At 38.3% G+C, this 243,793-nt stretch overlaps 15 protein-coding genes, 2 long non-coding RNA genes and 1 other non-coding gene across 29 annotated transcripts; 9 read left to right on the forward strand and 9 right to left on the reverse strand.

Annotated features, from left to right (window-relative positions):
* Nucleotides 1-14,811: 14,811 nt before the first annotated feature.
* On the reverse strand, nucleotides 14,812-25,723 carry LOC105391504 (ras-related and estrogen-regulated growth inhibitor). 2 transcript variants are annotated; one of them, XM_038107032.2, is made up of 6 exons: nucleotides 25,432-25,723; nucleotides 18,392-18,448; nucleotides 17,459-17,535; nucleotides 16,996-17,180; nucleotides 15,450-15,636; nucleotides 14,812-15,137 (listed from the first exon to the last, which is right to left on the reverse strand). In XM_038107032.2, exons 1-6 carry the CDS (start codon nucleotides 25,493-25,495, stop codon nucleotides 15,069-15,071), a joined length of 639 nt encoding a protein of 212 aa, XP_037962960.1. In that variant the 5' UTR covers nucleotides 25,496-25,723; the 3' UTR covers nucleotides 14,812-15,068. The 2 variants fall into 2 exon arrangements, with proteins under 2 accessions (XP_037962960.1, XP_037962966.1); XM_038107038.2 differs by having other exon boundaries at nucleotides 16,996-17,177; nucleotides 25,432-25,712.
* Nucleotides 25,724-73,383: 47,660 nt separating this feature from the next.
* LOC105391503 (ras-related and estrogen-regulated growth inhibitor-like protein) lies at nucleotides 73,384-80,765 on the reverse strand. The gene is made up of 6 exons (XM_048623004.1): nucleotides 80,533-80,765; nucleotides 75,859-75,915; nucleotides 75,350-75,426; nucleotides 74,380-74,561; nucleotides 74,024-74,210; nucleotides 73,384-73,816 (listed from the first exon to the last, which is right to left on the reverse strand). The coding sequence occupies exons 1-6, from the start codon at nucleotides 80,594-80,596 to the stop codon at nucleotides 73,748-73,750; spliced, it is 636 nt and encodes a 211-aa protein (XP_048478961.1). The 5' UTR covers nucleotides 80,597-80,765; the 3' UTR covers nucleotides 73,384-73,747.
* Nucleotides 80,766-95,618: 14,853 nt separating this feature from the next.
* On the forward strand, nucleotides 95,619-96,605 carry LOC119694390. Its single transcript, XM_048623090.1, has one exon. It carries the CDS (start codon nucleotides 95,619-95,621, stop codon nucleotides 96,603-96,605), a length of 987 nt encoding a protein of 328 aa, XP_048479047.1.
* Nucleotides 96,606-98,469: 1,864 nt separating this feature from the next.
* LOC105383339 (tRNA-specific adenosine deaminase 1) lies at nucleotides 98,470-99,958 on the reverse strand. Its single transcript, XM_011553376.3, has 2 exons — nucleotides 98,903-99,958; nucleotides 98,470-98,779 (listed from the first exon to the last, which is right to left on the reverse strand). The coding sequence occupies exons 1-2, from the start codon at nucleotides 99,829-99,831 to the stop codon at nucleotides 98,476-98,478; spliced, it is 1,233 nt and encodes a 410-aa protein (XP_011551678.3). The 5' UTR covers nucleotides 99,832-99,958; the 3' UTR covers nucleotides 98,470-98,475.
* A 5,898-nt stretch (nucleotides 99,959-105,856) lies between these two features.
* LOC119691398 (protein PET100 homolog, mitochondrial) lies at nucleotides 105,857-106,296 on the forward strand. The gene has a single exon (XM_038108665.2). The coding sequence runs from the start codon at nucleotides 105,959-105,961 to the stop codon at nucleotides 106,175-106,177; it is 219 nt and encodes a 72-aa protein (XP_037964593.1). The 5' UTR covers nucleotides 105,857-105,958; the 3' UTR covers nucleotides 106,178-106,296.
* A 272-nt stretch (nucleotides 106,297-106,568) lies between these two features.
* On the reverse strand, nucleotides 106,569-108,466 carry LOC105391502 (major facilitator superfamily domain-containing protein 9). Its single transcript, XM_011562982.3, has 5 exons — nucleotides 108,212-108,466; nucleotides 107,958-108,089; nucleotides 107,741-107,870; nucleotides 107,420-107,638; nucleotides 106,569-107,326 (listed from the first exon to the last, which is right to left on the reverse strand). The coding sequence occupies exons 1-5, from the start codon at nucleotides 108,251-108,253 to the stop codon at nucleotides 106,617-106,619; spliced, it is 1,233 nt and encodes a 410-aa protein (XP_011561284.3). The 5' UTR covers nucleotides 108,254-108,466; the 3' UTR covers nucleotides 106,569-106,616.
* A 1,212-nt stretch (nucleotides 108,467-109,678) lies between these two features.
* Nucleotides 109,679-134,225, reverse strand: LOC105391500 (V-type proton ATPase 116 kDa subunit a 1). Of its 4 annotated transcripts, XM_048622977.1 has the most exons (19): nucleotides 133,928-134,224; nucleotides 132,014-132,193; nucleotides 129,931-130,059; nucleotides 127,392-127,480; nucleotides 126,642-126,680; nucleotides 121,919-122,045; nucleotides 120,907-121,083; nucleotides 118,586-118,798; nucleotides 115,818-115,968; nucleotides 115,086-115,225; nucleotides 114,461-114,697; nucleotides 114,071-114,183; nucleotides 113,560-113,708; nucleotides 112,990-113,126; nucleotides 112,476-112,562; nucleotides 111,899-112,012; nucleotides 111,286-111,412; nucleotides 110,680-110,812; nucleotides 109,679-110,350 (listed from the first exon to the last, which is right to left on the reverse strand). In XM_048622977.1, the coding sequence occupies exons 1-19, from the start codon at nucleotides 134,042-134,044 to the stop codon at nucleotides 110,251-110,253; spliced, it is 2,559 nt and encodes an 852-aa protein (XP_048478934.1). In that variant the 5' UTR covers nucleotides 134,045-134,224; the 3' UTR covers nucleotides 109,679-110,250. The 4 variants fall into 4 exon arrangements, with proteins under 4 accessions (XP_048478934.1, XP_048478935.1, XP_048478936.1 ...); XM_048622978.1 differs by lacking the exon at nucleotides 126,642-126,680; XM_048622979.1 differs by lacking the exons at nucleotides 126,642-126,680; nucleotides 127,392-127,480 and adding an exon at nucleotides 128,359-128,444 and having other exon boundaries at nucleotides 133,928-134,222.
* A 635-nt stretch (nucleotides 134,226-134,860) lies between these two features.
* On the forward strand, nucleotides 134,861-141,854 carry LOC105383307 (transmembrane protein 161B). The gene is made up of 9 exons (XM_011553342.3): nucleotides 134,861-135,002; nucleotides 135,095-135,457; nucleotides 135,675-135,754; nucleotides 136,090-136,305; nucleotides 136,761-136,877; nucleotides 137,048-137,188; nucleotides 137,506-137,680; nucleotides 137,993-138,253; nucleotides 140,484-141,854. Exons 1-9 carry the CDS (start codon nucleotides 135,000-135,002, stop codon nucleotides 140,601-140,603), a joined length of 1,476 nt encoding a protein of 491 aa, XP_011551644.3. The 5' UTR covers nucleotides 134,861-134,999; the 3' UTR covers nucleotides 140,604-141,854.
* Nucleotides 141,855-143,530: 1,676 nt separating this feature from the next.
* On the forward strand, nucleotides 143,531-146,848 carry LOC105383306 (heat shock 70 kDa protein cognate 4; the record flags this gene model as incomplete). Its single annotated transcript, NM_001305515.1, is given in 4 exon segments — nucleotides 143,531-143,653; nucleotides 144,182-144,389; nucleotides 145,014-146,640; nucleotides 146,713-146,848. Coding segments are annotated over 3 exon segments (1,881 nt in total). The 3' UTR covers nucleotides 146,759-146,848.
* A 2,786-nt stretch (nucleotides 146,849-149,634) lies between these two features.
* On the reverse strand, nucleotides 149,635-198,711 carry LOC105383335. 2 transcript variants are annotated; one of them, XM_048622995.1, is made up of 8 exons: nucleotides 198,307-198,711; nucleotides 174,398-174,556; nucleotides 154,188-154,331; nucleotides 153,602-153,763; nucleotides 153,142-153,318; nucleotides 152,817-152,951; nucleotides 150,843-151,087; nucleotides 149,635-150,611 (listed from the first exon to the last, which is right to left on the reverse strand). In XM_048622995.1, the coding sequence occupies exons 2-8, from the start codon at nucleotides 174,522-174,524 to the stop codon at nucleotides 150,540-150,542; spliced, it is 1,062 nt and encodes a 353-aa protein (XP_048478952.1). In that variant the 5' UTR covers nucleotides 174,525-174,556; nucleotides 198,307-198,711; the 3' UTR covers nucleotides 149,635-150,539. The 2 variants fall into 2 exon arrangements, with proteins under 2 accessions (XP_048478952.1, XP_048478953.1); XM_048622996.1 differs by lacking the exon at nucleotides 149,635-150,611 and having other exon boundaries at nucleotides 150,934-151,087; nucleotides 152,707-152,951.
* Nucleotides 155,584-156,708, forward strand: LOC105394320. The gene is made up of 3 exons (XR_007266613.1): nucleotides 155,584-155,789; nucleotides 155,970-156,090; nucleotides 156,540-156,708. It is a non-coding gene; the product is annotated as an uncharacterized LOC105394320 (long non-coding RNA).
* Nucleotides 181,111-192,099, forward strand: LOC125488935. The gene is made up of 2 exons (XR_007266614.1): nucleotides 181,111-181,809; nucleotides 192,051-192,099. It is a non-coding gene; the product is annotated as an uncharacterized LOC125488935 (long non-coding RNA).
* A 2,616-nt stretch (nucleotides 198,712-201,327) lies between the features above and the next one.
* LOC119690339 (multiple epidermal growth factor-like domains protein 10) lies at nucleotides 201,328-209,296 on the forward strand. The gene is made up of 10 exons (XM_048623091.1): nucleotides 201,328-201,475; nucleotides 201,582-201,666; nucleotides 201,857-202,653; nucleotides 203,352-203,434; nucleotides 204,747-204,876; nucleotides 205,539-205,572; nucleotides 206,072-207,495; nucleotides 207,814-207,924; nucleotides 208,459-208,580; nucleotides 209,035-209,296. The coding sequence occupies exons 1-10, from the start codon at nucleotides 201,363-201,365 to the stop codon at nucleotides 209,223-209,225; spliced, it is 3,090 nt and encodes a 1,029-aa protein (XP_048479048.1). The 5' UTR covers nucleotides 201,328-201,362; the 3' UTR covers nucleotides 209,226-209,296.
* Nucleotides 209,297-209,834: 538 nt separating this feature from the next.
* LOC105383305 lies at nucleotides 209,835-217,201 on the forward strand. Of its 4 annotated transcripts, none has more exons than XM_048623001.1 (9): nucleotides 209,835-209,918; nucleotides 210,004-210,200; nucleotides 210,959-211,009; nucleotides 215,510-215,545; nucleotides 215,711-215,755; nucleotides 215,849-215,896; nucleotides 216,064-216,123; nucleotides 216,728-216,843; nucleotides 217,022-217,200. In XM_048623001.1, the coding sequence occupies exons 1-9, from the start codon at nucleotides 209,883-209,885 to the stop codon at nucleotides 217,093-217,095; spliced, it is 663 nt and encodes a 220-aa protein (XP_048478958.1). In that variant the 5' UTR covers nucleotides 209,835-209,882; the 3' UTR covers nucleotides 217,096-217,200. The 4 variants fall into 4 exon arrangements, with proteins under 4 accessions (XP_048478958.1, XP_048478957.1, XP_048478960.1 ...); XM_048623000.1 differs by having other exon boundaries at nucleotides 216,725-216,843; nucleotides 217,022-217,197; XM_048623003.1 differs by lacking the exon at nucleotides 215,849-215,896 and having other exon boundaries at nucleotides 217,022-217,201.
* An 880-nt stretch (nucleotides 217,202-218,081) lies between these two features.
* LOC105383334 (fibrillin-1) lies at nucleotides 218,082-221,714 on the forward strand. Its single transcript, XM_038106577.2, has 6 exons — nucleotides 218,082-218,556; nucleotides 218,691-218,802; nucleotides 218,995-219,077; nucleotides 219,160-221,070; nucleotides 221,263-221,378; nucleotides 221,585-221,714. Exons 1-6 carry the CDS (start codon nucleotides 218,468-218,470, stop codon nucleotides 221,659-221,661), a joined length of 2,388 nt encoding a protein of 795 aa, XP_037962505.2. The 5' UTR covers nucleotides 218,082-218,467; the 3' UTR covers nucleotides 221,662-221,714.
* Nucleotides 221,715-223,584: 1,870 nt separating this feature from the next.
* On the reverse strand, nucleotides 223,585-230,874 carry LOC105383304 (von Willebrand factor D and EGF domain-containing protein). The gene is made up of 11 exons (XM_048622991.1): nucleotides 230,715-230,874; nucleotides 230,333-230,472; nucleotides 230,054-230,140; nucleotides 229,683-229,757; nucleotides 226,731-226,779; nucleotides 226,370-226,438; nucleotides 225,934-226,057; nucleotides 225,443-225,556; nucleotides 224,890-225,070; nucleotides 224,335-224,529; nucleotides 223,585-223,868 (listed from the first exon to the last, which is right to left on the reverse strand). Exons 1-11 carry the CDS (start codon nucleotides 230,715-230,717, stop codon nucleotides 223,646-223,648), a joined length of 1,260 nt encoding a protein of 419 aa, XP_048478948.1. The 5' UTR covers nucleotides 230,718-230,874; the 3' UTR covers nucleotides 223,585-223,645.
* Nucleotides 230,875-231,939: 1,065 nt separating this feature from the next.
* Nucleotides 231,940-243,517, reverse strand: LOC105383303 (protein draper). 4 transcript variants are annotated; one of them, XM_011553337.3, is made up of 9 exons: nucleotides 243,300-243,502; nucleotides 238,924-239,172; nucleotides 238,401-238,527; nucleotides 235,872-235,983; nucleotides 235,382-235,499; nucleotides 234,422-235,305; nucleotides 233,225-233,485; nucleotides 232,440-232,565; nucleotides 231,940-232,361 (listed from the first exon to the last, which is right to left on the reverse strand). In XM_011553337.3, exons 2-9 carry the CDS (start codon nucleotides 239,043-239,045, stop codon nucleotides 232,096-232,098), a joined length of 2,016 nt encoding a protein of 671 aa, XP_011551639.3. In that variant the 5' UTR covers nucleotides 239,046-239,172; nucleotides 243,300-243,502; the 3' UTR covers nucleotides 231,940-232,095. The 4 variants fall into 4 exon arrangements, with proteins under 4 accessions (XP_011551639.3, XP_011551638.3, XP_037964089.2 ...); XM_011553336.3 differs by having other exon boundaries at nucleotides 233,225-235,305; nucleotides 243,300-243,503; XM_038108161.2 differs by lacking the exons at nucleotides 234,422-235,305; nucleotides 235,382-235,499 and having other exon boundaries at nucleotides 243,300-243,497.
* On the reverse strand, nucleotides 232,609-232,682 carry Trnai-aau. The gene has a single exon. It is a non-coding gene; the product is annotated as a tRNA-Ile (tRNA).
* Nucleotides 243,518-243,793: the final 276 nt, after the last annotated feature.

Here is a 243,793-nt window from a genome sequence, read left to right on the forward strand (position 1 = left end):
AATACGCGGGTTCACAATGAGCAGAGGCGTGACAAGATAACATCTGCGGCCCTGCCGGCGAAACTCGAATAAAATAAACAAATATCGTATTGAAAACGCACTGAATGGCCGGTGGGACGACATTAAGCGCAATTACTAGACGCGGGATGCTATTTACGTGCTCCAAAGCTTGTGAGCTGAAAAAGATTCGTTTTGTGATTGCGAATCGCTCAATAATGAGTTGGTGTTTGCGAATTGTGTGTAGTGATTAATGATAAACAGCCTGCACGTATGCAATTAACAATATAGCTACAAGTCAAACCTACCTATACTATCAATATTCAAGTACTTGTTTTAGAATATATGTATCTATCTGATATAGTCATGTTGTAGAATAAGCTTTTCAGCAGAATGGCCTTTGTCTCTAAAGCACCATATTATGGTTGGCCCACATGGGGACGGCCAGCGGCCCCTTGTGGGCTAACCTATACAGAGTGCGACTTTCTCAGTGCCCGTTGGGAGATCTACTTACCCCAAATACTGAATTTATTTGCCTATTGTGCATATTTCACTATTTGACCGAATTTCAAATTGAAAGAAAAAACTGTAGGTAACTTTATAGCTTTCCATTGTTATTTAGATCTAAATAATTACGTCTGCTGCTTTGTTGCCATTTTGTATTTATAAACAAGATAAAAGGATCATTCAGATCGATAAAATCTTAAGCAGGTGTATAGATACGCGAAAGTTCATTTGCCTCGATATCTACCTACCTATCTAGTCTAGAAATTTTCTAATTGTTTTCACTTTTATCTGTTACGTGTTATTGTTATTGTTCCTTATTTAGCAGAGGAGCTCCATCGTTGATGTTAATCTATTTGACAAATGGGACTATTACGAAGTTCGATAAGTGTTGTGTAATTTGCGTAATGCTGGCATTAGTAAACTGTTACTTTCTTTGGAATAGGCCTGAGACGATCGTGATTAAAGTAACAATTAGCTTGATAAGTAAATTATGCGTCGTTCATTGCGTGCACCGGGAAATGTTACTTGTTTCATAAGTAGGTTTGTTAAAGTTTTAAGAAATGTTTGTATTTGTAAGTATGTATATGTACCTATATTTAATTATTTGTGCAAGTATTTGTTTTTTCAGTCAAAGTCGGAAGTTTATCTATGTATATGCTGGAATTTATACAGGGTTATTGGTAAGTAGACCGGATCCTTTCAGGAGGTGATAGAAGAAGGCATTTTCAGTCGATGGAACCCTATAATGCATAATCCGAAACTTAACCATTTCTAAGATATTTAAGATTTAAGTTTTTTCTAATTTTTTTACAAAATTTTATGATTGAAACCGAAAATAAAAAAAAATTGACATATTTCAATAACTTTTGTTATTGTTTTGCATAAGTAACACCTTAATTAACTAATTAACTAATAGGCCATATCTTGGTGATACCTAAATCGATTTGATATTGAAATATCTTATTTGAAAGCTTATAAGTTGACAATGTTTGTATGCTAAAGTGCACAAAAAATTGTCATATAACATTCTTTTTTAATTTAACTTATTTGTTTTTATGATTTGAATATTTTTAAAAAATGTTTTACTATTTTGAGATTTTATGTCTAATTTAAGTCGAATAATGCACATTTGATTATTTTAATTAGTTTATTAGGGTGTGACTTATGCAAAACAATAACTTAAGTTATTTAAATATGTCATTTTTTTATTATTTTCGGTTTCAAGCTTTAATTTTTGGCAAAAAATTTGAAAAAACTTAAATCATAAATATCTTAGAAATGGTTAAGTTTCGGATAATGCATTATAGGGTTCAATCGACTGGAAATGCCTTCCTCCATCACCTCCTGAAAGGATCCGGTCTACTTACCAATAACCCTGTATACTTAACTACTTACTTACCTATTACTACAAATACAAAAATATCTCGAAACGTTACCTACGAGTTTATATACCGCAACTGAAACTACTTTAATACATTTTTTGTTTCTATGGTCTGAAGGATGTCTTTTCACACTCTATTTTCGTCTGCTCGTGGTCTTACAGTTTCTATAATCACGCTCGTTAGATAAATCTCTCATTTTTATTTTCTTTTAATTACTTAAAAATACTCTCAGCCTTTATTATACCTTTTGCCTTCTGCTACCTATTAAAACAGTCCGTCAATACATCCAGACCGTGGCATCGGCTGTGCCCCGGACGATCTTATCTACAATGTCGATGCATCTCGCTTGCACAAGAAACGTGACATCGCGAGCATACCGCCCGCCGCTGATGGTTTCATTACATCCACTCGGAGTTGGGCAATGCACTGATTGTTGACAAAACACCGGATGTGACGAAATGTGTGATTGGAGGAAATATTAGGAAAATATGATAGGATGCAACGGCTTCAAAGAAAATATAGTTTTAGTGGCCCTCCAGCTAGGACGCTCAAGGATGTGGGTAAACGACATCATCATCAGCATTCTATCGCCCCCTGTTGGGTATATAAGCCCTCTTTTCTGTACGCCAATTCTGCCGGTCCTGTGCCGCCCTGATCCACTGTAAACAACATAGAAATCATGATTGCAACGATGATGTGCCTTGGAAGAGAGACCTCTACAGCAGTGGTTAGTGGTATCTCAAAATAATAACTAGGTGGTATCTGAGACCAAAACGGCGAGGTTAATTGATCCAGATCAAAATTAATGTTTAAGTGTGAAAGGCCAGGTATAAATGTATTCTTTACTGCAAAATTACAACATCAACGACTACACTTTAGGTAAGTACTTAAACATATCCACGGATTAAATAATATTTATTTTATGTCACTTGTGGGTGGACTTTTCAAACAAAAACATTTGAATTTCAAGTTGTTGTTTGACTTTCTCTGTTATTGTTAAAATCATCTTCAGCGGTTGAAACGCAGTTCACACTTTCGCCTACACTTTGCAGCTTAACGTTTAAAATTGCTGTCCACTAATGTGCGAAATTCCTTTCAACTTACGGTTATAGATGTAAAAGTTTATTTGCTTAAAAGGTTTAGATTCAGTATTCAGAAGGTACCTAACTCCTAGTAGTCATCACCTATACTAGTTACTACACAGTAGGTACGTTTTCATGGACATGGACTTAAAAGTACCTACTTGCTAAATATATTTTGGGTTCAATAAGTTCAACACATCTTATTGATGATAGGTATTTGTTACTTTGAATCCAATCATAAAACTACAAACAAACCAATGCCCTAGATATAAATACGACCATATAACCACGACGTAGGAAGGCACGCATCTCGGCCACAACCGTGCGTAGGTTTCATAAAACAAGCATAATGCATCATGCGGTGATATAATCATAAATATTATTTAAAACTGAACAACTAACCTCACATTTACATACAATGCTGTGCAACTGTGAAGAATTTTTGACGTATTAATCGCAGGCTGATAGACAAGTATGCAAGCACTTATCTCTGCGTACCTACACTTATGATGATGTATGAATGTAAGTGCTTCTGGTTGAGGTTTCATTCATCAAACTCTTATGTCTACTCGTGCAAGAAATGTGTAGTTTAATTTTAGATCTGATACGTCGTTTCGTACGGCTGTTCATAATTTGTTATCGACATTGCAGCGCAATAGCGACCGACAGCGTCATTGAAGAAACCAACAACGTCAACATCATATACCTAATTCTTGATCTTGTCTCAACTTTAATACAAGAACTCTGAAAACAAGACAATAACACAACATTAAATACCAAGGAAATGATTTTTTAACATTCTTTTCAAGGAAGCTAATGATGGTGCTTTACAGATGTTTAGTGGCAGATCATTCCATAAAGTGATCGCCTTATAACGTCGATCGAAACAGTACCTATACATTTTTGTAGAATGGGGAATAGCTGAAAAGAAGTGTATATAATTATATCACTATCGTATCTTCCAGTTCCGTTGCAATACAAAAAGTCCGGATGTAGTAGATACGTAACTCATGCGTGATAGAAATTGAATGAAGTGTCCGTTCCTCCAGTTCCTGTCTTTCAGGCCGTCACTGCAGTAATCGTCGCCTCGCCCTCGCCGCGTCGCTATAACTCACAAGGGACAAGGGACAGCTTTCAAGTTCACTCTCACTATAACTTTTATTTATTTGACCTCATAATTCGAGCTATGACAGAAAAGAAAGCAGCATTTGTTGCATAGCCGCCTGCCAGTGTTATCCAGTAGCTGATAATGGAGATCCGGCACGCTCGACCACGCGGGCCCTTGCACTAGGTGTGGAGAATATGATTTATGATTATGATTTTTATCTATTTTTCGGTGGGATTGTCCACGTTGCGTGGATTGAGGTGTCCGGTTTTCTCTCACTTACGATTTCTTCTGTTTGTTTTCGCGATCACTTAGATTGTTGTGTAATAGCTGGATTATTTAAATAACTTACGATTGGTATGCCAGTAACTAAAAACTACGCAGTGCTCAATTACTTCAGGATATACATAATATTTATCGTTTTGTACTTATTGTATTTCTCGTTAATCTTGTGTCTGCCCAAAAGTTGCAATCTGACCTTGATCTGCAGTTAAAGTAGTAATTGCTACATTAAAAACAACGTGCACAAAATGTAACTGTTACAAAGATATTGATCTTGACCGTATTTTTGCAAAACTGGATTTTTCACCATAAAATACTGCATTCTTCCTGTTTTATACAGTTCACGTTTGTTTACGCCAGACAGGTGAAGATTTTGAATCAGAAAGATTATTACCGTGCACCTGCATTTAATGTAATTTGGTTATCCAAAAAGCTGAAAGCGAAAAGATTATTCAACCACAACTAATGCATGACTAACCCAACGAAGACCCGATACAAAGTATGTAAATTTACCTAGAGTCAGTTAATTGCACATCTCATCGGCTCGCGATGTTTTATGCAGTTTGATTCCAGACAGGAATGCCACGAATGTTGCAGCCGCGTGCAGAATGAGCATATCATTAGCACATTCTTAGCTCCCAGAATAACCCTACTAAAACTGCGACACGCCACTAAACGACCACTGCCGGGGATAACATGGCTGCTTTATGGCTTTTATGAAGAATTTACTAGAGAGAATATAGCAAAAAGTACGTTTATGATAGCGTGAATATATCTAGCTGCAATCTGTTAGTGGCGTATAAATATACCTTTACTATACTATAAGCTTTTTCGCGCAAGCTTACTTCACAATGTAATTTTCTAGAGTGTTTTGTTCATTCTATTGTTTCTCTGGCGCTAAATATAATTTTACATAGGCATACATATGCTGACAACTGTAATCCCCGAAAGGGTAGCCAGCGCGCTGCGCGGTGCCTCGTAAGCGATTTCGCACCCGCTTTTCGCTGTAGATTTGTAGATATGTCGCGAGCCGTATCGCCCTTTTTTAATGAGTACACTATGGGTCGTATGGGTACACATCTAGAATTTAGATATGCAGGTAGCCTCACGATATTTACTGCTGTTTAACCGTAAGAGTACGTTGTATAATAATTGTATTTAAATTCCTCACCTACCTAGGTAAGTACCAAATTTTATTTTATACCTTTATTACCATAAAGTACGTATGGGTAGTTCAGACGATTTGATGGGAAGCAATTAGAGAAGGTAAATGGCAATTGTACTCGTATTTTATTCACAGGTGCCAAGTTGTGGGGTCAACTAGTGCACCATCCATTGCGATTATACGCTCATCTACCAATTTAATGGACTATATTAGTAACCCTGCGAAAATAGGCATAAACTTAATTAAGTACATTTATTCAAAGACAGAAAACCTGATGAAATTGTTAGCTTAATAAAGCCGTTTTCACGTTAAAGAAATATTTAAAACTAGCTGTACCCGCGAGCTTCGCTCCGACTTAAAAAGTTTTCCTGTGGGAATTCCGAGATAAAAAGTAGCCTATGTTCTTTCCAGGGTCTCTAGACCATCTGTATACCAAATGTCATTCAAATCAGTTCAGTAGTTTTGGCGTGAAAGCGTAACAGACAGACAGACAGACACAGTTACTTTCGCATTTATAATATTAGTTAGGATTAGGATAGTAGAGGTGTAAGCCGAAAGCGACTTTTTGCAGCCCAGTGTATCTAGTCATTAGATCGGGTTAAATTAACGTTTTAATGTAGTTGTGATGCATTGTGCTTTTAAAAAAAGCTTAAGGGAACAAGTTTTTGAAAATAATCATTTTTTATTAGTTAGCACAAATGAAACAGCCTCCTAATTAATGTGCACAAGTATAATATAGCAACACTAACTAGCTACTGTTCACTCTCGCTTCTTCACAGTCATGATCAATGATCATTACTGGCTCTGCCTCGGGTTCTAAACCGAAGTAACTGTTCCGATCACATTAGGTAATCGATAGGTCTTTTCATCACCATGTGGGTCACATCACTGGGTACAGATCCATCAATTATTTCGAAGCTAACAATCAATACCGACAAGTGTAAATTCCGATACTTTTTATAATTATATTATAATTTTGTATGCTACCTATTGATTTGGTAGCACTTTGGTCCGTCTTTCCACCATCTACATAGATAATATCTGAAGTGCAAACTGCCCTGCCTTTACAAAAAAACACGGCATCAGGAAGGCAACTGCAAGGCTTCGAGTCAACAACCTCCGCCACAACAGAAGGTGGGAACATTTCACATGGAATAATTGGAGATCGATCCTGACAGATTTTTTACATGGTCTGATTTCAATAAGTTACATTATTCCACCGTAAATGGAAACTGGTTGTTGCGTAATTCGAGTGCATTCGGAGAGGAATGCAGAAGTGTTCCAAATTTAAATTCAAGTGAGTTTTTGTTACGCGCGCGTTGATTGGCCGTCGATCGTCTCTCGTATTCGGCTCTGAGTGTAGTAAAGTCGTTGGGTGCACTTTGTAACCCTGCGCAAGCGCATTCTACAGGTTGCTCTTTATGGAGTGTCTCCAGGCAGCGGTCGGGCCGCCGGACCACGCATCCGTCTCCATAACCCACAAACTAGTAGTTTTAGTCGTAACATATTTATAAAATACTGTTTGCTCAAAGTCTGATGAAGTCTTTATCTGACGAATGCAGTCTCTAAGTAAACAACACAGCCGGCGCAAATGTTTAGTGCAAATAAACGCAAGCGTTTACTTTCCATCATCGGGCACTTAAACACTATATTTGTGAATCAATGTTTCCAAACAAAGAGAATTCTTTTGAAATAACAAAAATGCATGTTTCCGTTTTTATCAGCTTTTCCTTAGTATTTACAGAACTGGATGTTAATTGATAACACACAGTCGCCAATTAACAAATAAACTAAGGTATTTACAAAAAAGGTTGCTTTTTAAATTTCAATTGGTTATCATGAATACATTTCGTCGCTTCCTGTGAAACATCAAACCATATACAATACGTGTTGGAAAAATATAACAAAATATTGGTTGGAAAATAATACTATTAAACTCTAAAACTACATTAGACACAGTCCAATTTGTGCAGTTAACTGCCTCAAACAAACAAATGAAACCATAATCATTCGTAACTTACAACACCGAAGAAACTATTGATGTAGAGTCATTTTCTTCCTTGAACCACACTTAGCTAACATAAGTAGGTACACATGACACACACAATACACATACAGAGCGGGTCGCAGGCTCCACTGATCCAGTAGCCTCGGACGTCCACGGTAGATCTAGATGCGTCCTAGGGCATGCACGATAGATCTAGATGCGTCAGACGCGGTCCTATTAAGCCCGCCAGCTTTGATCTTGGAGGCTGCGATGGCGATCGGGAGCCTCTCCAAGTTTAGGCCTCCGCCTGTCAGAGCTTGATATGCGGCGCCGAGGTACGGTGCTGTCACTGTGTGAGCTGTTGGTTACAAAAGGTTGAAGTCGGAATAATAATATTGTGCGAAATTGCGGTGTTACTAACTAAATAGGTTTCGGTTCAGCACATAAAGCACAGGGTGTTCGGCACAAAGTATCAGTAATAATTAATCCATTGGTATCAATGTAAAACTTTGAGAATTTGACTCTAACTCGGGCAATATTAAAGTTATGAATCCATTATTGCTACGAGGCTAACTCACTGTACCTCCTCTACACTACATGCACAGACAGACATACAGAACGCAGATGTCAACAACCGGATGTTATTTGAAAAATACAGCCAATTACAGCGAACTCAAATAGGTAGCGACTCTTTGGCTTATATTTGAACGGTTACGGTCCTTATGTATCGGCTTTTATAGTAAAGTGTATAGGTATACAAATGTATCATCCTTGTGTAACATTATATAATTTAAGGTTGTCGCTCGGTGGTGTTATCCGATGCCGGCAATGCCCATCAGAAGGCTAACGAACGAGGTAACGAGGTAGAAACCATTTACCTAAGTAATACATTGTAGATGCTTTGCCTAGTGTGGTGTCCAGTGTGGTAACTTTATCTTATCTAAAGGTTGGGTGTACAAGCTATATTAGAATAGAATAGAATAGAATAGAATACTATTTATTTTGCACCATTAAAAACACATTACAATTCACAACTTATATACATAACATAGTACAAAAAAGGCGGCCTTATTGCTTAAAGCAATCTCTACCAGACAACCTTTGGATGGAAGAGACAATTTTAACATAATTAATGGGAGTAGAGGTGCAAGGTATACTACTTAAACTGTACATACATACTATATAAATAAATAAAACAACACAATACAATATATATATATATATATATATCTTTACCTATAATAAACTTACATATTATATATTACATAAACTCGTTTACATAAATACATAAATAATTACTAACAACTTATATTTATAATCAACTGTTCAGTGAATTCAAATAGTGTAACCTGACCCTGTATATTACATCTTCATATTAATCAACTACCGTATAATATAAAAATCTATAAGCTTAATGTTTAACGTTAGTATTATAATATTATACCTACTGCCTACTTGATAAGCAAAAGTTCCACTAACTTTTCATCATCCACCGAAATTATATTATCTTTTATTGATGTAAAATTTTCGATAAACAAACTTATTTATCCAATACATTCCTGATGCTACACAGGACTCCTTAGAAGCGCCACAACCACAACATAGCAACTTCGACATATTACCTCATTATGCGTATAAACTCCCATTTGTTGACATCTGAAAATATGACCTCATCCTATTACACAGCGTATCAAATGATTTCCATGTACTTATTTAGGTACCTAGTGAATGTTGGCAAGCAGGGGGGATATTCTGAGAACGAGGTCCACGTGTGGGAGATATGCCGGCATCAGGTGCCCGGAACGGTAGCGGGTAACGGGACGCCTCCAGTTCTAGCGTACGCTTTGTTTATAATTCGCGAACTATCGTGTATGGACAAGGTATAGGCGATAAGCGTTTTTTGCTAATTAGATCTTGCCAAATAAGTATTACTTACCTATGATGTAGTGGGATAGCATTCATGATTAGCATAATTAGTGCAGTTGTAAATCATCATTTGTAAACTGCTACTATATTCCGAGATCAACAGAACTCCAAAATACCACTTATCTAGATAAAAACACGAGCATTATTATGATGGTCTATCAAAGATGGTATTAATGGTCTTGGCGGAGTTATCTTCAAAAGATTATATTCAAGATATTCAGGCAATTCTCGTCGTCAACGTCAAATAATCACGCGAACTTTCCCTCACACGGTTAAATCTGATGACGTCATTTTATCCAGAATATTCGGCATTGCAAACTAGCGGCGTCACCCAGAGTCTATATATCCCCTGCCGCTTGTCCCCTGGCCCGGCCTCACTCATCATACATTTGAGACGACATTCCTGGAAGCCGGCACCTGCTGAGAGGGACTCGCGATAAATAACTCCCCATTAATTGCTTCCTACTGGAACGACCACTAAATCATAACACTTATTAAATTGTCACCGTTTAATCATATTTGTCAGGTTCATGGTCATTTTTGTGGGGTACCTTAATTGGAGGCACTAGTTGAGCTGTCACACGATGTCGTTATTAAAATGGGCCTTACCGGCCGGCGCGGTAGATAAATGGCGGGCTTGTACAGTTGCATTAGTAATGAGGATGCGATGTTGTGTAGATTGATTCATTAGGTCTGCTTGCTTTTACTTATGTTTTTAAAATTGACGATATATTATTCTTATAACTTATACGTTGGGTGGCGATTTTTTATAAGTATATAACTGTCGAAATCCAAGCTCTTCCATACTTAAACATAAGAAAAAAATGCAATAATCTTCAATACCACTTAAGTACATATTGTTAAGTTACATAAGATACGGATATCTATACATTTGGACGGACTGCAATAAAAACGAATGTTAAGAAACTCAATTTACACGCAGTAAAATAAAACTTTCCTTCGCTTCTCATTAAAATTAAATAAAAACAGAAGTGAGTCTGCATTCAATCGGCAAGATTCCTAACCTAATAAAAAAACACCAGCAGGAATAATGATACGATGAGGCATAGTAGTTAACCCCAGACGTGCACATGCCATAATTAGAGCTTCGTAACCTTGGGAGAATTCAGCAGGTGATGCATAGCTCACCGCCGAGACGATCCAATCAACGTTACAAAAATATACCTTTTTAGGGTTCCGTAGCCAAAATGGCAAAAACGGAACCCTTATAGTTTCGTCATGTCCGTCTGTCCGTCTGTCCGTCTGTCCGTCTGTCACAGCCGATTTACTCGGAAACTATAAGTACTACAGTGATGAAATTTGATGGGAATATGTGTTGTATGAACCGCTACAAAAATATGACACTAAATAGTAAAAAAAAGAATTGGGGGTGGGGCCCCCCATACATGTAACTGAGGGATGAAATTTTTTTTTTCGATGTACATACCCGTGTGGGGTATCAATGGAAAGGTCTTTTAAAATGATATAAAGTTTTCTAAAAAACATTTTTCTTAAAGTGAACGGTTTTTGAGATATCAGCTCTCAAAGTCGTAAAAAGTATGTCCCCCCCCCTCTATTTTTATAACTACGGGGTATAAAATTCTAAAAAAAATAGAGGTGATGCATGCTAATTAACTCTTTCAACGATTTTTGGTTTGATCAAAGTATCTCTTATAGTTTTTGAGATAGGTTGATTTAACTGTAAATTATATTTGCTGCTACGGAACCCTTTGTGCGCGAGCCCGACTCGCACTTGGCCGGTTTTACAGCCTATAATGGCTTTTTAATGCCCAGGTTTTGTTGGAAAGCTTCTGGCGAAAATTTGCTCTTATTATCTGAATCGAAGTTGGCCAAATTCAAAGGAAATATTGTAAATATTTTGATGGAGTGGTGTGCTCAGTGAAGTTTCATGGAGCAGCTTTCATTAGGTTTCACAAACACATGCGCGTGGGTGGCAAATCTATCGGTCCTGTAAAGTTCTATTTTTAAGGCCAATATTATCAAACATGCAAATACATGAGCAATAAAACAGGTAGCTTATTACTAAAGCATAGTCGTTTACGGGTTATGATGTGAGTCAATCATTCTCTACAACATGTGCGCGCGCGCAGTAGCTGACAGCACAAAAACAAACACCTGTATAACAATCCTAGTTCCACCGCGACCTCGTGTCAGTAACACAAATGTTTGTTCCATTTCAAAGTGGTATGATTTATGTGCCCTATTCTCAAACTCATAACACCGGCAACCTGTGTGATTGACGAGCGTGAACAACCGTGCGACTCGCTAACTCTGCCAATTTGATACTAACGCGTGAACTTCGATGCAACGACTCCATTACGAAAGAATTCGCTTCTGTACCTCGCATGGTTATAGGTATATTGCTTTATGAGCAACAAGGTTAAGCTAGCATTCCGTGTATTGCATTATTATGATAATGCGCCATTTTAAACCTGAGCTCATCTCGATCGCTGTGTTGTAGACACTAGACAGTACGTAGCACGCGCGTAGCGGCGGCGACGACGGCCGACCTGCCTCCATCATTACAGAATAAGTTGTCACAACACTCATTACTTCAAATATCGAGTTTGTGTTTCGTTAAACTTTATAGCTCTTTATCACTTGACCCATCACCTCATAAAGATCAACGAGTCCACACGTAGGTACTTAAAGGGAAATATCTAAAGATTATCGGCGTCGGATCTCCTCATTACGACATGCAAGAATGCGGTCCACGTTATTTATATGCTGCTTTTATTGTGTTAGAATATGACAGCTCTGAATGGATTGCCATTTCACCGATGCTCTCGCGGGAAAATATATTTGTGATTGCATATTTCTGCCTACGTGTTTTGGTTATTTGGTTAGAGAAAGCAGGAATTAGATGCGGATAGTTAATTATGCTATGTCACTGTTGAACATGTGGGCATGTTGAGAGATAGGTTCCTATTTGTACAAAATTACATTACATGATCGTAGGAGCTTCGTTTCCAAACAAAATGACGGGAGGAAACCAATCACAGCGAGGTGCATGATCCTAACGTGCGTTGAATGAAATTATATTTTACCTCCTGAGAGTTACGATTACATGCACCCACTAATGTATTTGTTACTTCTATGTGCTTTATACACCGTATGCATAAAACCATTAACCGCTCTACAAATACGGCGCCATAAGAATTAATTGATGATTGAGTTGATTTCCCGTGAATCTACTGCTGATATCCATAGCACCATAATTACGTCGGCAAGTATGGGATTATCAGTTCTAGTAGGTGGCTTCAGCTCCGCCATGATGTAGGTGAATGGTCACTACAGCTATGTGACCAGGAGACCAGGAGCTGCCGGCAGCTTGTTTGCATAATACAGATAGGCTCGTCCCCTGACAGCCGTTGCGTCACGTCAGGAGGCGCCCCGCTATCGAAGGAGGCTAATGAGAGTAGGAGCCGTTATTATAAACACTTATTAATGTAACAGCTACTGTTTGCTTATGGCTTCATTGCTTTTAGGTTAATTTGTTGCGAGAAACTGCTGAGCTGAAATGGGACACGGTCAATGTGCCGCGACTTGGCAGAGACACGGACCAGTATGAAGACGATACTTTTTAAATTATATATGGTGATCTAGGGGTGGTGTGTTTGTTTGCTTTGAATAAAGCTAAACGGCGGCGAGGTACCTCACTGATCGATGCCATGTCGCGGGCTACCAGCTGCGCCCGACCAACAATTTATTCGCCATAAAAATTATCATTACGAGCAATTTTTCACTAAGTGGCTGAATTACTCGTAGTATGGCCGCATTTAGCCATGTAGCAGTGGCTGCAACACTGGAATACACTGGTTGTTGATAGAAAAGTGGATCTTTATTGCTTGGTGAAAGGCGGCGATGTACTTCTGGTAACTTACCTATATAGCTGTCAAGTCGCCATGTTTCTTGAAATTTACCGATATTAGGGCGAGGTCGGTAAAGGTAAGGGATAAGGGGGCGCCTACACTCACCAGACCCACGGGACGTGAGTCTAGCGACAGAAGAAGTTCCCTGGTTTAATCACGTTTCATTGCACATTACCGTAAAATATCTGCACCCTTTCAAGTTTCGAAAGCTAGATGTAAGATCACCATAAATACTGGCGTCTGTAGAATTACCCTGGGCCGATGTCTGAGTGAGTGTGCGCAAGCCCTTAGGATCGTGTCGTGATACGGAGTATTCGAAGTCGATATCAAGACTTGTGTAATATTTTGCAGCTAAATGTGTGATTTGCCACCTGTTTGTGTTCGTAGAACATTTCAAATCGTGTCGGTTCCATTGCAAGATTTCTCTTTTAGCGTTTTAAGCTTATCGCCTAAATGTATCACGGAATTGCGAGATTATTCGATACCAATAAAACAATGCATAAAGTTTCGTAATTGCTTTATTAAAATATCGTGTTTCAGTTATCTTAAGATTAAAGTAGTATATTTACAAAATATTAGGATATTTTACAGGACATCACAGTTATTGGTTATTAACAACAATCGACAATTTGTCATAGTTACATACATAAAACATACGTTGTTGTTGTAATTCATTTAAGGGGTTTGATTACTGATAATTTTTATAATCACATGAGCTTTCGAAAAGCATAGGATATGTAGGTAGGTAATCACTAACAATTTCAAATAAGTACCCTGATTTGTAGATGGTACTTGTACCGATCGGTCTACAAGAAACATTAGAAGATCTGTCTTAACTCTTACCAAGGCACATTACTGGACAAGAATAACACAAACTCAAAGTTGTATTTAGAATATATTCTATAAAATATAAGTTAAGTACATAAGTAAATTAATTTTATCATATACCTTTAGTAGATTCATAGGGCACTTAATAAGTCTTTATTCTTACATTCATTTTATGAAAAAAAAACTTAGTTTACACCCCTTGGAATCAGGATACGTTAAATGTAAGAAATATGACATGGTAATCATTAGTAATACGTATATCTGCGTATAATAAACAAATATTACTTAACATTTAAGTAGGTACTTTTTTATATAAAAATATTTAAATAGATACAGTATACGTAATAGTCAATTCATACCTAACTTATCGATTCCTCAATAGGTATTAAATACGAGTTTTCCAACAATTAAAATTTGTATTACAGTACAACCGGCTTAGCCCAAATGAAAACCAATGTTTTAAAGTTCTTATTTATTAAAAATGCCTATAAATAATAAATGTATATATTGTACATGAACATAAACCATTTTAATATTTTCACCTAAAAAGAATTATCGGTAGGATAAGCGGTCACCAGTCGAACAATATGTCTAGTATCTCCAGAATTTCCATGACAGCTGTTATTATTTGTAAGTGATAGTTACAATAAGTACTTATTTTAATATAATATCTACAATAAATACCAACATACAGGAAGGCACCCGAATCAAAGAAACAGGGATATTCTTAAACCAAGTCCACGGCCCCCCGTCCCCTTCGTCAAACTCCAAATCGTTCAAAAAGTCGCCTCTTCCGGGACATTCATCGGAAGAATGACGACAAAAAGCTTTATCGTTCATTCAGCAATGAACAAAGTAAACAAACTCCTATCACGGAGTGATAAACAAATTCCAAGAAGTAGTGTTGTTACACGTCATATGCTAAGCGACGGGCGTTTCTTCCTGACGCTCTTGTTGCTCAGACCGAGGATGGAGCCGATCACCTGAGGAACAAATAAATATATTAAATTGTTACGTGCGTAGGTACTATATACGTTTTTTCGTAAACACTGCGATGTTTAACAATAACACTCACGAGGAATGAAAAAGTTCCAGTGAGAAAGTTACCAAAGTACTCCTACTCGTAAATGGAAAAGGCTAGCTTAGTGACGCCGCCGCCGTCTGCAATATTGTAGTAAGTTTGTACAACAACGCATCAGCATTTGGCAACCGAAAAAGTAAATATTTTGTTTGTGTCAGCATTTTGTGAGTAGAACTTTTCATTGCTCGTCAGAGTAGGTCTGCCAACTGCTCACCTTAGACACGGAGTAAGCAGCCAGCTTCCGCCTCGGCGAGGGCAGCAGCAGCGCCAGCGCGCGCGCCTCCCGCAGCAGCGCGTGGAAGGCGAGCGCGGCGCCGGCGCTGGACTCCGCCGCCGACACCTCGTAGAACTGGCAGCCGAACCGCAGCGACAGCTCCTGACCCTCTTCTGTGTTCACCGCCCTGAGGGTAATGAGGTTAGGTTGAGGGGAATTGTAAGGCGTTAACCCGTGAGCGTTATAAAGACGCAGGTGACTATTTTAGGGTCAGAAGAAATTATGGTCGAACCATGTCTCGTGGCGATTACTGCGTGTAATAAGTACCTCAACTTTATTAACTGATTTCGCAACTATTATTCAGCTATATGATCAGCTGTATGTTTCGAATTCTTGTCTAATGATCATTAGTCCCCTGACAATCACATGTAGGTAACAGTAAACTTGGGAGTACTAATTGGCAGAAACTAGAGATGACTTTGGATAACCGCCACTGCCATGGTCACATACATACACATCTTGTCTCTGCTTCACGTCCAATCGCTAAGCAGAAATGTTTTATAGGGTTCTACCTTTTTTGGCATAAGATTTATTTGCCTAATCTCGTATTGCATAGTAAGGTTTGGTCAAAGTCTCGTTACGCCGAAAATCGTATGGCATAAATTTCGTTTAGTAAAAAGTTATTTCGCATAACATTGTTTAGCCCAATAATGGTATGGCCAAATCTTGAATAGCCTAATAATGCTATGGCATAGGTTTATACAAAGTAATAATATTCGTTTGGCTTTAACTTTGACGGAGCGTCTCCCTACATAGCGCAAACTGGTGCCTTGTATTGTTTCCGCTGTTTGGAAAACGCTCCGCTCCGCTTCGCTGTACTCCGCTTTGGTTTTGATGAACATGTGCACCTAACCCACTCCTCGTCGCTTTGCTCGTGGTCGCACCTATTTTTAGGTTTCGATCTCATGGGGTTTGTAATAATTATATTGGTCGTTAACTTTCGATTTTTTGATCATACAATATCGTGATTTTCTGGATGTAGGAGAAAAATACCACAATTTGTACATTTACTACATACTTCATATATTATTTATTAAGAAAACATTAAGAGAAACAAGATTATACATAGGTATAGACGAACATAAATTTGAGCAAACGAAACTTAGGTGTTTAAAGATTGTGCCTAAAGAGTTTTAGACGAAACGAGCCTTATGCCACATAAGTCTTGGCAAAGTGATGGTTCGGCCAAAAAAGTTTAGACCATACGAGTTATGCGAAATGAGTTTTGGTCAATTAAGATTATGCGACATGAGCGGAACCCGTTTTATAGTTTTATGGTACGATGTACGAGCAGATATGAGCTGTCCTTTGTTTTATTTTTGTATGCTATCGTTGCTAAAAGTGCCAGATTAGACCTGGAGGTTTTAACTCCCATCCTCCATTTAAACAAAGAGGTCACACCTGTGCGAGCTCTTAGAAAGAAGGCATACCTAGTATGCTCTAGGAAGGAGATCATAACCGGCGTGTTCTAGCAAGGAGGTCATACCTGGCGTGCTCCAGGTCGGTCTTGGTGCCGACGAGCGCGAGCGCGGTGCAGCCGGGCAGCCGGGTCCGCTCCAGCAGCGCCAGCAGCTCGCCCGCCGCCAGGAACGAGCGCCGCTCCGTCACGGAGTACACCACGAAGAACGCGTCGCCCCAGCGCAGGTGCTCCGCCAGGCAGCCCCGCTTCTGCTTGGCAACGGGAGGTGGATTTATTGGGGAGTTGGCTTTTGACTATGCGGGAGTAATGGTATACTTGGTCGAACATAAAAAACAACTATATTTCTTCAGCGGTTTCGGTGAGAAAGACGGACTACGAGCATAATTGTACGCTTTGCAAATATGTAATATAAAATCATCAATGTATGTAAATAATCATTATTTTGCTACTAAGGCAGGATAAGATGCACTATAGGTACTGAGTCAATAATTTTTGTTCAGTATTTTAAATTCAATTTCAATAAACTTACAGCGCAATTGCAGGTATCCAGTATCTCCACATCAGATGTAGCCCCATCAAATGTAGCCTTATGTTGGTAGAGGAAATCTGAAACAATTGATAATATTGAAATCATAACGAAAGCAAAAAGTTTTGCAGCCTGAGACCGCGGCGCCACGCTCACCTTGGCTCGGCAGAGTGTCGGCGATGGGTCTTGCCAATATCGCAAATAAACCAACCATTGCCACCGCGCTGGCATCCGGCGACATCGCCTATACGGCTCTACTTCATCATTCTCACACCAAACCTTTTCTCAGAACTTTATGCAACCCCAATTTCTAGAAGGCATTACCAACTTAGGTTACCTATTACTCGGATCGAATATAGTCTACTTATAAGTCGACCGTGCGAACTACGAAATATAAAGGGTTAGGTCGCAAAGGTGAAATATGAGATCGTGGGAATATAAACTGCAAGCGTTTGACTGCTACTTAAATAAAGCCTTTACATTTCGCACAATGTGACCTTTTGATCACTTTTAGATCCGTAAATTATCGCGAAATATGTAGGTAGGTAGCAACTTATGCCCTTTGTAGGCACTCGGGCTAGATTTAATTACTTACCTAGGTTTAATTCAAGTACGTGCGATAGAAACAAAAGTTCCATTTAACTTATTATATAGGTATTCAACCACTCAACAAGAAAATATACCTTCAGAATTGCGACACATTCATATGCAAATACAATTACAACTCACAATGCTATAATCGTAAAACTCCTTTAGTTTCGTTTCGCCACGGCCGGATAAAAGGGAATTGGCCCAGATTGAGAAATTTGATACACGAGCAGACAAAAAGAACCACCTGAATACTGAGGGCCTTTTTGCGAGGTGCCGCTTTCATTCAGTCAGAATTAATAATCCCACATCCTTTTAAATTTGTTTTGTTTAAAAAAAAAAACTCACCTCCAGTGGAGCTGTATTCTCCGATGTATCGCTTAGTGAGGTACCGGACCACGGCAGCTGTGGGCAAATTACATCACATTCAAACAAATTGTTAACAAGCAAAGAAAGTTAAATTTTCCTATCTCACGATTCGAAGTAATAGTTTATTATATCTTTACCAATAAAAGAATTCTATCGAAGCGATTCAACTACAATGTTGGGAACAGAGAAAGCTGCAATTAGCATTAATCGGTTAAAGGCTCAGAGGTGTTATAAAAGTAGTGTTCCTGGAGGGAACAGTTTATAGCTACAAGCCTCAATTAGTGGGAAAGCTAACAAAGCAGTACAAGCACACCACCGGGAGATAACGATACAACTAATGTTCGCATAATAATCAATAGTGAGAACAATTAGACTTTATGCGACGGCTCGGGACACATTGAACAACATCGTAAAACCAATCAAAGACATTCAAAGATTACATTTATAGTCTCGAATTGATAGTGAGGTAGTTCAAGGAATGGATAAAGAAATTATCTAAATAGAGCCAGAAATATAGAGAGCATATCTATAAGTACCAACTACGTATTATACTTAAAAGACGTACGTGAGTATTCGGAATTGGACTGATAACTCATTGTCCTAGGCCTATTTTTGTTTGTTTTATTTCATAATAACATTGCTGCAATGCTTTGGATGATAAAGAAGAATGGCGAAACCTGACCCGCTTTGCATAAGTTAGCAGCCACTCACCAAACCTATTTTAAGTTATTGATAAAAATGTCTATTATCAGGGAAAAATATTTTAAAAAATCTAAACCATGGGGTTCTTGAGATATTAGGGTTCAAAAGTAAATTAATTAAATATTTTTTTTTCGTTAAATAAGATTTTGCTGAATGGTACACGCACAAATAAGTTTTATAATCTAAATCATGGGATTCCCAATTCATAGCGCATCACAAAATGTATTACATGATATTATTTATGCAAATAATATCATAATTATTTTTGCACATTTCACACTCAGAAACCTATTTTTACGAAGAGACCAATTTCAAAAATTATTTCATTCTATTCAAGTTCCCGTTATCCCGAAGTAACATAAAATACTTTTAAGCCAGGAATTCCCACGGAAACACTTTTAAAATCAATTTTTAGCTCGAGGGTAACATCTAGTACAGTAGAAAGACTTGATCTTTCAGCACCTATATCTTTGTTCTCCCATGTCTCATAGTAATAAAATTAATACCAGTATATGCTGTAGTCACAGACTACACATCAGTGTATGTTTCATCAATGGCCGCTCTGGGTCATGGCGCCATAGAGAAATGGCCATTCTCCAAATTTAAATAGTTTTGAACATTATACTACGGATGTTCGGTTGTAGGAAATAATATCTAGTACCACAAAGAAAGGACGGCACGAAAGACATGACTAGGAAACAATAAATTATTTTGTAGGTATTGTGGAAGGATGATTTAGCTTCAGCCGAGTATAAAATATGTAATGCTTAACATTAAGTACTGAAAACTCTTAAGAATTTCTATGCTGCTGTCACAGAATGTTATGGCTGATCATAAAGCAGTGAATAGTTCTCGAAATGATATCTTTACGTCGCTTCTCATCAGGGCTGCCATTTTATTGGGCATTTGCTCTCTCGCCGTGGAATATACACGTTCATAGCAAATCGATAAACATGTCCCGGGATCATATTTATAGTCAAAGCTTCTGCTTTACGATGGTGAATTTAATCACACGGAATCCCATAACGTGTTTTCTGTTTGTCATAGACTAGTTTAAGGTCAGGGCTTTAAATCAGGTATGAGCTAACTCGACAGCCACGAGTCAATGGTCCAAAACAATCACTTGTTTACGGTATAGGTAGTGCATTTTGCTATGATATAGCAGCACTACCCTATGTAGTGTTCATCTCATTAATTGGCTTCGTGTTTCCTTACGGTACTTAGACGTAACATACATATATCTAGAAATAAGATATTAAAATTTATAGCTTGTACTCATTTACCTAACCTCTTCAATACGGCGACGCAAGTCTTCTTAGCATGTATTCAACCAACGGGACAGCATTCTGAATTGACAGAATGGTTGGGAATAAATCCGCAAAATAAATACCACTTTCGCCGTACACACCATGCAGTATCGGCGGAACGGCGGTGAAGTATTGCGGAGTCTGAAACGCCGACTCCTTATCAGGCGCATGCAAAATGAGCATGCGGCTCGTGTCCAACGCACCAATTACACTAACGAGCACTTTCACTGATAGCCAATGCCCAGTTCAAGGTGATCCACATTAACACAACTCTTTCAAATACCAACTGATAAGCGTAAGCTGAAACTGGATTAATCTTTAAGGCTATTGAGCAATACGCTCTAACGCTAACGCTGTTGCGAGCTAAACAACAACATGATAATGCCAGCGCAGATACTTCGAATCTAGTCGCGGCTGCAGTGGCTGCTGAATGCAATAAAAAGGTGATTTGTTGGCCGTGCAGCCTCATTTACTATTCAAAGAAAAACTCTAGGTTTATTTGCAGTTGGAATTGCGATGCTAACGAGAGCTGTAACGGTACAGGGTGAAAAGCGTGGAGATGTATTTAGCTGTGCGGGGCGAGCGGGGCGGGCGCGGGGTGCGGGGCCCATGTGGTCTGTGAATGTTAATGAAGAGCATCGCGCGAGGTGATCGGCGCGGGCGCAGCTCCCGTCGCCACGCTACCGCCGGTAATTGGACACTAACTTCTCATTTACATTTTTACGTTCATTTTATTTCCGCAAAACAATTTAATTAAAGGATACTTGCCCGTGTTCATCTTATTCAGCGTTCTGTTGCTCTTAATCTGCATCTGTTGCATAATTGAGTTGCAACGACGCAAAAAGTGTTTTTCTCTGAGCAAGCGTAGGTAGTTGATTTACTATTCTCTAAGCTTGATTAACCTATGTGAGTAGGCGGTAAAATCACTGCACAGGATTCTAAGGAAAAATTTCTGGAATAATCTAACTATCCTATTTATAATACTTACAGAGGTTTCTAGATTAAACCGGGAAAGCTTTGGAAGATGTTTTTTTTTGTTTTACATCAATATTTATTTCATTTGTAGGTATTTAGGTACTTACAAGTATTTACTATACTAGAATAGAACCATTGTTGTAACTGGGACAACAATAACAACTACTTATTTTATTGATACTAAGATAGGTATTTCAACTCTGGAAACTGAGCCAAGTCCCGAGCTATCAAAATAGTTGCAGTGCAGTTTACATCTCGCTCTCTTGTTTCCATATCAAAACATTGAATTATTGCAGAATCACTACTTCATATATCATTGCATGTAAATTAAACCATATCATCATCTTATTCTTTAACATAAAAAACAATCTTATCTACTTTTTTACCGCACCATATTCAGAGTCCGATGCGTCTGACTCTGAGGTCGTCAACAACAAATTCTTTCGCTCGATTCATGTTGCTATTATTGTTGATATTCATATTCTATTTTTAGCAGCGTTCGGAAGGTACTAAAATTAAATTTCGAGTAATAGTAGTGAGTTGCGTGAGTAATCCGTGACGAGGGCCGCGGGCGCCGCGTGACGAGCGGGTGACTCACTCGCGGCTCTCTGCATTCTGTAGCAGACGCTTCCAGCGAAATTAATTTAAAGTTTAGTGGCAGTATTTTCAGATTCTGCTAATTTATCTATTTATTAGCTATCATATGCGGTGTCCGTTACCTCCATAGCAAGTACTCCTATTTTCATACTTGCATAGTTTTGTTATTACTTATGTCAAATTATACTTCTAACTTTTATCACAATATAATTACAACTTTGTAATTTTTTTCTCAATAAATTTATATTAACTTTAAATTATGCGAACTCATTTTGATGGGGCTTTGGCTCCTGCTCGTCCCTATAATTCAATTTCTCATGCATCTCAATTAGCTTTTTTTCGTTGACCATTATGCCATCAGCGAGAGCAGAGATACCAGCATCGATTACAGAGGCATGCGGCGCACGGCGCATGCGCGAACTAAAAATACTACTGCAGTTGACATTTGCCTGCTCCCGATCTATGCTCCCGATTGCATCCCAGCTATGTGCCCACACTGAAACATCTGGCCACGCCTGGAACGATACTTTCAACATGTCATGAATCTGTATCATAAACAACTATAATCGTATTGTTGTCATTATCCGCATCTAGGTCGGTGTAGCCAATAAGCAGTCGGCTGCTCTCTTTACTATCATCATTTCTAACACCTATTGTTGTACGTCAACAATAACTTTCGTAGTTTTGTAGTAATCTTCACACTTGGTACGCATTTTTTGTTTCTTTAATCATCCTTTAACATCTTGACCAAGAAAGACGCTCATCATCATCACGCACTTTGCTAATTATACGTATTGAGTACAAGTAAATACGCTCCGAAAATTACCCGCATAATCAAAATGTTGTGATAACATTAAGTAACTCATTACTTCATTACGATGTTTGCCGAGACTGAGTAGCCAAGCCCGCGGCCGAAGGCTCCATTCTCAGATAAATACTTAATCACATAATCAAGATGCGGTCCGTGATTGATAGATTTGTTATATAAATACATAATAAGATGTATTTACCAAATTGTTGTGTTTAGGTCGTTATGTGTTTATAGACGACCTGCTCACCTGCGCCGGCTATCCGAGAGGTTGAGTCATTGGCGGTTTCTAGACTCTCATAAAGTACTTGATACTTTATACTGCGGTTGCGATATTTCGGTGACCTGATTTTAATGGAGCATAAGCGCGCATCCTGTCTTCTATAGAGCTGTATTCGCTTCATTGTTTTGTAAAAAAGGGAGTTTATATTTTTATCAATCTTTTTGTTCCCCAATAATTTTAAAATTGACATTATTAGGTATGTAAGAAGCTAATATTTAATAATTAGGCATATTTGTGATACATATATGTGATATTGAAGCTATATACATAGCTATAGGCTATAGCCGAAGTGCAAATCTTATGTCATTGTGTTGGCGACTCAGCGACTCTGCATGAATGTCAGGCATGTATTGTTGTGAAGGTAGAATTAGAAAGACGTTGGGAAAGCTTCCTATTCGTAGTCATTTGTTATTAACGAGTTGGTATTTCTAAAACGACACCTCTCCTCTGTTACCTAATAATGTTTCTAATTGTCATGTTAATCCGACGGAGTGTTTCCGAAAACGACAAGAATCGATGCAAGCGCCAATAAATCAATTTCACCCATGTTAGCTTTCGCTAACTTATTGTTTATACTTTCTATTTATTGCATTACATTCGAGGCGGGACTCCGCTCTATTAGTAAATCAAATGGTAGCATTTCACGGAAATATTAATTATAAAGACCATTTAATAGTCTATTAGTGACGTTTATTATGTCAAAATGATTCATGTAGTTAATGATTATGCTCGTGCTTTGTGTGAGGGTGCGTGGGCGCTGTTTATCTTATTCCTTTAAAGTCTTCATGTGACGTAGTTACATTAGCTTCTATGAATCTTTTTAATTTGTAATGTTTAACTGTAGTACTGTTGTTTAGTTACTCGCTCGCTTGTAATACGTATAAAAATTTTTGATCTACATTTTTTAAACTGCCAAAAAAAAAATACACGGAGATACCTACTTTAAGTTTTAATAGCTTTAAAGTGTTAGTTCAAATAACTTCAGAAGCCAGGTTCAATTACTGGTTTTCGTTGTTTTTGGTTACGGCTAATCAATGTTGCCAATTTGTTTTGCATCTTGTTTAACAAAAAACTCCGCATGTTTTTTTATCGATGTTCGTTATCCAATCAAGTTTTTACTGCTCACTTCAAGTGGAGCCTTATTAATTTTAGGTTCCAGGTTAGTACGATGTATAAATGATAAATTTATATCTAACCTGTAAACCAAATAATTATCTAGATTGCGTTCAGATATAATGTGTATGGTATGTTTTGAAATAAATCTAGGTGCACCTAAAACCTACATTCTACTATCAATTCCTATATCAGCTATTGACACATTATGTTATCAGAAAGCAACAATGGCTGCCTACCTAGGCATTACCTTATCATTACCTGTCATATTACTTGTTTCTAGATTATATCTGTGTAAAGGAATGGTATTGATATAACGCAGTTCCCTGGAAAATTAACGTGACATAATTGCTTTGTAAATCGAGGAATTATAGGAAGTAAAATGTTTTGAAATAATACCTTAAGTAATACACTCGTAATGGGTTAAAAATTAAAAACGTTGATATGGAAATCACAGATTTTTAAAAACAAGTGTACAGCATTGTCAGGTTACTACAAGAAATTGTAAGATAAAATGAAAAAATCATAACAAAAACCAAGATAAACATTATAGGTACCTAACTAGTAGGTACAATGACCTATGCAACCAATTAAAAACCGGTAACGCTCGTTGTCTGCGGACGTATTCAAATAAAAGAAAGAAAAAATGAATAGGTAGAAGTATAGTTAACTGACACAGTTAATCTTCGGCTTGGAATGATAAAAGAAAAATACATGACATGACAAAGAATTAGTTCAAAAGCGTCGGTTAGTTAATGGGTAAGTAATTTAATTAACAGCCTCATAACTTCAAATTAGAACTCAAAAATAATTATTTATTTGGAATCTTAAAACATAATTGATTTCGAAGTCCAGCCCCCGGCCGAAATATAAAGTCGGTGAGCGAGCCGTCGGAACACATCCAAAGCGACGCGTCTCCAAGTCATTAGGGTTTGTCCATTCATAAACACGTAGGAAAATTCACACCTTCAGTGTAATGCATTTGAAAAGATTTTCTGTTCTTTTATTTTAGGTTTTTTCTGCGACATTGTCAACCAGACGCCGACAAAAGCAATAAGAAACGGCTTAATGCATTCCTCTCTACATTACGTTAGAAAACTGCGATACTGCTACTAAGCTATTCTGCATTATACTACAACTAAGTACTTGTGTGGTTAGTATTCGCAACATTGTTAATACCTACTACTATTGTAAGTAAACTTCAACTTTAAAACATTGTTTACAAAACACTCACCAGATTTCCCGCATCGTGCACTGCCGAGCACCACAACCCTTATTCGATTTACTGTCATTTTCATTGCTCCAGTCACTGCACTCGCATACCGTTGAAGCGTCCGTTTGTTCCCGAAAATTGGGGGTTAAAAGTGGGAGTTATTCGGAGATCGCGTGGTGAAGTTTGTGCGTGTGTCGCGGCGTGGCGAGTACGTTCGGTGGAGGCAGGTGCCCGCGCGAGACTGGCGCCAGACTGAATTGGCGCATGCGCGGAGTCGCCGGGCCGCATTGCACTTGTGCATTTCGTTAACCTTCGTGCAGATTGCTGATGAAAGGTGAATTAACGTAACACGGCTGTGTCGCCGGCCTGAGAAACTGTTTTCTATCGTAGCGATGTCATGGCACTGGATAAAGGTGATGCTGAACCTAGATGATGATCAGATGAAGATCCGAAATGGGCACCAAAAAGTATAAGTATAATTATTTCTTATGATTGTGAGGTACTGACCAATTCTATACCTTTTTCCAATTGAAAGATCACTGTATGATATGATCACAAAGACTGTTTCTCTATATGTAACCCTTTCTAGAAGGTTAATGAAGGAGGTATAATTTTCATTTACTATCTGTAATGTTCAGGGAGTAAAACCAGTAATTAATCCAATACTGTAAACGTGTCCTTAGAGTCAGGCAGCCGACCATCCCATCACAGATAGAGCAAACGCCACAAATAAAGGAGTAATTATGAGTATGTCTAGTCTTATCGCCAGGAATGCCGATAGTATTATATCTATGTATGTATGTATTACGGTTAAGGTCCTCGCGAGTCGTTTAATCCGATAGGAATCTGTGCCTTAGAGATATGATATGACATGTACCTAGATTTAAAGAATTAACCTAGAACCCAAAATTAAGCTTGCTTGTACCTACCTAATTGTGACCCTTCTTATTGTGCTTACCATTCAATATCTATTATAAGTGGACATTGTAAAAAGCATATTAAAAAATATAGCATACTTACTGCTCCAATTCTAGAAAAAATATAAATTAACAAATATGTAGGTATAATGAAATAGACACATGTCGATATGGATACAAAAACATTGCCAATATGCAAATTGAGTATCTACTAACGATGTCAGTAACTCAGAAATTAGGAACCATTACAAAACGGCGTTTGATCTCATGTAATTTGACAGATGTCAACAGTCGATAGCCAACTGTTTGTAAGGTCGCGTTTTAGTGGAATTATGTATGTATTAAATTAGAGTCGACATTATTATTACACCAATGATGACTAGAAAAATCTTCGTGACCTCATTCTAGACAAACTTGTCAAAGTTTTCCTGATTTATGGCCGCGTAAATGTGACGACACGTTACGTTTTTATGAACTAACTTCAGTATTTTGCAAACACTTTGCATAACAACACACACACGCACGCCTTGTACTAATGTACTCCCTTGCAGGGTAGGCAGATGTGCATTGCTGCACCCACTTTTCGCCAGAGTATTATGTTAGTACTTTGCATAATTTGCATATAAGTAAATGCAATTTCTTAGATTACGTTTTTTTTACTTGTGCTGTTGGTACATTATCACTGTTAATAAGATGTAAAAATGGGTATATTCTATATTTTAACAACGTTTCTTTCGTCGATTGACTCAACGATGCAGAGTAATATATTCCATCCAATAGGATATAATATAAGTATTAAAAGTGTATAGTTTGTCCAGCCATGGCTGAGTTTTTGTTTTAATTTAATAAATGCTGGTCGGTTCTGTAACGGTCCCTTATAGAAGAATTTTAACAAGCTCTTTGTGAGCCGAGCCCGGACTAGATCGGCGCTGACTTCCTTTAATAGAATATTGATGAGGGCAAAAAGTAGACTATTTAGATCTTTTTTATTAGTATTCAACCATGACTAACATTTCATTGCAACATTGTGAGAGACAATCAGCGATCTTCAAAGTCAAGATTAAGAGCATGGTCTATAAAAAGGACACAAGTACTTAATTACATTTTATTTGGTTCCTTAAGTATATTATTTGATAAAGTAAATTTATACGGATTCTAACGACGTTATCTGTTATGATTACATTTCAGAGGTTTTCTTTCAGTCCTATTAGTTTTTGTCATATTTTGGACTCAGCAAGTCAACAATAATCTGTTTCTATAAATACGTCATACCTATATGTCCCAGAGCAAAAAATAAACTTTCTATCCATTATTACAGAACTTGATACTCATCTAAAGCTACCTCGTACAGAGGATGACACCTGCCGGCGCTGTGGGGCTTCCTTGCGGTCGCGTCCTCCGCGTGGGACGACGACGGGGGCACGGGAGCCTTTGTTTGAACTACGTGTAGTGGGTTGGCGGCGTCGCCCACAACTTAGGTAGGTACTACAATGATTTATTTGTTGTTGACTTTTTAAAATTAAATAAATAAGTAAAAAACCTTTTAAACTCAATACAGTTATTCATATACTAACCCCCTTATTAATAGAAAAGTTACAGAACGTTTTAGCTATTGAACTGTTTTGTCCCTGTCTGTCAAAGAACAAATTGTTCAACAGAACAGAACAAAACGTTCTGTAACTTTTCTATGAATAAGGGTGTAAAGCTGCAATTTAAATCTTTGTATTAGAATGGGTAAATAGTTCCTACGTATAATATTGTGATGTGTAATTGTTTATTTTCCAATTGAGAAAAAAAAACACTTTATGTACTTTTTATTCTTTTGGTACACAACGGAAGCCTTTGAAGTAGAGTTACAAAAAGGATTTGATTCGACTGCGCGGAGTTAATCAAGCTGTTCGGGCCGGCTCGTCTCATCAGTTCATCACAGATATTTAATATCGGGAGGCTTCGATTTTTGAAATTATGTTATAAGTTTCCTCTGTCTAATTAGTTTTTACAGAATTAAACAATTGATTGAATGACCATAAAATATTGCCCCTTTCTCCACTCGAAAGCTTTTGCCAATCAAGTCAACACATATGGTGGCTGACCATAAATTGAATATATTAAGATAATTTCTGAAAGCTTTAGTGGTAAACGAACACGATATTACATTCCATATCGCATGACAGTTCTCCCGAGGCGTGACAGGAGGTTCCGGCGGCGATATGGCACAGTAGCCGCGATACACTGTCAATTTTAATTATTTTGACGAAAGCTTTCACACGCCATCCCTTAATGACCAACAAAATTGCATCTGCCACCGGACAGTGCTGAAAAACATTCATTTTTAACCAGTTTTTTTGTTCGTGACTGACTTGGCCTAATTTTTTCCTGTCGCTTTTTGCAGCGGGTCATCGGAACGTGCATTTATCTCCATCACGTGTGGTGTGAGGAGAGATTTTACATAAAAAAGGAAATGTAAGTTTTTATGTTTTGGTGGTAGGTACAAGAACGCTATAATTAAGGTAACGGTTGGGATTTGCTTTTATTTTCCTCGAGTTTCGCCCAGCTGCGCCGGCGCAGGAGGGTTACTCTATACTGACGAAAAACGATCGAACGGGCGCTGTCGTGCAATCGGCACGTTTAAAACAGCGAGATAGAGTCGTTGCTCGCGCATTTGCGCCTTGAAACTTCGTTTTTCGTCATATAGAGTGCCCCCTCAGGGCGTGGTTAATTATGGACAAGTCGCGGTCCCTCCACGCGCGTTGACAACTTCTCAAAACACTTCTGAAAACCCGAATACCCAAATTACGATGTAAAAGCATGGGACCCATTTCCAAGGCACGCCGACTATTGGCACGAAAGAGAAATACTGTTAATTGACTCTGGACTCTCATTATTTTTCTTATTTCCACGAATTAGTTGGTGCCAAGCACCAATTTAGGTTATTGGTGGTTGGCATATATGGTATAGAACATGTAGTGGCAACCAGGTCCACTCCACCAGATCCAGAGGGTCACTCTTAACTTACGAAAGCTCCCAATCGCACGACAGCACGTTCACTATTTTTTCTGTCAAAGAAGAGTAACCTTCCCCACAACTGGTGATAGGACACGGCAGGAGCTGTGCGTCACGAACACACGTGTGAGGATCTCCTCACATCCTGTCTTCGTATCTGTGTTCCTACTGCCTAGTATAGTGACGTCACTGTAGGTGATACTGTCGGATGATGGTCTAACTGCGTACTTGCTAGGAGTTGACAGATCTGAGATGTAAGTACCTGATATCTAAAGAATTAACAGAAAATATATAAAAACTTACATAAAAAATGCCTATAATAAGTTTATATGATTTTTTATTTCATTTTATCTCTTACTGCTATAATAATAAAAAAAAAAATATTTCCACAATTCCTTTTATCCGGAAGTCCATGGAGTAATTTTAAAGTGAACAACAGCAAAACCCATGACTGTACCTAACGAACGTCCTAAAATTGAACATGTAAGAAATCCCCCAATGTCAAAGTACACAAGTCCAGCACATGTACCGAATTGCTACATTTTACTGATTTTACGCCACCCTTGACCTAAAATCTGTGAAACTCGGTGAAGGCGGGAATCCCCATTACAAATACAGTTCTAGATTCTAGTAGAAATAAATAAATACCCTCATCTATTCTTATACAAGACAAATCTGTGTCACTGATTGAGAAATGGCATCTTAATAATTATAATCCTATCTTAAAGTAGGTACACTTGACGAATGGCAGGCGAAGATTATAAAATAATTGCAAAAATAGAAAGCTCGAAATATTTGGGATAAGACTAGTGAAAATTTAGGTCAAACTGATACATCTTAGTTTGGTATTGTTGAATCGAGTAGGTATAATAATCGTAAGTACCTAGTTTGATTTGGGTAAATCAAATAAGTAGGTACCTACCTGTATTGTCTTTACAACCGGCGTATAGCTAGTCGGCAGTGACTCAGCAGGATTCGACTCAACTTTTCTTGGTTTATATGTTTATTGCAGCTTTTATCACCAATCTCCAGAACATTTACATTTTAGTTCTTTGTACAAACATGGGTCTTGTTTTTGGGGAGAAGAACACAAGTAAATAATAAAAGATTACCTACATTTTCAAAATATACGAATAAGATGTGTGTCATATACAAAAACAAAGAAAAAAAACTTTTCGCATTTTGTGTACCTACTGTCAAACCGTTTTAAGTTCAACCTAATAACAACCATTGTACCAATGAATATATATCTTAGTATTTAACTGCATATGTTGTCTTGTTTTTGGAGCTCTTATTATATTATTTCAGACTTACGTATATATATCCTATTAAATCTGATTATTATATTTATGTAGGTCTATGTAGTCTATTATAAAATATATATCCTTATTTTAGGTATATAAGTATAATTACATGTAAGTTTATAGATTTAGTTTGTAGGGACTTATAATATAATAACTAAATCATTATTTTAATTTTTCCTTTACATTTCTTTAGTACACTTGACCCCTCTTTAAACAAAATATCCTTCCACCCTAAGGTTGTCTTGAAAAAATCGCTTTAAGCGATAAGACCGCCATTTTTGTACATATTTGTTAGTATTTAAGTTTTTGTAAGTTTCTTTTATGTGTACAAATAAAGAATATTCTATCTATCTATCTATCTAAAACTAAGATCTCAGTGGTAGAAGCGGGATGTTATTTGTCGAGACGTTTCCTTTTGAACAAACACTCCATATAGTTCGTATTAAAATGTCGTTGAATAAAAGGCGAAACGCAAAAACCTACGCATACAGCCTCAGTGTGTCTGGATTGGCTGATGTATGTTGTATGTAACTCGAGCAGGCAGGAGGTGATATGAGGCGTATCTGCCGAGTGAGTTATGCCCCCGTACGATTGTTTTGTGGCGAAACTGCAACAACTTTTATGCGCTTTAAATTTTATTATTGTTGTCTTGAAAATGTTGAGGTAGGGCGGTTACAAAAGTATTGGTTATTTTCGTTTGTGTAGCGCTTAGGTAGGTACCTATTTACTTATTAATGAAGATTAAAAAATATTTATACCATTACATATAAAATATAATCCCATCTCAGCATCTACTGTGATTGATAAAGGCCACAGTGCGATTAAGTATACAGTGGTTCCAAGTGTGACTCGGTATGTATCTCATTAGTTAATTGTTAGAATATGGTTAATGGTTAATAGCTTGCTATGGTTATTGCTCGGTTACCTGTGTTATGTGAGTTCAAAAACAATGCATTATGAGAATATATTTATAGAATTAGAAATATTAAAATGTTATATATCATCAAAATTATTTGAGTAATAAACAGTAATTACGGGTTAAAGGTGTCATCATCATCGAAATAAAACATCTACTATTTCAAGCGCAACATCTTTTTCAAACAATAAGAGTGACACATCAGCATAAAATAATGCGGCTTCTCAGCCGATTCGAATTTCGAAAAGATCAAACGGCCGCCGGCTGCGACGGTATCGATTTATCGATCGATTCAAAATAAGATCGATATCGAAGAGCCGTTACAAATCACCGCGAAAGATTTCAATTACTCATACGATTACTTCTCGTTACCTAACCGTAGAGACTTCAACGTGAGAATATTAAGTAACACACGCAAATGCGCCTTATACAGGGTGTTTCGTGACAAGATCTCATAAAGTCACTTTGAAAGTGATTAAATGTTTTTCCAAATTCTTATTTTCAAGTTAGCACATAATAATATGGCTAATTCCAAGATGACACCGTGATAAATTAGGCAAAGGTACATGCATCTCATATTGACTCAACTAGCACGGAAATATCTGATTTTTTGGTTGTAAATACGGTAAGTAGGTATACTAATTATATTTTCAATATCATTTATCATCTTCACACTGACACTAGATACCACTACTATTGGCTAGTACCTACTTTAAGCATAATTATGGTTCATACAATGTCCGACTTCCTAGAACACAATATTCCTGAGTCGCCAGGCTGCTTGTAAGCAGAGCCCTCACTACGCGACTACGCCACAACCTCGTATCAGTTCTAAGAAATCCAATTCAAGCTAATGAAATATTTATAAGTTGATGTGCTTTTTCAGATATGAATATGTATTTGGGTAGCCTTCAAAACTGCGCTTTCCTGTTTAAATGTAGCATTGCTATGTCGTGTAAAAGGATAAGATAAAGGTATCCTGCGGTTTTTTGGCCCACAAAGGGTTCGTAATTATTGATGATCAACGGATCCGCACTTTCTCCGTCTTTAATTACTTTTTAATTTAAATCGTATTGACACATAATTATTATTATGTAATGCAAGGATGTAAAACTAGATTTTACGGAATTATTCGTTATTACTACTAAACTTTTTCTCGCAAGTGATTATTTACCCATTAGTTTTCTCCCTTCCACCAATTTGTTCAAAACTGGATGGATGTTTCCTATATACTTAGGGTAATTATTGATGTTATAATTATCTTTCACGGAAAACAACTTCAAAAATATCATTTTTAGGGTTCCGTAGCCAAAATGGCAAAAACGGAACCCTTATAGTTTCGTCATGTCCGTCTGTCCGTCTGTCCGTCTGTCACAGCCGATTTACTCGGAAACTATAAGTACTACAGTGATGAAATTTGATGGGAATATGTGTTGTATGAACCGCTACAAAAATATGACACTAAATAGTAAAAAAAAGAATTGGGGGTGGGGCCCCCCATACATGTAACTGAGGGATGAAATTTTTTTTTTCGATGTACATACCCGTGTGGGGTATCAATGGAAAGGTCTTTTAAAATGATATAAAGTTTTCTAAAAAACATTTTTCTTAAAGTGAACGGTTTTTGAGATATCAGCTCTCAAAGTCGTAAAAAGTATGTCCCCCCCCCTCTATTTTTATAACTACGGGGTATAAAATTCTAAAAAAAATAGAGGTGATGCATGCTAATTAACTCTTTCAACGATTTTTGGTTTGATCAAAGTATCTCTTATAGTTTTTGAGATAGGTTGATTTAACTGTAATTGCTGCTACGGAACCCTTTGTGCGCGAGCCCGACTCGCACTTGGCCGGTTTTTAATGTAGTAAGCTGACACCCTAAACACATATGGTACTTTTTTCCCGGGATTCCCACGGAAAACATTTTATAGCGAAGTAAAGTTCGAGAGCAAATTTAATACACTCACCAGCAGTGAAAAAGTTCCAGTGAAATATGGAACGGCAATGGCAGGTGGAACTTTTTCATTGATATTTTGATAATTCGCTCTGCCTCGCCTAGCGGGAGGCGCTCGCTACACAATGCGGCGCTGAGATTGCCGCACGATTCCATTTCTAAATAGCGGCGCAGTTTCAGATACAGATATTGCATAATTATTAGTGCCGTGTACCCCGCCCGGCCGGCACGGGATGCGTATCGCGGGCCGTATCGCCGCGCCGGGAAATGCAACCGCGACCCGTGATATGTTATGTGGGATACGTTTTTAACTTCAACTGAAAAAGTAGTTGTATACAATTTGTTGTAGGTTAGTTTTGTAGCAGTGTGTCTGAAATATCGGAGCTTCTAATGCGTTTTTTTGTTAATTATATTATTATCTTCTAATTAAATGCAAACTGTTTTCGAATTTTTCATCAATATCAGTATTATGTTAGACACGCTCATCTCATGAGGTTTTTCTTTTTATTTATTTTATCTTATTTATTTAATTCAGGAAACCAACAGTCACTTACTAATAATTTTACAAACATTTTTGTAAATACTCGTAGACCTGGAGTTCCATATAGACGATTTTGATGGCATTTCATTTAAAAACAAAATTCAAACTTGATTACCAAGGTACTATCCACAGTAAAAAAATGGAAATAACAAGCACCGCAAGCATCTACGGCAATCTGAAATAGTAAATCCCTCGGCGAGAAATTATCTGATCCCTTCCATAACTTACGCTAAAATACTAAAATTGCATTCGAGAAATCTTTCGGTGAGATCTTCACGCTCTATTATTTTCCATTATGATACCAATAATAATGCTGAATATTATTACCATTCCACGTGCATCGATGTATCGATTAGTGTAAGAGATGCTTGCTACATTAAGCGAGCCCCACTCGTGTACATACGAGAGGAATACTGATCCCTCGGTAGAAATACTCGTACGTATTAAACTGTTCAAAGAACAACTGAATATTAATATCACAACGTCCTGACATGGCCTGTGAAAATTTATGGCATTTTGATAAGTAATGCAACAAGCTACAAGCATCGGACGAGAGCCGTGGGTTTTCTTTTCAACAAGCTTTACGAGTAAAATAGGTGTAATTTTACTGTAGGCTTTGTTCTAAGATGGAACCTTAACCAAAATATTATGGACAGTCCTGTCGGATCGAAAATCCAAGATTTGACTCAGTAACCATCCATACGGCACAAAAAATATTAAATTATACCTACCTTTATAAAACATCGTGTGAACACCAACCTACATTAGTGATAGTTCGTTTTACCTCCACACAACGACATTCAACCAGTCATCGTCCATTATTGGAGGTCGTGAGCGACCGAGTGACAATACCGCTCACTCCAATTAATACTAGTCATTATTACACCGCAAGTTCAATCTTTCTCCTAGCAGCAAAGTTTTTCAAGAGGTGAAATTTATAAAAATATGATAAATATCAAAATTTTTGAAGAAAACACAGCACCGTTAAGAAGTCTGCCTCTCTCTTGATTGTTTGGATAGTATAAAAGGATTTACAGTTTTTAATGGTGTTGCAGAATGTAACTTTGTAGTAGAAACCTAGCTTCCTAAAACTCACTGCCTTTAGCTGTTGGTTTATTTTTACTAAATATTCACGAGATTGTTATTTACGATTACTGGCTTTGTAATGTTGGTATTGTTCCAGTGATCTACTTAGCTGGTGCACATGGGAGTCTGTATATTTATTTATATTGTAGATGGAGCCTTTCTCAAATGGCCGATCGAAAACACGAGAACTGTTTTACTTGAACGACGGCTTGCTGTTAGATGCTGCTTGTATTCTTAGAGGTACTTTCGATAGGAACCATGAAGGCAGCCTAGATAATCTAGATATGCTAGAATAAATTGTGGAAAGATACGGGATATAATTAAATATTGTAGCCTTTTTGGAGATTCATCAACGATAACAATTTCTGCACATATTTATTTAGTCTCAAAGGAATTTTGGGTTGATTGAGTAACTCCGAGTAAATTCGAACTTTTGCTTTCGTAATTGAGATTATTGTAAGTAGGTGTGTGATTTGCGATATGCAGTTATCTGTGACTGCTGCAGAACACACACATTATGTAGGTGCCGTTTCTTGCACCTTATTTATAACTTCTCAACTGTTGTGTCATACTAAGTAATGTTTAACGACTTTCTACGACTTTTACTTACTTTTCCTTTTTTTGCGCGTTTGGTAATTTATAATAGGTTTCCCCGAAGAGCAAGACCAAAGGTTGCAAATTATGTACTTTCTTCAATATTTACTGGACTGAGATGGTTAAGTCCAACTTCTTAGCCTCCAGGCGTAGAGTAGTCGTTCTTTTTTATTTACCTGCAACTCCTACTTAAATATGTAGGTAACATGTTTCTGATTTTCAGTTTCGTGCCTTAAAAGTGTAATTTTAAAAGTCTCAAGTGTGTGTAAAAAATATATTTAGGTACATAGGTATTATGAATTTGGCAATTTTGGGAGAAATCCAATGTGTCATATCCAGTGGCAGCATAGAACGCTCGGGTCATGTATTACAGCGTAGTACCGGACCGTTACGGGGTCCTTCATAGACTGGTCGGTGGTCGCCCGGGCGGCGCTGTACAAAGCGCTCGTGCCCCATAAATCCAGCCCCGATGACCTTCCGTGAGGAGGCGCCTCGGCTGCGTGCGAGGAAACCTCGGCTTGCAAGTGAATACGATGAGTTTCGGGACTCTTTGAATCTTAGTCAATACGAGTTTAGTTTTCATAAGTACACTTAATTTTAAGACGGCTGTTTTTTATTTGTTTGTATAGTCATAGTTTGTTTTGGCCTGGCAATCTACATAATATTGCTTATAAATGCTTTAACTATAGTACATATACAGAAGGCAAATGCGGGAAATGCGCAAAAAGACTCGGTCTGCGTAGTTTGCTGGTCTACATGACGTTGAAAATCCATAATTTACTTCAACAAAGAGCCTGCATTCCCTGCAGCGATTAATAAAAAATCTTTTGTCCGGCCACAAAGTTCATACAGCATAACAGCACTTTGTTGTGCGTAAATATTAAACGGATTAACATATTGATTTCCAATTAATTACTCGCTCAATGACGTCACAGAAGTTAAACTGCTTTATCTCGTACACTTGAAAATGGCAGCCGTTTACTCGTGTGTTGACCTTTTGTTTAATAGTTTGTAGCGTGTCAACAACCGCGCGAGTTACGTGACTGAGAAAATGCAGTAAAGTTTGACGGACTTGCATAATTTCCGACTCTGACGTAGTCATAGTTTGTAAACAGACGGAGGCTCTGTGAATAGACGGCGATGGCGGCACAAACCTTTGGGTACTCCGGATGTGATGCTGCAGTATTTGTTCTCACTATGTAGATATTGCATACGAAATTTATAATCGGCTTTGTTAACAACGATATATTGCTACTGAACCTTGCTTACTCCAAGAATTTCGTATTTATAATACCAGGATCACAGCACAGGGTCAGAGTCATAAGTATAGTATCTAGTTGGAGGCAGGAACCGGCACGGGCCGCCATCCGTCCCTGTCGGCCACCGCCCGCCCGCTATTACAATAACGTCGATGGAAACCTACCTATTAATACCCTCCTCTTGTCCACACTGCGCCGTAAGAACTTAAATCATAAAGTAATTACCACTTTACTTTATTATAGAGCTGGTACAGTAACGCTGGTACAATTACAGATGGCGCGGCCTTGGATGTCGCCCCTAGGACGGTTGGTGCAGACTTCGGCGTGTGCAGTGTGAATAAGAATGATATGACTATGATTATAGGCGTTGTGAGAAATCGGAATGCGGTAAATTACGTTTGGAAGGATCGGTGTTGATGACTGAAAGCATTATCATCATTATCACAATCTATATATCTACTAGCAGACGCAGTACACAGGAAATTTATATTTTAATTAAAAAGCACCGGATAACTTGGCATTAACGTATTGTATTTCATTAGAACTTACATTGGGGCAGCGCGTTGATGTCTAATGTATGGCGCTACGAGCGGCTACACAGTGCTACGAATTTTGTAAACTTACTTTTTAAATTTTCGTTTCGCGCAAGGACTTTTACATGCCATTCCTTACATATAAACGTTTTTCTATTAATTGACTAAAAATATAAAATTATAACAACAGTACATTTGGAGAATCACAATGATATTTACAAATAACTAAGTAAAACTATTATCCCAACCTACGGGTACTTCATCGTTAAAGTAATGACATGACAAAAGTGATAGATGTGAAGCGAACTAAATAATTATTTAGTTTGTTTGTCTAGTTTTTACATGTACCTATAGTGCACTCCCATTGAAGGTTCATGTAAGGTAAATCCTGGTAATTAATGGTACAGATTATAGATCCTCCCCTTAGCCGAATCCGACTCCGGCGGCTAATCTAAGATATAAGGGCAATGTTTTTTTTAAATTCATAGTTAAAATGTCTAGAAAGTAATAATCATGCCCTGAGTTCTTCGGCTGTTCCTCCTCTATACACTCTCTCCAGATAGCTCTCTTCACCGAAGGAATAGAGAAATGAAAACCCTTTAGACCGTCTAATAAATCAACCTAGTTACCTGTAGGCAAGTACCAGTTAGTGGAAACTGCTAAACAATTTTTAAATATTAGTATTGCGTTGGTAAGTATACCCTGCAGATGTAGATGTCACTCGGGTTGAAGCTAGCTGCGGGTGCGGTATTCGATTTACTGGTCGTAATAACAGTCATCCAGAAAACAATCTAGCACTTTCGAGCAACGCGATAAAATGGAAAGTTTAGTTCAAGATCTCGATTAGGTAGATACCTATCTATATTTTGATATTATAAGAGTTATTATTTTACAAAAAAAAATGTGAATATCTTCGAGTGTGTGATATAGGAAATGTACAGGAAAAATAAATGTTATACGAACAGGCGTGATCAATAAACTTTGTGCGCAATTCTTACTGGACGAAGAAACGCTTTTCTAAAGGGTCACCGCAAACAAAGTAAAAGAACATCATTCTAAGGCTGGATGATAAACAGGATTCTTCTTTATTTGTACTTTATGCTCGCTGCGCCGCACAATAGTAATGTTAATGTCGGCTTGTATTCATCGAAGGCGAATATTTTCCGCGGACAAAAGCAAGCGTGTAGGGATGTGCAGATTGTAGATCCTTACAGAACTATTATGTCATGAAGAACTATTCATCGCGATGAATGCAGCTGTCAGAGTTACGTCTGCGCCCGCGCCGCCGCCGCCGCCGCCGCCGCCGCCGCCGCCGCCGCGAGGAGTCGGGATCAAAGGATGCGGAGATCAAGATACACAGGATAGGATTCACACGTCGCGTAGATTGTATGCTAATGGTGTGCCTTACTCGATACTTGTACATAGATATGCTTCAAAGGTCATAACAACTGTACAAAAGATTTAATTTGGAAAAAGTAGACAACCACTTATTCATAATTATGAATAAATTTTAGTAAGTTAAGTACCCACGTGTGTCTCTACAAAAACGTAAGTCTAATTACTAGCAGTAGAATAAATAACGTATTTATTCAGATCTATAACTGACGTGAACTTTTCTCGTTAATTTTTTTTAAATACCTACGATGAATTATCTTGGACTCTGCTTTATTTTCCACCAGCAACTTTTCAATAAGTAGTCATATATTTTCGTGTTGGCCTGCCCACGAGCATACAAACGAGCTGACAGTCCATCCACCGCGACCCCGCTGGCACTGACAAAGCTCCACTTCACCAGCGTCGATGAGCTGGCTCGTGATGGATCGACAACTCCTCGCGCATCGCTCACGGGGCGCCAACACCGCTGCATATTGAATACCTCGCTAATGATCCAGCAGAGAACACGCTACTAGAACCAATCAGGAAAATGCTTAGGGATACCTTAAGCTTTTCCCAAGTACAGGTATTTATAGATATGTAAATAGTAAATACCAGTGCTCACACCCGTTGCTAATTCGATTCACTAATCAACTTACTTAATTATTAAGATATCACGCAATAACTTTACTGTTTGCATATTGAATAACATTTTAAACTCATTAGTAACAAATAGGCATGCCGCGTGTCTTGTTAGCCTCTAATGACAAAATCATGATGATTTATCTTTTTTGACATAAGTAATTACTTTCTAAAACTAAACGGCTCTCGACTCTCGCCTGTAGCAGTGACCTTGTGACGAAAACGCTGTTTCGTAGATCATTAGGCATCGCTTGTTGCTGATATTATGCAAATTTGTGGTATTAAATACTGTAATGTAAATAAGTTTTTATTTTACTATCGGAACGGGCGGTGCGACTGCGTATGAGGAAACATTAATGTTGTTTTAAGTAGTTCCTGTAGTTGTAACTGTGTGAAAGGCTGGTGATAGCGGCAGCGGCGTCGGCCGTCACACACGCTTCGCCGGGACACACGTGTGCCTCGCTATGGCAACCTACATTGTACAGGCTGCCCATCTAATAATGACCCTATATGAGGGCACCAGTATCTTCATATACCTAATACTTCACTTTATAAATAGTGCATAACTACTGTGCCATCAGAATCTGTAACTGAGTATAGGTTGAGGTGGATTCAATTCTGGAACAAAATCATGCAGACAAATATTACTTACAAATCAAAAGACTTGCCAAGCAGGCATTCGGCCAAGACGTACCTTGGGTAACGTACGGTTACACCCTTTGCCAATTACCGTAGCGACATCTACCGCCATTGCGCATTTACTTTCGCTCTCAACACAGCTCCCGCAAATAAATGAACATACGGTTTTAAATTGCAAACGAGATGGTAATTAGCGAAAATAGTCGCTAAAAGTCGCGGGTAAATGCCACCCGTATGGAAATCAGGGACAAATTACGTCTACGCTCTTACTTTCCTTTGTGCACCGTGACGCAACGTGCGTAACGTACCGCTGCGTCACGACGCGACGGATGATCCGCGTGACGCGGCGGTGCTGTGTCGTCCCCGTGACGTGGCGGTGCGGTGTCGTCCCCGTGACGGTGCGGTGTCGTCCGCTGCGCGACGTGATGAGGATGTTTGTCGGCGAGGACATTCCGATGTATGCGCTATCGTCTGACTGACTTCCTTTATTTACTTATTTTCATATTTATTCATGTTACTTAGTCAACGTTTTACCTTTAGATATAGGTATAGATCCTTCGTCACCACAAGCTTTAAACGAGGTATTTATTATTGAATTTCTCGTATATTTAATACAAAATAAATCCCGATAGTCGTAGTTACCTCATTATTACTAGCCATAATTGCAACTGCAACTCATACGTCCATTCAATTAAATCGAGCAGATCTCGACAGGACGCATTAAGAACCGCCGATGACCATTTAAGAAAGCATTCAATTTTGACACTGATTGACTTATACCATTCAAAACTTACAAGATGTTTCCCTTATCCAGCTGATAATCGTATGCGTACCGCAACTCCCAGCGCCACTTATGCAATATAATATGTATAAAATATTGCGAACTCATAAACAGACTCTATCTGGATCTGTTCAAATTTTAACTCTAAAACAATACCTAATTGAAATATTTTCTAAAAGACAATGGGCAGATTGGGACCACCCTCCAATAGCATTAAGACTAACATCGTTGGATAGGTCTTGCCAATAGGAATAACTTTTGCTATGACAGCTTTGTTGTCACAGTTGTCCATTCAGAGATATATGACTTATAAGTTCCGATACTCGTCAGTTCATCTTACTGCTATTGGAGGCTGGACCACCCTCCAATAGCAGATAGACTAACGTCGTTGGATAGGTCTTGTCAATAGGAATAACTTTTGATTTGACAGTTTTGTTGACACAGTGGTCCGTTCAGAGATATGTGACTTATAAGTTCCGTTTGTTGGCGGTAAATAGCAGTAAGATGAACTGACGAGTATCGGAACTTATAAGTCATATATCTCTGAACGGACAACTGTGACAACAAAGCTGTCAAAGCAAAAGTTATTCCTATTGACAAGACCTATCCAAATACGTTAGTCTTACTGCTATTGGAGGGTGGTCCAGCCTCCAATAGCAGTAAGATGAACTGCCGAGTATCGGAACTTATAAGTCATATATCTCTTAACGGACAACTGTGACAACAAAGCTGTCAAAGCAAAAGTTATTCCTATTGACAAGACCTATCCAACGACGTTAGTCTATCTGCTATTGGAGGGTGGTCCAGCCTCCAATAGCAGTAAGATGAACTGACGAGTATCGGAACTTATAAGTCATATTATATCTCTGAACGGACAACTGTGACAACAAAGCTGTCATAGCAAAAGTTATCCCTATTGACAAGACCTATCCAACGACGTTAGTCTTACTGCTATTGGAGGGTGGTCCAGCCTCTAATAGCAGTAAGATGAACTGACGAGTATCGGAACTTATAAGTCATATATCTCTGAACGGACAACTGTGACAACAAAGCTGTCATAGCAAAAGTTATTCCTATTGACAAGACCTATCCAATGACGTTAGTCTTACTGCTATTGGAGGGTGGTCCAGCCTCCAATAGCAGTAAGATGAACTGACGAGTATCGGAACTTATAAGTCATATTATATCTCTGAACGGACAACTGTGACAACAAAGCTGTCATAGCAAAAGTTATCCCTATTGACAAGACCTATCCAACGACGTTAGTCTTACTGCTATTGGAGGGTGGTCCAGCCTCTAATAGCAGTAAGATGAACTGACGAGTATCGGAACTTATAAGTCATATATCTCTGAACGGACAACTGTGACAACAAAGCTGTCATAGCAAAAGTTATTCCTATTGACAAGACCTATCCAATGACGTTAGTCTTACTGCTATTGGAGGGTGGTCCAGCCTCCAATAGCAGTAAGATGAACTGACGAGTATCGGAACTTATAAGTCATATTATATCTCTGAACGGACAACTGTGACAACAAAGCTGTCATAGCAAAAGTTATCCCTATTGACAAGACCTATCCAACGACGTTAGTCTTACTGCTATTGGAGGGTGGTCCAGCCTCTAATAGCAGTAAGATGAACTGACGAGTATCGGAACTTATAAGTCATATATCTCTGAACGGACAACTGTGACAACAAAGCTGTCATAGCAAAAGTTATTCCTATTGACAAGACCTATCCAATGACGTTAGTCTTACTGCTATTGGAGGGTGGTCCAGCCTCCAATAGCAGTAAGATGAACTGACGAGTATCGGAACTTATAAGTCATATTATATCTCTGAACGGACAACTGTGACAACAAAGCTGTCATAGCAAAAGTTATCCCTATTGACAAGACCTATCCAACGACGTTAGTCTTACTGCTATTGGAGGGTGGTCCAGCCTCTAATAGCAGTAAGATGAACTGACGAGTATCGGAACTTATATAAGTCATATATCTCTGAACGGACAACTGTGACAACAAAGCTGTCAAAGCAAAAGTTATTCCTATTGACAAGACCTATCCAACGACGTTAGTCTTATTGCTATTGGAGGGTGGTCCCAGCTCCCATATATTTTTGCCCATCCTCTTTTGGATCATTATCTACAATAAGTAAAGAATAAATCGCGTCGAATAATTTATGATCAAACGAACTCCAGTCTATAGATGAAATTTTTGGATGCTGTAGATATTTCAGTAGCTCCTTCTGTAACAAAGAAACTTTTTTACAAATTAATAAGGAACACAAAAATGCCCGCATTAGTTAGTCCAGGACAGTAAATGCATAGTTTTCCGAACGACTCCGAGATGCAACTCCAGATAGCAGATAATCTAATAAGTCAGATCTGAAGCCAGACGTCGGCCGCGGCCATAACTCACACTTGAGATGCCAGAGGTTAATTAAAAATAGCAACTTCAATATTATGTGTCAGAGATACAGCCAGATTAGGATTCCCCATAATTTTCGAATGGCGGAAGCCTCGGCTGGAGATTAATATAAAAACAGAGGGCACAGACGAGGCTAATGCCTAGTTACGGAATGTAGTTATTATTGGAAGGAATTAGATGAAACCACTGATTACTGCTATTAGAGTCCATAGTATTGTGGAGCGCCTTGTCCAGCAGTGGATGGAGAACTGCTGATGATAATGAAATTGGGAACTAAAGGTGTAACTTGGTTATTGCAACTATGTGAATAGGTAAATATGTTGGTTTTCTAAATTATGACATAGTCCTACAATGATTACAAAGGATAACCTTGTCAGAGCTTTAGACACATGTCTAGATGCAGCAAATTACCAAACGAATAGCTTTCAAATTATACCTACTCTCTGATTTTTAATTGGAAAGAATTCTGACATTTTATAAGTGATGCTACTAAAAAAGTTCTTTACCGAAAAAATGAAAAATTACGATCCATTTCTGGGCAATAATTTTTTCTTAATATTTTTATACAAAAAGATAAATCTAAATATTTACTTGCTCAAGTAAACTAATACAAAAATAACAAATATTTCAATATAATAGCTGTTCCCGCGAGCTTCGCTTCGCCTTAATAAGTTTTCCCGTGGGAATTCCGCGATAAAAAGTAACATATGTGTTAATCCAGGGTGTCAGCTAACTTCATTCCAAATTTCATTAAAATCGGTTCAGCCGTTTTGACGTGAAGAAATAACAAACATACACACATACATACATACATACATACACATATACACTTACAAACTTTCGCATTTATAATATGAAGTAGGATCACGACTCACGACCCATGTATCGAATTAATTTTAATTGCTTTATTTTATTCTTTAGCATGGCATCACTTCCTACTAAATTCAGGGATAATAAACCTTTTTAATCAATTTCAAAAAAAGATTGTCTATTCGGTAAGTACATATAATATGTTCGGTATGTATGTATGATTATTGGAACTGCACCATATTGACATATGACAATATACGAGTATTAGGGCTAATAAACAAATATTCAAAATTTTATAAATGTTTATGTACCTATGTACGTTTATATGCTTGTTGGTATGTATGTTTGTCCACGCATATCTCCGAAACGATTGATCCGATTGTCACTATTCTTTTTAAAGTAAAGTCACTAAAGTAACTAAAGTCACCGACATAGCTCACCGAGTTAGTAAGCTTAAGTGGCAATGGGCTGGTCACATCTGTCGAAGAACCGATGACCGATGGGGTAAACGTGTTCTGCTGTCTTACTCCCAGCGATGAGTCGCTGACACAATTTCACCTGTATCGCTAATTTGGTACCTCCACCGCACATTTTAGACTCACAGTTTGCTGTGACGTCACGCAAGCCAGTCAGTGCACACAATACAATTTTATAGAGCGACATCTCTTTTTTTACCTCTATTCAAATACGAACGCAACATCGCCCTGACATCGGCGCGGCTACCGTTTCAAAAATAATTACTAGTTGTTTTTAGATATATTTTCTACGACAGCGATAATTATATAAGATAATTGAGATTATCTTTAATTGTATTTTTCACTGTTTGTAATATATTTAGGTAGGTACGGTAATTATTTCTCACCGTAGGTAGGTAAATCCCCTTTTAATTTGGAGCGCCGCACTTAATAAAATGGATACAGGGACTAAAAAAATATATTATAGTCTCAGATGTCCAGACTCGTATTGAAAAAGTGCCCAGCCCAAAAAGGTTTGTGATCTCTGATTTGTCTAAAATTGATAACTGTCAGAATTCCGTAAGATTACTAATAACAGTGTACATATACGTATATTTAGTTGTTACAACTATTCATGCAACCCTATTGCCTTATTAGTCCATCTTTTGTTGAAAAAATGGGCAGAATTATCTTGTAACATATCAAAACACTGAGCACGTATTCATGACTTTAATTATATTTTATTGTCATAAAGATAGTTTGGATTGATTGGCAGGATGGTTTTTTTAACAGCCACATTAGCCAATAGCTATTGCTAACATATTGGTTCAATATAAAAAAAGAGCGGTACTATTTCACAAGAATCTTTTAAACTCATATCTATGCTCTTAATCGCAGCTGACACCACGTCAGTAGTAATTAATTTGGCTAATGTTATGTATATGGAGGCTAATTCGTAAACAAATATCCCGGTCGGAGTGAGTGCGAGCTCTCTGACCCATTGCCAGCGTGATGTAATGTAACTAATACCTCCTCTCTGGGCTAGTGGGGTGCGCCGCCGGTGAACCGCGGTCAGGTGTTATCTAAAATATCTTTTGGTAATTAAATCAAGTGTCCGACCCGAGGTGATGCGTCCTACATTTGTCAGTTTTCTGAGCCATCCATTGTTTGCGTTTACACGTAATAACGTGGACTGTTGACCCAGTGAATTGGAACACTTTTACTTGTTGTTACAAACGAGAATTTTATTTGGATGCAAAGGTCGGTAGATGTGATACCGCGATAGATGATTCATTGATTTTGCGCCAATTCTCTTCGAATTGGTTGTCAATCACGTCTCGTGCGCCGTGGCCGGGGTCGTACTAGCAAACGAAAAACAAAGTTTCAGGGCGCTACTCTGCTTACCACTACGACCGAAAACTTAGCAATTGCATGACAGAATAGAATATAAGTAAATATCTTTATTGGTTACCAAAATAACAGGATGGACAAAAATACTTCTATCTAGAAAGCTGGAAACATTGCACCATTGGCATAGGCAGCCCCTAAATACAAAGCTTGCAAAGTTAAACAAACCAAACAATTAAAAAAATAATACTTACATACTTAGGTATATAAAAGACAGCTCCTATTCGTTTATCTTGCTAGACTAACCCCACCGCTACACGAAGTGGGACAAAGGTCTCGGCTTACACCGCGCACCGCAGCACTTGAACCGAACTCAGACCACTCCACCTGATTGTAGACTCACGCGCGGGGTCCAGCATCGAATGTCTTGTATTCGTCAATAAACCACGATTAAAACAATGATGCACTCATAGTACTCATACCTACATTTTGATTAGGGAAAGTTATGTTTTACAGCATCTTTCTACTCGTCATAGAAAAGGAGAACAGATAAGGTATCTGTTGATTTCTGAAAAAATACTTAACATGATTCACGAAAATAAAAGTTTATTTATTATACACTCGCGAGAATTGATAAGTTCCAGTGAAAAGTTCTAAACGGAAAAACTGTCTCGAATATTGGGGTACATTTAAAAGTGCATAAGAATAACGTAAATATTGTGATTAAATTTTAAATTAAATATTTTTAAAAATTGGTGCCATTTGGTGTCGGAATTTTGTGGGTGGAACTTATTCATTGCTCTCTTACTTATTCTTCTCACTAAGTACCTAAAGCCTATACCGCTAAAGCAAGTGAAGAAATGAAGCCGGGACCTACATTGGAACACGAACCGAACACTGCAACAAATCAAAAACCTCAAGTCTTATTAAAGGCAGCAGTCCCATTAAAGTTCCCCCTACGCGATGCAGAATAAGGAAGGATCGGGCACACGCTTCAGCAAACACTCGGCAACGGTTCCGAGATTAAAAGCAAATAAAGTGCCAGAGCAGTGTTATTGCTTCTGTCATAAATGTGACAGGCTGCGCACGAGTTTAATCTTCAGTAGCAGAAGGGAGACATTAATAGTGCAATAAGAGCTCTATAATAGCGTTGTAGCAGAGCGAGCGCAGCAGGAGCCGACCGGGGCGAATCAGAGCCATCGAGCTGTGGGATACTCTGACACGGGGTTTTGTTACGATTAATGTAATGGGCTCCCTATCGATGTATGCTTGTCCTGGGCCCCTGTCAAAGTAATGTTGTCTACCAACGCGAGGCCGGTACACATTGAGTTGTCGTTTGTTGATCGGATACTTGCTTTCCGGAAGTATGGTAGCTCCGGTTTAGTTTCGTATCAAGATAGAGTACTCGTCATTACCGGAGGCATGCGGGGTATTTATTTGGAGTCCGCAATGGATGTGAGCTGGTGATACAAATCAGTGTTGTGGGGAAAGTCCCCGCGGTCCCGCAGTGGGCCATCTTGCACTCGCATGCCACGCGAACTTTTTGCACGCAAATCCTTGCTTCGTTTTTTTTTTTGCGCAATTCATTCTTATTCTTATGTAATACTATTGATAATGCAGTTTTATACGTTGTATGTACCTTAGTTATTTCCGGCTTCACATGCACACTTCAATAATAATGATAATCATTTATGTCTACAAATATGTCTTACAAATACATCTTATAAGTACTTATAAATATACCTAAATATTGATGTCGTTAACGTTAAATTTGTTTATTCGCTTAATCGATGCAAATTGTGATGTTATCGTATACATATCGTGTAAAGCATGTTTAAATTTTCGGAGCCTTAAGGCTTCTATAACGGGCCATCATCATCAGTGTATTTATTCGCGTACAGCGGGGTACAGCAAAATATCATTTTGGACATTGTAACCGCTCCGTGGTCGTCTCAAGAGTAAAATTTCACTGACACCATCACATTCACCGCAGTTATGGTAAGTATTGTCAACTGTACTTCCCCAATTTTTGCCTTAATAATAATGTTTTCCGCAAAATACTGCGTGTGGGTCACAAGGTATTCGGTGCAGTGCGATCACCGTTAACTTAATACGAGTCGGCCGAGATAAAGGGCGAATTATATGTAATTTTTTTGTAACAGCTGTGCTTTACCATCAATCAAGAGTGTGAGGTTTTATTACTGTTAGGTGTTATGTGAATCACTTGTTATTAAAATCAAAACGTTATTGATTTCATTTGATTGATGGCTTGAAACAGGAATACGGTACCATCGGATGTTACGATTTTGTACCTTATTCTATTGTAATCGTACTTACAAATACAGTTCTCAAAAATCACAATTCTCAAAATTAACATAACCCATTATTCACGCTCCGCGAACTAGAAACACAAGCCCTAACAACCACATGCATTCATGTAAACTCACACCTAGCGGCCGTATTATTAATAATCATTGAGCATTAAAATTACAATATGAATGCGCTCGAAACTAAGAAAGGAACATAAAATAGTTCTGGCCGTATTATGTACGCCCCTGCGAGGACTCGAATGGCGATAAATTTAATGCAGTGGACAGCAAAATTGTTGTTTTGACCGCACGCCTCGTCCGCTCTTGTTCAACTGTACCGCTCTTTTATTTCATAGCCCATTAATGGAGAACGCCTCACATTGTGATGTCGTTTAAATTACAAATCAAACGTTAAATATTGGTTTTAGGAAAACACTAGTCTTAATGGTGAACGAATCGTGTCAATCATGCCATAATGGGTGAAAAGTGGTCAAATGGTGGAGTGAGCTGAGCGGTCTTGTCCTGACACGGACATGCAGCCACATCCACCGCAGTGTATTGTAAGTACGCTTGACAGAAATAGCTTTGTTACACCGGAGTAATACGCAAGATTTTTTATAAAATGTTTGTCCTTATTAGTAAGAGAGCAAGTTTATTTAAATATGTTATCAATTATCATATCATATTATTCTGTATACGACAAGCTACATCAAGTTTTTCCCATGTAGGTAGATGCAGAAATAAATAAATAGTAAACTATCGATGTAACTTCTTGTTGCATCCTATCTTGATCAAACCAATTAACATGTATTATTGTTGGTTAAAAAAAAAAACAACAGATCGTTGACATGGAATATCAGGGTATTTTAATTTTTGCAGGATGCCTCAAAGGGATGGGCAGATGCGGCTCCCTTATCCGGAGGTGGTAGAATGTCCTCGCCCCTGCAGCACAATACCGGCGAGCACTGCCCCGACACATCGCAGACACTGCGTCTCCAGATAAGCCTGATGCCGCCGCCAAGTAAGGAAACACACTTTTTGCCGCCAGCTCCGAACTTGGACACGATCCTGCTCACTTGAGGGTTCGATATGCAACTGCTACAAAAACAACACAGGACCAATGACCACACGTCGATGTAATCCCTTTTTAGGGTTCCGTAGCCAAAATGGCAAAAACGGAACCCTTATAGTTTCGTCATGTCCGTCTGTCCGTCTGTCCGTCTGTCCGTCTGTCACAGCCGATTTACTCGGAAACTATAAGTACTACAGTGATGAAATTTGATGGGAATATGTGTTGTATGAACCGCTACAAAAATATGACACTAAATAGTAAAAAAAAGAATTGGGGGTGGGGCCCCCCATACATGTAACTGAGGGATGAAATTTTTTTTTCGATGTACATACCCGTGTGGGGTATCAATAGAAAGGTCTTTTAAAATGATATAAAGTTTTCTAAAAAACATTTTTCTTAAAGTGAACGGTTTTTGAGATATCAGCTCTCAAAGTCGTAAAAAGTATGTCCCCCCCCCTCTATTTTTATAACTACGGGGTATAAAATTCTAAAAAAAATAGAGGTGATGCATGCTAATTAACTCTTTCAACGATTTTTGGTTTGATCAAAGTATCTCTTATAGTTTTTGAGATAGGTTGATTTAACTGTAATTTTGGAACCCTTTGTGCGCGAGCCCGACTCGCACTTGGCCGGTTTTTTTTGCCTCGACTATGATTGCTCCGGGGCGCATCAATTTACAATACGAATTACCTTTATAAGAGTGTGGTTACGCATGAGCGGCGATTCAAAACCAATCCCAAGTCAAACTACAAAATAATCTTATACATTTCGTTGCGTTGCACTCTCGTTTTCAATGCTGTTGTTACACCATATCGGTTTAGCATGATAATATATCTTTGGTACCTACCAACCTTTCGGGTTTTTAGGGCCGTGTTATAAAAACTGGAACCTTTATTGTACTTTGCTCAATACTGTGTCATGTTGAAATGCATTAATAGTATTACAAGAAGAATTTTATGTAATTTCACTCTTGTATCACAACAGTAGTTCCTATTTATAGCCATGGACGAGTTGTGGTCATCAGCTTCTAAATTAAGAGTCGTCGTTCATTTCGTGAGTAAATTGGTTCATAAATTAGGTGAGATGACTTGCTCTCTTGTCATGGCTGCTAGGCGGAGGAATAATTGGACTTCACACCTTGAAATATATCATTGACGTAACTGAGGGAATTTCTCAAGTGAGGTGGACGCGCCGCGCCGCGCCGCCGCCGCCGCCGCCGCCGCGCGCGGGCCCTGCAAATGTCAAGATTGCTGTTACGTAAATTACTACAAGAGTGTTACTCTCGCGACCTTTGGCTACGTTCGTCTTTGTAAATTGGCTTGTATGTTTTAGTTAAGTAATTCGGTCTGTTGTGAAAATATATATCATCTATCACGACTGATTGGAATCAGTAGCACAAATTAATCACCGCCGCGCTGCTTTGTATGAATTTTGGCAATAGTAAAGTTATGCATTAGACTGGAAGGTGTGTCGGCGGGTGAGTAACGGCGGGCTCCGCAATACATCAAGTGTTGCAGACCACCGACTGTCTCATAAATTCTCCGTTGCTTAATTGATTTTAAAATGGCTTCTTGTTATCGATTACAACGAGCAGACAATATGGATTGCTAGTTGGTCTATTTAAAATTTGGGTTCCGTATTGCCAGCCAGTTTTGCTTCGCCTTCAAAAATACTTTGGGAATTCCAGAATGAAAAGTATCCTAGGTTAATCCAGAGTATCAGCTTCCTACGTACCAAATTACATTAAAGTTTAGACGCTTTACCGTGGAAGAAAAACAAACACAAAATCAATCTTTGTGTACAAACTTTCTCGTTTATAATAAGTAAATATGAGTAGGATGTTACCTAGCGCAAAATGTCTAAATAGAAGAACATAAAAATTACTTATAAGGTGCGGACTAATTTTCGTCTGATGTGTGAAACTTATGTGTGTCGAATCATTTGACATGTCCGTTGTATTTTCCAAAAAATATGGCTTAGTTATGAATATCTATTGCATGAATACCTATTATAAATGGTAAAACACAAAATTTTGTAATAACCATGAGAAAAAAGACGATAAATTCATATGATTCATACTCGAAAGCATGCAGCTATTATATGAGGTTCATTCTCGAACTTGCCAATTGGCTATCGATATTTTACAGTCTAATATTTTGGCAGAACCGGTCGTTATATTTAATTGGGGCGTAAAAATATTAGTTCTAACGAGTTTAGTTTATCTCCTGTAATTTGCACGGCTTATGCAATCAGATACAACATGCATAGGTGTCATATGATACCTGCCAGACATTATTAGCGTCTAGGCAGGCGTGAGGTCGGATGTAAAATACTGTAAAATTCTATTATGTTGATAAATAATCAATATTACGGCCATGATAATCATATGGTTGAACCTAACGTGAACATTTAAACCTACTTAATTTTTTTGTGAATTTATGATTAAGTACCTACTTACCTATAGATGTTTAAATTGGTGGGGTGTCGATTTTCAGCAAATTTAAAAAAGAGAAAATATCTCGGAAGCTCTCCAATTTTTACTAAGGTCGTATTATTATTGCGATATTCTGGTCACTCCTGAGCGGGATGATCAGCTCTCTTATACATAACATTGACTTTTGGGACACCCTGTATATTTCAATGTCTGTTAGCATCTGTCATTTAATAATAATAAATACCTATCATAATTCTAACTGTTAATTAATATTTGCATCAAATAAATATGTCTTTTGTTCTATTGGACACTACAGACAAGGCAATCGGTAGCGCAATCCAGTCAAATATTTGATAGTAAATTGAAGTGGTGCCTACCGACCATAACTCACGCAACCTCTCAAATTGGGCGGTTCCTGATAATTAACAAGTACAGTCAATATTGTAAATGCTTAGGACATATTTAAATACTTAATGTATGTAGTAGGTATTATGTAAGTCACTTCAGCTAATACGAAAGAGGATCAAAACTTTAGTTTACACCGTCAGTCATCGTCACCAACATCACGCCAATCGACAAAGGGTTAACTCACCTTACTATAGTAAATTTATAAATGCTTACTTTTAAAAAGTGTTCCAAAAGGTGTAGTGAGTAGAATGGGGGTGACTCAGGTGGTCATAATTTTTGTTGAAAAATGAAAATGAAAAAATATTTTTATAATGACTTAAAAAATTATAGCTACGCACTAGTTATAATTCTGTGCCCTTACAACAAACAAAATCGCATCACCAACAAAGTTTATATGGAATAGACGCGACAGTACTAGGTCCGTAGCCGGCGCCACACGCAGGGCGCGGGAGGGGCAGGCGAGGGGCGCGGGGGGCAACACTCCTGCACTAAATCATACTCTAATAACTGCAGATACGATCTGCGCTTTCAATACCAAACCCCCATTGTATCTACTGCACTCACTGTCTTACTTTAGAAAGCTGAGTAATTTCTTTATTTAATAATTGATCGTGGAAATCCAGTGGAGGTTGTAACTTGATAGTTAACCATAAACTTTTAATCATCTACACCTTGACGTACCTATCTAGTTAGGACTATTATCTGAAAGAATTTTCGCAATACATTTATAGCCGTTTATAGAACTAGCAAATATCCTTATCACTATGAAAAATGGCAACAGGGATGTCCACAGACTTGGACGCTCGCTGGAAAAGGTCCCGCGGCCGAATCAGGAAATCGATGAGAATTGAACCTCGAGTCAAAGATACGCGGCAATACAGGCCAGTTACCAAAAGCTGGCACGTTCACAGTTCTCACATAAATGCAATTTCCCTACAAAATATGTTTAACATACACGATGCATCGATCATACGACCCGTGACCGTCACTAACGGATGACACCACACAAACGCAACGTGTCAAAGGGTTGAAGGTGCCAGCTTTAGATGTCGGAGCTATACGAGACGCAACGCGGGACGTGTGGCGCCGACGAGGATGTAAATCACCCGCTAACAGTCCGCGATACCATCGACAACTACTACTTATTACTTACATACAAGGTATCATGGAAACCCCCTTCTTTCTACGGAGCTTGGTGCGGCTTTAAGTATCCATTGAACGGACGGCGAGCCGATCCTCAGAGGTTATTTGTCGTCTCATTCGTCAGCTTTAATTGTAGGAGATACTTGAAAGCCGTATGGAGAATAATTAGGTATGGACTAATGTTACGTGGTAAATTTGTAAAGCCTATTAATCGGAATCCTATCTCTGTCACTCTCTGCGCCCGCGCCGGGTCGTGATTGATGCTCGCTAGTTACAAACATCACGGTCTTTAAAGCCTTCACCGTTAGAAATGCATACTATTACATATTATGATTTATCGCCACGCCTCACCTATGCATTATGCAGCTGCACTTTCTTTTAAATCGTTTATTAAACGCATTTAATAAATGATACGGCGCCACGAAAATGATCGTTATTCATCACATGTCAGCTAATAAATCAAGTGCTTTATTTTGAGGCTCGTGATATGTTTAAAACAAACAAGAGGAATGCGCGATGCATGTAGCGAGCCGGGCATCCATCACTGGTTGCGAAGAAAGCTCGCGTGCACCCACTCTTTCCAATCAATTGAACCCAATCTTTAATTGCTTAACAATTTTACCACTCATGTTGCCTATTACGAAGCAATAAATCTCCACTTTTACAGCCAACAGATATCAAAGATCAAGCAATAAAAGTCCCGGAGAGGTAATACCGTAATAAACCTTAAAAGTGAGCCGACGGGAAACATCAATTAATGTCTCACTAATCGTGTCGGGTCCCATTTATCGGAGTTACAAATATCAATACATCCTTGACTAATTACTGACATATCTCGCACCTGCCGCACTGTGCCTCGGTCGCTGGTAATTGGGCATATTATCGAACGCTAATGTCGACACACACTTTACAACTCCACACTTTAATAAAAAGGGATTTAAATTCAATTAATCCACGATAGATCAGATCCCATGTTAGTAGATAAAAAAGAGATTAAGTAGTTTTTTACATAGTCCAGGAAGGTTATCTAACGCCCCGCTCTATAATTTGTAAGGGATAATAGCCACAATTAGGTTTTAATGAGATTTCCTACAACAAAGTCCTTTCTAAAACAAAATAATTCGTTGAGCGCAGTCTTGCGGCGGCGTTCAGGCAATTAGAGAATTGTCATCTTCCGGGTTCTAGCAGCCGATGCTTGTTCCTGCCGCGGAGACACACGGGGAAGCAAAAGGCAGACTAATCATGCTTCGTAGCACTGTAACTAATTGCAAAAACATTGATACTAGACAGTCGATTTTCTGCGTTTAATTCCGGACTTTCGGGTCTTCACGTGGGTTGCTGAGACATGCTTATGTTCGGATACCTAATCGTGTTCTTGTTCACACTATGTTTCCCCACTGCAGGTCCCGCTCACGCGTTGTGCAATACCGCCCTTAGCTCACCACCAATCCTGCGCCCCATCATTAGTGAACTTTCACCAAGGAAATGCAATTTTCTAGAAAACGGTAGCGCGAAGACCAATAAAGTTTCTCTTTTTATCCGACCGTGGTCGCCTGGGGCTCGTTACAGCATAATACTGGCCCTAACTAGGCATCGAGACCTACATTACTAGGAATGTAAATAACCTAACGAAACTCCCACACCGTACCGGCCGGTGCGGGCGGCGCTAAAATGCCTGCGTTGATGTTTTATCTGGAATTCCTCGGATTTGCATAATGAATGTTGGTGGCGCATCCGCGACAGGCGCGGATCCACCCATATGGGCAAGATGGGCATGCCCATCACCTAAATGACTTGACATATCAAGCCACGGGATTTTAATTGGAGGTAGGTATGGCTTTTTATAGTAGGTAATGATGAGATGATTTCGGGTTATGTTATGTCATTTTTTCCCACCTGGAAAGCCCCCCCAAAAGTTATTAAAGAATTCAAAAACCATAAAATTTTCTGTCATGCCAAGAGTCTGTGTTACGGCTTACGGTCAGTCACTATTTACCTATAGGTACAACGAGACTATTTTGATGTCGTTAAATCAATAGTATATGTCTACCTCGGGCAGACTATTCGGCTAGGCAGAAGCAACTTCGACAAGGAGGCTGCAAGGCGCATCCAACTGGGTTGGGCTGCATTCGGGAAACTTCGTCACATATTCTCCTCGGCCATTCCTCAGAGCTTGAAGACAAAAGTTTTCAACCAGTGCGTCCTGCTAGTGATGACGTATGGTGCAGAGACGTGGGTGGACACTGACGGTAGGACTGGTCCACCGATTTAAAGTCGCTCAGCGTGCTATGGAGAGAGCTATGCTTGGGGTTTCTGTGATGGATCGTATCAGAAATGAGGTTATCCGTCAGAGGACTAAGGTTACCGACATAGCTGTCAAAATATGCAAGCTGAAGTGGCAGTGGGCTGGTCATATCTGCCGAAGAACCGATAACCGTTGGGGTAGACGAGTTCTCGAGTGGAGACCACGAACAGGCAAACGCAGCGTGGGACGCCCTCCTGCCCGTTGGACTGACGACCTTAGGCGGGTGGCGGGTAGTGGTTGGATGAGTAAGGCCGAGGACCGAGAGTTGTGGCGCTCCTTGGGAGAGGCCTATGTCCAGCAGTGGATGATTATTGGCTGATGATGATGAAATCAATAGTTCAGTTATTTTTAAGCTTTATTTGACAAAACAGACACATTTCTTAGTTTTAGGGTTCCATACTCAAAAGTAAAAAAGGAACCATTATGATCACTTTGTTGTCCGTCCGTCTGTCTGTCGGTCTCTCACCGGTATCAAGCTGATTTTGAATATAGAAATTTACGGCCTGAACAAAATACTAAAATAAAATTAATCAAAAAAAAAATTAAATAAAAAGTGGGGATGAGATTTTTTTTCCCGGTGTTTCAATAATGTGGGATATCGTTGAATAGGTCTTTCTAAAATATTAAGGCACGATCAAACCATTTTTTGGTTCAGTGATTGGTTTAAGAAATATTAAGCTACAAAGTGCTCTTTTTTGAAATAAGAAAAAAAAAAAAGAAAGAAAATACATTTATTTCACACACACACGGAAACAACACAAAAATAAATAATAAAATAATTTTTGTTACACTCATATGTCCCCCCTGCTGGCTAAATGGTTGTCCAAAAAATATGTTAAAATTCACGGTTCATATGACGAAATTAAAAGAAATACTATCTCAGGTAAGTAAACTAGTGCGGAACCCTCAGTGCGCGAGTCCAACTCGCACTTGGCCGGTTTTTAGGGTTCCGTAGTCTACTAGGAACCCTTGTTTCGTCATGTCTGTCCGTTTGCCCGTTCTGGCTCCTTCTCCGCCTTTTCTGCATCGATTACCACGAAAATTTGTGTAGAGATGTATAGGTATTAATAATCCAAAAATTTGTTTTTCAAATTATCGAAAAAAAAATATTTTTTTACCCCCCCTCCCATACAGCGAAAAATTAATTCGAAAAGAAAATCGTCTTATCCAATCGTGTGGGGTATCGTTAAAGGTATCTTTAAATACAACAAAAATTGCCGTGATACCATGTGGATCTAACCCCCCAGTCTCGATATATTAATACAAAGTTATTATTAGACCGTACCCCCCCCCCCCCCTTTTGAAATACTACTAATATAATTCTGAAAAAAATGTGCTGTATAGCTCCAAGTAAGTACTTTCAACGAAAACTATAGTGGACTCTGTATCATACATAGTATAGTTCATCATCATCACGACCCATTACGTCCCCACTGCTGGGGCATGGGTCTCCTTCCAATGAAGGAAGGGTTTAGGCCTAGTCCACCACGCTGGCCAAGTGCGGGTTGGTGGACCCCAACACAAGCAAGCTTGTGCTGAGAGAGTTGTCGGGTAAGTGGGCAACCCGACTGTCAGATGTTTTCAAACCGCCCGAAGGCCTCTGACTAGGCTTAACGACTGCTGCCGAAGCAGCAACCGGGACCCACGGCTTAACGTGCCGTCCGAAGCATAGTATAGTTATTTTTATACAACTCTACCAACTAATGTCGTGCAGTTGCCCTAAATAAATGGTAATGTATGGATTTTTTTGTGTCAAGCGCTCGGCCCATCTTATGGCTACGGAACCCTTTCATGTGCGTGTCCAACACTCTCTTGGCCGGATTGTTTTATTCTTCCCTAATTTTAACCCCTCAACCCACTCCGTTTGCGGAATAGATTTCCCTTTGACTTGGGAATTCCGCAATAAAAAGTAGCATGAATTTAAGTACAGCCTATCGAGATTTATAAATCAGCCTCATTTAAATGCGAATTTAGTCTAAACGTTGTCATAGACTTCTTTTTCAAAATTTTCAAAAATTTAAGTCAAATGAAAATTATAAAAAAAAAATAGGTAGGTACTAAAAAAGAAACAGCTAACTATGTATTAGTACTTCAAGGCGAGGCAAAACCACCTTTTTAGACTTGCCCTCGACTTGCCCATCACCTATTTTGAGGTCTGGATCCGCGCCTGATCCGCGACAATGTGTCAGCCGCATTCCTCGGGCGTCCTTCACCTTTGCAGCAGCCCCGGCGCCTCCTCCGTGCCTCACGCCGACTCTCACGTTTTGACACTCCTTTTTGTGATTCCTTATCGGGCGCTTTAGTGAAATATTGCTCACGGTCTAGTTGCAGCGCTCGCCGTTTCGCAAACTGAACGCAACGGCCAAAGGTTATCAGAAAATGAATTAGGTGTTCGTACCACCATCTTCAGTTGCGATCGCTCTATAAATCATCGGAAATCCGGTACGGGAGAGATATTTTACTCTAAAAAGTATTATAACCGTTGCCCGAGAAAGTACTGAAGAAGTGACTTTCCATTAAAACCATAATCGTTTATGAGATGTATGAGGTACATTATTTTCTCAACAGCTCTTTGAAAGCTACGCCTTTGAGAATTATAATCATAATAGAGACGCTATTTAAACCCTCAACACCAGCTGCAATGCATTGGACTCTTGCGTCGAGCCAAGCACTTCAGTGCTTATAATTATGTTTGTAGTACTGAAAATGTATCTGCCTTTATAAGGTTTTTTATGTACCTATTTTATAAGGTTTTTCGGTGATAACTTTTTTTTGTTAGTTTTCATAAAATTTTTGTGCAATTGGATTATATATACAGTACAAAATCATGTTTATTACAATAAAATTAAGTAAGTAGGTACATCATATTATTCATTATGCGTAACACAAAAATCGGATTACCTAAATGAAATTGAATTCAGGCCGCCAGACACTATTCTCAGAACTGACAGAAATTTCAAGGAAGGATCTGTCTAATGTTGATAAGCCAATATGAGATATGAACTACTTTAGCAGGTGTCAACTTGTGGCTTACCGGAGTAGGTCAATGAGATGTAGATTCAAAATTAGTTATAAGAATTTGCATTAATTCATTGATTGATTTTTTCCTTTTACAAACAAATCGCTGAATCTTTATTTATTTTGGCTGATAGATTTCAAGAGCTTAACATAACAGAGATAAGAATATTTATATTTTCCCAGCAGTAAAGCCGTCATAATCTATTTGTAATATCTATAGACCAGATTAAAATTAATAAAAAAACATATTCGTCTAAAGCTTACACAGAAGAAACTCGATTTAAAAAGTATAAACAGCAATGATGATGATGCAGATAGCGGCGTTGCATCCGCACGGCTCCACGGGGCGCCGGCACACAGAGCCACCTCAATAACCTAATGAACAAATTGCGTCACTTATTCCCATTCAAAACAACACAGATAATACACTCAAGGTTAAAACAAACACCATTGCAAAGCTTTTTTTCGTAACATGCGTGTAATGACAGCTTCACACACAGGTGAGCGAGTAATTTAGCTATAATGTCATGTTGTACAGCGATCATAAAAGATCTATTCAATGGTGTGACATGAGGTGAGTGTGTGAGCAGCGTGGCATACCACTTTTATACTTACTCATCGTTGTTTGCGTAATTAATCATTGTTTATTTACCCGAGGGCTATGTTACTTTAATTTAAGACTTTAAGGTCTTCAGCATTCTTCAGTAATTTCATGTACATTTGCATTGAGTTTCGTGTTACAAATTGCAGAAACAACACGCGGCTATCGTTAAATCCTTAAATATTTATGATGAGTCACGGAAGACATCCAATCCTTGTCCCGGGGCGTTATAATTCCGCGCGCTGTTCCAGCCCCAGCCTGGCGATGTTGCTTATGATCTTGTTGAGATATAAGTAATGTGCGTTGCGTATCGAATGGCGGCTCTAGGAGGGTGTAATCAGGGATCTCTTCCCGGAGTTACGAGGGTCCCGGCGCTGTATCGGGTTGCCATCGGAGCAGATCGCATCGCTCACGCCTCGCGCCACGCACTCCCCGGACTCTCCCGTGATGAACACCTGTCTCGGGATGCATTCCTAGCATTCCTTTGTTTTATTTTATACCATTCCAAGTTAAGTGTTCATCGCTGTACTGTATTGCACAAAACGACCTCACTTTTGTCTCGGATTTTAGTCTGTAAAAACGCATCCATCGTTAATTATATGACTAGATAGTAGGTATTAGATAACTATTATGCTTATTTCTTAGTACCTTTTGGCTCTTGACGTTGTCATCGTACACAATAAAGAATTAATTGATTTGTGGTTAGAGTATAGTACTTATAGCTACTCTGCGAATTATGAATTCACTATTAGTTTCGATCGAACGTAACAGTGACATTCAAAACTTTCATTACATTCCTTGCGTCACCTCTTAATTGCACATTTAGCAGACTCAGTGTTTGAGCAAAAGTATAGCCATAAATCTTAGTCTAATAACACGTTTTGCTCCATACTTTAATATTCAGATATCTTTATAACATCTATATTGAACTTAATGGCTTGAAATCGTTCAAAGTCCACTTAGTCTCGTGTAGTGAAATTAATTATTGTATCTTGCTTATTAAATACATAGATTAAATCTCAAACACTTCATAGAATATTTTACTCGCTAGCTAGGTCGATAAAGCTAAATTAATTTATATTTTCTCAGGCTTCACCGGATAAGATTATACTAATTTTCACCTGTACTTATAAAAGCTCCATTTGCGCTAACAATTCTTATTCTATACTAAACAGCATTCCGCTCGCTTGTAATGAGCGGATGTCGAGGATCGATAACAAAATTGTGAGCATATTTTATTTCAAGCCCGCGTTAATCTAAACTTAGCTCTAAAACTAAAAGCAACAGAGAATAGTTTATTCCCGGCCGATTACATAGCTCTGAAAACGTAAAGAGCAGAGCTGTTAGAAATCGGTCTTTATAAAGTACGAAATAAAAGCTGGATTTATCATCTTCTTACGGCGCGCCGGAGTCGCGGGGTAATAGAAGGTTGGCGCCAGACATTTTTGCACGTGCTTCAGATACTATCGTCTAGGCGTGGATGATTAGCTCAGAGTTCAGTGCAATACTTATTGCATTGATTTCGGTATGCACTATCTCTTATTGGCAGAATAAAAGTGCAGTATCGTGTTGAGCAGAACGAGCGCGTGTTTGTTCATAAAGTGATGTTTTATTTAACCGCTCGTGTGTCGGTGCGCCGTGGAGTCAACGCTGGTCGCCGGCGCGTTCAAGGATGTCGGCAACAAACACTCCGACGACGATCCTTGCGCTCCGTAAACTTTCACTAAAATAACCTGAAGGTCCTTTTTGTTCTCGTAAAAACCTTAATTTTGACCTTATTGCTAAGACAATGAAAGATACCATCAACTCGCTTGTTCCACATAATTTTTGGTGCAACCTAAATTTTATACCATAAAAATATTACATATTTAGCTAATTTTATTTACCTTACAACTAATAAACAACGGTAGAACGCCCACGTTAAGCTATAAAAACTTTAGTCTGTATAGTTTTATACTAATTTTTGGTTTGGAAACCAGAAACGTGTAAGCAGTGGCACTAAATTATTAAAACATATATTTTATTATGGTTTGTCCATGGTAGTAGCAGCATGAGTCTAACGTTATATTGTTATGATTATGATACACGGAGGCTGAGCATAAACCCCGTAGTGCACTAAACTTATCTAGTACGTTCCGGTTCCTATTGTTTGATGGTTTTCACACCAATTTATAGTTTCCTTTCGATAATGACGTCCCTAGCTAGGTGGGAAAATGTTTATAGTTTGCACATTGATAACTGGTCTAAGCCGTTTCTTGAGTATAACAATCAAAGCGCTCCATATTCTCCATAATGCCTTCATCCGTTCCGATATAATTGGGTGCTGATAAAAATACCGTGGTCTTATCCTGCCTAATTAAAATTCCCTCATTTGCTCAATGGGAAATTATTAAGTTCCTCTGTAAAGTCCTGATCACAGATCGTGGGTTTTATTTAAATAATTGTTTCCCAAGCACCGCAACTGCATGCATAATTGATGCTGCTTTTCAGTTCAAAAATATATTCATTTAATATGAGAAGAATGTTGTAATGTTAACATAAGATCACGATCAAAATCAAAATAAAGTAAGTATGTGTGATATTGAATCTCTCCTTCTTTTATTTATTTATTTCTTGGAAAACAGGACCGTATTTTAGTAGGCACATAGTATACTATGGTCGTCTCTCTTACGAGTATAATAAGAAACTCAAACTCAAAACTCAAAAATTTTTATTCATCGTAAAAATATAAAATTTTCTGATGAACGTCAATTTTTACAAACTACTCTCCGTTCGGATAAGGGGGGCTCTTTCTGTCTAAGGAGAAGAAGAAGAAGAAGAAGAAGAAGAAGGAGAAGAAGAAGACCATTCATTGTTTCTTAATCATTGTGTTTTAGCGTGTAGATATCTATGTTGTATATTTATAAAACAATCCACTCCAAGGAACCCAAATATTTACTACTTGCTATTTTCAAATTTAACAAATACCTCTACCAATGTTTCACTTAACTAGTTTACCTAGTTACATATAGTGATAAAATAAAATAATAAAAATAACAAACTTAAGCTTTCCAACAGGTTAGTATTTCACATTTAGCCACTACACCGCGGGAACCTAGTCTGAGTGATTGATGCTCCTTTCAGCCCCAAGATTGAGGTCAATAATTGCTTCAAATTGGCGACCACACCAAAAGCATTGTTCTAAACAAAACAGCCCCAGGCAAACAATTAAGTTTACAAGAAAGCTATAAGAAAATAATATTTTCAATGCAATTATGTTCGTATCTGAGATCTGTTCCACGTCATTCTGGATAATAAACTTGTTCACAATACTTTATATCGCTGAATTATTGGGATATATCAATATACCCGCCCGTTAAAGTCCTTTTTGATATGCTCTAACTAACCAAGAAAAGTTTCTTCTCCATGACCACGCATCAGAATGGAAAAAATACCTACCTACTTCGAAAAAAGTTTTAACTAAGTACTTGCATAAGCTTTGATTTTTTTTTCTTATCAATTACCTAACCAGCAATGGTATTAATTTATTCCAAAGTCTCTTAATGGTGATTTATTAGTTCGTGCGAATATTCTCGTGACATCTTTACGTAACCGAGCACTTACTGTTACAAATTAGCCATTTAGACTAATCTTACACACGACTGTAGCTACTACTTCACTTTCACATCTTTCCCCAATCGATGGGTCTTAGATATCTTCTAGAGGTATAGTCAAAAGAATTGTTACAGCTCATCCGTCAAGGAAGTATTTGAGTGTCAGAAAGATTTTGTGATTGGGTAGTCCATACCTTTTCTCATTCGGATAATTATTACTATCGTGATTCGACTGATCGATATCTACCATGCGGTCGTCTCTCTTACGAGTATAATAAGACCATTAATTGTTTCTTAATCAATGTGTTTTAGCGTGTATCTACATCTTTGTTGGATATTTATTTATAAAACAATCCACTTCAAAGGACCCACATACTTGCTGCTTACCTGCTGTTTTAAAATTTAACTAATATACCTGGGTGAAATCGCCAAAATTTGTACGTAACAAAAACGTAACAAAAGGGAAACGTTACAAAAATGTTACAAAAAGGAACTATACGGACTCGATCACACTGCTATGAATAAATAAAACAATTTTTATTTAATCAGCACTACGGCGAAGCGAAAAGGATGGTTATGATTTTGACCGGTACCTATTCAATAATTAAAACACGAACTACATTCGTAATTTTTGAACAAAAATATTTAAAAAATATATATATCTATGAGGATTTTTTTTTATAAATTGAATTATTCATTATTTTGGTATTAGGTATCACTAGTTAGGATAATTGAAATTAAACTTCTGTACAACTAATATGTTTTTGTAATTTATTAGTTTAAAAAATGTCATCACATTTTTGTCAGTCTGAATGTGCCCTTAGCTTTCCTTTTTGTAACATTACAAAGAAAATTGTAACAAAATGGAACAAAAATTCTTACGTTCATAAGCTAAAAATATTTTAACACACGTGGATTTAGTTTTCCGAAAATTTGACTAACTGCATAGTAAACAGACTGAAATTATGATTTTACGTGCACGAATTACTTTGTAAATACTTTCCTTTAACTTAATTTGTCGGTTGTTACAAAGGGGAACACTGAAAAGTCTTTTTTCTTCCGAGTTCACTATAACTTCGATAACGACTACAAACAAAATGGCGGAGACGCGACACTAACGCCACTTCTAAAAAAACTTTTGCTCGTGGTGATGCCAGTAAAATTATTTAGATTTAATACTATTTTATACAAAAAAATACTGTTACAAAGAGCATAACAAAGAAATATGATATTTTTATTAAGATTTAAATTTATGTAAATTTCAATAACCACTGTACAAAATATGATAAAATACAAATAATTTAATGCGTTACTTATTCTACTAATATTATTTACCAAAATTTTCTATGTGAAGTTGTTATATTTTTCACATTTAGTAGGTTTTAGTGCAACCAAGAGAAATGGACAAAAAATTTACAAATTTTGGCGATTTCACCCACCTACCAATGGATTACTTAATTAGTTTAATCACATATAGCGGATGTAGAGATATTCGCGAACATAAAATGAAATCTGAGGAATACATTTTGCACGTAAGTACATAAATCATATTATAATCATAATGTAGGTACTTACATAGTTTACTCAACGTATCATTTACGATAAGAGTAGGCGGCAGTAGCGAAGGGTCTAAATAGCACGCCACCCGGCTTTTATTTTGGATTGAGTGACTTTAAAATAATAAATTTAATATATAGCTCACGATATTTCATAATAGGTAAGTAGGTTTTTCGTCTAGACTGACGTCCGGAATATCTTCGGTATAGTGTCGGGTGAGTGGCGCTCGGCTGTCGTGAGCACCGCTGGTAATAGGGTTTTGTGTTGTGGTGTATAACTGTCCGTAGAATCTCTCAATTTCTCCCAGAATTTCGGGCACTGATGAAACGGTGTTGCCAGTGTCGGTCTTCAGTTGGGTCAACAGAGTCTGCCGAACAGATCGATCTCTAGCAAAGACTTTGGAGCCCTTGTTTTGCTCTATTGCGTCTTGAATGCGCTTGCAATTGTAGCGTCTCATATCGCAACGTCTTGCTTTGGCGATCTGTCTGTTTAGACGTCTGTATTCGACCATATCAACTGAAGACTGCAACCTCATTTCTCTCCGTTCTCTTATGAGACTCAGAGTCCCATCTGAGAGTTTTTGAGGTCCTCGGTTGGTTCGGGACGAAAAATATTTCGATCCTACCTCTCGGACAGTTTCCACAAACCTATTATTTAAATCGTCAACTGTAACGCAATTCTCTAAACATATCAGGCGGTCGCAAAGCTCAGACTGAAAGCTTTCGGGATCCTGGATTTGAGCAGGAGTAGGACGGAGCGTGGACTTCATTAGACGGGAGCGTTCTATTTTGCAGTTTATATTCAAAGTGCCTCTTACGAGTCGGTGATCGCTGCCGGTCTTAACCCTACTGATCACTGAGACATCATTGAATATGTGCTTCTTATCCGTCAATATGAAGTCGATCTCGTTTTTTGTCTTCCCATCGGGGCTAATCCACGTCCACTTCCTTTGTGGCTTCTTCTTGTAGAAGGAGTTCATCATATAGAGGCCCTCCTTCTCCAAGAAGTCAGCCAGCATTTGCCCACGATGGTTCCTGACTCCAAATCCATGTGACCCCACTTTCGTCTCGCCGCCTTCTTGTTTTCCGAGTTTCGCGTTAAAGTCTCCCATCACCACCGTGAAATGAGTAGTGAACTTACGCAGGGCAGACGATACGTCTTCATACGCAAGTTCGACCTCATCATCGGTGTGCTTAGATGTGGGTGCGTAAACCTGTATGACCTTCATTGAGTATCGTTTAGATATTCTCAGGATGAGGTACGCAACCTGTGTCGACACACTTCCGATTTCAACGATGTTGTTGACGAGGGACTTGTTGACGATGAACCCGACACCCCCTTGGGACAGTTGGTCGCCCTCCCGGTGGTACAGCAAGTTTCCGGACTGGAGAATTTCCGTATCCTCTCCCTCTCGTCGGACTTCGGATAACCCTATAATGTCCCATTTTAACTTGCTGATTTCCTCTTCCAGCTCCTCTATCTTCACGTCTTCCCTCAGTGTCCGTGCGTTATATGTTGCCAGGTGCAAGGGTCGGTTGGGCTGGTAGCCGACTCTCTGCCGGAGATTCTTCGCACCCCCTGCCCCGCCGTTACCGTGACCGCTACCGGAGTCCGGGATAGCGGGGCTGCCGGGGACTGGGGGCCGGGGCTTTGTTTTTTCCATCATTAGGAGGTGTATTTGCCATAATCACCGCGCTTGGCAGGCGTGTTGGTGATTCTCCTTTTTTACGGCGGGAGATCGCCGCCTCTGCTAGGAGAGGAGGTCGGGTCGATTTACCGCCGCCCGACATTCGGCGTTGTCACTCGTTAGCACCACCCAGGGGGCACGTGTAGGGTAACTAGGGTTTGTACCTACGGACGTGAGCGACAAGCCCCCCCCATTAGTATAGCTCTCAAACAGCTAAAAAACAACAAAGCTCCGGGAGACGATGGAATAACGACAGAACTTCTGAAAGCCGGCGGTAGACCGATTTTAATAGCACTTCGGAGGCTGTTTAATTCCGTCATACTCGAAGGCACAAGCCCGGAGGCATGGAGCAGAAGTGTAGTGACTTTGTTCTTCAAGAAAGGCAACAAAGCCCTATTGAAGAATTATAGACCCATTGCACTTCTGAGCCATGTGTACAAGCTGTTTTCGAGAGTTATTACGAATCGTCTCGAGCAAAGACTCGACGACTTCCAGCCACCCGAACAAGCCGGGTTCCGAAAAGGCTATAGTACCATAGATCACATACACACGCTTCGGCAGGTTATACAGAAGACCGAGGAGTATAATCTACCTTTATGTCTAGCGTTTGTGGACTATGAGAAAGCCTTTGATTCTATTGAGCTCTGGGCGATGCTTCAATCCCTTCAGCGGTGCCATATAGACTATCGCTATATCGAGGTGTTGAGATGTATGTACAATGCTGCCACAATGTCAGTTCGATTACACGAACATAGCACAAAACCGATCCAGTTGCAAAGGGGCGTGAGACAGGGAGATGTTATTTCTCCGAAACTGTTCACCTGTGCACTGGAAGATGTTTTTAAGCTTGTAGAGTGGAAAAGACTGGGCATTAACGTCAATGGCGAATATATCTCTCATCTACGATTTGCTGATGACATAGTTATTATGGCGGAAACGCTGGAGGAGTTAGGCAAAATGCTCACAGACCTCAATGATGCCTCTAAACAAGTTGGGCTGAAAATGAACATGGACAAGACAAAGGTCATGTCGAACGAACATGTTTCATCATCGCCCGTAACTGTAGGAGGTGTCACCATCGAAGTTGTTGATCAGTATCCCTACCTAGGACAAGTGATCCGATTAGGAAAATCCAACTTCGATAAAGAGGTAGCTCGTAGAATCCAACTCGGATGGGCAGCGTTCGGGAAATTACGACACATCTTCACTGAAAACATACCTCAGTGTCTGAAAACAAAAGTTTTCAATCAGTGCGTGTTGCCAGTGATGACTTACGGAGCCGAGACGTGGTGCTTCACCAAAGGGCTTATCCACAAGCTCAGAGTTGCTCAGCGTGCTATGGAAAGGGCTATGTTAGGCGTGTCCCTGCGAGATAGGATTCGAAATGAAGAAATCCGCAGGAGAACTAAAGTTACCGACATAGCCAAAAGGATTAGCACGCTGAAGTGGCAATGGGCTGGCCACGTAGCCCGCAGAGCCGACGACCGCTGGAGTAGAAAGGTTCTGGAGTGGAGACCCCGTGTCGGCAAACGGCGTGTCGGTCGCCCCCCAACCCGTTGGTCTGATGATCTGCGGAAGGTAGCGGGAAGCCGCTGGATGCAGATGGCGGGTGACCGTTTGGGGTGGCGATCGTTAGGAGAGGCCTATGTCCAACAGTGGACTACGGAAGGCTGAGAGAGAGAGAGAGAAGTAGGTTTTTTAGTTACCTACTTTAGGTAAGTATAATAAAAAAAAATCTCAACGACTTTAGAAATTAACCCTTTGCCACTATAATTAAACTTTAAACTAGTGACTATATTTAGTTTTTCCTGTTTCAATTATTTATTTTTTTCACCTTTCTACTTGTTTTCTTGTACCTCCTGTAGGTTGGCTGGTAGAAAATGCTTTTAGCATTAAGTCCAGCTTTTGTACACTTTTGATATATATTTGTGCAATAAAATTAAATAAATAAATAAAAATAAAGCCTGGTTAGAAAAGCTTGTACCTACCGATTCACTTACTGCAAGCCTCACGCTGAGAAAGACCGGTGCCAGCGAATCAGTCAAGTATAAATCCCAATGACCGATTACAGCCGAGACAAACACGAGCAATTAGACGAAACTAGTAATCGTTTAATCTTCGGCGAGAGATGAAAGTACTCGATAGTGGTATCGATTGCATCGGACGAATGCAGTCGGGCCGCACGGATTACTACGTGTCCTACCGCTGTCATTCGTATTGCGTTGCATCGTGCAAGTTTGACATTGCGTTCAACTTTTTTTTTATTTCTTAGCGCCAGTGTCAGTGACCAGTGACCAGTCGTAGCCGTCATATTTATCTAGCTTCATCTATTTATTGGATTTTTGGGAACATCTCTCGTTATCGTTGGGATCTATTGAGAACTAATATTTAGCTTTTAATTTTTAACTAGCATGTGCGCTTTTCCGAGTAGAATAGCCAGCGTACCACCATAATAATAAAACATATAGTATGTTAAAAACGAGTGACTCAACTCTCAAGGGATCATTCTAAAGATGCCAATTGACCGCGGACGATGTGTCGCAACATCACTACTGGTTTCTATGTTTTTCTATGGGATTCATTTGGCGGTTAGCGGCATGATGGCTTGACGCATTGATCTCTTTGTTTTTCAACAGTGATTCTTCAGAATGTCTGTTGTAATATCTTGTCATGTCTTACAGACTGTTATTTTAAAGAATCTGACATTGCAATTTTTAATAGCTCTTGATAGTATCTAAGAATTCGGCTTTCACTTGTTCAGGGTTACTTACTCTGACTGATTGATATAAACGCATCTTAATTGTTTTCTTTTCAAAATTATAAGTAAGTAAGTACCTACTTATCTATTGATGATGATTGATTAACGACGTATAATTAAACACATTTTAGATATTTATGCAAATGAGATCCTGTTCCACTGCCTACCTTATATAAAAATAGAGTAGGTTCCAACTTGAGCACTTTAATTGATAAAATAAATTCTCTGTACATTTATGGATGTCATCAATAAATCGGAAAACAAACTAATGCTCGTAAAACGCTCTTACACGGCGATATTAATAAAAGACGCGAGTCCAATAATAGTGATGCCGTAAAAACTGATAGCTGATCCCGGGGCGAGGTCCCGCTGTAATGAGCGGGTTCGCGTCAATTTCACGCTGCCTGCGCGCGCGCAATAAATCTGCAGCGTTCAGGGGGTCACTCTACATAACGAAAATCTAATTTTCGTAGCGCTGCTTGTAATGTTCCATCAATGCCGAAACATTAATGATTCCGCAAATAATGAATTTAAACTATGTTAGGAGGCTCCCGTAGGGTTTGTTGCGCTAGGAAGGGTTTTCCCGAGGGATTTTACGGTTTAAGACATTTATTTCTCAAAAAGATTTTTGCTGTGAAAGGTAGTCTATGAAATTGTTTAGGGAGTCGGCTAACTTCATGAACCGTCCCTGAACCGATCCTGCGTAGACCCTGCACCGCCCCTGCGTAGATCCTGCACCGCCCCTGCGTAGATCCTGCGCCGACCGTGCGTAGACCCTGCACCGTCCCTGCGTAGGCCCTGCGCCGGCCCTGCTCCGGCCCTGCTCCGGGGCGTCCGCCATTTTGTTTTACAGGACTAGTAGGAAGGTATAAAAGGGAATGCGAGAGGCGGCGGCGGCCATTTAGTAATTTTCTTGCGATCGGGTACACGTTGGGAGTTTTTCGCGTTGGTTTAGTTTTTATTTTGTTTATTGTTAGTTTTCAACGTACGATGGTGGTATTGCTTTGGGAAAGCGCTTTCGTCCATATATGTAAATGTATATGGCAAGGACATCCCTTAGTGATTAGCACTGTCGTAATTTGGAAACTTTATTAATTAGATCTTTAGATTGCCAAGGCTTTCGACTAGATCTTTAGCTTTTTGGGGGAACGTGTACTCTAGAGTCTAAATCCTTCATGGTAAGGTGGCAAGACGGATACCTAACGGTGTCGTTCAACCAAGTCTTGTTTTAGGGCCCCCGGGTAGTGTTAGTTAGGCCTGGCTATGGAGTAACCAGGGTCCCTCTTTTGCTAGAACGTGAAGGGATACACTCCTCAAGAATAGATCTTTGATTTAAAAATCTGGACTATTACTTGATCTTTATCATATATATTTATATACTTATAACACACACTCGGAGATTGCAAGTCGCCCGGGTGCCATACCGTTAACCCACGGCTGCAATTTCCAACACACAGGTATAGGGCTTAGGTACACTAGGGGTCACCTACCCCGCTCATTCAGTATTTAGCTAGCTAGGCAAGGTGCACTCCAATCACCCGGAGAAAACCTACACATTACACACCACACAATTAAATGTAAATGTGGGATTGATTCCCTAGTTTTGATTCAACACATTTTAGATTAGAATAGGGCCTTCTGGTTAGACACAAATAGGCAGGTAACTTCATGGTTAGGGTGGGGAAAGTAGTTACTTCATCATAAATAATAAACTAAATAATATCTAACAATAAATATCACTTCAAAAGTATTTAATAATTTTATCAGATAAAATAATTTCACATAACCTCAAATTTGTCCTATAGTTCTTTGTCTAAATTATTGATTTTTCAATAAGTAAACAAATACTTCTACTTAAAGAATCTATGGTCTATCTAGCTTATTTTGGTTTATTGTATCACAATAATCCATATTAATATTACAGAAGAGTTTATTTGATTTTGAGTACAATAAGCTTTTGTATCAGATTGGGGGTAGAATTGATTAACGGAGAAATTTACTCTAATAAGTGTCAAGATACCACAAATAAGGGTTCTAGATACTTAAACCAAATCATTTCTGGTCCTATATTGCTCAATAAATACAAATAGCTTGAAGGTAGATCAGATTCCTGTCCAATTTCCATATTTTCAGAAAGTTATGTAAATTCTAACCAACAGAAGTATTTGTTTCCTTGTTAAATCAGTAAATTCTAATGTAAAAAAAGGATAGCAAGGATATAGGTAGGAATAAAGTTAGTTAGTATATATTTATTACAACTATTTATAATATATTTCAATAAGATAATATTATATTCACTATTTCATAACAACTATCCTTTATTCCAATAAGATCAAAGTATATTCATTATTTCATATTATATATTTATTCTTTTAAAATAATAAATCACTTCCCACTTGGCTACAAAATTAGAGTCATATTATTATATTTTCAAATACTTATCTATTATGAAATTCATGATTAAATAAAGTTACTATACTATAAATTATTGAACTATTCTAGTTTCAGTTACTTTATGATTATAAATATGATTGTCCCCTTAGCTTTGATAACATGTATTCATGTTGATTTATTTACATGAACAAAAAAGACAAACCATGTAAATATATAAAGTTAGGAGCAAGGGAAGTGATTGATTGTTGGCGGAGAGATGTCCAAGTCTATGGTTGTGTCTCACGAGGGCTCCGATTGAATATTTGCTATTATTTATGTATTTTAGAGTCTTATATATTGATTCAATCGGGTGTAGTGATCAAGGCCTACAAAGCGTATGGAGGGGCTTCCCTTATTAACCAACACCAAAAAACATTATTATCTATATTATTATCTTTATGTACTTACCTGTAAATATGTATTTATCGTACAAATAAAAGTTATACATCAAAGTTGTAGTATATAGGTCAATAATTATAGGCAGGTAGGAAGTATGTAATCAGTTCTAGGTCATAGTTTTATTTAATTCACTATCTTTCGTTTATTGGGTTACAACACAATGTAGGGTTTCCCTGGATGTTTCATGGCCAATTCAAAGCAGTATTTGTTTCACTTTTATTTCACTCAAGTAAGTTTTGTTGTAGTTTCAAATATCTTCTTAGTAAATCCATTAGGTAGGAGTTAAGTAGGCAGGAGGTAGGGCGAAACGTTACATGCTGCGCGAGCTACGGGTCTACCCCGTCGTATCAAACGTGCCGATTGGACGACAGCTCTCGTTCGTTAGTTTTTCGTGATATAGAGTAACCCTCCAGGCGTTTATATCGGATGTGCGGATGCGGCCGGCGGCGGCGGCGGCGCGGCGGTGGCGCCACCATGCTCTGCTAAACCAATCCGATTTATTGCACTTATCTCGGGATCGCCCTCTTACAGGTGTACCCAGTCATTAATACAAGCAGAACTAGTATCTAATGCTTAGAACATTTATTGCATAAGCGCTGCGGTTACAAATTACTTATAGCCGACCGAGTATGTGATAATTCTGGGCTCTCGGCTGATAGCCGTGTTCTGTGATGTGATTGATGATTGTTTGGGTTTTCTTACTAATGGAGTGTGTTGTTTCTGTTACCTTTAATTACATTTATTAGTATGTGGGTACCTACTACACAACTCACGTCATTTTAAATACGATAAATCTGACGAAACTTTTCGAGTTCAATGTCAGACACGTGCCTATTGCATCTCGAATCATCGATACTTACTTACCTTACTTATACCAAAACGAGGAAACATACGTAAGAATTCGGGTGTCAGAAAATGTGATTGGTGATGTATCTGCTCTAAACCCTAAACCCTTTCTTCATTGGAAGGAGACCCGTGCCCCAGCAGTGTGGACGTGAGGTCGTGATGATATCTGCTCTCTTCACGCTGTGATGGCAACCGCTACACAAATGTTCTGCCATGTCAATTGAGCAGATTCCCGCGATCCTACACCGAACATCCGTCCACCAGCAGGCTAATTGTCACTGTTTATTTTGTTCATACAAAATGGCTTTATGGATTATCTGCCATTTAGTGCCAGCTTTCCCCTACATCCTCACGGAATTTGCACTTGTTAAACACTTTCACATTCGCTGTACCTGTAACATGTATCATATGGTCCCCTGCGATATGAAATTAGACGTGCGACGTTATCTGCGGATCGGACGTGGCGGCAAGGCCGTCGCTCTCTCCGACCAGCGAGAAGCCGCGACAACAAGCGTCACCCCGCGACACGCCGCCAGTGAAAACAGAAACTCATTACAGCTTTTAACGACATGCACAGCGCAGCAGATCTATGACACTATCGCTGAGCCTCTCGGAGCTGTTCAGAAAGCGTGCGACGCGCACTTCGATCAACTGAACGCAGCAGAAGAAACCGTATTTGGTATTTCGACGTTGTTAGCAGGAAAAGTGTTGGGACTCAACGCGCTGACAGCACTATTTACACGTCTCCGATCATAACCTTATTCACGCTGACCCGGGCAGTAAATATTCCCGCGTAGGAAGTTGTGAAAGTAGAAAGAAATTAACAACAATGTTTATTTATTGGATACTTGTTTATTATAAGCATATTTTACACACTTATCGTACTTTCGTAGGTTCGTAAACCTAAATATTTTATTAAATTAGTATAAGATTATATTTACACTTAGCATCCTTAATAAAGTTCCTACTTATGTCTTGCTTTAATCTAATGCGAGGTGTACCATTAATATTTACAAGAAATATAATATTATTCGTATTAAAAATAAAATCATAACCAATCAATCATTTGTGAGATTCGTTCATAGCTTCTTTATGTTTCATTTATACAAGTACAGTACTCAAGTAGCCATGATATTACCATCATGGTAGTTTATAAAATAACAGTCTATTTATTTCTCAGGAAGCCTCCAAAGTCTTCAAATGCTCAGAGATGGTCGTTTTTTCCGCACACTCTTGCTGTTCTTCCCAAATATCGTGCCGATTACCTGTGAATAACACACAATTTTAGTACCGATCGCGTCAAAAACTGCTGATTATCTATTCATGAAAAATGGCACTTAATTATTATTAATCACGAAACATATTATTTTCGGACACAATTTACTACCTAGGTAAAATTTTGTAAGCGGGTCGGTAACAATCAGCTAGGTTTTCTCATCGTCATGACGTCACAGAGCCGGTCGGCAACTCACCTTAGACACGGAGTAGGCAGCGAGTTTCCTGCGGGGGGCGGGCAGCAGCAGCGCCAGCGCGCGCGCCTCCCGCAGCAGCGCGTGGAAGGCGAGCGCGGCGCCGGCGCTGGACTCCGCCGCCGACACCTCGTAGAACTGGCAGCCGAACCGCAGCGACAACTCCTGACCCTCCTCGGCGTGGACCTCTCTGGATAATGAATAATTTTTCAGGATTTAGTTTCCCGATGTTCGCAATAGATCATGAAACGGATCATCGTTTAGAAATCCTAAAAGTTGTGAGGGATAAATAGGCATGAACCCTCATTCACCTAAGATCGAATCCACTAACTTAAGAATCCAGGATGAAGTATTATTACCTAGCATGTTCGAGGTCTCTCTTGTTCCCGAGCAGGGTGACGGCGGCGCAGGCGGGCAGCCGGGTCCGCTCCAGCAGCGCCAGCAGCTCGGCCGCGGCCAGGAAGGAGCGCCGCTCGCACACCGAGTACACCACCGCGAACGCGTCGCCCCACCGCACGTGGTCCGCCAGGCAACCGCCAGTCTAAAACAATACAAACAAAATTCACTAAGGCATTCGACCATGTTACTGAGAATGTTTTTATTTCAAATTAGTATTAATACGAGTTTAACCACTGACATCTTACAACATCTCAATAATTAGGGACCATTTGAAGCCAATGAACAAATGCCGATGAATGGCGTTGAATGCAATCGTTCAAATCGAGCGGAGCTCCACAGGGGCCCGCCCCGGGACCACCGTTACATCGCGTGTTATAAATGTTCCTCCGATTATGCAATTCCAAAAAACGTTCTGTTGTTCCCACCCGGTTCCGTTACGATTCTGAAAATACCACAAGTTATGGCCCACTTCATTCAAATCGAACTGGTTTTATAGCGATGTTAACAAATATTTACACAACCTTTCAATTAACGATAGATTTTCGACCTATTTCGCCTCGAGTCAGTCTGATGCAGTAACGATCGCATCCGTTGATAAGTTGATACAAGGGCCATAAAGTTTTCCTAATTAAATTGTACGCTTAGCCCCGGCGGCGGCGGCGGCGGCGGCCCGCAGGCTTGGACTACGAAACACAGATTAACATCTCCATTGTTTACTGCTAAATTAAGATCAACCGTGTCTACCGCTTCATTTAAACCAACATTGTTTCTATCGAAACCTGAAGTTTGATAGCATCTAGCATTTTACTTTATGAGTTAAACTATTATCGCATTAGTTCTGCTTGCGTTATGTTATGTACGAGTTAGCGAAGACTTGTAAAGTAGGTACTTAAATGGTTTGTTACTTACATAAATAAAGGCATAACTCACCGCACAGTTAGATGTGTCTAGTATTTCTACTTCTGAAACTGCTCCGTCGAAAGCCACTCTGTGTTGATATAAAAAATCTGAAACAAAATTCATTACATTCAAGTTTCTTTATTTGTCAACAATCACCAGCAATTATGTATATTTTACCTATAATAAACCATCCGATTAATTACTTCATTATAAGAAAGAATGTAAAAGGGTCGACTTTGAAATCTGAAAAGCTTTTTATATAGGTATATTTTTTGCTTAAGATAGCTATCATGCAAACCTTAAATGTAATGCATAAATTATCATTAAACTTGCGTAGGAAATATTTAAAGTTCATTTATGAGAAGGGCCGACGCAAATTCTTGATTAAATTCATATTTTTTCGAAAGATTTTGAGTCCTTATTGTGTATGAAACACTTAATTGTATATCTACATACCTATATGTATTTCCTAGGTAAATAAAATATACCATGTGAGCTTCTTGATAAAAATATATGATGTTTATAATAAAGGTACGTACCGCCTGTAGAACTGTATTCGCCGATATATCGCTTCGTCAAATAGCGGACAACCACAGCTGAAACAATTAATTATTACTAAATTATTATTTTTTAAACACAAACTATTAAAACATATCTAAATTATTTATTACATATATGGATATAATTAGTATGATTGTTTGAAAATGTGTTTCCACCTCTTGTAAATTAATTTTGCCTAATAGTGTATTAAGCTGATTGTTAAGGTATACACCTTAACAATCAGCTTAATACATAATACCTAAATAAAAACAGACTTTATGGTCCAACTGTTGCTTGTTTTCATCGTATAATGGTATTAAAAAGATTCATTACTTTCTACTTCCTATAACCGACAAATCTATGGGCTTTAATTCGTCTTTTCATACTAGTGATGAGTACCACTCCTGGAGTTTCCGTGTTAGACACTGAATACAATACAAATAGTTGATCAACAGCAGTGACTAGGCGAGTTCTCTCAATAGGCTCGCTACCGACTAAATGAAGTGCTGCCTTCCTTCGGCCCTCAAAGGAGTAAAGTATTTCTACAAAAAAATGATTGCTTGCGTCTTCTTCGTGGCTTTTGACCGCTAGAGAATCCTCATATTCAGGTACAATTTGAATAGCGCCCTCGGACATAACTTCTAACTTTCTAATAACATTAAGGAAAAATGCTTCTCCATTTTTATTATATTATTTGTAAACATTTATGATCATCAATCAATATTTTTCTATGAACAATTAGAAAACAAATAAGGAACAGAGTTATACATTATATCACCAGTTACCAGTTATGTATACCTATATTACCTAAATAATACCTGTATGTATAAAAACTGCCGATGACTCTGATGAAGTATACATTAATTGCCCTTACATCATATAAAAATAACCATAATTTAAATTGTAACCAAATTTTCGATTCAAGTTTAACTACTATCTGCATCAGTTTCGGTGTGGTCTTCAATTATATCATATTTTTATGAATAAAGTGTATTATTAAAATTCTCCACTTTTCCTTTCAATTTTTCTGTACACATTTAATATTAACTACCTACGTTGCTTTCACTTACGATACGATGACAGAAACGAGTTTTCATAAATGCAAGATTAAATTAAAAGGTATTAAACCATCGACGCCAAATCAAGGTCCCTAAAGTAATCAAGATTTTATTTAAACCAGACTTGTAATAAAATATCGAGCTTATGGTTAAAGGTATCGATTTCAGTGTTGAGATGAATGTGATCGATCCTGGAGAGTCGACCAATGTCGATTCCCATCGACATGGCATCACGTGGGTTGATGGATTATTCGCTTTATCTTAAAACAATGGATCGATCGATATCGAATGGGATCTATTGAGATAATTAATAGATTAGTGCGACCATCCATCACACGCTGAGCCGAGCGTGATGCAGGCTGCAACAGAGCTCCGCTTCTTGTGAAATGCGTTCCAAATGAAATGCTCTACACATTTTCATCGTCGATGCGTCTTCAAATAAGTTTAAAGTCACAGTTCTCATCCCCAGTTACTGCCTACTCTTCAAAAGTTTCAACTAACATCTATTTAGTTCCACCGATATTTCACGGAGGAATAACTAATCAAAATAGTGCATTATCCAAGATAATAGGGTGAATAAGGTATTTTTTTTATTTGATTTATCATAACGAGATGCTGCAATTATAACATCGTTAGTCAATCGACACCGCACTGAGGTAGGCAATAAGATCGTCAAAAATACTGTATGATGCGTAGGTATGTAGAGTCCGCGTTGTTCTATAGAATGAAGCTTTTGAATTACGATTCAGTACCTATGAAAAGTTCATTTTTTACTTTTAGTTATTTGATGGAAATTCAATTCAATAACAACACAAAATATTTCTTATAAATTTTCATTTGTAATTTCGTTCAGTTGAAAAATAAGGAACGACCTACATGCTCGTACATTCAAATCTTAATTTCACAAACTGCAGAAATTGTTTTAATTTAGTTACTCTCTTTTATCTTTCATCAGAACTTTTACTCTCCATTTCAATTGACCGAGTTACATCATCGCCAGATTCATCGGTAGTATCAATCAATACATTCAAGAGTTTTAATAATAATTTTGAACTTTTCGCTTCATGTAGTGTCAAGAATTTTATGCTTTTTGGACAGACCAGCGTTATAAACTTTTTTCATCTCAAACCAACGTTTTATGTTGATACTAAAGCAATCTTTGGGTATTTAACTGTCGTAAAGTTTTTTTTTGTTTAAGATGTTATTTTATTTTATTCTCGTAAACGACTGAGATAATCTGATCGTTTCGGTTGCAGCAATAATTACTCTTGCAAATTTCACTTGCTTGTTCAAATCAGTAAACGATGTTAATGGGCCAAGAGCATCTATTTCTCTGGCGATGACCACTCCTGCAGGCTCGTAGACAGGGTCTACTTTTAAAACAATTTCGCCTGTCGGCTCTTCACTTGTCAGTAATGAATTGCAAACGTATGCTCCTGACGGGTGCTTCCATTCAAGACATTCGTTTTCAATCGATATTATTGTTCAATCTACCTAAGGTACTACAGCAATGATGTAGTAATATTTATTCCAATTAGGTTCGTATATAATGTGAACATTAAGGAAACTTAAAATTCATATTTTATGTGATTAAATTTAAGAAATATCTCTCACGTTTTGTGTCTGATAAAATAAATAAAATCTAATTAAAGTAGAGTCGTTCTATTTTATAGTTTTCTTCGCGTTAGGTAAGTATCACAAACATTTTCCAATCCGACGACGAACGAAGACGGTCAAACTAGCGCGCTAGACGTTCTAAATATAGAAAGATAACACCAACGCCTGATCCGGAGAAACTGAATGTCCATTTACGACGAGAAAACCTATTACATGCATTCCATGCCAATAATTTGCGTCGCGACATTGCAAGGTGAATTCTCTATGGCTCAATGGCTGGCGCCAAAGAAATTGTGTAACACAAGTACCGTAGTAATCATTAAAACTGAATGAAATTGGTCTACTTCGCAACATTTCACCTGTTCGTCCGCGGAGCTTGTAGTTACGGCGCGGCGGTGTTCTGAAGTTTGGGAGGAAATGCAAACATCTTGAACAAAATTAAATAATATGGAGAACAGCTTATTTTCCAATTTATTCCATGGATTTTAGGGGTTTTTTTTGTTCTTGAATTGGACAAAATTTCGAGTCATGCCGTCATGCCCTATATTACGATAACCCATATATTAATTTTTTATGTGCACATAAAATAATTTTCGTTGCTAATACTGCAAGCACCAGTTTGGAATTTAAAGAGCCCAGAGATCTAAGTTCGTGTAGATTCAGCATTTCAGACCGAAGACCACACGAGTGAGGTATAAGCTCGTAGGACTAAAAGGACCACAGCAGAACCGCCCTGCCCATGAGGCGCGTCAGTCGGGCAACAATTAGGGCGGTGCAATTACTGGACCGGTCGCCGCGACAACAGTCGGCCGGTGGGTCAGCGCGATTTCCCGCTGCCGTCCTGGCGCCAGCGAGCGTTGTGTAATGCAAAAACGTCCGATTAACACCGCACACACCGGCGAGGTCAACGATCTTTACATGCAATGCTTGCTGCTAGACGTAGGTGAGCTTTGCATTACAGAAGCCTCTGTAGAAAAAACTGTAGAGACAGATTTGCCTGTCGTTGGAGATGGGTGATGTGAAACAGCAGTTAAATCGTTTACAACCGATATAAAGAATGCCATTAAATCAAATTGTAACAATAAGCACACCTAAATATATGTAACAATGTAATAAAGTAGTCATGTTACGAGTAAATAAGGCCGAGATGTGAAATAAAGTCAAAATAAACAGTAGGCAAAGGAATGTGAGACGACCTTGCACTATTTACAAAGCAAATAACCGTCGACCATAATCTGAAACAATGCACATCGGTGAAGTAAATCTAGATATCACCTACCTATTAGATGACAATGAATCTTTCCCTACATCGGAATGCAATGATAAGAACTGTAAACATTCAGAGACACCTACGCGTTCAGAAAACAAACAATATAAATTGCATGCTACTATTTACTACAAGTTATGACGGTAACAGGATAAATTATTAGTTGAAAGTAATTTATAAGGAGTATTTTCTTAACGTTCTTGATATGAATAATCGAATATAGTAAAGACATACTAAGCAGCTCGGTAGTTCAGAATTTAATGACTGTATTATAGGAAGAAGCATCAACAGTTTTCTGATTCCGTTATAGCATCAACATCCTGTGACATGAAAATTTTAAATATTTTGGCCTTTTTGCATCTTGCAAGATTATCTTTAAAAGCTGTTAAATCACCGAAAATTACAGGGTCGATAAGTAATGAAACTTTTATTATGTTTTTGAATCAATCAATCAATGTCAATCCTATAAACCTGGTAAAATAACCGTTTTAATTAAATTCAGTTGTTTCAAAAACTGTTTTCAATAACTGAGTAACGATAAAATAAAATTTTATTTTTATTTTTTTTTTTATTTATTTTAAGTGCATTGTCAATTTCACTATAAAATTCAGTAAAAGTAATTTATAGGAATCATCAACTGGTGGAAATTCTGTATCTATAGGGACATTGCAACAAGTCTTATACTATTAATTTACTAAGTTTAAAAAAACACTGCAAATAAATATACTAACCCGACTTGCCGCACCGCGGGCTCCCTAACACCACCACCCTGATGCGACTCACTGTCATCTTCATCGCTATTAATTTCACAGTCAATTACTTAATCAATACATTCGTCTGAACATAGTACGTTATGGATCACATCAATATTATCGGTCACTGTTCGTCTGTTATCATCGGGAGGTGTTCGATGTGCGCGGAGCTTTCGGTCAAGTTCGATACGTGTTGCCGCCGCGAAGTTTCCCGCGCGACTGAAGCCAGACCGCGGCGCAGGCGCAGGCGGGTACGGCGACGCGTGCGCAGCCTCCGAACAGATCTTATACATGTTTTTATTATGTAGTAGACATACAATAATATATTATGTTTATATTTACTACGTTAAGAGCACCAACTCTACTTCTTCTGGAGTTTTGAATTATACTATTGAGTATTTGACTTTGTGATAGCTTTGATATTTAGGAACATGACGGTAAGGTAAGATGTCGTACCTAGTATATTGAACCTCATATTCTATCACAGCTAACTTGAGTAAGTACCTACCTAACTACATTAGTATATACATAGTAGTATACTTACCTATATATTTTATATTCATTTAGTTATGCGTCCTCTGGGGAAGAACCATTAAAACAAACATTGTTACTTTGATAAGTAATTCCTAGTTTATCTTGAAAGGATATATCTAGCGTTATCTGACGAGTGCTAAGGATTTGATTAGTGCAATTAACTTATCCACTCATACTAGTGCGGATAGGTACCATAGGTAGGACCTAACTGAAGGGCATATCCGGGAATAGTAACATTACCGGAGCTGAGGCAACTTCTTCTAAACTAAACTAAATGTTGTCTATTGATTAAGTATAATATTTATCTTTCGGATTTACTACTTATTTCTTCGTGATATCTTATAAATGCACCTTATCATGCAATTCATTCGGTTCCTGATTTTTTTAAATAAATATCGTAAAAATCATCACATTCATTCACCAAAATTTTCTTAAACAGAAAAAAACTAACTTAATGACGCCTTCTGCAATGTTTAAGTACATTTAACGATGCATCAGAATATTACCAACTAAAAACATACATATTTTGTTCAAGTTTCATATAATATATTTAAAAATAACGTTTGTTTGTTTGTTTGTTTAAAAAATGGGCCCATTTGGTGACTGCATTTTGTAAGTGGAACTGTTTCTTTGCACGTAAATGTATATACTTAGTTAAGGAAAATTCTGCACTACACACATCGGTATCCAAAATAAGAAGCCCACCATACAGTATACCTACATCGTGCAAGCCATCATCCAGTCAAGAAGGCTCAAATGAATCATGTAATTAATGTCAGCCCACTATCAGCTGGGTGGTGCCACATTCCCGCAGGCGTCTGGGGGGTCACTCTATATCACGAAAAACTAACCCCCTTATTCATAGAGAAGTTACAGAACATTTTAACTAATAAACTGTTTTGTCCCTCTCCGACAAAGAACAATTTTTTCTTTGACAGAGAGGGACAAAACAGTTTATTAGTTAAAATGTTCTGTAACTTCTCTATGAATAAGGGGGTAAGTTTCGGAGCGCTCCTGCACGAGACACGACTCTATCTTGTCGAATTGAATTGCACGATAGCTCCGTTTGTTCGTTTTTCATCAGTATAGAGTAACCCTCCTGCTGCGTCTGCGGGGGCGAGGACTTGTCACCAGGCGAGGTGTGCTGCTCTGGTACCTCACTCCTGTATGACTACAGGCCTTGTACCGTGATTGGCTCGAGGGTATTTTTTTTTGTAATATTGAAAAATAACGCAGCCAATGGCCAAAATCGATGACATTGTGATTCAATATTCATTATTTAATAGTACCTAAATAGTCATATTCACAACCGCTTCTTTACTTCAAAATAATCTACTTACTTCAACATAAATTACGCCAAATTGAAAAGCCGATCCAAATCAGTTGTAGGCTAGTTTGGCTACGAGTTCAAATAGTCCATACATAACATTGTACCTCTCTTATCTCTCTACCACAAAACTTCCAGTGCCAGCTCCCTTGGATCGGACGGGAGATGGCTGAGTTGCGCGGGCGCAATAAATTCATCCCTCGACGTAATGAGAGCCGCCGCCCCCGCCCCGCCGCCGCGCTTCCTTCCTACCCACCCGACCTGTTCCTACCGCCACTGCCCTTCAAATAGAACATCACTATATTTACCTAATCATTACTTTCCGGTAGGTAAATTGATCTTGATTAATCTAAGTCTAATGTAAAGTTTTTTGTAAGCACATCATCTAAATAGGATTATTTAACTAGGTAGGATAAAGGATAACTAAGTGGTGATGCAATGTATCTAGGCATGCCTGATTTTCACCAGGTAGTTTCCCTAAATGAAAAACCCATGAAAATATCATCCTTTGCCATTTACGAAAATCCGTTCCCTGTAGGTATCCGTTGTTCGGGTTTAAGTCTGTGTAACAAAATGTATACAACTATACACACATGAAAATATTTTGAATTGGGTCAACAAACCCGGTGGGCCGAAACAAAACAGCTAATAAAGGCTGTTGGCATGTTGCAAAAAACCACTTGAGATGAAAGAATCGATTTGACACCCACACGGCCTTATTCCTTATTTTATGTTCATATCAAGAGTATCAGACCTCACAGTTTAATATTTGGGTCTTGCATAAATCATACATATCCTGCGCCGGCCACCGATCGCGAGGCTTCCCGTTATGTGCTCGTCTTCATAAACCATCTCATATATTTATACACGACAGCGGCGGTGTAAAATAAGCTTTCGAAAATCGAAGAAATTATCGTTTTGCATAGAAGTTAGAGCACGGATCGGTTTCTCCACTCATTATGGAAGGTTGTGCGAGAGAAAAACTCGGCTTCCCGACACAAATTGGTCGTTATGGAGGTGCAACTACTTCCTCGTACAGCCGTCGTCGTATTTATGCAATCTTCGTCACAGATACGATGATGCCTTATTAACCCACACACCCACTCGGCGTGCCCACTGGCCTGTAATAACACTCATTATCTGAGCCGTTTAGGACTTGCAGTCACTGACCTGTTGCTGCTTCGTCAAATCTTAGCACATTACATAGACTAAATGCAGTTGTGAGTTGCGACTGTAGTGTTATATAGAAAAAAACATGATGGACGAAATGCTCTCTCGACACGAGGCTTTTCAGGAGGACCCGGTGAAGAGCAAGTACTATAATATGTAGCTCATTCCAGATGCCAAGCAATTAATCCTACAATCCGGTTCTCTACCTAAATTAAATAGAACAAGCACAAAAAAATCATAGATCAAGACAACCATAATATGATGATGAATAATTGTTGCTATTAAGTATAAAAATTTAGCTAATTACTGACTTAGGTACTTATTATAATAATAAACTTAGAAAAGCTAAATCTTCCTCAATGCATGGGTTCGTAGGCTAACATTAGCTATAAAACTTGTTTTCCGCACGCCCAAAACAATTGGAAACACAAACCATAAATTACAGTCGTGTTAAAGATGGATATATGTTTAATTTATTTAATTCCCGATGTAGTGAAGTACCTACCTACTTGCTTGCTTTCACACCATCCGATACCTTGAAAGGTGCATATTATTTTAGTTACGAAGAAATTTCGCAAACACTCGCGTGTCAAAACATGTTTCTTAATGGTTTATGTGGCCAACAATAGCCACACTGCACGTATCAGATTTAAGGGTACAACAATAATTAAGAAAGTATCCGACCCGCCTTCACAAACAGCTGTAAACTACTGTTCACCGGCCGCTTTGCAAGAACAAGAAACAGCTATTGTTGAATCAAAACTTATGGCTTTAAACTAAACCTACTTACACGTAAAATTCTACAGGTTACTTAAGTAACAAACAATACATAGCGACTCATTTCCAACTAGCTGTTGCCCGCGGTCATCGCTTCAAAGAGTTTTTAAATCCGGAATCAGTATGAGCTTTTCATGATAAATTTTCTTTTTAACGAATCCGATGACTGCTTATAAATAAATATCCGGCCCAAGAAAAAATACTTATTTCCTCTCCCTTAACAATTAGGTACGTTATTGTTTTTATCTACTTAACAATTACGACTCTGCCCTGCCGTTACTGCTGTGCAAAAACATACAAAAACAGAGGAAAATCTTTATGTCGAGATACTTATATACTTATCTTATTCAGTCCTGAGGAAACCTATCCACTTTCAGACAGTGCTACCCGAGACGCATCAGGCTTCTTTGCCCCACACTGTTGCTATATACAGGGTGTCCCAAAAGTCAACGTCATCCCTTAAAGGGCTGATAGGTCAGCTCATGAGAGGCCAGAATATCACAATATGACCTTAGTAAAAACTCGATAATTTTCGAGATATTGACACTTTAAAAATTTGCTGAAAATCGACACCTTGGATCAGTTTTTTGCGTGCCGCCGGTACAAAAATCCATATTGTTAGAATTTGTTTGGTGTTGCATCACCCTGTATAGCCCTGCTATTGATCGCAGTCAAAAAAAATATCAAGTAATGCTGTATGTTTAAAAAAAACACGGTTTTCAAAAGTCATAAAAGGTAATCGTATTTTTTTATAAACAACTTTGACTCTACATACTTTAAAAAAAATATACGACGCAAACCTGGCACCTTATTTGAAAAGATTGCTCATTTAATGCAGTTTCCAAAATTGTATGAAACGTTGCTATTGTTTCAATTATCAAAAAAGTTATTGCTATTTTAGTACAAAACGACCTCGATGTAAAATTGTTTGAAGGAAATTTATCTGACTGAATTTATTAAGGGTAAGTCATGTTGGAATGAGTAAACGTAAAATAGGTGGTGGGGACAGCTGTGGCAACATAGATGACGCAAAAATAGTTAAGAAAAAACTTACCAAACTCTTATAAAACATATTTTGCGTTTTTTGCACCTTATTTAAAAAAAACAAACATTTATTGACTTTTATTTTTATTTCTCAAAATTATAACACCACATTATTATATTAAGTACATAATCAGCAAAGAATAATACTCATTAATGGTCATAATCATAATTTTGAGAGTTTGGTTTTGTTTAACAATAACTTTAAAATAAATAACAAGTAATTAGAGGTAATGTTATAGACAAACTGATCTGTCCCTTTTTTGGATACTGTGGGTGTACAATGTACATGTGTAAGCGTTTTACTTCATTATATCACACATTAGCACTACTCAGGAATGTACGTTGCCATGCGCTACATTTATGGGGAATGTGGAGTTGCTATAGTCCACTTTTTTCGAGAAAGATACTCAAAATGCGTTTTTTTATTAACTGTGACAACGTTGTCTCTTTTCCCACTCCCGGCCACACCACCTATTTTACTTTTACTCATTCCAACATGACTTACCCTTAATAAATTCAGTCAGATAAATTTCCTTCAAACAATTTTACATCGAGGTCGTTTTGTACTAAAATGGCAATAACTTTTTTGTTCATTGAAACAATAGCAACGTTTCATACCATTTTGGAAACTGCATTAAATGAGCAATCTTTTCAAATAAGGTGCCAGGTTTGCGTGCTATATTTTTTTTACAATATGTAGAGTCAAAGTTGATTATAAAAAAATACGATTACCTTTTATGACTTTGAAAACCGTGTTTTTTTTAAACATACAGCATTACTTGATATTTTTTTTGACTGCGATCAATAGCAGGGCTATACAGGACGATGCAACACCAAACAAATTCTAACAATATAGATTTTTCTACCGGCGGCACGCAAAAAACTGATCCAAGGTGTCGATTTTCAGCAAATTTATAAAAGTGTCAATATCACGAAAATTATCGAGTTTTTAATAAGGTCATATTGTGATATTCTGGCCTCTCATGAGCTGACTTATCAGCCCTTTAAGGGATGACGTTGACTTTTGGGACACCCTGTATATTATTTTACCTACTTACCAAATAATATAATGATAAAACCTATCCGACCTCGTGTCTGCTCAGGTCGGTACCCTTGCTGTACATGCTAAAGATATCTACAAAATAAGCTGGTAAACTCATATGCCTTGTGGGCGGTGGTACAATGTGATCAATAACAGTTCCAATTGTTTGTCTTCCACCGATCAATCACAACATGGAACTTATACTTACCCATACATATATATAGTATAAAGGTGAGTATTTAATTCATTTGTTTTATTTACTTCAGATTCATATTTATCATCTTTACAATTAATTAAATTATGTAACATCACTATCTTAAGTTTTACCGCGAAATTAAATCGCGCGCCAAAATGTTAGCGTCCCACGCCCGCCTCGCCGTTTCTCGCGCAGCTTCTCTGCGCATACCGCGTCCCGCGCGCTCACTCTTCACCCCCGCGCACTCCCGCTCGCGCCACCGGCCAGCGGAGCCCGCGCAGGCAGTCGGCGCTAAACCATATTCCCGGCTCGATCACGCTCGCTTGCATCCCCTTCGCGAATTATTCGTTATACGCAAAAGACTACCTCAACTGCTATTTACGTGTCTGTAGAACCTAAAATATACAGTGATCCTTGTGTATTCCCTGAGTTTGATTCCTATCTACCACTCCCACGATAGGACTCTTCTCATAGTGGCGCCCCACGTTGTCGCCTCGCGTTCGGAGTAGCATACTGAGCAGCCCTGGTCCTCCCCCTAAACGGATCGTCGTCCTCGAGATCCTTGACTGTTGGACGGTGGGGTGGTCTGCACGGGCGTTCGAGATTCGCCTCCCCCTGAACTAGGACAGGTCTGAGGTCGTGGTAGAGCCGAACCCGTGGGTCGTGTTTCCTCACAGGGTTGGTATGTGGCCGGGCGTCGCTGGCGTGGTTCGGTATGACTCGCCTGAACCACGTAGGAGTCTGCCGGTGATGGGTAATATTAGGTGGATGAATACCTACCTTCATACGCGGACCAATGTTATGGCCGGTATTTGTACGAAGCCGGACCGAAGTCTCGAACTTGTACTCACGTTCAGGTGCGTCGCCGAAAGTCCAAACCCCGTGTGCTAGGTTTAGTACAATGCCGGCGGTGTAGATGGCGTCCCGCCCCAGCGTCGTGCGGGTGTTTGACTCCGGGAACACGAGGAATGAAACATCGAAAGATCTGCCTTCTATACTTACCTGTGTTGCACCGACCAACGTTCGTTTCAGCTGTCTTGATCCGTCGGCCAGGTACACGGTGTGGAAAGTGTCTTCGAATTTCACCCCCTTTTTGCACATGATGTCATATAGCATGTTGCTAGCAATGCTATGTGTGGCACCTGTGTCGAGCACGGCTGCACCGAGCGCACCGCCAACTTTGATGTTGACCAGTGGGCGCGGGTCGTACTTACCTTGAAATTCGGCGGATAAAAACTCGTGCTCGCCTCTCTGACTGTTAACTGCATGACCCGGACTCAAAGGAGGGTTGCCGGGGGTCGATTCTATAGTGTCGCGCTCCTTTGTCCTACAGTAATCGACATGATGACCAAGTCTCCTACAGTATGCACAACGCGGCCGTACACTGGTAGCGCCGTTCGGGCCAGAGGAGGAGGAGGGCGTCGGTATATTATGTACTGGTAGGTATGTCGGTCTGTCAGTTAATCTATTGTGGCCTACGGAGGGGCTATTTACATTTATACAAGGCGCCGCACCTGGCGGGTTAAAACAATTATGGGTCGCGGTCGAAGGGTTAACATTACTGTGAGTGATATTCGAGGGGTTAAACTGATTAGAACTCCGCACCTCGCGACTCGCCTCTTCAACCGCCCTACATTTAACAATAAGCTCATCAACGCTTGAAGCACCTTCACGGGGAATGCGTTTTCTTAGATGGTAACTTAAAAGTCCATAAATTATATCTAACTTAGTGTCTTCTAATAGCTCGTACGGAAGCTGTGCCAAAAGGGCACGCACTCGCGATATGTACACATCAGACCGCACTTCATTTTGTTCACTCGAAAATATCGCGCGGAACACTTTGTAGGCCGGGAGTGGAGTGCCGTACATGGCGCGCAGGCGCTGCAGGGCTGCGCCCCAGCCGGCGACGGAGGCGCGCACGCCGCGCCACCACACGGCGGCGTCGCCCTCCAGCAGCATGGGCAGCCCGCGCAGCGCGTGCTCGTCCGACACGTTGACGCTCTCCTTATATACCTGCACCGCGTCGATGAAGGCGTCCAGCTGGTCCGCGCTGCGGCCGGCTCCGTCGAATCTCGCCGTGCACTTGGCGAACGTCCCCGGCGGTGGCGTCTGGTAGTCAGACGCGGTCGCGCGCGCAGGGGGGCTCGCGGCGCCGGGCGGGCGGCGTGCAGGTCCGGGGGTCGCTCGACATCCTCTCCAGGAGGACGCGGTTGGTCTCGGCGGCCTTGGCGATGGTGTCCAGCAGCACGGAGAGCTGCGCCGCGGTCACGCAGGCGGGCGCGTCGAGCGTAGCGGCGGCCGCGGCGGGGGTAGCGCGCGCCGCGGGGTGGCTGCGCGCCGCGTGCTCGTAGGGCGCGTCGGGCGTGGCGGGAGGGTCGCGCACGGTGGGGGCGCGGGCCTCGGGCGCAGGGGGCGCGCCGGGGCGGGTCATCACCGTGGTCTCACCGGTGCAGCTGCGGTCTTCATCGTCGTCAAGGTTGCAACGCCTCGCTCGTCCTCTCTTCGGTGCCATATTGTTTATTCGCAAAAAGACACTCGCGCACACTTACTATACGTATCTCCACTAGTTGGGCGCCACTATGAGAAGGTCCTATCGTGGGAGTGATAAGGTATACCACAAACTCAGGGTTACAAGTTCACTGTATTTAAGGTTCTACAGACACAGGAGCGCGAGCGAGCGTGTAGTCGGCGCCAACCCGTTTCCCGGCTACACGCTCGCTCGCGCTCCTTACGGACATTATTAGTTTTACAACAAGATTACCTCACTTGCATTATTACGTGTCTGTAGAACCTTAAATACAGTGAACTTGTAACCCTGAGTTTGTGTTATACCTTATCACTCCCACGATAGGACCTTCTCATAATTATCCGATGAAATGTAAGTGCGTAATTCAGAAAATTGTGGAACACAGGAATCATACTTGCTGAAACGAGGTATAGTTTATAATATACCTACAACACAAACTTATGAGTCTTATATGACTAATCCACTATCATATGACCAATGTTTGGTAAATAATAGATACAGAAAATTACATGAAAATAGTGAGATTAGTACTGAGATATCAGCGCGTAATTGACACTGCTGGAGATACCTCCAAAAATGTAATTAAATGACGAAGAACTAAAAACTCATATTTCCGGTAGCAGTGCGAATCAAGAGGGCAACAATTTCTGGATAGTTAGAGCTGGGAGACTATAATATTAAGTCGTATTAATGGCAATTAGTAGACCTATACAATTGGATTAGTAAATGATAACGATTTGCTTTTATACCTGCCCCGTCTTCAATAACGACAAATTAAGCCGCTTAAAATCTGCTAAAATATGTTGCCGCATCCAACACATGTTCGCAAAAAGGCTTCCTACATCGCAGCCGTCACTTAAAGCTGTTAATCCAAAGTTCAGGCGGTCGGCCCGGACCAGCTTCGTTATTAAATAAAACCCAATGCAGCAGAGATGGGGTCAAATGATTCCGCCGCCGCGCACGTGGCACCTCGGGCGGTGGGCCAGGACAACCCACCTCTACCTAATTGAACATATCGTAACGGACACCGAGGGTGACTAAATTTCGACACTTCACTTTATTCTGTATTTGTATTGGTATCGATCGACTTGCGATGTCGGTTTTGAAATATTAGCTCTGCGAATGACACGGCAAATCGATGTTTGATTGTTACTTTCAAAATATTTAAAGATAAACTTTATTTACATGAAATAAAATATTTAACTTAATAATTAATAGAGTTTAGAGTACTTACTTATATCTGTTTAGTACGCCCTTCCATTATGTATTTAAAAGGAGTGTTCACCCGTGTACCCGACTTATTTACAATCCTTGCAAGTTTCAGGTGAGCAGATTCAGTAGTTTAGGTAGTGCGTTAATTCTCAGTCGGACCTTCAGAACAAAAGATTTCATAAATATAGATAACATTAATAATATGTGGGCCGTGGGGACATCTCACACACGGCCATCTGACCCCAAGCTAGGCAGAGTCTGTAATTTGGCTACCATCATCGTGATCTTGAAGTTTTCATAATATTTTATTACAAATTATAACTTTGATGGTTATAAAAGGGTTTTAACTTTTTAAATAAGCAAATATTAATTGAGTACTTACTTACTTAAGTACATACTGTGTTTCCACACTGGCCGATTTACATTCGTTGCTATATAAGAGTATAAGTATATGATAAATATGATAATGCTTGTTTACTCGGCGATAAAGACATTCATATTTAACAGCCGATGTGTTTCGTTTTGTATCGAAACGTCCTTGCTACATGCAGTTTGTGTCTCAAACTTATCTTGTTGCATAACATAACTGTTTTCAATACAACAATCAATTTCGCCGTTATATGGTTCCTTCAGTAGGTATTGTGTAGCGCGCCTCGCCACTAACTGTGCCCATAACTCACACGTCTAAGATAAAATTCCTTTACATTTTTTGCACCAACAAAAGGCTGCGTAACCATTATGGTATTTAGGCGACAGACGATACGATAACCCCGCTGACTACTGAATACGCGATCGTTAAAGAATGTGCACATAACAAGCAGATTACATACGAGATACATGCTTTCCCAATAATGCTTGTTAAAAGTAATTGAATGAGTTGCTGCAAGAAAATTGCCGTCTCACACACAAGAAATCCATTAACAAAGTAAATGTGCCATTTACGTGGAACGGTCGGTCTCGGTCGTGGGGCGATGCTTCGACAAGGAAAGCAATGAGCTCGGGTAATAAATGAGGGCAATAAAGAAGCGAACTAAATAAATAGTGGGCAGCAGCAGACAAAGTGGACCAGAGCGGTCGCGACGAGTGCCGTCCCTCGGTGTCCCGGGCTCCTTATATTCGTAATTCGTCTTTAGTTAATTGTGACCTCGTGAGAGACAGTCACGAGCCAAACCGTTAGCTTGTCCTTACATTCAGTGAAAACACCACCGACTCAACTCTTACAAATTAGAATTTACTGCACCACAAACCTGTCTAATAAACAGTGCTAATAATCTACATCATAATTAATTTGATTAGGTATAAGTATGTAACTTTTTAAACTAAACAAGCTGTAGTCGTTGACCACCAGTTTATCAGGATGATATCACAAAGTCATGGCAAAATCAGTTAAGGGATAATGAAATAACTACCATAACCGTACATGGGTACAATCAAGAAAATAATGGCCATGTAATAGCTGCATTTTGTATCGTTCTCTGAGCATTGAACCAAACGCCGTCACTCAGTCTGACTCGATCACCATAAAAACAATAATGTATATTGATTTATAACTTTATTCATGTCCGATACAGCGGTTTATGGAACGTCCATGTCATTAGCGCGGTAATGCAAAAAGGGGATAAACGAAGTCAGACATACTCGTAGCAACAAATAAAACTACGAATGATCTATGCCTGTGACGGATATGGAGATCTGCCATCAACAGCCTTTACAATTGGTCATGGAATTCGTGTAGAATTATCTAGAATCTAGATGCACATTGTTGAAACAGCCACTACATAGGTAGGATGGACAAAAAGCTTAAAGCTCCTATAAGTAGTTATAAATAAACCTAATATGTTCAATCTCACGTACACTTTCTTTCTCATTAGGTACTATGCACTGGGTGCTACTCGTGGAATTGTAGGGTACTTATAAAGGTAGGCTATGTGTGCTAAATTTCAAGGACTTTTAACATCCGGTTTTTCATGATGCATATTTAAATAAATCCAGTCAGTTATGGTTTCTACAAGCAATTTCCTTGTCAATACACTCTCTCCTCTCGGGCAACTCAATAATACGTTGTCAACACAACGACCAACTGGAACTTATCTGGAACAATCTGTCGATCATTTAAAATCGTAATCTCCTTACTCGATCGCGGTTCTCTGACAGATCTTATTATTCAGTGCGCATGCAAAATTCATAAAATATTACACATCGCCAATATATATGAGCCGTTTTAACGCAAGAGTTATTTAACTGGGTATTTCGGCCAATGCATTTGCGAATATGTGATAATTTCTTGTTGAAAGTATCCAGCAGTTCCTGTCTCGTCTGTCTGAATGAGCACAATACTTATGACGCGCGGGGTAAGGGGTAATAAGAAAGTCAGCGCGACACGCCATTCCGAAATACTTGTCAATATAAAGTAATGAAGTGTTGGTTCAAACCGAGGGTCCACGGGGGCCGCGCCTGCACTCGTCAACTCATAAGCATTCGTATAAGTATGGTTCAACTTAACGACGAGTCGTGTTTCATCCTTTACGAGTAGGGCCCATGAATTTATTCAATCTCTGTAATGTTTTACTTTTATTTTTCACCAAAATCGTAATGTTTATTATGTTATCATATTAACATTATCATAAGATTTTATAAGTTAAAGAAACTTACTTTCCTTTTGAATGTGCATACATGCATTTAATGAATAGGTTAGCCAATGCTGAAGAATGTTCTTCATGTGGACGATCCTTAACGTCTTACCTATTATGTATTAGGAAAGTAAGTGTACCGACTCGGTCCCGCAGGTGGTATTCCCGCTACTTAATTGAACTGTTTCACTGAACGGGATTCAATCCAGCAGTAAATTTTCTATTTCCTGGCTTACAATAGATGGCGAGCGCTGTACCGGTGTCTGCTTTCAGCTAGGAATTTGACCGTGGCACTTTGTTGTGGATAAACAATAAGTCGTGAGCGAGTCCACCCCCCGCCTCCGATACTGGAATCGGCGGAGAAGTATCATATTTACGACCTAACTGTCATGCCTATTACACAATGTAATTCCTTGTATTGACGGTACTGATCCGGAGTCTCCTGCGCGATCAGTCACTGCCTTATTGGGCGGAAGTTACCCGAACTTTTCAATCTAACGGCATCCACAAATCACGAGTATCTGCGGACTATTCTCAACTGAGTCGGACTAAACAAACACCTGCGAGCGTTTGCATGCGTTCACCTGCTATGATTTATGTTGCGGAATAGCCATTGTGCTGTCAGGACGGCCGCCGAGCACCAACTTATGAACTAACCTCTAATATTGCGAGGAAACAAAATACTGACTGCATTCGTGTGTAGACCATCTTATAAGATGGTATATTTCAAATATCCTGCAGGAAGTACTTAAGTGAATTAAATGTGTCTTTTTTTTTAATACCATACCTTTGAAACCCTAAACTTTTAAAACAAATGCACCAACAAACAACACAAATGCTGCATAAAATATTAGAGTCAGTCACAGCAAAGTCGTATGCCAAACACGTTATCATATCTGCCATGTTTTCCCGTGTACCTACACTACAACCGTAGGTGTTGGAAGGCTGTTATGTTAGGTTCTTTATGGAGGCATATAAATTTGCACGAACACCTATCCGGGAGTATTATAAGTAATGACTCTATCACAATCTTCCTAAGTTTCTACTTTGATTAGAGACGCGGGGCGGAAGTAATTTCACAAGTAAATACTAACTTAATATACAGTGACTGAAGTGTGTTATTACTTAAATCGGAAATGAATTATGCTGCTGTTTATGTAGCTGTTGAAACGTAGGTACAGTAATAGTGAGAAATATTGAGACTTCTTGTTTTTCCGGCTAAGGTCGTTACAGCTAAGTTTTGAAGTTTGTCGACATTTGAAAACCTCGTAGTCGTAATGTAATGAAAAACGATACTATAATGTAAAGTCATTAGTTGGAAAATCGAACCTAGTCTCAAGATAATAACGAGTAGATTAAAGTTAATAATGTCCAATAACAAACAGCTCATAACAGCTGCTGATATACCCGAGTGACAATCACTGATCTCACTGGGACTGCGCGGGGTCTTGCCAAAAACACACACGCGACTGACAGAAGGAGAAATGCAAATTTTTTAATTGCCTTCCGGTAGAAAGTGGGTTGGACACCGTACGGTTTAATTCTTGTCGAAATAATAACACTTTTGGTATCGTATTCGCGCCGTTTCGTGACAACCGACTGGATATCCTGATTCTGGTGACACGGGACTCGCACGACGCACCTCACTTTCTACAACTTCCATCCAAAGTTGACACTCTCTTTGAGTTGATTAAAAAATCTCTTTTAGTTAATTAATACTTAATTAAGTGTGGATATTTTTCATGCAGGTAATTTAAATTAGGTATCTTTCTGTATAATTTCGAAGAATAACATACCTAACTATCTTGCAGAATTTTACAATAGCACATAACATCATATTACTGTTTAATATCTATACTAGTTTAATATCTATCTATCAGTCTATAAAATATTTATGTATTTTATTACATATTATTCGTGTTCTCAGGCTCTAAAGAGATCTGTTTGTGGCTCGGTCATTCATTATGAACCAAATGTACGCTCATGTAAACTGGCTTAGCCCTTTGTCATTACGCAATAGGCAATTACCGACAATTTTTTTCTCTAATCCAAACACAAGTGAATGATAGTATCTTTATGAAAGACAGAATGAAACTCCGAATGAGTTGTTCCGAATGCTCAGTGTATTCCATCCGCGCTATATTCAAACAAGAGATTCTTTTTTTCGCCGTTCGTGTCTTGTTGAGAGTGGACGTGTTTGTCGAATTGTTTACTGAATAATTATTTAATTTGAAACAAATATTTGTCAGTTGGAGCTTACCTATACTAATTTTATCGGTCCCTCTCGTACTATCTTGCGGGGAGGCCCATATACTGCCTGCGCCATATTGGAAATTCTACTGCTGTCTCACTTGCCGAGCCATCGCCGTGTGAGTAACCTTTTTACCTACTCATAAATTTAAACCAAAGACAGAAAAAGCGAAAAGATCTTGTGGCTGTACCCGGACGCGAACCAGCGATCGTGTGATTCTGAAGTGGGCACCTTAGCGGCTGGACCATCGCAACAGGTAGCGCCGTGTGCGAAATAGCCGATATAATCCTACTTGTGGTCGTACATTGCTTATTCTATTTATCAGCAGAGTCAGTATCTACCCATTATGAGCAAGATGATGCACTCACCATCTAAATCTAAACAGCCTCAATCAAAATCTGATATCTCGACGGCAGCGACATCTGATAACAGTCTTAGGAAGCGCAAAACACCTGATGATGACTTCACCCACCTATTTAAGACTTTTACTCTAGAAATTAAAGCCACTATAAGCAACCTGCAAACTGATATGAGCACTAAACTATCTGAAATCAACCAACATATGAGCACCATAAGATGTGACCTGGACACGTTAAACTCAACGACTTCTGAGATAAAGGCTGAAATTAATTCTTTGCGAAATGATTGCATTAGTACGAAGAAACGTGTCTCCGAACTTGAAGATAAGCAGCAGGCTATGTATGCATCAGTTACTGACATCCAATCTTCGGCACAGTTTTGTTCTGATCAACTGGATGACGTTCAGAAACGTCTGTCGTTATTAGAAAAGTCGAGTAGCAATGGATCGCAGGTAACAAATAAAATGATTTCTTTGGAAAGTAAAATAGAGTATATGGAACAACAGGCCCGGCAATGCAACATTGAACTGACTAACGTTCCTGAAAGGAGAGGGGAAAACCTGAATATTATTTTAGAAACAATCGGATCTAAGATTAATTACCCTATTCAGCATAAGGAGATAATCTCGGTTCACAGAGTCCCGCAGGCTCAACAATCGGATCGCCCAAAGAATATTATAATAAAAATGCAAACTCGCACTCTACGAGACAATATATTAAGTGCATTTCGCGCCTCCAAAGGTCTAAAGACGGACGAACTCGGTATAGCGGGCCCTTCTAGAGCTGTCTACATGAACGAGCACCTAACTCTTCAAAACAAACTATTATTTCGAGAGAGCCGCGAGAGGGCGCGCGCGCAAGGCTACAAATATGTCTGGATTAAGAATGGGACGGTCCTTGTGCGTGAAGCGGACACAAGTCCAGCCTTCGCCATTCGTTGCCGCAACGACATCAACAAAATTCAACGCAAGGAAGCTCTATAGTGGTTTTATACTTATATTTAATAACTATAATAGTATATATCTTTATTTCCTCATCACTACACATTGTTTACAAAACAATTTTAGTTTGATGTTTATAATGATTACATTTCTTAAATGTGAATTTAATATTAAAAAAATTAAAATAGTATTTATGTGTGAATAAATCGAAACAGTTTTAACAATAGAGACTAGAGGGACTAGGGTCTGTCATCGAAGGTGGAAGGGTCCTCCTGTGGACTCCAACTCGTGGTGGCTCCGTTCGGGTACCTACCAACCTACCCCTTCTAAAGTAAAATGAAGAGGTTCACTGCTTGTTTTGGGCTCCACTCATCAGCATATTTTTGACTACATTCTTTTTTAATTAAAGTTACGGCCTTTTACTAAGCTGCCCCATTTCAAGCTAAACGAAATGTGACTAGGTATATGCTGATACCCACCCTAATTAATTTATTTGCTAGTATGAGCTGATGCTCATAATATTATGAGCTTTACTCCGGTACCTAAGTGTTATTGAAAACATGGAAAGTGTTTAACTTGGAAAAATCAACCAGCACCAGTCACCAGTACCTATAGGTACATAGATAATTTTCAGACCCAGCTTTATTTCATATGTTTACGATTACGATGTAAACTCACTTTCTATAAGAAGATTAAATTTTAAACACCCTGTATATCGTAGAGCCGGTGGTCTTCCGCCTAGAGGCGTGGGCGATTCAATTCTGCGTTCCCAAAGAACGACCGGCAACCGCCTCGCGATGTAAAAATAGCAATAAAATGTTTACCGGTGGGTGTCCACTTAATGAGCATGTCATTTTATAGCTACCGTATTTATTAGACATATTATTATAATGGAACATGATACCTGACTACTTGATGTAAAAATACAATACCGTTAAAGTCAACTCCGTAATTTCATGGTTAAAGTGCCTTCAGACGATGAAATGTAAAATCATTGCCAGGGATGACCCAGCGGGTCATTTATGTAGGGTTTACAGAAGCCTAGTTAGCTAGTGTTGCTTTTGTATATAGGTTTGTTTGTGCCATCATACATACCCGGTAATGTAGCTAGGTACTTCTAATCAATATCGTAACACGGCATCAGACTCGCAGTCGTGTGTTCATAGTTTCAAATTCTAAAATTAATTACTAAATCCTGACGCGGCACATTTCTATCGATACAAAAATAGTATACTTACGTAATACTTGCCTAAGGTGGAAGTCAGGGGAACTTATAACTTAGGCAAGTAAACTACATAAAAGGACCACCGTGCAATGCAACCGTGTTTGCCTGTACTGTAAGTACTCAAGCTCCTAATTACAAATTTGATTAGTGCGATTCTACGACTTAGTAATGTAGGTATAAAATAACATATAAACATTGTGGAATACCGTTACTATGCGATTATTCTTGACCATTATCGATCTCATCCCAGTATCTTATCATGTCGTAAAACAAGAAGGTGCTATTCACTATACAGTACCTACGTTAAATTGATGAGTATTCTTCGTAATTAGAATTAAGTCGTAATAGAAGTAGGTCGTATTCGTATCTATAATAGGTACTTAATCCCCGCTAGTACCTAATACCGTTGTGTGCTATTTGATACGTCGTTATTGCCATTATTTACTACGTATTTATTGGGCAGTCTATACACGATTCACAGTGTGGTATGACTGTATGACTATCGTCTGGCATTCTAAAGAGATAGGTGCAAAAATTAATTTTTATAAAATGTATTGTAATGTAGATAATATCAGGTACCTACATACCTAAACATAGTTCTACATATATTATCATTATTATAGACATAGATACGTAGCTCAGTTAGTCAGGATATTAGGTCTTGTTAGTAATAAGAATAAATAAAGATCATGAATCATTTTTAATTGTAAAATTCCACATATCAGGTTTTACAGTCCATATTTTGAAAAACTTATCTCTCACATCGTACCATTTTTTTAAATATTCTACAGACATTTTCTTCATTTCACCATAAGTAATATTTTCAGCATCTTTATCTTGAAGAATTACATTTTTATGTTCAAACTTAGCCATTACATGTTGAAACTTATGAAAAAGTTTAAACTTACTTATTGATAGTGCACTGCTCAATGAATTTAGCTTTTTCTTGGTAACTCCCAACTTTCTTCCGTGAACTGCAACCTCGGATATACTGAAAAACATATAAACGTAAATTATACTTTCAAAATTATTGTAAGTAAACAATTTTTACTGACAAAAAACCTGGATGTATTACATTTTAAATGACATAAAAATCAACATACTGAATACTTACACATTGTTTGAATTAATCCATACAATACTGCCTGCAGCTGGTCTGATCCTTTCTTCTGATCGAATGTGAGGATATTTCACTGAACTTTGGTAGAAATCTGGTCTATTCGAGTCCAATTGGTAATCAATAACATTTCTCTTCACCAATGCTCTTTCTAAGGTTTCCTCTGAGTATGGTACACCAGCACCAAATATAAAGCTACTTATGTAAATAGGTTTATCTAAGAACATGTTGAGTAGGGCTCCCTGAATGCCCACATGCACCCATCGAGCCAGTTTGTCACTACAGGACACGGACAGTGTGCGGTCGCCTCTCCCGGGCTTGGTCCTCACTTGGCACACCTGGTGGTAGTTCACACCACATTCTCTTTGGTCCTGCTTGGCTCCCGGCAGACATTTGGCACCAGTTCTATGAATATCCTTTATCTTTGAAACCTTAGGTTCACTGTCACATATCTCTGTATCAGCTTGACGTTTTAAGGATTCCAAGACATCACCAAACTGATCTTCTTCACCATCTTTTGGTATAATAGAAGCATCTCCACAGGGTAACTGGGATGAATAGAAAATGAACTCTATGCCATCTTTTAACTTGAATTTAGAGTCTTCCTGGTTAAAAAGAGATTGTTTGTGACCTATTGATTTCTCGATTTCATGATATAGGTAGAGAAGGAACCCCCTGCGAGCAATAACTTCTGCATGGCTGTCGTTCAGTATATCGCCTCGTGGGGACATTTTGGTTGCTCCCACACATTTCGACCCGGTACCTAGGGATACCACTTCAATATTTGTACTGTTTCGGTCGTATTTGACCACACAAGAAAGGACTGTCCACTCATTATCAACGGGTTTTCCAGTTTTCGGCAATTTCATGTACTGATCATTGCATGTTTTAGATATTTTATCTACTACAACACTAGTTAGACGCATGTCTATGAAAAGTATCTGAATTGGATAATTTGGTTTAGTACCCTTTTACTTTGTATTCATAAAAACCACTAAAAATATTTTAAAATACACTTTAGAAAACTAGAAAGGATCCATGTTGTTGTTTTTATTTACAAGGCACCAAAATGTCATTGTCACTTTATAGTAAGTCAAACGTCATGTAGGTTTAAAGGTCCGTTCTTTTTCTATTCGCAGCTGTAGCTGTATCAGCCTTAGAATAATGATTTCATTTTTTTTATACCTTGTTTTATTTTAATGAGATGTCATGGTCATCATCAGTCTGAATTTTGGTGGTAGTTAATGTAATAATGGAAAAGTGCCTTATATTAGAGAATACAATATCATTTCACAGCCGTAACCGTAACTAATATAGTTAGGTGATAAGTATTATGTTTGGGCTCATTATCATATCAGTCGGTGGATGTGGATGGTCATTGAGTACCGTCAGTGGGCGGTGATAGAGGGAGGCAGTAACTCATCGTCCTCATGGTATGCTTGTAACGGCGTCCATGACGGCCCATTTCTTCAACACGTAATTTAAATATCAAAAGTATCGCCCTTTTATTGTGTGCTGAAATAAAAAAATCGTTTAGGGAACTCAGTACATACTTACCTACATTGTAGATAAGTAAAGTTAGTTTGACATTCTGTTACTGTTTTTTTTACCACTGATGCTCGTAGTTATAAGTACATATATTTAACTATAGGTATAATTATCAAAATGATTTGCTAAGACACTTTTGATCCAGACTATTCCAGACTCTCAGGTGAGCGATAGGTGAAGTGGAGTAGTGGAGAATATATTTTAATCTATCGATACATTAAAGCTTTATCAGTTAAATCAGCCTTACTATCTATATTATAGTAGTGCCTATAAATGTCAAATAATAGAGTGTGTGTTTTTATTTGGATTAGATATACTTACCTACGGCCCTTTAACCCTTTAACGAGATTGTAATCCTTCCACTCTAGCTACATAGTAAGAACAAAAAAGCGGGCACATACTTGACCTCCAATCAAAGCCTCACCTTTGAAGACAATTTTGCGGTATCGTATCGTAATGAGAGAAGAAATTGTAGGGGATTGAAAGAAACCGCTGCCGAGCCAAGCCGTATTAGCGCTCATTACGACTCACACCGAAACACGACTCAAATTACACGCCTAGAGATTCTTCCTAGCCGAGGAATGCAGAGGATTTGTGAGCTGGGCTGATGGTGTAGCTAGGTAGTAGGTACTCAAACTTTTCCGATTTCAATCAAGTTGTAGATCAAAGCTAGCCGACTTAAAGAGCTTTGACACTAGGTAACTAATGTCATTAAAATGAGAGGTAAGTACCTACCTACAGTATACTTACATAGTTTATTAGTTCGGTGTAGTGTAGATGGTAAATATTAATAATCGTGAAACAAAGGGTTAAAAACAATAACGCCCGCTCTGGGCATTGCGGTGAAAGGAAAGGAAATGAATGTCGTAGAGATTATTTCCTCTGATGTTTCGTTGTGGGGTATAATAATAATTCATTTATTTCTGTCGTAAGATGTATAAACTAAAAGAGTGAACCATTGAAATAGTTTTTTTTTCAATAAGTACCCTAGCTGTGGCTCAGCCTGTGGCCACACCTCTCCTGAGTCCTGACCAGCTGACACTATGAACACTGAAACTCGAATACGTAGGTACCTACTTACTTATGCCTAGTTTCACCATAGTCTGTTAGATCCATAGAACAACGCGGACTCGGGTGCATTAACACCCCTATTACTTATAGATAAATTATATGTCATGCCCGGTCCCGGGTTCGATCCCCGGCCGGGCGGGGCAAATACATATTTGTTTAAACACAGATATTTGTTCTCGGGTCTTGGATGTGCCCGTAAAATGGCAATAGGCCCGCCCCCTATTACATTGGGACTAACATAACACTCTGGCGAAAAGTGGGTGCAGCAATGCACCTCTGCCTACCCCGCAAGGGAGTACATTAGTACAAGGCGTGAGTGCGTGTTTTTTTTTATATGTCATGTCCATATAAATTCTTGACAGATGTGTCAAAAGTCAACCACTAATCCCTTGTTATGATCTAACAGAGTACCTATGGTGAAGCTAGGCCTTGCGACGGGTACTTAGTACTACTTAGTTAAGTACTATAACTTCTAAGTATATACTCGTCGCAAGCTAGGATTTTTAAGTTTGCTTCCCTTTCTTTAAAGGATTTAATGTATATTGTATCTGTAGGTATTATAATCCAATTCCAAAGAAAGTTTACACCGCAGATGGAAAGATAAGCTTTCATAGTTTTTCATCATTTCAATTTTCTCTTATTCCCGATTCGCTCATTGCATCTCAATAGGCCTAGTTGTTTCTATGAACGTATAGGCATACGGCCAATACTAACCATGTGAGATAACTAGACATGTCTAATGTCTCTATCTAGAGAGATAAAGTAGTTTACCACCTACTCGGGCATTAATAATACAGAACTTGTATGCTCTCGGGCGTAAATAAATAAGGTAAAGCAACTCTAAAAATATTTTCTGCAAATACTTTCCACGTGTACTTAAGTTACTTTTATAACAAACAAGGCAGGGAATGTTTGTGGTTTGGTACCTTCATAGCTAGGTACTTGTAAAAAAGCTAATAGAGTACCTACTTACTTGCATCATAATTACCTACCTACCTTCCTAGGAAGAAAAGTCATCAATTTTGTAATTCTCATTTATTTCTTCTTTGGATACCGGTTAAATGTACCCGTCACTTAATGATTACTTAGTTATAGTTAAGGTAGGTATTTAACTAAATACATTCATACTGAATTCGGAGCACATAACTTGGTAAGCATCCTGTGATTTAACTTTGATAGATTATGAATTGCTCAATCAATACACCCGTCTGGCATTGACATTGAAATAAATTCGATCTTGTTGACTTCACTTTATACACAAAGAGCTTTTTGATAGGGAAACCCTTGCCGACAGTCAAACAGGGTCAAATACTCAGTATGAATTTTATTGATTTTCATAGGTTGGAACTAACTCTACGTAGCGCTACGTTATAATAAAGCACCGGCCTAATTACCTATGTGTAGGTACCCAAAATGAATAGGGAACTTACTTTAATCTCTTATTATCGATTGATCAAATAAGGACCTTCTGCCGTAATCGTAATGTAAATGTGAGACTTGTCTTCATTAAAGTACTTGCCTATACTTTCCGTAGGTTAGGTGTAGGTACCTACTAGTTAATAATTATTCAGAAAACTATAAGTACACAGTAAGTATTTTATCAATAGGTCATCTCATAATGCTGAAGGCACATGAAATACTGCTCTGAACTAAATCACTGAGTTTTACCTGTGTGTCAGATGAAAAAACTCTTACACAGAAAATCTGAAACAGCATAGCAGTATTGTCCAGAATAGAAGCGATCTATGGAGTGCTGCGGCGCACGCAGGCAGCCAGTGCTTCCAAGATAACAAATCGAAATCGTGCTCCAAGCACATTAGCACGGGCCACGTTGCGCGCACCCCATCTGATAGTCGCCCGCTGCCCATAATGCGCTCCCTGTGTACACTATTGCATGTTATTACAGTTACCACGCCGCACAGACAACTTATATCACCGCCGACCATCTCATAGCGAATATAGGAAGTTCCACCACGACACACTGCACACAGGCGGCTATAGGTACACGGCTGTATGGTTCACATCTTACATCCCCTGTCTACAGCTCCTACAACTTTATAAACTCGTGATGTACAACCGCGAGCTCTAAGCCGATTAGTACATAAATAATCGGCGCTTAATATGACAATTTACGAGCGTAACTAACAAGCGTTCGTGTAGCCCAGTCGGGAAGCAGTGCGGGCGCAATGCAAGGATCAATTAATACTACACCGATGGAACATCTTTATGCGTCAACTACGCCGGCAGTTTTAACGGTCCCAAGTAATAGGTATAGGGATAGCAGTCACTTGTCAGCATAGTATTAACGGGTATTTACTTTCTAAGGAAAACGCGTACCGGCTTGTAATAGATTCTACAGACTTTTAATATAAATTGGTATCTAATGGTATTAATGCATGTGGTATGTATAATTTGCTTCCTTGTTTTTGTGTAGGGCTAGGCCCAGCCTAGCTACAGATAGATCATAGGGTTTTATTTATACGGAGACTGATAAATAATTAAAAATACTAAAGTACTTACTTAAGACATTATTATTGGACTCTACAGCAATAAAGCAGGTACTTACACGTTGATTAGGTTGTATTTTACTGCTTATGTACCTAGGTACATTGTGCTTACATAGTTGAATGAAACTATCTAAGTGCGGTCCGGCACGAAGCTCGATGTAGCTATTGTATCTAATAAAAGTAATGATCCAATAAAGGCAGGGTGGTCCACCAGCTATCTGGAGCGAACAGTCTGAAGCGGAATATTTTGTACCAACCTACGGTGGAATGTTCCAATTATTCGCAGTAGGAAGTTAGTTATTGCTAAACAGGACCCCCACTGAGTTGCACCTAAAGTGACGTTTTTATGCGAACCATTTGTCTAGATATTTAGATTTAGGTAAGTAAGTACCTATCGAGGTGTTTGGCAACAACTACGTACAGGCACCCCATGCTTTGTAAGAATTTCAAAGTCAGGATACAACAACTCAAAAGCGCTCGGATTCCTACAGAGCTAATGCAAAGGTAAAAACATTTGTGATTCACTTTGTTGGTTTCGTGTTCCCCGAGGCCCCGTCGCAATAACATCACAAGGGTAATCGTGGTCATTACGTGGCGTAAATCCCTGTAATAGCGTTGCAATTTGCCGGCGACGCGACGGCGTCATGCCGCCACCGCCCGGCGCGTAAGTCTGATACCACCCTCGCTCTAGGTACACTCAAAGACAGTAAATTAAACATAGGTAGTATGCTCGATACTTAATGTAAGTACTAAGTACTTACCTAATAGTTATCTTGTTACCTATCTAGGTAGATGAATGTAAGTGAATACAAATAGGAACTGTGGGTGGTTGGTAGGTGTGTAAAAAATCGTTATAAGTATTTGAGTAAGTATCTTATTTAACTTAACACCCGTAGTTAAACAACGTTGCAATGCCATGCCTTCTGTACTTCGTATTATAATAATAATAATAAATATATTTATTTTCAGACCTCATAGTCCATAGTCTGTAAGTATTACTTAATTAAAAAGTATTTAGCGGGTCTTCCTTCCAGAACTACCGAGGTAGGTACGTTTGTACTTACAGGAGATATAAGTACTTACCTAAGTAGAAGAAGTAGTACAAACCTACCTTCCTAACTTGTTGCAGCTATGCTTACAAACCAAGCAACTACGAAAATGATGGTAGGTACGTTTATACGTGCGTCCTACATTGTACCTTTACTGGTATGGTCAAACTACGTTCCTGCCAGTTTTTGTGGGGTTCAATTTCCCAGATAACGGAAAGGAACGTGGTTATGGATGTTGTTGGAAGCGTTCAATCAGTACGATGTTACGTGGGGGGTAAGGGGTAATTGAAAATGTGCTGTAAGTAATATTAGAAACATGTTAGAAACCTACATTATCCGACCTACTTGTATAAGGGTACTTACCTAGTTATACATATACCATGCTATCTAGCATGTAGATAGGTAGTCCGGTACTTATTATAATATTAGTTACCTACTGTTAACTAACTAGGTATATGAATATGAGTCATAGGTAAAACTCAGAGTATTGAGTCAGAGTTAAGTTTAAAATTTAACTGAGTTTTAAAACATAGGTAAAAGCCCTGCCTTTTAATTAAAATGGTTGATAGTAAGTAGGCTGGTTGAATAAGTAGGCTGGTTGAAAATATGAAATAGTTAATATCACGGGAAACGACATAAACATTCTCCATACGTCCGACTTCTCAACTGTAGATCGTCAGCGCGGCGTGATTATTATTCTGAATTCCAAGGTACACACGTCACACAGAATAAAATAAACACGTCATGTCAATGTCACTTGACTATTTTGAATTTTTTTATTCTGTGTTAATCAAGATTTGTAAACAATTTCAGCAAGGTGCAGTAAAAGTAAAACTGTAAATTTTATCTTTTTATCCCTTAAAGTACCTAAAACTACCATGGGAAACTGGAAATTAGAAGTCGGGCGGATGGCGATGTACATGTCGTTTCCCGTGATATTATTTCATATTTTCAACCAGCCTACTTACTTTGAGGAGTGGGTAACCAACACAAAAAGATCCATCTTTCCACCGGAGAACCAACAACACCGTGATGACATCAACCAGCTCATCAAGGACATGAGGAAGAAGCAAATTCAATCTTTAGACAGTGATTAGTGTCACACCTACATCTTATGGTGTTATGGTAAAAGGACGTTATTTTGGTTGCATAATTATGTAATTTGTAATTATTAAGGATTTATTAAATAACTGTAAATAGATTTTATTGAGAGTAATGCCTAATTTTGTATTTATTTTGAAAGACAACCTACAAATTTAATTGCGACGGGGTAGTGGTGTGGTGTCATAATTTTTGTTGGACAAGTAAGAGAGTGCATTTAATCCCCAAAACCTATACCTATTTATTATAAAACATTAGTTCTGGTTCAAAACTGTCTTTAGACTGCTCATGTAATATAGTAAAGTTCTGGTCTATGTTTTATAATGATTAGGAAATTGATCTTCGAAAGCCAAAGTTAGATACCGATAAAAGAAATAGAAAAATCAATTGCTTCAACAATATTTATATTAATTTAAAAACAATTTAATTCAACTTCTACTTAACCTTCTTTAGTCTTTCTGCTTTTTTTGTTAAGCTGTAACTCAATACACATCCTAACATAGTTGAGAATAGAGAGACATAGATAACAAAGGTTACATCTAGATAGTGTCCTATCAGGCCGGCGGCCATGGGGGCCACCACACCCGTCAAGGACCTTGTACTATTTGAAGCTCCTATTAGCATGCCTCGGTGTTCACCTTTACTCCTAGATAATATCATTTCTAGTGTCACTAACCTACCAATTGCATTACCTATGGCTAAAGGAATCAAGCATATTATGTACAAGTAGACATTAAAAGATAACACTATGCCTATAATAGACACTGACAATATTAAAAATACATGGAAGTTTCTTTGAGTATAGTCACTGTCGGTTTTATACAATGCATTTATGTTTCCCATAAAGTAGCTAGCTATGAAACCTATTGTACCCTGGAATGAAATGATATATCCCACATATTTTATACCAAGATTGTACTGATATTGCAGGTATACTGAATAGTTTGAGTAATATACACCCATGGCAAAGCTAACTAATGCTTTCAGTAGAAAAACATCCCAGTACTGGGACCAACTAACACTGTACAGTTGAAGAAATGACTGTTTGGCACTAACTGTGATGTTCTGTAGCACACTAGATGTTCCAGTTTTTTTTTCAGCTGGCTTCTCTTGTGTTATGGTATTAGGCAAAAGAGTAACCAATCCTGAAATAAAAATAAAAAATATTATGTTTTGTATTCATAAAATAAAGTTACTTTAGAGTACTTTAGACTAAAGTGTCATTTCATATCTTTTACCTGAATTTATAACAAAACAAAGGCTAACCAGAGCAGCAATTATTTGGAAGCCATACTGAGGGTAATCCTCCACAATGTGTCCACTGATAAGAGGTCCCAGTGTCATGCCTCCACTGGATAGTGCAGCCATCTTTCCATATATCACAGATTGCCTAACTTTGTCAGTTTCATAATCAGGCACCAATGCTCTGCCCAGCAGTTGCGTTTGTTTGAATATTCCTGAAAAAGGTATAAGTATATTTAATTTTGTATGAAATATGTATAGTAGAATTCCAAGATAAACAGTTAGTAGATATACATAATTTAATTTTTCAAACTTACCTAATAGAGCTCTACACATTAATATAACAAAAATAGAGGAAGTTAGGCCCATCATAGCATATCCAAAACTGCTTGCTAATAGTGTTATAGACAAAACGGCTTTACGACCTTTAATATCACTTAGACTTCCCTAGAAAGCAATAGCATGGTGAATTAGTTTATAAAACATGATGCAATCAAAATGATTTGTTTAAGAAAGTCACATGACTTGACTTACAACAAGTGGACCGGATACAAGCTGGAATATAGCATAAATAGAGCCAAGGAGACCAACATAGACATGGTTCCCGCCCAGTGAACGCACATAGTTGCCAACATGTGGAACTATTAATCCAACAGCCAATAAGTCCTGAAAATAGATGCTAAAATTATTAAATGTATTTTTTTTTGTAAACATTAAGAAATAATACTAGGCTATGTGCCGAATATAATGCTGTGTATTCATAAATTATATAAAGACTACAAACTTACCAAAAATACGATGGCTTCAATTATATTTATCAAACGAGACATATTAAACAGCGAGGTTATAATTTGAAAAATAAAATAAATTATTATTAAAAAATCTGTAAAGTTTTCTGCTTGATTGTAACTATTAAATGAAAGTACTTAATGTAATATTATAAAATTATTACATTTAAATAAGGTAATTGCAGTACCCAAGAATATTTGAAAAATAAAAGTTTATAGTTTGTTTACATTTTGCCAAAAATGCACGTCCAATCCAACCAAGCAACCAACTTGTTCAATTGTCAAAGATGTGTCAAATACATATGATCTCTAATCTGTGGTGTCAATACTGTCAACAATATACTCACAGATTAGTTAACGGTCTTCTTATCTGTGGGTACTTGGGTCCTATCGAAGGCTTTGATTATAATATATGTATAAATCATGTATAAATATATATGTAATAATGCGGCTTACGGACGAGGCTGTCAGCCGCGACTTAAAGGTACCTATAGGTAAGGAATGTACACTACGCTGCTCAAACTATCGGACGTAAGTCGCGGACGTAACCTTGGACTGACCTTCAGCTTTCAGACGTCCGAGCGCGATCTGGCACGAACTGTCCCAAAAGACCGTGCACATTATCAGTCGCGGCTGACAGTCACGCCCACTAGTGTGTCGGCGCCTTAAGCGGCGCCGTCGCACGAGGCGACTGCTGGCAGTCAGCGCGCTGACCGCTCGTCTACAACGGGCGGCCAGCAAAGCATCAACTACCGAGCCAGCGGTCTGAAAGCGGGAACCCTGCTGACATCGAACTGTTAGCTAATACGAGGATACACCCCTGCAATAGGGGTTGCTCTACACGTTGGACCCATGTAAAACCGGTCAAGTCAGAATCTACATTACAAAGAAGATAAGTATAAAGACGGTGTAAGAAAAAAGGTATCTTTTTGAATCAAACCCCTTGTCATTATTTCCTGGTTTATCTTGAAAACCGTAGATTTTGACTTGACCGGTTTTACATGGGTCCAACGTGTAGAGCAACCCCTATTGCAGGGGTGTATCCTCGTAGGGGGTACCAAATTTTCATTAGTTTTTCGATATCTTACGGTTTTCGACATAAACCAGGAAATAATGACAAGTGCTTTGATTCAAAAAGACATCAATTTGCTATGCACCAGGCGGAAATCGTACTTTTGACTGAATGTATAAAAAAAACGCATTGTCATGCTACAATAATATATTTATTTTAAATCTATATCCAACGCATGCATCTTCTAAACGGAACAGTATGGAATGGTTTATTAACAATTTATACTTTTAATAACAGCTACATCAAAGAGAGCCTTAATTTACTCGGCAAGATATGAATTTTTCAATAATCGTAGATTTAAGTACAAGAAAAACATTGTTATAAATAGTTAAGTATTTTTATTACCTATATTCTTAGTGAAAAAGTAGGAATGACAAAAATAAAAAAAAATCTACTCACAATCACAAAGTTCGTACGTTTATTAATAAAAAATACATAAGTAGCAAAATAATACAAAACAGGACGCACTAACTGTAGTTCAATTAACATTTTTTTGATATTCTGATAAAATCTGGTGTCTTTTCATAAAAAAATGAACATAACTATAAAGCTAGATACACGGATACATCCACAAACCACTATAATTCATTTAAATTAATTGAAATTCAAAGATAAACCTTTTCAAACACTTATCAGAGCTCTACCTCTATAACATTTATCTTATCCCAAGTTTGGAAATACCTCAAATAGACTTTATTAAAACACGAATTTTTAACAAGCTGATAACTAATGTAGGTTATCAGTTATCAGCATACAGACACGAATATAATTTATAGAACAACAGCATTACATTTTTACTAGCTTTGCCAAAAATAATATCTCTAAAATACTGAGTTTTTAAAAGACGTGTCTTGCATCTTGCAGCAAAGCTATTGAGATATTGAACAATAATAGCTGTCTAGTTCTAAGTGAATCGCGTAGTAGGTTATAAATAGAACATAGTGGTAATGGACACAGCATGTGCGCTTTACTCCACCTCTTGACCGGCCGAGTCCAGGATGACTTCAAAGGAGAACGGCTGGAAGAGGTACCCTTCACCAGCGTAGAACTTGCTTTGGAACTCCACCCTGCGGATAAACATTTACGCTATTAATCATGTGTACTTAACAAGTTAATTATTTTTATCAAGCAATGCTGGCTTTAGAACAGTTCGAATTTGTTACTAGTAAAATATCAATATCAACCCCAAAATATCAACACAGTATCATTAGTGAAATAAGTAATGTTTGTTATGGGTAAGTTATGTTAATGTATACCAAGAAAAGAGTTGGCCCAAGGAAACTTCCCCGAGGGCTCCCATTAGTGGATAGAACTGACCAGTGCAGCCGCAGTCTTCCAACCAGCCAGCAAAACAACTAGAACTCAACCTCCTTGCCCTCACTCTCAGAATACTGACCAGTGCAGCCGCAGCGTGTGCAGGAAGGCGGAGAGGCCCTCCATGAGCACGAGGATGGACACGGAGATGGCGGCCCAGCCCGCGAACACCGCCCACAGCACGATGCCGCCCTGGAAGCCCTGGTGTTGCAGACCTGGGGGGATGATGGGGATGGTTTGTTAGATTTGGAGTTTTTATGGTAATATTTTGATGTTAGATTTTAAATATGTGGGATCTTTTGCTGTATAAACATTATATTATTGTCAATGTAGCCGTTCATAACTTGATTTATTTATTTGAGTTATATTTATCACACACTACTCCGTCACCTTAACGGCGGAGGAGACAGATTTGCAACAAAATTAAGAAAATTGAATTTTTACTTCCTGTAAGGTACCCTTTAATGATACCAACTTTGTACTTCCCATTGCCAACCCACCTTACTGAGCCTTAAAAACTTGCAACCTTAGGGCTGCCACTTGGTGTGCGAGGTAAAATCGACCAATGAAATTGGATGAGCCTAGTTTTTATGCAATTTCATCGACGATTTTTACCACGCACACCGCTCCGCTACCCCGCTCCTCACTGATGGACAGGCACCCTAATGCAATCAGAACCACTAGTCACCTTCTCTGAGCAGCATGTTCCAGGCGACCTCGGCGAGCTGCGCGTGCGCCAGCGACAGCGCCCACAGCCGCAGGTACGACGCCGTGTGCGAGATGCTGCCCAGCACGTACTCGATCGTGTGGATCGCCTGTGGGAGGGGAAATGTTGGGTGAAGAGATGGATTATTGCTACGGTTGGTTTAATTTTAAATACACTTGAGAGCAATAACAGAGTTCCAGTGACATAGAATCAAAATACTTTAAGACGTAAAAAAAACATATATTTATTTTGGTGTTGGCATTTTGAAGCGTGGAACTTTTTCATTGCTCGCGAGTGTATTACTTAGTATGGGACTCGGGACACTTGCCCCATTGGCAAGGTACTTTGCCTATGAGATAAACTCGTATTTAATTAAACGTACGTAGGTAGATAACTTAAAGATAGCCGATATAGCTATACTAAAATCTGCACCATGGCAATGGCAGAGGGACTGCCCTCCTGAAAAATAACTAGGAACGCCTATGTATATCACACTCAGAGAAGCTCTTATGCACTCACAGACATGCCTATATGTCTGTGTTTTGCACCTCTTTCTAATGATGATGATAGTACTGAATGATCAAGTTTTACGTACCTGGTGAATGAAGACCTCAGTGATATCCTCGTCGTGGTGCGAGGCGGCCGGCACCACGGCGCCGCCCGCCGCGCCGTTCTCCGCCGCGCCGTCGATGGGCTGGTGGCCTTGGAGCTGCGGAAATGAAATGAAAAGGTTTATTATTGTGGGATAGGCGTAAAACCTCGTTAATCTAAGGGTAGAACGCTCTGTCGGTGGGCTAGTGGCCTTGGAGCTGTGGGTAAATGAGATTTAAGTTAGGTGGCATCATCATCACAACCCATCACGTCCCGTGGTGGACATTGTGGTTATGTGGCATAAGGTTTACATTGTAGCGCAGGGGTAGAGATGTCCAGTGTAGCATTCCATGCTTCCCGGTTATCGCATAAACGATCTTCTACTAGAGGACATTACGAAGAAGGCCGATGTCTGTCTTTATTTTACTTAAGTGCTACAGAGTTTTTCTATTCCTCGGAGCGTCCCGAGTTGATAATCATTTTCATTGCCGGCTAATGATGATAATTATGGGCTAATATTGTGTACGGATTCCTCATTATATGGTGTTGTTTGTAAAATAAGATAGTACAAGTATACTTACAGCACGTTTCTTCTGCTCCTGCATGATGAAGTAGGGTTTACCGAACAGCATCACTGGCACGCACATCAGAGCCAAAATCACAAAGAACTGAAAAGAAAAATATGAGTTTTTATCAAAATGTTCACTTAAAAGTGACATGATAAATTAGCTTCTATTATAGCCCAAGAAGGAGTAAATTTTTCTATACTATGTATGTATAAGTTCTAAAACTGGGTAAATCTTTATTCATAGCTCTCGAGTGCCGGAACGGAATGTTAAGTTCGCTATAATCCCAACCTCTCGATCACTTCGTTTGTCATCCCGCTGCACGGGTGCTTCATTCACGTAGATCAACTACATTATATCTCCATTCGCCATATTGTGCGGTACGGTGTGATTGTTGGGACGCGCATTAAACGAGTTTATTCAACGTTAATAACGGACCTGCCTTTTTCACCTTTTAGAAAATTAAACTTTTTGTTATACATATTATGTACTTTTACTCTGTTGTGCAATGTGCATGTTAAAGACATACCTTCTGCAGGCCGACTTGCCCTGCGTACATGTTGGGGTCGCACACGGGCCGCGGGTTGGCGTCCGTCTTGAACAGCATCATGTTGATGAACGTGATCAGGATCGACGGCGCGCAGTACGCACTCGTTTTCACGATTTCTGGTGGAGATTGGGACGGTTAGTTAGGGGTTTTGGAGGTGAAAACTATGTCTTTAAATACGTGGTATTATGTATTTTGAAACCTTGATGGCTGAACCTGTCATTGTTGGGTTAGTAACACATGGCAAAGTATACATATATGGCAATAGTTACATATGAAATAAAAACCTTATTCAATCTTTTCCTATATGGCTATAACTTCTGCTAAATCTGTTTCATAATGAGAGGATTGGCAGCATTTTCAACGCACCCATGCACTGCATTTTTGCAGAATCCTTATCACTTTTACTGCACATGATAAACTACATTAGTTAGCTTTGTGAATGAAAGGAAGGGTATTGTACCGCTCCTTGGAAAAGTCCTAATATCTGCAGGATACGTGAAGTAGGTGCACTACTATTGCCCTATAGCGATTACACAAGCAGGCACACACCAGGGTCCTGGCTGCCGAAGTGTCCGACGGTGGCGCCGTACGACGTCCACTTGATGAACATGAGCAGCACCATGTAGAAGAACAGCAGGATCAGGAACGCGATCTGCGGGATGAACTCCACGTAGATCGAGATGCGCCGCTTGAAGTACCTGCGGGTTAAATGAATAGGTAAATAAATAAATAAATACTTGGGATTGGACGACGTCGGATAGTAAGGATAAGAGCGTTTGTCCACCGCCGCCGTCACCGAGAACGAGATGACTGCGACGAAGTAGCGGTACATACATTTTGCTTAACCGTGTGTCCACCACACATCCGTCACGTCGCCGTCAGACGCCTAAGGCTGCATTTACTGCACCTTTATCTCGCTGCCTAGTGCGCGGGGACTTCATGGCGGTAGTAATAACGATGGTCTGCTAATTAATGGCCATAGAGTAATCGTACTTTAGCATACGGCATACGCAGAATCTATTAAAAGTAGTAAGGCATTCATCGCAGCCACGATACTCACAGATGGTTCCACAGCGACATGCACACTCCGAACAGCATGTGGAACACGCCGATGATGATGGAGATCTTCATCTTGTACGCGTTCATGAAGATGATCTTGTTCGCTTCGGCCAGCTGGAATTAAAAAAAAAAGTTTGTTATACAGGTTTATCAATGAGTAGCCGGCAAACAGTTTCCGTTAACGGAAATGATTTTAAGGATATGACACAAAAGCCATGTTGCTATGCGAATATATAAAATGATATCTAAATACTTTAATCTGGCTATCAGTGTACTGGAATACCCGAATTCGTAGACTGCATGTAAGCTCTATTAACTCGACGTTTGAAAACAAATATACTGTACATAATATACCTTGCATATAAAATTACATAAAAAACCAACAACTAACCTGCCAAACGGGATCGATTCCAAACGGATACGGCGTCTGCAGATAATCCTCCGAATCAGGGTTCAGTTGCAACAGATTATTCTCTCTTAGCGTCGACTCGTTGTAGTTGACGCGCCACGCCGAGCCGAATATGTTGAGACTCTTGGAGAATATGTCGTTGTATATGAGACCCGTGTACATGGAGAACAGACCCATGAGCAGGATGATGTAGCGACCGCCGAAGAATATGTTCCAGATCTGTTGGGAAAAATAATCAAAGTTACTAGCTGTTTATCCGCTAGAGTTCATGAACGTATGAGTAATTTTTCCGCAGTCTTTTTTCTAATGTATTATCTAAAATAAGCTGATTCAGTATTTTATCTAAAATTAATTAATATATAAAACAAAAATACTTCTGCATCCTGCTACCATATACATATTCTCTAAAATGACATAAATAATATACATACGGCAAAAGTGGTATGCTAAGCGGAAAGGCGGTTAATAAGGTGGTCACCCCGTCGCGAATTTCCAAAAGTCGTAGAACAAAAGTTGTTCAGCATGACCCGCAGAGTCACCCCATTTCGGCTTAGTATACCACTTTTGCAACACCCTGTATACACAATCACCTAGCGGGCGTACTGACCTCGCTGTCAATCTTCTTGGCCTGCAGCGGCTTCTCCTTGTAGCACATCCAGAAGCCGAACAGCGCCATGAGCGCGCCGTGGCCGAGGTCGCCGAACATCACCGCGAACAGGAACGGGAACGTGATGATCGTGTACGGCGCTGCGGGAGAGGGGTAAGGTTATTATTGTGTAAAAAGTGATTGAGTATTCTCCATAATATAGTGATGATTGCGTATGGCACTAAGGGTTTGATTGCGCAAAAAAGTCATGGCGATGGCATATGGTGATGGAGTATAAATATCGATCAGTTATAAAAAATCAGCAGTGCTGCCAAATGCCCTATGAACAATTAATTGCAGTAGTTAGTTAGTTATTTATTGTATGAAAAGTGTTTAGGTTAGAAAATATTGTGAGTGATGTGTCACTGTTTAGGAGAGCACAATATTTAGTAGAGCACTATAATCTGCACAAATTACAATGAATGAGATTGGACGCCATGGGTTAGTTGCTCCATATAAATCATGGAGCAACTAACGCGCTACAAGTGCGACCCGTCATAATGTCCACAATCCATTATGGTGTGAAACCATTGCAAGTACTTAGTTGCTTCAGCTGTTGAGAGAATGCGTTTTTGACGTTCGATTATGTCTGGTAAGTAAAGTTGGTTTTCCTTTGCAGTTATCAAAATATCTATGTGATTTCGAATGTCAAAAAGGCATTATCTCAACGGCCATACAATACGTATATCTCACCGGGGTTGACCTCGCGGTAGGTGGCGACGCCGTACGCGTAGATGAGGTGCTGGAAGGCGGACGTGAACTTGTTGGTGCGGTTGTAGGTGGGCGGGTCCTCCGCCGTCTCCATGCGGTTCAGGATGGGAGGCACCGAGCTGCCGCTGCGCTCCTGGTGGTCATAACGCAGTAGGCTTCATTTGCGTACGTGTAGTAATAACATAATGATAAACGTGGATCCATTCAATTTAAAAAAAAAACGGTAGTTAATTCCAAGTCGATTGACGATGAACAGTGTTAATCACTATGCTAGCTGGTTCAAAGTTACCAGGGAACCATGGATAATAATTTTAAATACCTAAAAAGATAGCGTGGTTTTCGGGGCACAGTTGCTGTGTCGACAGTTTGTGTATTAAAATAAGACGGATTCGATGCATACCAAGCCTAACCAGGGGCGTATTTAAAGATTGCCCGCCCTGGGCTCCTGTAGTTTTCCGCCCCATCAAGGAATAAAAGAAAACAAAAAAGAGCAGTCAGTGTATAGTACAGTAAGGTGCAGAAAAACCTGACCCTCCTCAGAAGCATTGCTATTATGAGAAGGGGGTCAGGTTTCTCTGCACTTGACCGTACCTACCGATCTAAATATGTATAAGAACATTGTGGTGATATATTTGCACTTTGCAGAGATAATGATATCTTCCAAAGAAAAAAAAAGATTTTTCTGGATAGACGACGAGAACATTTTAGAACGTTTAGAAATAAACTTTGGCGGCTGAGTGAGGCAATTTTTTTTTCTTTAAATTTCCTTAATAAAATACAGTGGCGGAAAAAAAATAGACCATTCCATCGGTTCAGAAAATAACAAAGGCCTGCTTTCATACTTAAAAAATCCAGCACTGCTCGGAGTGACCCTGGATAGATCCCTCATGTACAAAACCCACTGCCATAACACCAAGAAGAAAGGTCTACCAGCTGGGGCGCCTCTCCGCAAGTTCTACGAACAAGTAGCTTAGCACTCTGCTTCTCAGCCGAATTTGCCTGCCCCATATGGGCAAGATTCCCATTCCTCAGAGCCAGAAGACAAAAGTCTTCAACCAGTGCGTCCTGCCAGTGATGACGTATGGTGCAGAGACGTAGACACTGACGGTAGGACTGGTCTACCAATTTAAAGTCGCTCAGCTTGCTATGGAGACAGCTATGCTTGGGGTTTCTCTGATGGATCGTATCAGAAATGAGGTTATCCGTCAGAGAACTAAGGTTATCGACATAGCTGTCCAAATATGCAAGCTGAAGTGGCAGTGGGCTGGTCATATCTGCCGAAGAACCGATAACCGTTGGGGTAGACGAGTTCTCGAGTGAAGACCATTAACAGGCAAACGCAGCGTGGGACGCCCTCCTGCCCGCTCTACTGACGACCTTAGGCGGGTAGAGCCGGTAGTGGTTGGAGGAGGAAGGCGGAGGACCGAGTGTTGTGGCGCTCCTTGGGAGAGGCCTATGTCCAGCACTGGATGATTATTGGCTGATGATGATATGGACAAGGTCCGCCCATGCTAGAGAAGTAGATTTTGCTCTTAACGACACAGTTCGTATAGTAACGGGATGCCTCAAACCGACACCGCTCTACAAAGTCTACTCTCTGGCTGGGATAGCACCCCTTAGCATACGGCGAAAAGTGGCATGTTCTGTTGAGAAAGGCAAACAAGAATGCGACATACACTTTACTCACATACCGCCGCACCTTCCCGCCTTAAGAGCCGCAAAGCGTTTCTAAATAGTGAGGTGTCCTTAACGGATGAAAACCCACAAAACGCAAGGCTAAGGCTCTGGGAGGCAAAGCAGCCCTAGGATCCCTTCCTACCTCTGGAGGAAAAACTTGCTCCCGGTATCAGTCTCCCCTGGCACATTTGGAAGACTCTAAATCGGTTGCGAGCAGAGGTAGGCTGCTGCAAGGACAATATTTGCGAGTGGGGCTATACCGTTGGTACAAAGGGGCAGATAAACCTGACCCCCCTCAGAAGCATTGTTAGTATGAGAGGGGGGTCAGGTTTCTCTGCACCTGACCGTACCAACCTATGCGACTGTGGTACCGCCCCCCTGACTATGGAGCATTTACTCTCCTGCCCCCTGTGCCCCTCCACCTGCACTCGGGAAGACTTACTCCAGGCCAACCAGAATGCTATCAAAGTTGCTTCGTTTTGGACTGGACAAATTTAAAAATTCGCATGTTCACTGACACGAATGAAGAAGAAGTGTAGAGTACCTACCGACCGCGACCTACATATGTATAAGAACATTGTGGTGATAGATTTGCATAGATAATGATATCTTCCGTAGAAAAAAAAATATTTTTCTGGGTAGACGAGTACATTTTAGAACGTTTAGAAATATACTTGTGCAGGGCAACTGAGTGAGGCAGATTTCCTTCAAAAAAATACCGAGGCGGAAAAAAATTGACTATTCCACCGGTTCAGAAAAGAACGAAGGCGGCTTTCATATTTCTTAAGACATGAAATCAACATTTGGAAAGATGGCTCAGGGCCGGGCCGTTCTAGGCTTACGTCCTAAAATATTGTGCTGTACTTTTTTAATCTTCCAAACTAAAGTCCAAGGCCGCCCTTCGCCGCCTGCCGCCCCGGGCTGTAGCCCTTTTAGCCCTAGGGTAAATACGCCCCTGAGCCTAACGCATCCAATAAATGGTCATACAATGCCGCTCTTTTAATGCGCACTACGTTGATTACCTCCACTACCTCTAGGGTATCCTACAAATAAAAACAAACAATAAAACTAACCGTTCCCCTCCTCAGCGCCAGCTGAATGGTCTCCAGGTCCAGCGCGGGCACCCAGCACTCCGCAATGAGACACTTCTGCGTCACATCCAGGTTGAACAGGTTCAGCGTGTGGTAGATGGCCTTGATCTTGCGCACTTTCACGAACCAGTTCTTGATGTTCTTAGCCGCGGCGACTAGGACGCGGTGACGGTGGTCCTGGGTTTGACCCAACACCTGGAACGGATTTGTGGTTGAATTGATGTAGAAAAGAAGGCGATATAGTGAGCTCTCTTCGTCTTTCGCGTAACATCAGATCTTTGTTACTACTTTTACTTTGTTCTTTGATCATTGTTACTAATTTAGGTATAAGTAATTTTACTATTTTGTGGTGACCAATAAAGTCATATTCTATTCTATTCAACAAATCGCAAGGTATAGTTTTCTTATGTTGTTTTATAATGTTATTTTATAACATGGATATTATATAGTAAAGATCTGCATTTACATTAATTGAGCTTGGAGCAAATGAAATATTGAACTCTAGTCACAATAGCATTAGGTATAGATTACATACGAATGTGTGAAGACAAGGATAATTCACCATGTAATTCCTGTATAACGCTCGAGTACATAGCAATAAATCTTCGGTCCGATCAATTAGATGTGCCGACGTTTGTCCAACGTTGCGAACAAGGTTGAGATAAGAAGCGGAGTGTAATAAACTGTTTATACTGTAAGTGTTTACTCTACAAAGTGCTCTTGTTTAGTCCTATGCCAATGACCACAGGAGCATTATAGCAACGCCTGTGTCTCCTTTGTATAGATGTCGTGCTGTCGATTGCACAATTCGCACATGTAACACTAAAATGTACCTATAATAATTATGTTCACAACTGTGATTCCTAAAGGGGGCAGGCAGCGGTGACTCACAAACGAGCCACCCACGTGTGGGAAATACTTATCTGCCCAATGGAGAACGATTTTAATAAATTGGTTCGAATTTTTTCCTTATAATTGTTGTTTGTGTAAACGTCATTTTCCATATTATTCCAAATAAATGTAAGTTTTGATAGTGCTAGTAAGTATTAAAAATTGTGCCTTTAGCTCCATTATTCACGGAATATCCAATGCGGTCGTGAGACCTTTAATGAAAAATGGAAACTAGTTATGTTTAATATTTACCAAGAACTTGCAATATTTTATCATTACAAAATTTTCCTTGTAGTAGCGCGTAGAACACTAAACCGAGGCCTGAGGTTTATTAACATGAAACTAGAATAATTATTATGCTATATGCCTGGCACGGTGTTTGTGGCCGATAGGCACATAATTATTATAATTCATGCAAGTAAAACCTACTACATACCTACTTGTGCGACCTGCATTGGGTTTCAAATTAGTAGCTTTTCGGCGTATCATTAATCGGCGTAGAAATATTCGGATACTGGTTGTGGAATCAGCTTAATGTATCATACTTAAAATGTTAAAATATTGTCAGTACACTGAGTTCTACTACTAACAGTAGGTACTAACTTTAAAATTGTAGTTTAGTTTATTATTTTTTAAATCAGTACTACTAAAATAATGCTTAGTAAAACACATTTAAGTTTAAAATTATATACATAATTATAACTATAAAATTTTATCTTTCCTTGGTTATTTACATTAAGTAGCGGTAAGTATATATTGTTTTCATTTAAATAAATCGTAAAGTTATCCGAGCTACATGTATTTTAAGTTCTCCTCGTCTGAACAAATAAAATTAGATATGCTATGTAGTACTATTTTTCAGGCAATAAAATAAACTATACAGCTGTTATTACCTGATAAATACTTGTACATAAGAGGAAAATAACTATCTATACTATAGGAATTACCTATCACTAATTGTTATTGATTTTCTAGACAGTCTATTACGTTAATAGCTCAATTAAAATGTAAACCTTTTTTTTTGCAGGTAACTAATGGCCTCTGAATCTGACATCCAAAGCAATATCCAAGCATTTTTTTATGTCTGACTTTGATTCATAAATATATAAATTTATATAAATAATATATAAATAAATAAATTTAAGGGAACAACTGAGCGGAGTCTTACCGTGCTTTGTTCCTAATCCTGGTGATAACCCCCATGGCCATTTCGCGACGATCAACTATGCAGTAACCATGACTCTATCTCGTTGTATTATAGTTTAAACGTAACGAATGCATGACAAATCTCGTTTCTTCTTTCACTCTCCTGCTACTTTATTTTAAGTAAGTGTATCAACTAAATATCTTTCCCTCTTCCGACATATCCTAATATCTTTTTTCCGACACATCCTACATAAGGATAGGCTTACCGTGTTAAGATCCTCAATCCGAGTCATGACCCCCATGGCCATTTCCCTCCTGTCAGCCGGCGCCTCCGGGCACGGGTAGAGAGTGGCACGGAACCCCTCGCATATCTTCTTGACGCGGGTCTTCAGCTGGTCTCCTTGGAAGAAGATGATGAACACCGACTTGTATACTTGGTCCGACTGGAATGGGAAGTTTTGTGAGTTTTAGTTGAACACCTCCAGTGAGTAAATGATTATTGGCTGATTGTGTTTATGTGTAAATAGGGACATAAACATGTGTGCTCTCTTGGTTGGATTGTATGGACCATTAAAGTGTTTTATGATCATAGAGTAAATCATACAAATACTACTCTACCTAAATGGCAAGGTAATTTTGCGGTTTCAGTACAAGATGTAGGATGTTTACGTTCGAAAACTGACTGTTTATGAAACTTTTATTGCAAACGATCGATGTTTACGGTTCAGCGTTAACAAGGAATCATTTTGCTGGTATGATTTTAACATGCATAAATAATGCACATAGCACATTTACGTACAGATTACAGATTCTATACGTAACAATTCACCTAAGCGTTTAAAAGGTTCTTGGAAATAACATAGGTAGGTTATCGGCATATGTATTTCTAATACCCGCGAATATAAAAACATTGTTCCAGTAGGAAAAATATAATAAAACGGAACATCATACAGTTAAATAAACACCAGAAAAGGGCATGGCTTAGGTATATTAATCAAGGAATGTCACATGTTCACGATTTTTATCATTCATATCATTAAGTTTAAGGCATTAATGGATATAAGTAGATATGAGTAACATTGAGTATCATTTAAAGCATTCTAGACGGCTAGACAGGGTTTCACAGCGTTTTTATTGACGTAGATAAACTCTTTTAATGTATCTTATTTCCACCAATCTCATCGCCTAAATGCGTTATGTTGACGTTTATCTACGTCGATAACGATGCCGTCGGCGGGTTACATACCGTTACATATGGCATTAAAAGACATCACTTACCGAGGAAGGATCCTCAAGCGGCGTCTCGATCTCGGCCTGCCTCAGGAAGACGTTGCCGCGACACGCGCGCCACAGCATGCGCTCAAACGCGGGGATGCGCTCGCGAAGAATCACGCCAGCGACGAAACTATACAGGGACGGGTGTTAGCAAGGCTCAGGGAATAATGGCTTGATGACAAAATATGAAGGTAATTTGGATAACCACCGAAAATAGACGAACTGCCAGTTTCAATAACTCTATCTACTGATGACTGGTGGTTAGTTTAATACTATTTTGACAATTTAAAAGAGCTGAGTTTTCTATAGTCAGATAAAAGTTATCTGAGGAATAAAATTGTTGCTGTTTCTGTCTACAAACATTCAGACGCGACAGCATCAGAATTATTCCCAGATAACTTTTATCTGAGCATTGAAAAATCAGCCCTTAAACGGATATAGTTCAAAATCTAAATTTAAAGTTTACGGAATGTAGACTGTCGGTATTTACAGTGGCATCCAAGTGGATAAATTACCTTCATACTTAATAAGTCATGAAGCTTGTCCTTCCCATTATACTGGTAAGTGATAATACATGATTAACTGACCGGAGATGGCACTGACAGGGGATATTAATAAAATGTTGTAGAATTCTAATCATTTATACAGCATGCAGTCTGTAACTTAGAGAGGGGATGGTTTTATATTCACTTGGAATTAATGATCATAAAACTTAATCTTAACATAATTATGTACAACCTGCACGTATGAGGATATTGATATTACGAGATGATTCATTTATACAGTAGTTGTTAAGTATTTAAATACAAACATTATGTAAGTTTCCGGTTGCTTCCGGATATTATCAAGACTAAGATCTCAGGAGCAGTTAATTCAACAGCTCTTAAAAACGATATTATGACCTAACAAGATGTTTGTGGAAGCTCTAACTGATAGCAACAGCCTTACCGCTAATGTATTTACTCAAGACATTTATAACAATGCGCTACTTTAAAACACACAATGAAATTACATAATTTATCCGTAAAAGATAAGTACTTAACAATGTTTTACGTATAAACTAACAAATAATCGTTGACATGGATACAATTTTTGATCGATATTATTTGGAAATATTTCCCAACTATCAATCGATATCTTCAAGTACTTACTCGAAATTTTCCTTGTAAAATGATACATTATAACTGTGAATGATGTTACGAGACGGTAATAGTATCAATTTGTAGATACGAAAGTCCGCAGATATGTAGTTAGATAAGTATTGGTAAATGAAGATTAAAAGCAAAAACTTAACATTTTGCGTTTAACTGTAGGTACAAGACATTTAAGATAAAGTATCCATTTAGATTACATTGGAAAAAATGGTAAGTGGGATTTAGATCAAATTGTACAATCACTGTATCACGATGATAAGATAAACCAAGTTCTACACTTTGGTTTTAGTAGGTAGGTAGTAACCTACTTACTCATAATATTTTCAAAAATCCTGCAGTGAGTGTACTGTGTCGTATTTGTTCCATGGATTTAAACGTAAGGAAATGAAGGAAATAACGCAACCAGCAAGGTTGGCAAATAGTTTGTTACCTTTATCAAGTGAACAAACAAAACATATCTGCGGGAGACTTCCTCCAGTAGCAAGAGACATTTGTAATTTTGTAACTAAATTTAACTATGCGTCAACTGACGTCGTAATAGTATCATCATCACTACTCTGCTATATTCTAACTGAGGTTCACCCTCAACATTGGTAAACCACGAAGAGTAAACCATTTGTAATTAGTAGTCCTTGAAACCTACTAATATCAATAGCTCGGTACATTATGCCAATTAAGTATCTATGTAACAGTAAGATCACTTGACCGTTTCACAATGAAATGTATATAATGCATGTGCGAATCGTACTGAGTGGTGTGTACCATGTAGTTAAACCTTAGAATTTACACATGTGTTTATCGTATCATCACGTGAACTGCAAATAAGGTTCATGCAAATCAAGTGGAAAGTGACGTGTTCACGGGTTTATACAGGACTGTCCCGTGATTCACGATCGCCTTTAGTCCGTACTAGATTTTCTAGCGACACAACTACCTACATGTTTGCAAAACATCTAGAATATTTCACGTGAATATTTCCAAGTATACAATTTATTTATAGTCATTGGAGGCCTGTTGAAACGAATGAGTGGACATCTTCTGCTGGAGTCAGCCAACGCAAACTGTCATTGATACAGCAAAATGTGATTTAAATAGAAGAGGCTACGGTAAGTTTTGCAAAAATTGCATTTACGGTTCAGCACCGGCATTTTTCCTTGGCAGACTACCAAGAATCGCTGTCTGGACCAGGCGACCGAGGCGCTTTTGGTAACCAATAGAACATTATGTCATAGTAAATAATGAGGTGATGGTGGTAGTTACCTAAATAAATAAGTTTAATGAAGTAACATCAATATCCTCAATAAGACTGAATTCATTATACATGATCGATTATAGGTACTAAACGTAGATGCATATTATGGCCATTCGTAATGAAATCTTGGCATGCGTGCATACATCTACGTGAAGTGGACATAGTATTGTTCATTCACAATGGCTACAAATTAACGACAGAATAACGATAATTTGATATTACGGGCATTTCACATATTTATAAATCCGTTGACAGCTTCTGTTAAATTAGACTTTTCAATCGGCCGACCCTTTTAAACTAAAAAGTTTCAACGGTTTGCAATGCGTTGACGACTCATTTTGAATACAAATTGCTTGCTGATTACAAAACGAAACGCCCAACTCTCTTATCTCACTAAATTATTCAGTTGATAACTTCGTTCATTCGCCAATATACATAATACCCATATACTACATAGAGGTAATTATGCAATAACACCTCAACATCACGTGCTAAAACGTTAGTGTTTAATGTTTATAAACTGTTATTCCAGTATGTATTGGTTTGGTAGAAAATCGTGTAATTTTTCCATAACTATACAAGCAGAAAAAAGATCTTTCCCACGAACGTTACCAAAATACCATTCAAAAATATCTTATTTGTAATATCCATTAGGCATGGATTTTTTCCATTAGAGTTATGCCAAAGTGTCAGTCACGACCACGATGCAGAGGTTGACGTTCCCAGATATGTCACAGATAACTGTAGTGTTACAAGACTGCGTGACTCATGTTACGAGGGGACTAACCCTATCATCGACGAAACATTTGCAGCTTTGTAACTAAATGAGATCATTTGCATATTTGGAACAAATCTCTTAGCTCGTATTGTCAATCTTATCGGCAAATGTATCCGCTGAATTACCCTGAATTGACCAGACTCGAGTGAGACAAGTCATGTTATCGACGTGAGATATTGATAAAACATACACGGCACAGCATCATAACAATAATATTTGTGTTTGGTAAGTAATATTGAAACATCAATGTGTTGAATAGAAACAATAAGTAATGCGTCGATTCAGCAGTTATTTTGGAGCATTAGAAAAACAACGTTCCCTTTCTCCATTTCGTGACGTTTTCTGGCCAATAAGAGAGAGTCAGGTAGCGTCGACTCTGCATTGACGTCACCATTCGCTCGGTACGAACACCGGTGCGACGAGTGATAGCAGCGAATTATTAATAACTACACGGAACAAATGGCGAAATCAAAAGACGCATTGTGATGCTAAACGCCACCTGATAACGAACGACCCATACTTAGCGAATCCAAGGTTGGAACATGAATGGAAACCTACCTAAATCGTTTTCAGACGTACGGATACAAAACGATACGATATTATGAAGTACTGCTTTATGTCATGAATTCCGGATGAATTGAGTTTCCTGCTACTTCTTCTCTTCCGTTGCCTTTTATTAGTAAGTAGTGATATTTTGTGAAGTAAAATCAAAACCCAGTTTGTGTGGACTCTTAACTCTGTGCATTTAAAACTGGTGCTCTATTCAGTTAAGTAAGTTTTAATGTAACATATATTTTACACATTGTGAATGAACAATAGGCTGTGAACAAAAATATATTACACAAAAGAAGATAGATTAATGCACTCGTACCAAGACGCTGTTAGAAACCTTTTTTGCGGAAAAAAGGAAAATTTAGAATATTTACTGTTCGTATTCACATTCCCATGAGTAGTTTGTTGTTAGTGTTTCCTAGGCATGATCAGTCGTTAGCTCATATTTTCTATTTTAATTGGGATGTGAATACGAATTGACTTAAAATTTAGCATTTACAATGTCGCACCTAGGTCCATTATCTATTCTTGAAGTCCAAGTAACCTTCCACACACATACAGACACAATATATTTGAAGTAACAAATTGAATTAGACATAGTGGTAAGCCTTTATATGGTGTAGTGTTAAAAAGCACAAGTGAGTTAGTAAAACATTTGATTTGGGAGCTGACAAAACAGTTGATAATGATGAAATGAGATACACCTATGTACGTATAACAATACTTAACGTAGGTACAGTAACACGTTCACGCCACGGTAACAATAAGTACTTACATTTAACAGATCATGCATTATGGACCCAAACCATCATTCAAAACACAATGAACTACAAATACCTACGTAACAATGATTAATGTCTACTTTGTCAGCTACCAAAGTCAGTATAAATAATGTTTTCTTATCTATAATATATACAGGAAGACCATAATAGTATTACCCATCACATTACAGCTAGCCCAACTACATTAAATTTATACATTCATACTAACCAAGGCAGGAATTCCAACGATTCTTGCTTATCCCGTAAACTAGGGAATAAACCAAGCGATTAAAACCAAACTTTATATACATTACTTTAAAACTAAATTATGTTTCTGGAACGTCTTGTTTCACTAAAGATTTGTATTTGTTTTAACATTTAGTTTGTAACATTTGATTTTGTGAAAATTGGTCGTTAGGATACATGCAATTTTAGTTGAATGGGGAGTCTGTTAACTTTACATTACTATTATTTATAGGAAAACAACTGATAGTTTCTGCACAAAGTCTTTTCAAATCATATCATACAGCGCAGAATTTATCAGAAATATAATCGCCAGAAAGGTAATGAGGTGCTCAGGTAAATCCTTTGAACATTAAAGTCTGCCCAAGAGGCCGCACGCGCCCAAACTGAAGTTGTCAACATTTGCTTTGTAAACTTGCTTGGATTACTTCTCAAAACAATCTGTCATGTTTACGTGAGCACCTTGATTGATCATCCCGTTTTAGCGTCGCACGCAGCTGTTGTTTCACCGTCGCGAAGTGCGAAACAGATCGTTATATTGGATAGCTTTACTAGAACACAGCTATGTAAATGTAAGTTTGTAAGAGCAAACCAGAAAAGCACCGCAAGCTTCAAGATAAGTACGTACAGAATGGCAAAGGCGAAATATGGCTGCATGAGGCCTAAGACGGAAAGTCAATATCCTTGTATCTGGCGGTTGAATCTCAGATGTCTTCGTATGTACACGCATACATACCCTAGCTGGACGTGCCCCCCGTGACGGCTCGGGTCGTCAGATATCAGAGCGCGCGTCATCGACTCTGTGGTATTGGCCCCACCCTCGTGCTAACGGACAAACACACAGATGTACAGACAAACAATCCCTAGAGGACAACACAGACAGATTTAACATTATCCCCGGTGTCTGTTGTAGTAAAAAAGTAGCGCCAACTATACGCGTCGTCGTTTTCGCGTGATGCTACAAAAAAACTTTACTTCGTCAAACCAGTTAGTTTTGGCTACTCATTACTTTGTGATTAAGGTACAGTGTAAAAAAGGCATAATAATAAACTAAATATACAGTCTACATACAACTCGTTGCTATGTGCCTACTCTAATAGGTAATACTTAAATAGTATGACATGCATGAATGATAAAAACAACAATATAGAAAGCATGACGGAATAAGAAAACTTAAGAATGATTAAAATAAACCTTCTCCATTTATCGACCTTTCACGTAGAACCTCTCTGATGGACTTCAAAAATAAATTATGTTTAAAAAAAACTTTGTTAGTCAAACTCACTCAGGCAGCACTTGGTTAGCACGCTCCGACTACGGGACTCTAATTTTCACTCGACAATAAACCAGAAAGCTAAATCATATTAGATCGTTTCGTTTGAAAGGGAATGTTGCCGCAGTGCTACGCTAAGCTGTCATTCCATCACACATGAAGTCAAAGAGAGGTGTTATGTAGAGATGATGTACAATAAACCGGCCGACTCCAATGCTTGCCTGAGTGGTGATTGTTGGTCTCCCGTATCAGCGTCACAGTACAAGCGCTGGAAAATATAATACGGCTCTAGGATATGCTTTGAACTCCACACCATACAAATCGCAGATAAGATATTGATGTGAATTTTGAGGGAGAACATTAATTTTGATTTGGGAGGAAATCAAAGCGCATCAAAGGGCGTTTGTAGTGAATCTGAATCGGAGCATACCCCAGCTTGAGCGCTTGCCCTCCCGCCATGAGGCCCTCCTCCCCTAGCAGAGTGACTTGCTCCTCCTCGCGCGACGGGTCCGCCATCTTGTGTACACACACGCCAAAGTGGCGCCAAAGTCAGAAATAGTCCAAACGTCAAACTCACAATTTATGTTCAGACACACTTTATTACGAATCAGCTGCATTTCTTTGTCGGTATAATGATTGTGTGATGGCCTTCTGGTGGCGTTACGTAGAATACGTACAATGCAATTGAGGACGGACGTGGCATGGCAATTATGTGTTGAACAAAAAATTGTGACCGTGACATTTGTACAACAATACCAAATATATTCAGTGGGAAATGTTTACTGCACCCTAACAGTAAAACCAGTAAATTCCACTGATTTCCTGGTGATATAGAACCAAACTCAAAGAAGGACCCACAACCTCCGTCAGAAGAAAAGGTTAAAATTTAAAATTCAACGCCAGAGTGATTTCAGTGCAAAATAAAATTAGTATTTTGATGAAACTATCCAATAATTGTATGTTCTTAGGGTACTCAGACGTCCGGATTTTGGATTTGTTTAAAATAGATGTCAGCCAAATTGCTGTACCATGCTAAGGTCTACATCTGAGGTGACCCTTAGAACCTCGGTTAATATAAAATAATTCCAACTAAACTTATTGAATGGTGAGACATTGACATAAATAAAGCGTAAACTTATAATAAATATAATTAAGATAAGTTAAATAATAACATTGAATAGATCTGCGAGTTCGTTTGTTGTGGAGCTATTTTTTTTCTACAACAGTAGTACGAAACGGCCTTCGAAGGGGTGACGGTAGGCGGTTTGGAATCCAACTAATTGTATTTGTGGTTTGTACTCTTGATGTACTATTCAGGTACTATGGGCATCTCATTCGCATTAGATTACTAAGTTACTATTAATTTGGTACATAATTATTTTAATTGATTATTTAGACAGTAGTAGAAAAAATAAATTTTGTCATAAGCGATCAGAAATGAGATTGTATGTTGACAGGCTTTTAGATTGTTTATCACAGGTAAAAAAAATATTAATGCATGATACCGATATCTTATCGCGTTAATTAAATGCGGCGATATTATAGTAAATAATAAGTAGGTATAAAATCTGACGTCACAGATCATAAGACTAGAGCATCATTAACTTAACAATGATCGATCGTTATAATGAAGTGCGGTAAAGAATTTATTTCTTGAACTCCAAATTGATTGGGAATGAGACTCTAAATGTATTCTTAGATTTCTTAGACATTTAATTACTTTATGTAATTGAAAATCAAGTTTCCTTGTAGCCAATAGGCACTTTGCTCAGTAACGCGATTGGTCACGGTTTTTGTTTAAGACTTGTCGCCATGAAAATTGAGATATCAGTTTGTGTCATACAAAATACTCTATTCTTAAAAATCATTATGTAAACATACAATCGATACATATATCACCGTATGCTCTTTAATTAGATATGAAATTCGAGTGGCGGCTACTGTTCTGTCTCATAGTCTTAAAAATAGGTAATAACTAATAACGTTACATCAGGGCACTTACCTCGTCAAAGAATACTTGAGTTTTGCGGAGAATGTGCTTGAGTTCTGTGAGCTCGAGATAATTTCTCTTGAGGGCCTCGGCATTCTGGTTTACTTCCCGGAGTTCGTTTTCCAGTTTCTCAAAGGTTGCCTAAGGAAAATATAATTATTTAAAAAATATGACTCAGAATCTAGATTCAGAATCTAGTTGACGAAGTTTAGTGTTTATTTACGTAGCGACAAGGTCCACAATTTGATGATATTAGATACATATGTACATGTAGGCATGTACATACAATTATCATATCATCATGCAGCAAATTCAGCGTCATGATTGAATCACTCATATACAAATTCGTGATAATTTATTATGGGTGTCATACTTATACCTATGTCAGGTACAGGCATTACGAGCGATTTATAAAAAGACTAGCTGTTCCCGCGCGCTTCGCTTCGCCTTAAAAAGTTTTCCCGTGGGAATTCCGGGATAAAAAGTAGCCTATGTTTTTTCCCAGGGTCTACACCGTATGTATACCAAATTTCATTCAAATCCGTTCAGTAGTTTTGGCGTGAAAGAGTAACAGACAGACAGACAGACAGACAGTCAGACAGACAGACAGACAGACAGACACAGTTACTTTCGCATTTATAATATTAGTAAGGATGTACAACATCTATGTATTCTAAGTAGTTATTTAGAAGTGTGTTTAGTAAGTATCTAATTGACTGTTTACAAAGTACCTACTGTCTGAGCTTTTTGAGAATTTCCACTTGAACAAAACATGTTGCCATGGCCGGTTTTACCGGTCTGATACCGCTCTATTTTATTTTTACTCTATCGGCATCGGTTTGAATTCAATTTAATTATACCAATTTCCCGTATCATTATAAGTAATTGTAGTATTGGATATAGGTATAATCCTGCAACTCGTCGTGCAAGTGTGTGCTCCAAACTCTCGACAAAACTGCACGCGACGGAGCAAATACGAGAGAGTAGAGGTAGAGGCCCCATTCGGCAGGTCTAGCTAGTAGTTTTAACAGTGAACAGTTTTGTCGAGACCTGTGACAACACCTCTAGTCGGCTCTAGTAGAGAGTATGGAGCGGGCTTAAGGACCAACAACCAACTCACCCGTACCGGAACCACACGAAGAATACACCACGACGCGACGCAGCGTCAAAATATAGTCAAACAGTGGCTACGTGTGGCATACGCTTAGGTTAAACCATCTTATACCTACCGAGTAGTTACCGAGATAGTGTCCTCGGCCAAGCACTCGGCCAATTGCTAGCTGTTCTTTGGTCGAGGATTTGCCAATGGACAACATTTCAAAAAACTAAAGCTGCTATAAATCGAAAACCATTTCGAGATTTAGCTCTAAAGGCCATAAAAAAAATGTTTTTGTATTTTTTGGATGTATCATTTTCGAGAAAATCATAAAATAGTAAAAAAGGCCTGATGACGTCATGCATCAGGTGCGATGCATTTTGATGATCATAGCCTATAGATTTAAAAACAAAGTAACTGTCACTTTCATTTTTGATTGACGTTGACGTTTTATCGAGTCGTTGTTGTTTATTTGGGTCATTTTCATAAATTCTGTTCGGACACTTTCTGACTATTTTTTTAATTTATTATATAAAATGGTTAGTACTTATTAAGAGATTACCTCTATTTAATATGTCCCAGAGCATGCCACCGCCTACACAGCTGAAAAAAATGCTTCTGCTAATTTTTTTAAATGATAAGTACCTACTTTGTATCATCAGAAATATCAATGTCATTTGAAAATGACCCATTTGTTGGTTGGCATGTAAACAAAGTTTAAATGTCACTTGTCAGTGTCATTTATGTTTTTTTTCGAGACTAAGGCAATACACAAAAATAAAAATTGAGCCTAATATGTGATGTCACTTCCGGTTTTAAAATAATTAACTTTAAAGTTAAAAATTACATGCAAAAATTAATGTATATACAAAATAAAAAAATACGAGTCCTCTAATTTTTTATAACCTTTCCGAACAGCTAATAAAAATATAGGGTAAAGAAAATGAAATGTTGTCCATTATACTATCTCGATCTCAACGCTCTACAAGGGTATCTCACCTCAAGATCGATCATCTCCCTGGGCTGCGGCGCCTCGGGGCTTTCCCCGGGTATCTCCAGCATGGGGATGCCATCGCGCCGGATCTCCTTCTCCAGGTAGCGAAGCTTGCGCTCCATCTCGTCGCAACGGCGGACCTCATTGACGAACTTGCGTTGGAACGCGTTCACGTCTGGGTTCAACTGCGGGGGGGTTTGAGATTAGTTGGGGCCTGTTTTGGGACTAATGTAGGTGTTTGGGAGAAAATTTTCGGTATGATTGTGGTTATGAAATGAAATGTGTTTACAATTATTTGTTGATAGACATAAGACTAGTAACATCTATATTAAGTATGCTACTTAATATAGGTTTTCAGGAATGCATTTTCTGTTCAGTGTTTTCGTATAAATAATAATATAAATACATATGTGTGGAAAAACCAAAACTCTTATGTCCTTGTGTGAGTAATAGATAGGGTTTTCCAAGTCTCGTTTTTTAACACTGCTGTTGAAGCTGGGCAATGGTAGACATAGGTTGTTTATTAACATATAGGATATCTTTAAAAAATCGTAGTTTTCCTAAGTGACTGTAGTTTTCAGATTAGGGCAAAAGTTAAAAGTTATAATTAAGGTTGCTGTACTGTATTCTCCTTGGGGTGTCAGTTCTGGCCCCAGAATCTTGCCTGAATGAATATGGATCATTAACCTGTTGATTGAATATAAATTTGTACTATAGCATTTGAAGGTCAAGAATTTTAATCACTATGAGTGTGATTAAACTGATAATAAACCTCATATAATATTTCAGCACTATCAGCTTTTAACTAAATAGTTTTAGGAATAGGACTACAGATAGTAAGATAATGTTTTATAGCACCTGCTAAGCGACAAAATATTGTGTTGATCACACAGTAAACTGTAGCAGTAGCAGTAAGATAAGAGGGGTATTATACAATGATCCCCTATGCCGGAACAAGCAGCTTTTGTGCTCTGAGGGAATGTGAATAAACTACACTCAATGTTAAATAGGTACATAATAAAAACTTTATATGGAAATTGAAAGCCCAATTTAGTTAATATTTCTCCTGTAAAAATGTTAGACTTTTCTGGTTACAAATTTATTTTTTAGACTGCTTGTAAATTTTTACAATAAGTATTCCTAATTAGAATCTATAAGGTTTTACAAAAATATCCAATTCAGTATATCAATCAATGAGTTACTAAAATTTAGAAGTAGGTAGGTACTATGTGTTTTTATCACAGTTGCAACAGTGGAATATTATTATGACTGTATTATTATAGTTTCAGCAGATTTAACATAGATTTCACATTTCTTATCCATGCATTAGAAATTTTCATTCAAACAATGTTTAAGTATAGGGAGCTACAAACTACTTTGTTATGAAATCAGAGAAATACCAATATCATAATGATATTGATAAATCCTGTAGTATGTATGATTCATACAAAACCTTGAAACTAGGAAGTTTCATATTCCTTTACATTACTTATGAGTAACTTTAATGTAAGTAAATTAATTTTATGCTTATTAGACAAATGGCTACTACAACTGGACATGTAGAATAAGTACCCAACAGTACTTTATTCATTTTCCTATACAGTACCACCCTGGTATCCACCCCCAAGATTAAAACAATTGATAAAGAGCTTCATTACACGAATTGTGCAGTATAGTGCAGATAGAGCTTTAATCCTTATCTGATATCCATTTAGAATCAAATCCAGGTCAACGATTTCCCATGGTTTTATCAGTAACATAGTTATGGTACAAATTTAGGAGCGAAAGCAAATATGATGAGGCTACTGATCGCCAAATCTGCAGTCTATCTCTGTCAGATATGTGGTCTGGCACTGTCTTGGCAGTGGTACCATTAGTTGGTATGTTCACGAGGAATTCACAACCGATTGTCTACTTACATCGCGGAACTGTACAAGGCCCAGTTCTCCAAGCTCGGACACGCAGGCATAGGCTGCTTCACTTTGTAAGAAGAGCTGACATAATGTCATCTCCTCACTCCGAAACATCGACCCCATTTTCGCACACTTTGTATCACTTCACCACAATAAAATAAACTAACAAATAAACTAATGTTACAGGGTCCGTCGCATTAGTCTGCGGACAGACTTTAGCGGCGACGAAACCAAGACAGCCACCCAATCCAATCGATAAAATGAAATGTGCTGAATTTTGACAAAAAATTGTCTCTCGTCCGGTTCGCGCAAGCGCACAATATTGCAATGTTGCCAGTATAAAAATAAAATAAAGAGAACACACAGAGCAACCGAGCATTTAAAATAAGGCGGTGTTGGTGACCATTGTGTTGACAATATGACTATGACAGCAAGAGTCGAGTCAAGACGAGAGATAGAAATACGTGTGCCTTAAGCTGCGTACACACCGGGCCAACGAACGCCCAACGAACGCCAACGGTGATCCCAACGATGGATATTATTCATACATAATACAGGGCAGATTGCAGCAACGAAGGTCAACGAAAAACGTTCGTTGGCGTTCGTTGGGCCGGTCTGTACGCGGCTTTAGTAGTGTGTGTGTGCCGCCGCCGCCGCTATCGCTCCGCTCACTTTACCTGCCTGCGTCGTGGACGCGAATTTATTGATGTGTACCTTGTACCAATCAACGCAACGTTGAAGCCGATAACACGACGCTGACGAGTTCTTTACACCGCCTACACCTACCATCGTAGTTGGTCTGACATCTACTAAAAGTCATTGACAGCTAAGTACAATTATTATTCTGAAGGCAACACTGCTCTTGTCACTGTCATACCACAGAGTACTTTTATGACATGTCATGACATGGCTGTCATCTGTCATGCTACTGCTGACAGTTCAGTGTCATCGTCGTAAATTTTTAGGTTATGTATAGCTGGATTAGCTGGAATGATTTTTGTAAAAATAACTAAAATTAAATAGCCAATATTTTATATTTTTTTTATTACATTGGGTTTTGAATGAAAACCATCTCAACATGGTTAGTGAATAACATTTTGGTTTCATCTAGTTATTTTGGTAGGTTAAAACCTTGCAATTTGATGACCTCTCACATTTATTTCTTATTTATAGGCATTGCTCGGTGCTCAATTGGTGATAACTTTGATAATGGTCTCAGTAATACAGAAGCTTGGAAATTATTCTTTTGCAAGATGGCTACTATGTTCAAGAGGTTTAATACGATATTTGTATCCTGACAATAGTGAATTGAAATCACTAGCTGGTGTTCCTAAGGATAAACCAAAATCTAAGAAAGGAGGAAAAGGCGATCACAATGGGAAGGTGGAAACGTTTCACGTGCCTCGGAACCTGGGCATCCAGCTGGAGACAGCACCAGTGACAGCCTTAGATGTGATCCATTTAAGATTTTACACTGAGTACCAATGGATGGTTGATTTTTCGCTGTATGCCAGCATAGTTTATGTTTTGTCTGAGGTAATGTAAAGAAAACATTTAATTATGATTAGTATATCTTATAAATATTTACATCAATCACAAAGTCTCAGTCAATTTGAGGCACTTATTCCCTTACCTGTGTAGCTTTGGTCTTTCTTCAGCTAAGTGGCATTATTCAATGGTTAAAAACTTTATTTCAATGCATGACTACTGCATATCGTATTATGTATTAATATTTTAATAATTTTTATTTCAGGCCTACAATTCAGTTTTTCCACAAAAAGATGACTTGAATTTGAGTATGGTTTGGTGTCTACTGGTTGTGCTGTTTTCATTGTATCCTTTTACAATATTTTATTATTATAAAATGCTTAAAACAATGCCTCAGGTTCCCTATTCTAGTCAACTATGTTACCAAAGTGATAGTAAATTAATACATTGATAATCAATGAAAGTAACATCTTATTCATGACTAGAGTAAAAATATGTTGAATATACAATCACTCAAGTCACGACTCCTTGAAGTTGATAAATCAGACAAATTAAGTTTGTCGATAGACTCCCTTTGGTGACTTCAGTATATGAGTATTTTACCACCAATATAAAATATCACACAACCCTCTACATTAAGTTTGCTATACCACTTTGCATAATCCTTAACACAAACACAGTAAGATCCTCCTGTCCCTAACCAAGCAGTACTTCACAAGCGAGGAGTCTATGGGGGAGCGCTCGACATGCATAGTGTCATTCTGTGTGTTCCTGCTGATCGCAATGATGATCCTCATTGTTGATGACAAAAACCTCGAGGTTGGGGTGGATCCCGCCTACGACAGCTTCCATGACAATGCTTCCAAATTCCTGCAGAACCAGGGACTTACTTCTGTGTAAGTGAAGATAGATTTGGAAATTGCATTATTAGTTTTTCCACCATACCCTTGTCATAATCATAGAGCTGAAATGGAACTTCAAAAATCCAGCCATTCTCATCCAGCCAATACCAGATGCCTAAGTCCGCCGTACCCTATTGGTCATTGATCACTAACAGAGTAATGTAAATTTTCACACTTAGCTAGGTCACTTAATGCAGCCTAATAGTTTTGGTTGTTGTTAGAGATCTCAACCCCAGGTAGTTGTGAAACTCGAAAGTATAGTGATGAAAAGTTCTTTGGCTTATAATAATATGTATGTATTGGAAAATTGCATTAATCCTAAACATAATCACTGATATGCAACATGTATATGTGTATGAAACAAAAAAATCATGATTTAATTTCAAAGTGTTTTTAAGACACTCAACAGTTTACAGAATTTTCACATGTTTAAATTGCTATTTTAACAGGGGGCCCGCATCAAAGCTGATATTGAAATTCTCAATGGCCGTGTGGGCAGCGCTAATCGGGACTCTGTTCACTTTCCCGGGACTTCGCGTTGCCAGAATGCACTGGGATTCATTACAGTAGGTACCAATTAAACTAATAATCTTATATCATTGTGGTATAATAATTTTATGACACCCCTAATTGCATCAAGGATGCTGGAATGCAATGACTTAGAACGGCACAGGACCATAAAATTTGAGTATAACGCAACTTCTAAATTAATATGTAACTTTGTTACACATTCCAGTTATTGCAGTGAGAACAAGATAAAGACATTGCTACACAACTGCAACTTCGCTATGCCGTTCATTCTGGTGCTGCTGTGGGTGCGGCCAATCACGAGGGACTACCTCACTGAAAGAATCTTCAGCGGAATGGAGAAGCCTTTGTAAGCACATAATCTATATACTCAGTGTTATGTTGAACACAAATAGTCAACATGCTATGTATTCAAACTGGGTATGAAGTTATACTGTTGATAAATATGTAATAACTGAGCTAGCAAGCATTTCTTTACTATAAAACGATTACCTATGGATTAAATTGTTATGTCTAGTATTATGTAAAACTTCTCCTGAGAGCAACAAAAAACACATTTATTTAATACTTACTTTACAAAATGATGATACTTTTTTACTGATCGCATTTACAATACCACTGCAAGTTAAACTAACCAATTCAACCCCATCCCAATACCTCTTCCAGAATGACGTCCCAAGCGTTCGACACGCTCCGCCTCTCTCTACTCGTGCTGACGGTGCTGCTGCGGCTGTGCCTCATGCCGCGCTGCCTGCAGGCCTACCTCGACATGGCGCAGCGGCGACTCGACGCGCAGAAGAACGAGGCGGGCAGGATCACGAATATTGAGCTGCAGAAGAAGGTATTTTATGATGTAACATGAAACAGGCCGACATGGAGGTGGCGGGACGACCTCGTCAAATATTTGCCGGATTAGGGGCTACCTCCCAATCCATTGAATCGGGATGAGTAAAAAATTAAAGAGGAGGTCTTTGCCAAAGTTTTTAAAATACTGTATATACCAAGCACAAATCTTGCGAGCATAATGAGAAAATATTCAAGAAACCAGTGGGGATAGTGGGTGTGGCCGCGAAGCATAGCTAACCTACGAATAAATATTTATTTACTTTGTAGATATAATCAACCGGTTAATATTTTTTGCATTCTTCCGCAGGTGGCCTCAGTATTCTACTACCTGTGCGTAGTAGCGCTCCAGTACATCTGCCCGATCATCATGTGCCTGTACTTCGGGTTGATGTACAAGACCCTGGGTGGGTATACATGGACGGGTCTGTTCTACGAGAGCCACGGGACCTGTAGCGCGGCCGGCATTGGATTAGTGAACACGACGGATCAAATAGTCGGTGAAGAGACAGAGTCCACGATTAGAGAGTCGGCGCAGCAGTTTCAGATGGCACTGGACAATTTGAAGATGGTTAGTAAAAAAAATCTAGGTAACCTAGTGTAGGTTTTATTCTGCGGGAATTCAGGAATAAAAGTAGTTCTTAAGTTGTAGTAAAAGTGGTATTGGTATAATTACACCCGGTTTCAGAATAGAGTATTCAAGAAAATCTCAGTAGAGATTTGCTCAATCGTTGAGTAGATACTTAGGTTTTCTACGTTTCACAAGTCGAACATAGTTTTTATCAAACCGTACTTAGCTAAGTATTTAATCAAAGTGCCTCTAAGCACGACTTTACGTTTCATTATATGTACAAAAAACCGGTTTTAATCGATACAACTATTGTATAGGATTTTTGTTAAAAAATATTGACGAATTTAATTTCAAACACGTGAAATTATTAAAAGAATTATCTATTTATAATAAATATTAGGCCATAATGTTATAAATTCAGATATTTCTTTTAATTTCGAATCACCAAGATAGACAACGGAACGCATTTCAAAATCCAATCTGTGAAATTCGAAATGTCATTGTCATTTCATTGTCAATCAATCAAATCTATTGTCATTTCATAAATATTCATCTTCAAAACCAAATATAATCTTGTGTATTTTACCATAGTTATCTATTAAATTAAAGGATTCTAACCAAATATTAAAATGGAAAGGAAGATAATAATTAGTTAGTTCAGTGACTGGACCCAGTGAGCAACCAAGTAGAGCACTGACTTGGTAGCCCCGTGTGAATGCTGGAATAAATAACGAAAACTGCCTTCCCTCAACTCGGATCTGTGTGGGACTCCAACATGCTCAACCGTTGCGTAAAAACCCCTCTTCAACTCCGTGGTCAAGTCGCTTCTGCTGTTCGATTGTGACTAAGGGATCGATGAACCAACTACATATCGAGTAAGAAGTCGCATGGCGAATTGGAGATTGATCGGCCACACTATCAGAAGGGACGCACCACCGCAGACGCGGTCGCCTCGTGCACACATGGCGGCGTACAGTCGACGCCGAGCTGCGAGCGCAAGGCCTGAGCTGGACGGAGGCCAGAGCGGTTGCTGAGGACCGGACGGCGTGGCGCACTATCGTGAAGACCCTCTGTACCACCAGGGTACCTTAGAACAACAACAACAAATCAAACCCGGAGCAATTTTTTTGATTTCTAAGTTATTACTGTTATTTTTGTTCCTGATAAAAAATATTATTAAATAAAGAATATTAAAGTTTAAACAAATATTTTTATTTATAGCCATGAAATCTAATATAAGTCCTTACATTCATAAATATTTAATGTGTCTCCACCAGTGCTGTTCTTACATGGTTCTTACAGCATATTCTTCTTGTTTTCAAAACTTTGCAGTTCTTGAGGCAAAGGCTGCACAGCATATGGTTCCTCTTCTATTTCATTGCCCAGAACCACAAGTATAATCGTCTAGTTCAGAGCCATGTTGTGCAACATCTCATAATGACCTTGTAAACCTTCTGCAATTTGAGTTGCATTACATAATGTAGATATGGGAATCTTCTCTTTAGCACCACAAAGCATCACTCAATGGTGTTTCTTGTTGGGTTCTGGGCTCTATTAAATGCTACTTGTGTATGGCTGCATTTATGAATGGTGTTATAAGATTAGATTAACGAAGTATCGTCACTGGACATTGTACAGCAAACAAAACTCTTGTATAATACTTGATATTTCACAATAATCACGAGTAAAAATATTTGATTAAGGTTTAAGTAGCCGAAATTGGTTACTTAAATTTGACAGACTCAACTTTGAGCAAGTACGGTTTGAGCGATGTCAAACGCGTTGTGAAACGCATTTTTGTCGCTAAGCATGCCAACTGTCAAATTTGAGATTTCTCAAGCTCTGTTGCTCAAACCAAACTCAATCATAAGAAATCTCAATTCAGAAACAGAAATTTAATAAGTATGAACTTAAGTAGGCTTTGAGAACGACTCAACCTCAAATACTCAGTTGCGAAACCGAGGGTTAGTCTATGGTACCCAATTAATAGGTATAATAGGAATTATATTTTTATACCAAAACTATTCATTATATGGAAAGTTATTTTGCATTGAAAACATAGTAAGCATGCATAGCATGGTATGTTATTCCCATCGCCATACTGCACTAGAATTAAATTTATATACTTAAATGCACTGGCAATAAACATTTTACCTGCAATACACCACCTACCGACACACAGAAACTCTTTCAAACTAATGAACCGTGTCTCATATCTATTTCTTTCCAGGTGTTTACGGAAGAAGTATACAGGGGCCTCTTTGGCTTCGCAACCTGGTGGTGTTGCTTCGCCTGGTTCATCACCACGTCACTAGGCGCCGCCTACCAAACCTACTTCAGAATCTCGTGATGCTAAAGTTTACTTTTTAAGCATAGTATTGATAGTATTAAGGAAAATTATACAGCTGAACAAACTGCCAATCAGTAGGAAAGTATCGTACATGAGTTTTATCCTTGGTGCTTGTTCATATTGAACTGGCGGGAAAATTAATGTAGACCGCACGGGCATTTCTATATCAACAAATTTATATTATGAAATCATAATTATGTCTGATATTTTGTGACCGCCCCGCGATTTCAATGTGAAGCACTTAGCTGAAATAAAATCTGGATGTAAATGTTTATGTTTAAAATATCGCAAGTATTTGTAGTGTTACCACTGTAGTCTAGTCAGATAGTTGTTTTGTTACTGTAAGTGTAAGCTCTACTAATCTCCATGGACTTGATTAGGTCTGACTGAAAACAGTTTTTATACTCAAATTTTAATATTTTCTTGAAACCGATGCATGTAATGAACGCTTCTGTTGTGCTATATATTGGTTACATAACATGTATTTAATTTATTGTCATTTCATAATTTATTGATGTGTGAAAGGAATGTTATAATTATGGATATATTATGTGACTGCATTTAGTATTAGTTGAAGACTTATTGTGTTCTAGGTACTACTTTCGCACAAATGTTTATTTTCCTGTTTCAAGTACATTCACGAGCACTAACAATAAAAGTACAGATTTCTAAGTGTGGTAGCGATTCTAAAAACACTAAATTTCAAATTATAACTATAAAAACTCAAAATTCTTTCTTAATAAATAGTTAACATTAACCTCTATCTTCTAGTGCTTCTAAATCTTGTTTTGACCTGGCAAAATTTATAGTTTAACATTGATAAAATAAAATGTTGTGCCTTCAAAATCGATATCATACGCCTGTAAATATAGTAAATATACTAACAGACATTCTACAGAATATGCTCCATTCATTTCAGATGATTTGATATTTAAGAAATGTACACAGTTTTTTTGAACTGAGTTTTTTGGTTTCTGTACTCTGACCTTACTGGTGCTCGTGTTCGTACCTAATCTTACGTAATATAGCTATACATGATCGAATTTTATCAATGATCTAGCGGTAGTGTGTCACCTAAGAACCTACTACTATCGCCTCTGTCACTGATAAAATTTCATCTTGTATAAGTCTTGTTTGCTATTTGCTTCATGATCCTTTGTTTGTAGGATACATTTGAAAGAATTCAGTGAATTCTTTTAAAAGCTTCGTTGTTTTAAAAGGACTGTTATTAAAATAAAGTTTTATTTATTACATTTTGTTTTAATTTTGCTCTGATTGTGGACTTAAATCGCCCATACTTTTATGCGTTTAAACTCTACTGCAAAATATTATTATCATAAGCATACGCAGGATAGTTTAAATACGTAGGTAAGTAATAAGGAAGTACTTACTCGTAAATTAGGAAGCGACATAGATAGGTTGGTGCTTAGGAATTAGGCAATAATAACGGCCTCAGGCTCTGTGTGGGTAGTTAGTAAACATCATAATGCATATAGTATGTATAAGTAGGTACATAGTGCATAATGTACATCAATTACACTCACGAAAGTCACGAGCAATGAAAAAGTTCCAGTGAGAAAAGCACCAAATTACCTACTCCTAAACGGAAATCTGCAATATTGAAGTAGATTAAAACAGCGCATCAGAATATTACGAACCAAAACGTAGACGAAGAGTGTATTGGAACTTTTTCATTGCTCGCAAGAGTGCTTATGTACCTGCGTATATAGGTACCCTACGCCACATAACAGCTCGAAACTATTAGGTCCAGAGTAAATAGTACAGGCAATGCATCAGCAGCGGTTAGTGCATTGACCACTGATCCGATTAGTCTAGTCTTTGCACTGAGTGAAGTGTTGTTAGCGGTTCGATTCCCGACATGGTTTAAATACATGGACCTTGGATATTCCAAGTGAATGTTACAAGGCTCTTTTAAATGAATTCAATACAATCGTTCCAGTTATAAGTACAGCTGTTATCCCGCTAATCCTGTTTTGATTACTTACCGCTTTTGCTTTTTGTATACGTTACGTGATATATGTATGATCCTGATGTGTGCTGCCGCCCTAAATCTTAATGTCTAAAAACTCAAAATAATGACGAGACGTATTTTGTAGCGCGGACCATAGAGAGCGCACTCTATATTCTATTTCATTCATTCAATTTATTCGTTCATTCATCAATAATTTTCATGTTGGCAGCACTTATTCTCGGACTAGTGATGTATCAGCCACTTGTAAAATAATTATCGATAAAAAAACAGACATTATTATTGATGGGCTATGTCCGAAAAAAATCAACAACGTTCATAATTTTTCTGATGATAGGAATAATCCTCCGTATAATCCTTAAAAAATCTTAGATTTTTTTTATGCGTCAGTATAATTTTATAAAAATTAATTTCAATTTTCACAAAACGGGGAAATTACGGCACTTCAAAACTTTTTCCATCGTCTCTCAGTCACTTCGAAATTAAGGTAGAGTCCAACTATATAGTCGTGAAAACGAAAGTGGATCCTAACTAATTGTTTAAGATCGTATTTAATCGATCTGTTATATTTATTAAAAGACAAATCCTTTTTTTGAAGTCGGTTAAAAATGTATGTAAAAGTATGTATTAAATAACTGATAATCATAAAAAAATCTTAGCAAAAGCGCACTCTTTGATGTCAGGACTTTACAGTTTGACTGTACACGTAGTTATTTCAACTAAAAATGACTAATGATGCCAAAATTTTAACTTTACACTTACTACTCGCCCTCCACCCATGTGCGAATTATCGACTAAAGCCATCACTATATTTCTTTCCAGACGCCATTAAATAATTTCGACCAATAGAATTTCAGTACCTATCGAGGGAAGATTTTCTATTGGCTGCTGGTGAAGGAAGTTTCCAGAATCTGCTAGTGACGTCGGTCAATGACACGGAGGTATAAAATACTCCAGCCATTTTCAGCGCCATTTTATTAAGTGAAAAGAAGCCGTCAATCGCGCACGTTTGCAGAGTTTCTAGCTAATTCTTCGACTGATATTTAGATAATCCAACAAAGTAAGTGCAATTTCACCATTTATTTACCTCTTTATCTTTCCAAAATCATATATTGTAATGAAAATTGTGAATATTTTTTTTTTAAAGCTTCAATAGAACTCCCCTTTGTCAAATTTTATTGAATTTCCTCATCCTCCATCAATAATTATCCATTGCGTCAGTTAGGTAGGTGGGTCATATTGTTATTTTATGGCTCCCAGTTCCAGACAACATAAATCCTTTGGTTCTTTGTCCTCGCCTGCTGATAAGATGGTGGCCGCCTCGCCGCAGCCGCCTATTCCCACGTGGTTGCATCATGGGACTATGATTCTAAGGTCTCGGTTTCTATGTGTAGGACCTTGATAAACCTACGTTGAATGTACAAACTGCAAAGTCTGTGTCTAGAGTCTAGAACATTCGTGTAGTTTATCGATTATCCGCATCGGCAATGGCGGCGGTAGGACGCGTCGGTAATAATTATACGGCGGCGCCGCCACACGTGGGAACTTTGCGCAACGTTAACCTTTAACCTTTGCCTCCTTGTTCTAGATGGCAACGAAAGCACCCGCAGTAGGAATCGACCTGGGAACCACGTACTCTTGCGTGGGAGTGTTCCAGCATGGGAAGGTGGAGATCATCGCCAACGACCAGGGCAACCGCACCACGCCCTCGTACGTCGCCTTCACCGACACCGAGCGTCTCATCGGAGACGCCGCCAAGAACCAGGTGGCGATGAACCCCAACAACACCATCTTCGGTAAGTTGACCTCGTGGGAGTTGACTAGTTAACCTCGTGGAGCCTCACGATTGATTGATTATCTTAATGGAAATGGCTGAGCAAACTGTCGCAGTATTAAGCTAAGATAAGATTTCTAAAAATAGGTTACCAGACATGCGTGGGTGATTCTAGGAAAAGCAACACCTACGTATTTTTTCTCGACGTTATTAATGTTACAACCTACCTATGAGTCTGACTCACAGATTTTCACAATATTACTAATTGTTGCCTACCTACTCATTCCAGTTTTTGGAATGGTAGGTATTGTAAATGAATGGATGACTCAAACGTGTCTGCTTCCTTTGTTTAAATACCTACTTCATGAAAAATTCAATCATGATATCAGATAATAATTTTTCTAAATGCTTCTGCGTCCTTGCTTATTAAAATGAATTAAGTATTATGATGAGTCAACTTTTTTAGCTATTGAATACTGCTGCAAGTTGCAAGGCGAAATAGGATTTTTATGATGACACCCAATTAACTAGACTAGAGTCTCTGAACATATTGAATGATAAAAGTTATCTGAGAAACTTATAAATATCAGACCAGTAGGCATATTCATATAAACAAAGTATTAAGAAATTATTTATCTTGTTACAGATGCCAAGCGTCTTATTGGACGCAAGTTTGAAGATGCTACCGTCCAAGCCGACATGAAGCACTGGCCTTTTGAAGTAGTCAGTGACGGAGGCAAGCCAAAGATCAAGGTAGCATACAAGGGAGAAGACAAAACCTTCTTCCCTGAAGAAGTTAGCTCAATGGTGCTTACAAAAATGAAGGAAACTGCTGAGGCTTACCTCGGTAAAACGGTGCAGAATGCAGTAATCACGGTTCCCGCCTATTTCAATGACTCACAAAGGCAGGCCACAAAAGATTCGGGTACGATCTCTGGCTTAAATGTTCTCCGTATTATCAACGAACCGACTGCTGCTGCGATTGCTTACGGTCTCGACAAGAAGGGAGGTGGCGAACGTAACGTTCTCATTTTCGACCTTGGTGGCGGCACCTTTGATGTGTCCATCCTGACCATCGAGGATGGTATCTTTGAAGTCAAGTCTACCGCCGGAGACACTCACTTGGGAGGTGAAGACTTCGACAACCGCATGGTCAACCACTTCGTGCAGGAGTTCAAGAGGAAGTACAAGAAGGACCTCACCACCAACAAGAGGGCCCTGAGGCGACTCCGCACCGCCTGCGAGAGGGCGAAGAGAACTCTCTCTTCCTCCACCCAGGCGAGCATTGAAATTGACTCCCTGTATGAAGGTATTGACTTCTACACATCCATCACCAGGGCTCGTTTTGAGGAGCTGAACGCTGACCTGTTCCGTTCCACCATGGAGCCGGTCGAGAAGTCGCTCCGTGACGCCAAGATGGACAAGGCCCAGATCCACGACATTGTGCTTGTCGGCGGCTCCACTCGTATCCCCAAGGTACAGAAGCTGCTGCAAGACTTCTTCAATGGCAAGGAGCTGAACAAGTCCATCAACCCCGACGAGGCCGTGGCGTACGGCGCCGCCGTGCAGGCCGCCATCCTGCACGGAGACAAGTCTGAGGAGGTGCAGGACCTGTTGCTGCTGGATGTGACCCCGCTGTCGCTCGGAATCGAGACCGCCGGAGGAGTCATGACCACGCTCATCAAGCGCAACACCACCATCCCCACCAAGCAGACTCAGACCTTCACCACCTACTCCGACAACCAGCCCGGAGTGCTCATCCAGGTGTTCGAGGGCGAGCGTGCCATGACCAAGGACAACAACCTCCTGGGCAAGTTCGAGCTGACCGGCATCCCGCCGGCGCCGCGCGGCGTGCCCCAGATCGAGGTCACGTTCGACATCGACGCCAACGGTATCCTCAACGTGAGCGCCATCGAGAAGTCCACCAACAAGGAGAACAAGATTACCATCACCAACGACAAGGGTCGCCTGTCGAAGGAGGACATCGAGCGCATGGTCAACGAGGCCGAGAAGTACCGCAACGAGGATGAGAAGCAGAAGGAGACGATCGGCGCCAAGAACGCGCTCGAGTCGTACTGCTTCAACATGAAGTCCACCATGGAGGACGAGAAGCTCAAGGACAAGATCACCGACTCCGACAAGCAGATCATCCTGGACAAGTGCAACGACACCATCAAGTGGCTCGACTCCAACCAGCTGGCTGACAAGGAGGAGTACGAGCACAAGCAGAAGGAGCTCGAGGGCATCTGCAACCCGATCATCACCAAGCTGTACCAGGGAGCGGGTGGCCCACCCGGTGGCATGCCCGGATTCCCCGGCGGCGCGCCCGGAGCCGGCGGTGCCGCCCCCGGCGCCGGCGGTGCTGGCCCTACCATCGAGGAGGTCGACTAAACTACATTCCAAAGACTTACTTAACATCTTACGTTGCCGTCGCATCTTAATGCTTCTCTTTGTGCAAGTCTAATAAACAAATTTTAATTTATTTATCTCTTTCATTTTATGTAACATACCTTACATACCAATGCTAGGCAGGCAGTTTAATTTGAAAGCACAGTACATAGTACGCACTGTGATTAGTAATGATAATACATACTTGACATGAATTTACATAGAACTGCAGGGCTAGTACAGGGCGCATTAAGACGTGACAAGAGTATTGCATCGCGCTCACTCACATTGCACAGCCCCAAGGTCGAGCGCGACGAAGAACTCTTGTCACGCCTGAATAGCGCCCTGTGCTAGCGGCCTGTAGCCTAAATACTATGTTCACTGATGAAATTCTACCCTTGCATTCTTGCCCCTGAGCCCTGAATAAAGTGGGGTCGCGGTCGTTAACAACTAGGCTCGAAGGTCCTACACAGTGCGAGCTGCTGCCTCAGCTGTTCGGTTGATCTCTCGTGTAAAACCAGCCATTGTCAGCCAGCTATTTCGGGAGGGAAACCGTAGGGAAATATTAACCTCTCTTTAAATCTACACCTACTTGCCATTTATTTTTACATTAGGTACTTACCTACGTAGGCACTTAATTATAACGGTGGTAAATTATTTTATGAATAAACAGGTTGATACATTATGTATTTATTATAACAGCAAAACAAATAATTGAATTTTTAACATATAACTTACGATTACTATTATACTTCTTCCACAAATTGTTACAAAATATCTCATACATTTAATGGTACATCTATACACATTTATATTCAAATATAATATTTGTAGTCAGTTCACCCACGTTATTTCGGGATAGGTATAATTGATAAGGTTACCAAATTCGAGTGGGTAGAAGATAATTTAAACGTACACGTACTTACGGCGACTCTGACATTTAGCTACCTAGGAAAAGGTATAAATAAAGTAATATACAATATTATGTTCTAATTAATTAACAAAATTTTCAAATAGGTGGGCATCAGTTAGTTAGGAATCTTGGGATTTTAATTTCGCTGTAGTTATTACACTTTTTACAAAAAAAAACAAACTTTTAGGTATACTTGTATCTACCTAGGTAAAAGTAAATATAATGTTTTATTAAATATCATTTACTTCAGCTCCAGATAGAATATAAGTACAATGATCTTGTAAACAATGTTTTCTTTCCATCTATTTTAGGCACATAAAACCTTAGTGTCGGTCTTAATCATGTCTAAAACGTGCGTGTAGCCATTTATTATTGTAAAAATATTCTGGACAAGAATTTTATTAATATAAATAACTAACAAGGTCCCCGACATGATGATATTTTAGTAGTAGGATGTCGAAACACAAATATTTAGTTCGTTTTAGCCCGCATTCTAATATTTTTTCTCGATCATTGATGTTTTTTCAGGCAGAATAGGTATCGAAGAACCTTTCAGGCGTAATTTAAATCCAAATTTTAATTCCAGAGTTTTGGTAATGCGGATATTTTAGGTTTGATACGCCATTTCCCTAAACTTCAGCTGAAATACCATAGGCCCCCGCGGGTAGCAGCATTTCACCACAAAGTTAACCGTGGAGGGTGTTGTGGTTAGGTATTGACATAGATATGCACCTATCTACCTACTCCATAGATAGAAAATTATTAATATATAACACAAAAATGGTAGATAACATAGTCAGACAACTGAGTTTTGAGTTAGATATGTACTGGGTTGTAATGTAATGATGTTGTAAATTAAATTGGACTTTACATTAAATTCACAAACCATATCGACCAAGCGACCTTACCTCATACCTACATGACTGTTACAGGCTTCCTTACACGACCTACCTACAGTTACGTTCAAAGTTAACGTGTAGTAATGAAATACGGAAACGATGAAATGTTTGTGCTAAGGGTACAGTACACTTCAGGCGCCAAGCGGACACAAAATGGTCAATGTTACGAGCAGGCTATTTACATCCGCATTTTTCCATAGCACAACGGATTGTTTCTAAACATTCAGTTAATAGTGGAAATAAGATAGGCTCACCAAAGTTATGCCTCTAGCTCCCACGGAGCGCCACAATAGTCCTCGGCCTTCCTCGTCCAGCCACTACCAGTGGTCTAAGGTCGTCGGGTAAGCAGGCATCGGAGACCACAAGGGCCACTCGAGAACTCGTCAAGGATTATCGATTTGTTTCACTTTTCACTACTTTAGCTGCGATGATAGTTCTCTGACGAATAACCGCATTTTGATCCGATCCCTCAGAGAAACCGCGAGTACTTGCATAATATCTACCTATGCATTATTATTATGGGGGCAGTCAGTATTGACGAAACTGAACTATTGAATTTCACCTTTTCACCCATTTTCCTTTACATACTGTATTTTAAATATTCGTTTTACCCAACAAACATAATCCGTACGGGGACAAACACTATAGTTATTCGGAGTTCCAGTAGCTTTCTAGTAGGGTTGTTCTACTAGGTACAAAATAACGTTGCTATAAATTTTGTGAAGAGATCCCTGGAAATTAAGGCGTAGACTGTAGCCACAACACTGCACCAGTGCACCTGCCATATTAAAAGCATACAAAATGCCTTACACTATCTAATCATTTACATTCACTTCTTATTTAATATTTATTTATCCATGCTAAAGGTTTTAAAACGAGTAAAAGAATAAAACTTAACCAATATCTTATTGCCTGTAAAACACCAGTAGGTACACTGATTAACGATTCGAATCACTTAAAACTAATTTGGAATGTAGGTATGTAGCGTAATTAGGCAATGACAGATTTTTATAGCTAACTGTGATCAAGATGTAATAAGCGAAGGGGCCAAGGTGTTACAAATATTGTATAAGTAATGAAGATTTATTTAGTAGGTAGATAAGTAAGTATGATTTTTAAGTTCACTTAATACCACAGGTAATTTAATACCTGGATGAAATATAATTCAGCAGTGGCACTAGGGCGCTATCTAGCCTATTCAATAAGTGCCTACATTGGATTAAGTAAATAAGTAGTAAAACTGTCACCATAATCAATTCAATTCGGTATTGATACAGACTCACAAGAGGCAAAAGACGCCTAGTACATTATGTTGACTTACTACAGGGCACCTACAGTCTAGATTCTAGACTTCTACCTATTGCTAATTCTATAAATTTTCGCAAAAAAATATAATTGAAAAACTATGGAAGTTTGTCCAATAAGTCCTTATTAACTAATTACATGTCTTACGCTAAAGTCGAAGCAATACACGTTTTGTACAAAATACGGTTGTTTGTTTCTTAGTACCTGTTTTTACGGCTTAACTATTACTATCTATTTAAATACTATCGGTTCACATGAATTCATAACAAAAAATACGCAACATCAATTAAATTACTTACAATAAGTACTTTTGTATCAGTTATTTATCCGGTGTTTATATAAGGGGTTTCTTAAATTGTGCTGAGATTAAGCTAACTGTATAAATAACAATATTGAACGGCTAGACTATTGAGTCATCGGATACAGAACAACCGTGAGCTGGGTAGAATCGTAGAACTTCAGAATGACACTGTACACGAATCCACACTGACAAATCATAACCACTAACCAGTAATCAAATCACAAACTTTCCTCACTTTGGCGAGTCTATGTCTCACTAGCGCGCGAGTCTGTCGAGTCTACAACTCTACATCCAGGCGATGGTGGGGGTTCCCTCTGAGGACAGGGAGTCCATGGACCGCCGCGCGCCGCGGGGGTACGCCGGCTGTCAGTACAGCGACGAGCTGGTGCACGGGCCGTCCACGCCCTGCAGCTTGCTCGGCTCCGGCTTGCTTATTAGCTGAAACATTAAAAAAAAGTTAAAGTAAGAATTCAAATATGTCTAATGTATGTAACGCGCTTTTATCACAACTACATTTCAAAAACACCATGTCCATCAACTAATAGGGTCAGCTATCCTATACAATCGTCATGTCTTCAATTATCATGGTGATATTATTTGGACAGGCACAATTAATTGGCTTTACCCTGTGGGGAACTTTATAAGGAATGCAATGCAGGTTGCATTTACCTCTCTAATTTCACAGACAGCGGGCAGCAGCCCATCGGTGGAGTTGTTGGGGGATCTCGGCGAGGGCGTCGGGGCCAGCTTCGGGATATCTCGGCCAGAGTTCATCTTGTCGTGCAACTGAGCGAGACGCATGCTCATCTGTCGCCTCTCCTTCTGCTCCCGTTCCTTCTCCCATCGCTTCGCGCTGTAACTCCGTATCGAGGATGAGCTGCTCTGAATAGAACTTACACTTGGACGTCTGGAACCTGCGTTCGAAAATCAAACATTACAATCTGTCCGGAAATGGAAAGTAAGGAAATGCGTGCTATGCTGTCTGATGATGCTGTGTGTTTTGGCAATGCATAGCTCAAATTAAAGTTGATTGGATTGAAAGGATTTGAAAGTGTTATGTGTTCAATTTATGAAAGCTATCTGAAGGATTCTTTGGGTTTCGATCCCAATGCAGTGGTGGTGGTGGTTTAATACTGCTTCGGTTCATTGGGTACAAGCTCATAATGCTCGAAGATATGGAATGTTTATCGGTCATCATTAATACAACAATTAAATAACTTTGTAGGGATATTAATAATTTTATGAAGACCTTAAGATATTATAAATACGTTTATAGACAGTTACAAGCACATTTAGTGACATGCCAGTAAAGCAAAATACAGGTTGTTGCTTTAACAATACACTTATCATTCTCACATTGATACCTACCGTACCTACCGAATATCAACTGATTTAAAGTAACATTAATAAAATGCCAAGTAGTACATGGGTCCTACATGCATTTACAATAAGTATAGAGGCAGAGAGTCAAAAGAGGAAAGCGAGAAAAGCGACCGTGCGGAATCATTTCCATGAAACTGAAGCTTTAGCACACTGAAGCTTTAGGACTTTTTTGAGAAAGCTGCTGTGTTTGTGCAAGCCGAATGCTAACGTGAGATTGCCAATAGAATGTTTATTTATAATGTGTTATAGTTTTTGAATGAGTTACTCCACCTTCAGTTTCTTGACTTTTACAATACATACACTGGTTTAATACAAAAGCTGTGTGGAAAAGGATAGACAGAAAGAAGAGAGGACCATGGCCATCTTGCTTTCGTCGCGCAAAGAGCGGACATTGCCTGGCGACTGACGCGGACCACCCCGACCAAATATGCAACAGCTAGTTTTAGACCTACCATATAAAGATATTTCTCTGTTGGTGTAGTTGTAGAAACTTACCGTAATACCATACAAGTATTCAAGACTAGTCGGTCTTCAAGATATATGCCCAATTGTGTCATATCGGTGCCATACAAGGAAACTTAGTTAAATGGGACTGGCAGAACGGATACAAGGTTAAGCTTTATTGTACTTACAAATATCTACCTACATAATTATGTACCTATAAAATATAAAAAGGGTTATACGAATTTAGGAAATGTATGGCATCGATATGTAAGATTTTGTTGTTGTTGCTAAGATTCCTAAATGGCATAGATACCCATTACAGAATCGTCACAAAGTTTAGGACTTTATATAGGTGGCAATGATCGCGCAGTCGCAGACGTCCGCTCTTGGTTCCGGCCGCTAACACCAACACGCAACATCTAACGGACACGGGTGACGCTGGCACTTCTCATGCGCATCAGAGCCTGAACTCCTCCGTTTTATTTCTCTGACCTTTGTCGCCACACCAATCACGTATCTGTTGAGATATCAATGAAAGTCTATTGGTAACGTGGTCTGTTGCCGTCGGACAAAGGCTGACTCTCTCTGACTCTGGCAAATACCAGGAGAGCAGAACAATAACAGAGCAGGCCAGGTCTGACGCGTGCAGCCGCACCCGAACACCGAGACGCGTGCAGATATGGGGCGACCGCGCGCTGCAGCATACATTATCCAGATCACCTTTGGCGGCGCACTTAGGCGGGTGCGCGCCGCCGTCCCGCCTTACGGCCTTGAGGTGGCGCGAAATAAGCAAGATGGCCGCGGAGCGCGCCGCACCTGCGCGCGAGGCGGACACGGGCACGCCGCGCGCGCGGGACACGCGGCGCGAGCAGCCCGAGTCCAGCGTGCCGCCCGTCGTGGCGCTGCGGGCCGACGACCGCGACGACGGCCGCGTCGCGCTCAGCGTGCCTCCTGCAACCAACCACGCACGCTCAGAGGAAGGACCAAACATAGAAGTCATACAGAGCTGACAATTTCCGTCGATGGAAACAGGAAAAATCATGCCGGTTGGCATCACTTTACTGAACTACCGATAGAATAGAATAGATGAATGAACCGATAGCTGCAAGTTCACGCTAGTCTGTCTAAAAAATACCCTCACCAGTGTCATTAAGCGAGTAGAGACAGGGCGGCGTGAGGCGCGCGTCGGCGAGGTGGTCCGGGTGGAAGCGCGCCCGCGTGTACAGATGCAGCACCATGCACAGCAGGCCGGCCAGCACGAAGATGCCGGACGCCACTCCCAGCAGCGTCGGCATGTCCGCCGTCAGCAGGACCAGGTCTGGAACAAGTTGTGGCGTTGTTGCTATGAGCGTGATCACGATCATTCACTATTACCTAAATCTTGACAAGAACCTCCCTTTCTCCTTGAATGGAGAGCCATATGCTTGAAATGTAAGTTGAAGGTGAAGAGGGTAGCTATCTATTCACCAACCTCACAGTATTCTCAGAATGATAGCAGATCCTCATCACCTGCACGGTTCCTAAAACTTTACTTTGCGGAGCAAGGCGAGTGTACTTTAGCTCTAACAGTTTTTCTTGATAATCGTACACGAATCTGTTACCTTCAGTACAGAAGACCCTGTGCACGGGCCGTGAGTGGCTGGTGCTGTGGTAGCCGGCGTCACACTGGCAGAAGGCGTTGTGGTTGACCTGCACGCACGACGAGTGAGGGTCGAACGCCTTGCACGTCTGCCGGTAGAAACACTGCTCGCCGAGCTTCTTCGCTGGAAGACGGAAAAATTACATTTGGCTGGGCGGTTGTGGTAGAGAGATAATGTAAAATTCTGCTTATAGCTATCCAGCAGACCCTGGGTGTCCACGACTACTCATACGCAGCATGCTAGTTACAACAGCTATTCAAAGTGTAAAATTTAATGAAGGTATACACACGAGAAAGAGAAGTACTAAGCTGATACTTAGGTGCCTTAGAAATAATGTATCTCAATCATGACCAATGCGCAGAGGACATTTTTAAGGTCCCTTTTGAGATGAGCGGTCAAAACCGTGAAGCCATTGACGCTCGGCCGCTATTTATAAGTTTTCTTTTATTCCGGCAAAGAAGAGCTCACAAAGCGCGCTCACTTAGCCATTATTTGATTAAAATAAAGACTTCCATTCTAGCATACAAATATCTCAATCCGCACTCACGTTTAGCACATCCGTGGCTGAGGCCGAGCTGCACGGGGTGCTTGGCGTCGCACGCGCAGGTGCCCGTGCTGGGGTCGCAGAACACGTGCTGGAGCTGCGGGCTGCACGTGAACTCGCACGGGGAGCCCAGGTACATGCCCTTCTCTGGAAGGGAAGTAAATTTGGAGTGGTTAAATAAGAATCTTTGTCTAGCGGTGGTGACAATGAAGGAATATGGGGGCGGCTATATGGGGACCTTCTTAGCGTAGGTATCTGTGAAAAACACTAGAGATGAAATAGGGTTTATCACCGTGGCGAAAAAAATACCCTGGGGCTTTCGGGATAGAAAGCAAACTTCATGCATACCAAATTTCATCAACATGTGTAAGTAAATAGTAAGAAACATCCATCCATAAATCGACCCATGCTTATAATTAAAAACTTTCGCATGTATAATATAAGTAGGATTTGGTAGTTTCTTTGTAACTATTACCAATAATAAGCTTTATTGACGAAGAACTAAATAATATTTAACAGTTGGTAGTTAGTTACAAAAAAAAAAACACATAATTGGCGAATAAGCTACCACGAATTCTGAAAAAATCCTCTGTAAAAATGTAGCTAATATTTAAAATAGCGATAGCATAATATCCTCAGGATGATCATGTTCAGGTGAGAGGAAAGTAGGTAAGATTAAGATAACATGTAGTGTTCCTATAGTGAAATAAGATACTGTTGTAAGCTATCGTACGCTTTACTACTATGATTCTGGATAAAGTCTGAAACAAAGTTTGTTAATATCGCTGTAACTCGATCGGTTTGTGAAGAAACCAGCGCAAAGTATAATTAGTTCAAAAGTTATCAACTTGTGAAACTTTCAGCATCGATGGATTTCACCTTTAAACGATATTATTGAAAATATAATAAAAAGTCCCGTTGATATTGTCAATGTTACCGTATGTTTATAAATATAGGAAATTATACATATACGTACTGATGAAATAATCATCTTGTAATTTTGTGTGAATGAAGTTTAAATAAAATTTTGATAATTATTATTAATTACGTCCTTATTTACATGTACATTGGTATCGATTCTGAAGGGCACACTTCCTAATTTTAAAATGTGCTAAAATTTCTAAATTTAACTGACAGCGCTAATTTTTGCTATTCTGAAGGCAACGATTTTAACGGCCAACTAAATTTAATAGGCTGATTTGACGTCTTTAAAATGAGTGTTCCCATACTTAGGACAAATACCAAATGATGGCAGCGAAATATAGATATCATGGAAATATAGTCGTTATTTTATTTTTTTAATCTTAATTTACTTTAAATACATAAAAACATGTTAAAAATATATTTAAAAATATACTTAATGCATTTACAGCCTATTATTATCGTGAAAAGCATAACTTTTAGTGTTTCCAATGTGACTCATTATAGGTAATTTAGAAATAAATTACTGGCAACCCCAAAAAAATACATTGACTTTTTCATTGTTTTCTTTCTCCGATTGCCGGGAAAAAATTCGATGGTGATAAATACGATACGAAAGATCTTAAATTATCCGTGATAGCTACTTGCTTACAAAGGTTTTCATTACACAAGTTTTCCTATAAGGTAAGCCATAAACATAGTGAAATGTTTAAGTACATGTAACTTGACGGATTCGTCTTTGGAATTCGTGTTGATTGTTACGAAGATTTTGTGCAAATCCATTATATAAAATGAGAAATTCGCACCTTATTCATATTCTGCTTATTCGTGTATATTTGCTTACGAAATATTTTATAATTTCAGATGCAAACATAACCTTAAAACATCAGCCAGCAAGTTATATGAAACACAACACCTGCATCAACAAGTATGAAAGGATCCAGTCGCATTCCCGTTCAGACTATCTAAGCTACCTAAACAGAAGGTTAGTATTTATACTTACTATGTAATAGAGTGAAAAAAAAAAGAAAAACCCATGTAAGTACTTACTTACAAAATTTACAAAATTAAATGATTGAGTGTTAAAGATACTTAAGTACTTCAATCTCTCTTAGCGGTGAAACGATTCATCATCAGCCCATAATCATCCACTGCTGGACATAGGCCTCTCCCAAGGAGTGCCACAACACTCTGTCTTCCTCATCCAGCCACTACCGGCTACCCGCCTAAGGTCGTCGGTCCAGTGGGCAGGAGACGATTAGCCAGTCTCATTAATTGTCTACCGCTGATTGCATCAAAGTCTATCTTGGTACCAACCTACCTATACATACAGTTTGTTTTATGCAGTGCACTATGTGATGTAGTGAAAAATATTATAAATTATTCAATTTAGTTAATGTTATTCATATACTTATCATATTATTATTGTTACAGAACTAAATTGAAACCCAGGAAGGATTATAAAATCTTGTCTTCTCGAAGCGACCTCTTCCAAGACTCGTCAGTGCATATAATAAACAAGATTATTACTTATATTTCATACAAAAGAACTTTGATAGATACATGTGACTATGTTATAAAATGAAATAAAGCTTCTCTAAATTGTGTTACTTTCATTTTCTAGTGGTAATAAAACTTAGTTGGCAGTGAATAAACTTAGTTAGTAAAGCTAACAAACCCCCTCTATTTATTATTTCAAAGATTGACTTTTGGTTACTTTAACAATGCAAAAAGTTTTATTGCTGCCAACATCATAATCATAACATTAATTTGTTTGGATAGAGGGGAGATGACCTGATCAGTATAGGTTCCTATTACTTTACTCTTTAGTTCCTATGTTATGATAATCATTATACTTAGGTAAGAATACTCAAATTGAGCCAAGTACATCTACCTGCTTTATTATTAGCTAGTTAGAAAGATATGTACTGATCATAATCATTACAATTATTAAGAATTAGCCCTACTGTTCATCTTATCATAGGCAACAGGATTTTGATAAGAAGTTTTGTAGTAGGTAGGTAAGTAAGTAGGTACTTTTCTTTGAGAAGATATGTAGAGTAGTGATGTAACGAATGTGTGTTTTTGGACATTCGCGAATGCGAATGCGAATGCGAATATCTGATATCGATATTCGCGAATGCGAATATTCAGTTTGTGTTCAAATTTGACGTCATTTGTATGGTTTCGTTTCGTGGCAGTCTTGTTCTGAACGAGGAACGTTCCGATCTAGGCGCATTCCGAATGAGACTAGCCAATACTAGTGGCAGTTTTTAAGTAGATTACACTTTATTTAGTTCCGTAACTGTTTCTGAGGGCGACTTACACGAAACATTTAAACGTAAGGTACGTGCGCCTTGTAAGGCCCATTTTTTGCAATAATTAAATAAATAAAAAAATTGAAACAATGTAAGAAAATAAACTTGATTACTATATTCTCCATTTATTTTTAAATATTAATCAACAAATAAATCATCAGATTAAATCAAGCTTCTTTACGGAAACAATCATTTTCGAAATCCTCTAATGTGGGCCTTCTTAGGAACATAACATAGGCACTTATCATGGCCCGATATTAATCAAGTAATTTATAAATTCTATCATATCAAAAACCATGTTTTTACGTAAAACTTAAACAAAAATATGAGTTCTTAACTTCTTTGTTAATTAATCAATTACTATCGATTTTTTGGGCGTTAATAGTACGGTGGCTTAGCAAAACTAAATCTACATTCAATACAAAAGTCTGTAATGATATTAAAATAATAAAAATGTTTTTCTGTTATTCTAACAATTATTTAGAGTGAAAAACAATGCTTCAATTTTTGGTGGGCTTTATTAGGTTTATAAAAAAATATTTTTGATTTTTTGTTTATTTTATAAGTATTTAAACTGGAAAGTAGGTACTTAAGAGACCGTAACTACCCTTAAAGTTTAGTTTCAGTGTTTGAATATAACATAATAATAAAAAATATAGCCGAAATTCTATCTTTCATGTTCCAAAGAAAGTATGATATTGTATAGTCCTGTAAGGCCCGGGCCATCTTGGTAACGCGTGTGGTGGGCCTTCATATGAACTTTTCACGGTGACAAGACCTAATGAAATTAATTGAAAAACAAAAAAGAATACAAACAACGCAAGTCTGTATCGATAAATAACGATAATAGTTTGTTATTTTAAAGAAATACAACTAAAAAGTTTGTAAACATTAGGTTGTAAATCGTAGGCCATTTTTTCTATGGCACTAACCAAACATTAGAGCGAAATTTCAACTTATCCGGGCGTTTAGAAGATTTAAATTTTGTAAGTGGGCCATTTTAGGAATAGGGCCATCTTTGGCGCACGTACTTTATTTAAAGCTATGGCTGTCTTGCTGTGACACTATATTGTGAAAATACGCTTTTTGATTGCTTAAAGAAGCTATTTATGTTTAGGTCTTATGAAACTATTAACTACCTATATCTAAAGTTTCATTTTCCAAAGTAAATAAATATGATAAAGTAAGACTGTTAATTTGATTTAGGGCGGATTCGACCAACGTCGAGTAACTTTTTACTCACGAGTAAACTGCCAGTTACTCGCGAGTAAGCCAATTTTGCATTCTACCAAACCTGAAACCAAGATAAGTAGCTTATCCCAAGAATAAAATGTTATACCGCCAAAATTGACCGTGTAACGAGCTTATCCGAGAGTAATTTTGTAATGGCGGCGGCACATCAGCTGATTAGAAAACCGTCATAATGACATATAAACACATCTGTCAAAACATAAACAAAAGTACCTACGTTAAAAGGCAAATTCTCAGAATAACAACAGCGAATAAAATATTAAAACATAAACAATTTTATACTATTATAATCCATTCAAACTAAGTCGGTATGTCATTTCTTTTGCATGCTTTGAAACGCAGCTATTTTTATTTTAGTTGCATTACAGTTTCGTTCCTCGTTCATTCAATTAACCATGGTATAACTTGGTAGAATGCAAATGTACTTATCCCAGATATTTACTCGCGTATAAATTTTATTCCGGTATAGTTATTCTCGTGTAAGGTGATGTTTGGACGAATTCGCCCTAAGAGAGTGACTTGTAATATAAAAGTTACTTATCGACGAATGGATTTTGACTTTGGTAACCTTTGTTAACCATTATTTTCATATAGTTTTTTCTAAAAAGTACCTACTGATATTCGCAAAACATTCGCACCAAATTTTGCGAATGCGAATGCGAATGCGAATATCCAAAAAAGTGCGAATATTCGCGAATGCGAATGCGAATGCGAATATTCATTACATCACTAATGTAGAGTCCTATGATACTTACATAAGTAATAATAAAAAAACCTACTTACCTAGGTACTCACCTCTATTTCAGTAATCAAGATAGGTAACCTAAACTTAATGATTCCTCCTACTTACATACATTTTTAAAGTACCTACGTAGCCTGTTGATTGTAAGCAACTTCTTACCTATTCTTAGATGCATAGTTTAATCCATTTTCAGCTTTATTTTTGGTTTATAATCATATTTTAGGTTAGTAAATAGATTAAATATATTCTACCTGTACACAAGGAATAATTAAGTTTTATTGTACCTACCTAATAAGGTACTTACATAAGGAAGCATCCTATCAACAAGAGCCCTACTTTGGTTGATTTTCGTCACAATTTGTACTCTCAGGGTTGGTAAAAATAACACAAATAAGGGGTAATTTCACATATTTATTTCTCCATAAAACAGTACACTTATATCACTGAAATTTGCTTAACTTACTTAAGGAAGACCTAAACTCCAGATTAAATCCATATTTATGCACCTACAACAACGATTTCCCATATATTTTACTTTTAGAAATTTTAGTATAATTTTAAGAGGCACCTTTCCAGACCCCTTTTAAATTTAGGAAGAAAGTTGCTAATTTTACGTTGACATCGCTAAAAATGCGACCTTCAGAATACCAATTCGACCATCTAACCTAAGTTGAATAGTTTTAACGCTGTCAGATTCAAAATTTTAAGTGACGTCTCTAATTTTGGAGATAAACGGTGCCTTCAGAATGCCAAATAAATTTAGAGGGAATGTAAGCGTTTTTTGACAGCGTTAAAATTAGAATGTGCCCTTCAGAATCGATACCATTATACAACCCCAAATTATGCTAATAATGGTACCGATTCTGAAGGGCGCACTTCCTAATTTTAAAATGAGCTAAAATCTCTAAATTTAACTGACAGCGCTAATTTTTGCTATTCTGAAGCCAACGGCAACGATTTTAAGGGCCAACTAAATTTAGAAGGCTCATTTGACGTCTTTAAAATGAGTGTGGCCATGTACTTAAGGATATTACAATCGAAAATATCGATTAACTTTTTTAGCCGTAAAGTATTCAAAATAAATTTGATTATCCTAAATAGTAGTTGAAAATAATTAAAAGAATTAAATACCCTGCATTTATATTGGTTTTCGTGATAATTTCAATTATTTATGTAACATATTCATAATTCATTATTGCAACTGGTAACTCTGGCTAGAAAATGTTTCTATGGTGGTCTATGGACATTTCCGAGTGATTTAAAAAAATATAATAGAGTAGAGATGGGGTGAGTTGATAAAATAGTGCGAATAATCGAATATAATCGATTATTGCACGAGAATATTTTTTAAACAATAGTTTTTCAGTAAAGTTTGTAGGTACTAAGTTCTACATCTATTCACGATATTTAATGTAAGTACTTACTTACTTCAATGTTTAATAGTTGATGATGATGTTACGTTAATACTTAAGTAGGTGACTGTGTAAGGGATGATATTCATATTATAATATAAAAAGTATCGAATACTTACAAAAGCACAAATACCTTATCAGTACTTACTTATTTCCGATGAGTACGTATTTATATTTACCAAAAACGCATATGATTATAATAAACGTATCTACCCAGGAATCGATCCAGCATCGATTATTTTTTTCATTCAAGCATAGTTCGGAAGCAAGTAACATTGCACTAGGTACATCTCTATGGCGCATGCGCGCTGGGCTGCAAGAGAGGCGCGCCGCGCCACCACCGCCATCCGCCATATTGAATTTTCCGCCGAAAAGTTTGCCGCTATTTTTGTTAAGTGTTTACAATACAAAACAAACATCTATTATCAATTATTATGTTTGTGTTTGCAATATGCAATTGTTAAATCGATAAGGTGCTTGTGTGCAAGTTTACGAATTATTTTAGGAAGTTACCTACGTAAAATCTAAGTTAATATTTTTATCAGTTCGGCATCTGGTTACTAACTATTCGGTTACTTATGTTTGTGTTCTAGCGTTTTAGTTTCTAATATTTAAAGTTTTGTGTAAATAGGTTACCTACCTATAAGGATAAGCTTATTCTGTCAACTAGGTATCCATACAACTTACCTATACTTACTTTATTTTTCAGTGACAACAACAAAGAAAAGGAAAAATCAACCACACCCATATTAAACTAAACATGAAACGCTGGATACAAGATATTAATTCCTCTCTGGGACAACAATACTAAAACTACCATCAGACCACCTAGTTACCTACCTAGTACTAACTAGATCTAGAAGGATAATGGAAGTAAGATACAGAAATGAAATCAAGCAATGTGTATTGGTGTCAGAAAAATTACTCAACCAGTGTGTGTTGTGTGTGTTATTCACCCAAATAAAGTATTACGTAAATAAATAAAATTTATTTCTTCTTTCATAAAAAGTAATAGTATAGTAGTAAAGTATATATAAGTATAAGTTTCTTAAAGTCAGGCATACTTTTCAGATAAAAGGTAACCTAGGTATAACTTGTTTTTTCCTGTAACGAAATAGGTACCTAGTTAAATATTTGAGCTATGTAGAGACCACTTTGAGTAAAATATTCTTACAAGTTGAAAGGGGTAGAGAGTTAGATAGGTACACAGGTAGGTGAGTTAAGGTGTTCCTCATGTATGTAGAGCCGGTCCGTTTGGAAGAGGAATGCCGAGGTGTTATTGCTCGTGTAATTCCTGAAGTAGATCGGTAGGTGTGTTAATTAATTATTAGATCTAGAACAATAACTAAAGTTGTTTTTAAGCAACCCGGTTCATGCCTACCTTTGTCAGTAACATGTTTTGTAGTCATTCAGTCCAAAGATCAGAAATAATAATATGACAAAACAGAGTCACTTTCACATCGTAGTTTCGCAAGAAATATTAAGTAAGCGTCGTTGCAATTAGCTTTACACGCTTAAACAACACATCAGCTCTAAGTTAAATCCATATTTATGCCCCTACAACAACAATTTCATATATATTTCACGGTTTTACTTTTAGAAATTTTAGTATAATTTTAACAGGCACCTGTTTAGACCCCTTTTAAATTTAGGAAGAAAGTTGCTAATTTTAGGTTGACAGCGCTAAAAATGGCATCTTCAGAATACCAATTCGACCATCTAACCTAAGTTGAATAGTTTTAACGCTGTCAGATTCAAAATTTAAAGTGACGTCTCTAATTTTGGAGATAAACGGTGCCTTCAGAATGCCAAATAAATTTAGAGAGAATGTAAGCGTTTTTTGACAGCGTTAAAATTAGAATGTGCCCTTCAGAATCGATACCATAGCCCACGAACTTTTCCTTCATTCTGAATGTTTAACATATCACCATATAAAGTGAACGGGCTTGGGAATCGAACCCATGGACTCTATAATTATGTATTCTGCAGCACAATTCCACGATCACTGCGCCTTTAATGTACTACCAACTACAGAACATCGCGGACTTTTCTCGCACTCGATGTATGTATGGTAAAAGTAAGTGTATAGAATTTAGCAGGTAACTAAACAGTTTTATTCAAAGTGCAATAAAGGCCCGTACACACGTGCTGGAGGCAGCACACCGGAAATGTTGAGTCTACTGAGCGGAAGCGCGCTTCGCACCAACACAACTTGTTAGCCTTCAAACTTATACAACATGCAGCCACTTTTTTAACACAGTTTCATTAGAACGCGCGTGGTGTCACACGAGTTTGAAAGTTACTGAAAATTATCCAAAGCTCTGTTTGTTCATGAGTATAATAAGACCATGGGAGAATCCAATCATATAGAAGTAGAAGATTATCGGCTGACATTGATAACTAGCACCATTGAAAGGGTTTAATCATATTGGTCACACATTAAATTATTGGATATTAGGTACGTGAAGTACTTTTTCGAAGAGATTAAAATGAGAGATACTTTCCCTCGTAATACGAACAAAGCTCACATGAAAAGGCTATAGGCATTACAGTTACAGTTAGGCCTAACAAAGGCCTGGAACAAGCAATGAGAGAAACTGTGAAACATTGTTACAGGTATACATCGCAGAGCACCAACAAAAGGAATCCTACCTGCTTTTACTCTGGCACAGCGTGGGTACAGCTACTTGGAGTACAGTGACAAAGCTCTGCATGTTCAGTAGGACTATTCAAGTTGATTAATATTTTTTTTGCTTTGATGAGTTAAATAATACCTGTTTCAGTATGTAAGACTCCCTGAAAGACTTGGCCAGCGAATAGGTCTTGATATGGATTGATGTTTATGTCGATCTTCATATTTGCATATCGATCTCATAAAAAGCTTGCTTCTAAATAGTTATTTAATATTATTTACTTCTCATCTTCAGCGCTGTGCCAGAGAGTACTAGCTGCATGTGACCCGTTTTCACTTATTAAGCAGTATGGTGAGTCCGGAAACATGTTTTCATTGCAGACTGCTGATGATGATGCAAGATCCATATATAAATTATTGGTACAGATTCAAAGGTACTATTGATCATTTGTCACCAAGCCTTCACAGCTGGACATCTCAGCTAATATAAGCATACGACCAACAATAATTAGTGCGGCTTGATACATTTTCTGTCATAGGTAAGAATGCAAACATTATAGTACACACACGTATGAATGCTTCATCAGTACAGTAGGTACTCTAATGTAGAGTAATGGATGGTTTTCAATGATGGATCAAATAATGAATGCAAGCCTTACCATTGGAACCATATGTGGGAACTTGTAATTGGCTAGTAGCTGTTTACCTGATATGTTCATATAGTGTTGTAGCTGTAAGTTCTCCAAATATTATAAAATAAAATAAAATAATTTATACTTACAGCTAAACAAGAGGAATAGGGAATACATCTTATGATAGGTATATTATGGTTATTGAATCAGCTGTGATACAGAGACACCCTGTAAAAGAAGACGATTAGGGTCAACCACGGATAGTAGGGTCAGCTGTCAAATGCGAGTAATGCGACCCCGTTCTGTAACGACTGTTAGGTCCAGTTCTGCTTGGCAGCCCCGCTGCGCTGTAACCGAGACCGCTATCAGAGTGCCGTCTACAACTTCATTGTGTTTTAAACTCTATTGCAATTTCAAACCACAATGCAGAACTATTATAGTTCTCCTTCTTTTAAAAAAGGAGGTGGGTAGCATGTGGGTAGTTAACAATTTGTTGTTGTCTTTGTATCATCAGAACTTTTCCCTAGGTGATCATAGTAAGGAATTTTGTAATCAAACAACATAACCCTAAAAAGTTTGATTTATCTCATGACGTGATTTACCTGTTATGTACTGTAAATCCCAACCTACTTATATTTAGGTACTTCGTTTTAAAGATATGATTTTGAGAAGAGTATTTGACAAAGTTTCCTTACCTAACCAACGTTTTATCTATAAAATGAAAAAAAATACTGTTGTTTTGTATGAACAATAATTACGACCTCGATACCACTGTTATCTAAAAAGCATTTCGTGGTTTTCATAAATGTGAAACAAATTTTGGGGCCACTCTTTTTCACAAAATTAAAAAAAATATTTTCAACAAAAAGTAGATAAAAAAACACCTAACTTTGAATTCCTTATCTCTAGTTTCGCCAGACGGGAAATTAACTGGCACAAGCATCTCTATGTAAAGACGACTCTTTTATTTTGTGACTACGGAAAGTACAATCTTACTATTCTTGAAACACGGTGTCTTTTTAGTTGCTGCACTTCAGTCGTTTCAGACATTTTCAGTGGGTAGCGCACTAGACAAAACAGTGTGTTCTGTATATTTGTGTGTATGAATGTGACTTTCAGTTGTTTTCAGTAACTGAGAAAGGCTTGATGAAGAATACCTACCTGTACAGATTTGATATGTGTGTACCTACATACCACTGTGTAGTGTGTGTACTGAACATACCTCCTTCTTTTTTATAACTGTAATTAATTCCATGCTGACAAAGATGCAGTGACTCGTGAGCAATAAAAAAGTCCCAGTGACCATAGCACGAAATTACTCCTAAACGAAAACTTCTGCAATGTTGCAGTACATCATAAAATTGCCAACTAAAAACGTAAATATTGTGTTCAAATTTTAAATTAAATGATTAAATCATCAAAAGTTGGGCTCGCAAATTTATTATTTCCTAAACAGACAAACAGTTATTCCCTATTCTTACCCTTCTTCTTACTATCTACCACGCTTCTTTGAGTTGAAATAACATATTATATTATTATTGAACTGGTAGCGCCTTAAAATATAGTAAATGCAAGGTAACATTCTGTATTTATAGTTATATTCATGCTAAGTTTCTGATGCATTACACTGATTGTACAACATTGTGACCCAGTAAGATTGTATTTTAACGCAGTTTCAACTATTGTCCACTATGATTATTACGCTATGTATGTAATATGCTATGTGTCATGGGCATTATCAGTATTCAATAATATTTATCCTAATGAACACCTGAAAGTTTTTGTAAGTATTGATGGATGAATGGATGTTTCCTTAAACGGGAAAATGGTTGGACCATTTTTATGAAATTGTGCATATGGGGGAAGCTGGATTAACCAAGGCTAATTTTTATCCCGGAATTCCCAAGAGAAAACCTTTTAAGGCAAAGTGAAATCCAAGAGAACTACTTTACTTTATCTGCATTATACAAAACGCTGGAGCTAGAATGGGGTGTAAAGAGTTGCATAATATCGTAGTTTATGACGTCATAAGTGCCTACTTGTGGATACATTATGGAATCACGCCAAGGAAATGAATCCTTGACATGCTTGATGCTAGATTCCAAGCGTCTATAGTATGTTATGTGCCTGAATAAATTGAATATATCCTATTGCAAAGTAGAGGTTACCCCTGAAGGCACATAAATGTAATATAGAAAAATATAATACCAAAATTTTTATGAGTACACTGACTATGACTGCTCTAAGTTCATGCTGTGTTTTTATAACTATTTTGCAATATTCTCACGATTCACAATAAGGGCGCTGAGTGTTCCGAATCGGATTGTCTTATCATTATTGTTACCATTCTGTCAGTGGGGCACTGTTTCCCTTCGGCAACAAATGACCTCATTACATTGGTATTCAGGATATAATAAACCCTAAATTGATAGTGTAAGAAACTGAGTGGTGTAAGAAACTATCTATTTCCCTGCTAGACATAAGGAATCTACCGAAATGGAGGCTCTTCCATGAAAAGTGTCGGTGACAAAAACTAAAGCTGGATTTTGTCCGTTTTACAAAAAAATACATTTATATCTCTAGTTTGCTTTTTGATGCAAAAAGAACAACCATATTTATTTGCATTACAATATCATTAACTTTGAATACCTTATTAGAAGTTTGCCTTACAAACATTATTTCCAGATAAAAATGGTAATAAGCCGGCTGCGTGCTTAAGTTAATTAATTTTTCCTTAATTTGGTCTCCCGCATTCGAGCGAGGAGGTTTTCAATTTAGGAAATTCAATACGCCGTCAGCAAAATAGTTTAAATTGGTCAGTTTAATTTAATATATTGTCGGTATGTTTGTCCGGGGCGGGTGGAAGCCATCTGTGCCCAATATTTGGAGCCTCGCCAACGAACAACGCTATGGATAGATGGATAGCTTTCATAATTGCGAGGTTCAGGAACACAGTTCTACAAATTAAATTTGTATCATATCAAGTAAATTTAATAAAAAATATCCTTATTGAAGTCAGGTGACAACATGATTGAAATTAAGTAATGGTTGTAAAACTATCAGTTAATTTGCTTTGGCAAGCAACGTTACTGGTTACCTTTTTACAGAAAACGATTTAACGATCGTTTATTTAAAAAAAATACCTTTTGTTAAAGTTATGCCTAAGTACCCGGGGTACCGGATGTACGGCTACCTCCTATTCTAGGTAATTTTAGTGGAATCAGTCCCTACGCCAGTCAACGCTTTGAGCCGATATTGGAAACAGCTTATTACGATAATGATCGCAGGTTAGTTACCTGCGGGAAGCAGGATTTCGTGCTTTCATTTACATGTTCTTTTACTTACAAAACTTTGTACCTATGTAACCAAATCTTTAGTACATTGAATAAGAGTCGAGTTTTCCGGGTTTCATTCGTGAAAGCGTTGTGAATTTTACTATTATTTACTATCTGATGTTTGATTTTACCCAAAAAAAATATTAAGCACACTGTTGACATACATAACATACATGACACTGCTGTGTGCCAATCATGTGCCAATGCCTCAAACAAGAGTAAGTATATAATTATAGTAGCAGGAAATATTTAATATTATTATGTTATTGAAAAGCTAACCTTGTATACCTGAGTTAAATTTAAATGTTGAATAATATTTTCAGCAGAGAGTTAACCTGAAAGAAAAACACTACGGTTTCTACACAAAATAAACAACCTGGCAAGAGCTGGGGAGCTAGCTTCAAGCGAATTACTTACAGCAGTACATTATTACGGCGCAACACTGTAAGACCTAGGGTTAGCACAAACTAGGTCAAGGTGTATATTTCAGAGTTTTCCGACTAACTTTTGGCTTTTATTTGTCCTTGATACATTAAGTAATATCAACTACTATACCACTTATAGTCAACCGAGGATAGCCAGGACATCAGCATTATGTTTATTCTTAACTAGCTGTTCCCGCGCGCTTCGCTTCGCCTTAAAAAGTTTTCCCGTGAGAATTCCGGGATAAAAAGTAGCCTATGTTCTTTCCCAGGGTCTAGATCGTATGTATAACAAATTTCATTCAAATCCGTTTAGTAGTTTTGGCGTGAAAGAGTAACAGACAGACACAGTTACTTTCGCATTTATAATATTAGTTAGGATGATTACGACCTTTTATAATAGAAGTCATTGTATGTCAAGTTATACTTTAGTTTTTATTTATTTTATGTTTATTACCATGTGTAACGTATTCTCATCAGTAAACGTAGAGTATCCTTATCTATCCATACGAGTATCCTTTAATCCGGAGCACACTGGGCAGTTAGCGATTGGTGCTTATCTAAATGGCTTATACTTGTGCCACGGTGAGACCTTAGACCAGCTCTAATTGTCACCGACACGCTGAAAATAAGATTTTATCAGGTCTACTGAGTCAGAATAGTTAGATAGAAGTTAAAAAGAGTTTTACTGTAAGAAAAAACATATCTTTTGAAGTTTAAAACACCGTTTACCTTCTCTACTGCTTGTATATCCTTGGGCTTATTATAATAATTTTCCTTCACGTGTTTTATTATACGGTATCTTTTTACATTGTTAAAAAGTTGTTCTGCCAACGCCGGGAAAGTTAAAAGAGAATCAACAAAGTTAATGAACACACGCTTTTCGCTCCATCAATGGTCTCATGTTACAGCGAAAAAGCGAATGGCTTGGATGCGAGTCACCTCTGACTATCCTTTCAGGGAATACAGTTGTAACCATTTGCATGCATGCTCAATGCTCATGTTATAAATATAATACTTAGGTTGTAAGTAAATAAATATTTTACTTTCTCCATTGTTCTTTACAGTCAGTATGTTCAATACAGTGTACAGAAATAACTTGTTCAAAATTATAATAAGTAGGTAGGTAGCTTATTAGAATCTTAAATGAGGTAATCAATACGGTATGTGTTGTATTATCTAGTTATTATACACTGATGTGTGCAATAATAGGTACCTATACTTACATGTTACATAGTTTTCCAATATTGTTCCCATATTTCCTCAAAAGTCGTATTTGTAGTTTGTTTCACAAAGCAAGTAGCTACTCAGATGCGTAGGTCTTGAATATTGGATTTACAGAAATAGCACACCCACTCAAACTACAACGCAGGTATTAACAGTCAAGATAGAAAGATCTTCTTGAATTCAGATATAAAGCTTGATATGCTACGTTACAGCGGTAGCGGTTCAAATTTGGATTAGGGTTTAGGGTCTTGAGCGATATGTGTGAAATAAATTTGGGAGAATAATAAATTCAGCATCTCTGAATTGTTATTGAATGGTAGTGCAACCATTTGATGCTCCGAAGTTTACATGGGATCTACCATGTGACTACCACAAGTTTAAACTTTGCAGCTTTTTCTGCCATTAGCGTCCGTTGTGCTACAGTTGTAACAGTCTAATAGAGCGGCCGCTACATGGGTTAATTATTGACGTCGATAAACTCGTTTAGTGCACGTTACACCAAATATTTATTTATTTATTTAATACTTTATTGCACAAATATAACATAAGTGTACAAAAGGTGGACTTAATGCTAAAAGCATTTTCTACCAGCCAACCTACAGGGGTGTAAGGGTTCTAAACATCCGAAATGAACCAATTGCCAACCTCACCTGCCCGTGGTGCACCCTGCTAAATAACAGACGAGGCTCTGGCGACCGGATGATGGCGGTATAACCATACAAAAACAGCTACACTAAATCCCATAGGCCGGCGATGGGCAGCAGCGTCACCGGCACAAAAAGTGTAGCCCTGCGATCACCAACCCGCATTGCCAAGCGTGGTGATTATGGCAAAATCCTCCATGGAGTCACACCCAAAGCCCCGGCCCCCAGTTCCCGGCAGCCCTACTATTCCTGACTACGGCAGCGGTCTTGGTAACGGTAGGGCAGGGGGTGCGAAGAATCCCCGGGTTACGAATGGCTGCCATCAACGACTACAACTGGCGACATACAACGCACGGACACTGAGAGAGGACGAGAAGATGGTAGAACTCGAGGTAGAGCTTAGCAAAATAAAATGGGACATCTTAGGGCTATCAGAAGTCCGTAGAGAGGGCGAGGACACGATGACCCTGGAGTCCGGCCACATGCTCTACCATCGCGAGGGCGACGTAGGATTCCTCGTCAACAAGACCCTTGTCAACAACGTAGTGGAGATCAGCAGTGTGTCGAATCGGGTAGCGTACCTAGTACTAAAACTAACCGAGAGGTATTCCTTGAAGGTCGTACAGGTATATGCACCAACCTCGGCATACTCTGACACAGAAGTCGAAGCAGTATACGAAGATATCTCTAGAGCTATCAAGTGTACTGCTAAGACCCAATACACCGTTGTGATGGGGGACTTCAACGCCAAAGTGGGAGTACAAGAATGCGACGAATCGAGGGTAGGACCTCATGGCTTTGGTAGCAGAAACCAGAGAGGGCAAATGCTTGTTGACTTCCTCGAAAGGGAGGGGCTGTACTTGATGAATTCTTTCTTTGAGAAACAGCCCCAGAGGTAGTGGACATGGGCAAGCCCCGATGGTAGGACGAAAAACGAAATCGACTTCATTATGACTGACAAGCGGCACATATTCAGAGATGTCTCAGTGATCAATAGGTTTAAAACTGGGAGTGATCACCGACTTCTCCGAGGTACTCTGAATATTAACTTCAAGCTGGAGAGGAGACGTCTGGTGAAGTCGACCCTTCGTCCCACACTGCACCAAATTAGAGCTGGCAACACCAGCTTCCAGAGAGAACTACAGAGCCGATTCGAATCGCTGGAAACCACTACGGATATTGACGCGGATACAATCCAAATAGTGAAGGCTCTTCGTGAGGTGGGCCACGGACATTTTAGCATGAGAAGCAAAAGCAAGGAGTCTAAACTTTCAAGCGAGACACTCGAGCTTATGAGGCAGAGACGCGAATTTCCGTCGGCAGGTGACACTTCGTCAGAACTACGGGTACTCAACAAGCGTATAAAGAAGCTGATACGAAGAGATCTCCGTCGCTCCAACACACGCGCCATAGAAGCAGCAATTGAGCAAAATCGGGGGTCAAAAGTCTTCGTTCAGCAACTTGGGAGAAGCCACTTGACGAAGTTGAAGTCTGCAGATGGTAATATCGTTGCCTCTAAGCCTAAGGTTTTTACGGACAACTTTATGCTTCACACGCGTAGAAGTCTGTGGCTCAGCTCACCGATTCCAGAGCGCCACTAATACGCCACTACACTGACGACATCCCTGACGTCGACATAGGCGAGATTAGGATAGCCCTTGAGCAGCTTAAAAACAACAAGGCTCCGGGTGAAGACGGAATTACTACAGAGCTTCTGAAAGCTGGAGGTATTGCAATCCTCGAACAGCTCCAGAGGCTCTTCAATTCGGTCCTTCACAATGGCATTACACCGGAGGCATGGTCTGAGAGCGTCGTGGTATTGTTCTTTAAGAAGGGTGACAAAACCCTTCTGCAGAACTATAGACCGATCTCGCTTTTAAGCCATGTATACAAGCTGTTCTCAAGGGTTATCACGAACCGTCTTGCCCAAAAGTTAGACGAGTTCCAGCCCCCAGAGCAGGCTGGGTTTCGAAAAGGCTTTAGTACAATAGACCACATCCACACAGTAAGGCAGATTATACAGAAGACCGAAGAGTATAATCAGCCTCTGTGTCTAGCCTTTGTTGACTATGAAAAAGCCTTCGACTCCATCGAGACCTGGGCAGTTTTGGAATCCTTGCAGAGATGCCAAATCGATTGGCGCTATATCGAGGTGTTGAGATGTCTGTACAATGCCGCTACTATGACTGTCCAAGTACAGGACCACAAGACAAGACCTATCCAACTGCAACGTGGAGTGAGACAGGGGGATGTGATATCTCCGAAACTGTTCACCAATGCATTGGAAGATGTCTTTAAGACGTTGGACTGGAAAGGTCATGGCATATGTATAAATGGCGAGTACATGTCACACCTCCGCTTCGCGGACGACATCGTTATTATGGCAGAATCTCTGCAGGAACTCAGCTGGATGCTAAGTGGCCTAAATGCTGCTTCCCGACGTGTTGGCCTCGGTATGAACTTGGACAAGACGAAAGTCATGTACAATGTTCACATCAAACCGGAGCCGGTCGCCGTTGGTGAGGCAACAATCGAAGTTGTGCAAGAATATGTCTACCTCGGGCAGACTATTCGGCTAGGCAGAAGCAACTTCGACAAGGAGGCTGCAAGGCGCATCCAACTGGGTTGGGCTGCATTCGGGAAACTTCGTCACATATTCTCCTCGGCCATTCCTCAGAGCCTGAAGACAAAAGTCTTCAACCAGTGCGTCCTGCCAGTGATGACGTATGGTGCAGAGACGTGGACACTGACGGTAGGACTGGTCCACCGATTTAAAGTCGCTCAGCGTGCTATGGAGAGAGCTATGCTTGGGGGTCTCTGATGGATCGCATCAGAAATGAGGTTATCCGTCAGAGGACTAAGGTTACCGACATAGCTGTCAAAATATGCAAGCTGAAGTGGCAGTGGGCTGGTCATATCTGCCGAAGAACCGATAACCGTTGGGGTAGACGAGTTCTCGAGTGGAGACCACGAACAGGCAAACGCAGCGTGGGACGCTCTCCTGCCCGCTGGACTGACGACCTTAGGCGGGTGGCGGGTAGTGGTTGGATGAGGAAGGCCGAGGACCGAGTGTTGTGGCGCTCCTTGGGAGAGGCCTATGTCCAGCAGTGGATGATTATTGGCTGATGATGATGATGATGAACCTACAGGAGGTACAAGAAAACAAGTAGAAAGGTGCAAAAAAAATAAATAAACAGGAAGAACTATACTGTGGCAAGTTACTTGGCGACCCTCCTTGCGGGGTGAAAGAAGTGGCGGGGGCGAGGTAGCACGACATGCTACACACGTAGAAAAGTGTGCCCGGATTAATCTCGCGATAGCTTGTAACTATTTCTGACGTAAGTAAAATTTTATTCTATGAGTGTTCCCGTAAATGTCATATTTAACTTAAAATTTATAGTTTGACAGCATTAAAATTTGGATGTTTACCTTCAGAATATCTACCGATTTGAATTTATTTATGTAAAAGTGTTTTATTTTATATAAATCAATTTCCATGTCACTTTCATGTTCACTCTCTGTTTGAACTTGTTCATCGTCGTCGTCATCCTCATCTTCATCATCGTTTTCATTAACTTCAATTATAAATCTAAGACAAAAACCAAAAAACATTATACCTACTTTGAAGTATAATGTAGTAGAGTACGCCAGTCATATTAGTTCAGTGTACACCTATAATATTTTATGTTTAATTTACATTTAATTATAAATAAACAATAACGTACCTGTCCAATTCATCGTCAAATACTCTATCAGATTTATAATATTCGTCTTAATTTTTTATGACATGGTCGTCACAATTTCTCCACTTTTCAGGCGAATAATTAGAGAAAATTAACTCTAAGTCTTTTATCTCTTTATCTAAGTTAGAGTCAATCGACGTTCTTGCGAGCTCGCCTTTCACGTACCCCTACACAAGTTCAATAGGATTTAATTCCGGATGGTATGGGGGTATGACCATTTTCTTTCAAAATTTCATCAATTTTGTAATTTTTCTCTGTGTTTTGCTCATTAATTACTTTCATTAAATCACATAAATTTTGGTTGCTTTCCTAGTTACAAGAACTGACTCTTCGTCTTTGTTGTTTACTTTTTCGTATCTGACTGCGCAGTACCAACCTTTAGCCGCATAGCATGACTGATCCGGTACGCTGTTCAAAAGAGAAGCCCCTATATTGAGACATTATACGATTTGTTGTTTTTAACGTTATTTTGTTGACGAATTATAGATACCTAATAATAATATAATGATAATATTAAAAAGGGGAACACCGAAATATTGCCTCAACACTCATCCTAAGATTAATGGTCTCAGGATCAATGATCTCATGTGGGTCGCACTCAAATTATGACAGACTATATAAGACATGTGGCCGCCTCGGCTGCGCGGCCGAGACTGCCGTAACAATGACATGCAGTGCACGCGTTGCCCTTCCCCGCTACCCTCCCGCTACCCGCTGTCGTCTTGTGTACCTCGTCCCCTCCGCGTCTTTCACCCCGCAAGGAGGGTCGCCAAGAAACTTGCCAATCTATAAATATAGAGTCAGAGTCGTATAATAAAGAGTCGTATTTATGGCGAATCACGATATAGTGACATTTAAAAGTAAAAGTCCAAGCTTAAAATCTACATCGTCGAGTCGCGCCGATGTAACAGTGTAGTACAGAGTATACTCTCACCTGATACATTGAACCGCTCGTCATAGTCTTGGGCGGCGTAGTCGGGGGCGTCGGTGGGCGGCTCGCAGCCGGCGCCCAGCAGCAGCAGCGCACACAGCGGCAGCCGCAGCGTCACCGCGCGCCGCATCGCGACATCACCGCCGCACGGCCCCGGGCGCGCTGAGGAGGAATGACAAAAGCTCAAATTTAAATGTTTTTTAAATTAATAAAATGGTGACATAAAATATATTTTTTATGGAAGTCAATATTTTACAAGGTACCCTCCACGTTCGGAAAAGGTTTCATTGTCTTTGGAGGATATAGCCTAAGCTCTATACCGGCTGGGGCAGATATTTGTTTAAACACATATATTTGTTCTCGGGTCTTGGGTGTTGATATATTTATTATATTTAGTATCTATCTATCTATGTATTTGTGTAGATATATCAGCTGTCCGACACCCATAACACAGGTTCTGCCTAGCTTGGGGTCGGATGGCCGTGTGTGAGATGTCCCCACATATTATTATATTATTATTATATTATTATTATATTATACTCTAATTTTTAATTCCGCGGAATTCTGACATTTCATTAGTGATACCACTGAAAAAGCTCTTCACCGAAAAAAGGAAAAATTTTGATCCATTTCAGGGCAATATTTTTTAAATGTTTTTGTAATGTTGAATACAAAAAGATAAATCTAAATATTTACTTGCTCAAGTGAAGTAGGTAATACAAAAATAACAAATATTTCAATACGAGCTGTTGCCACAAGCTTCGCTTCACCTTAATTAGTTTTCCCGTGGGAATTCCGCGATAAAAAGTAGCCTATGTGTTAATCCAGGGTGTCAGCTAACTCCTTTAATTAAAATCGGTTCAGCCGTTTTGACGTGAAGAACTAACAAAGATACACACATACATACATACACACATACTCACAAACTTTCGCATTTATAATATTAAGTAAAAGCACGACTCACGACCATTGTATCGAATTAATTTTAATTACTTTATTTTATTCTTTAGCATGGCATCACTTGCTACTAAATTCAGGGATAACAAACCTTTTTAATCGATTTCAAATAAAAGATTCTCAATTCGTTAAGTACATAATAATATGTTCGGTATGTAGGTATGTAAGATTATTGGAACTGCACCATATTCACATATGACAATCCATTAAGCCTAATAAACAAATATGATTTTTTTTTATTGTATAAGTATGTGTATATGTTTGTTTTTATGTATGTTTGTCCACGAATATCTCGGAAACGATTGATCCGATTGTTACTATTCTTTTTTAGGGTTCCGTACGTCAAAAGGAACCCTTATTGTTGTCCGTCTGTCTGTCACCACCCTTTTTCTCAGAAACTGCTAAAGATATCAAGCTAATATTTCATATAGATTTACATAATGATAAAATTAAGAGGAAAAATATCTCAGGTAAGTAGACTTGTCAGTCCGCGAGTCCAACTGGCACTTGGCACGGTTTCTTATTGTTGAACTTTCGCGTTGTGATCGTTTGTTTGATTTTGTTGATTTTTATAAATGTTATGGAGCCACAACCTGGCCCTTCCCGGGAAGCACCCCCATCTAACAGAGCACAAGAGTCAGACTTTCTCTCTCCCAGAAAGAAGCGTCCTCGTGGTTCTTTTGCGCCTAACGTAAAGACCATCATTCTAAATATTTAAAAATATGATATAGAAAATTGTCCGGATACAACTGATGTTCAGACTCCTATTGAAAAAAGTACCCAGCCAAAAAAGGTTTGTGATCACTGACATGTCAAAAATTGATAACTGTCAGAATTCCGTGGGATAAAAGATTAGAGTTTAGAATGGTGCACGACCCCGCTCTCGATGCACGGAAAAGGACATTTATAAGCTCAAACTTAAATGTTTTTATATAAATATTAACTTATGTAGGATAAAATATGCTACCAGCGCCTTGGGGACTTTTGCGTCGGATGCGTTTAGGAACGGAAATTTACACATAGGGCCCTACCGAAATAACTTTGTGTTTAAAACATGTTTGGCGCTATCAAACGCCTGATAAATCTAATGAAAGTAACAAGTACTACGTACAACTGTTACTTCCATGGATAAATCTGTTTAATTTCATATTAAACTCTGTTTAAAGTTTTTTGCTGTTACTAATTAGTTATAAGTTTAGAATATGTTTTTGTAAATTCATCAGTTCCAATTTATGTATAACAAATTTTCAATAAAAAGGATATAATTGTAATGCATTTATTTATTTCAGTTCAATGTAAGTAATACAAGTAATTATCTGTCTACATAATCTATCCCAACTAACAAATTATTTAATAAGAATAAATACTATGTGTAAAACTATAAATAAAATAGGCCTTCCAGGTCGGATCCCTGTGGGCCCTCCTAATTTATACTGACGACATTGCCCCTCTGATCGCCAGACCCAGGCGCTGGAGGTGCGCCCGGCTCGTTTCTCACCAGAGACGTCTGCGGACCGGGACGTGACGTCCTTGAACTTTACTATGAATAAAAACGATGAAGTACCTACCTATAATATATTTTTTATGGACGTCAATATTTTCAAAAGTACTTTCCGTTCGGAAAAGCGTTCATTGTCTTGAAAACAGCATAAATGTCGGGTAATGGAGTAAAACGGGGCACGGCTCAGGATTTTCAAATTTTATTAAGACAACTTCTCGATAAAATATGTATGAATAAAATCCATATTACGCATAACAGCTTACTCCATTTTACTTCTGAACGCAACAGTAACTTTATTGTATGTCCAACTCAACCAATATTGATTAACTGGACACGCAATCGATGTAAATATATGTGTAAGTATATGACGTCCATAGAATATTACATTATTGTATGATCTTTTGAATTTTTGGCTCAGATCCATTGTATTACTTATACCTACTACTTAAGTAGTAACAAAATATTCTGTGTGTCTCTAGAGGTTGTATTATCTACTATGCCTACTTTGTAAATGGACCAACCAAATATGTTTTTATTGATTAGGGTACTTAAAATATTTTTCTTTTAGTTTTAGGTAAGTTTCAGTAATCCTTTACAAAATACAGTAAGTAGGTACTAGATCAATTTCGGTGGGAGGCAGCTGGGAGCTAGGTCACCCGTATATCAGCTGCTAGTTTGACAAGACGTGTCTCCAACTTCGATGCAGTCACGTCTGCCCTATTGATTATATCGGTTCTTGGACAGATGTGATGTGACTTATGGGGCCTACTGGACAGCCAACTGATTTATTTTACGTCTTATACTTAAATATTGTTGTAAACTGGTATAAAAAACCGACTTCAAAAAACCACTAAAATGTAAGAAATAATTTAAGGTTTACACAAATTCTACTCGTATGTGACAGTACAAATATACCTAAGCAGGAACTGTTCTCTTTTGATGTTGGTGCGGTGACAAAGTAATCTGAAGAAATATGGCACCAACTTCAAAAAAGAACAGTTCCTGCATAGGTATATTTGTACTGTCACATACGAGTAGAATTTGTGTAAACCTTAAATTATTTCTTACATTTTAGTGGTTTTTTGAAGTCGGTTTTTTAATTTTTTTAATTATTATTTTATTTTATATAGTTTTTAGTTTATTTGCAATATTTTTCAATCAAAAGTAAGGTGCAAATGATACCAAAAAGTCCTACTAATCAATACGAATCATTCAAGCCTAAACACGAAGTAGTTGCTATATACCGTTGAGGAGTTCCTCTGACTGCCTTCCGTTTCCATCATCAGATCAGCTCAAGGTCACAGTCATATTTTTTTGTTATAAGAACTATATTTACATTCTTAATTTCATTAGAATCGGTTAATATGTGCCCAAAATGGAAATTCATACCCTGTTTTTACCCCTTTACCCACCCTTGGGGGTGAGATAAAATTCTGAAAAAAAATGGGACCACCTGGGAGCTCAACCCAATACAACAAAAAAAGAATTTTCAAAATCGGTCCATAAACGGCGGAGTAATCGGTGAACATACATAAAAAAAAGATCCCGACGAATTGAGAACCTCCTCCTTTTTTTGAAGTCGGTTAATAAAATTAATTACTTAAAGAACCAAAATCCCTTATGTACGATAAAAAAACACACACACTCACGCCTTGTACTAATGTACTCCCTTGCGGGGTAGGCTAAGGTAGTTAATATAAAGCAAAAATGTAGTGAGCTATCAAATAAATCAAAAACAGCAACAAGTGTTTTGCGTGTGTAGAATTGAATTGTTGAACGGTTGTTTAACATAATAATTATAAATGTTTGACGTTTTAGATTAGGATCAGAATAAGTATAAATAAATAGTAGAAATAACGGTATTTAAGTTTGTGTGTTTGTGATTAGCTGATCAGATCCTATTTTATAAAGTATCGTTTAAGTTAATACGGAGATTAAGGAGGTTATGGACGTAGCATTAAGTATATTTAATTACCTTGTGGTCTATTTAAGTTTAACTAAGATATGTTATTATTATAAGTACACAGCTGTTGGTTTTCCACGGTTATCAACCCTAGACCAGCTCTTATCTTTAGCACCGACACACTAAGAAGAAAACAAGAAAATCGACAAATCAATGTGCAATATGTGCATTCAGAAATCGTATCCAAAAAGTATTCAACAAGTGAAGGGTCGTCAATTTCATGTTCTACCGTTAGCAGAGACATCGTAAAAGCATCGTATCTTGTTTATGTTTAAGACCTCAATATACATAAGGTATGTTCAAATCAAGTGAAATGTGATAGTCATATTCCGATGGTATAGGTACCGATCGATGCTATAAATAAATAATACAGTTTCTATTTCTGGTTCTCTTGAATGGTAGGCATATTAATGTATATCCTCAAGGTGTAAGCTTGAACTGTGGCGTGAACAATTTTCCACCAGGATAATCTTATGTTAAAGATATTTTAGGCATTTTATATTGCGTGCCCGAATTTGGAGTAGTTGTAGGCAGAGGGCTAATTATTTAGCACTCTGGCTCTACCACACCAGGGAGAACAAACCTGGTGATTGTCTATGTTTATCTAATTGTGAAAAAAGGTAAATTTTCGCTCAAGGCCATCTCAGAGGGACAGCAGAAGGAAGAGCAGTCATGCAAACGGTTACGTTTAATGCAACTAGATAGAGATCTGATGTGATAAGCGCAGCCGTGGTGCAATTCCTGAGCAATTGCCTTTAAAGTCACGCGTGTCACAGTCATAACGACTAATAACGCCATAAAAATTGATACAATTTTGGAATGAATTCTAACACTAGATTTGAAAGGCACGTGGTCGAACACTACTAGCCTTTTCGAAATTTCTTATTTTCTTCAAAGTTCCCCCGCTACGACACCGCTACGCGTAGTAAGGCGTAGCAGACTACGGCGCGGCAGGGCGGCCGGTATGGTGGGGCGGGCGAAGTAAGCTAACTCGCAACTTGCACCCGTTTTGATTTATATGTATGTATTAGTTCCCAAGGTATGTATATCTTATGTTGTTATGACCGTATTGGTCATATAAAAGTCTATGTGTTAATTATATTTCGATTATTGTATAAATATGGTTGGGAGCGATTTCGTAGCTTGGACGTAGCAATGTACAAACCTCTATACTAGAATTTTCAGTTGTAATTCAGTACAATTCAGGAATGTCTAACCGCTAACGCTGTTGTAGCTGTATTGAAAAAGGCGATTGCACCCTTAATTATGCAACGAGGCTAAATGGCGTGTATATTTTTTAATGCTTAGCGCGGTGTGCAAGTGGCAGGTTTTAAATTAATTTAGCACAGTGATCCGGGCATTATGTGACTATTTTCGCTTATTAGGTAATATTTGTTATAGTTAGTATGAGCTGAAATTATTTTAGGCATTTGCTAGTTAGGGTTGCGAATCGAATTGAAACATCTAAATAGATATGTAAAAAAGATATCTGAAAGAAAGCCAATAAAGAGACTCGGTGCCGACGAAAACTGAACAATCCAACAGCTTATCAGCGTATTCGGTTTTCCTGAAAGGAACATGCAAAAATGCCATTCATCACCCTATTCACAGCTCACATCGTGATTAATAAGAGTTGACACGTTTGCGAAAAAATGGGCCAAGGGAAATGAATTTTGAACCTTATTTAATGTGGAGCAGTTTTAAGTGAAACGCTGCAGTGCAGTTACCGGCAATGCAGTAGGGAGGGATTTGCCCGCTATGTTTTCATGAGTATTTTTTAATGTGGAACAATAGGGCATTGGTATCGATTCTGAAGGGCACAGTCTAATTTTAACGCTGTCAAAAAACGCTTACATTCTCTCTAAATTTATTTGGCATTCTGAAGGCACCGTTTATCTCCAAAATTAGAGACGTCACTTTAAATTTTGAATCTGACAGCGTTAAAACTATTCAACTTAGGTTAGATGGTCGAATTGGTATTCTGAAGGTGCCATTTTTAGCGCTGTCAACTTAAAATTAGCAACTTTCTTCCTAAATTTAAAAGGGGTCTAAACAGGTGCCTGTTAAAATTATACTAAAATTTCTAAAAGTAAAACCGTGAAATATATGGGAAATTGTTCTTGTAGGTGCATAAATATGGATTTAACTTAGAGCTGATGTGTTGTTTAAGCATGTAAAGCTAATTGCAACGACGCTAACTTATTATTTTTTGCGAAACCACGATGTGAAAGTGACTCTGTTTTGTCATATTATTATTTAAGATCTTTGGACTGAATGACTGAAAAATGTGTTACTGACAAGGTAGGCATGAACCGGGTTGCTTAAAACAACTAAAGTTATAGTTCTAGGTCTAAAAAATAATCAACACACCTACCGATCTACTTCAGGATTACACTAGTCCTAACACCTCGGCTTTCCTCTTCCAAACGGACCGGCTCTACATACATGAGGAACACCTTAACCTTAACTCACCTACCTGTGTACCTATCTAACTCTCTACTTACCCCTTTCAACTTGTAAGAATATTTTACTCAAAGTGGTCTCTACATAGCTCAAATATTTAACTACCTATTTTGTTACAGGAAAAAACAAGTTATACCTACCTAGGTTACCTTTTATCTGAAAAATATGCCTAACTTTAAGAAACTATATAGGTACTTACTACTATACTATTACTTTTTATGAAAGAAGAAATACATTTTATGGACGTAAAACTTTATTTGGGTGAATAACACACACAACACACACTGGTTGAGTAATTTTTCTGACACCAATACTTATACACTAATTGCTTGATTTAATTTCTGTATCTTATTTCCATTATCCTTCTAGTTAGTAGGTAGGTAACTAGGTGGTCTGATGGTCGTTTTAGTATTGTTGTCCCGGAGAGGAATTAATATCTTGTATCCAGCGTTTTATGTTTAGTTTATGGGTGTGGTTGATTTTTCATTTTCTTTGTTGTTGTCACTGAAAAATAAAGTAAGTATAGGTAATGTAATGTTCCATCGATGCCGAAACATTAACTATTTCGCAAATAATGAATTTAAACTACGACTGGATGTTCCGAGGGATTTGTTGCGCTTTGGAAGGGTTTTCCCGTGGGATTTTTGGAAAAGTTGTCTATTAAATCATTCAGGGTGTCGGCTAACTTCGTGCCAAGCTTCGTTGTACCGATTTCGGATCACAGAATAATCAAGATAATTATTCTGAGTGTAGGTGAGCCTTAATATTGATATCGGCGAGTGGAGGGTAGAGGATAATATCCACGTAAGCGAGCAGCGCGTGGGCACTTTTCACTTTTTTGTGAGCAGCCGTGGTGAGCAGACGGTCAGATGGAGGGAGTGATCGGTGCCGTGGGAGCTTGAGGACCAGGCGCGTGGAGCCGAGGCGGAACACCGTGTGCGAAGCTAAGTCACCTTTCTACTCGTATTTACTTTTTGTCTCTCGTATATGATTGAGAAGTTATACCTACACTTTATTTCTTGAAGGACGCTAACCCACGGCTGCAATTTCCATCACACTGGTATAGGGATTAGATAGGTACTTACACTAAAGGTCCCCTACCTCGCTCATTCGGTATTTAGCTAGCTAGAGAAAACCTACACATTACACACCACACAATTAAATGTAAATGTGGGATTAATTCCCTAGCTTTGGTTCAGCATATTTTAGTTTAGAATAGGGACTTCTGGATAGACACAAATAGGCAGGTAACTTCATGGTTAGGATGGGGAAAGTAGTTACTTTATCATAAATAATAAACTAAATAATATCTGAGGCTTCCAGCGGAGGGCAGATGCGGGCTGGTGATGATGATGATGATGATGATTATCAAATAAACAAAACCTGACAATAAATCTCACTTCAGAAATAATAAATTCTTATCAAATAAAAAAGTATACACCTACCTTCAAATTTGTTCTATGGTTCTTTGTTCAAATTATTGATTTTTCATTAGGTAAATATATACTTCTATAGAATCTATGCTATAGTAATTATTCAAAGAATAAAGTAGATACATACTTAAATAAACTTTTCAAAGATGATTTATTGTAGTATCTATATGGCAGAGAAGATTATTTGACTTTGAGTTTAAAAACAAGTAACAGCGCAGGGAAAGAATTGATTGACGGAGAAATTTACTCTAATAAGTGTCAAGATATCACAAATAAGGGTCCTAGATACTTAAACTAAATCATTTCTGGTCCTATATTGCTCAATAAATACAAATGGCTTGAAGGTAGATCAGATTCCTGTCCAATTTGCATATTTTCAGAAAGTTATGTAAATTCTTACCCATAGAAGTGTTTGTTTCCTTGTTAAATCAATAAATTCTAATGTAAATAAAGATAGCATGGATATAGTAGGAATAAAGTTAGCTAGGATATATTTATTACAACTATTTATAATATATTTGAATAAGTTTATATAATATTCACTATTTCATAACAATTATCCTATATTCCAATAAGATCAAAGAATATTCACTATTTCATATTATATATTTAATCTTTTAAAATAATACCTAAATCACTTCCCACTTGGCTACAAAATTAGAGTCATATTATTATATTTTCAAATACTTATCTATTATGAAATTCATGATTTAATAAAGTTACTATACTGTAAATTATTGAACTATTCTAGTTTCAATTAATTTATGATTATAAATATGATTGTCCCTTTAGCTTTGACAACATGTATTCATGTTGATTTATTTACATGAAATAAATATAAAACATGTAAATATATAAGGTTAGGAGCAAGGGAAGTGATTAATAAGTTGGTCGGAGGAATGTCCAAGTCAATGGTTGTGTTCCACGAGGGCTCCGATTGAATATTTGCTATTATTTATGTATTTTAGAGTCTTATATATTGATTCAATCGGGTGTAGTGATCAAGGCCTACAAAGCGTATGGAGGGGCTTCCCTTATTAACCAACACCAAAAAACATTATTATCTATATTATTATCTTTATGTACTTACCTGTAAATATGTATTTATCATTCAAATAAAAGTTATACGTTAAAGTTGTAGTAAGTATATAGGTCAGTAATTTTAGGCAGGTAGTTAGGAAGGTTGTATTCAATTCACATTCATAGTTTTATTAAATTCGTTAGCTTTCGTTTATTGGGTTACACTACACAACGTAGGGGTTCACTGGATGTTTCATGGCCACACTAAAGCAGTATTTGTTTCACTCTTATTTCACTCAACTTAGTTTTGTTAGATGTTTTCAAATATCTTCTAGTAAATCCATTAGGTAGGTAGGAGTTAAGTAGGCAGGCGGTAGGGCGAAACGTTACAATTTGGTGCCGTGACCAGGATGCTTCATATCTTCATGTTAGATGTCAGGCAGCTAGTTTTCTGTTATTTTATCTGAAATTTTACAAGTAAATTTGATTAAGATAGTACTTATTTACAAATAAATCACAATATTGAACACTCTTTTGCATAGTATATAGGTAACTTACGTTTGTCTCGAAAAAACATTAAGGTTTGTTGTTTGCCTTTGCGATTAGTAAGTAAATATTTACTCAATATGGCAGTTTTCACATAAAGGCATTTCTGTGTTATATGTTATGTTATAAGAAAGTTCCAAAAGTTAGTTTTTGTTGGAAAAACTTTATACAGCATTGCACCACAAACAATAAAAGACAAAAGGTTATTTTTTTTAACAGATTAACTTTTATTGCGTCACAGACAAGTATAATATTTGGCAGTGTGCTGTGTGCATTATTTTACATTCATGTCGGCACAAAATCACTGCAAGTTATATTTTTTAAATTTACTTATACTTTCAATAATATGTTTACGTTATAATAAGTCTCTTGCATTTTGTTCGTAATGATTTGTTACATACTAGGGGTAGGAAAGTGATTATATCCTTGATATAATCACAATTTGTTGCCGTGGAGTGATCGAACTTATAAACGAGAGAGCTATTTGTCATGAAAAAGGAAGCGCAAGAGGCTAGGTTTTGTATTGGAACGGAGCGTAATTAGGGAAGCATTTGATAGATAGGTAGGTAGTTGATAAAGTTAGAAAGAGGATTTGGATATTGAAATTAATCCATTTATTAAAATTTACTTAATAAGTAGGGGTTGTAGTGATGTTATGTAGCTCATTAAAGAATTACAAAAGATTAGGGGTTGTATAAGGCTATGCTCCTCTTGGAGTGAGTAATAATCATCATCATCAGGGATTGTATAATATAATGGATTCTTATTCAGGACATTATCTATAAAATTTAATAGGTAGATTCTTACCTCTAAAGATAGGTAATAACATAAAAAAATAGTTGTATAAAGACTGATTTATCTGTAGATAGGTCATATTAGTGTTGCTCTGAATCATTATGAACGGTCTCTCTGATTATGTAGCTGTATGTAGGGAATTATTAGTGAATAGGGGTTGTAGGTAAAATAATGATATGGTCTTATTTTAGGTAAAAGCAGTAAATTTATTAAAATAAAAATTTATAAAAAGAAACAAATGTAGCGAAAAGACGGCGCATTTTAGTCCTTATGAACAACCTGAAATGATTAGAATAGATAAAGAAATTCTGGCCTAGGTAGATGAGGGGTGGGGATTTTGGTCTGGAGGTGCGGTCGGCTGCATCGGTGGATCGGGGAGTTTGCGTGGCAGGGCTTGTATGATTGGTGCTGGATTGGACTGGCCTGGTTGGGGGGGGATCGGTAGTTATAGCAACTAGTCTATAATTATTAATCATCCTTTTGGCTGGGTTGGTTCAGTTTGGTATTGGTTGTATGAGTTTTGTTGTGCGGGTTCTTTGGTTTGTTGATGTGGTTGATTGTGCTTCTGGATCGGATCTTTGCTTGTCATCGACTAGGTGCTTAAAAACTAGGCTCTTAAATTATTATACTTGAAAGTTTGAAAGAGTAGATATATTATACGACATTGATCATAGGAGTTGGGATAGAACTGTAACACCATCTATGCTAACATGCTAACTTAGAGTAACCGGAAAAGTCCAAATGTCTAATTATCAGATTCTAGAGAGCCAATTAGTAACAGATGTTATCAGACATTTCCCTAAACAAATACAAGTATGAGTTACAGTTAATAAAGAAAAGAAAATATAACAATAATATCATTTGAAAAAAATAGTGATGAAAGCCTAGCGGTCAGACATAACAATAAATTTAGAAAACGATTAATGTAGAACAAGTTACTGTTGTTGATAAAGTGTTAGACCAGGTAAAGTAGACTAGGAGCTTGATTGTAATCTTTTATCCAAAATGATTTAGTATTAATATTATTATATTCTTTGTAAGTTAAGAATTATGTGGGTAGTTTAGTTGTTCTCATTTTGAGTGCCATTGCAATCCGCTTCTTCACCTGAGTCAGGATGTTTACTTCATATAGTCTCAGAGTTTAGTTGTCAAATATAGAACATCATCATCATCAGCATTCAAAAAGTATGTCATATCCTGAAAAGAAAAATAGAATTTAATTAAAAAAGCTGGGTATTATGAGGATTTACATAATTCAGGAAAAGACTATTTAGTTCAATATAAATTGAGTAGACTAATAGGGTACTACATTTAGGGAATGGTTTTATGATAGGTAATCAATATTGGATCTACAGGGGTTTAATTTTCATAGCAGTCTAACAAAATCTAAGTACATGCAGTATAAATAAAAAAAAGTGTATTACAATATGTAGAAAAAATTGGTACTTACTTATTGAAGAATAGTAACTTTGGTCTATAAGTAGTGAGGCATTATGAATGTTTTGTCACAGTGGATGGTTTGATCAGTGGTTTATCATGGGTTTTAGTTCAACAAAGAGTGTAGTTGGGTTTGCATTGTTATGTTTGGTCCTGAAATAAAACAAATAATGATATAGGTATAATTCAAATAAAATTATGTAAATATAGGAGTTGGAGACCAAATGATTAGGATAGGTACTTATTTAAAAGGTGAGGGGTTGACAATAAGTTAAAATATGTTGGTTAGTCTTGTCAGTATCAATTAAAAACTGTATGGGGGATAATTAACTGAGTTAGATTTTTATAACAATAGATCTATTATAAACACAAGATCCGTAAAACAGAGCTATTGTATGTATAAATAACTAACAATTCAGAGGTTGTTTATTTTGAATCACGATAATTTGGGCATGAGGACTTAGTTTAGTAGCATGCATACAGGGTATTTGAAAGAATAATGACACTTACCTGTAAGATTCATTCATTATTTTAGAGTTTCGTAAGTTTAATCGGGTAAACTTTAGATTTCTTCGTGCGATCGATGTTGTTGAACACAACGACGCATGCTTTTGTTTGTTTTGTTTAGTGCGAAAAAAAAAAACAGGTTAAGGTTATGTCAGGTTGACATTGACAGTTTAGTTTTAATAAATTTGACAGTTAGACAGGTAAGGCACATTTACACAAACAGCCTAGAATAAGGATAATGGAGACCGTGTTTTTCAAATAGGGGTTGTGAAGGAGAGTTGTAATATCTCAGAAAAAAATTTTTTGTTACCTAGTAACATTATTTTCGACTTAGGTAGTTACTGAGGGTAGAAAATGGTTGAAGTAGAAGTAGTAGTTAGACATATTTGATAAAATAAATAGTGTATTAGTGTAATAGGTTGTAGAAAAAAAAACTAGATGGCGGTATTTTAATGTTTTGGTATCGATGGAATATTGGGGTGGATTTGTCTGTTACATGAGAGTAGGAACTTTCAATTTTGGTAAAATTGATCTGATATAATTTTCTTTTACAGAGAAAACAAAAGGGTAGGGTATTTACATAGCCATTTCCCGGGGATTATGTCGTGATTATAATGTTTCGAAAAATTGAAAGGGCAAAGAATGTGGAAGGAAGAAAACTACTTTAAACGTCATTTTAAAGTCTGAATGATAAGAATGTTAAAGGTTCCTGGCCAGGTCTTACATAGTTGATTAAAGGATGTTGAAGAATGAAGTTTTACTTATTTAATATTGAGTGCGATTTATAATCATGACAAATACAACTGGGAAATGAAGGGTTTATTGATACTTCGTTCAGACACACACACACACATTTATAAGGGAAACTTTGGTATATTGTTTCTGTAAAACTTGATTGAGTAGTTACCTATTATAAAGGTACTTATTTAGCTAAAAAAGAAATTTATTCCAAAAGTTACCTTTATTTCACAAATATTTTCCAAATGATCAACTAATGTAGATACAAGAATTATTGCTACTTATGTAATAAGTATTTTAATAAAAAATTAAAAATAATAATACTGAGTAAAATCTTAAAAGGAAAAAAAAAAGATTTTTATAAAAAAAATAGTTAACTTCATTTTAAAACTACTAACTTAATAATATGTGGGGACATCTCACACACGGCCATCCGACCCTATATTAGGCAGAGCCTGCAATATGGGTATAATATCGGACCGTCAGTTAGTAGTGTGCAAATTGGTTCAAGTAATTTACACACCATACACTCTTAGTCTTGCTTTTGTAGTAAATTGGCGAAGAAAGGCGGTTCTACTCGGGCACAAACGTGGTACAAACGCTTTAGTCGATTTATTATTGAAGTTAGCTATGCACGCATTAACACATGAGACGTCTATACAGGCTATAGATGTTTTTACAAAGTACCTTTTACAGACTCCACACGACACACTACACTTTACACAAAAAAAAACAATTACTTTGAAACAATTTGCTTAGAAAAATATCTACATAACAAAAGTTGATCATGACGGAAAACAAATACACTTTACACCAAAAACACATTCTGATCGAAGTGTAAATAAACTAGATGTATTTTCTTTTCAATTTAGGTAGGTAAGTGATAGAAAAGAAAATTAATAATTAGATACATGATATTTTATTGATTAATCAGTGGGGAGGAAGAAGGCCTTGATGTTTATTAGAGTGGCGTGAATCAGAGAAAGAGGATGAGAGTTGTGGTGAATTGAATATCTAAGAACCTACCTATGTATTGAAAAAAAATTATACCTACAATCATATAGTTAAGTGAAAGTGGCTTTAGTAAAATATCATGGCTGTTCTCCTGCACTGAAGGAAAGATTCCGATTTCACCTTAATCACACAACACTATACAAAAGAGAATATTTATGAAGATTTTGGTGTTAGGTTAGGACAGCATAGTCAAATTATACTGTTGTATGTACAGTATCTTCATAATATTCTATACTCAACATGTACTTACTTAAAGAAAAAAAATACATTATTTTCAACACAAAAATTTGTCATTTTGCTGGATTGGAGAGGGATTGAAAAGTTGTGAATCAGTTGTAAACATGAATGCAATAATGGTTCACAATAATAATTCTCTTTCTAGTTTTGGTAAAATGATACTTGATATTTCTACACTCTACATCAAGCTCGGAGATTGGTGGACATTGTTCCTGGGGATTGTTAGAATGAGACTTGAACTTTATTAATTTCTATTGATGATGCATCGTCGAAAACATAGGGCGTGGGAGAGTTCGTGCTCTAAGAGGGCGTGTTAAAGATGCTACAGAATTCTTAAAAATAAATTTAAGGTTCTGTGGTTTCTCATTTAGCATTGGATCCTTCTGATCGACAGGGTATCCCCTTGTTCCCGGTTTATTGGAGCATGAATAATCTACTAAGTATTCGATCAATAGTTATGTAAATAATAAATAATAATAGGGATGGTCGTTGATTTTTGATAATTTCTGGGGATCTTGTTGGCTAATCATCTGAGTCATTTTACACTCACACACACAGACATATTGAGGTGATGATCGGAATTTCCTTTTACAAATTTTTCATCGTTTAAATTCTATGAATTTGATATTTGCGAAAATAAAGGGTGGTGTATATTATTGTGTATATTTTTTCCATATCTCAATTATATAATATACTTGCGATACTACAAAAATATAAGGGGTTGAATGTAATGTTCCATCGATGCCGAAACATTAACTATTTCGCAAATAATGAATTTAAACTACGACTGGATGTTCCGAGGGATTTGTTGCGCTTTGGAAGGGTTTTCCCGTGGGATTTTTGGAAAAGTTGTCTATTAAATCATTCAGGGTGTCGGCTAACTTCGTGCCAAGCTTCGTTGTACCGATTTCGGATCACAGAATAATCAAGATAATTATTCTGAGTGTAGGTGAGCCTTAATATTGATATCGGCGAGTGGAGGGTAGAGGATAATATCCACGTAAGCGAGCAGCGCGTGGGCACTTTTCACTTTTTTGTGAGCAGCCGTGGTGAGCAGACGGTCAGATGGAGGGAGTGATCGGTGCCGTGGGAGCTTGAGGACCAGGCGCGTGGAGCCGAGGCGGAACACCGTGTGCGAAGCTAAGTCACCTTTCTACTCGTATTTACTTTTTGTCTCTCGTATATGATTGAGAAGTTATACCTACACTTTATTTCTTGAAGGACGCTAACCCACGGCTGCAATTTCCATCACACTGGTATAGGGATTAGATAGGTACTTACACTAAAGGTCCCCTACCTCGCTCATTCGGTATTTAGCTAGCTAGAGAAAACCTACACATTACACACCACACAATTAAATGTAAATGTGGGATTAATTCCCTAGCTTTGGTTCAGCATATTTTAGTTTAGAATAGGGACTTCTGGATAGACACAAATAGGCAGGTAACTTCATGGTTAGGATGGGGAAAGTAGTTACTTTATCATAAATAATAAACTAAATAATATCTGAGGCTTCCAGCGGAGGGCAGATGCGGGCTGGTGATGATGATGATGATGATGATTATCAAATAAACAAAACCTGACAATAAATCTCACTTCAGAAATAATAAATTCTTATCAAATAAAAAAGTATACACCTACCTTCAAATTTGTTCTATGGTTCTTTGTTCAAATTATTGATTTTTCATTAGGTAAATATATACTTCTATAGAATCTATGCTATAGTAATTATTCAAAGAATAAAGTAGATACATACTTAAATAAACTTTTCAAAGATGATTTATTGTAGTATCTATATGGCAGAGAAGATTATTTGACTTTGAGTTTAAAAACAAGTAACAGCGCAGGGAAAGAATTGATTGACGGAGAAATTTACTCTAATAAGTGTCAAGATATCACAAATAAGGGTCCTAGATACTTAAACTAAATCATTTCTGGTCCTATATTGCTCAATAAATACAAATGGCTTGAAGGTAGATCAGATTCCTGTCCAATTTGCATATTTTCAGAAAGTTATGTAAATTCTTACCCATAGAAGTGTTTGTTTCCTTGTTAAATCAATAAATTCTAATGTAAATAAAGATAGCATGGATATAGTAGGAATAAAGTTAGCTAGGATATATTTATTACAACTATTTATAATATATTTGAATAAGTTTATATAATATTCACTATTTCATAACAATTATCCTATATTCCAATAAGATCAAAGAATATTCACTATTTCATATTATATATTTAATCTTTTAAAATAATACCTAAATCACTTCCCACTTGGCTACAAAATTAGAGTCATATTATTATATTTTCAAATACTTATCTATTATGAAATTCATGATTTAATAAAGTTACTATACTGTAAATTATTGAACTATTCTAGTTTCAATTAATTTATGATTATAAATATGATTGTCCCTTTAGCTTTGACAACATGTATTCATGTTGATTTATTTACATGAAATAAATATAAAACATGTAAATATATAAGGTTAGGAGCAAGGGAAGTGATTAATAAGTTGGTCGGAGGAATGTCCAAGTCAATGGTTGTGTTCCACGAGGGCTCCGATTGAATATTTGCTATTATTTATGTATTTTAGAGTCTTATATATTGATTCAATCGGGTGTAGTGATCAAGGCCTACAAAGCGTATGGAGGGGCTTCCCTTATTAACCAACACCAAAAAACATTATTATCTATATTATTATCTTTATGTACTTACCTGTAAATATGTATTTATCATTCAAATAAAAGTTATACGTTAAAGTTGTAGTAAGTATATAGGTCAGTAATTTTAGGCAGGTAGTTAGGAAGGTTGTATTCAATTCACATTCATAGTTTTATTAAATTCGTTAGCTTTCGTTTATTGGGTTACACTACACAACGTAGGGGTTCACTGGATGTTTCATGGCCACACTAAAGCAGTATTTGTTTCACTCTTATTTCACTCAACTTAGTTTTGTTAGATGTTTTCAAATATCTTCTAGTAAATCCATTAGGTAGGTAGGAGTTAAGTAGGCAGGCGGTAGGGCGAAACGTTACAGTAAGTTGTATGGATAGTTGACAGAATAAGCTTATCCTTATAGGTACCTATTTACACAAAACTTTAAATAATAGAAACGAAAACACAAGAACACAAACATAAATAACCAGATAGTTAATAACCAGATGCCCAACTGATAAAAATATTTCCTTAGATTTTACGTAGGTTACTTCCTAAAATAAATCGTAAACTTGCACACAAACCTTATCGATTTTACAATTGCATATTGCAAACACAAACATAATAATTTATAATAGATGTTTGTTTTGTATTGTAAAGACTTAACAAAAATACTTTAAAAAAATAGCGGCAAACTTTTCGGCGGAAAATTCAATATGGCGGCGGCCGGCGATGGCGTCGCGCCGGCGCGCCTCTCTTGCTGTCCAGCGCGCATGCGCCATAGAGATGTACCTAGTGCAATGTTACTTGCTTCCGAACTATGCTTAAATGAAAAAATAATCGATGCTGGATCGATTCCTGGGTAGGTACTTTTATTATAATCATATGCGTTTTTGGTAAATATAAATACGTACACATCGAAAATACTTAAGTAAGTACCTACTGATAAGGTATTTGTGCTTTTGTAAGTATTCGATACTTTTCATATTCTTATATGAATATCATCCCTTACACAGTCATCTACTTAAGTATATAACGTAACATCATTATCAACTATTAAACATTTAAGTAAGTAAGCAAGTACTTACATTAAATATCGTGGATAACACATAGATGTAGAACTTAGTACCTACTTACATACTTTACTGAAAAACTATTGTTTAAAATATTCTAGTGCAATAATCGATTATATTCGATTATTCTCACTATTTTATCAACTTACCCCATCTCTACTCTATTATATTTTTTTAAATCACTCGGAAATGTCCATAGAACACCATAGAAGCATTTTCTAGCCAGAGTTACCAGTTGCAATAATGAATTATGAATATGTTACATCAATATTTGAAATTATCACCAAAACCAATATAAATGAAGGGTATTTAATCCTTTTCATTATTTTCAACTACTATTTAGGATAATTAAATTTATTTGGAGTACTTTAAGGTTTAAAAAGTTATTCGATATTTTCGATTGTAATATCCTTAAGTACATGGCCACACTCATTTTAAAGACGTCAAATGAGCCTTCTAAATTTAGTTGGCCGTTAAAATCGTTGCCTTCAGAATAGCAAAAATTAGCGCTGTCAGTTAAATTTAGAGATTTTAGCTCATTTTAAAATTAGGAAGTGCGCCCTTCAGAATCGGTACCATTGTTCGCTTAAACGATACTTGGTGATGGGAACAAAGCGAGTCGAGAGCGAAGTGAGCGAATCGCCGTGTTTGTGTTCGCTCCACGCCAGAGCGAAGCGTCTGACGCACCCTGGACTGTCTAGATATGTAGGTTATATAGGGCAAAAGTGGCGGCATCTGTTATTGTCATATTTAGTTCATAAATAAAAGAACAACCTACGAGCTGCAGGGTTTAAAACAAAATCTTGTGATTTGTGTAGAGCACGTAGTATTTCAGAAGTATTGAAAACAATTCCTAGATAAATCATCACCTACCCTTTTATATATGCAGATTAATATATATTATCCTATACTCACAAAAGAAGCATTTCAAAATTACATAAATATAAAAAAAAAAAAATGTAAATCAGCCGAATGATTGCGACCTAGTTTTCAATAGTTAGTAGCTAGCTATTTTGCAACCTAACCATAAACCACCAATCAAGTTTCAGGTGTTCAGAGCCTTAGTTTGGTGGCTAAAAGAGATTATCGCCTGACCTTCTGGTAAAAACCCGATTCAATTCGTGCCTTGGTCGTCTGGCAGGTACCTATCTATCGTGCTTTTGGTTGATTCGGCCGGAAAATATTCGTAAGGTTTTTATAATAATAAATTTGGGTTAAATTATAATCAGATTAACAGATAAAAATATAATTGAAAAACCATGTATCAGTAAATACTACTTTTAGGTGCTATGCTACGAAAACTTTTGATAAACAATAAGTACCTAGCTAACTTTTGTTTCAGCACGTGACGGGTGATTGACACGTCTCGTCTGAGACCATGTTATTAGGTGTAGGGGTAATCTAGAGGTGATCGAACAGATGAGAAGTATCTTACTTAGCTTAGTCTTAGTAAAAGGTTACCTACTTACTGACGATTGGTGTACCCTCACATATCAAGTCGGCATACATAACCTTACATTAATTAGATAGGGATAATATGAATTATACCTTATATAAATTTACAGATATTACATGAATTAATCAGCAAGAGCACATACATTTAAATGCCATTGTATCATTAGTCATTAGCGAGTCCAGTAATCCCAGCGGTACCACTACCCAATAAATTATTATTCTGGATGATAAGTGTTATAGTTAAATGCGATGATAATGCCAACTTATACTTAATTGGACGTAGTTACGCAGAAAGGACTCAACCCACACAAACCTAGTTCTGAGATATAGACGTTTTAAGTTCTAATCGGTATTCTTCAGCAATGAAAAGCATCTTATATGTGGAAATTATCTTAAATTATGCATATTTATTGTTATTTTACTATTGCAAATCATGGTGTAGCTATAACGAATATTTATTGAGTTATTAATGAAAATATGCACTTGGATCCTTTCTCCTAAATTGCTTTTTCTATGCAAGCAGGGAAATTCAACATTTCGCAGAAAGGATCCAACCAAATATTTATTTTTATAAAATATTTTTTTAAATAACAATATGGTTTTTAAAGTAAAATATTTATATTGTAGACACAAGACATTACTTTTTTACACAAAATAAAAATTATATATCAAAAGTAAACCTATTATTAAACAATTTATATTGAAATGTAATCGGAAACAACATTTCACATCTATATAAAAATCTAACCGGAACTGTATTCCCAAGCGCAAAACTCTGGATCAACTTAACCGATTTTGATATTTTTTTTACAAAATAGAAGCCTACCTTTTTCGTGAGTATCTACGATCCGTTTGTATCCCATAATTTTCAGGATAAAGCATTTTGACGGAAAGCAAACCTCATAGAAAAAAGTTGGGCATGAATAAAATTCTAACCGGAAATGTGTTCCCAAGCGCAAAACTCTGGATCAACTTAACCGATTTTGATATTTTTTTACAAAATAGAAGCCTACGTTTTTAGTGAGTATCTACGACCCGTTTGTATCCCATAATTTTCAGGATAAGGCATTTTGACGGAAAGCAAACCTCATAGAAAAAAGTTGGGCATGAATAAAATTCTAACCGGAAATGTGTTCCCAAGAGCAAAACTCTGGATCAACTTAACCGATTTTGATATATTTTTTTACGAAATAGAAGCCCACTTTTTTAGTAAGTGTCCCATCCCATATTATCCCATAATTTTCAGGATAAAGCAATATGAACATAAGCAAACCTCAAAGGATAAAGTTGGACATAAATAAAATTCTCTTTTACTCTAACTTCACTTCATCATCCTCGGTATATTGCAACTATCCTCCTTTTTATGCCTCCGTAGAATATCCGTCGTTCCCTGTGCTTACCATACGATCGCTGAAAAGTGGGATTTCAGCGATCGTATGGTCCGTATCACTTCGACTTTACTTTGCGGTTGGATATTAAAATTTATGTCAAGATGCAGAATAATTATAAATCTCATAATCATTAACCATCATCACGACCCGTCACATCTCCACTGCCGGGGCATGGGTCTCCTTCCAATGAAGGAAGGGATTAGGTCTAGTTCACTACTCTGTCCCAGTGTGGGTTAGTGGACCCCAACACAAGCAAGCTTGTGCTGACAGAGTTGACGGGTAATTGGGCAACCCGACTGTCAGATGTTTTCAAGCCGCCCGAAGGTCTCTGAGTAGGCTTAACGACTGCTATCGATTTTATTATAATCATAATGATTACGATTATACTTCTTGACATATATCAAGATCTGGATATACAAGATGCTCCTGGTTTATTGAATCTGCATCCAACTCCTCAGATGCAGACTGGTTTAGATCTTTAAAAACTTCGGCAATGTGGTCATACCATCTTACAAGTCGGTCTTCCATAGTAACAAGGAGATATCCTGGGGTTTGTTGCAAAGTTTATTTGATTCTTTCTATAGATCCTTCATGGCAGCCGCTGTTTGTTTTCTCCAAGATATAGAATCAGACTAACAGCGTTGGTCCTTTTTTAAATTACGTTTGATATTTTGTTCACAAAGAAAATACTCGTACGCAACTCGTGCTTCTTTAGAATGGTAGTCTAGTTCGATGTTAAGTCTTCCTTGGAGAGTTGATCATATGCCATGTTCCTTTAGACATCCATTCTTTCTTTAAGTGTTCCTTGTGCCTTATTATTTCTTCGCAACTTTTTTAAAACATGTCTTTAATGCCAGTGCAGTTATCTTTGATTGAGGCGCGTCGCCCACACTTAGTAGGTTGATGGTATTTGTTGTGGATCTGGATACTAAGTTATCTTCTGACTTCTGGGTCCTGCAGCTTATTTACAGCGACATCTTTGGCAGATCTTGTGGCCTGCTTCTGAGCTCCCGCTATCGTCAAGCAGATTTTTCCAACCACTAAGTGGTGATCACTCTTGACTTTAGCAACCCTTCTTAAGTATTTCTAACATCTAGAAGTGAATGTCTTCATTTTCGAATAATCAAAATGTGGTCGATTTGGTTCCCGGTCCGACAGTCGTGTTAGAACCAAGTCACCTTGTGACATTCCTTGGAGCTACCACCACCGAAAATTAGCCATTAACAATCCTTAGGCATCGTCGCTCGCTAATCAAATCGGGCGTAACTTGTATGAATCTGATAGATGTTTGAGAGTCGAGCGACGCTGCTTATGGATTGTTAATTGCTAATAGGACTTGCCCACACGGTGCCGATACATGGACGATGACCAACGAAACTGTGCACCGAATCAGAGTTCCACAAAGAGCTATAGAGCGAGCCATTTTAAGTATTTCGCTTAGACGTATTCCCAACGTGGTGATCCGTCAAAAGAGGAAAGTGTTAAACGTCGGTATGCGGGTCGCCGAACTGAAATGGGAGTGGCAGGATACTTGGCTCGTGGGGGGACGGAAGGTGGAAAAATGCGGTGACAGAATAGTGGCCAAGAGACGGAACAAAAACAGTTTGAATCCTTTCTGCCAAATAAAATTTGAACTGTTTTATTAAAAACTTATATTATATGAAACAACTCAGACAGTTTGAGTCCTTTCTGCTAAATACAAATTGACTTCTTTCAATCAATAAGTATTTCGCTAAAACGACTCAAGACGGTTTGAGTCCTTTCTGCTAAATACAAATTGTCTTTTTTCAATGAATAAGTATTTCTCTAAAACGACTCAGACGGGTTGAGTCCTTTCTGCTAAATAGAAATTGTCTTTTTTTAATGAATAAGTATTTCTCTAAAACGACTCAGAGCGCTTGAGTCTTTTATGTAAAACTAAATTTTTCATGGTTTCATAGGAAATGCGTTTCTGTAAAAGGACTCAAACAGTTTGAGTCCTTTATGTGAAACTAAAAAATGTGTGTTTCATACAATGTGGGTTGGTCCCCCACATCAAAAAAGTATGTTGTAGTTGGTTTTTTACTGTGTTTGTTTTCTTGACAGGTAGACCCTACATTAAATAGCATGTTCTAGTATATAACTCAATTTTGACAAAGTTGTGGATTGAGGCCTTTCTGCGTAACTACGTCCAATTAATGAATATAATCTAATTATCTTCTTCGCAGTGCTATTTGTTTGTCTTGTTTGTCGAAGGCTTCGTGCCTCTGAACCGTTCTCATCAAAAGGGCCGCCATCCGGCGTGGTTGTTTTCAAAGGATGTTTTAGGTCAATTTGAGTAATATTGGGTTGCGTAATCTGCGTAAATTTAATACTGAAATCTTCTTACATACTTAATTAAACAGTTCAGGACATAATTCGTTCACTCTTACTAAATTCGTATGTTATTCCGAAAAATTTTTAAGTCATGATTTATTCATGTATAATCTCAAAATTGATAAATCATAATTATTAGAACGGAAAAACTCTAGAAATATTTTCAGTAAAAGGACATCCAATAAGTTTGTAGATAAACGATACCATATAAAAGGGTCTCTTCAAGTTCGGCTTTTGGGGTCAACTTCAAATGAATTCATGACTAGACCTCTGCATAATTTGTGAGGCCCGATTGTTCAGCCACACCTGAAGACTCCTTTCGGTGTATGTTACTGTAACGTTGAATAATAAGTGAAGTAGCTACTCACTCTTGATATGTAGTCCAAGTTACGCAAGACAGCATTCACAACACAGACTCTAAAACCGAACAAAACGGGAGCAGGATAACCTTATAATATTGAATAAGAAATCGTTTCCACTATCATAACAACATGATTTAGGCCGTCACCATTTTTTTACTCAGAAATTGTGTATATTTAAACTTTATCATCACATCACTTTTGCGGTCATGGTTTGTACGATGAAAGAAGAAGAAAGAAGAAGGGTGAGATTAGGGTGGAACACTTGAAGGTCACTCGATAAGAATAGCGTGCGATCGTAAGAAGATAGTTTTTAGTAATAGAGAGCGGTTTTAGTAGTGATGTGCGTCTAGATAGGTGATTTTTTTGGTGGTGGTCTGGGCGCGTGCAGCGGCGCGGCGGCGGCGGCGGCGGGGCGGGCGGGCGCGGGGGTAAGGCTGCGCGGTGCCGCGGCGCAGGGAGGGGGGAGGTTGTTGCACCCCTGCCGGCGCCACAGGGATGGACTTAGTTTAACGTTCGTTCTTTATGAAGCCTATACTAAAATATTTTAGTACCCTATAAGTACTGAATAAGATTTGTCCCGCCTGTTGTCTGGCAGAGAGCAGCGCCAACCCCTATAAGTAAATGAATATAGGCTGACTGTCTGTCTATACTAGGATCTAATCTGCCTTGACCTTTAGAAGGCCATGTACCTACTTGTAAAGCAAATCTTCTCAGAACTGATTTAATAAAATTCATTTTAACTGCTGAAAATCTCCCAAGGAGAGACACTGCCCTATGGCCTTCCACATCCAGGCATTACCGACTACCTTGCTAAAAGTCGCCGGTCCAGGCGGCCGATGGCAACCCTGGCTTCGCTGTTAGTGGTCTCCACTTGAGACCTCGTCACCCCAGCTGCTTCTGCAGAGATCCTGCAGCTTACAGATTATAAAAGCTACATAGGTACGCCACTTGCTTTATATTATTATAGTTTTCTGAATTACCTCCTAAAAGCGCTCCTCTGCGTATTATGCATACCGCGTAGTATGTTTCTGAAATCTGAAATAAGTTACATAAACATTTTTAAGCAGTTTTACCTATATGTAAGTGGTAAGTATTAAGTGCCTACAGGGTGATTTTGCACACGTGTAATCATCTAAAGCCGTACCAACCACTCACGCTAAACGCTAAGGAAAGAGTCTAACGAAATTCCGAGTTCTGTCGAAGAGTTCCGAGTGGACCCGAGCCGAGTGCCCTGAAGTTACCGCGTATCCGGGGCTTGCCTGAAATGGTCCTTCGTTTGGTGTTAGCTGCATGGTTTCAGAGACCAGGGTATTCTGGTCAGAGCTGGACTTGCGCAGTGGAGTCCGTCGATGGATGGAGAATGTCAGATGGAGGATACGGATGGGGCAGGTAACCTGGTTCTTTACACTTCGCCTTACAGACAGGTGATTTACTGTTATGGGGTCTTCATGCTAATTTGGTTAGTTCCCTTTCTATCTTGTGTTCATAGTTTTATTTTATCTAAGTTGACTCGGAACGTTGTTTTTAGTATAAAATAGAAAGGATTATCAGACAGTAGGACGGGATGTTAGTTTAGATAAGTTTTTACGAATATTAATCTCATAATAGTTATTTTCAAAGTTATTATTATTTATTTGGGAGAATTAGAAAAACAGAAGTTTGTGTTTAGTTTGACACACGGAGGAAAATAATAGATTTGTTACAAATATTATGATGTTTCATGTAAATTGCGTTTTGAGGACGTTTCAATTTCAAGGAAGAAATCGGCTGGTTTGTTTCCGAATTGTTCATTCAATCTTACTGTGCACTGTAAAACTTATATGACCCCTATATCTTTGAATGGGGTAACAAAAAAGCAATCGTATATATTAAATAAAAAAGATACTTAATTTATAAAAATAAAATAAATGGTTTCAAGGAATACGTTATCAATGAAACAACTGCAACTTCCGTACGCACGCACTATGTGTGTCATTGCTCTCGCGCTTGACACTCGCATGAACCCAGCGCTTCTCAAACTGTTATATGAATAGTCCCTGCTAGGGTAGGCAGAGGGGCGTTTCCATCTAGTAAGGAGTACTCAAAAGTATATAGCATCTAGTAGTGACGTATGAACTGTAGCGTATATACGTTTGACGCACCATTGGTCAGTCAGAGATTGCTGCTAATATGAACTGATGGTTTAATCCTTTCACCACGGTGATAGACACTGTAGTCTAGCTTTTCTGTTTGTAGCGAACCCAGTATAGAAATACTAGCCAGGAAGAAAGAAACGCAGAAAAAGAAGAGAGTATGTCTTAATCATAATCATCATGTCAATTGCGTAATATGGAATCAAACTCGTAATAATACTAATAATAGAAACTGATAAAAAACATCTAGATTACTGGTTGGTGTAATTATATGTAGGTAGCTACACAATACACATTACACGGATTCCGCAATTTAGTAATTGTGAGATGCCGCTATCGTCCGGTCTAGACAAATAAATGACATCACGCTTTACAAGTGTATCTATACAGTAAATATAAGATACTCTGAACTTTAATCTATTGTACTCGTATTGTCCTGTTTATATTTTATTCATACCTTGTCATATAATGCTAAAATACTAAGCGAGCTACTTGAACACTTTCTTTGATATTATGAGCAATCATTTTGTCACTATCAATGTAAAGGGTGCCTTAAAAAGGATGTAGACCAAGGATGTGCTACATTATGCATGCAGAGAGCAACAAAGACAGGATGGCTCGTGATTCAAGCTCGTAAAGTTTGAGAACAATTGATGCAGATTTTATATGCGTATCACACGTTACATATTGCAGTGATGCTTTCAAAACGTTTATGCCTATGGCTACAAGGGTTATAATACAATGTTACGACTGTAAGGGTTTGTGGGGTGTTATAATGATATATGTTTTCGGCGATAGTGGACCATGCGACATAACTCTTGTAGTAAGGAACGGCCATGGTTGTGCGACATATTTTTTTATTTATAAAAATCGATTAATTAACGATTAAAAATACCTTTTTTTAAGTTAGTTAGATATAATTAAATAATTATGTTACTTAGGAAAGTGTTGAGTATACTATGCTTTCTTACTTCAGTAAGTTTTATGGTAGAGCTGGATGCTTTGAAGGCAGGAGACGAAGGAGTGTGTGTTGTAAAGCTAAGGTGAGAAAGATCAAAATCATTCACCTGGACTATATAGAAAATAGATGCTGATTTATAATTTTATCTGTCGTTAAATTAAATTAAATAAAAAAAATATCTTTTTCAGTTCTCCGCGGACGAGAGTGAGGTATTTTACGGCCTACGGAAAATGTAATAAAAAGAAATGTATCGTCAAAAAAAGTAAAAAAGAGGCAAGTACTTTAGTCACCTGAGATTTGCATTCTTATTTTACTTTTGAACCGGCCAGTGTATTTACACTTATGTTTAAAATTTACCCTTCGAAAAGTCATAATAACTTCACATCCGTAATCTCACATTACTAATGAAGTTATATTCCCTCTAGACCAATTTCCACTCTCAAAACTCAATGAACCCTTTCAGAAATACTTCGTCGTAACAAACCAGACCGTATGCTGCAAGGGCTGGGAGTACTCGAGTGCTGACGAGAAGTGTTCCCCGCACTGCAGCACAGGGTGCTCCGGGGGCCGCTGCGTGGCGCCCGACACCTGCCAGTGCGAGCCCCCGGCCCAGCTCGACCCCGAGCACGGCAACACCTGCATCACCCTGTGTAATCCTGCCTGCCACCCGCCCGCCGTCTGTAGAAACAACTCCTGTATATGCGATCCTGGACGCACCTACAACTCCACACACTGCATCCCGCTCTGCCAGCCCGGATTCAGCAATAACCCCGTCTCTCTCGCCTGCGAGCCAACCTGTGATCCTCCTTGCGTCAACGGCAACTGCACAGCACCCAACACTTGCAGTTGCCCAGAAGGATACCAGTTGAAAGAAGACGGAGTCACCTGCAAGCCGACATGTGAGCGGTGTGTGGGCCGCAACTGTGCGGACGCTTGTACTTGCAAGGACGGTTATGTTAAACATGATGGCGCGTGCGTTCCCAGCTGTGCGTCTTGTGAACATGGACGTTGTGTGTCTCCGGATACTTGTGAATGTGATGCTGGGTTTACGTGGAGCGGTGGTATTTGTGCGCCAGTGTGTGAGGGCGGGTGTGTGAACGCGGATTGCTCGGCTCCAGGTGTGTGCTCGTGCTGGGAGGGGTTCCAGAGGAATGAGTCTCGGCCGCGGGAGTGCTACAAGCCGTGTGCGGACTGCGCCGGCTGCACCAGCCGGGGCGAGTGCGTGCAGGACCAGGCCTGCCAGATAAATGATGATGAGGTGTAAGTTGAATCATTTATTATCCAAGTAAATAGATTATATCAAATTTTACGGGTACCTACGGGTCCAGCACGACAAAAACTACAAGAACTTAATTTATTTGTTGGTAAGTTGGAGTATTTACAAGTTGTATCTACTTATGTATAAATAGAAATAAAAATATTGTAGGCAAATATTCCATACTTGTTTATGTTGATTAATAAACGCACGTATAGGAAGAATACCACAACACCACATTGCAGCGATTGTTTAGTTACATTTTAATTACGAGAATGATAAATATAAAATAGCTAGACTAGACTCTGAAACCTACATAGAACAAAAGTTCCATTAATGATGGAGTTGTTTTCATAATTGTTGCCAATTCTTTTTTGTATGAAATAAAGAACCGGACCGGACCTCATTGCAAGACTTTACTGTCTGATGAATGTTTAACTAGTAGGCAGTTTCTACAGGAAAAAATCAGTGAAAATGTAAAAGTTAAGGGCTACCGAAATAATGTAAACGAAAAAAAGCCCCTCATTCACCAGATAATTAAGTTACTTTATCCATATTCGAATCAGTTTGACCGTTTAAACTTTAAACAAAAGATTTCGCATAATGATTGTACTATTTTTCCTATTTGAAGGTGTTACATATTGCTGTTTTTTTTAAAATTTATTTTTAAGGGGGTAAAATCTTTGATAAGTTTCCAATTAAGCTACAAGAGCGACGCCAAGACCGACGCTCGGGATCGTATCTGGCGAGGCAATGCAGCCAGCATTATGGGAACCTTTGTGCCAGGTACGATAAGAGGAGGTATTTTTGATTAGGTTAAGTAGTTTGTAATTTGCATGTTTATTTGTTAATTAATATTATTTTGTCGTACTTTAAGTAAAATTGTTTTTCATTAAGCTACATACTTTATATATTATGTATACTTTATCAATCTTGGCGACTGGGCGGGAGCTTTTGAAGTGTTGTAGATACGAGTAGCTTACATAATATAATCAAAGCTTACATATTACTAGTATGATACGAGTATCCTTCATAATATAACGTCATACAAATAACAGTTTCTTAGACAATCGAACAGCTACTCACGTACGAATATTTTCTTACTTTGGAGTAACGATTATTGTATTCTGTGCCGCCGGATATCCATAAAGTTGTCTCCACAAACTCGGCAAGTCCTAAGTAAGAAGCGGAGAGAAGTTCAATGGAGTATGTATCTAAAAATATTAAAAATGATTAGTTCATTATCGTAGTTCTCTTAAAACGATATAAGTACCAGTTTATAGGAATACTATAATTATGTACCTGCTTGAAAGTTGATACTTTTCATGATTTTGGTATGAGATTCGAATGTATTTATTACTGTTTTGTGACCAAATGGTTTATAAAAGCAACATACCATACTCACGAAGTGGCTTGCTTAGCTTCTTGATATAAAGGGGCCAGAACCGATGCGATGCCCTTATGTCAATCATTCTTATCCGATTTCCGTTCAAACTGCAGCTCGCGCCTGCACCTTGCACCACCGCGAGGCATTGTCCTGGCGCCATCTGATAACCAAGCTTTCTTGGCACAAACATACAGAAGACTCTTCTCTAAATCCACCTCTATTACCTAGCCTCTAGAGCACACATCCATCAGTCAAATATAGACAGTAGCTTTGATTGCTCGATCGATTTGTATATTCTATTTGCGAACATCCTGTACATATGTGTACAGGTTGTTAAATTACCGCCTCCTTTTGTTTTATGAATAGTCATCATTTGTTTGTTGGTTTAACAAACTGAGTCTATTTGGAAGAAGGATAGTACAGTTAGGTTGCGCGCTTACCAATTAAATGTCGTGTTACTTTTGTTGTAGTGAAAAGTTGAGTTGAAATGAAAATATAAATGTTTATTAGAGCGGGATAAATTGGCGGCGATTCCGTGCCTTTGATTGGGCTATTGTTTTTGCGTTTCCTTGTACATCCTGTGATAACGATATCGGGGGCTAATGACGAAGCAGCCACCATTATCTGTGCGAAGCTCGTTGGCAATAACTGTTTCATTGTTATTCTATTTACGAACTTCCATTTAGTTGTAAAACTTCCGTGTACGTTGAGACGCCTGTGGTGATCTTGTAAAGATGCGTTCTAATATTTTGTTGTTGTGTGTATACTTGCTGTTTGAACTTGTCGCCTGCAAAAGAGGCTTCGAAATCGGGGCTCCAGGGGTGTGCCAGTTTACATCTAGGTAAGATTAACTTAATGAGAACAACTTTAATATCGTATACTTACCTTTTAAGTATCATTTAAATAAATAACGATCCAATGGTACAGCAGTTATATTGTTTATCACCTGAGAACTTCACGTTAAACAGAACTTGAATGTGGATAGAAGGGCTCTGATTGGCTGAATTGTCTTTGACTTTAGGTACAGTGCTTGGTTAGATTTACTCAAGTGTGAAACTGACCAATAGTATACATTAATGCCCCAGGTTAGATCCCCGTCGAGGCAGATAATTCTAAATTAACAACTTATTTATCTTGGGTCTTGGTGTATGTACCAGAACGATTTTGGCATTCAAGAATCTCTCCTTTATCGGCCCAGCAAATTGGCTGTTGAGTGTGTGAATGTGCTAAACAAATAAGTTACCTAGTAAAGACGCTTATTAATAAAATACTACTGTTATAGTATAGGCACATACTTATAAAGTTAAAATACCGTTTCGGCATTGTGTTAAACTGAATGTTACTGTAAATTTTGGTGGTTTTTGAACACAAACGGTGAAATATAAATCATTATCAAGTTAAAATACCGTCTGAGTTACACGGACTAGTGATAATTTTAGGTATTGTAGGAAAAATAAATATCTTGTTAAGTATTTTTTTTTATATTCAGCTTATTCATTTCAGGATACGGAGCAGACTGAAAAACAGCAACAAGGATGTAAGTTCTAATATTAAATTTACTTACAATGACATGACATCTTCATATACCATATCGATCGTACCTTCATCATGGCTATGAGGCTGACCACAGACTGCATCGCAGCGACTGCGTGCAGTTGCTATATTCAACTGCATGCAGTTTAAATACGTTCGACTTCGTGTAATAATGATATTGCCTGAAAGCCGTCGGCTGCAGCTGTGTATTGTCGCCGTATGCAGTCTAATTTGGATATCCTCTGGATGCTGGATATATTAAATATCGTTAGAATAATGTTCTTGTTTCTCTCCTGCCATGCATAAAAGTGCGAAACATATGGACGCAGCGGCTAATTGCCCGATAGAGGACTGGTACCTAATCCCAGATTATGAGAATTCCTTTCATTTGAATGTGAAGGTTAGGAATATAAATTAGCTTAATAAAAAAATAGGAAACTAGCCTTTTTTTATAGTATGATATCAAACAGTACCGCTAATAGGTGTATCACCATAATTTCCAGACGGAGAGTGCTCGCACTCGGATCGCGTGCTGCGCGGGGTGGCGCTACGACGCGGCCAGCGCCTCCTGCCAGCCGCAGTGCCGCTTCGGCTGCTCCGGCGGGCGCTGCGTGGCCCCCGACACGTGCCACTGCGCGCCGCCGCTGCGCCTGCGCGCCGGCGCCTGCGAGCCGCCCGCCTGCCGCCAGCCCTGCGTGCACGCCACCTGCACCGACACCGACACCTGCTCCTGCCACCCCGATCACACGCCGTACAACGCCACCCACTGCGCGCCCCTATGCCCCGACGGACACTACAACGACCCCACCACCCTCAGCTGCCTCCCGATCTGCGACGAGCGCTGCGTCAACGCCCGATGCTCTGCACCCAACACTTGCACCTGCCTTCCTGGCTACACATTCAAGGATAACAACACTTGCGTCCCCGAATGCAAGCAGCCGTGTGAAAATGCCGATTGTGTAGCCCCAGATACGTGCCTGTGCCGTCAGGGCTATGTTAACGAAACCGACTGGAAATGCACACCACAGTGTCAAAGCTGTGCGAATGGCGACTGCGTGGCACCAAACTCTTGCAGATGCCATGAAGGGTATACGAGGGTAGATAATGTCTGTCAACCAGTATGCGATCGAAACTGCACCAATGGAGCTTGCTCAGCGCCAAACTTCTGTACTTGTAACGACGGCTTCACGCTGGACCCGAGCGATAATTTATCTTGTGTTCCGCAGTGCGAGCCCGCGTGTGTCAATGCGACGTGCTCTGCACCAAACTCATGCTCCTGCCTCTCTGGTTATCACAAAACAGAAAGTCATTGGAGTTGTGAACCACATTGCGACGGCTGCAATAACGGAGACTGCACGGCTCCGAACACTTGTCAATGCCACACAGGATATTCAAAGGGCGTAGATGGAAAATGCGTACCGGAGTGCGACGCAGATTGCAGTAATGGCTACTGTTCGGAACCAAACCTTTGCACTTGCCACCTGGGGTACGAGAAGAGGAGCAGTGATCCGTTTCAATGTCACCCTATCTGCTATCCATCGTGTGTGAATGCCACGTGCGTGGCACCCAATACTTGCACCTGTTTCGATGGCCATGAACCTACTGACAACAGTTCCATCTGCAAACCAAAATGTGCTTCTTGTAATAATGGCCAATGTGTAGGCCCAGATGAATGCTCATGCAACAAAGGATACACGCTTATTGACGGAACCTGCACTCCAGTTTGTGAGGATAAATGTATCAATGGAATATGCTCTGCCCCTGGCATTTGTTCATGTCTTCCAGGGTACTCAAAGAATGAGACAAATGACAACGAGTGCTACCGTCCATGCAAGTCCTGTGAGATGGGGACGTGCACCACTGGCGGTGTTTGTATTTGCAACACCGGATTCTTCTTTGAGAATGACACCTGCGTGTCCGTGACCCCGTAAGCACTTGCCTATATCTTCCGTAACCTCACAGCTAACTCAAACAGTATAATTGAGGAGTATGCTCGAACAACGTAATACGCTTATATTGTTGTGCTTTTCATTATTAGATAGATGCAACTTTAGATAGATACAGCGTTGTTCGAGAATTCTCCTCAATTGTTAAACCAGTATTTGATGATTGGGCTGATAATGATGTAGAAGTGTGCCACTATTTTACATTCAGCAAAGTTAGGCTGTTAAGAAAGACCAAGTTTGCCTTCAAACACTTGTAATTAATCGTTCTTTAAGTGCAACATGTCTCTTTATGGTTCCAGCATCGAGTGCAGCAGTTGCGCGGGCAACTGCTCGGGCAGCCCGTGCTGGTGCCCCGACGGCCGGCCCTGCTACAGCCTGGCCGAGTCGAGAGAGATGTCCACTTCTCCTCGGTAAATATTCAACGATAATTTTACGCTTCCCATGGAAAATCTTATTAACCTGACGCATCCCGGGAAATCAGAGACAATAAAAAATCTATTGTGTCTGGTTTAGCAATGGGTCATCGGGACGAAAGTGGTTAAAGCGAAGCGATGGTCGCGGGAAAAGTTAGTCATTTTATATTCTTGAGACCCATATCTTGAGAAGATATATCTAGGGCATACGGCAAGCTGAACCAACACAGTATTATTTTTATGTGATTAAATAATAACTCATACATTATTTTTAAAAAGATAGATAATAATGGCGCATGAAATTTATAGAAACTGATCTCTAACTTTAGATATACACTTAACTTTATTGGAGCGGCATACTTGTAGAGCTCATGCAGAATGGAAACGACACGACAAGAAGCACTACTTAATTTCTTATCCTATGTACGCTATTCGCCCGTCTTAAGCTAAGCTAAGCTAGCCGTAAAATGTCAATCTGCAAATGAAGAAGTAAATGCAGTTTGTTATAACGTTACAAATGTATTATTCCAGGGACATAGCGACCATCACGTGGGTGTTTGGCGCGACGCTGGGCGTGCTGATGGTGAGCCTGGTCTGCGTCATACACTGGATGTGGCGCCGCCAGAAACGGAACGAGAAGCCCAGTAATAACGGTAACTATGGTTATGAACTCCTAGCCGAAATTCGACCTCGTTAGGGCTCATACACATAAACAAGATACGACGTCGCGTCGTGAAAACTTCAGCTCCTTTCCACTCGCAGGTGTTCAATGGGAGAGACCGAGAGGGTCCCACAAGGCGACGTTGTATCATTCGCTCTCTGAAAGCCCTTAGCCAACCTTATTAGCCGCGCACCACCAGTCGCATCACCGAGGCATGCATTTGGTTTCTAGAACACCATTGCCCAGATCATTGGGTAACTAAATAGACACCCTGAGGGATGCCCAGGGTGCGCTAGACGGTATAACATAAAGCACAGTTGATACGTCACTCGGGTATTCTCCTTTTATGGACAAAGCAGTCAAATAATGATAGTGATATACTTAGTTAGTTTTAAAAAATAACTTTAAAAAATAACTTGTTCTTACCTTTTATGTTTATATTCCAGGTGATCTCTACAACAGTGTGATCTACACTGTACCAGACACGCTCATGAAGAGAAACTTGTATGGTGAAACTGACATTTCCGCCAAGATGGCCGAGGAAGAGGACCAAAGGTCTGTCGAGGATGTGACTGAGGAGCAGTGGCCGAGCGAACGACTCTTGACGAGTATAGAGGCACAAAATAACATAGCGTAATGAATAAGTTATCTTGTATTGTAATGCTATTTTAGTGTAATATTTATAATAAATATTGAAACACAACTGAATATGACTTTGATTTGTAGACTATGGATAAGCCTAGATGACCGGATGACGCAGTGTAAGTATGTAAATCTGACCGTTGGGCCGTGGTCTTAGGTTCAATTCGTTGTGTCCAAAGCAAGTCTCTGCGCTTTTATCATTAAGTTTCACTACTACGCTTATCCTGCAAGGCAGAATAGGAGTACAAGCTGTGTGTGTGATGTGAACTGATGATGATGGTTTACTAAAGTTTTTTCGGTCGGAAAACTATCCAGAATCCTTGAACATGAAGGAGAAATATTACTACACGGATAAAGAAAACGTCAAAATTACAACACCCTATTTTATGACAGCTATTAAGAAGGACATAAGTACCTCTAGTTTAGCGGAATCATTATCTTTTTAGTTATTTTTAAATATTTGGTCATGTACTGTGTATGTAAATGTCAGTTCATGTAAGTTTTTCCTCGTATTTTGTATTTATCGGTTTGTTTCCGTTGCAACTTTGGTTATTCTCATTTGTATAAGTTAAACTCGTGCAAGCTTGTTGTTTATTTCTATATTCATCAGCTACCGTCATAAGTTTCCAGCAAAGAAAATAAACTACTGAAAATGGTGTTAAGTTTCGAAATCATAATACTAAACTTGGTAAGTTAATTCTGGATTCATCATAATATGTTCAGTTGTTGAGAGAGACAACAACAGATTTTACTATTTACTATATCGGTTGCAGGTTTTCGTAACAGCTCTGACTGCTGATAGTACTGAAAATCTGACAGCGTCACCCCAAATTGTACAAGCACATCCAATAAATTTGGGTAACATTTCACAAAATGGACAGATATTTACACAAAAGAATAGTTTAGCTAATCGAGATGCTGGCAAAAATACTACTTCTACCTCTGAAACCGAAACAACTACAGTTGAAAGGTAAAAAATCCTGCTGAAACCTATAAGTGACTACCTGCAAAGTCTTGAATAAAAAATTAAATTCGTAGGTATGTTTTTTATGAACGTCAAGATTTAACAACTGACTCTCCGTCTGGAGAAGTCTTGTTATTAGGGTTCCGTAGCCAAAATGGCAAAAACGGAACCCTTATAGTTTCGTCATGTCCGTCTGTCCGTCTGTCCGTCTGTCCGTCTGTCACAGCCGATTTACTCGGAAACTATAAGTACTACAGTGATGAAATTTGATGGGAATATGTGTTGTATGAACCGCTACAAAAATATGACACTAAATAGTAAAAAAAAGAATTGGGGGTGGGGCCCCCCATACATGTAACTGAGGGATGAAATTTTTTTTTTCGATGTACATACCCGTGTGGGGTATCAATGGAAAGGTCTTTTAAAATGATATAAAGTTTTCTAAAAAACATTTTTCTTAAAGTGAACGGTTTTTGAGATATCAGCTCTCAAAGTCGTAAAAAGTATGTCCCCCCCCCTCTATTTTTATAACTACGGGGTATAAAATTCTAAAAAAAATAGAGGTGATGCATGCTAATTAACTCTTTCAACGATTTTTGGTTTGATCAAAGTATCTCTTATAGTTTTTGAGATAGGTTGATTTAACTGTAATTTTGCTGCTACGGAACCCTTTGTGCGCGAGCCCGACTCGCACTTGGCCGGTTTTTTTAAGTAATATATTGGGTGTAACTCTGTTTAAATCCCATCTGCTTATCTTATTTCAGCACCACCACTGAATACGACGACAGTGTAATAGAAGATGAAAATATTGCAGTGTGAGTTTTCATAAATAACTTAAACTTGTACACATCCAAGGTATGGGGTTGTGCCACTTGTGCCATATTATTGAGGATAGGTTGGGGTAGTCGTACGACTTACTATTCCTAACATTGAGTCCAAAAACGCTAACTACGCAACAGGTGAAAGATGGTACACAACCTGATATCGCTAAATCAATGCAGCAGAACAAGATATGACAGACAGTCCAAGATATAGTGTTAAGTTGTTAACCTTGCAAACCTTTGAGGTACTCGTAACATAGTAAATTGTAGACTTCTAATAAAATGAAACATACAACTGAAACTAATATAATAATTATGTTTCAGCTTTAAGGGGATCCCTAAAGCTAAAATGCTAAAGTCGGCTTGATATACTTGATTAGATTGGAAAAACGGTGGCTTCTATCACATTGATAAAAATATATTTTGTAGCAGAGGGTATACTGAACATGTTAGTTGCTTATAAATTGGTGCAGGATTATAATAAGTATGTTAAAAAAAATTGCAAACACACCATGTCTTTTGCCATTTTTTGACTTATTATGAAAAAACCCTCGAAATCAGAGGGCCCATTTTCATGGAATCTTATATGTATGTGTAGGTAATTAAATTCTTAACAAAGTTACCTTAAAGAGTTGGATTTAATGGACCAGAAGTCAACTTTTTTTGCAAAAAACTAATAAATTCCGGTTTAAAAATGATGACACCGTGACAGATTTCAGATTTCTTCAGTCGTCGCCCTGTCGCCCTGGTGGCGGCCTGTTAGGAGCGATACCCACGCCATTTTATTTTTTATCAAATATTTCACAAAAACTGATTAAATCAACAAATTATGACTACAAGTATTATAATACATATGCATTTGCTATGGAAAGTTAATTTTCTAATCATTTTAGATGCAGAAAAGCCGAAAATTCTTAGAAAACATTTCGCCTTTTCGATTTGTTTACATTTTTTACTATAGAGTTACAGATGCATAGATAAAGGTAAACATTGCACATAATGACACTTATTAGATTCTCCGAATAAGAACTATACGGTCAATGCAGTATGCCAAAGCGCGAGCCTGTTTATATTCTGAGGGGTAATTTATTTTATTTTAACGGTTGTGTATGGTAGGTAAGCTACACAATATACAGGGTGTTGAAAAGTAAGTTCATAATTTGTTTTATTTGAAACCAAAAACCGTAGTTAATTAAAAATATATATATTTTAAGATGTGGCAGTCTGTACACTACAGGTTGTTAAAAATAAGTAAGTATTTTTAAAAATTGAAGATCTAAAATTTACATAATTTTTTAAATCTATTTAACAAGCTTTGCAAAAAAGCGGTTAAGTGCGACTGTATCTCGCCATGAAAAAAATGAAATGTTTACTGTAGCTATGAATTTTATGCGTTACAAGTGGAATAAAATACCGCATAATATTATGTACAACTATGTAAGAGCCTAGTTTTTAAAAAAAAACTCATAAGAAAATATTAAATACACAGGTTTTTTAACCCCTGAAGGAAATAGAGGGGTGTTATAAGTTTAAAGTAAGGGCTGAATTTTTTTTTTAAATTAGGGTGATAGGTAATGTATATTTTTAATGATTTTTTCAAATAGATAAATGTTATACCATTTTTAAATTGCCATAAAATTACTTATAGTTATAGTTATAGAAAAGGGCAGGGCTACCAGTGCCCATTCGCCACTGCAACCTAAAAGATCTATAAATTATGACTCCCCATGCCGAGTCTCACTCTACAGGCCCAGGTCTTTTATAAACCTGATATTACCTATACAGGATGTTGCAAAAAGGGTATACTGTGCCGAAAGGGTTTGACTCAGGGGTTATTCTGAACAACTTTTGTTCTCCAAGTTTTGGAAATTCTCGAAAAATAAATTCGGTCTCTATAGTAAAAAGTCACGTGATCGAATAAGTTTCTATGTAAAAGGTTTTGTTACGTGAATTTTCAAAATTGTAGAAGAAAAGTGGATCAGAATGGCACCTAAATCCACTTTTGGCTAAGCTTTATACCCTTTTTTCAATACCTTGTATAAAATATCGTCAGCGTCACCTTAAATCGTAATCATCGTAACTCCTCGTGACCAAATTTTAGAGGAGACAAAAATACTGTTTTATTTGTAGTTCTTGTTGGCATACTACCCACCTAAAGTTTTTTTTAACTAGCCTAAAAATGATTTGTTTAGACAGTCTATCTTCCTGTTCAACCGCAGCCTGAGTGCCAGTGACTCAATGACTGAAAGGAGGCCATTAGTGCTCCTAAATAAATAAAGCAGGCCTGTAGATTATCTTTCAGTGTACCGACACATCTGATTGCTGTAAGAGCCTGATAAGCTCTTCGAACGAGTCATACCTCTGTGGTGGTACGGTTTCGACCTTTCGGACAGTCAGTTTGGCATCCGAAATGCGGATTCGAATAGTGGGTACAATACTTTGCGTTCGTTCACTGTCGGAGCAGGATAAGAACCACGGGCGAGTTGTTGCGCTGGCTGTTTGCTTAAAAATAGTAACCGCGTTCAACTCTATCCCCTAGAGGGCGAACCTTTAGGGCGGCTCTTGTATACCATCACTTGTCTTCTTATCTGCAGAAAATTGACAGAGGTCATACGTGTCTAACAAGTACATTAAGGATGCGAAAAGAGAGGGTTTGTTTTCACTGAAGAAGTTCAGTTGCGGAGTTCCACAGCGGTAGGTCTTGGACCCCTCTGCTGTGGAACTTGGCATACAACGCGGTCCTGCAAATCAAGCTCGCAAACGGCGTTAGCACAGTGCATTTTTCTAATGTCACACAGGTCGTGAGGTAGGCTGAGAGCCTCCTTCGGGGATGACATCCCAATGATTCATTACGAAAAAATTGCTGCAGCTGTGCTCGCCATGCAGTGCATGGGCTACTTCCGAATCTGGGGGGCTGTTGCAAAGGAGTCCGTTGCCTCTATACGGTACGGGTTCCGTGCGATCTATGATCCTTCCGGGAGCACCTGTCTTGTCAAGTCGAAGAGAATGGCTCGTATTCGACGCAACCTGCAGTACTGGTGGGATTGGTTGGAGGACAGGACAGCAGGAAGCTGCAGCAGCCGTCATGCTGTGATTCGACGCATAGATGCAAAAAAAAGTTGAAAGTAACTTCATGTTAATAAAATATTAGATCTTAATTTAACAACATAACATTGCAAAAAAAAATTAACATTGTTGAGTATGTTATTGTAATTTACTAAAGTAGTAATAAAAACAAAGGCTTATTGCATAGTTTTCGTTCACGTTCGCCTACATCGCACGTTGTATATGAGAATAAAGGGTATAATTACTAAGTTTTCTTGTTTAAAAATCACGGTTTGGGGTTTAGAGGAAAACAAATGGTAAAATGCGGAATACAGTTTTTTTTTTTCGAATAAAGAGGAAAACATGTGAATTCAAAAAACGTTTCTATTGACACCAAAGAGTACTTTTCGCCGAGAAAAGTGGAGTTACAATGTTTGCGATCTAAAGTGATGATAGAACTAGAACTTATTTTTTCAGTTCACCTGCTGTTGAGTGAAATCGTAATTAGGTAAATGACTCCTTGACATGAAAATAACTTTTTTTTTATAATCGTTATAACAAAACCGTTTTTTTTTAATACAGCAATATTTGTAGGTGTACTTACAGTGAGCAAAAGAGCGCAGCAAGGTGTAAATTTTTTGGTTTTTAAGAAACAAAAATATTATTTCTATCATATCCCAAATACACATAAGTACTTAAAAAAAAAAATACACACTCTCGCCTTGTACTAATGTACTCCCTTGCGGGGGTACTTACATGTTATTATTTTTCTGGTGACCTCCCCATATCCCTTTGCCAGCTACGTAACCTTTTGTGACACCCTGTATATGCAGAGTTCTGCAAACTACTGATCTGCTTTTGAAACACCAAAAAAAAACAGGTCGTCTAACGAAAAGGTCACGTGACCAAAAAAAAATTATATGAAGAAGCGTTTTTTTCATGAATATAAAAAATTACGTAGGATAAAAGTTTTTCAGAGTGACGCCTGAGTAACGCCCTTTCGGCTAACTATACTTTTTTTATTACACGGGGGCAGAGTTTAATACAACACCCTGAACTATTAAACTCTGATAATATTTTCGCGATTTTTTTACATTCTGATTTCATTTCCTGGCTTAGAAATAACATCAATAACATGCTGCACACGTAGGTTTCGGCATAGTATTAAACCCTTTTTGCAACAACCTGTATAAATATCGGCACGGGTACGACTTTATATATAATTAATTATTAAATATTAAAAATACTTTCAAATAAAAATAAATATTTTCGTATCACAAAACAATATTACTTACTTAGTATATTTTTAACAAAGTGGCATGTCTTCACTTTTATGTTTTCGAGTACTATGTTAAAATTTCATGTCATTGTCCGTAGAACGCCCCGCATACCTCAACCCCCCCTCACTAGATTTGACAGATTCTGATTTTCTTCCAGCTTTAGTGACAGCCTTAATACGCCATATATTGATGACATCGACGCTGTGTAAGTATTTTTAGCTTTATCATAATTTTTTTAAATGGATAAATCTATAGTTTCAATTAAATGTACCTACTTATTTAAATTTAAAATACAAGTATTTAAATGTCTCACTTAGTTTAACTTTTGGTGTAAGTGTATTTTTTTAAACTGAATTTTATATTATTTCAGTGCCAAGACGACGCCTGCAGAGTTAATTGAAACAAAAACCACACTGTAAGTTTTGATTTCAATAATTAGCAGTCGTTTACACCTATATACCTACCAAATTCCTCTACTGTTCAAACGCCTGTTTTTATTTTATTTCAGTGGCAAGACGACGACGCCGACAAAGTTAATTGACAAAAATATCACACTGTAAGTTTTTATTTCAATATTTGCAGTCGTAGTTTAAACCAAATGAATCTACCCACAAAGGCCTCTCCCAAGGACCACAATGTATCCTGGACTTTCAGCATCCAACGAATATACAGAGAGGAAAGTATGTATATTATTTTAATTAAAAATATATTTTGCTATTTCAGGTTTAATAAGATAATTTATACAGAACAAAAGCCTGCAGCGGAAGAAAATCAGACATCAAGGTTAGTTAATAAATATCTACTTATCTAATAATAAGTTAATTAATTTAAACAGACATGTGTACGATGTGACGACCGAATGGCGTAGTGGTTAGTGACCCTGACTACTGAGCCGATGGTCCCGGGTTCGATTCCCGGCCGGGGCAGATATTTGTTTAAAACACAGATATTTGTTCTCGGGTCTTAGATGTGCCCGTAAAATGGCAATAGGCCCGCCCCCTATTACATTGGGACTAACATACACTCTGGCGAAAAGTGGGTGCAGCAATGCACCTCTGCCTACCCCGCAAGGGAGTACATTAGTACAAGGCGTGAGTGCGTGTTTTTTTTTTTTTTTGTTTTTACATGTGTATTATATACCACGTACTCTTACGGTGCAGGAAAACATGATGAGGAAACCTGATGTGAATCTAGATTCTAGATGTGTAGCAAAAGTGCATTGTACTTCTTAAAAAACGGCGATACGGTTCGCGACCTATCACATGCCGTGTTGTGCTCACGCTACAAATGGCTTGCGGGTCACCTCGGACTACCCCTTCGGGGATTACAGTAGTGAGTCATGAAAATATGTATCTTTTACTAATAATGAAATACAATACTTCAGCAGGAAGGCCACAATGAGCAATGACTGGATCTGGATTATCTTGCTGGTTGCATCGCTGCTGTGTCTATGTGTGATCTTCGCTAAAATGGCCTACACTCGCTACCATTCAAACACATACTGTAAGTAAAAATTGCGAAGTACCTGCTTATAATCAATGAATAAAATCAAATAACACTACAAAATCAGTGCAGCACTTCTAAAGCGATCGATTTTGTTAATATAGTTTGTTCTGAGGACACTGAAAATCATAGGTTTTAAAATACATTAAGTACTTAATTATTTTATTTTATTTTTTAGATACGTACGAGCCCGTGTCGGGCAGGGCCTTGCTGGCACTCTCCACTTCACGGCAACCTCGTCATAGAGACTGAAATCCTAGAACGCCTTAACAAAATTTTGCAACAGCCTGTATATTTAGAGACTCGATTTTCTTCTTACAATAAATCCATCACTAATTATATGGATTATTATCTATAGGTATACTATACAGTATACATACAATAAAAATCGTACTACCACTTTTGAATTTATGTAGAACAGTGTTTTTCAACCTTTTTCATGACCCCCCTGGTATAAAAAAATATTTCGGGACCCCCTTGACCCTTTCGGTTTTTTGTCATGTATGTATGTGTAATAGTATTTATTCCTTACGACGTATTTATGGTCTCCATGATATGGTCTCTAATAACAAGTTTAAAAACATATTATTTATATTTTATTTATTTTACAATAACATACGTCGGATACGTGGGGCCATACGGTACATACGTACGACTAATGCCATTGCGACCCGGAATTTCTACTGAAATTAGCTTTTTCTTTCTGACTTTTATGAGATGAGCTTGAATAAAAAAATGGTTATCGTCTTTGAACCAGGCACGCTATATGTTTGTCAATGCATTAGTTTCGGACATATCACATCCCCCTGTCGCACTCCTCTTTGCAGTTGGAAATTTTCGGCGAAACGAGACTTAGACCAAACGTTACTATGCAATACAAGATTAGGCAAATAAATGTTATGCCAAAAAAGGTAGAACCGAGTCTTACTTAATAAATTAATACTTTTTTTTTTACCCGACTGCCGAAGGAGGAGGGTAATGTTTTTCGATTGTATGTTTATATGTTTGTATGTATGTATGTATGTATGTATGTTTGTCTGTTTCTTGGTTCCCTCCTGTAGCCTAAACGGCTTGATAGATTTTGATGTATGTGGTATCGTTAGAAGCGTATTGATTGCGCGATTGCTATGTGACGTTACATTAAAATGTATATAGCGCCCTCTAGAGGACATAAAGTGATGATCGATGTATTAAATATTTTTTCAACACATCAAACAGGTTGAAAAACACTGATGTAGAAGATGGTTGGTATGATATTGTAAATTAAGATCCTGAAAGCTTCAGATCACACCGGTCGGTGCGTGGCGTCCTTAGCATACATAGGTCATTCATATTTTAATATCATGCCTGACTCCCTGTGACGATTATGAGATACTGATAGGTATGTAAGGGAATTTTTCGGTGAGTCACAGTCAACCTATGTGAGAATGTAATATATTTTTACTGGACTAACTGTGTGACTTCCTCTCTTGATTACGATGTAATTATTCGCACATGATTTTAATATTTATAGTCCAATGAAATCACAGAGCTATTTATCGATGATGTGTCCATCGTGGGCCCTTATCGTGAAGTCCAGAGCGGACCGGACCCGGCAAGTGAGTGGAAGCTAACAGAGAATAAAATGAAATTCAACGGATTTTTTCTCATTCCTTTAGTCTCCATTAATTTCATACACGCAGATTCTACAGGTGTTTGCACTAAAAGGGTTTGGTAAGTACTTAATGATGATTATTTACTTAGCTGTATGAGCTTAGGAAATAAATATGCATCAAAATAGGCATGTTCTTACAATACGTTTTAAATCATATTTTGCAGATATGAAAAACCCTTTAATTGTGTTTTAGGCAAACAAAAGCAGTAGCCGTTACATACCTGCGGACTTATGTGGAGACCTACAAGGGATGGTTCCGAAGGAAAACCAGGCTTCGGACTCGACCTGACATCAGAACATTTCAGGTTTGCGTAGAAATTACCACATTTAAAGTAGGTAGTTAGGGGGGAAAATAATACACGCGTGAGCAATGAAAAACTTTTACCTGTCATGCAATGATTTTATATATATAAGTCAATGTTGCCATGCCATTGTCTGCAAAACAAAATTAACATTTTGTTTTACTATTGTTATTGATATTATTGATGGTGTTTCAGAGACCTTACCTCGCTACCGTAGAAGAATGCTGTAGTGGATACATCAGGGAAGAAGACCCAGATTGGACCTTTGAAACTGACAAGTATGTTTCATTATTGTTTTACTGAACAAGGGAATTCCCATTAGACTATCTTACTATTATTTTGTTTCTTTTTTCTTTTAAGGTTACAATGTAAGCCAGTATGCATACCAGCTTGTGGCAACGGCTACTGTGATAGTCCAGGAGAATGTAAATGTAACGAAGGATACACTTCATCTGACACAGAAAAAAACTACTGCGAGCCTCACTGCTCCTCTAACTGCCCCAATGGAACATGTATGGAGCCCAACACATGTAGTTGCAACTTCGGCTACGAAAATGTTAACAATACTTGCCAACCAATATGTACCGAGCCCTGCGTGAACGCTACCTGTGACGCCCCGGAAACCTGCAACTGCTTGTATGGATTCAGAGAGTCCTCAAGCAGTGGACACATCTGCACACCATATTGCTCTACCGGCTGTATGAATGGAAAATGCGAGTCACCTGAAGTATGCAGGTGCGACACAGGATACACACTACAAGACGGAAAATGTATACCCTCCTGCGATTTTGAGTGTGGCAATGGCACATGTGTTGCACCAAACATTTGTGAATGCTTCCCTGGCTATTCCTTCGAAATCAATTCGTGTGTTCCGGTTTGTAACGAAACATGTATAAATGGTTATTGTGACGCTCCGAATACTTGCACATGCACAGACGGCTACATAACATCATCCACAGATACATACATGTGCGATCCGTATTGTTCAAATGGATGTACAAATGGGAAATGCATTCAACCAGAGTTATGCATATGCGACCTCGGGTACACGTTTCAAGGTGAAAAATGTGCTCCAGTATGTGACTTAGACTGCACGAATGGTACATGCATTAAGCCAAATGTTTGCGAATGCTATGATGGATATACATTTGAAAATAAATCTTGTGTGCCTGTTTGCAGTGACGCGTGCGTCAATGCTACATGTACAGCTCCAAATGCTTGCTCATGTCTCGAAGGGTACAGCAAGATATCTGCCGAATACACAGCCTGCTTCCCAGTTTGTTCCTTTGGGTGCGAGAATGGGCAGTGCGTGCAGCCGGAAGTCTGCAGATGTGATACTGGATATGCATTAAAAGGAAATAATTGTTTTCCGATATGTAGCAGTGACTGCGGTAACGGAACATGCATCGGACCTGATACCTGCAAATGCTACGATGGCTATTCATTTGGGAATGGAACGTGTGAGCCAATCTGTACAGATATGTGCATCAATGCAACGTGCAATAGCCCTGACACATGCGTCTGTAAATTAGGATACACTGAATCAATCGACCGCAGAAACGTTTGTGTTCCTCAATGTACCTTGGGTTGTGAGAATGGTCATTGCACTTCTCCTGAAGTATGCCACTGTAATGAAGGTTATGACTGGCAAGTAAACAAATGCAAACCAGTATGTGATTACGATTGCGGTAATGGATCATGTGTCGCACCTAATGTTTGTGAGTGCTTTGCTGGGTATTCATTTGAGAATATGACTTGTATTCCTACTTGTAATGAGACTTGTATCAACGCCACTTGTCAAGCCCCCGACTACTGCGAATGCCTTCCAGGCTATGTGAAGTCTACGGACCAGAGCCATGTTTGCCTTCCTCATTGTTCTACTGAATGCCCTGACGGGGCATGTATTGAGCCAGAGACGTGCTGGTGTGATTCAGGCTTTACATGGAGGGATTCTAAATGTGACCCAATCTGTGAGGTCGAGTGTGGCAATGGATCCTGCGTTGCTCCTAACAAGTGCAATTGTTCAGCAGGATATACCCTGGACAATTCCACATGTATTCCAGTTTGCAGTGAGGAGTGTGTGAACTCTACCTGCGCTGCTCCTGATGTGTGCGTTTGCTTCAGCGGATTCACTAAATCTAAAAATGGCTCCTGTATGCCAGACGATTTAAACGATTGCTGTTTGGAAGATACTTGTAATAAATCTGATGAAAGCGATATGAAATTATGTAATCCACCATCAGAACACTCACATGGCGATATTGGCGATGGGTAAGTTTCTTCATATATCTACTTACTTAGATTTCAATTGAACATTTATGGCACGTTCCGATTAAATATTCCTGCGCTGCGTAATTAATTAATTTACTTACTTAATTGGTTTACTTGTGAAAATTTATTTATTTTTTCGTAAAAGAGTACTTACTATATTTGTTTATAAGATAATTATTTTCTAATTTCTAGATCTATCCTGTGGATTTCAATAAGCTCTATACTGCTGTTGATAGTAATCATTATCCTGATCGGATGCTTGTATTGGAAGTGTTATTCCAACAGCAATGGTAGCTACGTTACTAAAGGTACTTATATAATATATTTTTTATAAGCTTAAATATTAATTTATAAGTAGGTATACTTAATAAATAATAAGTTCCTTTTGATTTTCACCCACACGGTAGCTAAAAACGGTACGACATAGGGGCGATTTTTAACAAAACCGGTTCCCTTATAAATTTATATAAGAGAACTCTATTTATTATTCTAAATCTTTATTTCTTTTTTCCAGATGATGATAATTCCTCGACTGAAAGGACCCAGTCTATTAATTTGAAATTACTCATAAATGAGTTAAATGACAAATGAAATTACCAAGATTGTATTATTAGATCACAATAAACATTTTGTAAAACTTAAAGTTTTTATGTGTATGCCTGTTATATCCGCAAAATCAATGATGTGTGTTAGGTAGGGTCGATGGTTCTTGGGTGGAGAACACACATAGGGTTATGTAGCCTAATCCTGCATCTAGCTGGACCTCCGCGCCCCGTCTCGACAAATAATACCTCATTTTCCGAGATAGATTAGTTCGACCACTTGACACTAAATTACTTCGTAAATGTTGCTTCATTTTCACTTCGTACTAACTTATCAGCGAAAACTAATATCATCAAGACAACCGCAGAAACCCAGTAGTATCATGACATCGGAAGTAATTCCCTCTAAGGCGCAGCAATAGCTGAGTGGATGTGCCTTTTTGACACGCAGCATATTGTCCAATGTTTTGTACTGGTACATATATTTTTTTTGTTTGATTTAATTATTACTTAAGTTCTTTATATATAAGTACTTAGCTGTTTTTGAAATTTACTGTATTTTTGTTTTTTCATATTTTTTTTGCTGTGTGTCAAATAAATGATTTCTATTCTATTCTATTCTATTACTGAGGTATCAATTTATGACAGTATCATGATATGGGCAGCGACTAGGTACCTAGGTATACCTAATGACATCTGATATATATGTCGCAGGCAACTGGTTTAATCTCCTGTTTGATTGAACCGCTAGCCCGTTCATTGGATGACGCTATTCAGTTGTATGACTAGGCCGAACGTTGATTGTACAAGCGTCACAAAACGTCCAACTAGTTAGCGGACTTAAAATCAGTCAGGTGGTGAATAAAACAAATATGGCGTCTAACAGCGAACAGCTGACACAAAAAGCACTTGTATTGTTATTTTTTGCAAATAAATTAGCTTTAAAGTGCGTTATTTATGTTAAAATAGTGTGACAATATGGATTTACCTATTATTTCACCGCCGGCGGATAGTTTCAAAGATAAAAATGTGCTGAAACTGGATAATTATGAACAGCAATATCAAGGTACGTTTATTGTTATTGTTTAGTTAATTTGTTAGATGAGAGCTTTGTAACATAGTCTTTTTGTTGACTCTTGTCTGGTCATGTTCATCCTTAGCAGACATTACAAATTTGCTATACTATATCCCATTTAACGACTTCGCTGAATAACGTTCAGTCAAGACGTTGGACGTTACAGTCAACCACTTGACGAGTTGTTCTTTAGTCATTCAATTGAGTAGCGTCATCCAATGAACGGGCTAGCGGTTCAATCAAACAGGAGATTAAACCAGATGACTGCGACATATATAAACTTCTTTTTGGTATTGACGTTTATTTTTCTGATAGACCGAATCTCTCCGAAATGGTGTATGCGGTGGTAAGTAAGTATCATTCGGTGTAATGAACGAATGTATAAAATTTTACATGATATAAATGATATTATTATTTAATTTTAATACAAAAAAGTTTTTAGAATTTGATAATAAAGCTTATTTTATTATCTGTGGGGGTGTAAATACCTACCTGGCTCTCTCGAGTGGAACCTTTTTCCATATGCCCAAGGTCTAAACTGCCTTCCTAAGCTTGGACCTTTTCCCACCACACTGGTCCACTGGGGGTTGGTGGGTTCACACATCACTAGATGTGCTAAATCTAGATTATGCATGTTTCCTCACTATGTTTTCCTTCACCATAAGAGCGATGGTATACATTGTACTTAAATTCAAAGAACTCATTGGTACATGTCAGCGCCGGGATTCGAACCCTCTGGCGAGAGAAGCGGGTGCTTACCCGACTGAGCTACAAACGCTTTAATAATAAAGCCTTTTTAGACCTCTACTATATAGATACACTTCAGTGGTCGCTGGCTTCCTGCGATTTTTGAATAGTCATAACCATAAATATTATACTTTGTAAGAAAATAAATAGTCATTAAAAATCCAACTTTATTCTTGAAACTTTCAGAGCAGTACCAATACCAATAGATCTCTTAGTAATCTCCAATATCAAAAGCGAGTGCGACCGGTACCGCGGCCGGTTTCCACTGGGACTGTGGCAGTTGGACCTCGTCAACGACGGAGCGGCGGACCCGTCGTACGCACGAGGGCCGGCCCTTCACACTTCGGTCCTTCACGAAGCCAACACTGCAGATGCAGTAGTTGGGCATCGTGCACACGCCGTTGGGGCAACCGCCGGGGCAGTGCGGGACACATCTGGAAATGTACGGGGAAGAGGGGTTGTTATAAATGCCTGGTGTATGGTTTTGGTGTCTGTTTGGGTACCAAATTATATGATTACGAAGATTGAGTTTAAGACAAAATAAAGAAGAAGGTGATGGGCATGATTAAAATTACTACAATCTGTAAATAATATCTATAGAAAATCGTGTAAACAGTGACGTCTACCGCCCAAGGCAAATATTCTTGTCATGCTGCGTATAGACCGGCCAAACGAACCCCAACGAACGGGTTTCGTTGACCTTCGTTGCTGCAATCTGCCCTGTATTATGAATGATAAATATCCATCGTTGGGCGTTCTTTGGGCCGGTCTGTACGCAGCTTGACAAGAACAGCGACTTTGTAACAAGGGGACCATGTGGCTTTAGATGCTGCGGTTTGGTGCACACTAACTCCATAGACCTGATGACATACAATAAAAACAATTATCAACAAAACCCACCTGCTGCCAGTAGGGTCAGCCTTATCCATCACATATCCAGGGTTGCAGATGCACGTGTTGCCCGGGGAACAGACGCCGTTGACGCAGGGCTGGGAGCATCGCGCCACACACTCGTTGGTACCGGCGTCCCTCTCGAGGCCGAGGGGACAGGAACACACGTTGGGAGCCACGCACTGGCCGGATGAGCCGCATCCTCTGCAGATAGGGGGCAAGGTCGGGGAATGTCAGTGAGGTTACGAATTTTGCGAAGATAAAGTGTCTAAAAGTTAAGTGATCAAATGTGGTCCAATCGAACCAACCCGCACTCGTACTCTCTCTTCTCGTAATAATTAATTAATTTATAAAGTTTATCGGGCCTACACAACAGGCATACCTACAGTGGTTCGTAATCGACGTCGATAAACTCGTTTTATGCGTGTTTCACCAATAACAGGGCCGTATTTATGGCGAATCGCGATATAGTGACGTTTGTCTTCGTCGATAACGAGCCTGTGTAGCGGCTGCAAGAGCAGAAAGTAAAACCAAACAAAATTATCTAGCAGCAGCACCACTTACTTAGGACACGAAGGCGTGCACTCCCCATGTTCGCTCTTCACATATCCGTCGTGGCAGCGACAGTCCCCGGGAGCCACGCAGTCCCCGTGGGCGCAGGCGTCGCACGCCGGCTGGCAGGACCCCTCCGCCGTGGACTTGTAGCCGGTCTTGCAGTCGCACGTGTTGGGGCTGGTGCAGTTGCCTAGAACGATATGTGGAAGGATATAGTTGCCATTGTCAACTACATAGGTAGTACCATTATGCATTTGGTATTCAATGTTGGATTAAAGTATGGTGGAGCCGTGGAAATGCGGAGGATCAACCGCCATAAGGATAATAATTGATAAGGAGTAACGACCAGATCACAAAAAAAACTGGATCTGTGACTGTTTTTTTTTCTAATCCAGCAGAGGACTGCAAATAGCAAATGATGAGTAAGAGTAATGATTGTTCATCGCAAAGAGTAATTTTATATAATAAACTTTATGTATAGAATTCCAATACTGCTAGTGCTGCTACTAATACTGCTAGTCTAATATTGATAGTGATCGATTGAGAATCAGGAGATACTTACCAATACCACCACAGTTTCCTTGACAGACAGGTACGCAGAACTGTCCGTTGGTATCCAGCTTAAACCCATCATCGCAGAGGCACTCCCCACCAGCACAATGACCATTCTGGCAGCCTAAAAAAATCGGATACGGAAAGTCAGAAACACTTATTGGATAGAACAGAGAGTAAGGAACGATACAAAAGACATACTTAGCTGGTCCATAATAATAATATAAGTACATACATAGGGTGAATGATATCATAAAAATTATGCTTTTGACTTATAGTTTTGAAAATTAATAAAAAAAAAATTGCTTATGAACGCTGGTAATATAATTGATATCAGCACGAAAGCTCCTAATAGAAATCTCGCACATTTATAAGCAATCAAAAGTGACTCATGGCATAACTCTTCCGTAAGAAAATTTGATCAAAACAAATATCTGCCATAAAAGAACTCTGTCCTTAAACTCGGAAGGGAAAACAGAGTGCCTCAACAAAGGTACTCGCCTATAGGGCAGGTGGCGACACAGTAGCCGGCGCTGTTGGTGACGTGGTCCGGGAAGCAGGTGCAGGTGTCCGGGGCGGTGCAGAGCCCGTTCACACACTCGTTGGTGCAGACAGGGTCGCACACCTTGAAGGAAATACAAGTATGAAAAAAAAACTGAAGAAAAAAAGAAAACAACACTGATTTGATACACTGACAACAAGAAAATTAGACAATAAAAAAAAACAAGGTTGCTGTCTAAAGCGTCAAAAAGACACCAGCTCAGCATGTGCTAGTAACAATAGTGAACGATAAGGCCACAGCGCTGGTTTTCAGCTGGCCAATCAATATTGCTGCCTTAATTTACACAGACAGAAATATTGATGCATTTATTAAGAAAGGGTCGTAAACACAATATAAAATAGTTATAAATTATATTGTTAATATAAATAATACAACCTTGAAGTTGTGGATGCTCCGCACGTAGCCCTTGCAGCAGGTCCTGATGCGGCTCAGGTCTGGCCGTGACTGGGGAATGGAAGGTTTGTTATTATACAAAATCAAACGACTGATGTGGTGCTGGCAGCTTCGGACTTCATTATTACATAATTTATCAATCGCATAATGAGTTTGTTGTTTGTTGTTGTAAATTATAAGAAAAAACAAATTGAATGTTTTTTTAATTGAGTATGTAGAGGGTTTGATGCCTGATAATGAAGTTTATGCTTACGACTGTATTCAGAGTAATAACGTAAATGTTAGGTTCACGGTTTTTCTATACTGCGTAAAATGCTATTAAATCTGAAAAAAGTGAACTTACTCCATTTCCAGCTGGAATGTGTGAGGGGTCGTTGACCAGCTGCACCGTTCTGAGAACAATATATTATTTTCAATTAGTTAGTTTACAATTTTCCATGTGATATAATAAACGAACCAAGCAAAGCATGAAGGCTAAGGATAGTGAAATTTATTGTTTTTTTATAAATCAGTACAGGGTTAGTCCCATAATGTTTTATATATTATACGGTTTACATTGTACCTGTAGCCGGGAAGTGCACATATAGAATAATTATGCTATGTAGGGCAAAACACCCAGTAACTGACCACCTTAAGGGAGTTGTTCCAGTAATTTATCTGTAGCGGGCTCAATTCTTATTGCTTATTAAATCCGATTTTTGTTTTAGAAACTAGAATAACAGGGCTACATTCCTGAGTAAATAGCAAACATGTAGAAGTTACTCATTTTTTTATATATTTTTGCAAACAAAAAGTAGTGATTTTCCCAGTAACTGACCACTAAAATCTAGTAACTGACCACACTCGATGCCAGTAACTGACCACCAATTTAAAATGGTTTAAAAATGGAATTATGATTAAATCTTATTATTATTTATTTATTTTATTACTTCATGTAATAGTACCGATCCTCTGGTCTCTTTTAATGTGTGACACATCACTTTTGCTCAAGGTTTCTTAACTGAAAAGTGCATTAAATTAATTAATCAGATTAATGCATAATTTAAGTGATATCTTATCCTAATAATCAACCATTTATTTATTAAAAACACAAGTTTATGCATTTTTGTTAAATACTAAAAACAGAGGAATAAACAGACATGCACATAGTGAACACGCATTTTAAATTTACAGCTTTCAGGGAGATTAAGTGGCCCCAATGTAGTACCTTCAGATAAGTCACAGAAAGGGCAATTTTGTTTGTCCGGAACAAGCCAGGATCAGTGGGACAGGCCCATGAAGCATTCATGGTGCCAGTAACGAGCATTTTCTTAAATATAAAGTAGCGAATCCAAGCGCTAAAGCCGGTCTTTTTCATATTCGGTATCAACTGATGAGGAGGAGGAATCGTGGCGGATTGTATTGTCGGCCTGGGAAAACATAAATTCCCCGCCGGAAAAGTAGGCCCTTTCCCCGCCGGTCCTTTGAAGGATGTAGGACCAGAGACAGATGGTTTTCATTATTGCTGAAACCCCACCCAGAGACTTTCAGTGCGGCTAAAAGAGTCATTGAGGCTAGCCATTGTAATTATGACCGAATCAGATATTGGGGGTTAGTTTTTCAGGATACAAAGATGGATGCCTTGACGAACGGGATTTCAATGACTTTGTTGAGGATTCAACTGGAATATTTAGGATGCTGTTGAAACGTGCTTTCGTAGGTAAGTATTTGGCCAAAGACAGGAGTAGTCATTTCTGCAAGGGGGACAGGGAATCTTTGCCTCGTTGAAGAGGCGTCACTGAAGCAGAACATCGCTGTACTTTCTGCATTTTCCGCTGCTGGACTAATGTGTCTGCCAATGATAGTAGAGCGTTGCCAGTGGATTCCGGATAGTTGTGGTATCGGTTCCAAATGGCTGGGGTGTTGGTCGTGGTAACAACTTATAGAAGAATGCCCCATTTCTTGTGTGCCAATTTTACCGTTGTGTTTGAAATCCGCTGGCCGTTCATAATGCCATTGAAGGGCGTGTTGGTGTACCGGCTGAGGGTGCTAGCATTGTAGAGATGCTTTCTTTTTCCTATTTTGCTGAAGTGGCTTTGCCTGTCTTTGGAAAAATGTGGAGGCGCGTTTCGTCGGTAACGTATATTCGGGTTGGGTCATTAATAGCGTCATTGAGGTCTTGTTCGCCAAGTGCTTTTGTGCTCGGGGAACCAATTTCATCTGGTTTACAAACGCTGGCATTGGTTAGGTACGTCTTCAGCTGTTCTGAAGATAGCATTTGAGTATATTTTCGTAGAGTGAGATGGTGAAAGCCATTTGTCTCCTGGTCTTGCATTCTTGAAGGAACTGCTCCGAGGATTATCTTTAAGGAAAAATGGTGACATCTTTCTTTATCCTGGAGAATCCACATTATCCTAGGCTGATAGTATGCTCCACTAGCGTTTTTATCTTCCTCATCAGCTAATACCGAATCTGGAACAAACTTGGACTTTGTGTTTGAATTCTCTATATTTTAAAAGGTGCTTGCATGTCACCTTGAATTATTTTGGAATGTCTTGTTGATCCTAGTTTGTCTCAGACAAGTGGAATTGCCTTTTTTATACTTTTTTTGCTATCTTGGCGCTTCTTCATTTCGCTGAAAGCTGTAAAAATATATCATATATAATAATACCAGTAACTGACCACCAATTTACCCAATAACTGACCACCTATGTCAGTAAATGGAAGGAGTGAAGATAGAATGCTCATATTTTGACACAAGAAAATGGCACATATGAGCTTTAATATTACGTTCTTATTTTGCCTAAATTCAGCTTCAACCAAAAATCCCAATAACCGACATAGGTGGTCAGTTATTGGAAAATCGCTGTTTTGTCGTCCAGTAACTGTCCACCCCATTAAAAACAATCAAACGGGAAATAACAAGCTGAATCTTATCAAAAACGTAATCTTTATAATTAAATCTATATGGTATAGTTTTTTCTTTCAATGATTTAAATTTTTTTCATGGTAAATTTTACGATCAAAAAATTCATTTACCTTAACAAATACGTTAGTCACAACTGCAATTTACTCGGTTCGCGCGCCAACTGAACTTTTTCGATGGCTCACTATCCATCTGTTGGCGGCTGGCAAAATCTTTTGTATCAGTAATGCTCTCAATGAATCACAAAATAGACTGGATGTTCACTAGATGGCCCTGCTTGGCTATTTTTCTTATTTATTGGAGTTGAAGAGGAAGGTGGTCAGTTACTGGCACATGGTCAGTTACTGGGTGTTTTGCCCTATGTTATTTATTATCCAAAAAATAACTTACGGAACTTCAATGTAACAGACGCCAATTTCGAAGTCTATAGGAGCCCGAATACGAGATCCATTGCTGTAGAACCCTCTGAAAATTTAGGCAAAAGTAAATATTGGGATCAGAATCAAAAGATCGAAACTTAGCTGCGAAAATTAATGAACAATGATCAGATATATAAGAATTCCTTATAAAAACAATGTAAATACTGAGGTACTTACTTATTAGGTTTAAACTAACTTCAAGACATTTCTTAGTACTTGGTAGGTACGTGTGGATTCCAAATTTATGATTTATTACTGTAAGTACTTTTTGATACACCATCATTACTATAAAGTACACAGTAATCACAATCTACAGAAAAGTAAATAAAGCTGTTTTCTCACCCGGCTGAATGTCCGGTCTCGTTGAGCTGTGTGAGGCTCTGCCCGGGCCCGGGGACGCCCGTCTGGGGCACGTTCTCATAAAACCGCCTGTGAAGGAAAAAACTGTTTATAAAATAATATTAGGAACTAATTTTCTAGGATCGTATTCGTAGAGAGCGCTCCATCAATCACCAATCTAAGCCTATGATTGCCTACCTACCAACAAAGGACACTTTTTTTAAAAAGTTTAAAAATAAAATGTAAAAGGTAATAAAGTAAGAATCTTAAGTAGGTACTAACCCGATGAAGTTGGTAGAATTATAAGCGTTCTGCTGGAAGCCAGCTCCGCTGTGCTCTCCCTTCACTGACTTGGTCTGCTGCGGCATCGCCCATGACGTCGCCAGCACCACCGCCCCCACTAGCAGGGAGACACTCCACATCTGAACAATCACACAATAGAGATAAATTTGAAGATAGGTGCCAAATTAAAGGATGAAGCAAACTTAAAAATCAGAAGATAAAGCAAACTTTAGTTCAAAAGTTGTGCAGAAAAACAATAAGGTCGATAATGGCCAAGTATCCAAATTTTGTTATCAAACAACTCAAATAAGGACAAATTAGCTAGGACACCAAGGCCGGCAGAAGCCAGAGGTCTGAGAAGATGACATAATAAATGACTCACCATGTATGGCTAAGTAGTAAACAGTATTTAGCACGGTTCTTGACAATACTAGCGCTTCGGTCAGCGCTGCCCAGGACACTGATGACTCCGAGGACTGAGATCCACAGATTGAACTCAGCAAATTAATAAGGTCAATCATTTACTAGAGCTTACGATGGTTCTGTTTTTTGATAGATACACTGAGGGCAGATTTTTTAAATACTTAGATTAGGTTTTATCAGTTACAAATGTATTATTTATGTTGCTGCCACTTCCTACCAAGTTAAACGCACAAGATTATTAGATTCAGATATCTTATGACTATTACAAAAACCCCTACCATTATAGAAAATTTTGCAATAATTTCAAGGTATCATGATTTGGGTACCTATACTGTATGAATTCTTAATTACGCCCTTTTTTACAAATAGGCCCTTTTCTTTTAATCTTTTTGTATGTTATAACTGTATAATATGTACTTTATATGTCTACTGTACCTACACTGTAGTTCATGATATTGAACACTGCAGAGTAAGGTTTTTATATTATATGTTGTGAACCCTAATTCTTCTAATTTATTATGATAATAATGTCATCATCGACTCCATAGGAAGTGCCAAAGATAAGCTTTTCCGTGTGCAAAACGCATTTTGTGTACAGTTTATCTTTTCCTGTTGTATTTTTTTGCTACAATTTTTAACATGGATTAACTGATTCAATAATAATTTTATATTGAAAATATTACAGAATCTCGTAAAAAAAGTTGTTTTGCATGACCCCCTGAGTTACCCCTTTGCGACTTAGTATACCATTTGCAACGGGTATAACTTTACTGTCCTTCATAAGTTTCATAACGAAGACCTATAAGTAGACCTATATAAGCCTTCAATGTTGAATATAAGTATTTCATTGCGAGCTTGCGGGTAAAGCAAGTGTTTTATAAATCTTTTACTAGGTAGGTGGTTTTAATTGGTTTTAATCATTTTACCCCTTAAAAAAGCTAAACCCTAAAATTATTATTTAGGATTGATTGCAGTCTGATTATACTACAATCAGTCCTAAATAAGAATTTTACTTACTTACTTATCTACAATAAACTATCACCTATCTTATAATACCTAAGTACCTATACTATGTATTTCAAATAATTAGGTTAAGTAAATAACATAAAAAACATATTTTAAATTATTATTTATATTTAACGTAATAATTAATATACTTAACTACCTACTAAATATTAATAATAGTTTTCACTTCAATACTGCCCCGACCATAATAAACCACAATTCCCATTTCTATACGTAACGCCATCTATATTTTGATGTCGAAACTTCAACAATTATCATGTTAATCAAATTTCAAATACACCAATTTTATAACTTTGGTAATTTTTATCGGCTGATCATAATTCCGTTACTGCTTCAGAGTTGATTGTTAAAATTTCTATTGCATGTTCTGAGGGTGGCCTCCAGCAGGGTATTTCAGCATATAGAGGCTCATTTAGCGATGGATCAAGTACCTCCAACCGTGCTTCGTGTTGAATAGAATTCATTTGGCTTAGTTGTGTGTATAATGGTTCATGTGGACTGCTCATAGATGGCGCTGTGTTAATATTTTCTTCAAATTGCCTTCTTTGTGGTAAATGATCATAGTGACATTCCAAAATTCCTACAAAAATTTAAATTTCATTTGAATTCATTCTGCAGGTGCACATTTTTATCAGTCAGATATTTATTTTCTACTTACCTCGAAAATTCTCAATCATTATTGGTGAAATGGCTTGGACCGTTACCGGCCTCATAAATTGTTTTAAATTTCTATCCAAAGTTGATATTGGTTGGTAATGGCAGGATTTATCTAAAGTAGGTGGATCTGAAAATATTACATAGACAATAAATAAATGTAAAAAGAATTGTGGCCCATGAGGGGATCGAACCCGCGACCTTCGCGTTATTAGCACGACGCTCTAACCAACTGAGCTAATGGGCCGATGCTTCAAGTTGCGAAATACCTTTATGATTTCTTAAGTAACGATATATGGGGTACTAATCTAACTATTTTATCCAAAATTGAACTTCTACTTACCTTATTAGTCCAGTCAATAAATGACTCAAAATGAGGTGTAGAGTGCGTGAGCAGGTAACTAAGCGATTCCTTCAGAAACTTGTTCAGGGGGCTTAGGTTGTTAACATACCAAAAGTCCTGACTCCTAGGTGATGAGCGGGGGGGAGGAGGGGGGGATAAAGGTACGAATGTTTGGTTTTCAGCTTATATTTTTAGCTAATAACAACCTAAGCCCCCTGAACAAGTTTCTGAAGGAATCGCTTAGTTACCTGCTCACGCACTCTACACCTCATTCCTTGACTGGACTATATACAAAGTTTATCACAATTTATGATATGAAAATTCTTTCAAAGTAGCAAGCTGAGGAAAATATATAGAAGCAGGATTACTTACGATTACGATCTGTAATACCGGATGACTCCAGAAAATACCTAACATTAGTAATAATTTTCAATTTTCGTTTTTACCTGGCAATGGCGCATGAAAGCCTCTTCTAGAATATGAAGGCGGCGGACCATTGGTATCCATCATAGTTTTCATATGCAATTGGTTAGCTCTTCTTATGTCTTCGTACTTTGGTCTCCTACACCTCTCTATCATGACGATAATGACTGCAACTGTTATTATAGACATCATAACACCACCGGCTATACTGAGGAGTGAAATGAGGTCAAGAGAGCTGGTCTTTGTGCCCTTGTCATCGATCATGGCTGTGATATGCTCCGGTTCTGTCAAAATATGAAAAGTTTCATCTTCAGCTGGTGTTTCTGCAGTGCTTGTTACGATGTTAGTACTACGAGTGACCTCTACATCTTTCTTGGTTGTTACAACACTTGTTAGTTTAGTAGATTTTTTTAAATCACGGTAATTCCCTTCTGTTGTGACTGAGGTATTCTTTATTAATAAAGACTTTGGCGTAACATTAGCTTCCGCTACTTCTTTGGTTTTGTTAACTGCTGCTATACTCTTGGTTGTTAATATTGATTGGTATTTAGTAGAAGTAGGGGTCGTTTTGATTGTAGAAGGTCTTTTCGATGAAGGCTCATCTTCCTCAGACAATAGTGTTTGCACAATAGTTTTTGCGAATTTCTCTAAATCAGATGTGAGGTTTCTTTTTGGTGCTTTAGTTGAAGTAACAGGAGTTGTAGTTGATAGGTAAGAAGAATAAGTTGAGGTTTTAACTGCATTAGTCATGCTCGTGCTGTTAGTGGTGTTACTGATAGAAAACACATATGTTTTATTTACGTAGGGTGCAGTGGTTTCAGTGCTGTGATACTTCAAAGATTTTGTAGTACTTGGGACAAACTGTTCTTTTATAAAAGTCTTTACTTTTGTCGTCATAGCTGTACTCAATGTTTTTATTGTTGTAGGTGGCAGTGTTGAAGTACTGTTATTCAACATAGATATAGTTACAGTCTGAGAATCAAGCGCAACATTATGTTGCTTTTTATCGCCATATTCTTGTGTGCTTACAGAAGAAGAGGTCGTGAGAGTAATTTTTTTAAAGGAGGGGTACGACAGTGATGTCGGAATTATTGATACTATTATCGTTCTTGGTGTGGTGCTTGTGACAGGTGTTTCTACTTTAGATGCATTTTTGATATATCTGAGGACAGTTGGTTCGTGAGACGGTTTCAATTTTGTATCTACAATCGTTAGTTCACCTTTTTGAGTAGGTCTTATCCAAATTTCTTTCGGTTTGAACTTATTGGTGGCTGGTAGGATTTTTGAAATAACTTCGGGTTTCTTTGTTGTAGTAATTCTTGTTGTTTTATATACTGCGTGAGTATTTTTAAGCGTTGGCATAGAGGTAGAAGTTGGTGCTGTGGTGCCATATGATGTAGATTTATATTTTTGTACCGGTATTGTAGAATTTGTGGCTGATTCTGTTATAGTATTTCTTAAATCGGGAGTTTTCATGATATTGTATATAGGTTCTAAAATACTTTGCTTGATTCTTTCCTCTACTAAAGATGTTGTTTTATGCCAAGGATGTAATGTCGCATTAGTGTAAATCATTTGTGTCTGCGTTGTAGTTGATATTGTTGGGTGAATTGCATTAGTTTTGTCATCTAAAACTCCTGATTGTTCTGTTTTCACTACTGAAATGTTGTTTTCAATGGTCGTGGTATATATATCATTCAGTTCAGTTTCATTTTTCCTTTTTTCAGTAGTAATTCTCATTAAATGCGTACTGGAATCAGACGTTACAACATTCGGACGTTCTGTGCTAGCTTTTTCCGTTTCATCTAATCCAGCCAATATGTCAGAATTATTTAAGATTGGTATCAATTTAGTAGTTGTTGAAGATACTGGTGGCACTGTGGTGGTTGTTATCGTCTCTGGATGAGTTGATGTCGTCACAGGGTCTAGCTTGGTCGTTAATATAGTTTCAGCTGCACTAGTACTTTGTGCGGTAGTCAATAAGTTCTCATCCTGTTCATAAGCTACAGTTAGCGACTTCGGTACAGTTAAAGTGCTTGTGGTTAGTATATTTTCCCGTTCCGTAGTACTTGATGGGATAGGGGGAGATGATTTAATCTCGCAACTGAAAGAATGGGACCAATTTATTTAAAATATTTAATAATAAAAGATTGTATCTTTGAATTCAAGTGGTAACCCACCTCTCACCTTGCCATCCCTCCTGGCACAGGCATTGTCCATTGGTCGGAGAGCACTTGCCATGTACACAATCCTTGCAGGTATACGTACAATTTGGGCCCCATTTATTTAGTGGACAATCTGTGAAGAACCATTTGATATATTTTTGGAAGCGTTTTACCTTCGATATGAATATTAACATTTCAACACCTTTTTTAGAAACTAATTAAAATATATATCATGAAAATGGTATCGCCTATTTGGCGCACAATAAGCGACTGAGGGATGTGTTTATAAAATTGGTTTCCATAACTGTATTTTTAAACAATTCATGTTTCTGTTGTTGTGTTTATGTTACAGAATATTGTTTAGTGTAAAAAAGGTGATATAGGTAGGTAGGCTATACAAAAGAATGACGTGATTTCTAAGAATAGAAATAAACCAGTACTGTTAGGAAAACGTGTTATTGGATTATTTTAGATCTGATATTTTGCTGGTGGATATTTTACTTACCCAGGGTACATTTGTGTCCAGTTTTACCGCTGGGACAGACCGGGATGCACGTGATATCCTTCATTTTGTATCCAGGACAACAAACCGCTACTTCCGCAGTTCTTTCCTCATTCTGAAAAACAAAATATATATTTTATGGCTTACATTACCAAAAAAATAGTTCCTCTAAGAATCATCCCATAGGATGGAAGCTGTTAAATTATGTTTCAGTAATAACCCTTCACCTCAGCAGACCTTACCTAATCCATTAAGTACTTATTGCACAATTTATTTATTGAAGCAGAAAAACTATTTATGAATTCAACTCACATAATTATAACAGCTTATATTTTATAAAGTTACCTACTTGAATAAACTAGAAGTAAGGTACCTGTGTAAGCACTGATCTAGTTCTGTCAAGGATACATAGTTCTACTTGTATCTAATGACAGTGCTGAGTGTACACTAGTTTCTTATCTGAATACCAAGAAAATATGGTATAAAATTAATATTAATGCCAATTTTATATTATTTTACAGCGGTAATATGCTTTTATCTGATGCCGAGCCTGTTCTTACATAGATGGGTTAGGTTAGGTCAACGATGAGGATTTGCTATCTATATAGCTGATATCATAGCAGTACGTAGTGGAAGACGGTTCCATGTTGCACAATACTGCTCATTCGTGTGTGAGATGTCCCCACATATTATTATTGTTATGTCTTTACCATTATTTGGAAGGCGTGCATGGGGCCGAAGCGTGTTTTGAAACTATACAAGGCCAGAACGCAGAGGTTGGGACTGCTCGCGTATATTTTCAAATTAAAATGGTGCCATAATTTACTTGAAAGTATACAAGGCCATTACGCACTAATCGCGTATATTTTCAAGTAAGTTGGGCCAAAATTATGGCTTGAAAATATACTGCAGCAGTTACCACTGCGTACTAATCGTGTATATTTTCAAGTGCCAAGCGGCAATGCGAGCACTTGAAACTATACGTGATTAGTTACCAGGTAGCCCTTTTGAATTGTTGCTCTCTCTTTCTTTCATGCGAAATAGTAATAAGTCTATTGCTTTCTAAACTTGCATCATCAGTCCGCACTTGGAATTGTTTTCGTAACGTGTTTTTTGTTTACATCGTACACTTAAAAAGTAAATTGATTTAAATTAAACTGTAGAACTGTTGTAAATAGTTAAAATGATATCAGAAGAGGGTGTAGAACAATTCATAAAAGACAATTACGGTGAATTCAAAACTTTATGAAAAATATGTCTGTAATAGGTCTATAGGGTCTATATACCTACTACTACTATGTTTTAAAAAAAAGTGTTGACTTTTTGCTACTTGGACATATTCATTGATCGTGAATGTAGTAGGTATTACTCATAAGTCATATAAATAATAAGATGTTAGTATTCTTACTTGCAAGTATCATTGCTATAAATATCAATTTATCAATCAAATTAGAGCTTGTTCATCTTTATTTATTAAGTTTCTGTAGGTATGACAGGCAGAACAAGTAAATTGTAGTCATGTACATTTACCGAAATAGTTAAGTAAATCAGAATCAGCATGTAGGTATAAATTATATGTGACAAGTAAGCCAATCAAGCAATGTGCGTAATAGCAATGTATATTTTCAAGAAAGATTCAGTAAATCCCAACTTGAAAGTATACGCGATTAGTACGCACAAATCGTGTATATTTTCAAGTAAAATAATTTATTTTTTAACTTGAAACTATACAGTGCTAGTACACTATGGGTGCGTTCTGGCCTTGTATAGTTTCAAAACACGCGGGGCCGAAGCGAACATGTAGAGGCCCGTTTGACAACATTAATCTATATGAAATGTGACACCAACCGTCGATTTTCCATGTAAAAACTATAGGAGAAAACCCAAGGAAAATCCCCGGTTAGTGCTGGACTATTGTAGGATATGGAGAAAACTAACACAGGGTTATGGAGTGGAGTGCTAAATCAACTGGATAACTGGGACTATGGAAGGACTATGGCCCCGGCCTGACCTATAAATTGTTATTATTATTATTATTATTATTCCTTTCCGCATCTCGGTGGTGCAGCGCAAGCGCCATAGAGGGTTTACAATACAGGGTGTTGCTACATTGGTACGTAGAGAGTATACAACACATAGTACCTCAAGCCGAGTGAGATCGCGCATCTCGATCTTGGTGGTCCTGCACCATAGAGGGTATACAAAATATCCTTCCACCCTAAGGTTGTCTTGAAAAAATCGCTTTAAGCGATAAGACCGCCATTTTTGTACATATTTGTTAGTATTTAAGTTTTTGTAAGTTTCTTTTATGTGTACAAATAAAGAATATTCTATCTATCTATCTATCTATACAACACATATACTGTACTACTGTGTTATGTTATAAATAATAAGATATAGGGTTTAATTTTAAGTAAAAACTGTTTTGCTTGCCTATCGCATTGGAGTAACTGTAATGATAGGTTTTAAGTTATTAAATAAATATACAGGATGTTGCTGATGATAATACAGGGTGCTACAGTGGTACAATACCTCAAGCCGCGTGAGGTCGCGCATCTCGGTGGTCCAGCGCGAGCAGCGCGGCGGCACGGCGAAGCACCACTCGTACGAGCGCACCGACATCGGCGCTCGGTACTTCACGCGCTTCGTCACGTTGTATCTGAGGTGGAGAGAGAGGTGATTAGGGTGTAGAGGGAGAGAGCGAGAGAACAGAATAGGGGAGAAAGATGAATCTTTTCATCTGCGAAAATCACTGGTCAGCTATCAGTCCCGGAAATGACCTTCTCTAGAGGCCAAAAGAAGAGAGTCGGTCTGTGCATCTTGACTATCTTAACGGTATGAGGAACTTTAAATAACCATAGCATATACAATATTATGTTATTTACAGGCTGTTACAAAAAGTAGAACATAAGTTGTTTAGAATTACCCCCTGAGTCACCCCTTTTGGCAACACACTGTATAATAGGAGAGATAAATGCTTTACCCAACCACAACGCATCCACTCGTTATAATTTATAATACTACTGCCAAACTACAGGATAACTGAAAGACTTACTTCTGCTGCTGTATGCAGACGTTGGGTCCGTGTAGGCAGGCCACCTGGGCCGCCAGGGCCACCACCGCCGCCGCCCACCATAACCCAGCTCTGGATCCTCGCGCATCGCTCACTAATAACATTTTCAACACCACTAATGTCTTCGCTTATCCATGATTCCGTGGCGCGGATTTTCACTCACATTTTTACTTTTCTGGTGTTTCAAGTTGAGGTTTTCTAGTCACTTTTGGTTATTATCACTCGGTAAATCTACACACTACTTAGTTAAATTTTATGTACTTATCTAAGAAGAAAATATAGGTTGGTAGTTGAACGTTTAATGGCATTTCATAACACCAGGAATTCACTGCCCCAAGCCGCAGCCGTTGTAGCTATGCGATATGCGACAAATTAATTCAGATGCCCTCTTTACATCGCCCCATCCTGCGCATGAGTTGGTTGACCTCACACATTGACACAGTATGTCATACTTGACGACGTCCAAGGGAGATCCTCACCATAACAATTGCTTAAATTAATTAAAACATTTAACTATTATTTATTAATCATTCGATAAATTTAAACATCGTTCGAACTAAGAAAAGTCTATTATTTTTGTTCATGACTAGAATAGGCCCTGGAAGGCTTAAAGATGGGATAAAAATAGCACGGTACAATCGCAGAGGGGTCCTATTCCGTCATACAGTGGAGTCGTTGACGCGGCTGCGTGTACGCATCCAGATGTGACGTTTCGCATGCGTTTAGCAATTGGGCGACAGGATGCGCTGATTGATGAGAATCGTGGCGATGTCCCCTTATCTTCAGGGTTGCCGAGACAAGCGATAGATAATAATATAACGCTTACAAGTTTATAACGATACATGTTAAAAAGATTAAGCTTCTGGGGTGTCAGGGAACTGCGTAAGATAAAGTAGTATCGTGTCATGTAATTATTATGCTACAACAGATAAGTATTAGTAAATGATAAGACTATTAGAAAGTATTAATGTGAAAGTTTAGCGATCAATTTAACCTCCTACCTACGTAATTTCAGTACCTTACTATGCTATAGGTATACGCCGTATAGTTCCCACAACAACACCGAATTGAAGATGATTAAATAAATTACCTGTGTCTGAATATCATAAATTGTTTTGAAATGCAACTATGTTGGATAGTATATTGTACTGTCAGTTTGAGTTTTCCATGAGAAATATCTTGAAGTGACATATTTTAATAATACGAGTATCATCCGATTCATGAAACATTTAAAGATAAACAGGATACTCATTGTGCAAAAAGTTTGACTTATCCTGTAAAATTATCGCTATATTACACATTACATGAAAGTGGCAGCCCTAGAAATATTATCTAAAGGGGACACTGCACAGTGAGTCCAATGTAGTTGAATGAAAGTGGAGTGGAATTACTGGAAGAAAGAAGTATAACGCGAAGAAAGGTTTGATTATGAGTGACATGATTTGTATTTGCTTTGTGTTCGTCTTAAAATAGTACCTACATACTCGTAAACGCAGTCAATATTACAGTACTGTACGGTCTGTATGTCTAAGTAAACTAAAGTAAATATCTGTAAACATTACTGTAAAAAAAAAACAGAAAAATAGTAGTAGGGAAGTAATTACTTCGAATTTAATATCAACATTATAAATGATTTCGATTTGCGCTTACCGAGGTTAAATTTTATATTCATCTGAAAAAATAATAAAACAAAATCATATTAACCTCTTTTGTGCAGTGAAATCAGAGAAAACACTATTGAAATTCTATTATGTCGCGATATGGAGGTTAAAATATGCAAAAGGTGCCCGAATCCGGAGGCAGAGATAAATCTCCGTTTGAAATCCGCAAAGAGATTGAGATAATATCTTATCTTTATGTTGTATAAGATTATATGTATGTATAACTATCATATTTATTTCAATTTTCACCGAAGATAAGTATACTTTATCGTTGCGATATAACGACACTGACTGGGAATTAACTTTCTATATCTGGAATAGCTACTCCTGAATCGCTATACAGATCTCCTACCAAATTCCAAAAAGTTTTTTTAAAAATCTGTATCAGATGATCAAAATTAACCCTAAGTTCCAATTTTCCTCGATAATACACACCGCAGTAGATAATAGTTAGATTGTAGTGACGGAACCCATCGCTTCCTCTTTCTCGTGACAATAGAATTCATATTTCCATCAATCAAGTGGATAACTGGATAAGTTTGAGTGTTTTGTCAGGCGGGAGCAGTTTCAATAACTACATACAAAATAGAGGGGGCTACAAATAGGACTCTTCCGCCCGAGTCTCATGTGTGGACTAGTGTGACTGTGAGCTATGTTTGAAAATAGGTACTGATCTACTACTGTGATTTGTATATGTCGTAGGCATCTAGTTGAAACATTGAACTTAATTCACCAACTGACTGTTGGACGTTTTGTGACGCTTGTACAACCAATGCCAACGTTCAGCCTAGTCATACAATTGAATAGCGCCATCCAATGAACGCGCTAGTGATTCAACCCAAAAAGAGATTCAACCAGATGCCTGCGACATATACATATAGTCGCAAACTTAAAGTTATGCTAAAACTATGCTAATTATAGCCTTGATGCTAAATAATCAATACTTTGAATCTCATCCCATCCCATCTAGCTAGTAGGTACTGTATGCTAAGAAGATCTGGCTAGTGTTAATAAGCATAATTATTTACAAAACGATACTCGTATCTAGTAGCTGAATTATAATTGTTAGTAAGATGTTTGTGATTATTTTCTTGGATATTCAACTACTAAGAATATAACTAATAATATGTATTTTGGTGTATTTACATTGCTATAGAGTTTTTGGGTAAGTAGTTAGCTGAATTATTAGTAGTAAAATTTAACCTATAGATAAATGCTCTAAAATTTGAGACCGTGGTCCCGTACATAAATCCGTTGGATTATAAACTGCGCAACGTTCAGCTAAGATGGGTTTGTTTATTCGTGAATTATTTATTATTGCGTCCGACCCATAATATAGCAAGTGGGTCGTGTTAATAATGGACATCTGGTAGGCAAACATCTAACTGCCGTACAATGGAGAGTGAGAAAAATATGTCAGTATTCCCGACAGTTTTTCAAATATTATACCTATAGATAATATTAAGTTTCATATTGAAACGGATATCACAGGATCATATAAGTATTTAACACTGATAAGCTGATAATTAATGATTTTTACCCGGTAAAATTCGACGACACTGTAGAATATAATTATGATAATATTGATAACAAAATAACAACAATTATTCTATCTCTCTGTATAGTAAATAAAGTAGTTCACAGGAAGTGCGATGTTAACTGCAGCTGTGCTATTGATTTACGGAAATATATGTGATTCCTTTATTTCAGGTATGCGAATCTGTTTATTCAGGCAGTAGGCTAATCGAGTTTATTTTTGCTATTCATAAGTATAAGTAGGTGGAGAGATCTCTACCTGACTAAAGCTGCCGTTTCTAGAAAGAAATAACATGTATCTAATTCAAAAAAGATAGGTAGGTAGAAATAAATTATAAAGGTATGTATTTATAATACCTAAGGTATTGTATAATAATAATAAGGCTTTGTTTAGAACATCCCACGAGTTGCTGTGTAAATATTTTAAAGTTCCCTATCCCATTGACACGGATATTAGTCCAACAGATGCTTCTCATCTGAGACACAAGTGGCTTGATGATTTTACCATCGTCTAGTTAAGCTCATCAACAATTATTAAACCAGCTTTTACATCTACGGGCTAGGAGATTAGGTATAGTGAACAAAATAGACAGGTATCCCAGTGCTACAAGTTCAGTTTGATCTCAAGTGTCACAGGCACAGGTGAAAAATATATCAGTTGGAGAATAATATGTAATCAATGATACATATAAGCCAGCTCAATTGATTAATTGAAGTATTCTTCGTGTAATGGATTCTTATCTCTTTTGTTTACTGTAGATTAGAGCTTTTTAAGAACCGAGTAGAGAATGTTTCTTTCATTCAATGTAAAATAGACTGCATTAAAAGATTGATCTTCGTTTCCTTACCACGGTAATTATTCTTATTCGTTTTATTCTGATGGAAATTTACATGAAATTCTCGTAAACAATTTACAGTAGGAAGTTACGTGATTTATGTAAACAAACAATCACTTCGCAGCACGATTTTTCGTAACAATAGTCGGTACTTCGTTACTGCCCACCCTGCATATGCATAATGAGATATATATTATTTTATATTAAGTAGCTAAACACTTCTGAATGAATAAATAACTTCATAACTACCAGCTTACGTAGGTACCTATAAGAAAAATAACTGCAACATAATTTCCTTTGTAAAAATATAAAAAAGTCCAAAAACCTCAGCTTGAAATCCTTATTTTCACTTTATCAACACTCCACTGAACTACCAGGATAGCAGGAGTGCGCGGAACACTCGTGGCTCGCGGCGACTGGCCGGGGAACTACTGGATGCGGGTCGGGATCGGGACGCGGGACGCTGAGCCCAAACATTCGCTATGAGAGTGTGCCGCTTCTTTTAGTTCAGGCGATAAAATAGAATTAAAATCAATATTATGTTAGCTAGCTTAGTTTATTTTGGGGTAAACCTATAATGGTTTTTTGATGGGGTCACTGAATAAGTGTTGGTAATGTTTTGGTAATTCACGAAATTGTTACTTTCTGCCCCAAAGTATTGTAGCCTGAAATGAAGGTACCAGACTACCAGGAAACTAGAGCACATTATCACAATCACACAAATACCAGGGGAGAAGAAACATGAAAGAGTTGTAACAAACTACTGACCGATAAAGTTGGCGTCAGACTGTCGCGCGGGGGCGGCTGCAGCCCCTATAT

The sequence above is a fragment of the Plutella xylostella genome, chromosome 9 (assembly GCF_932276165.1).
Source record: "Plutella xylostella chromosome 9, ilPluXylo3.1, whole genome shotgun sequence".
Lineage (NCBI taxonomy): Eukaryota > Metazoa > Arthropoda > Insecta > Lepidoptera > Plutellidae > Plutella > Plutella xylostella.

Bases quoted from the DNA above. Each gene is read 5' to 3' on its own strand.
- LOC105391504 (XM_038107032.2), bottom strand. From the start codon at position 25,495: ATGAAAATGACAGTAAATCGAATAAGGGTTGTGGTGCTCGGCAGTGCA. The intron at 18,449-25,431 runs GTGAGTGTTTTG...ATTTGCCCACAG, and splicing joins TGCACGATGCGGGAAATCTG to CTGCCGTGGTCCGGTACCTC. The intron at 15,138-15,449 runs GTGAGCAGTTGG...TTTGTTCCTCAG, and splicing joins CTGCTTACTCCGTGTCTAAG to GTGATCGGCTCCATCCTCGG.
- LOC105391503 (XM_048623004.1), bottom strand. From the start codon at position 80,596: ATGAAGATGACAGTGAGTCGCATCAGGGTGGTGGTGTTAGGGAGCCCG. The intron at 75,916-80,532 runs GTTAGTATATTT...TAATTGTTTCAG, and splicing joins CCCGCGGTGCGGCAAGTCGG to CTGTGGTTGTCCGCTATTTG. The intron at 75,427-75,858 runs GTACGTACCTTT...ATTTTGTTTCAG, and splicing joins CGAATACAGTTCTACAGGCG to ATTTTTTATATCAACACAGA.
- LOC119694390 (XM_048623090.1), top strand. From the start codon at position 95,619: ATGATGCACTCACCATCTAAATCTAAACAGCCTCAATCAAAATCTGAT.
- LOC105383339 (XM_011553376.3), bottom strand. From the start codon at position 99,831: ATGCGTCTAACTAGTGTTGTAGTAGATAAAATATCTAAAACATGCAAT. The intron at 98,780-98,902 runs GTAAGTATTCAG...TATGTTTTTCAG, and splicing joins TGGATTAATTCAAACAATGT to TATATCCGAGGTTGCAGTTC.
- LOC119691398 (XM_038108665.2), top strand. From the start codon at position 105,959: ATGGGAAACTGGAAATTAGAAGTCGGGCGGATGGCGATGTACATGTCG.
- LOC105391502 (XM_011562982.3), bottom strand. From the start codon at position 108,253: ATGTCTCGTTTGATAAATATAATTGAAGCCATCGTATTTTTG. The intron at 107,871-107,957 runs GTAAGTCAAGTC...ATTGCTTTCTAG, and splicing joins TTGTATCCGGTCCACTTGTT to GGAAGTCTAAGTGATATTAA. The intron at 107,327-107,419 runs GTAAAAGATATG...TTTTTATTTCAG, and splicing joins TTGTTTTGTTATAAATTCAG to GATTGGTTACTCTTTTGCCT.
- LOC105391500 (XM_048622977.1), bottom strand. From the start codon at position 134,044: ATGGGGTCGATGTTTCGGAGTGAGGAGATGACATTATGTCAGCTCTTC. The intron at 127,481-129,930 runs GTAAGTGCCCTG...TTTGTCCGTTAG, and splicing joins CTCAAGTATTCTTTGACGAG to CACGAGGGTGGGGCCAATAC. The intron at 112,013-112,475 runs GTAAGTATACTT...TCATTTCCGCAG, and splicing joins AGGAGCAGAAGAAACGTGCT to CTCCAAGGCCACCAGCCCAT.
- LOC105383307 (XM_011553342.3), top strand. The intron at 135,458-135,674 runs GTAATGTAAAGA...TTTTTATTTCAG, and splicing joins TAGTTTATGTTTTGTCTGAG to GCCTACAATTCAGTTTTTCC. The intron at 137,189-137,505 runs GTAAGCACATAA...TACCTCTTCCAG, and splicing joins AGCGGAATGGAGAAGCCTTT to AATGACGTCCCAAGCGTTCG.
- LOC105383335 (XM_048622995.1), bottom strand. From the start codon at position 174,524: ATGCGGCGCGCGGTGACGCTGCGGCTGCCGCTGTGTGCGCTGCTGCTG. The intron at 153,764-154,187 runs GTGAGTGCGGAT...TCCGTCTTCCAG, and splicing joins CAGCCACGGATGTGCTAAAC to CGAAGAAGCTCGGCGAGCAG. The intron at 151,088-152,816 runs GTGCGGCGCGCT...TTTCGAACGCAG, and splicing joins CGTGTCCGCCTCGCGCGCAG to GTTCCAGACGTCCAAGTGTA.
- LOC119690339 (XM_048623091.1), top strand. From the start codon at position 201,363: ATGTTACTTAGGAAAGTGTTGAGTATACTATGCTTTCTTACTTCAGTA. The intron at 202,654-203,351 runs GTAAGTTGAATC...TTTCCAATTAAG, and splicing joins CAGATAAATGATGATGAGGT to CTACAAGAGCGACGCCAAGA. The intron at 205,573-206,071 runs GTAAGTTCTAAT...CATAATTTCCAG, and splicing joins TGAAAAACAGCAACAAGGAT to ACGGAGAGTGCTCGCACTCG.
- LOC105383305 (XM_048623000.1), top strand. From the start codon at position 209,883: ATGGTGTTAAGTTTCGAAATCATAATACTAAACTTG. The intron at 211,010-215,509 runs GTGAGTTTTCAT...CTTTAGTGACAG, and splicing joins GAAGATGAAAATATTGCAGT to CCTTAATACGCCATATATTG. The intron at 216,844-217,021 runs GTAAGTAAAAAT...TTTATTTTTTAG, and splicing joins CTACCATTCAAACACATACT to ATACGTACGAGCCCGTGTCG.
- LOC105383334 (XM_038106577.2), top strand. From the start codon at position 218,468: ATGAAATTCAACGGATTTTTTCTCATTCCTTTAGTCTCCATTAATTTC. The intron at 221,071-221,262 runs GTAAGTTTCTTC...TCTAATTTCTAG, and splicing joins CATGGCGATATTGGCGATGG to ATCTATCCTGTGGATTTCAA. The intron at 221,379-221,584 runs GTACTTATATAA...TCTTTTTTCCAG, and splicing joins TGGTAGCTACGTTACTAAAG to ATGATGATAATTCCTCGACT.
- LOC105383304 (XM_048622991.1), bottom strand. The intron at 230,141-230,332 runs GTTAGTACCTAC...TTTCCTTCACAG, and splicing joins AATTCTACCAACTTCATCGG to GCGGTTTTATGAGAACGTGC. The intron at 225,557-225,933 runs GCGAGTACCTTT...CGATTTTTTTAG, and splicing joins TGTCGCCACCTGCCCTATAG to GCTGCCAGAATGGTCATTGT.
- LOC105383303 (XM_011553336.3), bottom strand. From the start codon at position 239,045: ATGTTATTAGTGAGCGATGCGCGAGGATCCAGAGCTGGGTTATGGTGG. The intron at 235,500-235,871 runs GTAAGTAAAATA...GGTTCTTCACAG, and splicing joins TGGACACAAATGTACCCTGG to ATTGTCCACTAAATAAATGG. The intron at 235,306-235,381 runs GTGGGTTACCAC...CCATTCTTTCAG, and splicing joins GAGGGATGGCAAGGTGAGAG to TTGCGAGATTAAATCATCTC.